At 46.1% G+C, this 257582-nt stretch overlaps 1 protein-coding gene and 1 pseudogene across 1 annotated transcript; one reads left to right on the top strand and one right to left on the bottom strand.

The window, feature by feature from the left end:
* Positions 1-64425: 64425 nt before the first annotated feature.
* On the top strand, positions 64426-223877 carry TRIM65 (tripartite motif containing 65). The gene is made up of 6 exons (XM_078654553.1): positions 64426-65842; positions 100367-100462; positions 147238-147471; positions 148220-148394; positions 219517-219603; positions 221668-223877. Exons 1-6 carry the CDS (start codon positions 64976-64978, stop codon positions 222267-222269), a joined length of 2061 nt encoding a protein of 686 aa, XP_078510679.1. The 5' UTR covers positions 64426-64975; the 3' UTR covers positions 222270-223877.
* LOC144767323 (dnaJ homolog subfamily B member 1 pseudogene) lies at positions 86080-87628 on the bottom strand (annotated as a pseudogene).
* Positions 223878-257582: the final 33705 nt, after the last annotated feature.

The raw sequence follows: 257582 nt of genomic DNA, 5'->3' as shown, positions 1-257582 counted from the left end.
AAAAATAATTAATAATACTGTTCAACCAGACTACTGGCTTCAAAAATTGCCTTTTCAAAAAAAGAACCTATACCCCAGGCACTAAAATTTGCCCAGGCCCTCTTCTAAAATAACAGCTGTGAGACAACAAACAACACACACCAAAGTGTCACGTTCAGACAAAAGGAAAAAAGTGTGTGTGAGCGAGATGGCACCTCACGGGCGAACCACCAACGGGAACCTGGTAGGTACTCACCAGGATTGCCCTGTTCTCATCATTGGTGCACCAATGATGAGAACAGGGCAGTCCTGTTGTCTCACAGCTGTTATTTTAGGAAGAGGGCCTGGGCACATTTTAATCATGGCACAATGTGGATGTATCTCCTACCCCATCAATTGAAAGAGGGGAGGTGGTTGTAATGTTTTGCGATATATGATACACCATTAAGTTCTAAATGTAATTAGTGCCTGGGGTATAGGTTCTTTTTTTGAAAAGTTTATGAGTGGAGGGCGACCTATGACCCCATTTCCCTCTTAGCTCCTTGTTGTCAGATATTCAAAAATTGCCCCCAAAATTATGCACATTTAACAAACTTTCCATTTATTAAACTAGTCTTCAAAAATATTTTAAAACTAAAAAAAAAAATGTTTTATACCAACCAGAACGATCATTAACACATCCTTGCAAGTGAAGATTTACTCAACAAACTGGAAATTTCCAACATTAAATATACTTAAGAAGCAAATACTTAAAACATCAGACCCAGCAAACTACAAATAGCAAACAGACCGTTCCTAATTAAACTTATCAAAGAGGCATTTTTCATCCACCTCTCTGATTCCATTAAACAAAACAACCTACAATGTTACAAACGTGGCTTCCATCCCAGAATAAGCACTAAATCGGTGTTAATGGATATCTGTGATAACCTCTTAAGCACAGTAGATTCTAGATATGAGGTAGCCCTCCTCCTTCTCGACCTGTCGCTCAATTTGGATATTGTTGGCCATTAACTACTGCTCCAAAATCTGAATGACACTGAAATCAAATGCACAGTTCTTAACTTAATCAAGAATTACTTGGCAGACAGAAAGCAAATATTGATCCTTCCTCATTTCAGCTCACCCTCAATCAGGTGGGTGTCCCACAAAGTTAAACAATTGCCCCCTTTCTTTTCAATGTTTGTGTCCCCAGTCCTAGAGCTCATTAACTCTTTCAGGCTTACTTTATATAATTACGCTGAAGACATCCACATCATCCCAAAGCTTGAAAAACCATCAGATAGGGACATTTCTGGAGTTGGCCTGAGCCTATGAGTTGTAGAGCCTTGGCTGCTAAACAATAACCTGCAGCTCAGCTCCTCTAAAACAGAGAAAAATATGACCTCATCAGGCCGAAATAAATTAGGCCACTTCCAAGACCTTTGTAGAATTATTTAATCTAGATGTGATCATAGAATCCAAACTCGCCTCATCAAGTGAGCAAAAAAGTACTGCTCATCATGAGAATACTAAGCAGGACCTTCCATGGTTCTGGACTCAACCATATACTACTTGTCTTAGTAGCTTTAGTCCTGTCTTGGGTCACCTATGCCAGTGGGCTTTAACTCGGGATTCTGAGAGAGCTCCAAAATAAACAACATATTTCAACAATTCCAAAATGCTGCTGCTAGACTAGTGTTAAATCTGAGCAGACACAACATCATCATCTTTGCTCCTGATGCTTTACACTGACTTCCCATCACTAGACTAATTTCAGTCAAAGCTCTTGTCCGGACCACTGGCTAATCCATGAGACCTGCCCTATCTTTCTACAACAAAACCCAGGCTATATTGCTAAAGGAGGAACCTGAGATCCAGAATGGCTCTGCTCTTGATCATTGACTCTTCGCACCCAGGAAGAAATAATCCCATTGACGTATGAAGTTGCCGCAGCCCTTACTTTCTTGCGAGAATAGCTTCAAGTAGAGGCAGTATGTCTGTCGGGTAGATCCTTTCCCATGATCATTGATGGCCACTGTTAGTACCAGTATCTTTAGATCTTAACTTATGGAGTTTCCAGCAGTGATTTTAATATGTCCCGATGTAGCCCCTACACCTTCCTTTAGGGTAATCTAAGGGGAGAAACATGTTGACCCAATGATATATAGATAAAAACTAGAGAGGGAGGGAGAAACAAATGGAGCCACTCTTGGTCCCCATGAACAATATCAAAACAACAACGAAAGAGTGTAGCCAAACAGAAAAAGAGCCAGCAAGAGGAGTCACTCTTGTTAAAAAGAACCATCACTAACCAACCTAGTTGGTGACTTCTTCATCATTGGGTCCCCATCAGAGAGGCCGAGTGCCTCTCTGTTGTGCTACGATGCCTGCCTACAGCGGAACAGGTTTTGGTGTATGGCGCAAGTGCAATAAGTGAGTAGAAAAATGTGATTAAAAAGATGCCTTAGCTTGATCGCAAAAAATGTTAATGGTGGAAAACCAGGCACCACTAAAAACAAGTGTGTTGGATGTTTAATAACTTGCTAAATTGACCAGATACATCCTACTGTGAAGAGAAAAATTGGTCAACATGTTTCTGCTTCACAATGCTATTGGCCAAGTATTCATCAGTACCAGCACACCACGGCGGTATGCGCACGCCAAGGTGCACCCTAACCTGTGGTGGAATGAACCGAATGAACTCACGGTTATTTAGTTGAGCCTTCAGGATTTCTGAAAGCCGATAGTATGTGAAGTTTTGTAAGACCTCACTACATGGGTCCCAGTGGGGGGCGGTGGCCCTACCGTGGACCCCGAGGATCCTCGGGGTCCACGGTAGGTGCAGGTGACATACAGGCCTGTGTCTTTGATGAATGTGTGACTATAAGCCACTGCCCCCCACCGGGACCCATGTCTTGCTGTATTCAGGATAGGTGGCTCAAGCTCCACTTACTTCCCACCCATCTTTTTAAATGGCTCCTGTCCCTGTCCCTTGTAAATGGTGGCTTTTCATTGGTCATTAGGCTTTGTAGTCCCTCCTTAGTACCACCTTGTGTCTTCATGTAACCTCCCATGAGGACACCCCCTGTTACATGTGTTGTTATCCGTAAGTTTTAATTACAGCCTTGAGGCACTACTTTTTTAAAGGCTTTCAGACAGGACACTCACTTGGTCCTAAACTAGATTGGCAGTGATTACTCGCTATCAAGTCAAGTCAAGTCAGAAAATGTGTATAGCGCACTACTCACCCAAAGGGGGGGGCTGGGGGGGGGGCGTTGGCTACTTATCGAATAGCCAAGTTTTTAGTTGTTTTCTGAAGGAGTGATGGTTTTGTGTGAGGCGGAGGTGGGTGGGGAGAGAGTTCCAGGTTTTGGCCGCTAGGTAGGAGAATGATCTTCCACCCATGGTGGCTCTTCGGATGCGTGGGATCGCGGCGAGGGCTTGATTAGACGATCGAAGTTGGCGTTATATTAGACCTTCTATACATTTCCCCTCATCAGCTCCACATAGAGTACAACCTAATCTGGAATTAATATAATAATTATTTTGTCACATTTCAAAGCTACTAATTGTATACATGGACATAGCTATTTGAATGTATATGGGTAGGATAGCTTTACCATATATTCAAAGTTTATGATGCTCACTAGGGACCTCTAGGCACAATTTGTGCTACTGCACCTAGACAAGCAGTGCTGGTGCCTTCCTCACTTGGGACATCTATGCACAGCTTGCTGTACTGCACCTACCACATCTAATTTAAATTAGGGCTTCTATAAATTTCCCTTCATCAGCTCCACATAGAGTACAACCTAATCTGGAATTAATATAATCATTATTTTGTAACTTCTCAAAGCTACTAATTGTATACATGGACATAGCTATTTGAATGTACTCGTGGTACTGTCTAGCATGCGTTGCATTATGGGCACGGTAGATTTACAATATCTTCCAAGTTTATGATGCTCACTAGGGACCTCTAGGCACAGCTTGTGCATTTTTTTTATTTTTCTAACCCTTGTTAGGGCCTCGTTTCTGGATCAGATATATCATTCTGTAGTAGGGGATCTCTGGGTATAGTCCTAATCTAGTGAATAGTCCCGCCCATGTGCGTGGACCCCGGAGCGATCAAAAATAATCTCTTAAACTGTCTTCTTTGCAGTCCTACATAGACACTTAAAAGAGAATTAAGACAAATAATGCAGCCTAACATATACAAGGCTACAAAGGACACCACTTCATCTAAACAGTGAAAAGGATAGCCCACCATGTCCGGTTTAACACTTTTTACCAAGTTTTCCTCACAGGGAAAACTCCCCTTCACCAAAATCCTTGAAATGATAGAGAGGAAGGGTTGGACAGACAAGCCCCCATAGGCTGCCATTATGTTTCTTGAAAAGGAATACCATGCCTTTAAGGAACTCTCCAGAGACCCTCGGAATTCCAGGATGCACAGCCAAAGTCCTTTTACTTTCAGTTCTTTTTTCCGGCTCCTGCTAGCAGGACCCTGGAGCATTGAACTCTCCCTTTTTGGGTGTTTTTTCAATTTTTTGGCACTTTTCAAGTGTTTTGAGTGTTTTATTCGACGTCTGACTGCTTCTTCCTTTTGCTGGGTTTTTGGGCCAGTTTTGCTCACTCTTCTGTCGAATATGCCAGCTTTGTTCGACAAGTGCCCTGAGGGTGCCAGGAAGAAGGCTAAATCGCACGCTCACAGAGTGTGTATCCTCGGTCTCCCATCCTCTCATGTCCCTGAAGACTGTGAGATTTGTCAATCCTTCTCCAAGAGGACCCTGAGGGACAGGGAGAAAATCAGTCTCCAAGGCCTGGAGCTAAGGAGACATCAGTAACCAGGTGGGTCTGGGCATGGAGGGACTCGGTCCTCGTCCTCTGCCCGTGCTTCGGCCTCTGGGGGGCTCCCCAGTCAGGAAAAGGCCAGGAAACAGCACAGATCTCCCTCGACGTCTATAGCCTCGACGTCTGCGTCGAGAGGGATGACCACCGTCTGCTCCCCATCACCCCAGGGCTCTGGGTCGAAGCGAAGTTGCCGTTCGACGTCGAGGGGACTGACGTCGAGACCTCGGATGAGGTCGACATCGAGGGATTCATCGGCGTCGAGACACCATCGACGTCTGGATGGGTCCAGGAGGTACCGGCGCTCGCCGTCGAGGCGACGCCGCAGTTCGCCATCGAGGTCGACTCGACGTCGAGTCGACGTCGAGACGTTCGACGTTGAGGAAGGGGTCGACGTCGAGAAAGGAGAAATCGACGTTGAGGAGGCGATCAAGGGACAGGACTGTGTCCTCTGCCTCAGTGGTCAACCTGTCTTCTGCATCCACGAGCCCCTGGTCGCGGCGGCGCTCGTCTGAAAAGAGGTCGGCCTCGAGAACATCCTCGTCAAGGCCTGCGCAGAAGAAGAAGAGGAGAGTGGTTAGGTCTTCGGACTCAGAATGTTCTCAGACCTATTCGCCTTGTAGGCCCAGGACGCCTACGCCTCCTCCATTACCTAAGGAGAATTCTCCTCCTACTACTCCTCCTATCCTCATCTTCCTCCTCCTCCTCCACCGCGGCCTCCTCCACGGTCTCTATCTCTGCCGTGCTTCCCGTCGCCGCCTACGGGGCCTCCACGGCCTAGGATTCCGGTTCTGCCTCAGCAGCTCCCGCCTCCTGTATGGTCAGTGGATAGCCCGAGGCCTAGGAGGTCTAGGTCACGGTCCAGACGGAGGCACCGATCTAGGAGTGACCGTCAATCTTCGACACGTGTCTGGCATCGTCACCAGAGGGACAGGTCAAGGTCCCGTCATACGGACTCTTCCAGTGCGCGGGGATATTCGCCCACCTTATCGGATTTCCCCAATACAAGAGTGTCACCGGTGGATGACATCGTATCGTTTCAGGAGGTGTTATTGAGAGGGACAGCGAAGCTGGGATTACTCTAACGGTACCCACACCTTCTACATCGTTGATTTTTGAGATCTTACACAAGCGGCAGTTGTCTCGACCCTAGTTGTCCTTGGTGCCAGGGCTGGAGGAACCGGCAATGGAGCTCTTCCTGACTCCGGCATCAACGAAATCCGCTCCTTCCCAGCTGCAGAAAAAGTACAGCCCCCTGACTCCGATCCAGCGTTCCTTTGATCAGACCTGGTCCGGATTCAGTGATCATCACTGCGGCCAGAAAGCTGCACACTACTGCCCCGTCTTCTACAGTGACTCCGGATAAGGAGAGCCGTCAGATGGACTCAGCGGGTGGAAAAGTCTGCGGTACGGCTGCTACTTCCATGAAAGCCGCTAGTGCCGCGGCTCTCTTGGGTCGGTATGACCGGTCTTTGTGGTAGTCCCTGCAGCAGTTCCTGGAGCACCTTCCTAGGGACAGGAGGGAGGACTTCCAGGAAATCATCAATGAGGGCATGATGGTATCCAATCAGGTTATCAGCTCGCTGCAGATTCCTCTCTCTTGGCGGCTCATGGATACTGCCACGGGCTTAATCTGAGACGCCATGCCTGGTTGCGCCTGACATCGCTGAAACCAGAGGCGCAGCAGAGAGTCGCCAACTTGCCGTTCTCTGGGTCGACGCTCATTGGTAAGCATGCGGATGAGGAGATGGCCCGCATGAAGGCGGAGGCAGAAACCCTGACGGCCGTCAGGTTAGAGAAGCCAAAAGAGCAGAAGAAGACCTTCCGTCCCTTCCAGAGACGTTTCGGTGCCCAGGGAAGAGGGCAAGGTCGTCAAGCTGGCCAGCAGCACCAACAGCAGCAGCAGTACCAGCGGCGGCCATTCCAGAAGCGACAGAGGGGCAGAGGCGGCTAACAGTCCTCCTCGACGCCCAAAGGCCCGGCCGGGTCTAGTCCCTGAGGGGTTACTTCCTCCTCGTCCGTTACCCGCTCTGGTGGGGGGAAGCATACAACATTACTTGGCAGAGTGGAGAAAAATTACTCAGGACAAGTGGGTGCTGAATATTGTTTGCAAACGATAGTCTTCGTTTCATCAGCCCTCCTCCAGCGATTCCACCGGTTTGCTCGCAGTTCCATCTGCGCGAGCTCCAAGCGGAGGCCGATACCCTGTTAAGAAAAAGGGCGATAGAAGACGTCCCCCTGTCTCAAAGGGGAAAGGGTCTTTACTCCCGGTTCTTTCTGGTATGCAAGAAGTACAAGAACGAGTTCAGGCCCATTCTGGATTTGCGACAAGCAAACAAATGGATTCGCAGGGAAAAGTTTTGCATGCTGTCTTTGCACCAGATTTATCCTCCGCTGCAAAGGGGAGACTGGCTTTGCGCAATAGATCTGCAAGATGCCTACTTCCATGTGCCCATTGCACGGAAACACCGGAAGTTCCTGCGCTTTCTAGTCGGTACCAATCACTATCAGTACACCGTACTACCGTTTGAACTGAAGTCTGCACCCAGGACATTTTCAAAATGCATGGCAGTGGTGGCAGCGCACCTGAAAATGAACAAGGTGTTTGTCTACCCGTACCTGGACGACTGGTTGATCAAAGCCTCCACCTTCCAGGAAGCGCACCTGGACTTCAACAGGACGGCCGCTCTGTTGAACCAGCTGGGGTTGCACATAAACATGTCCACGTCTGTTCCGACGCCTGTCCAGTGCCTACAGTACTTGGGAGCCTCCATCGATACTCTTTCAGCAAGCGTGTCTCCTTGGGAGGAGAGACGCTTATCGATCCTTCGGAAGGCGCAGGCTCTCATAGCTGTTCCATCTACAACAGCGAGGACGGTGTCTTCTCTACTGGGGTCGATGGCCTCTTGCATCTTCCTCACGCCACACGCACACCTACACATGAGGACGTTGCAGGAATGTCTGGAGGATCAATGGGACCAGAAGCGGGGGAGCTGGTACGACAGGATCAAGTTGTCCCTCCACGCTCAATAGTCCCTGAGATGGTGGTGCTCCGCAAAGAATCTCCTCAAGGGGGTTCCATTCCACAAGGACATTCCCATTCAGACTGTCGTCACGGATGCTTCTCTCCTCGGCTGGGGAGCGCATTCAGACCATCTACAGATCCAGGGAACGTGGTCCCCGGCGGAATCCACGTATCACATCAATTTCCCGGAACTCAGAGCTGTCCACTTGGCACTGAAGGCCTTTCATACGTCCTTCCAGACCAACTCCTTGCTTGTGCAGACGGACAATACGACCACAATGTATTACCTCAACAAGCAGGGGGGATCGAGATCGCGCACACTGTCACAGGAAGCGCAGGCGATCTGGCACTGGCTGTTAGCCAGAGGACTGACTATAATGGCTACCCATCTGCCGGGTGTGCAGAATGCTCAGGCGGATGCCCCCAGCAGGCTGGTGCAAGAAAACCACGAGTGGGTTCTAAACGACTAAGTGCTAGGAGACCTCTTCGACAGGTGGGGCACTCCGGACGTAGACCTGTTCGCCACCGCCGAAAACAGAAAATGCAGAGACGTCGCCTCCAGATATTACCAACCGGGGACTCTGGGGAACGCGTTATGGATCAGCGTTATGGATCAGCTGGTCGAACAGCTTTCTGTACGCTTTTACGCCCATTCCCCTGATTCCGGCGGTACTCATCAAGCTGTCTCAATCCAGAGCACGGATGATCCTCATTGCTCCGGAGTGGCCCAGACAGTGGTGGTTCACGGATCTGCTTCACCGGTCTCTCCTACCCCACGTGAGGCTGTCGTGTCGGCCGGACCTTCTCACGAAGTTTGGGGGGCAGATGGTGCACCCCAACCTCTCATCGTTGAGTTTGGCGGCATGGCTCCTGAGATAGTGCAATATGGGCACTTGAATATTCCTGACGATTGCATGACTATACTTAAGGAAGCTAAGAGACCTTCCACAAGGACTTCCTATGCCTACAAGTGGAAGAGGTTCTGCATCTGGTGCACTTCCAAGGACTATGATCCCACGACCTGCAAGGAAGATGTCATCCTTCCATATCTTTTGCATTTGGCTCAGTCTGGCCTTAATTTTCACTCTATTAAGGTTCACCTCTCAGCATTGACTTCATATAGGAAATGCCCTTCACAGATGTCCTTCTTCCAGATCCCAGTGATTAAAGATCTTTTGGAAGGATTGAAGAAAGTGTTTCCTCCTATCCGGCGTCCTTCGCTGTCATGGGAGCTGAATGTGGTGCTGTCCAGGTTGATGAAGGAGCCTTTTGAACCCATCCATAAGGCTTCTCTGCAACACTTGTCATGGAAGACGGCCTTCCTTGTGGCCATTGTTTCGGCCCGCAGGGTGAGTGAAATTCAGGTTCTGTGTTTTCAAGAACCTTATACTGTATTTCATGCTGCTAAGGTTGTAATGCGTACTCACCCTAAGTTCCTTCCTAAAGTGATTTCTGATTTTCATGTCAATCAGACCATAACTTTACCTATGTTTTTCCAGAATCCTTCCACTCCACCGGAAAGGTCTCTACATTCCCTGGATGTCAGAAGGGTGTTGAAATTCTACTTGGATAAGACCAAGAACATTCGTAGGTCAGACCAATTGTTTGTCAATTATGGGTCGGTCAGGACTGGCCTTGCCACCTCAAAACAGTCCATCTCTAGGTGGATTGTGTCCTGTATCCAGTTATGTTACCAGAAGGCTAACAAGACCTTAGGAGGTAAGCCTAAGGCTCATTCTACCAGGGGCAAAGCAGCTACAACAGCTTTGCTTCGTAATGTTCCCATTGCAGAGATCTGCAGGGCTGCCACTTGGAAGTCGGTCCACACCTTCGCTAAGCATTACTGTCTGGACTCTGATGCCAGAGCAGATGCTCAGGTTGGGCAGGCTTCACGAGAAATCTGTTTGCACAGTAGTGGAGTTGTCTCTTTTTTCTCCACCGCTGGGTTGTTTTTTTTGGGATGGGCTTGCCATTCTATTCACTAGATTATGACTATACACAGAGATCCCCTACTACAGAAGGAGTAGTTTCTTACCTGTAACTCCAGCTCCGTAGTATGGGTATCTCTGTTATAGTCCTAAGCGCCCGCCCTCCTCCCCGGTGGAGAAAATGGTACTGTAATGTATGCTACAGGCCTTGCTTTATACACCTTCAAAAAGAACTGAAAGTAAAAGGACTTTGGCTGTGCATCCTGGGATATCGAGGGTCTCTGGAGAGTTCCTTAAAGGCACGGTATCCCTTTTCAATACACATAATGGCAGCCTATGGGGGCTTGTCTGTCCAACCCTTCCTCTGTTATCATTTCAAGGATTTTGGTGAAGGGGAGTTTTTCCTGTGAGGAAAACTTGGTAAAAAGTGTTAAACCGGACATGGTGGACTATCCTTTTCACTGTTTAGATGAAGTGGTGGCCTTTGTAGCCTTGTATATGTTAGGCTGCATTATTTGTCTTAATTCTCTCTTAAGTGTCTATGCAGGACTGCAAAGAAGACCGCTTAAGAGATTATTTTTGATTGCTCCGGGGTCCACGCACATGGGCGGGACTATTCACTAGATTATGACTATAACAGAGATACCCCTACTACAGAACTGGAGATACAGGTAAGAAACTACTCCATCTTCACCTTCCACAAAGCCCTATTTTAATCGTAAATCGTTGTTAACAAACTTGACAACAAGTGCACAAGCTATCCCATTGATCTTTTGCCTGTGAAGGAAAAAGGTCACGTTAGTCAAATACGTACAGTAAATAACTGCATTTACTCCACCTGTCTTCTTCCACCTTCTCCTCTCCCCTGTCACCGACCGGTTCCTGGGGGTGGGAAAAAAAAGAGCGAAAAACTGATTAGTGGCTCCTCCGGACCTCCCTCCAGGTAGGGGCATGGGGACCTCGTGGGTCCTCAGTTGTCGTCATCTTCATTGCCTGAGCCTTTCAGCCCCCCTTGTGAGTGTACAAGGGGACCCCTTTGAGTCCTCAGGTTTCGTCGTTGATGTCTTCATCTGATCCATCTAGTGCCACGTAGTCGTGCAGGAGGCTGTGGATCATCTTATGGCATGCCAGGGTCGATGTCTCCTTCTTCCCTACTACCAGGTGGGTTCTAGAAAACAGAAGAACATCTTTAAAACAGCACAGAGGCTCCAGCAGTGGGAACAAACCATACATCACAGAGTCCGCAGTGATGCAGGGCGTAGGTATCCCGGCCCTAAGCTCTGTGCCTCGGGCCTTAAGCATACGCGCACTCCCAAAAGAGATGGTATGTTGTCATGTCCGCTGTGCACCCTCTTGGGCAGAAGCTGTTGAGTCCTCTTGCGTGCATGAAGGCTCTCACGGGAACTCCTCCTTGGATGGCCATCCAGGCGATGTCTTTGTGCTGGTTGATCAGCCACTTGGATGTGACGTTTCCCCACACGCAGTCCGCTGTGGCAGAGGGAACGGCGCCTATCGGTTCGCTGATGTCCTTTGCTCGTATCTGGCATTGGACAAGGTTCGGGGTCCATGTGGCGGGGCGGCAGCCTCCAGCCTGAACTCCCTCACAAACTTCTCCAGTTCCTTGTAGAACCACAGGGTCTCCCAGTTGTACGGGGTGGCGCTCACCCACTTTGTCCATCCGAGGCACCTCCACGTTGGCAACAGGAAGAATCGTGCCATCAGAAAACCGACATGGCTCTCGGCTTGGGTGCTCCTCATGCAGTGGCACACGAAGATTCCGCCCAGGATGGTGGCGATGTCTGGCACTCCCTTGTCGAGGGTCTTGAACTTCACCGCCCTCTTCACCCTGTCCATCTTTGAGCTCCAGGTGAAGTAGAAGCTCATTCTCGTGATGCACCTAGACAAGCAGTGCTGGTGCCTTGCTCACCAGGGACATCTAGGCGCAGCTTGCTGTACTACACCTAGCACATCTCATTTATATTCGACCTTCTATAAATTTTCCTTCATCAGCTCCACATAGAGTACAACCTAATATGGAATTAATATAATAATAATGTCACATTTCAAAGCGACTAATTGTATTTGTACTTATAGTCTTTGCTTATGAGAAGCAAGGCTGGCCGTAACTGCGCCACTTTTACTGCCAGCCTTGCTGTTCATAAGCAAGGACTATAAGCACAAAGTGCGTGTTTAGGCACCGCTTGCAGATTTTCAAAACACATAAATAAAAGACATTGTCATTTCCAATGGCAATACCTCAAATTCACAAATGCAAGACCTATTGCATTGCAAATGCTTGTTTAATCCTGTCTCTAGCAGACAAAAACAGGGTCCGACCCTGCAACAGTTTTATTATTCAGGAAGGTCGTTCCCCACGCCGCACAGCTAGTTCCACCTGTCTGTGCTGTGCCTCCCCAAAGCTGCTTCCGCCAGTTCTAGCCTCCTGTGGCCGCTCTCGCTCCTGTTATTTTTTACGTTAATTTGCCCGCTTCTGGGCTTTTGTACTGCTTTTTGCTTACTTCTGCTGCATTTGCTTCTCCAGTTACTTTCTGGTTATTGGGTTGGTGTTTCCCTCGCTCCCCGTAGCCCCCCTGGTTCCATTTTCCCACTGCTGCGTCCCCTGCAGCACCCCCATCTCTCCCCCATTCGCTATCCCACCCGCCTCCCAACTGCCCCTCCCTCCCTCCTCCCCTTCTTAATGGCGGCCGCGCGCCTAAGGCAAGCCCGTCTGTGCCCATCCGTGCCTGGACCACGCCAGACCCCCTGGCCCCCGTGAGCGCCACGACAACAGACGCCGCTACGACCCCAACCTCCTCCACGCACTCAATGCCGGCCGATCTACCACCGCTTCCAGGCCACCCCGAAGCGCACCCACGGACCCTTCACCTGCTGAAACTGCAGCTTCACCAGCCAGCGTACACCAGCACGTCCTGCCCCCCCTCCCCTCGAGGCAGGCCACAACCATCTCAGATGTATACTGCTCAACACCCGCTCCGTCCACAGGCACGTTGTCGAACTCTGGGACCTGCTCAACTCATCCTCCCCGGACGTCGCTTTCCTGACAGATCTGGATGAACACCTCATCGGCACCCGACGTTGCCATAGCCATCCCGGAAGGCTACAAGATCACCCGCAGGGACCGCACCAATGGTGCAAGAGGAGGAATCGCCATCGTCCACAGGAACACACTCAGAATTTCGACCTGCACTGAAGACACCCTCAGCACTGCCAAACACCTGCACTTCCAGATCCACACCGATCCCAACGCCGCCCTCAGAGGAACCCTTGTGTACAGACTCCCTGGACCTCGGCCACAGTTCAGAGACTCCATCACAGATGTCATCAGCTGGCACGCCTTGGCCTCCACAGACTACATCCTCCTTGGAGAACTGAACTTCCACCTCGAGAACGCCAACGACAGGAACTCCACCACTCGCCAAGCTCGGTCTCAAACAACTCGTCACGACACCCCCCCACTCCGCCGGACACATGCTCGACCCAATCTTCTCCGCCAGCAACCACGTTCCCTTCAGCCACACCACCGAACTCCACTGGACCAACCACCGCTGCATCCATTTCTCCTTCGAGAAAAACACCGCACACACCCACCCGCAACAAATATCCCACCGCAGCTGGAACAGGGTCACCGAAGACCAGCTAACCACCACCTGCACCCGAGACCCACCATCTGACCACACCGACACAGCCGCCTACAACCTCAGGCAATGGATCGACAACTGCTCCAAAACTCTCGCCCCAATCAAGAAACCTTCAAACATATGCACCGACAGAAGGGCCATCTGGTTCACCGCCAACCTCCAGACTTCCAAGCAGACCTGCCGAAGACTCGAGAAGAAATGGCGCCTCGAGCAAACACCAGACAACCACATAGCCCTCAAGAACGGCAGCCGCAGGCGCCACCAACTCCTATGTACCGCCAAAAGGACCTCCAAGGAACGCATCGACAACAACGCGCACAACAGCAAAGAGCTCTTAAACATCGTGAAGGAACTTTCCAACTCCAGCCCCAGCTCCAACGACATCCCACCATCACAAGACCTCTGCGACTCTCTAGCCACCTTCTTCCACCACAAAATCAAAGACATCCACGACAGCTTCAACACTCAGACCCCCCATAGCCGCCCATACCACAGACTCACCGCCCGCCCCCACCTCACCCCCCCCCGGTCACACCGGCTTCCTGACCTCCTGGAACCGCGTCGACGAAACGCCCTCAAAACTATGATCACCATCTGCTCTGCTCACCGTCGGACCCCTGCCCCCACAACATCTTCAACAAAGCGAGCTCCATCATCGCAGCCCAACTCAGAAAGATCCTCAACAGCTCATTCAAGACAATCTTCCTGGAAAGCTGGAAACACGCAGAGATCAATGCCCTACTCAAGAAACCCAAGGCAGACCCTAAGGACCTCAAGAGTTTCCGGCCCATCTCCCCGACACCATTCCCGGCGAAAGTCATTGAGAAGATCGTCAACAGACAACTGACTCTATTCCTCAAAGAGAGCAACACCCTGGACTCATACCAGTCCGGATTCCGCAGCAAACACACAGCACCGAAACCCCCCTCATCGCCGCCACCGACGACATCAGGATCCTGCTGGACAACGGTGAAACAGCGGCCATCATCCTCCTAAACCTCTCGGCCACCTTCGACACCGGCAGCCACTACGCACACGCCTCCACACCGCAGGGATCCGTGACAAGGCTCTGGACTGGATCACCTCCTTCCTCACCGACAGAACCCAGAGAGTCCGCCTCCCTCCATTCCGATCCGAAGCCACCAAGATCATTTGCAGCGTACCCCAGGGATCACCCCTCTTCAACGTCTACATGATACCACTCGCCAACATCATCCGATCACACAACCTCAACATCGTCTCATACGACGACGACACCCAGCTTATCCTCTCCCTCACCATAGACCCCGCAACCGCTAAAACCAACTTCCACGAAGGAATGAAGGCTGTCGCCAAATGGATGAATAACAGTCACTTGAAACTGAACTCAGACAAGACGGAGGTCCTTATCATCAGCTTCACCAATCCACCTGGGACAACTCAATCAATCAATCAATCAATCAACAGTATTTGTATAGCGCTCTACTCACCCAGTAGGGTCTCAAGGCGCTGGGGGGAGGGGTTTGTCACTGCTCGAAAAGCCAGGTCTTGAGTTGTTTCCTGAAGGAGAGGTGGTCCTGGGTCAGCCGTAGGTGGATGGCGAGGGAGTTCCATGTCTTGGCCGCCAGGTAGGAGAAGGATTTTCCTCCCGCGGTGGCTCTACGAATGCGTGGTACGGTGGCGAGTAGAAAGTGAGGCGGTTGTTGAGGTACTTCGGGCCCATGTCGTGGAGAACCTTGTGTGCGTGGGTGAGGAGTCTGAACGTGATCCTCTTGTTGACGGGGAGCCAGTGCAGGTCTCTCAGGTGGGTAGAGATGTGGCTGTGGCGAGGGATGTCCAGGATGAGTCGTGCGGAGGCGTTCTGTGTGCGCTGGAGTCTTTTCTGTAGTTTGGCAGTGGTTCCCGTGTAGAGGGTGTTCCCGTAGTCCAGTCGGCTGGTGACAAGTGCCTGGGTGACTGTCTTCCTGGTTTCGGTGGCGATCCATCGGAAGGTCTTACGGAGCATGCGCAAGGTGTTGAAGCACGATGATGATACGGCGTTGACTTGTCTGGTCATCGAGAGGGAGGAGTCCAGGATGAAGCCCAGGTTTCGTGCGTGGTCCGTTGGCTTGGGGGTGGTGCCCAGATCAGGGGGCCACCAGGAGTCGTCCCAGGCGGAGGGCGATGATCCCAGGATGAGGACTTCCGTCTTGTCTGAGTTCAGTTTCAGGCGGCTGTTCTTCATCCACTCGGCGACGTCTTTCATCCCTTCGTGTAGGCTGGCTCTGGCGGTGGCGGGGTCGTTGGTGAGGGAGAGGATCAGCTGGGTGTCGTCGGCGTAGGAGATGATGTTGAGGTTGTGTTGGCGTGCGATGGCTGCGAGGGGGCTCATGTAGACGTTGAAGAGGGTGGGGCTGAGTGAGGATCCTTGTGGTACGCCGCAGATGACTTCGGTAGCCTCGGATCTGAACGGGGGGAGGCGGACTCTCTGGGTTCTTCCGGCGAGGAACGAGATGATCCACTTCAGTGCCTTCTCTTGGATTCCGATGTTGCTGAGGCGCTGTACTGGGGTGCGGTGGCAGACAGTGTCGAATGCTGCAGAGAGGTCCAGGAGGATGAGGGCCGCTGTTTCCCCGTTGTCGAGCAGGGATCTGATGTCGTCGGTGGCTGTGATGAGGGCGGTCTCGATGCTGTGGTTGGCTCGGAAGCCAGACTGCGAAGGGTCGAGGGAACCGTTTGTCTCGAGGAAGGCGTCGAGCTGTTTGTTGACGGTCTTCTCGATGACTTTGGCAGGAAAAGGGAGGAGCGAGATGGGGCGGAAGTTCTTGAGGTCGGTGGGGTCCGCGGTTGGTTTCTTCAGGAGGGCGCTGAGCTCGGCGTGCTTCCAGCTCTCCGGGAAGGTGGCGGTGTTGAAGGAGATGTTGATGATGTCCCGGAGTTGGGGTGTGATGACGGAGTCGTCCTTGTTGAAGACGTGGTGGGGGCAGGGGTCGGTAGGTGATCCGGAGTGGATGGTTTACATCGTGCGGGTGGTGTCTTTGGTGCTGACCGGGATCCAGTTGCAGAGGGTGGTGGTGGGGGCATTGGTTCAGTGGTTGGGTGCGTGGTCTGTGCGCCGAAGCTGTTGTGTAAGTCGGCGATCTTGCGGTAGAAGAAGGTGGCGAGTGAGTCGCAGAGGTCTTGCGAGGGTGTGATGTCGTTGTTTCTGGCGTTGGGGTTGGAGAACTCTTTGACGATGCTGAATAGTTCCTTGCTGTTGTGGGTGTTGTTGTCCAGTCGTTTTTGAATGCTGTCCTTTTGGTGGTGCGGATCAGCTGGTGGTGTTTGCGGGTGGCGTTCTTAAGGGCAGTCATATTTTCTGTGGTTTGGTCGTGGCGCCAGGCTTTTTCAAGGTTGCGGCAGTGTTTCTTGGATGTTTTGAGTTCGTCGGTGAACCAGGAGGCTTTCTTGCTGCCGGGTCTGCTGGGGGGGGTTCTTCAGTGGTGCGAGGTCGTCGGCGCAGTTGGTGATCCACCGCGTGAAGGTGCGGGCTGCTTCATTGGGGTCTGTTGCGCTGGCGGGAGGGCTCTGGCTGAGGGAGGTGGTGAGCTGGTCGGCGGTGATCTTGCTCCAGTTACTGCGAGGAACCTGTTGCGGGTGGTGGTGCGTCGTGGATCTTTTGAAGCTGAAGTGGACGCAGCTGTGGTCTGTCCAATGAAGTCCGGTGGAGTGGCTGAAGGAGATGTGCTTGCTGGAGGAGAAGACGGGGTCAAGCGTGTGGCCGGCGTAGTGGGTGGGGGTGTTCACCAGTTGCTTGAGTCCGAGGTTGGCGAGGTTATCCAGCAGGGCGGCGGTGTTGCAGTCCTTGTTGTTCTCCAGGTGGAAGTTGAGGTCCCCTAGGAGGATGTAGTCAGTGGAGGGGAGGGCGTGCGGGCTGATGAAGTCTGCGATGTCTTCGCTGAATTGTGTGCGTGGTCCCGGGGGTCTGTAGATGAGGGTGCCTCTGAGGGTGCTCTTGGGGTCGGTGTGTATCTGGAAGTGGAGGTGCTCGGCGGCAGTAAAGGTGTCGTCGGAGTTGGTCGTGATGCGGATGGTGTTCCTGTGGACGATGGCGATGCCTCCTTCGGTCTGGTTGACGCGGTCCCTCCGGATGATCTTGTGTCCGTCTGGGATGGCTATGGCGATGTCGGGCTCTGAGGAGGCGTTCATCCAGGTTTCCGTGAGGAAGGCGACGTCTGGTGATGTTGTGTCGAGCAGGTTCCAGAGTTCGACCGTGTGTCTGTGGACGGAGCGGGTGTTGAGCAGGATGCACTTGAGGTGGTTGTTGCTGGTGCCTGGTCTTTCTGGTGCGGTGCAGGACCGGAGGCAGGTGAACTTGCAGGCTTGGCAGGTGAAGGGTCCGTGGGTGCGTTTCGGGGTGGCTTGGTAGCAGGCGAGGTTCCGGTCGGGTTTGAGGAAAAAATCAACTTAATATATTCTGCTTTTCCTACCTCAGATTTAGGCCAACCGATCCCAGAAGGTCATTTGGTGACGCCACAATCTGAGATGGTTGACAGTCAAGGTCTCCATTTGACAAATTTTACGCCGATCACGGTTAAGGAGACTCTCGAAGATCTCAGTAGAATAATGTCTGGCTCCCCAATGGATCCTTTCCCGCCGCGACTTTGTACAAAAATCATGCCCTTGCTTGCTGAGCCCCTTACAGCTATTTTTAACGCCTCCTTGGAGCAAGCCGAGGTTCCGTCCAAGTGGAAGCAGGCCCAAGTAAAGCCTATTTTGAAGAAGCCATCTGACGACCCTGCCTCACCTTCTCACTACCGGCCAATATCGTTGCTGCCTTTCTTTGGGAAGGTGTTGGAACTCCTTGTGAATAACCGACTGACAGCCTATATAGAAGCCAGTGGAGCCCTTGATCCCTCCCAGTCTGGCTTACAGGCCCCACACAGCACGGAGACCGCTGTGGTGGAGATTGTGGATAACATCAGACTCACGGTGGATAGGGGCGATTCAGCTGTACTCATCCTCCTTGACCTCTCCGCAGCATTTGACACCATCTCACACGGTATTTTGAAACATCGGCTGTGGGAGATTGGTGTCCGTGGAGGGGCATTGGGCTGGATTGAGGACTATCTCGCTGGCCGCAGCTCCACCGTTTGAGTCGACTCCCTGGCGGCCCGGAGCCGCTCGGCTACGGTAGGCGTGCCTCAAGGTTCGATTTTGAGCCCGCTGCTTTTTAATCTGTACTTGAGACCCTTGGCTAAAATAATTAAATCCTATGGCTTCGGAACAGTGTCATATGCAGATGACACGCAGCTGCTGATCACATGCGGCGTTGATCCTTCTGACACCTGCTTGCGCTTTAAAAAATGCATGGTTGAGATCAGTAGCTGGATGCGAGCGAATAAACTCCAACTCAATGCGGGCAAGACCGAAATTATTTTGTTTGGTAAAGCCGACAGATATTGGACGACAGAATGGTGGCCATCCGAGCTGGGAGCCTGTCCGGCCCCTAAGCCGGTAGTCCGGAACCTTGGAATCATTATGGACAGTGCTCTGTCCTTGAAAAATCATGTAGCCAAGGTGACGGGCACCTGCTATGGTATAATGCGTGGCCTTAGAAAGATCTTTAAATGGCTCCCGCTTGAAGCCAGAAAGCCATTGGTTCAGGGCCTGATCATTAGCCATCTTGATTATGGCAATGCCATGTACCATGGCTTGAATGAGGACCAGTTGTCAAAATTACAAACTTTGCAGAATACGGCGGCAAGATTGGTGCTGGATCTGCCACCTAGAACAGCGTCAGCTCCATGTCTGAAACAACTACATTGGCTGCCCATACGGCAAAGAAGTCAATTTAAGATCCTATGTTTAACCCATAACGCATTGTATAAAAAGGGGCCCTGGTATCTTAAAAAAAAACTGAACTGGTATGCCCCCAAGAGAGCCTTAAGATCTAGCCTCAAGTCTCTGCTAATGCAACCTCGGGTGCGAACTTCCAGGTACGGGCAACGCTCTTTTTCATTCCTTGCACCTGCCCTTTGGAATAAGTTACCTCCCCACCTTCTTTCCATTAAGGAGCATCAGCAATTTCGTAAAGCCTTGAAAACTTGGCTTTTTCCCTAGCATGCGGCCTGTCTCTCTCTGTTATGTTGCCCTTTCAGTGTTTGTTTTCTTCCCCCCCCCGGTTCTTGTGCTGCTAGCGCCTTGAGACCTTGAGGTGATAATGGCGCTCTACAAAAACTTTTGACATTCACATTGACATTGACAGTGCATTGAGGGTGGTGGCGTCGTAGGTCCGTCGTGTGGGCTGGCATGGTCGGGGGCCAGGGGTCCTGGCGCTGGACGCGGGCCAGGCTCGGACGGGCACAGACGGGCTTGCCTTTGGCACACCTTCGGCGCACAATCGGCGCGCCGGTTCCATTTAAAGCGAAGTGGGAGGGAGGAGCAGCTGGGAGGAGAAGACGGGGTGGCGCGGGGAAGGGGATCGGGGTACAGAATAAAGAAGGGGCGGGGCCGCAGGGGAGCAGCGGCAGGGAGCGGGGAAGGGTCAGAGGCGGGAAAAGCGGTCCCGAGGGGAAGAGCGACGAACACAAAGGCAGGGGCACAGAAGGGCAAGAAACCAAAAAAACAAGCACTGGTAGCAGTGAACGAAAAACAGGAACAAGCACTAGAAGCGGCAATGAGGAGAAGTGGAGCCCAGTGACACAGGGCAGCGGCGAGGCAGGCAGGGAGACCGGGCACACTCAGGGAGAGCTGCGCGGCGGGTGGAGCGACAGTTACCGACCAGGGTCAGGTCAGGTCACCTCCTGGTGGCCGGCCTCGCTGGGAGCTGCACCAACACCCACCGACCCCGCACGCAACCTGTGGTTCATCTTGGACTCATCACTGTCAATGACCCAGCAAGTTAACGCCATCTCCTCCTCCTGCTTCAACACCCTCCTCATGTTTCGCAAGATCTACAAATAGATCCCCACCGGAACAACGACGGTCACTCAGGCACTTGTCACTAGCAGGCTGGACTACGGCAATGCTCTCTATGCTGGAACCATGGGCAAACTTCAGAAGAGACTCCAACGCATACTGAACAACTACGCACGCCTCATCCTCGACATCCCCCGCCACAGCCACATCACTGCCCACCTGAGGGACCTGCACTGGCTCCCCGTTAACAAAAGGATCACCTTCAAGCTCCTCACCGACGCTCACAAAGAACTCCACGACGCCGGACCAGCATACCTCAACAAACGACTCACCTTCTATACTCCCAACCGGCAACTTTGCTCCGCTGGCCTCACCCTGGCCACCATACCACGCTTCCACCAAACGACCACCGGCGCCAGATCCTTCTCCTACCTCGCCGCCAAGACATGGAACACCCTTCCCATCCACCTGAGACATACCTAGGACCTACTGACCTTCAGGAGACTTCTCAAGACCTGGTTGTTCGAGCAGTACCATCTCCCCCCTCAGCGCCTTGAGACCCTCACGAGTGAGTAGTGCTTTCTAAAAATGATTGATTGTTTCACCACACTGTATTTTTTGCACTCTGCTGAACTACCCTAGACTCTCAAAGGGAAGTTGAACATCCAAGAGCTCCTCCTGTTTTAGGAGTTTTAGCCCACCCCACAACAAGTCATTGTGTGGGGAAGAACCCTATGATGAAGCATACCTCCTCAGGATTGGTGAAGGTTCTTGTCCTAAAAGGATTGCTTTTTCTTTTAGTAGAAACATAGTTTTGTGGCGATTTTCTCCACAACCTACTCCGGTTTTTGCTGTTACACCTAGGTACATTGTTGTGTTTGCTTTATGTCTTTTGGAGTCTGTACCGGCTGGTCTTAAAGTACTCCCTGGCCCTTTTTGTGTTATTTGTAATCTAATGGTGAACATGTCAAACCGTAGCACAGTCAGCCAACCTGCAGGGATCGCTGCATTCCCTAATACCATTAACTCCAGATACAGGGATAGGAAACGTAAAGACATTAGTAGCAAGCCATATTTCAAAAATAATTCTTCGTTTCTCTTAAATATGAAGCTCTGATGCCAGATTTAATTTGCTACCTTCAATGTAAGTGTCCACAGCTGATCGAGGCTGTGTTTCGTGCAGCAGTACAAATGCTCCTGTGTATCAAAAGTGAGGCAGGCCATCCGCTGCAGGCTCAGCAACACTTTCACTTGCATTGCATTCACAAGGACCCTTCTCCTAGCGGAATTGCAGCTTCACCACCATCCGATCCGCAAATCCACCCACCGGGAAAGAACCCAACTACCTCAGATGCATCCTTCTCAACACCTGCTCCACTCGCAAACACGCCGTTGAACTCTGGGACCTACTCGACTCAACCTCCCCAGACGTCGCCTTCCTGACGGAGACCTGGCTGAACCCCTCCTCGTCCCCCGACATCGCCATAGCCATCCCGGACGGATACAAGATAACCTGCAGGGACCGCACCAACGGAGTAGGATTGAGGAATGGCCATCGTCCACAGGAACACCCTCAGAGTCTCGACCAACACCGACGACACCCTCAGCACCGCTGAACACCTCGACTTCCAGATCCACACCGATCCCAACACCACCCTCAGAGGAACCCTCGTCTACAGACCCCCTGGACCCCGACTACAGTTCATCGCCGACTTCGTCAGTACACACTCCCTCGCCTCCACAGACTACATCCTTCTTGGGGACCTGAACTTCCAAATCGAGAACAACAACAACCGCAACTCTGCCACCCTGATCGCCAACCTCCGACTCAGACAACTCGTCACAACACCCACCCACGTCGCCGCCCGTACGCTGAACCCCATCTGCTCTGCAAGCTCCCACGTCTCCTTCAACCACACCACCGGACTCCACTGGACCGACCATCGCTGCATCCACTTCACCTTCCGGAAACCCACCACTGCACCCAACAGATCCTCCGCCACTGCTGGAGCAAAGTCACCGAAGACCAGCTAACCACCACTCTCGCCCTGAGCCCACCCGCCGACTCCGACACCGCTGCCCGCAACCTCAGACAATGGATAGACGACTGCGCCAACACCCTCGCCCGATCAAGAAACCCTCCAACAAACACAGCAGCAAGAAAGCCAGTTGGTTCACTGAAGATCTCCAGGCCTCCAAGCAAACCTGCCGAAAGCTAGAGAAGAAACTGCACCGCGAACAGACACCGGACAGCTACGCAGCCCACAAGAACGCCACCCGCAGGCACCATCACCTCATCAGATCTGCCAAAAGGGCCTCCTTCAAAGACCGCATAGACAACAACGCACACAACAGCAAAGAGCTCTTCAACACCGTGAAGGAACTCTCCAACCCCAGCTCCAACACCGACATCCCACCTTGGCAAGACCTGTGTGATTCCCTTGCCATCTTCTTCCACTGCAAGATCGCAGACATCCACAACAGCTTCAATGGCACGATTGCCACGACAACCACTGAGACCTCTGTCCCCATGGCCACCATCCGCACCGACCCCCTGCTCTCCTGGACTAACATAAACGACGACGACACCATCAAAATCATGAACACCATCCACTTCGGATCTCCGTCAGACCCTTGCCCACACCGCATCTTCAACAAAGCCAGCACCACCATCGCACCCCATCTCCGGAAAGCCATCAACATCTCTTTCGAGACAGCAACTTTCCCGGAGAGCTGGAAGCACGCAGAGATCAACGCCTTACTCAAAAAACTCAAGGCGGACCCCAAGGACCTCAAGAACTTCCAGCCCATCTCCCTGCTCCTGTTCCCGGCGAAGGTCATCGAGAAGACCGTCAACAGACAACTGACCCGCTACCTGGAGGAGAACAGCATCCTGGACCCATTCCAGTCCAGGTACCACAGCGACCTGAGCACCGAAACGGCCCTCATCGCCGCCACCGATGACATCAGGGCCATGCTAGACAATGGAGAAACCGCGGCCCTCATCCTCCTGGACCCATCAGCCGCCTTCGACACTGTCTGCCTATGCACATGCCTCCACAAAGCTGGGATCCAAGACCAGGCTCTGCACTAGACCACCTCCTTCCTCTCTGGCAGAACCCAGAGCGACCGCCTCCCCCCTTTCCGCTCCGAAGCCACCAAGATCATCTGCGGCGTACCCCAGGGCTCATCCCTCAGCCCAACATTGTTCAGCATCTACATTGCACCGCTCGCCCACGTTGCCCGACTGCATGACCTAAACATCATCTCCTACACCGACACCCAGCTGATCCTCTCCCTCACCAAGGACCCCCTCACCGCCAAAGCCAACCTCCACGAAGGAATGAAAGCTGTCGCTGAATGGATGAAGAACAGCCGACTGAAGCTAAACTCTGACAAGACGGAAGTCCTCATCCTCGGCTCCACCCCCTCGGCCTGGGACGACTCCTGGTGGCCGACCGCACTGGGAACAGCCCCAACACCCACCGACCACGCACACAACCTTGGGTTCTTCCTCGACTCTACTCGCTCCATGACAAAAAAGGTCGTCTTGTCCTCCTGCTTCAACACCCTCTGCAAGATCTACAGGTGGATCCCCACCGAGACAAGAAGAACGGTCACCCAGGCCCTCGTCAGCAGCAGGTTGGACAACGGAAACGCCCTCTACGCAGGAGCCTCGGCCAAACTCCTGAAACAACTTCAACGCATTCAAAACGCCTATGCACGCCTGATCCTCGACATCCCTCGCCGAAGCCACATCACATCACACTACTCCACACCTGAGAGACCTGCACTGGCTCCCCGTGGACATGAGGATCACCTTCAAGCGCCTCACCCACACACACAAGGCACTTCACAACACCGGACCAGCATACCTCAACAGACGACTCAGCTTCTACACCCCCAACCGCCAGCTCTTCTCCGCCGACCTCGCCCTCGCCACAGTCCCCCGCATCCGTAGGGCAACCTCCAGCGGCAGATCGTTCTCCTACCTTGCCGGCAAGACCTGGAACACCCTCCCCATCCCCCTACGGCAGACCCAGGACCTGCTAACCTTCAGAAGACTCCTCAAGACCTGATTATTCGAGCAGTAGCAGCAGCCCCCCCACGCCTGAGACCCCCACGGGTAAGTAGTGCGCTTTACAAATGTTTTGATTGATTGATTGTCGTACTTAAAAGCCAAACCAAATGGCATTGCCAATACTTGTTTGAATTTTGATCGCTACTGTCTGGAGTGGTTTAGTATTTCGACAGGAAGAGGTCACGTGCTGCACTGTTTCTGTATGTCTGTTTGCAAGGCTGCACTCTTAAGAAAGTAATAAACAAGATGCTACTTTCCTCTGATTCCAGCCTTTCACTCAGAATCTCAGTGAAAGTGCAGCACATGCTGCTTGCCTGCCTGATGTCAAACCAAGCCTTGTCTCCAGTGCAGCACCCTCTTCATGCAATCTTGCACGTCATGGGAGCGATTCCTCAGGATTTGCAAATTCTTGCGTCTCTATTGTGACTCCTTGGGGCTCACCATTAATTGGCCAAAATGTCTTGGTCCCCCTGAAGGGGCCGCAGCTTGACGCGGAGTGGTCAGCGCAGCTTACGGTGCTCAGACAGTTTTTGATACTCAGAAATGTATGTAGCACTGGAGCCAGGTCTAGCCTGGAGCCTGAATATTTGTCCCGCTTAATGATGTACCTCACCAGATGAGCTAAGTTGCCCTGTTCAAGATGATCGTTCTTCCCCACTACCTATACACATTACAAAACTATCACCAGCTTTTGATGCAGCATTGGTGGTGCCAACTGCATGTCAAAATCCGGGCTTTTCTTTGGCTCAACCGACCTCCCCTCATAGTGTATAGGAAATGCACTCAATCTGAATGAGCTGGGGATGGCAGACACGCACCTTTACTATTGGGCGGCTCAGCTGCTGGTGGTCAATGAGTGGGGGTGGGGGATACTTGGTGTTTCAGCTGGAAGTGGCTAGTATAGGGCTGGACAAGATCATAGGGTTGTTGTCTGGCACTGCTATTCCCTCCCATCTCCCTGAGTTCACAAGGGTGATTGTTGGACCTGGCGTATAGTACTTCGGTGGACAGGTCGGGTAGGTGAATTACACTTGCAATCCCCCACCCCCTTTGGGCAGGCGGGTGGTTGCAACAGGCCTTTTCCACAGAAGTGTTTAGTTGTTGGGACAGGATTGGGATCGCCAAGTTCGGGGACGTCTTGCATGGAGCAGACCTTGAGTCCTATCAGGTGGTGCAGGAAGAGTTTGGCCTGCACAGGTCTAAGTTTTTGAGATATGCGCAGTTGCGCCATGCCCTGGAGCAACACCGCGGTTCCTTGGGGGAATGTTCCTGAATGTAGTCTCTTGGAGTCCCAGATCCTTATGAGACCCATTGAAGAGAAGGGGATTTCATCAACTTATAAATCCCTTATAGTTCATTCCCTGGATTTGTTTGCAACCCTCAAGTCCAGATGGGAAAAGTGTGTGGGAGCCCTGAATGATTCTGATTGGAGGGATGCTCGCAGGGCACCTATGGTGCAGGTTGTCACTTCATTGCTCCAACTTGTTCCTGCTTAATTACCTACACATGATCTATAGGATGACAGAGTGGCTTTGGTGCATGGGCACACTGGAGTCGCTGGTGTGCTGGTTCTGTTGGGGAACACCTGCTCACTTCTACCATATGGTATGGGAATGTCCAGTGATGGCGAGATACTGGGGTTGGATAATTAAAGTCCTTTCCTTTTTTTTTTTTTTTAAATTTTTTATTAGAGTATTTTGCAGTTATATACAAGGCACGGCTTCATTAATACAAAAAGAACGAGGGAAAAAGTATAAACAAAACATTTAAAGACCAAAGTAAAAACCAGTCAATAAAGTATCAACAGGCGAGGTAGATATTACAACAAGCAATTTAGGACACAAAGATAGCATAAATTGGGACATAGTGTACTTTCATGTTGTGTAACATTGATATTGTAATTACACCGAGTTATTAATTCCTTATCTCTAGGCAAGCCTATATTTCATACAATTATTCCTCCTTCCATCGAGTTATGGGATCCCATATTATCTTACCTAACTTCCTTCCTCTTTTTCCCTTCCTTGCATATATCTCTTTCTCCACTTTATGTGTTATTAGTAACTTAGCCAACCATTTATGAAAGGAAGGCGGTACAGGATCTATCCATGCAGAGGCTATACATAGTCTCATAATAGACATAGCTACAAACAAAAATTCCCTCCCACAAAAAGGCCGTACATCCTCAACATTGACTCCTAGTAGAATAGTTCCTGGGGTTAATACAATTTCGCTTTCTAAATTTTTTTTTATAAAGCATTCGATTTCTTTTTTAAATAAATCTAGACGGGGGCATAGAGCAAATACGTGTTGCAAATCAGCATCCGAACTTCCACACCTATAGCACGTAATGCCCGCTAAGCCTCCCCATTGTGCTATTTTAGCCGGTGTATAATACAAATGATAAAGTGTTTTGTAGTGTTGAGCCTGTAATGGTGCTGAACATAGTAACGAATTCCCCTTTTCTAAGGAGATACCAAAACTTTCAAAGGTGATTTTAAGATTATCCTTCCATTTTTCGCTCCATTTTTGGTGGTCGTCTTGTTTTACTTTAATCAGTTCAGTATATAATCTTTTGATTGTGCAATCCTGCCCCCTTTGAATAATTTCCATGATAGCGTTACGCCTAAAACCCAAATCGCCACCTTTTTTATTCCGGAGAAAACTCCTAATTTGGAGATATTTGAAAAATTGCCTAGTTTCTAAGTTAAATCTGTCTTGTAGATCTTTAAATTGGAGAATTTGGAGATATTTGAAAAATTGCCTAGTTTCTAAGTTAAATCTGTCTTGTAGATCTTTAAATTGGAGAACACCCTGATCCCCCTTTATATCTCCAATAGTTCTAATTCCCCTGTTTTCCCACTCTGCAATTATAGGTCCCGAGAAGATATCTTGTGGGAGGGTTGGATTGTGTAACAGTCTTGTGTATGAATTATATTTTCCTAGGCCAATTTTTTTAGCAAAACTTTTCCAAATTTCAAATGCTGCTATTAATGTCTTAAACTTTGTCCTCTTATAATAACTGGCCTCTGTAAATTTCAGGAAAACATCCTTCGCTTCCGTTCCCAAGGCTAATCCATAGATTGCTAATGACCCAAATTTACTCCACTCCTCTAATCCACAGCACTGTTCACCTCCCATTAAACCAGTCATGTTCTGTAAAGCCGCCGCACAATAATAAGATTTTAAATCTGGGACTCCCCAGCCTCCCCTTTCTTTCGGCAATGTCATATATCTGAGGGCCCTTCTCGTTTTCCCTTTTGCCCAGATAAATCTATTTAGTATACTCTCAAGTTTTTTAAATATTTTGCTATCGAAAAAAAGCGGTATTGCCCTAAATAAATATAAAAATTTTGGGAGAATGATCATTTTTACTATATTAGACCTTCCCACTATTGACAGGTGCAAATTATCCCATCTATCCAGATCTTTCTCTACTTTCTTGATTAAAGGGGTGATATTCCTTTCCACTAAGATATCCAGATCTGACATTATGATAACCCCTAAATACATGCCTTCTTGCACCACTCGGTTATCTAAACATAGGGTATATGAATTTTTTATTATCTGTGTTTTCGATGTATTTACTTTATATCCCGATATCTTTCCAAATTTCAACGCCTCAAATTCAAGATGTTCTATGGTTTCAGATGGATTTGGAGAGATAACAGCAATGTCATCTGCATAGGCTAAGATTTTACACTGCCCAATGACTGTTGTTACCGGAGTTATCATCTCAGATGCCTCTATTCTGCGTATAAATGGGTCGATATATATGGCAAACAACAAAGGTGAGCAAGGGCACCCCTGTCTAGTCCCTCTTTTTATACGGAATTGACCTGTGTTTCCACCATTCACTCGTAGAGTCCCTACTGGTTCTAAGTAAAGAGTTTGTAAAGCTTTAATAAAGCCTTGTTTAATTCCTATTCTAGCTAAAGCATACCAGAGGTAGCCCCAGGACACCCGATCGAATGCTTTTTCTGCATCAAGTAAGATCACTGCAATCGGGTCTCCTGTGACTGACGCTACATCAAATAACGTTATTGCTTTCCGTATATGGTGGGTGGTGCCTCTCCCTGGTATAAAGCCGTGTTGGCAACTACTGACAATTTTATCTATAACTTTTGCCAGCCTTAATGCCAATACTTTAGAGAAGACTTTTACATCCGCATTAAGTAGAGTTATAGGCCTATACGAGCCTGGTTCTTCTGGATTTTTACCTTTTTTTAGTATTACAACCACCTCTGCGCCCCCCCATGATTTAGGTGCTGTTTTGCCCAACTGTGCTCCTTGCATCACCTTTATCATTTCTTCTCTCAGACAATCCCAAAATACTTTATAGAATTCTATAGGTATCTGATCAGGGCCTGCTGCTTTACCAGAAGGTAGATTCCATATTGCCTCCTTGATTTCTTCTAACTGCAGCTCTCCCTCTAACCCATCTGCTTCCTCTTCCTCTATTAGGTCTATAGGAGTCTCTCGGAGATACTCCATCATTTCTTCATTATCTTTTATAGGGTCACGACCCTGTAGTTCGTCGTCGTATAGCTTCTCGTAAAATATCCTAAAGACTTCTCTTATTTTATTCGGATCCGAATGAACCGTACCCGAAGTATCCCTGATTTCCCTCACTATGCCTGCAGCTTCTTGTTGCCGTGTTCGAGTAGCCAGTATCCTGCCTACTGACTCGCTCAACTCATAGCACTTCTCTCTTTTAGTATTATAAATTTTCGCTGCCTTACTAGCAATTTCACCCTCTGCCTCACCTTTAGCTTTGACTAAGTCCACCCAAGCTTTTTCCCGACCCCGCCCCGAAACCACGCTGTTTTCTAGACTTTCTTCTGCCATCAGAACCTTCAGAGCCAATTCTGAGTTCCTCAACTGTGTTTGTTTCCTTTTATAAGAATTAAAACTCTTTGTTTCCCCTCGTATTCCAGCTTTAAGGGTATCCCAAACCACTCCAATTTCTGCTGTATCTCTATTAAAAGAAAAGAAATCAATGATCCATTTGTTCATATGTTCTATATACTTTTCATCTTTCAATAACTCTCTTTCAAAGGTCCAGTTTGTGTACTGTCTCGTACTTGTTTTTGTTATTATAGTGAGTACTAGAGGGTTATGGTCGCTGAGGATCCGTGGCAGCCTTTCAATCTTTGAGTTAGAAATATTAGTACTTGAAATAAAAAAATAATCTAGTCTTGCACATGTTTGATGCGGAGCAGAATAGTATGTGTAACCTTTATTATCCATTCCCTTTTTCCCCCATACATCTGAGAGAGCATTGTTTAACACCAGGCTGTGTAGTGCCTGAAGTACTTTTTTTTTCCTGCCGTTATACTTTCCAAAAGAGCCCAGTCCTAATCCGTCTGCTCCATTAATATTAAAATCACCTCCCAGTATAATTTTTGGTGCCCATGTCGCTAACTCAACATCTAAAAATTGAAAAATATCAGGGTCGTCCTCTGTTGAGCCATATACATTTACCAATGTTATCCACTCTCCATCAATAAAACACTCAACCATCGCCCATCTTCCCCATTTATCTTGTGCTTTCTTTCTGATTAAGATATTATTGTTCCTAGCTAGGATCGCTACCCCTCTTTTTTTAACTCCTTGACTCGAGTGGACAAGGACCTTGAATCCTAACTGCGACAGAGCATAAGCTTGTGCTATCATAATATGTGTTTCCTGAATGTATGCAAAGTCCAGATTCATTTGTTTCAACATTAATGCTATTTTCGCTCTTTTTTGGGGATCATTTAGCCCACAAACATTCCAGGTTACAACTCTAACCCCCATTATCGTCATTCTCAAGTCTCCTTTCCCTCCTACACTCTCTTCTATGAGTTGTCCATATGATAATCCAAAATTTCATTATCACTAGCTTAGCGTTATTTATTGCGTTACATCCTTTACTTTTTCCCAGCCCCACCTGTTCCCTTTGACTAAAAAATGTCTTTTTTAAACTCCCTCTCTGTATTATTTGTCGTGCCGTGCCCTGTTCCCCCTGTGCTTCCCACCCCGCACCCCCTTCTCTTTCCCCACCCTCCCCACCCTTCCCCTTACTGGCAAATAGGTCAATCCTGACCTATATGTGACAGCCGCGTCCTCCTAGGGGAGTTTCCCCCCGCCACTCCCCATGCTGCAACATTTTGAAAATAGAATCACATTTACTCAAAAAAAAGGACAAGAAAGGCTCAGTTATCTCTTTGTGATAGAGACTACTTGTTTTATACTCTCCGTGCGATCCAATTGTCCATTTCGGTCCCTATGTCTTCTCTCTTCTCGAAGATAGGTCAGGTATTCTTGTGCAACAATTTCAGAAAAGAAAATTCTAAACTGCCCATTGAGGCCCACTTTGAGGCGAGAAGGAAACAGCAAGTAGGCTTCGCAGCCAAAGTTCTGAAACGGTACTATAAGTTGCCGCATCCGCCATCTTCTCTCGACTGTTGTGTGACAAAAGTCTGGACGGGCAAAAAAAGTAATGTCTTTATATGTACGTTTCTTCGTAGGTTTAGCTTTCATTATCAGTTCCTCCCTTAACAAATAGTTTCCTACATAAACAAGAATTGCCCTCGATCTTGCGCCCGCATTGCCTTTTTTCTGTACAAGGGGGAAACGGTGCGCTCGTTGCACTTCCTTATCCCAATCCCATGTACCCATCTCTGGGAACGCACCTTTCAATAGTTCTACGACGAAGGCTCTTGTATCTCCCCCTTCTTTGCCTTCTTCCACTCCTAACAGTCTTATATTATTTCTCCGCTGGCGATTTTCAAAATCTTCCAGCTTCCATAATATGTCAGATTCAGTTTTTCCCTGGGTCTGCCTAAATTCCTGAATCTGTGCCATCTCATCCTCCATTTTGCCAGTTCTTTGTTCTACCTCTGACAATCTGCCTGTTACTTCAGAGTACATGTCCTTTCCAGGGTACTGGAAAGACCTATTGACAACTCCTGTTCTATAGGGAGTCCTTGAGGGGGTGTGCTATTCCAGTGGGGATAAGACGTTGGTGGAGATTGAGGTTGTACTGGCAAATAGATACCGCAGATACATATTTGGGAAATGCAGCTCACTGTGCAAATGCACAATTCTTCATTTTCTTTCAGGACAGGAAAATGTTTTCCCAGTGAAGAAACCCCCTCCTCTACACCACACGCAGTTGGGAATGCTTCTTTCCCCATCCAACCTTGGAGTCAGTGAAATGTTCGTGAAAGCCAAGAGGCAACTCTGTGTCAGAAATTCAACATCAAAAAAGGCATACTACAATAAAATTGATTCCAGAATACTGACTACCACTACGTCATGAAGCTATATTTCTTGAAGATATCCATATGGTGAAGGTATGGACAATTGAAGTTAAAAATGGCCAATATATACTTACCTCTACTTTCTCGCCTTCATAAAAACGTGGTAGTCTATTTTCTGGGGTCAACATTTTTGTAGGAAGATATTAAAACTTGACATTCTTGACAAAATTGTGGGCATGAACACAATTTCAAGGCAAACTATGCATTGATTCTACCCTTTCTGTGGCGTTTACGTCCGTGTAATTGTATGCAACTATGATGTACAATTATGCAGTTGTAAAATCTTGAAGATAGATGTAAATTGTGCAGATTTCAGCCTTGAATGTAGGTTTGTGGTTGTAAATTGCTTTGTGAATGGGGCTCTGTATTTTCCTCTGATCCCAACCCACACGGATTCTTAGAGTGGCTATGCCTCCTGCCTGTCTAATCATCAACCAGGTCACAGGACTCATGGTGAAAAGTAAACATGTACATCACACTGCAAACCAGATCTAATACATTAAGGAGGGTGCTTGTTGGCATGCTGTCTGTTACATTTGTGCCAGCTTACTTAAGGTGGTAATTGTTAAGCAGAATATGGTGCGCTTATCACGCAGTCAGGCAGCACCTCCCTGGACTCTGAGCTTGAAGTGCAACTGGGTGTCCTCACAGACTAGATTGCACTGGTGTTTTCCCGGAGACAGGGAATGGAAGCAATTGGCCTTCAGAGACCTGTATCCCAAGAAATATGCCAGACGTGGATTTTTGTCTTTGCTTGACTTGTCGATGCCATGTGTTGGAAGAAAAGGGTGTGGCTAAGCGCTATCAATTATCTTTTCCAAGTTTGTGGCCTGATTAAAGATTGGTGCCCAAGGTTCCCAGTTCAAGACGAAGTTGAGTATATTCCTGTGATGTAAGTTCCTGTTTGATTAACAAACAAAGGCGCCATTAACAAGCGATGGAAATGTTCCCTTGTTTTTTTAATCTTATTCATCACCTATTTGGTATTATTACGTTTGTCCTTTCATTCTGCTCTTAGCAGTTAGATTTGACACTGAATTTGCCTCTGGAAAGACCTCAGTAGACTATTTGGGGTCTTGCTGATCTATTCTTCACAAACCTTTATCTTAAATCAAGAGCTACCTGATTGCCAAAGAGATATTTTTTTGCCCATTGTTGGTTCTTAATTCTATCTGGAACCCTCTTAAGGAAACAAAACACTTGACAGTTTTCTTGTGTACTACTAATTGGAGAGTGGCACTGTAGTGATTTGGAGGAATTGCCCTTTATTCAGGCGATCAAGAAGGAAATGTTATAGACCTTTATGCTGCCCGGGTCCTATTTTGTGCAAGAGCTCACTATTAGGTGAGGACTAACCTTGTTCAATGACATGATCCTGGGGGGATTCAGACTCAACTTTCACCCAATGCAAGCGACGTTGATTGATCCTGGACACCGTACTCACCCTCAAAGAACACATCACCAAGATGGCCTAGTGTCAACTCTCTCTACTGAAGACAGTGAAATCATTCTTCCCAGAAGATGACTTAAGAACTGCCATTCAGGGAGTTGCTTACGTCTGGATACCCTTTAGGGTGATTAGTGTGCTATACAAATCAGCATGACATAACATCTGGATGGTACTGACCTGCTCCACCCGCTCCTGGACTCCACAGTGGGGCTGCTTAAGGGCATCCTTCTCTCTTCAGCACATCTCATCAAGGCTATGAAGAAATAGGGCCTCATCACCTGTAACCTGATGGCTATCTCCACTGAATCTATTTGCCAGCCTACACCATCTTTAAAATCAGCTGCATCGTCTACAAAACCCTGACAGTCAGCACCCAGCATATCTGGCTGACAATCTCATCACCTCGATGGTCTTGGCACACCCACAAGCAAAATACCATCGGAATGGATGCAAAGTTATTCAAAAAAAGAAAAAAAGCTTTCCTCATTCATGCAACCAAGATCTGGATCAACATCCCTGTATCTATCAGGACTAACCAAACCCTCCTCCAGTTTTGGATAGAATTGAAGACCTGCCTCTTTAAAGAACACCTCACCACAAAGTAATAGTCCACCTCCACTATCAGAACCTAGCTTCCTCTCCAAAATCTTATTGGCTGTATCCTTGTAATTGATTCTGTACGGTGCCTTTTGGCTAGGTTTCTTATATACAAATACCACATACATACATACCAGCTACAGACATTTGTGGGGGTTGCAATGGTTCTGTGCTTTGAGGTATTACTTTCCAGGAAGAAGTCGGCCTCTCTGGCCATTATTTTTCTTGTTGCATCTCGGGTGTGGAGGAAGGACTACATGTGAAGAGGTCTAGGTGACTATTCTGAGGTTGTTCAAGCAATTGCTCTGGCCAGTCAGGCTAGTGTTAGAGTTCGTGGGGAGGGAAGGTTGCTGCCCTGGTGATTTATATGGATGGTATATATCTGAAGGATTGAGTATCCATATACTTCAATGGAGTTATATTGATTAAATGTGTATTTTCGTCTGACTTTCCTAAAGGAAACCGGCTATTTGTGTTACTACAGCTTGCTGCTGCCTTTAACTCATTTGAAAGGGGGATGGGGTACTTTTCCGACTCAGAGATAAATAAGGGTGTATATGTGCCATGTCCCACCAAAGACATGCTTCACTGGAACAGAACATTGTGCCTCAACACCCAAGAGTGTATAAGACGCAAACCAAGTGCACAGATGGAATTCCAAGGTGAGCTTTACTAGAAACACCCCATCCAGAATCCACACCACTTCTACAGTCCCCACTAAGAACTTTCAGATACGGTCATATTAAAACATTCCAAGTTAGAACAGATTAAAAAATCATAGAGAAGTTACTCATCTTCCTTTGCTAACGACCTCTTGGGGAAATTCAGCAAGCTTCCCTGGGAATGCATTCTGTCCATCGTTTATGTCTGGATTTGTGGATTGTAACACATTTGCTTGTTTTTATTTGCTGGCTCTATTTATTTTTGGGTGTCAAGCTCAAGTTCATTCCTTCCCTTGCCCAAACCCTGTGTACTGTATTTGTCCACCGGTGTTCGATTTCTGTAAACAGGCATTCAAATCCTGTTCTTATCTTATCACATTTGCTGTGCTTTGAAAGACAGAGGTCAAATGTCAGGCTCTCTTTTTCATGAAGCTTGGTGTTTACTTTTCTTTCTCTGGCTTCAAAGTGTGAGGATTTATGTGACAATCATACTGGCTCTGGAGGAGTGCTTGGGGAAGGGTGTACAATGTTATTTTTATCTAGCACACAACAACATTTAAATGTCCTTAACCCTTTAAGTGCTGCCGTCGGCCAACGGTCGTCACGGGCACTACCTCCCCAGTGCTGCGTGCGACCGTTGGACGTCCATTCAGCACTGGATAATGGACAGCGCAGCACTGGGGAGGTATATTTACGAAGCTCCTAAGGTGTTAAATTAACTGTGCAGATATTTCAGAATTAGAAAAGCCCAAATAAAGAAATGTTTTCATAATTCTGAAGTGTGGTGGAAACAAATATTTTAAAATGATCAAAACAAAAAAAAACACTAGGTGATCTCAATTCAACACATCATTTGTGCGCTGCATACTTTCATCAGTGAACTGGTTGTCTGCAAATGTAATGCTGATTACAATTAAAGATGTGTTGTCTTTAATGGAAGTGTACCATAAACATATAAAGGAGTATACCCCGAAGATAGGATATCAACAAGATAAAGAGAGGATGAAAAAGGAAAAAGGGAAAGAAATTCCTTTATTTTTTTAAAGACCCCTCACTTACCAATCTAGTTGGTGACATGCACCCTCTCTCTTTTTTAATGGAAGCGTGGCACCATGCATATTTCCCTCTACGACACTCCCCTCCACTCTGCACCACTCCCATGTCACTGCACTCTATTTCGTACCACTACACTTTTCAACACACCACTGCATTCTACTCCACTATGCACAAATCCACTCTATGCCAATACACTCTCCGCCAATGCAGTCTACTCTGTACCACTCCATGCAATGTCCCTGCACTCAAAACCAATCCACTGTACGCCACTCTAATCTACTCTGCACAACTGCACTCTGTGCCACAGCACTCTACACCACTTTACACCATTAGTCTACGCCACTCTACACCACTGCACTCTACCCTGCACCACTCCACTCTATGCCGCCTCACTCTACTCTGCACCACTTCACTCTATACCAATTCACTATACTCTGAAACACTATACTCTACTCCACTGCACTCTATGCCAGACTGCGCCACTGCATTGTACGCCACTCTATATTAGTGTACTCTAAGTCACTCCAACTCTATGCCACTCTACTCTGCACCACTTCAGTCTAAGCCACTGTATTTTATGCCACTGCACTCTATGCCACTCTACTCTGCACCACTACTCTCTACTATGCACCACTCTAATATACCCCACTGCATTCTACAACTTTGCATTGTACGCCACTGAATTCTGTGCTATTGCACTCTACGCCACATTACTTTGCAACACTCCGCTTCAATGCACTCTACACTAGTCCACTCTACTCCACTCCACTGTTATCCCCTATGTCATAGCACTCTAGTCTACATCATTCTACTTTATGCCACTCCACTCTACTCTGTGCCACTCTACACCACTGCCCTCTATGCCAATGCACTCTGTGCCACTGAACTCTGCACCACTGTACACACTCTGCACTACTGCATTCTTTGCCACTGCACCCTGTCACTCTACTCTGCATCACTCCACTCTATGCCACTTCACTCTACAGAACTCTACTAAACGCACCTGCACTGTGGGCCACTGCACTCCATGGCACTATACTTTGCAACATTGCAATCTACACCACTTTACTCTACTGCATTCTTTGCCCTGCACTCTACGCATCTGCACTCTATGCCACTCTACTCTGCATCTCTCCACTCTATGCCACTTCACTCTGGAGTACTCCACTGAACGTCACTGCACTGTATGCCACTGCACTCTACGGCACTGTACTCTATTCTGCAACACCCTACGCCACTCTACTCTGCTCCACTCAACACCACCTTACTTTGCACTACTCTACGCCACTGCACTCTATGCCACTCTACTGTGCACTGCTGAACTCTCCGCCACATTAATGTACAATGAAACACTTCACTGTACGCCACTGCAATCTACGATGCTGCATTATACACCGCTGAATTCTATACCGCTGCACTCCACACCAATTTACTCTGCAACATTCCGCCAATGCTGTCTAAACCAGCCCACTCTACTGTGCTCCACTGTTTGCTAAACGACTCCACTCTATGTCACCTCACTCTACAACACTCTACTCTTCACCCTTCCACTATGCAACACTCCAGGTCACTCTCCATTACGTCACTAACCTTTATCCATGCCGAACGTGTTATCCCATGTCACCACATGGGATAATATGTGAAAAGGGAAAGTTGCAACTGTGCTGATCTAATGTACCCATGTTAATGTCTGTAGCATTGTAATTATTAGACTCACGCTTGAGTAGGCCCAACCTGAATGAGAAGCATTTGCCACTTAATCCTTCATCTGCTGCATAATTTGCAGATGTTAGCAAAAAGTGTGTTTCTAGCTCAAACGTATATCAAACGTTACTAAAAATGTGGTGATGTGTTCGTACCCAGTGCAAGACACTTCACAAAGGTTATCTCGGTGTGGATGGATGGATTGTCGGACGGACTGGTTCCTGCATGTGGAGACTGAGGGGTGCTGTCTCATCTGTGAGAGGACCGTCTGTGTTTGGTTGACTAAATTGGTATATTTTTATTTTCAGCACCTGGTAAAGCCTGACAACAGCATTACCTAAGTTTTTGGGCGCAGAACAAGAGGCCCCAACTTCCTTTGCTGCTCTTTCACCCCGGCAACAACCCAGCAAATACCAGTGTTAAAGGTAAGGAAACTGATGCTATGTTTTTTTACATTGGAGTTAGGGCTATGTATGTGGTCACTCTACATGGTGGTTGGGGTGGGTGCACATTTTGAACATTGTACCCTCAGTGGATGGGATTTGCTAATAGCCTTAGCCCTGTGCTTTGGGCAATAACGGTTGTTAAAGGCCCTATCTATCCCATGCCTTGTTAAAGGCCCTCAAGCAATCAATCAATCAATCAATCAAGTCAATTTGTAAAGCGCGCTACTCACCCAGTAGGGTCTCAAGGCGCTGGGGGGGGGGGGGGTTTGTTACTGCTCGAAAAGCCAGGTCTTGAGTTGCTTCCTGAAGGAGAGGTGGTCCTGGGTCAGCAGTAGGTGGATAGGGAGGGAGTTCCATGTCTTGGCCGCCAGGTAGGAGAAGGATCTTCCTCCAGCGGTGGCTCTGCGAATGCGTGGTACGGCGGCGAGTGCGAGGCTGGCCGATCGTAGCTGGCGGGTGGGTGTGTTGAAGGTGAGGCGGCTGTTGAGGTACTTCGGGCCCATGTCGTGGAGAGCCTTGTGTGCGTAGGTGAGGAGTCTGAACGTGATCCTCTTGTTGACGGGGGGCCAGTGCAGGTCTCTCAGGTGGGTCGAGATGAGGCTGTGGCGAGGGATGTCCAGGATGAGTTGTGCGGAGGCGTTCTGTATGCGCTGGAGACTTTTCTGTAGTTTGGCCGTGGTTCCCGCGTAGAGGGTGTTCCCGTAGTCCAGTCGGCTGGTGACGAGTGCCTGGGTGACTGTCTTCCTGGTTTCAGAGGGGATCCAGCGGAAGATCTTACGGAGCATGCGCAGGGTGTTGAAGCACGATGACGATACGGCGTTGACTTGTCTGGTCATCGAGAGGGAGGAGTCCAGGATGAAGCCCAGGTTTTGTGCGTGGTCTGTTGGCTTGGGGGTGGTTCCCAGGGCAGGGGGCCACCAGGAGTCGTCCCAGGCGGAGGGCGATGATCCTAGGATGAGGACTTCCGTCTTGTCTGAGTTCAGTTTCAGGCGGCTGTTCTTCATCTACTCGGCGACGTCTTTCATCCCTTCGTGAAGGCTGGCTCTGGTGGTGGCGGGGTCGTTGGTGAGGGAGAGGATCAGCTGGGTGTCGTCGGCATAGGAGATGATGTTGAGGTTGTGTTGGCGTGCGATGGCTGCGAGGGGGCTCATGTAGACGTTGAAGAGGGTGGGGCTGAGTGAGGATTCTTGTGGTACGCCGCAGATGACCTCGGTGGCCTTGGATCTGTATGGGGGAGGCGGACTCTCTGGATTCTTCCAGCGAGGAACGAGATGATCCACTCCAGAGCCTTCCCTTGGATCCTGATGTTGCTGAGGCGCTGTACTAGAGTGCGGTGTCTGTTTCAGTGCCTTCAGCAACCAGTATGGCACACAGAGGCAGCAGGCAGTAAGGATGTATTTTTAGCAGTCATGTAGTGCAAAGGGGAGCTGTTGGAGATCTATTGCGATAATGCATGAGATATATGTATTTTTACTGAAATTTGATATAATTGCACCAAACCTTATACGTTGCACTTTGATTATTGACAGGTTTCTTTAATATTGGTAAGGCCAGCATCAGCATGAACACAGTAGAACAGCTACTTGTAAGTTCATTCTTTGGATGGACATGTGAAGAGAAACTACATATAACGCAATTAGGACCTGATCGGCCTGACCTGAAACTACAACAAATTACCCAGGACAAAGGAAAGACTTACAAACGTACATACTCAAACACCTGGTACACAAAAGTTGATTGGCTTACAGGGTGCGCATCAAAAAAATCTGTTCTGCTTCCCCTGCATGCTGTTTGGTAGTGAATTGCCTTGGACAAAACAAGGAGTAATACACTTGAAGCACCTGTCTGACAAAATCAAGAAACATGCACACACAAGAATCCATATGGAAAACCTGACGAGACTTAGAATGTTGGGAGACACACCGATTGAACACCATATAAACGACTCATACCGGAAAACAATACAGAAACACAATGAAGCAGTTGATAAGAATAGACAGATACTATAAAAAATAATTGATTGTATTTGTTTCTGTGGTGCTTCTGAACTGGAATTGCGAGGCCATGATGAATCGGAAAGTTCCTTAAATCATGGAATATTCAAAGGCCTTGTGGATTTAATAGCAAGCATAGACCATGATATGGAAGCACATTTAGCAAGTGCTACAATCTTTAAGGGCACCTATAAGACAATACAAAATGAACTCCTTGAGTGTATGCTGCAAATATTGAGAAGCCATATTGTCCAAGAGGTGCAAAACACAGACTTTGTGGCTATTCAGGCTGATGACACCACTGATGTGGCCACAAAAACACAGTTCGTATTAGTCTTTCGGTACCTTGACAAGGAGAGTAAAGTTGTGGAGAGGTTCTATGGTTTCGCACATTTCAGGGACTCTAGTGCAGAAACTATTACTTCAGCTACACCGTGTGAACTAAACTTCAATTTTCCAGAGCTGCCTCAAAAACAAAACATACCGCACAAAGCTATGATGGTGCATCTGTAATGAGTGGAAGCATTGGTGGAGTACAGAAAGGAATTAGAGATGTGTACCCCAATGTTCATTATGTGCACTGTTACGCCCACCAACTTAATCGTATTATGCAACAGGCAGTATTTTTTTTTTTTTTAAAACCTTTATTGATATTGCAACCAAATACAAATATGGGCCTACAACCCCCGGGGCTGGCCGCTAAGCAGTTAGATTAACAGAAAGCAATTTTTAATCACATGCAGCACCTCGGGGAGCAGAATCACCATGCTAGCGTACTCTTGGTCACTGAACAGCACAATTAGAAAAACAGGATGTAAAAGGTTTTCATTTTATGATATAGGATGGAAGGATCAGGTGCCGAACAATTTCCCAGCAGCGAAAAACGGCAGGCATAACAGTAAACGTGTCAACAGGAAACAGTAATCGGTCAAATCAATGGCGTTGGAACAGGCGGTTCAGGATGTGAGGGAATAAGACGGTCAATTCGCGCCTGCTAGTCACCTGCCCTAAGGCCCAGAGAACACCACGAAAATTGAGACACGGATAAAAAAGCAGTGATTGATACCGAAGGAAACCCACTGCACTGACCCAGAAAAAGAAAAAGACAAAGAAAGATAAGAGAAGAGAAAAAGGGCCATAGAAAACAAAAATAAAAACAAAAAATCCCCTCCCCCAAGCCCCCACCCTGCACCCCTGCACCCCTGCGGATGACTACGGCCCCCCCCAGCAGTGTGCCTGTCGCCCGAGAACCACACCCGAAATATAGAAGAAACAGAGAAAAGGGAGAAAGAAAGGAAACCCCACCCAACAGGGAAGTGGAGGAGGGCGATAATCTACGCTCTCCCGGTCTCTCCCCCCCGCCCTAACAAAAGGGGCCCCCCTAAGCCAGCACGAATAAAATTATCCACCATACAAAAATGCCCCGGGGGGAAACCACAAACCCCCCGCCCCGGAATCCGTCTGTTAATGAAGCAGTCCCGTTACCAATAGATCCATCGTAAACAATTCAACCCACCATCTCAGCCTTGGCCCCGTCTATCAAAGTTGCCGAGTCCCCCGGATAAGTAAAGCCCCATCCCGGAAAGTCAAAAGTCACACAGAAGCAGCCGGAGCTTGGGCCAGCAAACGGGAGAGGCATAGCAGATCCCAACGCACACGGCTTGCACAAACGATGTCCCTCCACGTCTCCGAAGCCAAGCATCGTTACATCCGCCATGTTGGGAGACCGATTAGGGAGGGGGTGCGACTCGTTCCGATACAGAGTATAGTGTGGGCCAACAGTATCCAGGATGAGGGAAGCAGTGAAATGTTCCGACAACTGTAGGGCCGATGTTTCCAAGAACGTAAGAGAGTCACCAATCTCAGCACACACGATGAGTTCCATTTCTTCGGGGGCAGGCACAGCTTCCAGCACCGGGTCCAAACGCGCCACTAGGGCGCCCAACAGGAGACAGGTCGGCTGCCATGGCTCAAAAATCAAGTCAGGGCTTGCCCCCGGCCCTATGATCCCATCTGCTGCCGACAGTAAATGAGTGACCTGGGCCCTCACCGTCGCGTGAAGCACCGCAAGTTTCGCCATTACCTTCCGCAAGGAAGGGCCACATTGGGTCCGTTCCGCCAAGTTCCATACGTCCGCAGACATAACGATCCCCACGGAGAGGCGCCTTCTCCGGGGCAGGATACGCCGGAGCAGAAACAAGCCGGGAGGGACGGGCCAGCAGCACGCAGCAACGCGCGGCGGGACCCCCACCCCGGGGCACCAGCGGTGCTAGTGCCGGGCCTCCGGGCCGGGGCCCCCCGGGAGCCAGCACCGCGCGCCACCCGTCACCTCACCTCGGGTAAAGCACCAGGCAGCAGATGGTAGCAAAGTAGTCCAGAGAAATTTTCAAAAGTTTCAGTCTGGGTTAGGCCTCAAAACATTTTCGATGTTACTTCACCCCAGAACATCAGAAAAATTCCATGGTCACACCATCGGGGTGCCGACTAGCTCACCCACACGAATCCGGGGCAGGAGATCAGGATATTCGACAGGATAAGCGAGCGTAGGACGGAGGTCAGCGGAGCCGGGAGACTATTCGGCCATCTTGGTCAGTGTCGTAGCTCCTCCTCGCAACAGGCAGTATTAAGGATCTCCGAGACATGAATTTTCTTTCAGGATGTAGGAGGCATGGCAGCATTCTTCTCACATTCCCCCAAAAGAACGGAAGCACTTCAGGAGATTGTGGACAAAAGATTTCCAAGGGGATCCTCAACTTGTTGGAACTTTAACATACGTACAGTCAATCTAATCTATAAACATAGGGAGGACCTTGAGAAATGTTTCGACGCCATATAAGCCAATGATGCCTTTGATTACAAAAGTCAGACTGAAGTCTGTGGCTTTGCTAGAACACTACAAGACAGAGAGTTTCAGTTCTTTCTGTTTTTATTTCATGAAATAATGTTTTATGTTGACATATTACACAACCAGTTACAAGCACGAGCCATAGATACTGTCTCTGTGCAAAGAGATACCAGTATGTTTGTCGGCAACATGAGCAAAGTGAGAGATGGGGTTGACAATTTAGACAGCAAACTGCCAGAGGATTCTACTTTTCCAAACCGCAGGAAAAACATCAGCAGTCTGGTCCGAATTGCAAAGGAGATATGTGACATTATAATTGTGCATGCACAAGGACGTTTTTCTTTCACTAAACATGTGGTGAGTGCCGCAAAAAACACTTTGCAAAAAATGATCAATCCTTCCCTGAAAAAGCTCTGAATGAAGCTGTGGAAGCTTATCCTATGTTCAACAAAGAGGACCTGAAAACTGAGTTGGCTGTACTGTACGGAATGAGTGTATACCGGAAGGCCACTGGTGCCATTTCTTTGATGGCTTTAATTCAGAAACTTAATATGGAAAAGTCACTTACAGAGACAGTGGCTTTACTAAAAATTGTCATTACCACTCCTATGACAACAGCAGAGTTGGAACGATGTTTTTCAACCTTAAACAGAATTAAGACATTCCTGAGGAACACAATGATTCGGAAAGACTTAATGCTTTAGCAGTGCTCTCTATAGAGAGCGACCTAGTTAAAAGAATCCCAGATTTCAACGTTCAACCATTGAAAAGTTTACTGCTCTGCTGATTTTAACTACAAAAAGTGAACAATGTTGAATGCTGCAAGTTTGCGACCTGTTTAGTGGTTTGTTAAATAAACAAGCATTTGCAATGCAATACGTCTCGCATTAGGAAAGTTTGAACTATTGGTATTGTAAATGAAAAATGTTGTATTTATGTATTGGTTTTGAAAATAGCTAAATTAATAGCTTTGTCATTTACAATGCCAATACTTTTAGCTTTCGCAAATGTGACAGCTATAGCATTTGTAATGCAATATGTGTTGTATTTAAGTGACTTAGATGTATTGATATTACAAATAACAATGGCTTTTATTTTTTTTAATAATTAATACTTAAATAAAAGTTATTGTAATTTATAATGGCACTAGCTTAAACATTTGTAAATAACTTTTGTGAAGATTATGCTCAGTGTATTTTATTGTGACGAAAATCCAAGAACAGAAGTGAAATATTAACATCTTTTTGTGACATTTGTAATAAAGCTTGAAACATTGAGAGAACATATTTGAACCCGTTGTTTTTGAATGGTTGCACAGACTGATGCTGTGGTGGCGCTGAGTGATGTTGTGGTGGCGACGAGTGATGCTGTGGCGTTCAGTGATGCTGTGGTAGCGCATAGTGATGTTGCGGTGCCCCTGAGTGATGCTGTGTTGGTGCTGAGTGATGCTGTGTTGATGCGATAGAGTGAGTGCGATAGATAGAGGGAGGGCGATCGATAGATGAGTGAAAATGAAAAGGCAAGGCAAGGTCTGGTGAGGTCAGATTAGGGAATGGTGTTGTAAAGGAAAGCCCTCCTGGGATTTGACTGATGTACGTGCAATGAAAGGCCCTGGTGAGATGTGATGGTGATTGTGAACTGAACAGTTGTAGAGATGTGATGGTGAAAAGGAAAGTGGGGGTGAAACCTGGGAATTTGCAGCCTTTAACGCAGCGATGCAATTAAATAACGCTGCGCTGAGGGAGTCAAAGAGCTTCGCCAAGCGTGAAAAGCATTGAGGACACGGAAGGGTGGCGGAGGCAGAGAGGGAGAGCAAACTGGGAGAGAGATGACAGTGTCTATGGGGGAAGGACAAGAGTTATTAAGGGTTGAGGTGAGATCTGGAGATGAGAGAGGACTGGAGAGAGAGAAGAGAGGAGAGAACATGCTAAAAGGGGAGAGGTGGGGCAGATACAATGGCACCAGTGAGGAAGAAGATGCGTCGGCAGGGGAAGCAGATCATCAGAGAGGCATGCAGGTTATTGAAGGGGCTAGAAAATAAAGAGGCTGACAAAGCATCAGCTGGTAGAAAAAAACTACTGAGTCAGATGGAAAAGGCAAAAGGGCGCGAAAGGCAGGAACGTTTTTTTTTTTTAATGAAACCGGGCGCCGTGGAAGGCAGCGTGTCGCCCAAGCAAATGAATTTAAAAACTATGAAATCGGGCATCGTGCTAGGCAGTGTGGTTTCACAGCACATTAAATTAAAAAATAAACAGGAAACCGGGCACCGTGCTAGGAGGTGCAGCGCCCGAGCACATTCATTTTGAAAAAAGACATAAAACCTGGTGCCATGCTAGGGAGCGCTGCACCCGAGCACATTAATCTAAAAATAAATACCATGAAACCAGGCGCTGTGCAATAGGTAGCACGGCGCCTGAGTGCATTAATTAAGATCCAAGGGTGCATGAGGATCCCAGGGGGAGGCAAGATTAAAAACAAGTCTTTGCGGCTCGATGCTGTTTGGGAGGTGGGAGGGGAAATAGGAGAGGGGGGAGTCATAGGGATGGAAGCGCTAGCGGCCGCATGCTGGCAAATGGTGACCTGCAGAGCGCGTGAACGGGAAGAGCGGCCGTGGGAGGTGGGAGGGAAGTAGGAGAGTGGTGGTGTGTGATGTGCACGTGGGGGGTGGGGGAGCGGCAGCCTTTGAAGTGTGATTGTGGGGGGAGCGGCAGCCTTTGAAGTCTAATGCGAGGCACAGACAAATGGTGGTGTGTGACGTGGCTGGCCTCGTGCACGCGCCTGTCTCACATGAACTGTGTCTAATCCGCCGTTTTGATAGACTGCTCTTTTGCCCTTACTATAATCTCGCCAGCAATGCGCAAGCGCATTGGCAGGCGAGACCTAAAAACATCTGTGTGGTACTCAAAAATGCATTCTCTAAGTCTGTAATGAAGCTCTGTGGTTATACTGAATAAGCAGCTACCTATGTTGTATGACATCTCTTTATTAATGTAATAACTGCACTTTCACAATTGCTTTATTAACCTTCCTGCTTTCTCAAATTTGCTTGAAAATGCACCATTTATCCACTCTTTTTTTTAAATGTTAGGAGGGAGGAGAACCCCCCCCGAACCCGCCTAGGTTGTTTGGGCTCGCTCGCTACGGTGCAGTATAAAAATGATTTTACGGCTCACTATGTTCAAATGTCACCAGCCGCCACTGCCCCTGGACACGCTGTCGCCAGTGGCGGCTGGTGACATTTAGTGTGGCGTGGTGTGGCGTAAAACAGTTGTCCTACTTCACTGTAGCGAGCAAGAGTATCGAGCGAGCCTGAACCACCTACGGGGGGAAATTTCGAAAAAAGAGAAGGCAAATGGTGCATTTTCAAGCAAATTTGAGAGTGTGACACTATCCTGGAAGTGCTGCGTGTTTTCAGCCTCTGGCCTTTCAATATATATATATAACAGCCCAGGTACTCCACATCAGCTGCAGCCTGGTTTCAGCCAGTGACCCCCAACATGCAGGCCTGTACCCAGAAATCATCCCCACATGTGTCTGGAGCCAGTACACCCCCACCACTTCTTTCCCAATCTGCATCCAGTGAGTTACTCCCTTGGGAACTAGTTGCTCTCCTCTTGATTGTTCCTGAGCTGCAGGAATGACAACAAACACAGCAGAGGAGCCTGACGGCCTCTTTCTGAGCCGCAGCAGACACTGCAAGCTGCTAGCAATATGCCCAGCCGTCTTGCACTTTTGTCCCTCAGGGGCTTGGATTCAGGGATATTCTCCGTGCTCATTTCCAAACTGACGTTAAAGTTCCATCTTTTTGATCACCAAAACCTCACAGAGAGAAGCAGTGCTCACTGCTCTGCTCTGTGAAAAAACAGTACTTGAGAGGAGTAACAGCTACAGTGTGACCACAGAAATGGACTTATATCCCTCAAATGTGGAAAGGTCTGCAGAAGCTGTTTAATAGTCTGTTCATGTAATGGACTTACCCCAATCACGACGTGAGTCTGAGAGTCAACACCTTTCCAGTCACGGATTCCTCACAATTAGACATATATATAAATGGAAATGGGTACAGCTACAACACGTGGGCATTTCACCTGCTTCGAGTAGGTGATATGGTCAGATGAAAAACAGTCCCCAAAGGATGAATAGTGTGGGAACCTGTGTGAAAACAGAGATTCCCATCTAATACTCCCTATGTCTCAGGGGCAATCTTGTTATTGTCTGCTATTCCTTCACCTTTTGTAATGGGGGAGGGGATCCCAAGTGTGACATTGCCTCTCTAAAACAATCAGAACCACTCTCCAAGGCCCTCTCCAGACCACCCCACACTCATTGCCTGTCACAATTCTTGCTAAAGGGATTACAAGCTGCCCAATACAGTACAGTCATTAATACACTCTGGGGTTTGTGCCACCAGTGCGTCACTTCTAACATGGTAAAAAGAGATTCCCCATGTGGCGCAAGGGGTTTGTAAATAAGCTGCTTCTGCACTTTCGCAAAATCCGCTAAAGTTAAGAATTAGGAATATAAGTAGTTTACTTTACGAATATGAATGTACAATTATGCATTTTTTCTCGGTTGAAATTCCTGATTTCATGAAACATCAGCGATACAGCACACCCTTTCAATTTATCAGCATTCATTTAAAATTAAGTGTTCTCATAAAAATGAACAACACCTCATAAAACACAACTCCATGGTCAGCATATTAGAAAATAAACCACACGCTGTAGTCTTGTTAAACAGTAGTATTGTAATGCAATGCCTATTTTCCAATCAAACAAACTCACACCACCATCTCTCCATCAGCCATATTATGTAAAGTGCACACTACATGGGCTAATTTAAGACACAGCTCGCTGTCGCAGTTTTTTTCTAGTTTTCTCAAATAATTTAAGAATGTGTTACTTTTGAGTGGAAATGAAGAAACATTTGACAACATATCTAAACCAAACAACAGAACATAGAACAGTAACACACACAAAGCAAAATTACAACACAATTAAAACATTATAAAGACACAATACAAGAAAACAATAAAAATAGCATGTAACACAATAACCACCTTGCGGAATCTCATCACATTACAATGATGTAGCACAAACATACAGCAACACAAATAATAACAGAATATGACACCACCACAAACAAAATGTAATACACCAAATACACACAAGCATTCTTGCACCAATCACCACCTTCAGAAACCTGCTTTCATAATACATTTGTAACAGGTGTTTGCACCAAGCACAGCTTTAACTTCCAACCAAGGACTTCCGACCAAGGACATTAAATAGCGCATATTAAAATGTTTGTGATCCTTGCTCCATATATTTTAACACAATTTCTTGCACTGGCCAAAATAACACTTCACATATATAACTGTTATCTGGTTTCCCCCTACAAGAAATGTTTGTTGTAATGACTTTATAGTCTTTGCAGCAGGGAAATGGATTATCAAAATGAAGCGAATTTTTTTAATGAATCCTAAAATGTTTTTTAGGACTCAATCTTTGGCTTACTCTGCACTTTTTAGAACCTGATGTGATGTTATTGGCAAACCCTTTTCACATAATTTCATGTCCACATCACTCCAGTAATACTTTTCGAATATATCCCTCTTATAGATCATTATTATTCAAATCCTTTCCCTCCAACTTATGCCAACTACAGATACTAACGGTGAAATAATCTCTAGAACCTACACGAGAAACTTACCCAGGAAAACTAAACAAAAACATAACTAGCCATACCGACTTTCCGCAGTGACTCGAGAATCGAGAGAAGAAAGTGTAAGTTGTAAAATTAAATACTGTAGACAGTGCCTACAGTATTTAATTTTACAGCTTACACACCTCAACATTAAACTTCACAAAAAGAACAGGACCAAGGGCATAGGCCTATGTTTCCTCTCTCGAGTCTCGAGCAGGCGGGAGGCATAGTGAATGGTGTAATTGGCAGGCGGAAGGTGAGGGGGTAGGCGGGGGGAGGCATTTCATGTAAAGATTAAATAAAAACAAATACATTTACCAGGCATCTCCCGCTCTGGTCCCGCCTCCTCTCACAGTCACAAGACGTCACGTCAGTGGAACTAACTTCTCACCGATCTTTTGCTTGAAATTGACTGGCAAATCAGAAGACGACTGGATGCGACTGGGGGCGGCTACTTGGCTGTATCATGGCATGGGACAGGGCATAGGGCGACTGTACGTCATCGCCCGAGCAGGATCCCATCTTCAGACTCCTGCACTACACTAGGCATGCGCAGCATACCTAATGTAGCGTGAATGGAGTGGGGAGCTGAAAAACAAAAGCGTTCTTCTCGCAGATGTGCAGTTGTAGTTCAGTTCTGGACTCCTGCTGCTCTCGCCTGCATGTGCTGTGCGTTTGTTGACTCATGCACACTCTCACCTGTGAAGCAGCTGCCAGCACAGGCCGGAAATGTAAACAGGCGAATTGTCAAAGCTGTAAATTCGTCTGCTTACTTTCTTGCTTTGCTGCCCGATTCTGTGAGCAGTTTCTTTTCTTCGTGATTGCCTATTGTGGCGCTGCCCCGACGCCCCTATGGACCAGCCGCCCCTGGCTGTGTCCCTCCAAACAGCTTACCCTGCATACCGACGGGCTGCCTGGCAAAGAATTGAATGTAGTAATGTATAAATTTGTATTGCAGGCAGAGTTACTGGGCGATCCGGAAGCTGATTAGTTCATGGGGGTACCCTTGCAGGAGCACAATAGGGGTGCCTCATGCCAAAATCCCAGGAGTCTTTACAGCGGGACCCTCATTGATAAACAGCGGCGCACCGTTAGTCCTATGGGCTTTTGTAAGCCTGAGCAACCGAGGCTTGCTTGGCCACGCTCCGCCCCTAAAAAGGAGTGAGTAAAGTTATGGACTGGTGATCCATGGTATTTAAGGGGGATAATCCCCACATAAATGGTAGCACCGATTGGGTTGGCCACGGTACAGTTTGGCTTATCAGGCAGGCAGGGCGTCTTAGGTTAGTCAGCGGTGCCTGCCCTTGGATCGCCCATAAGTTAACCCACCACGTTGGCATACTCCTTCTATGAAATAAACTTGCAGCCAACTGTTTTTCAGCAAAATTTGTGTGGACTGATTACTTTGCAGCACGACTTTACTGCTAAGCGGGGAATGCCGATATCGGCACTAAGATCAATAGATCTAGGGGGTGGTTGAACGCCCTTATATGTATGTTATACTTCTATTTTTAGTGAAATAAAGAGGTCTTGGCTAAGGCAAGATCTAAAAGATAAAAAAAAGTCGGGAAGAGCTGTGAAATGTGATGTATTACCCTTTTGCAATATAACCTACGAAATTGATGGAGCGAGGTGGTAAAAACAACATTTTGTGTACCCCTCTCAAAGTCAATGTTCCATAACGTTAACCTTTACTAATGGAATGTTTTGTGAACTAATCAATCATAGTATAAGATGCATACATTTATTATACACGGGAGTAATAATTTTGCCTGCATGTTGCAATAAAATTAACTAATATGTACTGTTATCGTGTTGTGAATTAATGCACAGCCTAGATATAAACAAACGCAGCTTAAATGTTCTTATTGTACACATTTTGTGCTAATAAGTGGTCGAATATGTAAGTATAAAACACATTTGTGTGGCTTATTTGCTAGGTAACAACTAATGGGGAAACATTAGTATGGTGGGAGGTAAACAGAAGGGTTTTATTTCCAAATTTAACATGAATTTGTGTTTGTTTCTATGATAGTTCCAAAAGTGGCCTCTGAGGCCTGTATGAAAGATGGCTGCCCGGGTAAACTGTGAGCAAAAGCTGGACAGCGCAGGCGCACCAAAAGCCTGCAAGTCAGAGTGAACTGCCTGTGCTCGAGGAGGTTCAAGGCTACCTTGTCCAGAACCTAGGATGAGTGCCAAACATGGACGCTTGAATGTTGTGATCATGGGAAAAGGTCCTGATGTTGCCACTCAAGGAAATGACTAGGCCAAAGACTGTCCTAAAACAAAGCCCCTTTATTTTTCTGCTGAAACGTTGAGAAAAAGATGTTGTAATTGGAGGAGATGCTCACCCACCCCGATTTTGTCCAATCAGAATCCAAATAAGTAATAGAAGATACAATTTAGATAGATTAAGTTAGAAAATGAGTGCATAAAAACCCCTGGTTTCGTCTAAAGGGGGTCGCTCTTTCGATTTCTACACAAAGTGCTGCCAGACTGAAGATTGACTCCTGGATGTAAGAAATTTTCTTTGTGAATTTTATTTGTTTGCTTTGCAGGATTGAAGGATAAGATGAGGGTGTTAGTTAGGGATGTTAGGAGAGAATGAATTCGGAACTATCTGTTCTTTGCTAAACTTTTAACTGATTTCCCAAATAAGCGATTTTTCCTGAGCTCTAAATAAAATGATCATTTTGAAATAAAGTTTAATATTTTACTGAACAAAGAATTAAATTAATGCATAAATGTCAGACATAATAAAGGTTTGCTTTTAATAAAATTGGGAAAATGGAATTTTAAAAGCTGGTCTTGTGATTTTCCTACGCCTGATTTTCTTTCTAGCAGATCCATTGCCACTATGGTGGTGCGTCTGAGTAATTAAATGTTTGAATAAACCATGGTAAAATGTAATAAACTGTAAGTGTAAATAATAACTGAATAGATAGGTTTTAGACACTCCACCAAATGTTACAGCATTTCTCCATTGCGATTCACCAAAAGCCCTGAAGCCAAGTGTAAGTGAATAGAATAAATGTGCAGTGTTATGGGCCCCACTGACGAATGATTGTGTGAATTAAAAGGTTTCAGGGAAATGGTGAGTATTGATTAGAAATTATTTTGGAGCCGCGCTGTAGCAATATGAAACACATAAAAATTACTTTAAATGTATTTGAGAGGTGTCTAAATTATTTCTAAATACTGATTTAAGCAAATGGAGGGATAATTGCCTTGTTACAGAATTCTTAGGAGTTTACACAAATCTTGTTTCACTTACCAGCTCTTGTCACTTCTAGAAGAGCAAAAGTAAACACATGACGGTATTCGTTCTAAGAAAGCTGGCTACCCTATTCCAGCGGCGTCACTAGAGGGGTGCGGGGGGTGCGGACCGCACCGGGTGTCACCCCATCTGGGGTGACACCAATCTGGTTAAGACAGTGTGTGCAACAAGCCGCAAGCACACGCCACCACGGTGCGCAGTTGCGCACCTGCTTTACCTACAAACAATTAAAATACTGCTACTACTGCAGTCAGTGCAGTGCTGGAGTGTGTGCACTCTCACTGCAGCAGCACGTCGCCGCACACGCACGCACCAGATGTGTGTGATGATGCTGGTCACTGCTGGTGCGATTCGGATGCGCGGCATACCGGACGCCACCTGTGCTTCTGACGTTGGTACTCACCGTGGCTTCAAGTCCTTCATCTCTTTCTGCTCTCGCACTGCACTATGGGCCTTGTAGTGGTGCATTGCACCAGCTGGCTCCACTTACTTCACGACTTTAATGTTCACCATCCAAAACGTTCTTATGTGCAATGCATTATGGTCAATGAAGTTGTTTTCTTGCAGAAGTGTCTTTTCATTTTGCACCAAGAAACCTTCTAATCTGCTTTGAGATTAGTCCTGTGTTTCATTTTCTATTGTTGGATTTCTATCCAGCAGGGGGTTGTTTCATGCTGTGGGCGAACTCCGGGGGTCGGGAGGGGGGGGGGGGGCAGTTCTCTGTTGAAGACTCACGAGCAGCAGTTGTACCGGCGATCACACAGGTTGTTAAAGGAATGAGGCTCCCGGGGGGGCTCCTCTTCTGTTTAATATTCAAAGCCCAGGTGTATCACCTCCTAATTAAGGCATCCCGTTAACCCTGCCTTTATTTATATTAAAAGAGAACAAGGTGGCAATTTATGTGAACAATCTGATCAGGTTATGCAACAGTATTTATGAAACTGCAATAGTCTCCCCGTTAGGACCACTACCCAGCAGTTTGTGGGTCCCAGGGCCGTCAATCTTTAGCGCTACCAATGACGGCCCTGGGACAGCCCCCGCGCACTGTGCGCTCCTGCTCTGCCGCATCGCGGCGGTCACGCGCCAGGAGGGAGGGGACGAGACAGAGGGCAGCGCTGCGCAGGTGCGTGCTACTATAATAAAGAATTAATACCGAGTCCGACATCTTTGATATCGTCGCGAGGCAGTCGGTGAGAGAGAAATAATATTTATTATACTAAACTAAGTGGTGGTGTCCTTTCATTTGGTATTACAGGATTGTATGTGGTAAAACAGCTCGCTTAACACGACCTCTTAAGTTAAGCCTTTAGGCTGCTTAGTCCATGCTACCCCTAGGATAGCTTGTCTAATAAGGTTGACTTACAACCAGACACCATAAGGGGATTGTTTGGTCAGGTAGTAGGTGGTTCCAGAATTGGAAACATCCCCTACCAGGCCAACTTCTCACATTGGGAACTAAGGCTGGGAGCTTTAAAACCTTAAAAAAAGAGGGGGAACAGTCATTTCGAGCGAGCAGCGGAAGCCCACAACAACAAGGCGGCCATCTTGGGGAAGTGCGAAGGAGCACAGGGGCGGCCATCTTGCTAAAGCTCCCTCCAGTAACACGCCCCGTGCGCGCCCAACGAACAGCGCAACACAAGGCAAGAATAGCAACAGCGCAAAGTAACCATCTCCGCAGAGAACGCACTGGCTGCACTCTCCCAACTAAAGCGGCGCACCACAATCCAATAAACAGCGCAAACAGATGAGCGCTACTCAGAACTAAGGCCGGGTTCTAAGGGGCAATCAATCGAAGCGCTACTCAAGCAGCGCCAGGCAGCAGCACCAGTCAAGCAAGGGGCGCAGACAACAACGTGCCCTCACAAACCGCCGAAAAAGGGAAAAAGGACCAGAGACCACGGTGCAGGAGACTGGCGGAGTATAGAACTAAAAGCAGAGTGGTCAAGTGGCCACCCAGGTTCAGGGACGACACCACAACGCTGATAAACGCCCTGAGGCTCAGAGAGGGTAGAGGGGGAGACAAAGCCGCAAGAGGACGCCAACCAACAGAAGGGAAGCCCAAGAACAACCAGGTCAAGAGAGGGACCGAGGCCATGGCGGGCAGAGATGGGAAACAAGGCACAAACGACCCGAAGAAGAGTAAGAATGAAATCCCACCGTCCCCAGGAAAGGAGCGAAACAACCACGGGGAAGGCACAATAACGCTGGATACGCTCCTAAAGAAGATAACCGAAGGGAATGAGCTGGCGAAAGCCACGAAAAAGACAGTAGACAGCATCCAAATGGAGCTAATAGCAATCAGAGCTGAGCAGAGCAGAGCCAATGGCAGAATAGATGAAGTAGAGAAGAGAGTAGGCAGGCTGGAGGACAGCGCAAACATAACGCATAAGGACATGGGCCTCGTGATAAAGAGAACAACGGCGCTACAAAAGGCCATGGCGGAGCAGGAGGACAGGACCCGCAAGGGGAACATAAGACTCCTAGGGGTTCCCGAGGAGGAGGAAGACACACCGGGGGCATGCGCCCTGATGCTGGAGGCCTTAATACCCAAAATAACGGGACTCAGTTTCGACAAACCACTGGAGATTATCAAAGCCTACCGCATACCGGCCAGGAAGCAGATGAACAGCAATGCCCCGAGGCCCATTATATGCAAACCCCTAAGAGAGAACCAAACAGAGGCGATATTTGCGGTAGCTAGGAAGGGCCGCCCGATGGTGATAAACGGGAGCAAAGTAACCATCACCCAGGACTTCTCCAAACTAACAGTTGAAGTGAGGAAGGGTTTCCTAGCCCAAAGGGAACAGTTGCGGAAAAAGAACATTGCTTTTACATTTGCAGGCCCGTCCAGAATGAGAGTGACAGACAGACACGGAAGCAGAATTTTCGATGACCCCAACGACCTGCACCGATACCTACGGGACCCGGAACCAGAGGAGATGGAGCTGCCGAGCCCAGGGGCAAAGAGAAGGGCATCCTCTGATGAAGCACAGGAAGGAGGTGAATAAGAAGAAGTGCTTTTGAAGGAACACGTGTATCGCAGTCAACCAGACACAAGAGCAACAGCAGCAACCGAGACTCTTGACTGCTACGCCAAGCATGAGCAACCGTGCAAGTAGACTCTGACAGTGACAACAATCTACCTCAAGGGAAAAGAGAATATACCTCATACGATATCAAAACACTACCTCAGAAGGCCACAAGACGTAGGCTAACGAACTGCAAGAACAATCCAAACCCACCGCTGCATGGTCATGGTGACCAGGGAAAGAATGGGCGATGCGCCTACCATATCCTTTTCTTTTGAAATTGAACAGGAGGGGCAAAGCTTTTTTACCTTTTTTTCTTCTCGTTTGGGTTTTGGCCAGCATGCTAAGGACAAATAAGACTCAGGAAGAACTTGGGGGGGGGGGGGAGTGGGAGGACCCTTGCTGCCGCACACCCGTTTTACTACTGACGGGGGGGAGGGGGGAGGGAGGGAGGGGGTCGGGCAAGGGGGGGGGGTGAAGTCGGCGAATATGAAGGTACACGGCAGAGCCGCCAATCGCATCATGGACAAAGGACCTAGAATCTTGCCTTTCTCCACAGGCATTCTACACTTTCCCTATCTCTTTTTTCCCATCCACTACCCCGGGGGGGGTCGCAGAACGCAAAGCACAAGCGACGAAGCAAAACCACCATGACAAACCCAACTAGAGCGGGCCTGGCCACTGACCTGAAGGTAGTGTCCATGAATGTTAAAGGACTGAACCACCCGGTAAAACGTAGGAAGATCCTAGACTACTTGTCCAAACTAAAGGGAGATGTGTACATGCTCCAAGAGACCAAGCTCTCCAAAGAGGAGGCGAATTCGCTCAAAGCGAGATGGATAGGGGAGGTACTCTGCTCGCCGGCAAAAGGGAAAAAAAGAGGAGTAATAACCATCCTAAGCAAAAAGGCCGCCATGACAACACTAGTTGTAGACACTGACGATGATGGCCGCACGCTAATAGCAAGCGTCCAGAGAGGAAGCGACACAATACACATGGTCAATATCTACGGTCCGAACTCGGAGGACAAGCAATTCTGGCTGGAAGTGGACAGAAAGCTAGCAGATCTCCCCCAAGAGGACCTCCTGATCACAGCGGGGGACATGAACAAGACGATGGACCAGGCAACGGACAGGCACCCGAGCAGACCGAGTCATAACTCCAACAACAACACCCTCAAAGACCTATGCACCAAACATCAACTGGCAGACCCGTGGAGGCTCCAACACCCGACAGCGCGAGAATATACCTTCTACTCACACCCACACAACTCTTACAGCAGGATCGACTACATACTGATGTCCAACACACACACCCACCTCATAGAAGACACGGAGATAGCCACAATCACCGTCTCAGACCACGCTCATGTAACACTCACTCTAAGTGGGAAACACAATGAGAACCCAACGAGGAGGTGGAGACTGAACGATGACATCCTCCAGAACAAAGAGAACGTCAGAGAAATTGAAGCCACAATCAAAGAGTACCTCGACCACAATGACAATGGCGAAGTAGGGAAAGACACCGTATGGGACGCCCTCAAAGCGACAATAAGGGGAACTTTGATAAACATCAAGGCCAGGATGAACAGAGGGCGGAACAAAAAACTCCGGGAGCTCGAGGAGGAAATAACAGCACTGGAGAGAGGTCACTGTGCCAACATAACGGACAGAAACACGCTCACTTTGCTAACGAAAAAGAAATACGAGCTGAACAAGATCCTAAGTGAAAGAGCGGGCTCCTGGCTGACGAAGTTCAAGTCGGTCAACCTATGTGCCGCAAACAAAGCGGGGAAACAGCTAGCGTCCTATCTGAAGGCAAAACAAAGGCAACACACGATTGCAGCGATAACAGACCGCACGAACAAATCCCAAACAACGAACAAAGGAATACTAGACGTTTTCAGACAATTTTACCAAGAGCTGTACACCGAGGATCAAAACTTGAGCAAAGATGCAGGACGTGACCTACTCAGCAGGACCAATCTGCCGAAGCTCGACGAGGCGGAGAGGGAATCGCTCGAAGCTGATATCTCGGAAGAAGAGATTGGAAGCGCCATTAGCCAGTTGAAACGGAACAAGGCGCCAGGACCAGATGGGTACTCGGCGACATTCTATAAAACCTTCAGCGAACACATCAAAACACTAATGGCACAAACATACTCAACATGCATCCAGAAAGGGAGGATGACGGAGTCCATGTGCGAGGCCAACATCACCATAATCCCTAAGGAGGGGAAAGACCCACAATACCCCCAGAACTACAGACCAATATCGCTAATAAACGTCGACTGCAAGATCTACGCAAAAGTCTTAGCCAACAGACTAAACAAGATCCTGCCGAACATCATCCACCCCTCACAAGTGGGATATATAAAGAACAGACTGTCGCAGGACAACACGAGGTTACTGTGCCACCTGATCAACCACACAGCAAGCAGCAACGAGCAGGCTGTCATGATAGCGCTGGATGCGGAGAAGGCGTTTGATAGAGTCTCGTGGCCCTTCCTGGGCAACTGTCTGGGAGCGTTTGGCCTAGGCAGGAAGTACACGGCGATGGTCATGGCCCTCTACAACAAACCGAAGCGAAGATAGTGGTGAACGGGAGCGCATCCGAAACACTCACGCTGGGCAGAGGAACCAGACAAGGATCACTACTACAACTACGGGCGCCATTTTGGAACGCCCTTGTGACCGAGCTGAGCCTGGAGTGCCTATTTAAGGCAATTACTCCTTCACCTCTGCCCTGATAGGTATTGCTGCTTAGCGCTCGCGCTGCTGCTAGCGCTACCTCATTTTTAAACTCACCTTTTATGCTATTTGCTTTCTTATTTAATTTCGTTTTTCCCCCTGGTTTTAGCGGGGTCAGGCTGGGCTTAAGATCTCTCCCTCCCTCACACCGCATTTAAAGGAAAGTGCATCGCCGTTTTCGGCGAGTCCGGGTCCTGGGGTTTGCCCTGCTTGGGGGCCATCTTAGGTTGGGATCACTACTACAACTACGGGCGCCATTTTGGAACGCCCTTGTGACCGAGCTGAGCCTGGAGTGCCTATTTAAGGCGATTACTCCTTCACCTCTGCCCTGATAGGTATTGCTGCTTAGCGCTCGCGCTGCTGCTAGCGCTACCTCATTTTTAAACTCACCTTTTATGCTATTTGCTTTCTTATTTAATTTCGTTTTTCCCCCTGTTTTTAGCGGGGTCAGGCTGGGCTTAAGATCTCTCCCTCCCTCACACCGCATTTAAAGGAAAGCGCATCGCCGTTTTCGGCGAGTCCGGGTCCTGGGGTTTGCCCTGCTTGGGGGCCATCTTAGGTTGGGATCACTACTACAACTACGGGCGCCATTTTGGAACGCCCTTGTGACCGAGCTGAGCCTGGAGTGCCTATTTAAAGCTCTTCTCTACCGCGCAGCGGGACGCGCAGATGGGTCGCCCTCGCTTAGCCGGAGTCGTGCCTGAGTCCTGCCCGTCTGCGCCCGTCCGCGCTGAGGACGGGCTGCAGGACGGGCTGTCCACTGCCATCGTGACCTCAGGTACGTTAACTCAGGGCAGTCGCGTGTATTATTCATCTGCGGCACTCTATTTACTGCGACCTTCTGCTTCCTCTCATTGCGCTACCTGCACTCTGCCGTGCCATAACTTCTTATGCCCCGGCTGCGGCTTTACTACTGGCAAAATGCAGCTCTCTAAAACCCAACAGTATACTAAGCACTGTAGGGGGAAACGGAAGCCTACGAAGGGTGGTACTTCCCCTCCCGCCCCGCTCCATTTATGGAGCCTAAACTGTAGATCGCTCCCTAAGAATAATCTAAACATCCATGATTTCATAATCGAGGAATCTCCTGATGTTTTATTCTTGACCGAGACCTGGATTCATGCCAGCTCAGGTCCGGATATCGCTGCTGCGATTCCTTCTAATTATGTTATGCTTCATCAGGATAGACCCTCAGGTAAAGGGGGTGGAATTGCTATCATCTTTAAATCCACATACCAATGCAAACTGGAGGCACTACATCTCCCAGGTAGTGAAGCTGCATTGTTTAAACTCACGATTAATCCCCGTTTGACACTTTCGGGTCTGTTAATCTATCGGCCCCCGGGGAATGCTGCTTCTTGGATTCCCTTACTTGTTGATTGTCTATCAGCAATACTCCTGAAATCAAATAATTTCGCCATACTTGGTGATTTAAATATTCATTTAGACGATGTTAATAATCCCCTTACAAAATCTCTTCTTTCTGATTTAGAGGTTTTTAATCTCACACTTTGTAATACTGGAGCTACTCATATTGCCGGTCACCTTTTGGACCCAGTTATTTCCACTCTTCCATTTGAGTGCTCTCATCTGGCACGTCCGCTGGTGTGGTCCGATCATTATGCCGTACACTTTGTGTTACCGCCCGGTCTTTATATAACCAATGTTTATGTAGAGGAAACAAAACCCTCTTATCGATGGGACAAAATCGATATAGCCACTTTTAATCTGCATCTGACGAAGACTATTCCGTCTCTCAATAATATTGAGCAGAATTTGAATGCCCCTATTATTAGGTGGCTAACAGATGCAGTATCTGTACATGCCCCCCGTTCGGGCAGTAAATTTCGATCTTTGCGTCCCCCAGCACCTTGGTACTCGGATGAGTTAAAAATCCAACGTGCTAAATGTAAAGCCTTGGAGAGGAAGTGGAGGAGATTCTATTGCATTCCCTCTAAACTGATTTACAAGGATGAGCTAAAAGCCTATCATGCCAACTGTAAACGGGCCAAGGCAGTTTACATTACCTCTACTATTACTTCAGTGCAAAATTGTCCTCGGACTCTTTTTGCTACTGTTAATAAACTCACAGGTGCTGACACTGTTCCTGTGTTGCCAGCTCTGGATGGTAAACATTGTAATGCTATTGCGGACTTTTTTATATCGAAGGTTCAGGACATTCACCAATCCTTAATTTCCCTTCCGCCCCCTACTGATCCCTTCCTATCTGGCTCTTGCTGTAATGTCTCTGTCCCTCCTACTGAGTTTCTGCACAACTGGAAATTATTTGATGATGTTTCCTTCCTGTCGTGCCTAAAAAGCATTAAGTCAGGATCTCCTCGGGACCCTGTCCCTATGAGGATACTGAAACAACTTGACCTTGAACCACGTAGATTCCTAATGAGGTTACTTAACATCTCTCTTAGTGAATCTCGGGTGGAACAGGAATGGAAACACGCCATGGTCGTTCCCCTACAGAAGAAATCTGGTATGGACATTACTAACCTGGCCAATTTTAGGCCTATATCCCTGCTGCCAGCTTGTTCTAAGATACTAGAACGCCATGTCAACTTTCAGCTAAACGAATTTGTTGAAAATACGGGATATCTCCATCCATCCCAATCAGGCTTTCGCGCCAATTATTCCACCGAATCCGCACTCCTGGGGGTGACTGAGCGACTCCGACACGGTATTGATAGTGGTGAGACCTTTGCGCTTATACTATTGGATTTAAGCGCGGCTTTTGATACCGTGTCGCATTCCATTCTTCTAGAGTCCCTTCACTCCCTTGGTGTTGCAGGATCTGCGCTTGCCTGGGTGGCTTCATTTCTTAATGAGCGCACCTTTCAGGTATTTTCAACCAAAGCTGAATCGGCGATCTGCTCATCTGCTTATGGCGTTCCGCAGGGGTCTATATTGAGCCCTTTATTGTTCAATATTTACATCAGACCCCTTGCCACGATAGTAGAGGACGCCGGTCTGTCTATTTACTCCTATGCAGATGATACGCAGATCGTGTTCTCCCTGTCTGACAGTAGGTCTCAGGACACCTCTGCCCTTAAAATCGGCCTTTCTCGGGTTGCAGCCTGGATGCAGGCCAACCTGCTAAAACTCAATGGTGAAAAGACCGAGGTTATCGTACTTGGCAAACATAAAGATCTGTGGGGTTCTAGACATTGGCCTAGTGACATGGGTCCACTGCCTACCCCCGTGCCAGTTGTTCGTAACCTCGGCTTTCTAATCGACGAGAAACTCTCGATGCGTCAACAGGCAACTAAGGTCGCTGCAATCTGCTTTAACACTCTACGCTGGTTGCAGAAGATCCTATGGATGCTGCCTGAGTCTACTCGTCGAACTGTTGTCCAGGCTCTTGTAATGTCCCGTATCGACTACGGCAATGTGCTCTTTCTGGGAGCTGATAGAGCTACAATGAATATACTCCAGGTTGTGCAGAACTCAGCTGCCCGCCTTCTGTGCAATGTCCCACGCAGAATGTCTGCAACACAAGCCCTATGTGACCTTCATTGGTTAAAAATTGCTGACCGTGTAGCTTTTAAAACTTTGTGCCTTATGTTCAAAATCCGTCAGGGTTCTGCTCCCACATACTTGCACAATCTTGTCCGGCCATACCAGCCAAATCGTTCCCTTAGGTCATCAAATCAAGCCAATTTTGTAATTCCTAGAATTCGCTTGACAAAAATGGGAGGCCGCTCTTTTGCCCATTTGGGGCCGAAGATGTGGAATGCTCTTCCGCTGACGCTTAAAACGGAAACTAATCTTCTAGCCTTTCGCAAAAAGCTAAAAACTTTTCTGTTTTAGTTGGTCAAATGTTCTCTGCTTCTCCTGTTTTCAGCAATTACCTATCTTTCTTCTTTAGGCTGTCCCTGGCGCCGGGAAACCCTCTACGGGTAGCTGAGCGCAATACAAATTCAATAAAATAAAAAATAAATAAAATAACAGGCGTAAAGCTCAAGAGAAAGACCGTCAAACTAGCGGCATACGCCGACGACATCCTCATCACAACAGCGAACCCCTCCACGTCGATAAAAGCTCTGATGGCCACAATAGGTGAATACGCAGAAGCCTCAGGCTACAAACTAAATAAGGAGAAATCGGAGTGCAAACCTATGAATGTCCACACCACAAGAGAAGTACTAGGTGATTCCGGCCTAGCATGGCAAACGAAACCTCTGAAATACCTAGGGCTCCACTTTGGGAGAGATCTTACGTCAACTCTCCAACACAACGAGGATCTCACGCTGAAGAAGATTAAGGAGAGACTGGAGTTATGGTCACCAAAGTTCATCAGCTGGTGGGGACGCATTGAAACGATCAAAATGATGATAACCCCGGTAATAAACTACACGCTATCAATGCTACCCCTCCCAATGACAGAGACATTTCACAAAAAATTGGACCAGCTGATAAACATCTTCCTGTGGAAAAACAAGAAGCCAAGGATAAGCCTAAAAAAACTAAGACTGTCAAGAGACCTCGGAGGCCTTAACCTGGCGAACTTCAAGACATACCAGACGGCCTGTCTGGCAAGGCAGGGTATCGCCTGGGTAGATGCCACACAAACGTACAGGCCGGTATGGCTGGAGGTCGAACAAGACATCCTAGGAGGACTCATGCCAATAGCACTCCTAACAGCGAACCGGCACCCACTGAAAACAAGCGCCATACTAAAGTACACCAGAGAGGCCCTGCTGAAAGTGGACAGGCTCATGGCGCAGAAGCTGAAGGGCACGGCTTGGGAATCCATCTGGTTTAACTCTAAAGTGACCTACCAAGGGACGATACTGCACAATGACACGTGGATTGGCAAAGGCATCAGCACACCCAGCCAATTGGAAACAAAGAAGAAACCGCTGACGTTCCAGAACGTGCAGCAGCTACATGACCTCCCGAACCAAGAGTTCTACAACTTCTTAAAAATTAAGACAGCGATAACAAAGGCTAACCTGTGCGGAGGAGAGCCGGGGATCATCAAGTATATGCAGCTCATTGACTCAGCAGGTCATCAAATGGCAAAAATCTATAAACTACTCAGCCCATCTAAGTTAACGCAGAACAAAAAAGCAACCAACACTTGGGAGATGCGCCTGGGCAGGCAATTAAATGAAAAGGAACGAGCAATAATGTGGAGTTCAGCGACAACAAACAAAGTCACCCCACAACTTGCGCAAACAAAATACTGGCTGCTCCACAACGCATACTGGACACCATCCAGACTCCACAAGGTCGGCATAGCAGACTCAGACAAATGCTGGAACTGTCTGAAAGAGGAAGGAACCCTCGAACACCTTGTCTTCACCTGCGTGAAAGTTAAGAAGTTCTGGGCACAAATCAACACCTTCCTGAACGACATGCTCAAAACAAATCTGGAGATCAGCTTCGTTAGCCTGGCGACTGAGCACCTAACAGCGGACCTAAAAAGTAAAGAAGAAAGAGAACTCTTAGACCTACTCCTCACGGCAGCCCTCAAAATGATCCTAACGAACTGGAAAAACACAGCCAAAGCAAATTTCAAAACATGGATCAACTGGATTACCTTCCTGAGGGGGGCCGACAACATCACAGGCACGTTCTCGAAAGAACACAAAGCCAAGCTGCACATGTGGGACCCGCTTGATGAGCTCCTGAGGACGACCCAATAAAGGACAATCAAACCCCCCCCCCCCCCCCTCTCTCTTCTTCTCTTTTTTTTCTTCTCCAGTGGAGGGAGACCAATGGACAATGGACATATATGATCGACGCCTGTGTACCTCTATCTGTACTGTATATATATATTTTTGTATACCAATAAAAATTTCTAATAAAAAAAAAAAATAATAAAGATCCTAAAAAAAAAAAAAAAAAAAAAAAAAGAAACCCTCTTCCCCCTTGCCATCACAGAAGGAACCGCATGGGGACTGCGGTAATGGCATTTTGTTTGCTTTCGATACTTGCACAAGTGCCACCATTGCCTACGTAACATTTGTTCTTGTGCTTGAGTGTCTACCATATATTGCAGTATTATGCCTCTAATTATACTTTGTTTTCTCTTGTAACCTGCACACAGATGTCACTTTTTCTTCCTGTAATGCACCGTTTGCAACCTCATGTATTTTGTTTTCTCACAATTGTCACTTTTGCCTCTTGTAACTTAATGTTTGCTTGTGTAATTTGTTCACTTGTAATTTTCGCCTCATGTTTCATTACTGTTCCTATGTGAAGCGCTCTGACGCCTTTGGGTAAAGTCTGCGCTATATAAAAACGCATAAATAAATAGAAGTCCCTGTCCGGCCCCACCCTTCCAGCCTCCTCGGCTAGTCCTGACCCGGGCGGTGCATTGTGCTTGCAGTTGCATGATTTATTGCTGAAGGCAGGGAGCAGGCCTTTCCTTGAACTCGTCACTTCACTTGCAGGTAGTTCACTTCACAGTTCACTTCATACGTATCCTATGAAGTGAACTGCTTAGGCTGAAATATGCCTGCTTTGCTGGCCGGTCTTCATCCTGCTGCCTTATTGTCCATCCTGGCAGTGGGCAGCTTTTATGTCCCTGTGCTTTTGGCTGTGAATTTGTGTTTCTGCTGACTTGTGATTTGTTATTTTGGTTATTCCCTCGGTTGGGGCCCTGCTTCTCTGGGTACACTGGCTGTGCCATTTCTCTTTTGGGTTTCTGGTCTGTTGGAGGTAAAATCAGCGTTATGGGGTTACCAGTTAGAAAATACAGCATTCATGCTGCGCCTTTCAAGTGCCCACAAAGAGAAGAGAGGAACCATATTTTAAAGTGAAAGAGACAGTCAATCACGAGATAAAAATATGGTTATGTGATTTCATCACATGCCGCAGTAAAGAGAAACTGTATGAACATATATATATATTTGCCATCTGTGTCCACTGGCGGACTCGGAGCGGAGGAGGTCCATGCGGTAAGTAGTGAGGGGGTGACACCATGAGTTACCCGCACCGGGTGACACCAACCCTAGTGACGCCACTGCCCTATTCTGAGCCTTGTTCTATTAATACGAACATTAAACGCGTGGGGGGCGTAATACTTTTAATTGGAGAGTGCCGGCACTTCTCAGAAAGAAGCAGGTACTCTGGCACAGAGTACCTGCACTTCTATTTTCCCTTTTTAAGCACTGCCTATACAATGTGTGTAGCCTATCAATGTCATTGTGTAATTCCGTCTTCATTTGGGTTTGTCTTTCAAGTAGGTGTAAGCGTTTCCCGAGTCAGTGTCCCTTCACTTCCTCGAAGTTGTCTGTGTTGATGGGTGTCTCCCCGGACTTGGCAACACACCTCTCGTCTGTTTCATCGGCGCCTCTCTGCCCCTGTTTACTTTTCCTTCGGGTCTGCGCTTCTCCCACGCCCACTTCACCCAGAATTCTCACCTCGAGGTTCTCCTTACTAAAAGCACTGACAAAACACCAGTTTGCAACTTTCATGCTACGAGCTTAAGAGCCGCTTCTGGTTTTAACATAGATACAAATTAGCTAAAGTATGATGACAAAGGCTTTTTAAAATCACCTTTTATTATCTTACCTCCGATCCGCCGCATCCCAAGAAGAATTTTTCCTCTTGCTTCTGTTCGAGTTTGCTTTGGCTTTCCAAGCCTTCTACTCTCGCCACTCTCCAGACACCCTTGTTGCTTCCTCGACCTACCTGCCCCGGGCACGATCTGTTGAGCTTTCTCTCCCCAAGACGAGCCCATAGACCACCGTAAGACGGCCCGTCCTTTCCTCTCTGTAGAGCCGCACAGCCTCATCCCTGCCTCGCTCCCCTCGTCTCCCCCAGAATGTTGAGGTCGCTCCATGAAAAGCTAACTTGCTCCATCTGCCTGGAACCCTACAAGGAGCCTGTGACTACAAACTGCGGACACAGCTTCTGCCGGGCGTGCATCGGGCGACACTGGGACCAGGAGAAGCAGGGGGAGAACCCAGACCCCAACCGCGAATACAACTGCCCCACCTGTCGGAGGCCGGAGCTCCAGAGGCCCCAGCTCGCCACCAGCGTTACCCTGAGCAGGATCAGAGAGGCTGTGGTGCCGGCTCCCGGTCATAGCCCGGTGTCGCCAGATGCGCCGTCCTCGGAGCCACTGCCTCTGGTACACCTAGAGCCGATGCCTGAGCAGAGTAACCAGGCCCTTGGGCGCCCCGGGTCCCCTCTCAGATTGTTGACTCTGCTCCATGAAATGCTGCTCTGCTCCCTCTGCAGAGACGTCTACAAGAAGCCAGTGACCACCGCCTGCGGGCACAGTTTCTGCCGGGAGTGCATGGAGAAGCGCTATGATCACGAAGAGGGACTGCTGGGCGCCCAGGAGGTCGACGCCCGAGGCTTTACCTGTCCCGATTGCTGTGCCTCCGAGCCCCAGAGGCCTCAGCTCACCAACAGCGTGGCCCTGTGCGATATCACAGGTGATGTGATGAGGTGGGCTCGAGGGGACCCTAGCGGGTCACCCGAGAGGCGGCCTTCGGAGCAACAACCTACGGTGCACTCCCAAACAACGCAACATAGAGAGTGCCAGGCCCCCTGCCCCCGCCACGGCCGCCCGCTGGCGCTGTACTGTATTCCGGAGCAGCGCTGCATTTGCCTCGAGTGCACGGTGCGTGAGTGTTCGGAGCACCCCAAGGCCCTGATGGAGGATCACAGAAGGGGCCAGGAGGTGAGCCTGCAGAAAGAGTGATGGGGCACCAGGGAGCATTTTGAAGCTAGAGTGTAAACATAGGGACAAGTAAGTGGTGGGAATTTTGTGGAATATTGTTTAAGTTTACCTGACAGAAACACAAGGTAAATGTGTAATTTTGGGCTAAGTTTGAGGTTTGCAGGGTATTGTGGGTAAGAAAACTTGATGGGATTCGCAAGGCATATCACCCTGGACTCCCCCCAATGTCGTTTTCAGAAATGCCTGGGTTTGATAGGTTTCCCCAGGTGGCAGCTGACCAAGCCCAAAAAGTGCAGCAATTCAGCTAGAAGTAGGACGATGTTGGGACCTACCACAACTCTGATAACCATATGTATACAAAAAAAGCAGTCAAAGTAAAAAATTCCCCTCTTGCCAAAAAGAATGGAGTGTGTTCGTCCCCAGTGGGTCTGAAAGACAGTTGGGGTCATATTGAAGGTGGAGGCTATGCCCAATGTGTGGGCAGTCCACCCCAAACCATGAGCAGTAATACAAACTCCCTGGTGTTTAGTGAGCTTTCTGCCTCTCCACCAGGGCAGACTGAAGTTAAAAAACACTTTTCTGCTCCCCTGGGGGGAGGGGACAGAAAGACTGTTGCAGTTCATTTGAGGGGTTGGGTTAGGCCCAATGCCTAGTTGGGCCACCCTCACCAATTTCTTCACTAAAACAAAATCCCTGCTGTCTAGGGAGCTTTCTGCCCCTCCCGATGGCAGGTTAGAGGTAACATCCTCCAATCTGCGGGGGGGGGGGGGGCACTTAAAGACTTTTGGGCCTGGGGAAGGGGCGAGCATTAGCTGATTGCCAGGGGGTCATTCTTCCCTCCAAACATAATCCATGGTGGTACCCGATGGGGGAGGCAGAAAAACTGCTGGGGTTTGTATAGGTGGGTGGGGACTAGGCCCAATGCCTGGGAGGGCCGCCCCTACCCATTTGCCTTTAAAAAAAAACTGATGTCTAGTAGGCTTTTTGCCCCACAAGGGTTGATTATTGGCAGTAAGAACCTCCATGACCTTTGGGCCTGGTTGAGTAGCACTAGCCCATTGCCAGAGGCACCATCTCCAAATGAAATTGGAGGAAAACGCCTCCTATCTGCAGAGACTGCTGAGGGTTGTGTGTATTGGGTTGAGGCTTGGCCCAATGCCTAGAAGGGACACCCCCATCCTTTTGCTTGTAAAAAAATAAATCCTTGGTGTCTAGGGAGCTTTCTGCCGTCCCCTTAAAACATTTTCCTGCGGGTCTAGTGGGTGGATCTCTGCTTGGGGATCACCCTCTAGTGATCCCCAAGCAAGGATCCACTAGGGAAAAGTACCGTAGGAAATTGGGAGAGACTCCCCTTTCCAATGTCATCTTTCCTTAGTGGTTCCTCACCTTTTCAACCCAATAGCTCTCTTGGTTGCTTCACTACTCGAGGTGCTGACTTGCTCCCAAGCAACGAAGCAGTGAAAGTAAAATGAGCTGATTCGCTCATTTTACTTTCACTTTCTCTGATATGACGTCTGCGTGCCACTCACGTCGATCGTCATTTCAGAGAAAAAAAAACAGCCTCGGGAGCGAAGGAAGCTCTTCCCCAGCTCCCACGGCTGAAATAAATTAAAGTAAATCTCTCTGGTGCGTGCACCAGAGTAATTTCCTGCCTCAGTACTAGGATGGCCTGGAGATGTCCTGAGCACACTAGTACTGGTGCTCAGGACAGCTCAAGCCTGCCCTCAGGTCCAAAGAAGTTAAAGACTTGGGGCCTGATATATAGTTTGACAGACAGGTGTTCCATCACAAACGTGATGGCTAGCTTATCAGTCTTATTGCATTTGTTCCATAGGAGATAATGCATTTGTAATAAGACCGACAGAATACCTGTCACATTTATCTTGGAGTAACTCATCCGCCAAACTCTAAATCAGGCCCTTTGTGACAATCCTCATTCAAAATCACCTTCACGTGCTGTTTTTTGGAGGTCAGTAGAACAACTAATAGAAGTGCTCCACAATGTTGCTTGTTAGGCATAGCCATGCCTGCATAACGATATGAATGGTACAAGGGCCCTAAGTCAAGGACCGCTTAGATGGTACACTGAAGATGCTGTACTTTCCTGTATCCCACCTGATGTAGACCACTGTATTGGAACAAAAAGAAAAGCAACCCTTATGTCCATGTGAACAGGGTATCAAGTAATCCTTGGAAAAGGCGTTCACATGGAATGCTTTTGTAGGCACATTTTGAGTGTCCCAGAACTTTCTATGTGGAATTAATCAATATATAGACCAGTGTTACTCAATAACGCTTTGCAAGAACAATAATAGCACAGCCAGTATTTCTGTAAGCAACTGCGGTTCAGCCGAACGAGTTTTATTGAACAATAATCATTTCACCACACAATAATGTGAGTGTCTTTCAGGACACTAAGGAAAGAAAGGCCTCAAAAGAAGTCTAGGTGTGAAACCAAATGTGAGCACATGCGGAGTTACAGGTCGATCTGATCATAAACTGGATCACAAAAGAGGAGTTTGAGGCCCTCAGTGAGATCTGGAAGAATAAGGTCTGCCCTATCTGGAACTGAAAACAATGAATCAGACAAAACTTTTTAAATCGGGATAAATTATGACAAAAGCTTCATACAAGCTACTCTATGACAATATGAAGAGTTCCGCCACCTATAGTATTCTTACCTTTTTTCAATACCACCAACAGGATCACTCAGAACTTTGTGGCAAGGAGGCTATAGCAAGCCCAGACATACCTAACCGTCCTACCTTAGCAGCTATAGCCGCTAGGGACACACAGATCTAACACACTAGATGGGATTTTCATGCTCAATCTGTCAAGAGCGAGCAACAGGATTTACAAGGAACAGAGACCTAGAAAAAAAAACAGACCCAGTGTATTTCTCACGTAAGACAGAGCAACTTATAAATAAAACAACGCGCATCGTAACCTGTCAAGTGCAAGTTCATTGCCACCCGAACTGCTTGTTGGCTTACAATAACTGTAGCTCAGATACTAAACAATCAAGCCCTCCTAGTCCATTAACTCCACAAAGCTTACATCACCCATGCAGGCTCGACTTTGGACTTGCAGGCGTCACACACCTCTCTCCAGAGACTCAACCCCTGCATGGAGCGAATGGCAAGAGAACGTCTCCAGTAGCCCTGTGTAAGATGGGTCTCCTGTAGTAATGCTATCTGTCGAGCGGCGTTTTAACTAGGTGTAGACTGAGTAGCAATGCAAAGGAGTGTGCTTGCCCCTCACATTCCATGTAAGTATATGAAAGTGGGCCATGAGTGTTGGGGCATATCATCCAGTCTTCGGGATCCACACAAGTTGGTGATGGAGAAGTGTCGTGGGCTGCACAGCAGCGTAGTCTGTAGTGAAGTGTTGATACAGAAAGGGCTGCAGGCTGGATCAAATAAATACAATTCAATAACAATCAACCAGTAATACCATTAGAGCAGAGGCACGACATGTGTCCACCCCAAAAAAGTGAAGAGATGAACTCAACAAGAGCTAATCAGTCGTAGAGCTGAAGGGGGGAAAGCTAAGCAGCCAGTAGATTTACACCCCATATATTGCAATGGGATACTTTGGGACCCCATGTCTGCTACAAACTTGTGGCACCTGTTGGTATCCATAAACAGATGCAGGGTAGGCCTGGATCAGGTGACAGTTCCCAGAAGTGATGCCCAAATCTCCCCATTGAACAAATCTAAGTATAGTGCACGCTATTAGGGACAAACAGGTAAAATCGTGCATAATAACCATTAAGAAATTGCAAAGTGTTAGTTGATGGCTTTAACCATTGGTGGCTGCTCCCGTGGGAGTCGTAGCAGGCAAGAAAAGATCACTTGCCTGCCGGCCTGCCTGCCACCGCTTCTTCTCTGTCCTCTCCGCTTCTGTGTGAACCTGGAAGCACACAGGCTCCCAGACTCCCCTAAGCTAATCACCACACTGCTGTCGCCATGACATCAGCATCATGATTGGTCTGAGCGCTGTGGTTCGGTGCTCAGACAGGGACTGGGAGGCTGCGCATGATCTCCACCCAGGCTCTGCTTTACAGCACAGTGGAGAACATGCTAAGAGCACATGACTGTTTGGCTGGCCAGAGACGGCTGACCAAACTGTCATGCGCACTTAGACAGTGCCTTAACCACTCCTCGCCTTGCTCTGTAAGCAGCCCAGCCCCGCAGAACTGCCTCAGCATGAAATGATAATAGCAGCATGTTATTATCGTTTTATTTTTCCTTTTTTGCAGTGCTGAAAACCAGTGGGGCAACACTCCTCTGCCTTTATGGAGGAGCTACCCCTGGCTTTAACAATCATCAGATGATGTCATCAGACGTCTGTGGTGTGGCCTGTGGTCAGGCGGAAGAGTCTGCCCCAGAGGGCCATGTGGTTGAGGATCCTTCATTGCTAATGAACGGACAGAGTCTAAATCTGGCCTTGAGTTTTGGTCACGTTCACCTATCTCTGCAGCAGTTTGTAAGACCTTTCATCGTATCTGTATAATTTGCTCCAAATTTGGCATAGCTTTTAATTAGGTAATGCCCTGCATTGGCCGTCTCCTGTTACGACAATGATTGGGCATCCTGACGCAGGGAATAGTACTAAAGTCAGCAGATCGACCAGATGTAGACTGTCCCGCCGCCTTCAGCCAATCTCATGTATCTTCAGAAGAGTAAAAAAAATGTGTGTAGCCTTCTGGTACTTTTCTCAGATGCCTTGGAAAAAGGAGAGCATAGCGAATATCAAGTTCTCGTAAATGTTGCTTTACTGCGAGGAAGGAGCTGCGCTGTCTCTGCGCTTCCACAGTGTAATTCGGGAAAAACATTGTCTTGGCATGATCTACCGTGATCTCCCCCAGCTTGCGTGTTTCGTGCAAAATAGCGTACTTGTCTCTTTAATGCATCACACGGAACAAGAATGGTCTGGGAGTAGATCCAGAGAGCAGTCGGCGTACGGGGACACAGTGCGCTCGTTCCACTGTAAAGAACTGTGAGAAGGTATCCTGGGGCACCAGTTGCCTCATGCAGTGTTGAATATATCCGACAGCATGCGATCCCTCCTTTCCCTCTGGCAGTCGTACCACTCGTACATTGTTGCATCTTGATCGGGCCCTCCGCCTAATGCTCCAGGATTTCCAGACGCTCCGATAGTTGTCATATTGAGGAGTCCATGTCTCTGGTTTTCAGTGAAAGGTCTGCTTTAGTTAGTTCAGCAGTATGGACCTTGTCAGCAAGTTTGCAGTGAACCACATGGAGCAATGTGAGATCGGTTGTCACTTCATCTATCTTACTCTCTAATGATGTCCGCGTGGATTCCGGCATGGGGCAGATCCTAACAACTGCTGGTAGAACAGAGTCTAGCTTGTCACTGATAGAGACAGGAGGAGTGGCTTCCTCTGGTTGAGCTGCGTTATTCAGCAGCTGATCGTATTCCAAGTATTGAAGTCGCGCCCTGGGTGACAGCTTGGCTGACCCATGTCGCTGCGTGGTGCCTGGTATGTCAGTACGATGTGTCTACTCCTCCTGGGGCCCACTTGTCAATTCCCAAGAGACTGACAGCCCGAGCAGCCCCAAGATCCCAACACCGCAGCAGGGGCAGGCAGGCATGGGTGTCAGCCGAAAAACATTGAGGTGGCCTGCAGGGCAAGCTGTAGTTCACCCTCTCTCAAAGGGTAGCAGCAACTGTCACCAGGAGCACATTGTGTCAATGTCCAGTAGGTCCTCGTAGATCAGAGAGGGAACGTGTAGTTTTGGGCCCAGCAGTGGGTCATAGTTTATCGCGCAGCACATGGGCACTATCTCGGGGATACTGCACAATTTCAGGTACCAAAGTATACCAGCTCCCTATCAGCTGCTCCAGGGTGCGTTCAGTCCTCTCGTTTCCTCAGTCAACAAGCATTTACAATGCAATAGGTCTCGGGTTAATTAAGTTTGAGCTATTGGCATTGCTTAATGTTGCAACACCAATTGCACCAAAAGTCTATAAATTGTATGCCAAAAAAATGTGTATTTATTTTTGTAGCAGTGGTGGCATGCTGCGCTTTAGATGAATATGTTTGAAAGTAAAGTGCGCCATACTGCGATTGCTACAATAGTTATTTGTGGATGCGTTAACAATTGATGTGTGCACTGATGGCTGGTGGTGCCTGATGGAAGTGTACACTGATGGCTGGTGGTGTGTGTGCCTGGTGGAAGTGTGCACTGATGGCTGGTGGTGTGTGTGCCTGGTGGAATTGTGCACTGATGGCTGGTGGTGTGTGTGCCTGGTGGAAGTGTGCACTGCCGGCTGGTGGTGTGTGTGCCTGGTGGAAGCGTGTACTGACGGTTGGTGGTGTGTGTACCTGGTTAAAGTGGGCACTGCCGGCTGGTGGTGTGTGTGCCTGGTGGAAGCGTGTACTGACAGTTGGTGGTGTGTGTACCTGGTTAAAGTGTGCACTGACGGCTGGTGGTGTGTGTGCCTGGTGGAAGCGTGTACTGACGGTTGGTGGTGTGTGTGCCTTGTTAAAGTGTGCACTGATGGCTGGTGGTGTGTGTGCCTGGTGGAAGCGTGTACTGACGGTTGGTGGTGTTGCTGAATGGTGAACGTTGCAGTTGAGAGCCGTTTAATGTGAGGGGGGGCTTAAGGGTGATGGGGATAGTTTATTCGATGTATTAGTGAAGTGGGATTTTTCAAATTGATGTAATGTTAAAGAAGTTCAACTTCTTCCCTGTCCTAATAAAGCGTCCATTTACAGTGATGGAGAGCCCAGTTATTGTTCCATATTGGCCGATAGAATGTGTACATGGAGCAATCTCAAAGGGTTAAACACATGGAGAGATCAGGAAGGTTCTAACAACACATGATGATCTGAAAAGGAGTAAACAGATAGAAAGATCTGAAAGGGGTCAATACGTTTAGCTATCTTAACAAGAATAAATGTGTGGTGATCCTGAGGAGCAAACACATGGCTTTCTCTGACACTGCTGTGTTGGTGAAGGCCCACTGCTGAAAACCGTTGCAGTAAAGAGACCATGGCATCATCACTGGAAATAAACCAGATTAAAATTAAGCATTACAAAAACCTGAAAAGATGTGTGCGTAATTACAATTCTGTCACAGTAAGCACTTCGGAATAATACTCCTGCTGCAATTTCATGAATATCTCTCTCCTTGAAGATGATACGAAAAATACCAATAACTCGAGAAACGATCCACGCAAAAATCAACTTGCTTCGAATAACACTTAAAACTAATAACAACTGTGCTCGTTATGCTCATAAAGCTCTTCCTGATATCTAAGATGTATGAGTAGAATTATGGTACGTACAATTTTGCACCAGCATGCCAGTGGCACTAAAAAGATGTCAGAGCATGGTTTATTATTCAACAGTGCTAACTTTACTCACGGAAGTTACATTACCCGCTACCACCGACCAATGTAGGTACCAGGAGCTCATAGGGGTCTGTCCCCCACTGGTCAGCCTGGGCTCTTGGGGTTTTTCGGGACCACTACAGGGCTTCTCCCTAATTCAGCACAGGTCTCCCCTCAATGTCCCGGCCCCAGAATAACCAGTCACTTCTTGCCTTAGATATGTATGCAGCTCCCACATACCCTAAGCTGTTACTAAACTACCAACCAACACTGCACTTCAGTCCTACATACCCGTGCCTCACACTCATATACCCCTCCAATGACCCGAAATACAAGCATTTGCAATGCAATAGGTCTCGCATTATTAAAGTTTGAGCTATTGGTGTTGCATTATTATTAGCAATGCCAATAGCTCAAACTTTAATATTGCGAGACCTCTTGCATTGCAAATGCTTGTTTTATCAGGCTTCCACTTTCATTACATAGAGTTCAGGGTTGGGGGGGCGGGTCCGTCAGGCCTTGCACTGGAACACATGCATGGCCTCTAAACTCGGTAAACAAAGAGAAAGCCTGAGAGTATCAGAAGGGCAACTTCTCTTGGACAACAAATGTAATGTTTGTGAAACATCTGTGAACAGTCTACAAGAGGAAAGTAAATCGCGCACAGTAGTCAGTCTCTTTCTTAATACAGATAACAAGTTTTTTTAAGACAATAAACAGCCAGGAGCATGTGTACGACCCCACTATACGTGCTCTCATTTTAAGATAATGTAACGAAAAATGAAATAAGAAAAAAACCGATCCAAATTCTCACAACTATCATGAGATTTCTGGAGACCCTCAGTTTCCTCTATATTTTAGTTTGTAAGAACACGGCGGTCTGCAGTTCTGCAGCTCAGCTGACCAACGTAGGCTGTAATCATCCTCAAAAATATTCTGCGATGTAAACGCTACGTTGCCTCCTAGACGGAGTGAGCTTTATCCATGATACATTTAGTATAAAAATAGAACTGACAAACACTCCAAACATGAATGTGCGTTTGTATTGTAATTGCGAGGCGAATAAGTGGCATTCAGGTCTGTGTGAACTAGTTGCTATTATTAACATTTTATTAATAATTAATCTATAAAACACAGCAGCAAAGAAGTTGCTTCGCTACAAAGTAGAGATTAATTTTTCCGCCCCACACTGGCCGCAAGCTATCACATTTTGAAAGGGGCAGGTGGAAAAATAGAAAAATCTACGCACCCACCGGAAGTCAGGCAATGTCGCCTGTGACGGGGGCGGGGCCGCGTCCGGACCGGAAGAGGAGGCATGCGTATCGTGGCCCGGGGCTCCTGTGAGCGGTGGAGAGCCCCGGGCCCGCCAGCAGGAGGTTAGGCGAGTGTTGCGTGGCTCCCTTGACCAAGAGGGAGCCCCGTGAAAGGAGCTGGCAAGAGCTGCAGCGGCGGAGTCCCCCGAGATTGGCCCGGTAAGTTAGAAAGGGCTGGGGGGGGCTTGGTAACCTTGTATGTGTGTCTGTGTGCGAGGAGGGGGGGCAGCACTCGTGTGTCTGTGTGCGTGTGTATGTGCGTGCGTGCATGGGCGCTTGTGTGTGTGTCTGAGAGAATGCAGCGAGCGCGCTCGCGTGCGCGTGCTTGTTTCAAATCGCCTCCAAGGCGATGCGCGCGGCCAGGATTGTCTCCTGGGAAGCTCACACGCCGACAAAAGGTTCTCGGCGGAGACGCGCTTCCGCGCGTTCAGCCGAGACCTAAAAAACGAGCACGCTCAAAGTGTCTGCTCCACTGCCAGTGGGAAGCCACGCATGAGTGAGGGACCGACTCATTCACCTTTAAAAATGTCTAACATGTTTTAATGAAACTCAAGGCAGCAGCTCCTCGATTCTCAGTAGCAAGTGGCACCTTAGCAGGCTCTTCGCCCCCTCCAGGGCGCACCAGTGCCTCCTGCAATCCGGGCAGCGGCGCACAGCCTACACACTGTGGCACGTTATCTCCTGGTGTTCGAAATCATCCACCTTCACCTCACAAGCTGCTCATGGCTTCCGACGTAGCTCGGTTAGAGTGACTAACTGGCATTGGTATAAATTCAGGAAGGTAAGTGTAAAAATTCAGGACAGGGGGTCAAAATTCAAGACAAATATTCAGGACATAAGGTCAAAATTCAGGACAAAACTTTGGGACAAAAGTTAAGTTTTACAGACACTTCAGAGGAAGTTGCACTATAGTATAAAAGTAAGCAAATAGACCACCACTTAAGTCCAAGTCAAAATAAATTGTATATTAGGTTGAGACAATCGTGCCCTTCACGGTTTTCGGTATGCTTGCCGCTTTGAGCAACTGTGAAGGTCTTTTTGTGGTATTTCATATGATTATAATCTATTTATATGGTTACTGCACTAGGTTGTCTAGTCTGATCATTTGTTTACAACTCATGGTCCTGAGCAGGCATGTTTGGTGAGGGAAGTGCTCAGGAAGATCCGCTCAGATACACTTTGTTACTAGCATTTCATCTCATATCTGAGTGCCATTGTGAGATGTAAAGCGGCACGCATAGGTGAAGTAAAGTGAGGATTGTTGTGATGAACCCACTATAGGGAATGCATTATTGATGTTTTAGCAAGTGGAATCTGACTTTGCTTATGTAGGCTTTGCAGAGAGTTGCACAAGCTGACGGAAGTCACAAAGGTGCTTTTCCCTACAGCTTTCATAAAGAATGTACTGTTGATACACTATTACATAGTTTATTTTGACGCCTTGCTTATTGCTACAAACACAATATGCAGCTCAAGCACAGCTCATGGCACTATGAGGCTTTCCCTGAAACCTTACCCCTAACACCATCCATTCACTCATCCATCCAACCATTTACCCTTTCACCAAAGCCATCCTTTCACTCATACATCCACTCTTCCACCCATCCATCCATTTACTCATCCATCCAACCATTTACCCTTTCACCCATCCAGCCATCCTTTAACTTACTTATCCTTCCACCCAGTCACTCATCTGTCCACCCATTCACCCTTTCACTCACCCATCCATCCATCCTTCCTTCCAGCTCTCCACCCTCCCTTTCACCATGTATGCATTCTTTCACTCATCCATCTTTACATTTTTCTTTTCACTCATCCATGCACCCATTCGCCCATCCATTTTGTCAATCATCCATCCATGCTTTCACTCATCCATCCATCCATCCTCCCCTTCTCTCTCCATTCCCCTTTCACTTAGCCACCCATCGTTCCATCCATGCACCCATCCACTTGCAGACAGAAGAGGCTCATCAAGAACTTCACCTTCACTGAAGTTCCTAAAGCAAGGGTGGGGTGGGTTGTGGGAGGCTTCTCTATGCCCCTGCACATAGGCAATCTGAAAATTTGGAAGTCATGAGTCATGCATGATTCACAGTGCCAGGACGCAAGGTGACTGTGACATGGTGTTGTTTCCAGGGTGTTAAGTGGGATGAAGAAACTGGGGGTCTCTCCAAAGGGTGTGTCTGATGTAATTAAGGGCGTGGCATAAAACAACCCAGCTAAAAATATGTGCTGAGCATAATGTGCCGCCCGACTGGTATTTTGTTGTTTCTATCATTGCATTCAGTAACTTTAGAGCTTCAACAAGCCATGGCTATTGGCTTTGTCAATGGGTGTTAGTTGCATAAAATAAATAAAAAAGCAGCAACTATGGCTTTGTTTTATATAATAATAAAAATGCTTCAGCTCTGAAATGATGAGACTGTGTAAGAACTATAACCTCTTCTTTTTAACTTTGTACATTTGTTTTGTACATTTCTTCCACAAAACCCTAACGGAATGCCCTGCCTTAGACAGTGGCAGGAGGAAGCCCACCAGATGCTGTAACTCCTCAAACTGGCCCATTGTCATTCTGTATGTGACAATCAGCCGTATACAGAATGTCAATGGGCGACGTGGGGCTGCTCTTGTGCTCTGAAGATGAGTGCAAGGCAGCCCCATCAGGGAGCTGAGGCTTCTCACAGGGGAACAGCTCTGCTCCCTGCAAGGCCCAAAATTATGGACAAAAGGTGTCCATAAAAGGGATTCTCACGGACAACGGACCTGAGGTCCAAATTGCGGACGGTCCGTGAAATTTACAGATTATTGGTCACCCTAAGCTCATGCACTTTTCTCACTGGCCCTCAGTCACACAGTGTGTCCCGCTCTCTGCTGCAGAGACCGGACCCAGGAGTCACCGGTCCCAGCCTTGGTTAGATTACTCTCTGTCGCAGGTTCGCCCCATATGAGATGGACTTGTGCACTGTAGGCCCTCGTCCGGGCCTCTGCATACGGTCAAGGCTGGTCTCCTTTCCTCCCTCTCAGTGTTACAGGCTTGGTCCCAGGGGGCCGCAGCAGCAAGTGGGGATGTGGGGAACAGGTTTGGAACCAAGGATGGCGGGTTCCCATCAGGATAAATGCCTAATTATCGGGGTGAGTGAGGCAGCTTGCATAGAGTGCGTCATCCATGTTGGCTTCCTTAGCCACACCCATAAGAGACAACTATTGATGCTATGAACTTTCAATCACCCAAGCTTGGCATACAAGTTGACCTAAACACCATCGCAGTATTCAACTCTGCAGTTGATACCAAGCTAGAGGCCTTAAACAACCTAATGTCTAGGGTACAAATATACCAACACCAATTTCGATTCCATGTCACTGCTCCTAAATCTTGGGAAAACTGAGTACATTAACCCATTTTTTAAGCAGTTTGGTCGAAGACATGAAGAAAAGCAGCAGACAACCAGTAGCATCATACTCTGCAGAAGAGAGCACCAGCATAAAGGCTGACACAACCCCTAAAACAGTAATAAGGGTACAGCTGTTCAAGAAAATAAACCTTACCCTTAAACTTCTTAATTTGCTCAAAGTGTTTGGGGGACAGAAACATTCTGACACTGGGAAATCGAAATATCACCCTACCAAGAGTATCCATATCCAATTCTCTTAGCAGCTATTGCTACCAATGTCGCTTCTCAAAAAAGGCAGGGAGACCCACGCAACAGCCATTATAGAGAACGAGAATACAAGACATAGAGCCGGAAAGAAGGTGCCAATTTATCCTCCCATCTCAATTTTGAGGAACTCCATCGGCATAATGAACATAAGTCAAAGGGAACAAATAAGAACAATCCTAGGGATGGCCAGCGCCAATGCATAAGAGTCTCATAGTAGGATCACTTGCAGTAAAGCAGACTGGCCCTGGCTTGCCTCTGTCCAGACGAAAAATTATGTCTTATGAATAGGGAACGTGACATCGCCTCGACAAATCATCCAGGCATCAAGAGTTACTGATATAAGTGACTCCCCTCCGGCTACAATTTATATCTGTTCTTGGAAGAGCTTAGACATTGGTAAAAAAATGTCTCTGACCCAGAAATTGTTGAGTACCTGAGGACATTTCACATCATTCTTCTACAAGAGACCCGGGCGGAGTATTCAATGTTGCTGATGGGGTTCCTGGAATACAACAAGATAGCCCTAAGAACAAGCCATAAGGGCCGGCCAAAAGTTATCCTCCGATTATATATTTCAGATCAGGTAAACATAAAACGAGAAGAGTTAACTTACTCCGAATGCGGCTCCAGGTTATCTTATTTAATGTTTACATGAGACCCATATACAGGTGAAAATCAGCAGTCATAACGAAACTGTCCTCAACAACAAAATGAAGAACCACAACAATATTACATGATTATTACAAGGAATTTTAACTCAAATCTGTTTCATCCGGCCAATACAGACGAAAAAAACAATAGCTCAAAATGAAGTGTAGAATTTTACATCTCATGTTATCCCGGCCTCAAGAAAGAAATATTTCTATGGCATTCGCCTTGCTTCACTTATGACAGCATCAGGCCTGCGTATATTAAATGGAAGACTTGCAGGGGACAGGCCCCCTGCCTGAACACAGATCTTGCAAAACATTACACAGCAATAGATTATTCAGCAGCCTAAGTGTCCCTCTTCAAATACATCATAGATTTCAGGATAGAAGAACGCAAAGAGAGTGATGACAATCCACAGATGATAAACTTGAATTACAGGCAAAACTCGCACGGAGCACTTAACATCTTATTATTATTATGGCAGTTTATAAAGCGCCATGGTTACTCCATTACGGAGTGTCCGCGCGCTGAATTCCATTCAGAGGCTGATATCATGAAGAGCATAAAGTATAGGGAGATTCTAGGATCTTAGTCTCCGATCCAACTACAAAATACTTGAAAAGATTACACTGACCAGTAATGTTGCAGGAAGCCATTTTCCAAAACTGCACAAACCAGCTGAATGGGAAAGACCTGTAATGGATATCTAAACAGCTGATCTGGCTAATAAAAGAGTGAATAGAGAATATCATCTACTAAAAAACAATAATTCTAATAAAGCTCTGCAGGAAAAGTCGAGGCAGCTGAGATGAAAATATAAAAGGGCAGTTTGGCAAGCCAAAAAAGATCATATGGATATATTCTGGGCAACAATGCTCCACAACTGCAAAACCAGAAATAACAAACCTTCCTGGCAAATGATTAGAAAATTATTAGAACAATTGACGAGGATCCAACAGCAGCTTACAATACAAACATAGCAGAGGAGGTCTGGGTACAATATCTGATGAATCATTATTGCTCCATTACATCAGCTGACCATCTCACTAGATGTTAGAAAAACACAAGTGAAAGCAAAGATGATCAGGAGGATGTGAAAACCAACAGACCACTCACGTCAAACAAAACCCGAATGATGGAAATCTCAATCTTGATTGGGCAGTCGGAATACTGTTGCCACCAGGGTTTTGTAGATCAAAAAGTATGCCCCATAGAGAAACCATAATAAAGACGAGAAGAGCAGATGAGGCTTGACCCAAACAGTTTACAATCAGTTGATTTTAGGTCAAGCATCAAATTCTGGGCTAAAAGACTCCACATCATGTATAGCGCAGAAGGCGATAGGAGCAACCCAGCCAACTATTGTCTGATCGCTTTGCTTGATATAGATTCTAAGCACTATGCCAGTTTGATATAATAATATCTCTTAGAATAGGCAGACAGCCTGGAGCTCAATCTTTGCAAACAAACTGGATTCCGTGCAGGGCAGATTATCAAACTCAGCCGCCCTTACAATGTGCATGGAAAAAGTCTTCAGCACAAAAACCACCATATACACTATTTTTATAGACATGGTTTCCCGAGATTCACTCAGGCAGAAATTAGCACGAGCTGTGAATCAATCAAATCTAAAGGAAGCCATCCAATTATTTTACTCCAAAACATGGCTTCATGTGAAGAGTGGAGATTGCACCAAGCTCTCCTAATTTCAGTCTGCTCAAAACAGGATTGCATTCTCATGCCCCTGCTGTCTAACATCTATAGATTAAGCCTGTTGAGATTCAGACATACTGAAAACCCATGCGTCAAAACTGTGGGGGCGGAGGGGGGTTGGGGGGGCAGTGCCCTGACTCATGTTTGGTGTACCTACAACCTGCTCTTAATGAGATTGACACCTGTAGGGCTGCAACGATTCTTCGACACACACTTTGACGTCACGCTGCGGAACAAATTGGAAATCAATCTCGCAAAAAATAAAGACATGCATTCAGCAAGAAGCTTAGCACACCTTACACTTGGTACATCTATGGAAAACGGTTCACCTGTGAGACACAATATAAAGACCTCTGGGTAATATTTGGCGCCAGGGGCACCAGCATCCCACATATGGAGGCAATGAAATGCTAAGCACCCTCTCTGACGGCAGGTTTTACAACCCTCTCAAGATCATTGTATGGCCCCATTTTAGGACCACTGCAGAAGGCCATGGCGTTTAAATGTCTGTAGGTAGCTGGCTCTGTATATACTATACCAAAGAGAGGTATAGTGTGCACAGAGTCCAGTGGAACCCCAAAGGTAGGCAGAGGCAAATTTAGATAGAACCTTACTCTATTTGTGGTAGTGTGGTCGAGCAGTAAGGCAGTATCAGTGGACAGTGTCGAGCATTTGTTGTACACACTCCGTCAGCAAATGAGTTCACACACTCAAAGACTGAACTTCAGACCAATTGTTTTTGTATAAAAATATTCTTTTAGTTATTTTATTTTCTAGAACCAAGCAAGCCTGGCACAGGTAAGCGATAAATACTTTACAGTAGTAATGCAATTGAAATACAGTTTGAATGATAATTGTATAGGCTTTTTAGTAAAATAGCAGGTAAGTAACTTTTGAGCTTACTAGGCTTATACAGAGTAGTATACCTAGATACTACTCTGGGACATTTCTCGAAAACAGGTAAGTAAAATCTTTTTTGGTAGATTATGCAATTGTAAAGAATTTCTTTAGTTTCTCAAACTCCACACTTCGAAATTTTTCACAGAAAAACAGTCCGTATTATCCTGTGGAGGAAAATAGTGTTATCCGTTTTGAGGTAAGTATTTGGTAGTGGGAGTTGAGGTTCTGGGGGTAGGCTCAGGGGTCCACCAGGGTCAAGCATGCACTATTGTTACACCCTCAGCAGCACTAGGGCAGCCGGGTTCAGAGTGCTGAGGTCCAATGTTATCCAATGGGGGATAGGGGGCCTCCAGTTGGTGGCTGCTGGCAAGCAGGCCACTGGGTTGTGGCAGCAAAGCTCATGGACTTTAGCTCAGGGCAAATGGGGAAACAAATTAGCACCAAAGGTGCACCCTCAGCGGCACTAGGGCGGCTGGGTGCAGGGTGCTGTTGCGACGTCGGACGCCCTGTTGGTTTCAATGGAGAACTTCCGGTTTGCAAAAGCACTGCAGGCAGGAAGACAAAGGTCTTTTGGGAGTGACCACCACTTCGAGAGGTAAGTTAGGAAGTTAGTAGTTGGTTAGGCACCGTCGGTTTGGGCACACAAGGCCGTGGAGCATCGGGTGCAGGGGTGCCTTTTGGGGTCGGATCTTCTTTCCAGCTCCTGTTCGCGGTTAGGGGGGCCTTCTGGACTTAGACTGCAGGCGTCGGCTGGAAGCTTGAGGCAGGTCAGGGGTCACCGGATCTTGGGTCAGAATCGCCAGGGTGACCTCCTCGTGGTGTTTGCCCACTCGAGCTTGGGCCGTGGACGGCGGTTCCAGAGTGGTGCGGTTTCCGGCCAAGGCCAGGGGTTGCAGATGAACAAATCCAGTGTTCACGGGGGACAAAGTCTTTGGAGTTGAAGGCAGGCAGATTCTCTGGGGTTTTCGAGGTTGCTGGCTGCAAGATACACCGGGATTACGCAGGAGCAGGTTCAGGGGTGTGGAATTTTTAAAATAATCTACTTGGCCAAGGGACAAAATGCCACTGAGATCTACATGTCCTGTAAAATCCACTTGTCCCACCTACTCCCGTCCCTACAACAATTAGAAGGGCTAACAGAGAAACATTCAATATATTTTTGTTTTATTAAAATCAGCAAACAATTAAATGCTTTATAATAATGCAAATCTACCATCCATGTTACCAATAAATAAAATAAATGAAAAACATTAGAAATTATGTGTAACTGACTGCTCGAGAAAGATGATTGATGGATAAAATAAAGGAAAGAATGAACAGAAAGAAAAAAATTAAAGGTAAAAGAAAATAAGGCAAAAAGAAAGGAAAGAAAAATAAAGAATGAAGGTAGGTAATATAGAAAGGAATGGAAAAAGTGAAGATAAACAGGAAAGGCAGAAAAGAAAGAAGGAAAAAAGGAAGACAAAAAGGAAATAAATAAATTGGAAGGAAAGAGGGTACCAAGTATAAAGAAATATTGGATACTAAAAACCAAGTTACACACCCCACCTATATTTCAATATAACTGCAGCAAATTAAACACCATAAAATGTGTTTTTTCCCTGGACAAAGTTGATCAAACAACCACTGGTGAAAGAGAGTCCAGGAATGCCATGAAATAGCAGCAGTCAACTTCAAACAGAATTTACAACAGCGCTGGAAGCACATAGGAACTGATAAAGCTGAAATATGCCATGGGCTCACTTCAAATGTGTCCTACTATCACATCTGGCAACACTGGTACTAAAGGAACCTCCTTGAGTGTGCATGTGCATCTTGTAAAAGAGAATAATGCACTGCAGCTACTCAAAGTGACTTTAACCGGAGGATTAAGTGATGATGCTAACCCACATCCCCATGCTGTAGTGGGAGGAAGCACATGGAAATGACAACAACAGACCAATAGGTGAATAGAGGTGGCGGAATGCCCCATTAAGTAATATTATACATATTATTTTAGTAAAATCAAAAGGTCTTGGCTAAAGCCAGACCTAAAAGTGATGACGCAATCACGTCGCACCACTTACACATGCATGCTTGATGATCATGTACATTTATCAGAAAGCTGCACGAGCAGAATGACTTTTTATTTACTGCCTGATCAGAGAAGGATCTTGCTTTTCTGACCTATTGGTTTTGCCAGTGCTTTTTGGCCATGCTGTGCATCATTAGCAAAAAGCTTTTGGCTGATGCTGTGTAGCATTGTGAATATAAGAGGAAAAACAAACAGCCATGATGATAACTGGACAATTTCCTAGGCTCACAGATTTATGAGGATGTGTGCAAATGCGGGCATCATCATAAATGCATGCACCTACGAAATAAAGGGGTACATGTTTGGGAAATATGTATTTACTGATCAAAAATGGACCCCCTTTGGCTTGCCTACAGACACAGAAGCCTATTTCATGCCCCACCACGGAGCTAGAATCTCACTGATTGTGTCTTATCTGAAATGTATAAGTAGAAAATGGAACCCTCATGCTCGATTTGCCCGCGCCATCAGTCTTAACATTCTATGATGTACCACACTGCGTGCATACCATTGAACCAAGAGGCAAGGCAGTTGTCATGTGAACACTGTACTTTGGACAGAATATTATAGAACATTGTCGTCTATTAAGTAAAAAACAACAGGTTTTTGTATGGCTGGTATTCTGAACGCATCCATTTGAAAGTGCTTCCATTCTTCATTATGAAGATAATGTTTTGATGAAATAAATATTTGCCTAAGATCACACAAATTAAGCATGGAATCCATTTTTTATTCAGCCAGGTTCTCTTTCACAAAAGAGAACCTAAATAGTTCCAGACCGTCATGAAGCATTCTGCAACATCACAAATAGCAGAGTTTGATATTATTAGTACATTGAGGCGGCTACTATGTTCTATGGAAAACAACGTTCACTTTTCAAAATAAATTTATTTTTCACCCACATTCTGAAGCCCTGCCATGGCGTTTTAGGTCTTAACAAACAATTATGAGAATGGTGCAATTTACGCGTCGTGCCTCTGTTCCAGACTGACAGGACCCTCCTCAAGAGTAGACATAATCATCATAGTGAGTCCTGCAAATGCAATGCCACCTTTGCGCCTCCCTCTAATGATGTGATACTCTGGAGGGTACCTCCATACCCATTATCCAGTATTGCCAGTATCCTTTAACAATTTTTAGCAAGCTTGCAGCTCAAGAATGATAAATGACAGTGCTGACGCTGATGCGCCGCCGCAGCTTATAAAAATGCGCACAATGGGCCAAATGAAGCTTAAAAAATAGAAGGCACTGGTCAATTGAGTATTTTCTCACACAAATGGGAAAAATATTACCGATTTGTGAGGAAAATTGCCCAATCTGGCACCTCTTTCACAAGTCTGGTGTGAAAGGGAGTTTGAATCTGCTCTGCCCACCAATGGAAAGGTGCACAGTCTGCACTGCTCCAACAGCAGCGATGAGGTCGATGGGAGCCCGCGCCTCCTGCAACCACAAAAGTATCTCAGTACACAAGGTCCGTCACAGCAGGCGCAGCAGTTCTATTCTATTCAGAGCGATCTGCTCGAAAAAATAACGTTTGTGAACACTCTAGCAGTGCTTTAACAAAAAAAGATATTTTAATCACTGTCTTAAGTAGATTACTTACAAGAGGCGAGATTTACAGAAACACTGTCCACGATTCTCAGAAGCTCCACAGAAGCAAAGGCCCTTACGCCTGAAAATGGACATTACCAGAGATGAAAGGATTTTTTTAAAAAAATGAAAGCATTCCAACCCCCTAAAATGTCCATGCAAAGGATGGGAAAGTTAAAACCTCTCCCCTTCCAGTAACATCTGATAGCGACTTTGACACTTCACAAATAAGTGCTTTCCCACCTCATTGAGAACTCCCCTCACTCAGCTGCATCCAGTCAGGAGAAATGGTATCCCTGTATGGCAGGCATGCAACGCTCATTGGGGTCAAAGGGATTCAGCCCCCATTCTCTTCCCCCAACCCCTGTCGTGTGTGTCAGTCCGGGCTGAGACAGCTTCGCAGGCACACACACAGCTACACCCGAGTACTTCACAGGTCTTTCAAAGACCATTCACTTGTTAACGAGGCTTTTATTGTGCTTTCACCCCTTCTCCGAGTTCCTGCATCACCACTATCTGCCTATGGTTGAAAGATTACCCCCCCCCCCCCACCCCCGAAATGTGGCTCTAGTTGCGCCTCTGCTGTCTGGCTTATTTTAATTTCATATGCAGATGTTCAAGTCTGCGCTATACAAATTCGAATTTACATTTTTTATATTTTACAAGAATCTAACCCTCGGTGCACAGTGAAGTCATGATACCCGGCTGTATATCGGTGAAAATCAACAGCTTGCCAAAGTGCAACCCCAAGTTTCACACACTGAGACTAACTTTGGTCAGGCCCAGTAGATAAAAACTTAACATGAAACGAGTTTTAATACAAGAGTGTATAAGCATGTTACTATTAAATATTTCTGTGTAACTCTTGCTTTTAAAATATTTTCATCAGGCCATACAGCGCCCTCTCCTGACAAATTATATCAGCTGTAAACAAACACCAACTTTCCGGTTCGATTGTCTTGTCGGCGTTGTGGCTATGCGGGCAGTATCCGCTCCAGTATTTCTTTTGAGGAAGGAGGAATTTAGTCTGGGAACTTCGCTTCAGATTCGAGGATGAGGTCGCCCTGCTGCTCTGGGGCTTTGGGTGGCAGGAGGCATTCGCCTGGGATTCTCAGTTTCAATAACGTCATCCTTGAAGCCGGTGGGATGGTCCTGTGGTCCAGGGTCGGAGCATTACTGGTACATTCACAGAAATGCCTCTCTCGGGGTGATATTTGCTCGGTGGATAATGTCTGAGCCTTCCCACTAAAGACTAGATGGGGTTTATCTTTCAGAACAAACACTAGATCAGAGTGGATGTTTGTGGGTGCTTCATCTCCTTCATTAGGGAAGGTAATCTTCGTACCCTTTCTTGATTTCTATGTTAATATGATCTCGTCCTTCGGAGTGTGCATTTCTGCCGTCTGTATTTAAGCGCTTTCAGAAATCTTCATTTACTGCTGCGGCCAGTGTAGATTTCATCAAGATGCCTTTTAAGCTCACGCACTACTGGAGGGTCTTGCTTTTTGCTGATGTGATCATGTCCTCGCCGAGCCCGCGGAAACCCCGTTACCTAATCCACCGGCCCCCATCCCAAAGCTGGCAAATGTGTCATTAACTTGCATGGCCTCGTTTCGTTCTGTGCACTGAAGAACGTATCAAAAGGATTGCGTTCTCTGAAGAACTGTGAAAACATAGCATGAGGATCGCAGTGAAGTGTAACTGAATGACGGGTCATTAAGGTCCACCGAGCCCGCCACCCATGCCCTTCATAATTATCTGCACCGTACTTGTCGAAGAACTCTCGTTTTTTGTGGTCACTAACAACGTCTGAAGCAGCCTGGCTCCTTGTTTTTGTCAGGGTGGTAGCGCAGCGCGCCTGCTTGCGATATGTTGCTTTTTTGACCTCCTCTTCTCAGGCGCCACGGCGTGCCAGGGCTATGTTTTTGCACTAATTAATCTTTTTGCCCATGGTTGCTAAAAAAAAAAAATCGCACCTCTGTCACATTATCATACAATCAAGTAAAGTATAGTTTTATGCGAGCATCCAACCTCACACTTCACGATACTAACAATACGCAAACCTGCTTATTTTACCTGAATGTGAGGCTCGCGCCGACACAGACTACTGCTTGCAGAGGCTGAGTGACGTTTCAGCCCCACAGCCAATCACTGGCTAGACTCCAGTCATGGGCTGCTAGCCAATCAGATGCAGCCAAAGGCTCTCTGCAAGCTTCTGATTGGCTGTGAGCCCCAGAGTGCCCACAGCCTGTTGTCTACTTGTCCGTCGGACGTAATAGACAATAAATCTTCTTGCCCATCAACAAAAACAACATGGTTCGGGCGTCGGGCGATAGGATTCCCCCACCCCTGAGGTTTGAGGTGGATACAGGCCGGTAGGGCTGGGGCCTAGTCAGTGGGCATCTTCCTCTTGTTACCTGCTGCACAGTTGTTCGGTCCTTCTTCTTCTTCTTCTTCTTCTTGCAGGATCTTGTCTGCCGAAGCAAGGTTCAGGGATGCCTCTAAATACAAGATTTGGGGCATTACAGGTAGGTAAACGTCAGGGACCAATGGTTCCCTTCCCTGGGGTGGGTGCACCCCGTATTAGGCCACCCTCCAGTGGGAGGGGGGCATGAGCCTGTCCCTGGTTGGCTGAGTCCTCCCCATCTTCAAGATGGCGGAACTGAGAGTTGTGCTTCACCTCGCCTCTCCCACCTGAGGGGTGGAGTTGGCAGAGGTGGGCACACCTCTCTTCCTCACTTGTTTTTCCCGCCGGTTCTTCCGCCCAAAGTGTGGGTCAGAACCAGTGGGGACCAGTTGCTGAAAGCAGCAAGTGGCCTGGGGAAGCTCACAAAGGTGGCAAGCCTTTGAAGCTTCCTCTTCGTGAAACCTGCCCATCCTGGGGTAGGAGGCTTGGCATCTCGTCCATGGATGTGCATTGTTTCAGGCCCCAGAGAGCAGCAGGCTATCAACCCAGGGGTCCAGAAACATATCTGGCGGTGGCAGCTGAAAGCAACCACTCAGCCTCGACACTAGTGGTAGGTTAGTTTTCAGGGGGCATCTCTAAGATGCCCTCAGTGTGCATTTTTCATTAAATCCCGCACTGTGTGGGTTCAATGTGCTGAGAAGTTTGATACCAAACTTCTCAGTTTTCAGTGTAGCCATTATGGTGCTGTGGAGTTTGTAATGACAAACTCCCAGCACCATGTACTCTTAATGACCGCACTGCACTTAAAATGGCTAAGAATGGACTGAGAACACTGTAGGGGTACAGGGCTCAGGCACTGGTACCCTCACCACTGGTATAATGCACCCAGCTAGAGGGGTGACTGATCTATGCCAGGGCAGTGGGTTTTAGGCATGGCACACATGGATGTGTGCCATGTTGACTCTTCACTTTGCCCTGCACCAAGACACGCAGCCTGCAAGGGCAGTGTGTGAGTGTCAGGGTACAGGACCTCTAAGGGTGGCACAATAAGTGCTACAGCCCTTAGAGGCCTTCTCTGGTCACAGTGCCCTGGGTATCTGTGGTACCATTTACCAGGGGTTGACCTGTGGCCAGATATGCCAATTGGGTTTAGGCTTCAGTGCAGTTTTAGGGAAAGAACATTGGCCCTGGGTACCTGATTAGCAGAAGCCCAGGACACACTTAGTTAAAGTACATCAGCAATTCAGCAAAAAGTGGGGGCAATCATGTAGAAAGAGGACACTTTCTCACAATGTCTACCAATGGTCACCTATAGCTGTGAAATCATACTGGGAAAGTTGTCCAGGGTGTTAGATCTATTACTAGCCAAAGCCTACGAGGCAGTGTATAAGCTTCCAAATTACACCTCGCAGATTCGAATGCGCTTGGAATTTCGACATTAAAAAGCCCTTTTTCTCAAGAAGTATCATAGATATAAACATGCTGATGAAAACTCTCAAGCGCTATATGCCCAGAAAGAATTATATACAGAACGCGTGTCCATATTTAGCCCCACATTAGCAAAAGCACAGCAATCACTACAAGCTTCCAAATTATGGTATACCCAGGTGTCACCAAACGAATAAATAAAACAATTTATGACCATATCCCGCTCCTTGCAAGAGGATTAAGCATCCTTGGTGAATAGGGCTCATGCCTGGAAAGTTAATAATACCTACAGGCCTTTTAAATGCCAAACCGTTTTTGAGTAGGGGTATGCGCACCATATAAAACAATGCAACTCCAGCTAGGTGTTCAACCAACACTTGGCTAAAAAATTACCAGGGCAATAGTCTGCAAATTGTGTGGCTCTGGGAAAGAGACTTTGAGCCATGACCCCTGTATTTTCCCCAGAATGCTACCTGATTAAAGAGAGATGCTACCAAGGGTTTTCCAGCAAGCCACGATAGGAATATGCAGACAGGCTCTCATCACAGCATGTAACCCTGAGCACATCCAACTAAATGTATGGATGGTGAAGTTTTTAGCAATATTCGACACCAGGGTAAAGGCCGTCATGGAGCAGAGCAAACCTCAAAATTGCTGTGACAGTGAACCCAAGGTCGAAGCATGATGTTGTTGCTGGCGGTGTGACTCGACCACCTTGTTCTCTCTTGTGCCTGAAAAGTGAGTGCAGGGAAATGCCGTGTCCACTGCCTAACATACTATTCATATAAACACTTGCACTTTTATCACATATTTAATGCTCTGAGGCAATTTCATTCTAGTCTGCTGTTCATATATATATATATATATATATATATATATATATATATAATTTGTGCGAAAAGGGGTGAGTGTTTGATTTGTTCAAACGCTCCGTCCATCATCCCCTTTTGTATCGCGAAAACAATTCCCATCACCTCCTTACGGCGAACTGAAGAAACGGACCACCAGGACATTCGAATGGTGGCCAAAAGCGGTACCCTGCCATAAGTGTGGCAGGGTATGCTCAGACGTGAGTCCCTTGCTCACTTTGCCACTGGATTCAAGCAAGCCGGGCTGAAGACGGCTGTACTGCCAGAAACCGGTTCTCGGAAGCTTGTTTCCGGTCCAGGGAAGGCATGGCTTGGCAGTTGGGGCTGGACTGTTCCCATGAGGCACAGTGTCAGACTGATTTGCATATAGCCATGTCTGAACTGGGGTGGCAGAGTGGGCTAAAGAACGGTGATGGATTAAACCCAGATCTTTTGACTGGGTGTGAGTGTTTGATTGGTTCAGATGCTCCGTCCATTACCACCCCCTTTTGTACCGCGTTTGAAAGAGACAAAGCACTTTAGATTACTCTGCACTCTTCCACTATGGTCTTCATGTATAAAGTAGGATTCCCTTTCAAGGAGGACCTTCCTATGTACACCGAAATGGGGAAAAACACTAATTGGGCACAAGCTACAACCTGGGTACTTATGCTCCTTGGAGTTACAGGGTCTAAACTGTCATGTTGTAGCCCTCAAGAAGAAGTATATCCTTATTCCCTCAGACTGCTGTTGTGTGAAACTGTCTCACTATAGCCATGCCTCACTTCTCAAAGGGTACTTCCTGGCGTTTCAATGGCATCAGGGTGACATTTGAATACCCTTCACACTGCCTTCCACAAGTTATGCCTTGGCTTGCATATCACAACAGTCACTAACTAGCTACAGTCTTATCTTACTACTGCAAACCTTGTATTTAAAATCTAATGGTGGTGGTAATGCTGTTGGCGGTGGGAATGGTAGTGATGGCAGTGATAACGGTGGTGGTACGCTTAATGGTGCTGGTAATGTCAATGCACCATTATATTGCAACAAACCCACCATAATACACCCTAAAACCCACTGCTAACTTGATGATACATCAATCATTATGCGACAAAACACCCACCAGCTAAAGCCCAAACATCAAGCACACACACCCTCCATCAATTGCCCATCATATGCCGACATTTCCACCGTAATGCCTACAAATCCATATTCATATGCCAGCACACAAAGACAACAACATTAATTAAGTTCTGTAAAAAAAATACGTTAAAAGGGTGTTAAGATTGATTAATACATGTGTGTGGCAATGCCACAAAACCTAAAAAGCAATAAATAACAAAGATAACACCAAAAGACAAGTTTCCACCATTACATTTTGTGGGACAAAATGTGGGATCCGGTAATATTCTAAAATATTGACGCTGCATTTTAGCTGGCAATCTCCCAAAGTATATTTAATTATGTATGTAAAGAAAAATAATAAACATATAATCAATCAGTCGCATAACAGCTACAGCTATTCAACTTGTTTTGATCCAAATACTTATTAGCATTAGTTTTCGGTAATTTAGATAGTCGCAAGAATTGCATGATTGCAAGCGTGCATCTGAATTGCATAATTGCCTCCGAATACATAGCTTATGATCTCTATATGGTGACCTGGATATTAACCTGGTTTCTGAATCCGGATGCGTGACGCAGAGTAGTCTTTGCCCCTGGGAGAGTGACTGATAGGGCTCTCTGCTTCCAGCGACCAAGCCTAAGATTGTTGCACCCTTTAGGATTCTTTCAGGGACCTCTAGGTCCACAGAGTGAAAATGGGATGCTTCATTCCAGAACGACACACACGATTGCAGCCTGAAAGTGTAAAACAAGGGAGTATTTCCACACTGGAGGAGCATGATGCTCAGTTTTCCTGCATCCTGGCTTGCCCGAGTCACTGCATTCAGGAGCTGAACACACTGGACTTTTAACACACTTGAACGTGGCATTTTAATGGTAACCTCTGCATACCAAACAAGCATCGGTATAGCCAATAAGTCTCACCTTTGGGACCTTATAAGTGCTTAGCCAGACGTATTGGGTTTGCTAATGTGTCCAAACTATGTTGTAGAGTAGTGTGGTTGTGTGCAGCATGTTGCAGAGTTATAATAACAGAGTGTTATTATATGCATTTTGTTGCCTTATTTATTTAAATAAGATAATATTATGTATAACTGAACGACGTATTACAAAGAGAAAATGAAAGTAGCGCTTCACTGGCAAACTCTGTAAAGTGGTGCTAATGTGCGTGGTTGTGAATAAAACCAATCTGGCCTCTTTGCGACCACTCTATCTTGCTTTCTTTAATTTATTTATTTTTCGTATTTTGAACCTTTTTTCCTCTCTGTCCCTGAGGCTGCACTTTTGAATAGAAAAATGTCAGAAAAGACGACATTTCCAGCAAAAGTGTTTTTCTGTTTTTGGATCCATTTCACAGGGGAACGAATAAAGGAAAGGAGAGGAAGAGAGGGTAAGAGCTGTTTCTTAAAGTCACGATTTTCAGCAAGTGAGGAGGAGCGAGACAGAGACAGAAAGAGCGGGACTAAGAGGAAGAACGAGAGAGACTGGGAACAGTGGCAGAGCAGGGGAAGTGAACACTGACAGTTGTCTTTTCTGGGCAGGAAGGGAAAGACAGGGTCCTTTTCCTTCTCTGCCCTCCCGCCTGTCACCCTAACGGCTGAGCCTTATCTCTAGGACTTAGCTATTTCTGCCGTCCTGGGACGCTTTTTTTAAATAAAAAAAAGTAGGGGGACGGATTGCATTAAATAAGTAGGGGCAGGCTTGGGGGAAGGGGATTCGCAGTGCAACGTCTCTCTGCCATGAGAACCCGCAGCTGTGTTTGTGCTTGGAGTGTAGGGGATGTCTCCTAGCACGAGGAGGGATGGGGGAAAACCACAAACAAACAGGCGGTGACGGAAGCGAAAGTGAAGGCTGCCCTAATATTGATATGTCCAAAACATAGAGTGCTGCATCTGTGAAGCTGTGCTGATGAGCGGACGAAATGGAAAAAAGAGTGCGCAGGAACTAACATATATAAAAAAAGAAAATAATGCCTCCGCAACAGGGGCAGTCGCCTGCGAGGGTCCAAAACACTAAAAGGCGGGACTAATTTACCCTATTCACCAAACAAAAGTGGGCATTCAATAAGGGCGCTAACAGAAACCAATAGAAAAGAGGGGAGTTTCTTCCACCATACATTCCAGATACAGCATGCCTTGCAGAGCAGCACATGCGCGCTGTGCTAGGCTAGACCTAAAAATGACACATGCTGGTCCCTCCACTCTAGAAAGTGACTCAATTGGTTATGTCTATATACCCCTGAGAATGACATAGGAACCAGCGTGCGGGAGAATAGCAAAGAGTACATGTATCAACTTCACCGTGGTGTGGTTATCAGCGCTGTCAAAAGAAATAGCCACTGAATCTGTTGACCTGCAAATAGCTGCCGAATATGTGCCTCTGTGAAAAAATGTAGAATCAGTGGACTCGAAATAATTGCATATAGATATAGGTGCTTATTCATTGGTCTAGGATCCATGGCTATCTAAATACTCGCATATTCCATGGCTTGAGTAAGATGCCTATTGCATCGATATAAGTATACATTAATAATCAGTGGAGCTGAGAATAGCCGTAGCATCTATCAATAGAGCAACAACTATCCATCCCATGGTTTGTATAAAAAGTGCTTAAAATAAGGATTTCGGAATAGCTGAGGATCCACAGAACTATGGGTGTGAACCTAGATGTATCTAGTGCCTGTGAACTGAATCAGAGCACGTTATTGGGATAAATACATAAAACATACAGAGAATACTAAAACCATTCATAAAAATCCAGGGAACTGTACATGTCGATGCAGTTACAACAATAAGGGACAAACAGCAGCTCTCTAATCAGAGCACCCTGAAGCTACTGACACCAGAGGCAGTTCCAGAGTATGGTACTGGGAATCGGTGCATAAACCATTAACATAGCTCCAGTTTGCCACTGTTTTGGGATCCAGCCGTGCTCGAGCCTCCCTCCTCCCCACCGCAAGTAGTTTATTTTTCCCAAATTCAGGGTCTTTGGCTACTACTCTGAACTCCCTGCTGCCCTGGTGACGTGCTCACGTGTTGCTTTTCTCTGAACTGTTACATTGTTATTGCTAGAGAAAGCAGTATCGCACATGGTTAGATAAATACGTCTTTAAAATATTGTTATAAAGAGCGTATTTGGGATGTCTCCAGCAGCTTTTTGGAATTTATTGATTAAGTAGCATTTTAACTTTTCTAATTAACAAAGAAAAGCAAGTACCCTTTTGTCAAGCTAGTTAGTGTCTGCAGCTAACAAATCATGTGAGGTTGTTTCATAAATGTGACCCCCAAGAAGACGCAGGACTCTGAAGCTCTTTCTGCTCGTTTTTATTTTACTGCGTCTCCATACAATCTGCACCTTCCTCCTCCGTCTCCTCCCTGACCCCGCCTTTTCCTGTCTTGCCTGTCCTGTCTGTATGCCAGGGTCAGGCATAACGACACCTCCCCCCTTTGTATTTTAAGTGTTCACTGTATTTCAGAGTTCTTCAATGAGCCGAACAGGTCTCCGGATTGTTCTTCGTGGTCGGCAGGCTTGTATCTGGTCAGGCTTGCTCCTGTCTCTTGTGTCGTCAGACTCCATTGCGTGACGATACTCATGGTCACTGTTTCTTTCTTGACTTGACTAGTCCGTTGCACCTTTTGAAGTGTTTCTGGTTGTTCGCTTGCCCTCAGACTCTGCAGTGATCATGGTCCCTTTTCTTCTTGTGACCTGCATGGGATGTGCAAGGTAGCGACTGTCTGCTTTGGTTCTCTTGTCCTGTTTCACCAGCACCCAGTCTCCTTCACGGATGTTGGACGTCTTTGCGTGTCTTTGGTGATCAGCATATTCCTTCATTTTGGATTTCTTGGCGTGATCAAGTTCTACTAAAGTGTCATGGTATGTGGTTATGACTCGAGATTGCGTGATGGCATCGGTAGTTGGGAGCCGGGTGCGTGGAATTCGCCCAAGCATTAGAGTGGCAGAACATTGGTTTGTGGTCCTGTGTGGCGTGGTCCGATAGGCTCGCAGCACTTCATTTAGTGCCGGTTGAATGTCGCGGTGAGCCAGTTCAGCTTGTTGTATGGTCTTTTTGATTGTTCCCATGAAACGTTCTACCATCCTGTTGGCCTGGGGCCACAAAGGAGTGATCTTCCGATGTTTGAAGTTCAGATGTTTTGCAAACTCTGCAAATTCTTGTCCATTGAATGGTGGCCCGTTGTCTGTCTTTACCACCGTGGGTATTCCCCAGGCTGTGAATGCTTCATCGATGACAGGTATGACGGCTGTTGCTTTGGTAGAAGAGATTTGATGAACAATGGGAAAACGAGAGTTCTCATCCATGATGACGACGATGTATTTTCCTGATTTCAGTGGGCCGAAGAAGTCAATGGCTACTTGTTGCCATACACTGTCTGGGAGGTCCGACATCTGCAGTGGCGCTGGTGGCTCATCTCTTCCCACTAGTTGGCAGGATGTGCAGTGTTGGAGTGTGGCTTCCACCATCTGGTCGAGGGACGGGAACCAGACGCGTTCTCATAACGCTTTCTTCGTGGCCACTACTCCTCTGTGTCCTTTGTGTGCCAGGTTGACTATTCCTTGTCTTAACTGTTGAGGGATCACGATCCTTCTGTCTCTCAGTAGTAGTCCGTCAGTGCTGATAGATAGTTCTTCTTGGACGTGTTTGAACGCTGCAAGTTCTTGAGTGTTGACAGCTTCATTTTGGTGGGCGTCTTCTAAGTGCTCCACGAGTTGGTGCGGATTCAGTGCATAATGTTTTAAATTGTAAAATCTTGGGCGGACACTTCTCGGATGGCTTCTAGCGGGACCGCCGGTGGACAGGCGTAGTCGATGACAAAATGGAGGTATTCCTCCACCACAGAACGTCGCACTTGTGTTCGGGTTTGTGGATGCCGCGACATGTAGTCTGCCGGGTTTTCCACCTTCCCCGGTTTGTGGATAATGATGTAGGTGTAGTCTTGTAGGCAAATTCCCCACCGTTCAATCCGTGGGGGCATCTTGGCACGCGGGTTACCAAAGATGGTTGTTAGCACCTGGTGATCCGTGATGAGCGTGAAGTGTTTCCCATAGATGAAGAGATGAAAGTGTTTACACGCCCACACAACCGCAAGGCTTACTTTTTCCGGTTGGGAGTAGGCTTTTTCTGTGTCGGTGAGGCTGCGACTGGCGTATGCGACAATTTGGCATTTGTCAGCTTCATCATCATATTGTGCCAGGATTGCACCTAACCCCACTGGGCTGGCGTCCACAGTGATTTCGGTCTTCCGTTTGGTGTTGAAGTAGGCTAGATTGATGCAGTGCTCACCCCCTTTTTGATCTTGTTGAAAGCATGTTCACAAGTGGCTGACCGTCGGAATTGCTGTCCTTGACGTGTTAGTTCTCTGAGAGGGTAGCTGATGGTGGCGTAGTCTTTGATATAGCGGGCGCAGTAGCTGGCCATCCCTAGAAATGAACGGAAGTCACTGACATCATGTGGTTGTGGAGTGTCTGAAAAGGCAGAGACTTTTTCCGGGTCAGGTCTCATGCCATCCTTTGAGAAGATGTGGCCGTAAAATTTGAGTGTTGACTTGTGAATCTCGCACTTGTCTTGGTTGAGTGTGAGGTTGGCATTGAGGAGGGCATGACATACCCGATCAAGTGCTTTGTCATGTTCTTTCTGATTCTCCCCGAAAACCAAGATGTCGTTGCTGTAGTTAAATGCGTTTGGGATGTCTTGAATCACCCGCCGGATGGCCTCCTGAAAAATCTCGGCTGCCGAGGAGATTCTGAAGTTGAGACGTTTTTATCTGAAGAGGCCTTGATGAGTGGTGAACTTGGTAATGTATCTCTACTTCTCATGTAATTCTAATTGGTGATACCCTTTGTTAAGATCCAATTTCGAGAAGACTGTCGCTCCGTTTAGGCGCATGATCATATCTCTGATGTAGGGTCCTGGGTGTCGCTCTCTCTCGATAGCTGTATTCGGGGCTCGCATGTTCACACACAGGCGTACCTTGTTGTCATGACCTCTCTTGGGCACAACCACGACTGGTGACACCCATGAAGTGGGTCATGTTGATCGCTCTATGTAGTCCGCCCTTAGTAGGTCTTGCAGCTCGTCATCTACTGCCTGTTGCAAATGGAATGGGACCTTCCTGTGATGTTGTGCTGTTGGTGTTATTTGTTCGTTGATATGTAGCTTGACTTTGAAGTGAGTTAGTTTTCCTAGTCCGCTGAATAGTTTCGGGAGTTTGTTGACAATGTCCGGCGAGTCATCCACCTTGTATAGGATTTCGATTAGCTTCAGACGTTCTGCTGTTGGCAAGCTGAGAAGGCAGTCTGCTGCTTCAGGGCCTTCAATCACATGAATATTTGCTTGGATTTGTCGGTCTTTGTACGTCAGTGTGGTGCCGAACTGACCTAGACACGGTAGTGGTTTTCTGGACATCCACTTGTAGACTCGCACTGCCGCTGGTTCTAGTTTCGGTTTGGAATTCATACTCTAATATTCTGTGGTACAGATGTAGTTAAGTGATGCGCCTGTATCTATTACAAACTTGGCGGAGTGGTCTCCTATTTGAATCTAGCGGTGGATAGTTTTTCAGTCTATCTGGGTCTGCCACCATGCACACGTATTCATCACTGTCTTGTGATATAGGAGTGAGAGAAGCTGATTCTCTGGATATCGACTGCTGGGATCTGTAGGAGTTTACTGATTGAGCGCTTGACCTTGATGAGCTGGAGGAGCGATCTCTCCGTCCCTGTACAGCTTTGGCGTGGTGACGTGATTCCGTGTTCTGTCTGGTCTGTTTTACCTCCGAGCGCCGAGTTTGGCAGACAGCATCAAAGTGATTTTCTCTTCTGCATCAACGGCACTGTTGACCAACTGCAGGGCATTGGCCCGTGTGAGGGTAATCTTTGCCACACCGATAACATTGCGATGATTTTCTCCTAGGTTGGCTGTTTCGGGTCCGGCTGCGAGGAGAGGTTGCCTGATGGGTTCTTGCGTGTCTTCCAGATGTGTGACGGTCAGAGCAGCGCCTCGAGTCGGTGTGGGACTGTACTCGAAGAGCTTGTTCTCTTTTCTCAGTTTTGCTAGCCTCCATCTTTTTTGCGTGTTTTCCGCTTGATCATTGATGCGGGTGAGTTCTTCTATCTCCTCGAGAGTGTAGTGCATTTTTAGTAGTCAACGACGTAGTGATTCTGATTGTCATCCCTCAATGATGCGCAAACGGAGTGCATCTTCGGTGTTGAATTTGTTGAATTCGCAGTATCGGGCGAGACGCCTGATGCGGGCGATGAAGTCACTCATTGACTCCTCCTTTTCTTGGGAGGCGAGATTGAACGTGTAACGTTCATAGTCTAGGTTCCGTTTGTGGAGGAACTTCCTATCTAGTGCTTCTTTCACATCGTCGTAGGACGCTGTATTAGCGGCCGGTAGTTCTTTGATTTGCGCAATGTCTTTTCCCACTAGATTGCGCAGGGCTATGAGTTTCTGATTGGGATCACGAACTTGCGACCCCGTCATGAAATCTTCAAAATCTTCAGCCCAGCTTTTCCATTTGGGCCCCATGCTGTTCCCAGATGTCAGCGTTAGGGGCTTGGGTGGGCGCAGGAAAGGTACTCCCATGAGCACCGGCCCAAGTTGCAGGGCATTTTGGGTGGACCCAGTGGCTGCTGACTGCGTGGAATCAGCCTCCACTGACATAATGAGTGAGAATGTGACTTCAGAAGACCGTGGGGGCTTCCAGTCCGCAAAATTTGCAGGTTTTTTAAGGTTCTTTGTAAATTGCCTGACCCTAAGATGGTCGACGTGATAGGGTCCACTGTTTCCCTATGCACTGTGCCTGGTTCCAAAATGGCCGCCGGAGGGACGTGAATGTTTCACTCCTACTGAATGACTTGGCTCTTCATTTGTTTTCAGGGTTAGTTATTTGGCTGGACTCACCCTTATTTTGTCTTGGCAGGCGTCTGGGGTCGCGCTCTCCAGGTCGCAGGCCGCTTCAACGAGTCAGCCCAGTGCTCGCGCTGACAATCAGCTGCCAGAGTGTTCTGCAGCGCGTCTTCAGCCGCACGCTCTTCTCATGCCGCGGCAGTTGTGGGGGGGGGGCAGGTGCAGTGGGTCGGTGATCCCACCCTCGTCGCCAGTTTCATAAATTGGGCCCCCAAGAAGACGCAGGAGCTCTTTCTGCTCGTCTTAATTTTACCGCGTCTCCATACAATCTGCTCCTTCCTCCTCCGCCTCCTCCCTGAACCCGCCTTTTCCTGTCTTGTCTGTCCTGTCTGGATGCCAGGGTCAGGCATAACGACACGACAGGTCGGTGTGTATGTATTGTGCTTTCATGCTGAGAATTGAAGGTCCATGGATGTCAATGAAGAAAAACGCAGCAGATATCGCTTTTGCCAACATTTTACAGTGCTTCAACCTTGAATTTGCTCTCTTGAGAAAGCAAACTTCCAGGCAGCTTGGAGCTCCTCAGTCACCTGCCAACTGTTGCAGACGGGTCTGATTCTTCCAGTTCTAGCTGCATTTCAGAGGCACCACTCTGCGTTATGAAAACTATACATTTTGCAATAGGTCCATTGACCTCTCTAATCCTGTATTTAGATTTTTTTTTGTATGCCGGTGTGCTTCGCAGTGCTCCGAAACAGTAACCTGCGCAGTGCAAAGCACTATCTAAATGGAATTATTCGAAACGTACAAAAAAGTTTAAATAGGCGCTCGCCCGGTCACTTGTTTGTTTGGAGCTGAATAGGAAGACAAACCAGAGAAATGCTTACAAAATGCTGCATTCCACAAAGTATTGGTTAAAAGGCTCAATTATTTTTACATTTTTGCACCTATGTAGCAACTCTTGATTTTTTACATGATTTCACAAGTGAATAGGGTGGTTTGGGAAGATGGGTGCATGGATGCAGGGATTGCCAGTGATTGTGGGATCAGACTTCATAGGGTGTGAGTGAGTCTAGATAGTTGTAAATCAAGGTAAGGCAGGAGTGTCTGTGTATGGAGTAGACTAGCTGAGAAAGAGGATCGGATAAGAGTTGGTTTGCTACTAAAGGATTGGGGCTATAAGCAAGGTTAAGAAGAAGTGAGGGTGGCCAGCGAGGCAGTCTTAGAAGTTTAGCAAACAGCACAACATGCACAGTTTGGCAGCATTGTCAGAGATGTGGTTTAGACTTCTCAGTTATCCATGAATCTGGCTGTAGCTGCAGGATCAGTGAAGCAGGGAATTGCTGCATAGTACCCAAATTTGGAACTCTGAGCATGATGAATGGGTTTGTGATATGATTGCCTAGTCCATGGATCTTGGAGTGAGCCGGTAATCCATTGATCTGAGAATACGTACAAGATCCCTGTCACTAACCCTCTCATTGGCATGAAAGATCTGAATTGTAGGTGGAGGGTGAGAGAGGGGTAGAGGAATTGGTAAAAACAGACATAGATGTTATCCTAATATGTTCATTTGTTTCTAGAAAAACGTACGCGAAAAACTAATGGAAACTGAACGTCAGCTGGCTTCAACAGAAGCAGAGATATGTAAAACAATGGACAAAACTAACAGCATTCAGGTAAGCATGAGCATTCTGCGTACTGAGTTTCACAATCAGTTGTGTATTTGCGGCCTCCTTATGTTTTCCCTGGCTTCTGCTATCAAGGTCTGGAACCCCTGTTGGTTGTCATGTGTGTAGGCTATTAAATGAGTTAATGCAGTTCTTCATTTGTTTTATGGTCTTATAAAGTGGGTTACCAGAAATAGTTCTTTAACCCCTTCAGTGCGCATGACAAAGCCAGCTCGTCATGGGCGTTACCTGCGCTACTCGCATGACAAGCTGGCTTTGTCACGTAACGTGGGTTTTTAAAAATCCAGCGCGCAGCGGGAAAGCCCACTAGCGCGCATGCGGTTAGACATTAGGTGAAATCTCCCTGTTCTGTAATAAATTCATGTCCCTTCTCTTCATATTTGAAGGGAGAGTGGGGGTTAGGATGAGACTTGAGTGGACTACACTGTTCCATTCTGGTTTCCCCCCACTGCCTACATAACACGCTGTGTGTGTCTAACTGAGTGGCAAGCATTACAAATGCTCGCCTTGTGTGAAATAGCAGCAAAAAGAAAGCGGAGAACATTAAGGCGGCAGTGGCACACAGAAGAGCTGCCTCATAAACGGCAAGGTATCCCTGCCTGAGGAGGAAGAAGCAGATATGGTTTCGTACTCAACTGTTTACTTGGGAACCTCAATACCTGGGTTCCCATTTGGGCGTTCACACTTTACACCAAAAATTATCTGCATAGGCTTTGCATTATAAATACATGTAATGTAAAAATCCAGCCTGTGTTGGATAATTAAATAGTGGTTTACACTACTGTAGGGTCCCCTCGAAGAGTTGATGGGGAAGAGGAAAGATTACAAAATTGCAAATTTAAGTAATGCTATGTCATAGTGCTACAGCTAGAAATTACATTAGTATCAATGCAGACTGCTTAACAGAAACAATGACTGTAAGCTGTTTTGTATAGACATTATAGATTGACCTAGGGATGTGATACATCTAGGAGGAAGAAGGGGTCTTGGTCAGGTCGTTGTGATCAAATACCCTAATTGTGAAATATAAACTTAGCTACAGATGGCAAACGAGTGCCAATGGGTACAATGTGGATTGAGATTAGCATTTGAATCAGTAGGGTGCAGCAGGACTGAGAGGATGGCTGGGGAATGGATATACGGGAAAGGGGCCCCTTTGTAGGAAAGGGGTTAAAGAGGATTACATTTCAACCTATTTGTTATTTGGAAGCGAACTGGCTGGGCTGTCATCTGGGAAATGTGTACCAACTATATCAGTTTCCATGTGGGAATGTGGTCGTCATGAAAGCTGTGAGCTAAGCAGGGGGTCGACAGAGGATAGAGAGGGATCTATGAAGGTAGTGTGTCATCTCTGGATGCTTCCTTAAGAGTCTGTGTAGGCCTCTGGCTTTTTCCCTGTGTAGGGGCTTGCTTTCGGCTTCGGCTCATTTAATAACCCCTTGGCGCCATGAAAGGTATGTTGCGGGGGTAGATTTATTTTCCAGTTCATGGTAATTTGCACGTTTGGCTATGAGCAGGGCAAGGTCCAGAAAGGAGGCAGTTATTTTATTTGTTTTGTATTTCTCTACATCCCTGGGACACACATTTCCCAGTCAAGTGGGATGACTTGTCTAGTGGTGGAAGCTAGCCAGTTTATGACGTTTGACCAGTAGGTTTTCAAGAAGGGGCAGGACTATAGCATGTGTTGAAATCTGGCAGACTCTACTTTGCATCACGGACAAGAAGCGCAGGCATTAGGGAACAGTTTGTTGATTGCGTCTCGGGATAGGTAAGCTCTATGTAAGATGTTAAATTGCATGAATTTGAAAATAACATTGCGCGATACTGCATGCTATTGCTCTGGCTGACTATGCTATGTAGATCGCTCCCTATTTTGAGTTCCCATTCATCTTGCAGGGGTTGTAGTAATGTATGTGTGTGGTGTTGGAGGGCATTATATAGTCAGAGAACTCTTCACATAAACAATTAAAGGTTGAGGGATGTCCATCTTGGAATAAATTGCTTACTCTAGTTATTCTGGCGTCAGTCCAATGCTTCACGTCACCAGTGTTGCTTTGCAGTCAGTGTTTTGGGAGGCTGAGTAGTGGGATGGCCAGGGCGATGTGGATAAAGGACTTTGTAACTGAAAAGCTTTTCATCTTTCAGCTCAAAGTCATCAATAATAAGCGAGGCGGGGGCTTGATTGTTGGTCTGGTAGCTGCAGTCTATGTTGTCCTCAAGACGCAGGGGTCTACCTCTTGCACAGGTTTACTCTAACGAGAGCCCAAGAGCCAGCAGCACAGCTACTGTAACTGGGGCACTCAATAATAGTATTTGATGTTTGTGGCTCTCAGGCCCTCTAGTTCCACCTGTAAGCGTAATTTAGCTAGGGCAACTCTTCCTTGGCCATGTGTGTTAAACTAGTTCCCTCCGTAAGGAATCCACTTCTTTTCTTTGAGAGAACTATCGGAAGATTGGTAAATAATATAATAAAAGAGGCAGGATAACCATCTTGGATAACGTACTTTGCTTTACGGGTGAGAGGGGGTGCATTCTCCAAAAAACTACTTGTGTTATGTGAGCAGTCATAGCCTTAAAGAGGTTACCATCAAGAAGGTATTGCTCAGAGTGATAGATTATGATGCCTTGGTAGCAGAAGGAGGTCCCTTCTTACCTAATGGCATTGGTTTCTAGGCTCACGGCAATTGGTATTGCACTAGGGTAGATTGAAAATGAGCACAATTTTGAGCAGTTAACGGAGGCCGGGGGTTGTGCAAAACTCTTTAAGGATCTGACCCAATCTTGAATGATCCTTGCTGTAATCTCTTATATATGTCATTGGTGTACAGGGATATCATGTGTATGCTGTCTGTAAGAGGGATAGCCTACGTTCTTCCCTCTCTTAACTTGATAGTGAGTGGCTTAATGGCAAGAGCAACAAGCATTTACAATGCAACGGTTTCGCCTTTGTAAAAGTTAGAGCTATTGGCATTGTAAATGACAATTTTTTTTATTTATGTGTTGGTTTTGAAAACCTATAAATAAATGGCATTGTCATTTACAATGCCAATAGCTTAATCTCTCGCAAATGCGAGACCTATTGCATTTGCATCCACACGCACACACACAGAGAGCCACACCCACACAGAGCCACCCACACATAGAGCCACCTACAAAAAAAGCTAGCCACACAGACAGAGCCCCAACACACACAGAGCCCCAACACACACAGAGCAGAAAATAAGTTGAGGACTGTGCACCAACGCTCTGTAATGAGTACACATTTGCAGGCAGCTGCACACTGTAAAGAAAGCTTTTGAATTAAAAAAGGACCAGCTAATGAGCGCTCACAAAGTCGTTGACACAAATACATGCATTAAAAGACACAATGCCATTAAAGGATCGCTTTGTGCAGTAACTGACACAGACACATGCAGTGTCCAGACTTTGGCCCTCATCATGAGAGTGGCAACACACAAATGGGTATTAACAACGCGTTTCGGGAATACTATGAGACCCTCTATGGCCCACACAGACCACTAACAGAAACAGTATTCGAGGAGTTTATGGAGGGGTTGGACCTGCCCCGTCTCACTACACATCAGAGCAAGGAATTGGCCCGCCCCCTTACGCTGGCGGAAATTCGCCAGGCTATACGTACACTACCGCGAAATAAAACGCCGGGCACGGACGGTCTTCCAGCCGAATTTTACGGGGCTTTTATTGATCTCCTAGCCCCGCACCTCCTTGTAGTGTACCGTGAAGCATTACAAGCGCAGGGGCTGCCGCAGACGTCACTCCAGGCCCTAATAGTGTCCTTATTGAAGCCGGGTAGAAACAGCACGCACTTAGCTAATTATAGACCACTATCGTTATTAAACACGGACTATAAAATACTGAGCAAGATACTGGCAACAAGGCTAGCGCAGCATATACCTAGGCATATACACCCAGACCAATGCGGCTTTGTGCCGGGCAGGAGCACTGCCATGAACCTGCGGAGGCTTAGCCAAATAATGCTAGGCGGCTCAGAGGCAATGGGTAGGGAAGGTTGTATCTCTCTAGACCTGAAGCAGGCCTTCGACTCCATCAGGTGGGAGTACATGTTGGCGACTCTTACGCGATTCGGGATACCGCCCGCATATGTCGCATGGGTTCAATTGTTGTACACCCGACCAACGGCCCGGGTCCGCACGAATAGGTGCATATCGACACAACTAAATATAGCCAGGGGTACCAGGCAGGGATGCCCACTATCCCCACTGCTGTTCATACTAGCCCTAGAGCCGCTGCTCTGCAAACTCCGGGGACTAACACACCTCAGGGGCATATTTAGGGACGGAGTACAGCACATTGTATCGGCATATGATATTATTCTATACATTGGGGATAAGAGAGGGGGACTGGACCCTATCCCTAGCATATTCGAAACCTTCCGCTCGATATCAGGACTCTCTATAAGTGAACCGAAATCTTACGGGTTCTACTTCTCGGCGACAGAGGCGGAAACACAAATGCCCTTTGCGCCACACACATTCCAAATGGCGGAAACGACCTTCCGCTACCTTGGGATACAGATCTATAGACATGCGAGGGATATGCTAGATGGTAACCTAGGGAGAGCGATCACGGCGTTGAAATCGCAAGTGCAATTCTGGACGGCATTACCACTGTCAGTATCGGGCAGGGTGGCTATCTCCAAAATGGTGGTACTCCCCCGACTACTTTATTACTTCACGAGCATGCCATTCTTGATCCCCGTATCCACGTTCAAACTGCTGAATACCATTCTGACAGAACTGGTGTGGGGCACGGGAAGGCGACGGATTAGCCTAGCCAGACTGCAGCTTCCCACCGTGGCAGGCGGCATGGGGGTGCCGGACATGCAAGCCTACAACTTCGCCTGCCAGCTGCAATGGCTCGCCTATTGGGTGGCCGGAAGGAACCTACACGAAATCAATGTCACTGAAGCGGACTGGAACAGAGGGAGAGTACATACCCTGTTGCTGCCAGGAGCGGACATCCCCAGATCGGCTCCTCCCCTACTTAAACTTGCGATAGCATATTGGAGGAAGGCAGTAAGATATACGTCCCGCACGACCTCCTATGCCCCCACGATTCCACTACTCGGTCTCCCGGTGGGACTGAGACCGCTTTCAAACCAAAGGCTGCTGGAATGGAGGGAGGATGGAATAACACAGGTCGGGGACTTCTTCACAGATGGTAGGGTCCTACCGTTTGAGGACTTTCGTGATACTCACCACACACGAGGCGGATCATTTTTATTACATGCCGGGGTACGCCAATATATCACGCAAAGGTGGGCACCAAACGGGACGGAACCACCCACAAATCCGCTGGTCACAATGCAGTACCTCATGGGAACGGGCAGCCACCTCACAAGATGGATAACACATGGCATACGAGAGGGCAGGGCAATCTCATTACAGACACTTAGGGATGCTTGGGAAGGAGACGTAGGGAGGCTGTTCAGGGGCAAAGAATGGGACAGAATACTTGCTTTTCCGAAAAAAGTTTCGAGAAATCCGAAATTCAAATTCATACAACTAATGATACTGCACAGAGCATATCTGACACCAAGCCGAATTCACACGATGTTCCCTACCGCAGCGGATACATGCCCCCGCTGTAGTGCGGGGAACGCCAATTTGATACACATGTTCTGGGAATGCCCAAAACTGGGCCATTACTGGACGACAATACATAGTGCCCTAGCCAGACTGGTCCCCTCCAAGCCATACACCGCATTGGAATACACATTACTGGGGCTGTGCCCTGTGGAGCGACGGAGGAGTGCTGGCTCCCGCTTCACTGATCTAGCACTGCTACTGGCGAAGCGTACTTTAACAATGAAATGGAAGTCGCCTAGACCACCTGACCCGGAGGTTTGGAGGGCGGAGGTGGTGAGATGGGGGAAAGCCGAAGGCATGACTCTGCAACGGGAGGAGCGTAGAGGGCTACGGAAGAACCCCATATCTTTAGATTGGAACGCATTACTAGGATCTTTCGAGGCAGGAGATGATGATACCTCTGACGACTCTGGGGCATTATTAGGACAGCAGTAGAGTGACATCACCGGATTGCATTGCCCACTATTAAAGTGGGCACCACACGGGGGTTGGAGGCTATACATATATATATAGGTGCACAGAATGAACACGATGTACACGGGACTTATGTAGGTATTCCCAGAAAGTTGTAACAGTCACAATGCAAAAATTATGCTCCAAGAAAGTGGAATGTATCGCACGATTACTGAATTATGATCTACCTAGTGCCCAAGGTGGGAGGGAGTGGGGGGGTGGGAAGTTTTACTGGGAATGTTTAAATGATGCAAGAAATGGCAAACGTTTGCTAACCTGTACTGTAACATACACGAATGCGATTGCCATGACATGATACAGCTTACTTAACCTGTTAATAAAAAGATTTTCAAAAAAAAAATCATGAGAGTGGCAGAAACACAGGATGCAGTATTCCTGCACCTAGAATTTTTGTTACTGTGGATACCAGTGTCATTTCCAGATGTTGGAGTACCACTGCACTTCGAAAGAGACTCTGAGTGGATCGTTCCAAATGAGAGTTATCACATGAATGCTGTAATCATTTTGCGTTTTCCACCGCTTTCCTGCCCGTGACCTTCATTTACTTTTAATGGAGGAAGTGTCCTAATGGGAAACAGTAGAGGTGCGGTATTCCCGCTTTCCTTATATTCCCAATAACCCCTGTTACTGGCTTAACAAGGAGACCGGCCTTGCAGAGAGAGGGCTGTGGTGGTGGGTATCTATCTCATGGGTGATGGTGTTTCCTAATTGAAATACATCTAATTTCAGGCAGGCACACGGACAGCGGGAGGGGGGCGGGCAGGCACACGGACAGCGGGAGGGGGGCGGGCAGGCTCACAGACAGCGGGAGGGCGGCGGGCAGGCTCACGGACAGCGGGAGGGGGGGCGGGCAGGCTCACGGACAGCGGGGGGGGGCGGGCAGGCTCACGGACAGCGGGAGGGGGGCGGGCAGGCACACGGACAGCGGGAGGGGGGCGGGCAGGCACACGGACAGCGGGAGGGTGATCAGGAAACAGCCAGCGGGACAGGGACAAGACAGACAATGAACACAAACATCGGTGGTAAAAAAAAAAAAAATACACGCCCACAGTGGCCACGTCTTCATGACGTTGTGGAGAGGGAAAGAATCGGCGGGAACGCCCACCAATCGCCTCGGGAAATGACGGACAGTTCTCTCTTCCAATGGCTAGCCTCCATTTATGGAGCTAGCCAATGGAAGAGAGAGGCTGAACTAAAGCACACAGTGTAAGACATAAATGGAATGGACATTGTAGATGACAGGGCATAAGCGTTGAAACAAAAAGCAAGGCCTTCAGTGGCAAACCAGAGGCTGTTGAAGTCAGGACAGTGTTGGTAGTCTCACCAGAGTTCACCAACCCTGGAGTAAAGGCCTCCGACGTAGGCATTGTCAAAGGTCCAGAATGCATTCTCGGGTTTTAAGGAGCTGGGGGCGGTGCAGATTATGTCAGCCCATGGGGCCAGAAAAGTTTGCAGCTGATCCAGCACCACAGGGCAGAGAGCCGAAGGGGAACCAAGCAGCAGACATTTCTGAGGACTTTTAGGTCAGATGAAGGGGAATTTACCCATTCACCAACGAACCTGTCCTATGATTGAACCTCTCTCATATCAGGACAAGATGAACTGCAGAATCTGTTATTGCAGTCTCTAGAAGTGAAAGAACATCTCTCCGGGCCATGGTTGGAAGCAGACCTGAAGATGTATGCACAATCAAAACCCCAAGAGCAGTTGAAGGCCCAGAGAGGACGTTCAAGAGAGGACAGACCAACATATTTTACTGCCTGACCTCCTTATTAGGGACACTGCCCTGAAAGCAGTGCAAAGCACGTTTTGTGAACTAATTTCAACAAGGGTCAACAGCGGAGCCATATCAAACAGCATGAAAAAAAGGAAATGGCATGAGAGCTCTGGGGTAACGTCATATATGTGTCCTCCTCAAGTCACATATGTGAAGGCACTGGGGCCGAGTTGGGGCCATGGCATCACATACAAGTGCAGGAGAACTATTTCAACTTTTCTGGATTCCGTCTGACATAAGTTTCATGAGGAGAGGAACCTGGAGGAAGAGTTAGCCATCCGAAAATTGGAGATTAATGGTGTAATAGCAGATATAGTTCAGGCAATCCTGCATTGAAGCTTTAACTGAAAATATCAATGAATATTACTTTTTTTATATGTGCTGGACCTCCACTTTCATAGCGCTCTCAATGTGATCTCTTTTGTAAACAGAGGCTGCAGGATCACACTTTATGAGCTCCATAAAACTTCCCGAACCCCATTATTTATTGCGTGTTTGCAGTGACATCAATAAGAATTATAAGCTTAAAGCACACCACAGATGAATATTCATGCCTCAATATACAAGTAAACATAAGTTTCAGAAGACCTTAAAGGGTCTAAACAGAGTAGATAGTGTTCAGCTGTAAGGAGAGAAATGGGAAAATGGGTGGTGTTGATAAGTAGCATACGTTCACCAGAAAAAGCTTTTATCGCATAGGTTCACCAGAAAAAGCTTGAAGTCAAATGAGGTCCGGCTCAATATTATTATTGAAATTTATAAAGGGCACTGCCAACCCTCGGAGTATCATGGCGCTGACTATGCAGCCACTGATGGAAAAAACAGTCCAAAAATATAAATATGAACTCTTCTTCCTGCAAAAAGCAGAATGTTTTGTGTGGCGGATAAAATCAATAACATGAAATTCAGCTTTCTTTCAGTGAATCAAGTTTCTAGTTTTCAGAGACCACATACATTTATTTATCTAAAGCCATCTCTGAAGCAACATTTGCTGTGTGTGCCAATTTATGGACTATTTACTCTCCAATGCATATTGTGATCAGATCAAATGAATAAAGCATTATATTATTTAAATCCCACATCAAAAGACTTCAACTCAAGCATATGCTTTTTGTGACCAGCTAGAAAGCACTCCAAAAAAACACATTAAAAATCGGTTTTTTATCAGTTGTTCCAATGTGGTAGCTACTTTAGTTTTTCTCTTCAAATTATGTGTAATTACTCCCTTATGAAATGACTAACTATTTACTTCCATCTTCTTTTCAATTTACTTTAGAGGCAAACCACGATGACTATGTAGCTAGAGCAACTAGTGCACAGAACTGTACATAAGTGTTTGTGTGTTGCGCTATGTGAGTGTCACTATAGCTCAAGTCTGTTCTTCCTTCGATCTGAATCTACCCCCACAGGAGAAATCACTGATCAAAAATACCCTTAGCTCTTTCAAACTTCTTCATTCATAATATGCATTGGGGGAGTTCTTTTTCCCCGCAGGTTGCAACCTTCTCCAAATATTTTCGTGCATCACTTTCATGCACGAGAGATGATACAAGCCAAGTTCGAGACACTGGAGGGCACCTAAGGATCCCCAGTGCGGCAACCAACATTGCACACTTTGCTACACAAAAAACTCACACCCAACCATGAATAATCTGAATAGATACTCAAGTGTCCATAGAAAAAGCTTAGGGGCTTTTTATGGACACCGCAATACAAAACCATCATTAGTATGCACCAGTGTCCTAGAATGGGTGCAGGTAGAAATGTATCAACCAAAGAATTGAGGCAATGTGCGAATCTAATATAAGCTAATGAAAAGTGGATGTTTCGGAGTGTGACCTGGAATTAACCACATCCTCACCCGAGTATCTCCAACAAGCGGGCAGGGAGGTTTTGATGCACGTTTACCTCTACAATCTACAACCTTCATCCAAATGTGTTTTTTGTGTGACTGCCATCGATTTTTTTTATTTTACTTTTTCTTCTTTCTCGTTTGTATCTGTAACGTGTAAATATGTACAATTCTCCTCAGGTAATGTACTTGGTTCTATTGTGAAGCGCTCTGACACCTTTGGGTCCGCGCTATATAAAAATGCACTAATTAAATAAATAAATGAACAATGATAGAGAAACTTCTTTCTATCAGGGGCCGAGAATACAGGCAGAGTGAAAATGTACAGTAAAATATGTAACATCGTATATGTAGTGCTCACAGCTTTTCCTTAGAAAAATGTATGTAAAAGTCTGTCTAAAGTATTGAATAGTTAGGAGGCTTGTACCAGGGGATGTGGGATCTCATTTCACTGCCAGCTCTGAACGCGCGTGACCCTGCCACGAGAAGTCAAGGCCATTCCCGCCGGCAGGCACACGGACAGCGGGAGGGGGGCGGGCAGGCTCACGTACAGCGGCAGGGGGGGGCAGGCTCACGGACTGCGGGAGGGGGCGGGCAGGCTCACGGACAGCGGGAGGGGGGCAGGCAGGCACACGGACCGCGGGAGCGGGTCGGGCAGGCACACGGACAGCGTTATCCAGCAAAAGTACGTGAAAACATCATATAAACAGAAGAATCAGAATTGTAGAAAATGTACGTAAACGTTTACTTGACATATTTGCAATATGGGTCATTAAAAATATTAAACACAACACGCTCTCTGTCAAATGGCTAAATGTAAGCTGGGGTTGATGCTGACCCAAGGCGCGTTCACGGTGCTTGCAGGCCTGGAGACGTGCACGCAGAGGATGTGCTGGACTTCCTCGGGGGACGAGCCAGGGGCCAGGCTATGCGTTTTTGTCGCAGTTACAGTAGGGGCTCAAATGTGAAGCAACACACTGGTTTGACGGCCCGCATGGCTGCAGGTCTTGGAAAAGACATTGTTAAAATTGTGCAATTTCTCCTCTGGAAAATTAAAAGAAAATTAGAGCTCACCATTTCACTTTTTCCTTGGTTACGCATGTTTTTATTTTAAGGGAAACATTTTATGCAAGACCGCATTAGTGATTTTAGATTCTCATTTCTCTTTCATTCTTAAAGAGTTCGTTTTCCGCTTTTCTCTCATCTTCCTATAGAAACAGTCATTGTCCTTCAGTCATGCAGGCGACGGGGAATAATGTCACGCAGGCTCACGGACAGCGGGAGGGGGGCGGGCAGGCACACGGACAGCGGGAGGGGGGCGGGCAGGCACACGGACAGCGGAAGGGGGGCGGGCAGGCACACGGACAGCGGGAGGGGGCGGGCAGGCACACGGACAGCGGGAGGGTGATCAGGAAACAGCCAGCGGGACAGGGACAAGACGGACAATGAACACAAACATCAGTGGTAAAAAAAAAAAAGTACACGCCCACAGTGGCCACGTCTTCATGACGTTGTGGAGAGGGAAAGAATCGGCGGGAACGCCCACCAATCGCTTCGGGAAATGACGGACAGTTCTCTCTTCCAATGGCTAGCCTCCATTTATGGAGCTAGCCAATGGAAGAGAGAGGCTGAACTAAAGCACACAGTGTAAGACATGAGATTTCGCCCTGGGCGGAGCACTGCTTTGCAGTGCTCTCGCCAGGTCGAAACCTAAAAAGGGGAAAGGGGGCAGCTCTGACCGGTCCCTCTATTAACTGTAAAGGGGGTGTGATTAATTTACCCAGTCTGACTCACACTGTAGGGACTGTATAGAGGAGGAGTTTGATGAGGGGTATAATGTGTTCCCTGAAGCCGATTTTCAAGAGGATCTTAAAGAGGTATGCCATTCTAGAGTACTGAAGACCTTTTTACGGTCAAAGACAAGGGAGGCAGAGCGAGACTGAATTTGTATGGCCAATTCAATAAGCTTGTAAAGATAACTGATGTTTAATAACGTGTTTCACCTGGGCACAAAGCCATTTTGGTCCAGGTGGATCAACTGGGGTAAAACCTGGAGTATATGGCTCGCTAGAATATTTCCACATTTTTTAGAATTTAAGTTTATAACCGCTATTGGTCTATAAGAAGTTAGTTCTTCCAGGGACTTGTTTGTATTGAAACAATCAGTGCCTCATGAACTCTGTTTCTGCCATCTCGTCGACGGCTGCATGTCAAGATGATTAAATAGCATACGTTTCGTAGAATATAATTGGAAACCTATTGATGCCCTTAGTGATTAAAGTAACTATCTTTCTTTGTGAATCAGTGGGTAGTTCAGATAATGAGAGTTCATTGAGGAAACTCACTGTCTTTTCAGTGGGGTTGTGGGATCAACTCTCATAAAGTGTGTGGTAGTAAGTATGATAAAATGCAAGAATGTCTTGCTGAGAGTATGCACGATTCCTTCAAAATGTTATGGCTATATGAGTAGTTTCTCTGTTGATAAGCCTGGCCACCAAACCTACCAGCCTTATGCCCTTTGGTGTGGATCCAATTTACATAGGTAGTACAATCTAGGCTTCTAAACCTTTTGGTTAAGGTTGCTACTTTTTGATAAGCAGTTTGCAGGGAGGCTTGCAGAGTGGTATCCTCCCTTAGAAGTCTTTCAGTTTGAGAACAGGCATCTTCCTCTCGGTCAGGTTCCTCACCCAGAGACATATAGTCACCGACTACTGTGTTTTTTACAGTGGCCTCGTGTGACAACTTTGAAGGACTTCCATTCAGCAGCTACAGGAGAGGAGGAACCATTGTTTTTTAGGTCGAGCGTAGAGCTGCGCATGCGTAGCATGCGCTGTCTAGCTCAGGACCTATAGTTGTTAGTTTCGGGGGAATCTGAGACAGCATTCGGCCACGCTCCTCTGCTGTCTCAGATTTGTCCGCGTGAGCGCGCCTCGCGCTTCTGTATGTGGCTGCCCGTCCCCTGGCTCCGAATCCCCGCAAACACGCAGGCACGCCCACAGACACACACACGCAGGCAGGCACGCACGCGCGCACACACACACAGGCAGGCACGCGCACACACACACACACACACACACACACACACACTGCATACACACACGCTCCCCCCCCTCTTTCCTCACCGGGCTCTTTTGTTGTTCGAATCCCTCCTTCTGCCCGGCTCCCAATGGATGGATGGGCGGGCGGGGGCGATGCGGCCAGGGGCTCCAGTGCTGCTACGGCGGGCGGGCTGGCGGGGCCGACGCGGCCAGGGGCTCCAGTGCCGTCCATCGCCTCTTGTACGCCATCAGCAAGCGGGCGCGGCCAAGAACACTCTGCGTCTGCGCGGAAGTGCTTGCGGCCGCCTGACGTCACTTAGAGGCAGAACCTTACGGTAGGCAGTATGTTGTTTTTTGTTATACAATCGTGGCATAATGGCGCGCGCAGCCGTGTCTTATTAAGCACAACCAGACCCTCCGTTTGCAGTCCTTCGGTGTCCGCAGTTGCTCTGTCATCACTGAACTGCATAGCTCTAATTAGTAATGTATCAACTCCAGTGTTAAATTTTAACTGTTGTAGCGGAATGAACGGCTGAGACACCCATGGCGACATTCCTGCCCGTGGTCTGCAAGTTGCATGCATGTCATAACAGCAAGTGCTCAACCCACTGTACTGTTCCACTAGCTGTCTATGCAAGCACATCCCAAGCATGCCCTGGTCTAGGACTCGCAGGGACTGAACTCGGCAGATAAGGCTTTCCCTTCCGTCAACAAATGCCCACATTGTCAAATCACTCTTTTTTTGGAGCTGCTCGATAAAAGAGAAACTGATTGGTTTGAGGAGCAGTGAATATTTACTGTACTTCTCTGCACTCGGACCGCCGTTTGCTTTTCCTTTTCGCTTGGTGGTGGTGGACTTTCAAAGCTTTACTCGTGAAAGGGCCAGTGTCGTTTAATGAAAAACTATAAGCAGGTCTGCTGGAATTATGCGCAGGGATGGCTCAAATTATGCAGCAGAGTTGACTAAATAATGTGGTGGGAAAAAGTAAATCACGTGCTGTAATTACCACCTGATTCGTTGATGTTAAAGGTAAGTTACAGCTTATCTTCTGTAATCACCCTTTTCTCGCAGCTCCAGTGATGTATAGACTTCTTCACAGGTTACAGCAGCAGTTACCATCAAATTAAGACGCAAACCTTCAGCACAGCACATTAAACAGAGCATGCCACACACATCTCGCTTCAGACACGCTTACCATCATCACATTTGCAAATCAATGCTATTTTTAAACTTGTAAAGACCCGCAATATAGGTATTTTGTAAGGAATGGTCGACTGCATGCATCTGTGTTTGCTGCAGACATTGTTCATTGTAATATCGGAGAAATGAACCTTAAAATCCGGCTCAACTGGTAATAAAACAGACCCACAAACTGCTTAAACTAGCCCCCGACTGATCTGTCTGACCAGTCCATCGGGCACTGCCTGATTGCACACACTCTCTCTCACACACACACTCTCTCTCTCTCACACACACTCTCTCTCTCTCACACACACACTCTCTCTCACATACACACACTCTCTCTCTCACACACACTCTCTCACACACACACACTCTCTCTCACACACACACACTCTCTCTCACACACACACTCTCTCTCACACACACACACACTCTCTCTCACACACACACACTCTCTCTCACACACACACTCTCTCTCACACACACACACTCTCTCTCACACACACACACTCTCTCTCACACACACTCTCTCTCACACACACTCTCTCTCACACACACACACACTCTCTCTCACACTCACACACTCTCTCTCTCTCACATACACTCTCTCTCTCACACACACTCTCTCTCTCTCACACTCTCTCTCTCTCACACACTCTCTCTCTCTCTCACACACACTCTCTCTCTCTCACACACTCTATCTCTCTCACACACACTCTATCTCTCTCACACACACTCTCTCTCTCTCTCTCACACACACACACACACACACACTTTCTCACACACACACACACACTTTCTCACACACACACACACTCTCTCTCTCTCTCTCTCTCACACACACACACACACTCTCTCACACACAGTACATACAGCCTTCTACCGCTACCACTCTCTCCATCAACACTCTACCACTCTATGTGCCACCACTCTATGCGCCACCACTCTATGCGCCACAACCCTATCCACCACTCTAGCGCTCACACTCTAACACCACCACTCTACCTGCCCACCACTTTACCCTCCAACTCCACCCTCAAAATCCACCATCCGAATCCACCATCCAAGCACTACTACACTCCAAATACACCCTCCGACTACAATCTCTAACTCCACCATCCAACTACACCCTCCAACTCATAACTCCAAATCCACACTCCAACTCCTTCCTCCAACTACAAATCCACCCTCCAAAAACATCATCCAACTCCACCCTCTAACTCCAACATCCAAATCCACCCGCAAACTACAACTACGGACTGCAACTCCACCCTCCAACTCCACCCTCCAACTCCACCCTCCAACACAACCCCTCAACGCCACAGCACCACTCAATGCCACAGCACCACTCAGCACCACTCAATGCCACATCACCACTCAATGCCACAGCACCACTCAGCGCACAGCATCCCTCAGCACCACTCAACGCCACAGCACCACTCAGCGCCACAGAATAACTCAGCGCCACCGAATTACTCAGCACCACTGAATGCCACAGCACCCCACAATGCCACAGCACCCCTCAATGCCACAGCACCCCTCAATGCCACAGCACCCCTCAATGCCACAACACCACTCAATGCCACAGCACCACTCAGCATCCCTCAACGCCACAGCATCCCTCAACGCCACAGCATCCCTCAACGCCACAGCATCCCTCAACGTCACAGCATTACTCAACGTCACAGCATCACACAATGCCACAGCATCACACAATGCCACAGCATCACTCAATGCCACAGCATCACTCAATGCCACAGCATCACTCAACGCCACAGCATCACTCAGCACCATTGAAGGCCAAAGCACCACTGAAGGCCACAGCATCACTCAGCACCACTGAACGCCACAGCCATTCAACAACAACTGGTTCTAATATGTTCTGTCAATGTTTCACGATTTATTACAAATGTCACAAAAAAGATGTTAATATTTCACTTCTGTTCTTGGATTTTCATCACAATAAAATACACTGAACATAATCTTCCCAAAAGTTATTTACAAAAGTTTAAGCTATTGCCATTATAAATTACAATAACTTTTATTTAAGTATTAATTATAAAAAAAAATAAAAGCCATTGTTATTTGTAATATTAATACATCTAAGTCATGTAAATACAACACATATTGCATTAGAAATGCTATAGGTGTCACGTTTGTGAAAGTTAAAACTATTGGTATTGTAAATGACAAAGCTATTAATTTCGCTATTTTCAAAACCAACACATAAATAAAATATTTGTCATTTACAATACCAATACCTCAAACTTTCCTAATGCGAGACCTATTGCATTGCAAATGCTTGTCCTAAAGTAGGCCTGTATTACTTCCCTGAGCCTGCTGCAGAAGGACGGTTTCTCTAACATTGCACTCTGTAAAGGGCAGGAGGGAATGGCTGAGATTGGTGGGCCCTAGGTCAATTTAGACTGTGAAGGGTTATGTCCCGAGATGTTCCTTCTCAGGTAATCTGATACAGAGAACATTGGGCAAAGTTGAGACGTGCAGACTATCCGACCCAGTTGCATGCATCATTTCTGCTGGGAGGAGTAATACAAGTAAAGTCAGGTATTTGAATTGTTTAATCTCCAAACATCTGACAGTGTCCACTCGGTAAGCCATAGTGATAGGGCCTTGGCGTTGTGTGTTATTTGTAGTTGTGGAAAGTGATCTGTCTAGGGCAATATCCAAGACACTGTTAAAGTCCCAAACTAGTATACATGGAACATGGTCCAATTTCGTCAGTTGATCTCCTAACCGGTTTAGGAAGGTGTTCAGTTCTGTGTTTGGGGCATAGATACTACCTAGCAGTCCAGAGGTTCCATCTACAGGACCTTCTACTAGGGCAAATCTGACTTTTGAGACTGCTTTGATTAAGCGTGCTGCAAAGGGTGTACCTGCCCGTATCCAAATTAAGCCTGCCCCATTCCCTCTCAACCCACCAAGATATTCTGAGAAGTTGGTAGAAAACACTTGGCCACGCCAGTGCTTTTAAAATGTAATGGCTTCTGCTGCAGTCAGGTGGGACGTTTAGAGCAGAGCTATGTGAATTCACTTACATTGAAGGAATGAAAGGAGTTTATATCCTCTGTGAACTGTGTGCAGCTCTCTGATGTTTCATGTCTGCAGGGGGAGGGGGTGGAGGGTGGTAGTCATTAGCTTGTATTACGTTTAGAGGCCTTGGCATGGTTGTTTGGAGTTTAGAGAAATCAACATTTCCTACTCCATCTGTCTTTAAAGAGTGACAGTATCCTCTATGAGACTCAAGAATTAAAGGTGTGTCAGGCCTACTTGCTCTGATCCAAATTTAATAAAGCAAGATATCTGATACAGTAATAGAAAGAGCAGGGGGCAAACAGCAGACAGCTCAGAAAAAAACACAAGTCCGTTTCATTGAGGTGTGTGTGTGGTTTGTTCTGTGTATTGTGGTCACAGAGCTTGCTGGGAGCGTACCCAGGTGGTATCAAATAGTTCAGCAGTCCTTGCGATAGAGCGAAGAGAAAAAGGCGTGAATGGTAAGATTATTAATTAGGCTCCCACGGATTTGTATATTGCTGTTTGTTTAAGGATCTGCCAGGTGAGACCCAGTGGAGGGGTAAGTCCAGACAAGAATAAAGGAAGGTTTGTATTGACTTTTTTTAATGACACATATTATTGCTTTTATGCTTAAGCAACATAAACAATACAAACCTTGAGCTCGAGCCTCCTGGACCACAATATAAACATCGAGCAATGCAAATAACTTACTGAAAGTTACACATACAGTCAGAAATGGCAGGGATCACAGCCGCTGAGGTGGAATCACACTTTACCATAATATTTGACCATAACATCAACAGTTGGATTCTCAATTCAACCCCCTAGATGTGGTTGAATTTCTGTGGAACACCCCTCTCCTTATACACCAATTTTTCGAGAGTGGCATAGGAATCCGTGCCACAAATCCACTCTTGTATGGATGGGGCCTGCTCATCTCTCTGGTGTCCTGTCAGGTGTCTTTTGGCTACCATATATGCTGTTGCGAGGAGTGAACGGATTGCACTGGAATCCCCCAAAGAGTTGATTATCCCCAGTAACACTATTTTAGGATTGAGTTCCAATGGGACACCCATCACCCAACTCATGTGTCTGACGATCAATGCCCAATATGCCTGCACCCCTTGGCAAGTCCACATAGTGTGATAAAGGGTACCTGGGTCAGACCCACAGCGCAGGCACCCAGGGTCAAGAGTGTCTCCGACTGTACAGCATCAGAGTAGACATTGAGGCCGAAGGAGTGTGAGCACCATCCTGTGACCTGGATCACCCCTGTATGCCCGAAACCAGTCGTCTATGGTAACAAGCTGAGAAGCCCAGTAGTATAAGCGAATATCTGCCCAACCTGAGGGTTTGTATTGTTAACATTGGTAGGGGTCCCTGTAATACATCAGGGGTTGCCACTCAAACACTCTAGGGAGGCTCTCAGGATATGCACCAACACAAAACAACATAACCATTAATTACTGTTGGAGAAAAGGATAATCTCATTAGATGAGGTAATCTGCAATTTGTAGGGTCATTGTCAGAACAGGGTCCAAGTCTCAGAGAGGGGTCAAGGAGGGTGTGGTATCCTCATACGAGGAGGATGGGGTGGAGACTGGCTCCTGTGATGACCCTTAGACTGAGACTACACTCACTAGTGCAGAATGTTTAGTGACTCTGGCTTTTTCACTTGAGGGTGTTGCTATAGTAGAGGGGGAAGCGCGTGTTTTCTGCCTAGGTCCTCTGAGTCTGCATTTGTATTTAATTTGGTTTTTGAAAACTCCTGTTTTCGGAGGAACATTGGCTTTGTCAGGAGAATCCTTGACTTTCCACCCAACTCAGGCCATTTCAGGTTCAGTAAAGAAAAATGCTGACTGTCAAGATAACATCTTGAGCTCTCCCAGGAGTATTTTATATCCAATTCTCTGATCTTTCTTTTAACTCCTCTGAATGAGGCATGTTGATGTTGCTCGGATAGCATATAGTTTGGGAAGATAAAGATCTGATGGTTGTTAATTTCAAGGTGCCCTCACTGACCATAAGGAGCTTGGTAACTAAAAGCCTTGGCTTGGCACCAGGAGCCGGTTGTTGGGCTGATATTCGGTGGGCACTTTCTTTCAATAGAGAACAATGAGGAAAGCTTCTAGGTGTTAACTAAGCTTTTTTTCCAAGTTTCCAGAAATTCTGTTGGGTTGTGACTATCGGATCCTTCAGGCATACCATGGAATGTTGCTACACTTTTACCACCCCTCCCCCTTCTCTGATCTACACTTAAGGAATTGCAGTTGGTCTATGAGGTCCAAGACTTGCTGCTGTAGGTCGGATGTCTGTGACTGTAGCTCTTGATTTGCCTTCTCTGTTTGGGGGTATTCTCTCTGTCATTTGTGGTTGTCCCTTAGCAGGCCGACATCAGTTACAAAGGTGTTGATGACTGTTTCCAGGGAGACTCTGGTTCTGTTAATGGCAGCCAGGATTGCATCTAATTTGTCTGGGCTAGTTGTTGAAACATTGGTTGCAGAAGAGCTGTGGTGGTCTTCTATTGCGTGAGTACCAGGTTTGATCAATTTAGTTCTTCCCATAGTTTTCAATTTCCCTGTTGAAGATAGTCATAGGCTGGTCCAGGTTTGAAGTTCAGGAGTCAGTTTGCAGGATAATTGACCAGTGAGATAGTTCATGACCCTGCTGGGCTCTAGACCGGGGCCGACACATGTTGGTAGGAAGAATGACTGAGGCATGATATCTCTTTTCCATCCAATAGTTGGTTTCAATCCTGCCCGATGTACAGACTTCATAAAAATACAATTTTAGGGTTTATTCCGAGGTATCTTTAATATTTGATTTGGATGGCGTTTCTATCCAGTACAGACTTCTTAGATCTCCCTTACCTTAAGGTTGAGACCGCCTTCGTGATAACATGCAACTAAGGTGGAACAGAATCGCCTTTGATGAAGCATGCAACTGTGAAGTGGGTGAGGCATTTCCATCCATTTATCTCCTATGGTCTTGTCGGGATAATGGCACTCCTCTAGGTAAGATAGGGTGAACTCTACTACTATATTTTTGGTGTACAAGTATTTAGGACGTATGGTAGTATAATTCCTCTTGCTCTCTTTTTGTCGTACAGAGATTTTGGGGTCCCACCATAGAGTGATAGTGTCAAGAGTCTCTTGAGAAAGTAGGCTAACATGAGAGGACAGTGTCCCTGCAGAATGGAGCAGGCTTCAGGTGGGTGCATCCGCCCATACCCCATACGCTTCAAAATGTGTGGGGAATGAAGCCCCCCTACCCCCGCCAGTCTCTCTGTGTCATCTAAGGCCAAAGCATTTGTGAGTGGGGAGCAGTCAAGCAAAGCAGAGAGGGGAGGAATTTCCTACAGGTACTCACCGATTCCAGCAGATCACAGCCAGGGCGCTCGCTTCCCACACTGGTCTTGATCATTAAGGATGACCATAAGGCGTTCTTTCTTTCAGCAAAGTCAGATTGCAAGCAATTGGGCAGGTCCTAAGCACAAGACCTGTTTGGTTTAGGCACCTCCCCCCTGTTAGGCCTGCCAGGGCTGTGATAATCCTTTAGAAGGTCAGGATCTGGCTTGAAGGAGGCCAGACAGAATTTCATTTGCCCTGGAGAGTCAGTTTGGCTGTTCTCTCCTACCATTATCCCTCACTGCAAAGCATATTTATGAATCGGCCCTGCTTACCTCTCACGGGTGGCAGTTTGTTTTAGGGTAGGAAGTATGCTAGTAGCGGGGGCGGTGGGGTGGGCATTGTGTGCTCACTGACCTCATGGGCCTGGGATATCTCCTTCTATTTGGAGCTGTGGTCGTCCAGCATCGCCAGGGAGAGTTTCACTGTATTGATGAAGTCGAGATATAAGTGATTGGGCAGGCCTAAGCGTAAGGCGCACCCAACCTAGGTGGTCCCCCTCAGACAAAGCCCATGAAGCTAGGTTTGCTCGGCCCTGGTGCTTCCGTGACCTTTGCCCTTCTCCAGTATTGCTTGAGCTCACACGAGGGCCCTCCGTTGCAGGCCTAGGTCCTCTGCCATTTTGTACTGTCCTTGGAGTGCAGATGGTTATAGATGTTGAGGTGTAATTGGATCTTGGGTGTGCCTGCCCATAGCCCTGCTTTGAATCTTCCGCCCTCTTTGTTTGTGTCAACCTCATCCTCCTTTGTAAATGCCTGTTACTTTTACCGCATTGGAGTCCCTGGTAAATCCAAAAGAACTACGTTTTCCTTTAATATTAATACATAATTCTAGATTGATTCATCACATATACTATCTCAGCCGCTGGCTGATCATAACAACATAAGTTGTTAGGACGAGACCTATCAAACACAATAGACCCATACCCTTTAGTAACATCCAATCATCTAATTTTTTAGAGAGCAACAAGCTGCTGGGCCCCTCTTTAACCGGGTTCAGATCCAAAAACAGCACTGAATCTATCCTGCTGTCGGCATTGGAGAGTATCAGGTCTGGGGTCGATCTGGGTAAAGTTGTGGCCCTTATCGTATTAGACCATCCTCTGCTTTCGACATGGTCTCTCATCGTCTGTTGCTGCAGAGGGTGCACTCTTCTACTTTGCTGTGGTTTGGCTCCTTTCTGAGCAACGATTTTCACTCGGTACTGCTGACCCCTTTTAAATCTAAATCTCACTAACTACATTGTGGTGTTCCTCAAGGATCTTCACTGAGCTCCACATTGTTTAACATATATGTTTCATCTCTAGGGGGCATGTTCAAGGCCTGGGGGGGTTGAGATCCTTACGTTCATAGATGATTCTCAACATATTATTTCCATCAATGAGAGACATACAGACACACAAGGGAACCTAATAGGCTGCCTCTCTGAAGTAGCAAAGTGGATGCAGGCATATTGTCTGAAACTGAAAGTTGACTGAACCAAAATCATGCTCTTTGGTGAAGCTTGCAGAATTTGGAACGACTCTTGGTGGCCTTCTCTCTCATGCCCTGCTCCAAGGCCTAAGAGGATAGACAAGAATTTGGGCTTTCTCATCGATGAATCTCTCTATGTAGGATCTGGGAAATACTGTGTGCAGGAGTTGTTTTGGACTCGTACGCTTGCTGTGCTGGCTATTTAAGCAGATCCCTGTAGCGTGGCTGAAAAATGTTGTACAAGCATTGATTATGAGTAGGCTAGATTATGGCAATGCGCTATCTAGGAATGGCTGACTACTTGTTCACTCACCTTCAATCTGTTCAAAATGTGACAGCGGAATGATTTGTAATAGAACCAAGTGGATTGTCTGCATTCTCTCCACTGGTTTCTCATGCGCAAGTGAGCCATTTTCAAGCTTCTCTGCTACAAACATAAAGCGCTCTATGACACCTGAGTTTCTTTTTGCAAACCAGCGTGCCCTCCACTCTCTTTTAATCAGGCTCTGTTATATAGCAGGAGAATTGAGAAATCCAAAATGGGTGGCTGCTCTTTTAAGTCCTTAGCAGCCTCTTACTGGAATAACTTGCCTGGTTATCTTCGCCTAACTTCTGGTCTGCTAACCTTTTGGAAGATGTTGAAGACCTGTCTGTTTCCACTTTAATGGCCTTGTAGTGTATGGAGTTTGTTTAATTGAAGTCTAGCGCCGGGATATCCCTCGGGGGGTTGATGGTGCGCTTTACAAATACTATAAATAATAATACACCACAAACCAAGGAAGATGAGCAAGGAAAGCTACTGTGTAGAAGTTTTCAATGCTCACCTTATTCTCTCAAAGAATGCTTTAATATTGCCACAAATACAGATACCCCAGCATAACCAGTTTTGGCCCATTTAGGAAACCAAACAAGGTTCCATGAGAGGAAAGCAGGTAATATTAGTCACTGTGGCTAATGAATACATTGGTATTACTCTGTCAGCGAATACAGACAACCTGTCAATTTTCAGTAGTGTAGATGGGGTGACAAATATTGAGCAACAGAACAGCGGTACCCCAACATGTTACTTAGTGTTCCAAAACTAATCACACACTCGACACCTAACATATCAAAAAGCTTACCTACTTGTATTGCTAGCAATGATAAGAGAGCTTATGAGTATGCCTTAAATGTCTGTGGCCCAATGTTCAAGCCTGTTAATGGGACACAGCCGGTTTTAAGAATTCAAAAGTCGAGTAAGAGAACACAAACTGATTCAATCTTACTTATTCATTTGTTCAAATTAGAGGGCAGACCAGACGTGCTATGTACAACATCCTTTTGTATTTCAAAGGGTATTGACTTTGTCCCCTACCAGAGTCCACAGAGGTTAAACTAAATAATACTGTACTGTAGTAGGCAATATGTGGGGCAAAAGAACACTTCAAAATCCTGGCATTAGGGCTGGACTCCAGCAGTATCCTGGTTAGCTAGAGGTACTTCAACAGTATGCCAACTTCAGGTCAAATGTGCGAGTTAACAAAAATTCCAGGAATTTTGCGGGTACCTGTAAGTGCAAAATTTGGAAACGTGAGTAAGGATTAGCAGTTTTAATTTATATCTGCATTACAAACCTCAATTGAAAATCATTGTAACAACCAAGGAGAACCATTGCTGAATGACTGTTGCATCAGAGCCCATTGTGCAAGAAAATTCTTATAATCAAATGGAAGAGGCTGGCACTTGGATCAAGGGAATACCACTCAAAAGCTAGTTTCCTCAATAGAGGTCTCCTCTTTCAACAATGTATTGAAGGAGCGCCTCTGACAACACGCCAAATATGTGTCTCTTGTCACAAAATCGTCAGTAACTAATCCTTTTTGGGTCTCGCTGGAAATGCATCCGTAAGGATGCATCCAGCTGGAGACCAGTAGCGATCACTCTGGGGGGAATGACGGACCGTAGGGTGCGCGAGCTTTTTCTCTCCTGGATTCGTGTGCGCGAACGCGCACGTCGCGTCCCGCGCCGTACACATCGCAGACAGACACTCGCTCACACACCCCCTCCTCCACAGTCACACACACGCACTCCAAGACACACACACACACGCACGCACACACACACATACACAGGCCGCCTCTCCCCCCCCACGCGCGTGTACATGCTTTCCCCCCCCCCCCGCCCGCCCGCCCGCCGCTCAGCAACGCACTCACCGGCTTCCTCTCCTCAGCTGCAAGGCCCGGCAGCAGGACTCTTCTTCCCTCCTTCGGCACCGGGGCGCAGGGTAGGCTCCTGCCTGCTCCGGTGCTCCAAACACGGCTCCAATCGCGGCTCTTCCGTGGGAGGCGGGGTAGGCTCCCGCCCTCCTACTTCCTGTTTCCTGTTGTCGCGCCGGCCTGCCTGACTTACTGGTCGCAGGCCGGCAGAGTAACGAGGATGTTTTGCGGTATTTATTTATTTATTTAATTATGCATTTTTATATAGCGCAGACTTTACCCGAAGGCGGTATTTATTTATTTATGTATTTATGCATTTTTATATAGCGCGGACTTTACCCGAAGGCGGTATTTATTTATTCATATATTTATGCATTTTTATATAGCGCGGACTTTACCCGAAGGCGGTATTTATTTATTCATGTATTTATGCATTTTGAAAAACAAATCTGACTTTGTGTATTGTAACTGGTGCTCTTGTACAGCACTATAATGCCCCTAGGCTGAGTTCGCACTGTATATACAACTGAAAAAAAGAAAATCATGAGGTACGGCTTAGGTTTATTAGGTACGCCAATGTACTGCCCTTATGTTAGTCGGGCTCGCTCCCTTGTTAGGTAACAGTCATCCCCAACTTTTACGCCTCCCCACTTTGAAATGTCACCAGCCGCCACTGCTATTATCTTTCTTTAGAATATATATCTATTTCGAGCCCTCCCACTATTTACCACTGGTTGAGTTCATCCTCACTCTCATTTCTTTTCTTCCATCGGTCAGCGGCAGCTGGTTTCATTGTGCTTGTCTTGCTACAAACAGCTTTGGAGGATTTGGGTTTCACCTTCTTTATATTCAATGCAAGCCCCAAAGCACTTCAGGGAATGAATGAGCTGTGTGTGGTTTACAACTCGAGAGGTGTAAGGACGTAGCACAGCAAGACTTGCCGCTGATTTTTCTCCGCTGTGCTGCCTCTACCCGCTTCTAGATTGCTCACTGCGTATCACTTGTTTTTCACAAATCTAATACTTCAGTGAGGATATCTCATCTAACTTTCCTGTCTAATGTTTATCATTTGGGGCAGAGACAACACTATGCTAAGTGTTTGCAGAGAGTGCGCGCCTTTTATTATTACACAATAATGTACACATTTATTTTAAGACAAAAGATGTACAATATATTTTTTATTTCGTCTATAACGACCATCCACCAAATCTACAACGGAGACAATATTTAACAGAACTGTGTGTAGATAATGCATTGTTTTTTTTCTCTGAAACCATGACTGTATGCGTGATCCCCTCCTTCGAGCCCCCGCCCCCTCAGATCCTCAGTGCATCCCAGTTGACGCACTGAGTTGGACATCCCTGTGTTCTGCATTTCATTGTGAAAGACATAACTATACAAGATCGTGTAGAAACAAAATGCTTTTCTACCATAAACTTCGGGGTGAAACTTAAAAGTTGGCATGATTTTTGTGAGTGTGTGTTTTATCTGACAGCACAGTTGTCATTTCATGCACAGTTGCATACACAGGGGCAGGAATGCTTGCTCTTAAAGCAGTGTAACCAGAACAGAAGGGCTTCAGAAACAGACGTGCGTGCACAACAGAGCTGCTCGCCTTTTAATTCACTTGCAAGAACTGGAGACATGATTTTAGTCTTTTTTCCCCAGTTGTTACATAACTCCTTAATTCGTTCTGGGAAGCACTTGTAATGACATTCGCCATTAAGAACCGGACGACGATTTCCCAGAGATCTTGCGGGGTCCAGTCCTGTTTTTTCATCCAGTCATCCCGGTTTGAGTCCATAGGTTGACTGGGTTTGCTTAACCCTGTGAAAGGTGAGGGCGAGGAAAGGTGTCCATTCACTCCCAGTACAAAGGAGCATGGAAGTCTATTCACTGGGCTCTGATAGCAGCATGTGGGTCATCCCTGACCCCTGGCCACCCTTGTTGCTGGTAGTAAAGGGCGTTGCAGTGAAAGGGACTGCGCTACACCACCCTCTCCCACTACAGATTACCCCATGAAGCAGACATCTCAAGCTCATTACATGTGGGTAATTCCTACCGGAAAAAAAATACTGCAGTATGGGAAGGGCTCTCCTACTGGGAGCTGCATCTGGAGGGAAGGTCTATGCCGTGAGCACTGCCATGTGATTGTGCACTGATTTATTTTGATTGCTCAGGCTGTATTAGTGCTGGTGCAATTTCATAATGTCATTTCTTCAATACATTGATTGCACCATTGCAACACTGCACCACTATTTCTGGTGGACATAAAGTGCACATGTGAACTATAACAAAAATTTATCTGGGTTAAAATGATAAGACGAGCCAAATTTGCACATATATTTCTGGATTGCAGAGATTAACTTTAGTAAGATTTTTTACTTTCAACCACACTGCATTACAACATGGCACAAAAATAATAAAGCCAATAGATATTGTATAGGCAATACCTGTAGGGCTATGCCGATGATTGTTCTTTTAAAGTCTTTATAGCTGAGTGTGTGAATGGGTGATATCCTGAACCATGACATACCTCTGGTTACACTTGAGTGTGTTTGGGCTTTCCCGTGAGTCTCTGTGTCTGGCTTCAGGGGTGGCAAGGATCCGTGCTGAGATAGATGGCTGTCTGTATGCTTTTAACCCCGTGCACCATCCCAATCAATAGGATTAAATGCTACCTGGAAGGGGTAAACAACCTTTACAACGAAACTTTTACAACGACCTACCATTACAACGCAACTTTTACAATGCAAACTATTACAACGCATTGCTCTGGGGGGCGCTCTAGGATAGGGAATAGATTAATTTACTATCCAATAACCTTCCCTACTATTCATGGGGACTGGAGTTGGAATAGTAAATTAAACTATTCATTATCCAGCGCCTAAAAGCATTATGCGTTGTAATGGTATGCGTTGTAAAAACCGCGTTGTAAAGGTAGGCATTCCTGCACTTATATTCGACTGACTTGAAATAGGGCGGTTAATGCCTCACTGTTCATTTGTGGGCACAGCTGTCTGTCACAGAATAAAGTCGTTCTTAGACAGCTGCTGTTCCACTTAATGTTACAAATGCTATAGGTGTCACATTTGTGAAAGTTAAAACTATTGGCATTGTAAATGACAAAGCTATTACTTTAGCTATTACTATAGCTATTTTCACAACCAACACATAAATAAAAAAAATGTAATTCACAATACCAATGGCTCAAACTTTCCTAATGCAAGACCTATTGCATTGCAAATGCTTGTTAATACATGCTGCAGATGTGTTTCAGGAGGACACTGTTTTATGAAAGAATGGGAACTCACTAAGATTCAGGCTACTGGGGAAAAAAAAGCTGCCTTCTGATCATGCCACGGTGGGGCAAGTGGTAGCCTTGCAATACGAATATCTTCAACATGCAAAGGTTTGAAATTCCACTCGAGGGTGTTTTGTGATGGCATTGAACATTGAGACTTTCCCATATGTAAAAAATAAAGGTTTGCTTGTAGGAACTTTATAGAGGCACTCGGACTCTCAAGAAAGCTTTTCAAAACACCTAAAAATTATAGCTCAAGATCTTAATTGTAGCTTTTGTGAACGTGCTGATTTGTGCTTTTAGGTAAGTAACGTTGTTTGGAATAGTCCAGGTGATAGATTTGTGCCCAGTGCTCAAACAGGTGGGGGGCTAGGGGAGGATGGGAGGAACGGTTGGGGAAACGCATTATGTAAGTAGATTACTTTGGGAAACAGCCTTAACAACGAATCCCTAACAACGAGTGTAATAAACAACGAATCCTCAACAACGACCTTAACCACTACTGTAGATGAACCACGACTTAATAAACCGGATCTAAGTGACAATATTTAAATAAATAAACTTAAATGAAAGTGTAATTATATTAAAATAATTGCAATTTGGAACGGAATGTAAGGTATTTTTAATCACGCTGTCGATGTATTAGTGTTAATTTTAATTTACAGTTTTAGGCCAGTAGATGGCACTGTATGTTTGTTATTCAAAGATGCAAACTTGATCTGTGCTCGATGCGACTGATTGTCACATTTAAAATGGTTAAACAATGGAGAATGGACTATTAAATATGTGTAAAATAAGTCAAATCTTTTAAAAAATGAAAACATTTAATAAAATAAGTATAAAAAAATAAAATTCTATAGGAACATGCTTATTTTAGTATAGTTTTAATTAGTGAATTTAGAAAAATGTAAAATGTATTTAGTTAGAATTCTAGTCAAAATTGAAAAAAGAGAAAATGGATAAATATTTTATTGTTTAGAAACGTTCATGAGTGTCTTTTTGTAATTATGAACAATTGTTTTATTAAAAAGACATGTTTAATTTAATTACATTTTATCAAACTGTGTTTCAAACATGCGTTTAAGGGAATGTAGTGGTAGATTCAGGTAATATTGAAATTGATTATTTTTCGTGATTTAGAAAGTTGTTGTAAAGAACGTAGTGGTTTGACTTTGGAAGTGGTTTAGCCTTCGTGGTTTAGGCATTCGTTGTTTTAGTGGTAGTTGTTCAGTCATACATCCGATTACTTTTTGTCTGTGCACTTTTTCCAGATTCATGGCTGTTCTGCAACTTGTTCCTCTACTGGTTCAACTCTCACATTGCAATGACAGCATTAACACAGTCAATTGACATGTAAACCTTTCTATAGTTATCAAAACTGCGGCTTGCTGCTTTATCTGTAAGATACTTGGGAATGTGTCTATTATGCATACCGGGGAAAGCAATCCGGAGCGTTGATCTCATAGATGGGCAACTACTCATACAATGGAAATAGATCCGATTATCTGAGCCAGTCAGGCAGAGCATGGTTTTGTCATGGTAGATCTAGGGGATAGCTTTGTAGCACAAGCTGCAAGTGATGATGAAGCCCTTCATGGATGGTGGACTGGACTGTGTGTATCTACCCTTGATGTGTCAGTGGTTCGAAGTAAATGGTCCAGCCCAGACACCATCATACCAATAAGAGTGTACAGAATCTAAACTTACACTAAAAAAAAAGCATTCAGGCATGAACCAAAAACCCAATAAACACACAAAAGAGAGACAAAGTAAAACTTAGAAAGAACATTTACAGAAAGCTGGTTGGTAGATCCAGACAAGCGTATTTCGAAGAGAGCATCATCTTCAGAACCAGCTGCATTATTACAAAGCAATTACGACCAGCACCCCTGCCTATCTTGCAGACAAGATCACCATCTCTGGTGGTTCTCGGCACACCAACAGCCAGGACACCATCAGAGCATGCTAATAAGTGTAAAAAAAGAAAAAACTTTCTATGTACCCAGGATCTGAAACCTCTTTTTATCCATCAGCACCTGCTCCTGTTTAGGAAAGAGTTGAAGACTCTCCTCTTCATGGTACACTACACCCCAATGCATCATCCTTCCACAACCCAGCTACCTATCTTATTACTTGTTGACTTTGTACTTATCTTTGACCCTGTACAGCACTGAGATGTGTGCTGTAGAAATACCATATACATATGTGCATACATACAGGGGTGGGAGAGGAACGTGGGAAACAGTCTAGATGAAAGATAACTTGCTATTATGGAAGATTGGTAAACTCTCGTCTGATTTGGCCCATATTTATATTCCCAGATTATTGTTTCAGGATGGCAGAATCATCTCAAGTAATTGGGTGTGGAGACACAGATGCATGGGAGTATAGGTGGTCAGTGGAGATAATTGTGAAACTGATCGAGACAAAAACCTCTAGGGCACCCGAACAGAAGATCCTGAGCGCTGTATTAAAATGAAACCCTGCATTTTGGGTAACTCAATTACTTCGATTTTTTCAGCCTGCTTCACAAAGCACCATTTCTCGGATGTGGAAGGGAAGTGTTTTGGTGCCCAGTCATAAAAAAGGAGACCACAGGGGTTATTATTAAACAGTTGTTGGCTTATAGCCCTCCTTGCTGTTGAGAGTAAACTGTTTGCTCTGGTGCTTTTATTTTACATGACAGAATAAATCGATGCTAAAGGTTTGTTACCGGGAGCTCAAACTGGATTCAGTCAAGGTTCTACCACATTGGACAACATGATGGCTTTGTACCTTGTGACTTCTATACTACTAAACCAAGATCAAAGGTGGTACTTCAGTGCAGTCTTCAATCAAGATCATAGGCTAACAGTTCGGCAGAAGCTTAAAAAACATGACCTATGACCAAAACTGCTAAACCTGGTAAAAGAGCTGTATGAGAACACCTAGGCTCAGGTCAAGATAAATACTAATGATGCATTAAGTCCAAAAATATCCACCCCTTTTTGGATCAAACCACAGCTTCACATTGGCACCCACTTTGTTTAATCTTTTTTGTGTTGGATATGAAAGTGTATTTAGTAAAATCTTGATGTTTTCATATTAAGAAGGTGGGGTGCCAGTACCTCTGCTAGTCCATGCTGATGATTTGATCTTTTTTGGACAAGAAACCATCAGTTTTGTACTCTTTCAAGAAACCTCTTGTGAATATTAGCAAACGCAAGTTAATTGCTTTGGGGAAGGATAAGAATAAGTGAATTGGCTTGTGGCTGTATTAAAATAGGTTAAAATGCAGTTGTTTCGGTGTGTTATTCCCTTTTTCCTTCACAGTTGGGATGTGTATTGAGATGATTTATCCACCAGAGTTAGAAAGTCATGTATGGGTCTTCAGATTTTGTTTTTACTTCCAGGTCTGCTTCCAGGTTAGATTTCCAGGAAAGCAAAATAATTAAAACGTTTTTTAATTTACGAATGTCCAGACCTCATATTAATGGTCTCAAGAGGGGCAGCCATTGCGGAAATAAGCTAATGTATGCTTAGGAGAAGCGATGAAGCTTAGCTTGTTTTTTTTTTACTTTGTTTTTTAGCCGTGTAGCACAGCATCCAGATGCTGTACAGCACAGTGACTTATTGGCTTTACAAATGGCTTTTAAAGGGGAGAGCTGATGACTTTGCTAATTTGTGTTTTTTTTAAACAAATTATATATATATATATATATATATATATATATATATATGTATATATATATTTTTTTTTTTTAAATACTGCAATCCAGAGAATTACAATATTGCACAAAATATTAATATCAGTAGCTTGGGTGAGTAAGAGAAGTAGGATTAAAACTGGGTACCCTTAAACACGGACACTTAAAAAAAGGTCAACAAATTAATTCCAGATCTTGAAAGCTACTATGTAGTGGTACAAATTTAGTTTATAGTTGGTTGGTTCTCACAGGGTGGAAGCTAAGACACTAAATTGATGGCAGGCCTACTGACTTGGTCAGAAATGTGTACATTTACCCTTAAACTTTGTAGTAAATTTACTTCTCTTGGCTAATCACCATTTTAAAAGTGTAAGTTTACTATAAAGTATAGGCCCTAAAATGTTCAGAGGATGGAGCCAAACTTTGCATACATATCTTCCCTAAGTGGGTTCCATGCGCCAATGTATATAAGACAATATTATTTTCTTTAGGGAAGATCTGTTATCTCCAGGGACTACATGTCCCAGCAGGCAATTTATAGTTATAGTGCATTGAGCGCGAACCTACTAAGGTCAGGAACTAATTAAAAAGCTGCTGAAAATCGAACAAATAGGAGAGTGCTTCATTGCACCAATGACGATTAGCCTTTGAGGAAGAGGCGTTCAAGCCTCGAAACGCGTCAGGCTTTGTGAAATCTTACCAGCATGTCAAGTGCAAGCTGATCATGTACATGGGCAAGCTGTTGAGTGCTCCTTCAAAAGCTCCAGGGCATTTGTTTGAAAAAATGTGTATATGTATTGATAATGTTAGTTCATGTTTTATGTCGTAATTAACATGATATTAATGCAAATAACGATGTAGTCACGTGGTAATCCTATATTTTTAGTGTAGGTTTCTTACATGGAGCCTCGGCTCTACTGTTTGTGTTTTTCTATACATATTTCAACTTTTTTTCACTTCACTTTAACACTTTAAACGACTGCCAAGGGTTGACTCTGCTAAATTTGATGACATATAGATTTATCTCTTCAAATGAGTTCTCGATTGTTTGGTAGGTTATTAGGTTATTATTAGAAGCACTTTATTTTGTGAATTTGCACTCTCAATGGCTTATTTATGAATATCGCCTCTGTGTTTAATGCATTTGCATTCTGTTTTCAGATTGGAGTTTACGTCTTCATATTGCAGCAACTCGATATGATTGTTTCCCATGTAAATAATTGATGTGATTTTTAGGGGCACTTGCCATCATTTTCATCACTCATGAGTTACTGCTTTTTTGCAAACTATGCATTAAGCTTTTATTGTAAGTCATTTTGAGCGTATCACTTATTTGTATATAACCTCCTTGAGTCATTATCTGTCGTTGTGTTTTATTAGTGATATATTGTTGCCCCTCAGCCTTTTTTCGATGGTTGATTGGGCTTTCAATACACTTTAAATTTGCACAGCTTGCCGAGGCGCGTCATGTGATCAAGCTCCGTCCGCGGAGCGAAACCCGTCATGGAGGACAGCTGTCCTAAGATAATGAAATACACTTACTACTGCTCACACAACTTTGTGTGCTGGTGGCTTGTCATTAAACGAAAATTCTGGGGGAAGAGGTCCACACCTGCTTTGTTCCGCTGTGATATCGGCGGTCAGGATTTGTTTTCGATATATATATATATATATATATATATATATATATATATATATATTCAATTCAAACGGCAGCTCACGATGCAAGCAACCAAAGGACACGACTGGGATGATGTGCAGAATCGATTTATTTCATTAAAATGAAACAGGCATAATGCATTTCGACATGAAAGTCTTCGTCAGATGCCATATCACCGGAAATGGATTTCAGCCCTTATTTAAATCTCTCTGGCTCCTCCTTGACTAGAGTACAGCTGTCCCCAATTACGAATCATAATTTCATTCGTAGTCTATTCAAATGTTCTTGACTACAATTCCCAGAAGTCTCCGGCTGGGTACTCACTGTCGCTGGGGCTCTTTCTGAACAGCTGATCGCGTGCCTTGTAGAGGTGGGTACTGTATTCCCAATACTCCGATACTGTGTTTTTTATCTTTCTCACATCACCCCACAACGTTTCACCTCATCCGAAACTTCTTCCAATCTGGTCACGGGAGACCTAGAGCAGTGCCTGTCTCCCTCCGTTTATTCCGGGTTGCCGTTCGTGCAAATGACCTTGTTAGCTGGGTAGGTTTTCTGAGGTGGTCCGAGGTACCTCCAATACCTTGGGTAACTTCGCTTTCTCCAGAACTTCCTCGAAACTTCGAAACGGGTCCTTTTCACACACACATATGTGTGTGTGTGTATATATATGTATGTGTGTGTGTGTAGTCACATAGATATATGTATATGTGTGTGTATATGTATATATATATATATATATGTGTGTGTGTGTAGATATATATATGTGTGTGTGTAGATTACCTACTGGCGGTCGCCAGTAGGTATATATAGTTAGGATTTTTTCTCTATGGGTTTTTTGAAAATTCTATGTCTAATAACTTTGGCGTTTGTGGACGGAATTGGCTGAAATTTTCAGGAAAATGGCACATTTTGTTTCTGAGCAGCCCTTGAAAATTTGGGGGGGGTTCGTCCAGTGGGGGCCGAGAAAAAAGGGGGGTCCCAAAACGTGTTTTTAACATTGAGTTTTCCATAGGGCGGTTGGCCTCACTTTTAGCCCGAACGGCTGAATGGATTTGCACGAAACTTGGCAAAATTGTAGGGACTGGTAGCCCGATGTGCCTTTTGTAGGTCTCAATATATGTGCTCCAGTGGATTTTGAGAAATTAACGTTTAAAAAAAGATATATATCTGTAACAGCGGACCGGGCAGCGCACTGGTTCGCGGACTTTTCGCGCAACGGAGCTTTGTGAAGCGAAGCTGATTGGTTCTCCGGCGTCTGTCAACATTCCAAACAGTCCGTAGCGGCCGCCATCTTGTCTCTCGGTAGGATCGAGAGACAAGAGGAGGTCAAAACAAAGGGGGAAATAACTATAAGGGGGCATAGTAGATCCTCGCTGACCCCCTAGGTTTGATGTGGAGGTTTTAAAAGGGCCCCGCGGGGCAAAAAAAAATAATAATAATAATAATTGAACGGCTGAATGGATTTGCACGAAACTTGGCAAAATATTAGGGACTGGTAGCCCGATGTGCCTTTGCTAGGTCTCAATATATGTGCTCCAGTGGATTTTGAGAAATTAACGTTCAAAAAAAGATATATATCTGTAACAGCGCTCCGCTTCGCGTAACGGAGGTTTGCGAAGCTGATTGGTCATTCTGTCACTGGGCTATAGTTGGGCTACATCTGGCTGATATTTGGGCTACATTTGTTTTTTTGTGTGTCTGGCGGCCATCTTTGGGCTACATTGGGCTACATTGGGCTTCATTGGGCTACATTCGGCTAATTAGCAAATAGCTCATCGCAAACTAGGAATGGTAAAGAATCGCTATTTATTCCTTAAAGTTCGCTATTTAGGAAATGCAAATAACTTTGATGATACATATGGCGGTTCATCTCTAACAAGATAAGAAGCATAGGGATACATTTATGATGACTGGCGCATCACCAGGGATGTGTTAGTCATTTTGTGCCGCTGTTCCGTCACCTATGGTGTGCTGCATTTACAATGCGGCGCATCATGGGGCAAAAACAGCACAGATGCGTGATGTATCTGTGCCGTAAAGGTGGCGCATTGCTGGAGTTGTATCGCAAGTGTGATGAAGCTCCAGCAAGGGTCGGGGGTGCCCCTGTCGCAGGGTTTCTGTTCTCACACAGAACTGTGGACAGAGGATTGGAACCTCGGCGAATGCATTGCTGGAGTTGTATCGCAAGTGTGATGAAGCTCCAGCAAGGGTCGGGGGTGCCCCTGTCGCAGGGTTTCTGTTCTCACACAGAACTGTGGACAGAGGATTGGAACCTCGGCGAATTAGGGTGTCCCAAAACTCACGTTAGTAATCAAAAACTCCTTAGCAAGCTAGGTACAGTGTCACATTGGATATAACAAACTCTCAATGTTTAGACAATCCAGAATATGAACTTATAGTACCTCAGGATACGTGGAACTCATGAACAGTCGGTCGTTATAGATTTCTTAGAAACCAGAACATGGAGTTAAGAAGAACAGATGTGTATTTGAAATGTTTATTTACTAATGCCGTCTTCTCAGGCGTAGTACCTTAGATAATAAAAGTACACATATTATCAGTAGCAAAATTACCAGCATAGTTACTAGTACATAAAAAGTGAATGGTGATAGTATGTTAACATGCTGTAAATGAATAAGAGTTAGCAACACTTATAAGCAGCCGCGGGCCGTGGAGGGAGTTACGGTGAGGCCGGGAGGCGGGGAGGGGGAGAAGCAGGGTGGAGAATACAAGTACACATATTATCAGTAGCAAAATTACCAGCATAGTTACTAGTACATAAAAAGCGAACGGTGACAGTATGTTAACATGCTGTAAATGAATAAGAGTTAGCAACACTTATAAGCAGCCGCGGGCCGTGGAGGGAGTTACGGTGGGGCAGGGAGGCGGGGAGGGGGAGGGGCAAGGTAGAGAGGGCTCCACCCTGCTTCTCCCTCTCCCCGCCTCCCTGCCCCATCGTAACTCCCTCCACGGCCCGCGGCTGCTTATATCTCACCCTCCCTAATACACATATTATATTATTTGCTAAGAAGGTCTCTTTGTGTTGGTTTAGGGCGTGCCCATACTTTAGTGTCTTAGATTTGAAGGAATCACATCAGCATACACCAGCTCTCTCTTCATGTGAACCGCATCAACTGTTGTGTATGTGTGTTCGGCAAAGCAATATAAAACCCGCCTCATGCCCAGAATTGGCAGAAGTTGCACTTATGTTATGAGTATGAAGTCGTGGAGATCAGACCTCATAACAATTCTGTATCGTGTTGTTCTTGAAACTTTAGCACTCGCTGTACAGATATAGTTTAACAAGTAAAGCAGATAGTAGACCAATAACATATTATTCTCATGTAAACCACGATGAACTACTAGGTGGAAAGCTAAAGCAACAACTAAGTGTCGTGTGCAGAAGTTGCAAAAAAGGAAAAATGGCGTTTAAACCGGTAATGAGCCCATGCTAACTTAACACGGTGTAAAGATATCCAGGACCTAGATGACACCTCCTCATGATCCGGAAACGAACTGAATAAGATAATAGAAGTGCCATCTCATGAGAGCAGATTGCAAGTTTATATGTGGACGGTCCGCAAGGTAAAGCATTAAAAACTAGGAAAATTTAATGCTAAAGAAAAATAAAACAGCCAAGTACTTTATCGAGTCTTAAGCCAATAGGCAAGGTAAATAATAAAAACTTGACAAATAAGTCAATGAATTGTCAATGAAATGCTAGTACTCAGCATATCAAACATGAAAAAGGTCTATGACATAACTGTGTATGCAAAATAAGCTGCAACAGCCTCCAATAGGAAGTCACCGTCTTCATCCGAAAACAGTTCAGCCATCCAATTTAAAAGCGGAAAAGAACATACGTGCTCTCCCAGCACCGGATCCTCTATCACCATCAGAGGACAGCTCGGTGGGTTTTCAAGAAAGCTCTGTTCCAAGAAAGACTGTGCTGCCGCCAGTAAATTCCAGGGACCAAGTAGTCCATGCATCAATGCCACAGCCATAATCCTTTCGCCAGGACAAACCAACTCGTGAGTAATGATAGGAGTCATCAGCTGATTAAAGTCGACGTCAGGAGAAACCGGTCCGCAGAGACACAAATCAATGGCCCAATCGAAATCACAGGTCAGGCAGTGAAATACAGGCTGGACACAGGTGAAGTAGGAGAACCGAAAAGATAATCCATATGCCGTGCTTAATATCGCCAACGGCATTGTGCCATAATATTCTAGCATGCGATTGCGGAACAGTGTCAGCAGCTGCAGGGTCGGAGGTTGCATAGGAGGGACATCCATATTTAAAAATGTAAAAAAGCACAAGAGCGTCCGCTGGTAATGCAAGTAAAAATGCCAATCTACGAACCAGAGTGCAGAAAATACAATGAAAGGAAGCAGGGATGACTCCAAATATTTTCTCAAATGAAGTCACGAGACCACTGGTAACAACTTTAAAAAAGTGTGCCAGGGACTTTGTGGAGGATGCGTTAAAGATAGTCGGAAACATGTTGCTGAAATTGAAAGGCAAATCTTAATTGAAAAGGGTGTGCACCTCTGTATGGGTGTTCGCTATGTGAAGTACGAAAGTTTCACGGGCCGAACTCAAGGCCACCTCTCTCTGAGACAAAAGAGCTCTTATTCTTGCCATGCCGTTGAAACGTGTCCCAAGGTTGGTATTTGTGGCCAGATTGAAAACTCCCTATGTTCATGTGTGGGAGGAAATAGAACATTTCTGCAGCAAATAACCCGTTCACTTACTGTTACGATAAAAGGAATACTTTTAATTAACTCAGAACAATCTTCATTATTGAGCATCAAATAACTACCATTTTCCAACAACTTGAACGTGGGGATGATAGCAGGAACTGGCGTGCCTTGCAACACGCAAGCCATATTTGGTCGGTGTTTGTTGCATGAACCGTGTAACTGTATGTGCCTACACATTAGTGAATGATCTGGCGTCTCAGTGCATTCCTCTCCATTCAGATAAACTTCTTGATCATCTTTGAAACATCTGTATGTGTATGGAAGCGACCAGACCTCATGAAGAAAAGCACTACCTAAAGGTTCATAACGACCTATTGGTATATATTTCATACAATTTGAAAACTTATATAAAGCAAAAGGCAGCGTTATTAAACCGTGGATAAGGCATGTTGCCAAAAAACCCGCAATCCTCTGCTGATGATGTCACTGAGCATGTCATGAATGATGTAATATGTGACATCATCAGCAGTGGATTACGGGTAATGGTATCTCTAGTTTACTCCCTTATAGCTGTGTTTCTTTTAACATAAGTGTCTGTTTCCTTCCCTTATACTTACTGTTTTTGGTTCGCTTCCGGTTCGCGTACCAGCGAGCGAACTAGGAAGCGAACTAAGAGAAATAGAGGTTGGCACAATTCCAAATATTGTACCAATTTTTTAATAACGGGGAGGTAGTTCTGAAAAGAACTTTTTTTTTTATTTTTCTGAACATTTTTTTACTGTTTTTGAATTTTTCGGAACAGTTTTATATTTTTTTGGGTTTTTCTTGGAGGGGGCAATGAAAACGATTCATTGTAAAGGGCTCAACAGGAGCAACAAAACAAAAAAAAGAAGTATTTATTATTTTGGGCGTTTCGGACAAACTTGCATATGATAGTCAATAGCTCTGTTGATCAGAGTGATGCTTTTTTCTCCGTAGGAAATGAATGAAAAATTTCCTAGCTTACGTAACGGAAAGTTTCGATTCTATTAAGGACTAGGAGGCGAGGATTATGCAGTCCTTTCTTCTCTTTATTAAAATCAGCAATTCAAAGAAAAACCAATCAACACAAACTTCTTAAACCACAACTCCCATGAGCACATGGGGCATAGTGTCCATAGTAACTGTCATCCAATCATGGAGCCGTCCGCCGTAATATTAGCCATGACGTCCTATCCTCTTCCTCTTCTTCTCTGTGAGGAAGAACTCCAGGAAAAAACCTTCAATCCTTCTGGTCGTGTCCTAAATCAAACAAGAACAACGTTATCCAGCTCTTCTTACAAGAGGGAAGGCAAGAAGGCAGTATACAGTCTATACAATAATCGGTATAACATGAGCTTTAGAACAGTCCAAGAGGAAAACATGTATACAAGCAATGACCTGGCACAATTCAATTCAGTGCATCCACAAACACATTGTAGAATCGTAAAATCAATACTTACTGAAATACGTAGGTATATGGGTGGGGAGAGACCACCAGTCTCGGGAGGGATAATCCTCGCCTCCTAGTCCTTAATAGAATCGAAACTTTCCGTTACGTAAGCTAGGAAATTTTTCATTCTATGTCAGGACGGAGGCGAGGATTATGCAGTTTCAAAGCTTATCCACCACCAGTTCTGCCGCGCCATAGATAGGCTTGAAGTAAAACTTTTTAAACGTGGACTCCGAGGACCAATCAGCTGCTGCCATGATGTCCTCTAACCTACCGCCCAGCTGAATGGCCTTAGAAGCCATTGCTCCTCTCGTGGAATGAGCACCGAATCTAGTCACATCTATCCCCGCTTCGGTCATGATCCAACGGACCCACCTAGCGATGGACGGAGCAGAAACCGCCTTAAAGGGCTTCAGCAGTGCAATGAGAAGCTGTCGGTCCCCAGGAGGACGACATTCCTCTGTCATATCCTCGTAGGCCTTGAGGCAACGCACCACACACAACTTTGGTTGATCCGGGAATGCCGGGTACGACACTGATCTAATACTGGTCTTGGTCCGTCTAGCGACCGTGAAAGTCACTCCCTCCGGAGTGAACGTACGTGCCGTGACGTCCAAAGCTCTGACATCTGAGACACGCTTGCACGACACTAGACAAAGCAAAATAGCAAGCTTAGCAGACAACTCCTTCCTACTCAGATACTGGTTATCACGCCATGAGCAGAGGAACCGGAGAATGATGTTGACATCCCAGAGGTTGCAATATCTGGGTTCTGGGGGTTTGGATAGCCTGACACCTTTCATGAGCTTGCAAACCCAAGGGTGTTCCCCCGCCGGTTTACCGTCGATGAGGGAATGTCCCGCTGAAATGGCGGATCTGAAAGAGTTGACTGAGCGATATGCTAAACCCGATTGGGCCAGTTCGGCCAGAAAGTTCAAGATGAGGGTAACGTCGGCCCCCACGGGATCGGCGTGTCTTCCCAGACACCAACGACGCCATCGCTGCCAAGCCGATCGGTACCTCTTGACGGTACCTGGGGCCCAGGCGTTGCAAATGAGCTCCTTAGCGCCCGCCGAAAGGCGTCCGTCCTGCCAGCGTCCCCTGAAATCCTCCAAGCCATGAGGTGTAAGGTTTCCTGCAGCACCATCGGATGCCCCTCTCCCAGGGGCCCCGACAGTAGCGACGGGAACAAGGGCAGCCGAATCGGACGATCCCACGAGAGCTCGAGCAGAGGGGGAAACCAGGCCTGAGCCCGCCAGAAGGGGGTCACTAGGACCAGCGAAGCCCGCTGACGGCGAGCTTGCGCCGCTACTCGCGGAATCATGAGAAACGGAGGGAAGGCATAAGCCTGTTCCAGCGACCAATCTTGTAAGAATGCATCGACCGCCAGCGCTTCCGGGTCCGGTCTCCAACTCACAAACCTCGGAAGTTGGCGGTTGAGCCGGGAAGCAAACAGATCCACTGAGAACGGTCCCCAAACATCCGTCAAAGCCTGGAAGACCGCAGGGTGCAGCCGCCAGTCGCTGAAATCCAGGAAGTTCCTGGAATGCCAGTCCGCGATCGAGTTCTGCGTGCCCGGGAGATACTCCGCCGACACCGAAATTCGCTTCTCCAGGCAATAGTGCCAGAAGTCCTTTGCCAAGTTCGCCAGTGCCTTGGACCGAGGCCCGCCCAGGCGATTGATGTATTGCACCGCCGATACGTTGTCCATTCGTAGCAGGATGCAACACGAAACCTGGTTCTGTGTCAAGGACTTCACCGCGAAAGAGCCCGGCAGTAGCTCCAGGCAGTTGATGTGGAGCTGTAGCTCCGTCTCCGACCAACGGCCCCCCATCGTGACATCGCCGCACCGGGCTCCCCAACCCGCTCTGCTGGCATCTGATTCGATAATCAGATCCGGGCTTGAGCCGAAGATCGCTCTCCCGTTCCACGCACTCATGTGCTCTATCCACCATCGCAACTCCGTCCTCGTCTCCTCCGTAAGGGAGATGATTTCGGAGTAAGTTAGACCTTTCCGAAGGTGTTGCGCCTTCAGACGTTGAAGGGCCCTGTAGTGTAACGGACCCGGAAAGATTGCCTGAATCGAGGATGAGAGAAGACCCACGATTCGCGCCAGCTGACGAAGGGAGATTCTGTCTCTCCGCAGTGTGTGGGAGAGTTCCTTGCGAATCTTGTTCACCTTCTGCTGCGGGAGACTGAGGCAGGCCGCCTCCGAATCTATAAGGAATCCCAGAAAGGTCATCTGTCTCCCCGGAAGGAGCTCCGACTTCTGAGCATTCACTACAAACCCCAGATCCTGGAGCAGTGCAATAGTCATGGTCAAGTTGGAACGAAGACGGTCCTGCGACTGATCCATAATCAGGATGTCGTCGAGGTAGATGATCATCCGAACACCCCTCTCGCGTAGCGTTTCCACCACTGGCCGTAGGAGCTTCGTAAAGCACCATGGGGCCGACGAGAGGCCAAAGGGGAGAGCTTGGAACTCGAAGACCTCCCCGTTCCATAGGAACTGCAAGAAGCGCCTGTGAGGGGGAAAGATCGGTACCGTGAGGTACGCATCCTTCAGGTCCAGACGAACCATCCAATCCCCTTGCAGGAGAATATCGCGTAGGAGATGGATTCCCTCCATCTTGAAATGGCGGTACACCAGCCATTCGTTGAACTCCCGTAAGTTGATCACCGGTCGGAATCCCTTGTCCTTCTTCTGGACTAGGAAAATATTGCTCAAGAACCCCGCAGGGTGAAGGTGTGTTCTGCGAATCGCACCTTTCCTGAGGAGGTCTGAAACCTCGCGTTCGATCAGAAGACTGTCTTCTGCCGAAAAAACCAATGGACGAGGGCGAACCCTCTGACGAGGGGTGCCGTAAAACTCTATCCGGAAGCCCCTGACCGTCTGTAACACCCAAGGGTCTGATGAGATTTTGCACCAGTTGGGGAGGTGATCCCTTAACCTCCCTCCCAGCACGGATGGGGAAAAAAGGGTAACACTCACCGGATGGACCTCCCGGCGCATTGGCACCGCCGTGGTAGCCTCTGCCGCGCCCTTTGCCGGCGCCTCGGCTAGGGTAGAAGTTCCCCTGACGGCCGTCGTTCCAGCCGTTATTCCGGCGCTGCTGGTTTTTGTTGTTAGGGCCTTGCTGCTGTTGTTGGCGGCCGGAGGAGCGACCCCGTCCTCTTCCGGCCCCTGCAAAAACCCGACCCGGAAAAATTTTCTTGATGGACGATTGTGCTCTGTCCAGGGCAGAGAAGGTTGTGACAAATTTATTTAACTCCTTAATAAAAGGTTCTCCAAAAAGTTTGCCTTGTGCGATAGGCCCCGCCTCCGAGGTGGCCAGATCTCCAAGTTTAGGATCAATTTTAATGAGGAGAGACCTCCTCCGCTCTGCCGCCAACGCGCAGTTTGCGTTACCTAGAAAGCATAGGGCCCTCTGCGCCCAACCTGCCACGACCTCCGTGGACATCGCCGTCCCTGACTCCTTCGCCCTCTCGGCTAGCTGGATAATCTGTGTCACAGGACCGACGACGTCCAGGAGTTTGTCCTGACAGCTGCGCCAGGAGCGGTCTATGCCCCTCCTAGGGTCCTTCATAAACTTTGCGAAGAACGCGTAGAGCTTGTCGTCGATGTCAGGAGTGGCCGCCACTCTGCCTTCCAGCTTTGGGCGTGGGCATTCACCCCGCATGCGGGTTCTAACCTCCTTCTCTAGAGGCTGGCGCACTTTACCAGCCACGTACGCTGCAACTTTGGGATCCGGGGTCCACTCCGAAGATCTTGGGTGGTAGATCTTTGTCGGGTCAAACATATCTGGGATCTTAACATCGCCTTCGCCCGTCCCCGAGGAATGAGGTGCCGGTCGCCAAGGGCGCCCCGAATACCCATCCTCATCGTCCGAGGAGGCATCATCATCATCAGTAACGCCCTCTCCCTCCAAGGGGAAACCATACTCTTGGTCCGAGTCCGGGGCGACCTCGTCGCCATCCTCTCCGGGGTAGAATCCCTCCCGCCAGGGTAAAGTCCTCAGCGTACGCGCACTTTTACGAAAGGAGTCTCTCAAGCGATCAAACTCCTCCAAGTGCCCCGCGTGACGCTTCGCAGACCGCTTACCCCCACCCTGCGCGCCTTTGGGTTCGCGATCCGCAGGCCCCGCGCCACCGAACACCCCGGGGATACTCTGGGTAAGGGCATCCACTCGCTCCCTCAAAGGTGCCAGTACCGTATCAAGTGCCTGCGAGAAAACGCGACTCACCTCAGGTGGCAAGAGTGAGGTGCCAGTCACTTCCACCGCCTCCTGAGAAAGGGGGTCAATTTGAGCCGAAGACTGCATGCTAGATGCGAGGGCGTGAGCACAAAACACCTTGTAAAAATCCCCAAAGGTAGCCCCCTCGCCAGTGCTCGTTCAGTGCTGCTGACTGAAAATTTAAGGGTGCGGTGACCTGAAACCGCCACTAGATGGCGCTGTGCGCAGTGCACAAATCCACCGATACCGGCGTCGGGCGAGGGTTGGTGAGTCAGTGAAAGCTCTGACTCAGCGCGCCGTCGCAGGGAGCAGAGCACCGCGAGCGCAGCCTGACTCCCAGCGGTGGCGCCCCACGGAGCAAGGGAAAGCGGGGCCGCTCGCCACAAAGCCCGCGTTCAACCGGCAGGGACGGCGCAAGCAGAGCCTGACGCGCGTCGAGCTGCCGAGCCTGAAAAAATGCCTAATAAGCGAGAAAAGCGCACCACAAGCAAGCGCTATCGCACAGGCAACTATATATTAAGCAAAAGTCACAACAAACACAATGCGTCAGGAAGGATAAAGAAGTTGACTTAACTGACGAGCAGAGAAGAAAGAGGAAGAGGATAGGACGTCATGGCTAATATTACGGCGGACGGCTCCATGATTGGATGACAGTTACTATGGACACTATGCCCCATGTGCTCATGGGAGTTGTGGTTTAAGAAGTTTGTGTTGATTGGTTTTTCTTTGAATTGCTGATTTTAATAAAGAGAAGAAAGGACTGCATAATCCTCGCCTCCGTCCTGACATAGAATCCATCGCAAAATGCGCAGATGTGTTTTACATCACCAAATCTCATTTGTATATTTGGCACCATCTCCCTGCCCTCTGGTCCCGTTACTTCCGGTACAACAGATCTTCTGGCCATAATAGGGAGATTATCTAGGTCGTTCCGAAACTGTGCAGCACTGTAGTTGTTAGGATGCCACCTAGTCATATGGCGATGCATTGTGTAGTTTCCGAAACTGTATTTTTTGTCGGTCCCTCTGGACAGTCTATCTTGACATATAAGGCAAGTTACGTATCTTGCATTTACTTTTTTCTGACCTTTGGGAATTTTAAAAAATTGCCAAATGAAGTTTTCTTTCCGGTGAGACGTCCTGGGCTGCTCAGGCAAAAACTGCCTCTCTTCGTGCTCGTCCTCCTGTTCCTCTTCTTCTTCTTCTTGTTGAATTAGAACTTGAGCAGGTGGTCCACTCTTCCTTGGATGTGGTGGAGGTGGTGGGGAAGCACCAGCTGAAGCTACTAAAGAAGCCATTGCTCAGTGATCACAAAGGGTCTTTCTCTCACAATGATGAAAGTCAGAGTGAGGAAAGAAGGAGGGATTTTCATCATTTGGGAAAAACAAGAGTTCTCAACCAATCAAAAGTGTTCATTTTAGATTATATGACCTAGTCTTACATCATTAGGAAACCAAAAGTGAAATGAACCAATGAAAAGTGTTATTACCAAGTCACATGACTTGCTGTGTTTACGTTAAGCGCTTTGCAGGGCCTCCCGGTTTGCTTCCAGAAACCTGCGCTTTGCGACTCGCTTCGCGTACCAGTTCGCTAACGTAGCACGTCATATGACGTATCACGCGACAACGTGAAACGTCATGCGGACGGGAGGCGTCACGATGTTGTTTTCTAACGCGGCACTTGCGGTAAAGAAACGTTTACCGGCTCGCGGTCTATTTCGCGGCATCAAGGTCAGCTAACGGGAAGCTTCCCGATTCGCGAAGCGGGAACGAAGAAAAAAAAATATTTAAAAAAAAAATTATTCATAAACATATAAAATATATTTTTGGATTTAAAGAAGAATACATTTTACAGCTACAGATATTAGCTGTTAAAAAACCAATGAAATTCACAGAAAAAACCATAGGTTATAGACCATATATAGTTAGGAATTAGCATTTACAAAACCTTGAAAATTCACTGAAAAAACCATAGGTTATAGACCATATATAGTTAGGAATTAGCATTTAGAAAACCTTATTTTACTCACACAAAACCATTGAAATTCCATATATAGTTAGTTGCACTAACTATATATCGCGCACCCGCAATCCACTGCTGATGATGTCACATATTACATCATTCATGACATGGTCAGTGACATCACTGATGACATCACTGATGACATCTCAAATGACATCACTGATGACATCACTGATGACGTCTCATTTGGCATCATTCTTGTGCTAATACGATAAACTTCTTCAGACTCTAATATAACCTTAGATACACTCAGTGTATACAGACACTCACACACTGCCACTCATCCATGGAGTTACTCACACACCCAGTCAGTCATGCAAAGAAACAATCTCACCTCCATTTCTTCAACTATACAGTTATACACACCTTACTTATTGAAACATATACTAACACATATTTACTCTCTTATACAATCCCTGATACAAGTTCACAATGATCGATACAACCACTCACTCAGTGGCTCTCATGCACAGTTATTTATATATGCCAACTCTCACATGTACTGTGTTTTACATATGTACTTACTATGACATGTAGCATTGAGATATCCATTCACTCATCAATACACTCATGCACACAGTCAACTGCCCATGTAGCTGTTTCCACATGCACTCTTGAACTCATACACCTAGTGAATAAACTGCTCACACATCTATGCACAGAGTCACACACCTTCCAGCCACCCCCACACAAACTCAATCTCCCATAGAAATACTTGGGCAACCAATTAATAACACATATAGCCTCTCGTATAGCTAATGATCAACACATGCAGCAGTTTACATCACAACAGACATAATGATGCACAAATTAAGACAGTTTAGTCACTAACCCGTGCATTCAGTAAGACGCATTTAATCACTCACTCATACAGTCAATCACGCACCTACTAAAACCTTCATTCAGACACTTATACATCCACTCATTCTTCAATATGTAAAACATATTTAAACTTTACAGAAACACATAATCACTGGATGTTGTCATCAGTGATGTCATCAGTGATGTCACTGACCATGTCATGAATGATGTAATATGTGACATCATCAGCAGTGGATTGCGGGTGCGCGATATATAGTTAGTGCAACTAACTATATATGGAATTTCAATGGTTTTGTGTGAGTAAAATAAGGTTTTCTAAATGCTAATTCCTAACTATATATGGTCTATAACCTATGGTTTTTTCAGTGAATTTTCAAGGTTTTGTAAATGCTAATTCCTAACTATATATGGTCTATAACCTATGGTTTTTTCTGTGAATATATAGATATATAGATATGTGTAGAGATATAGATATAGATGTATGAGATTTATAGATATATAAAGATCCAAGTGTGCGTGTGTGTGTGTGTATATATATATATATAATACAACTATATGCTAGAATACATAGGGTACATATCCTGATGTGACCTAGATACACCATACATATCCCTTTCTCTGTGCATGCCATAAAATCTGCTGCTCTATATTTGCTCTTGTTATGTGTAAGTACTATTTATCAGGATACATTGTATACGATATTGAGTCTGCTTGCTTACCCCCTAGTTATTTGTAATATTTGCATACCACATATTAAGATATTGAACATCCTATTACCGTCATTCCTTTTTGCCCAGGAAAACTCTGACAAGTTCATTGTGGGAGTAGCTGAGCGCTTTGCCAAGCTGCACCGAATGCTAGAGGAGTGCCAGACCCTATCGGTGGAGGTCATGCAAGGAGTAACACATGTGGCACTAAAGCAGGCGGAGTCCAACTTGAAAGAGCTGCAGAGGCGCAAGGATGCCCTGGTGCAGCACCGTCTCAAGGCAGAAGAGCTTTTAGGCTGCTCAGATGATGTAACTTTTCTGCAGGTAGGTTGTCTTGGCTAGACATCGAGATAAGGAAAAGGAAGACTTGTGCCATCAAATAATGAAGGGGGGTCAAACACTGCTTTGGGAACCCTTTAAATATGTTGACCGATTTAACAGGCAATTTATTATTTGATCCCAGGAGCCACCTCTTGCTTCAAATCATGGTACAATGGATCAGGTTAGTTGTATCACGGAGACTGGATGTCTCTGGGCATGGTGTACATCTCTGTGATGACCTGAAATATGGAATTGGTTTCAAATGAGCAACCCCTCACCCCTACTGAAAATGCAAATATAATTTCCACGCTTAAAGATAGCACTTTAATAATGCATTTCTGAAGTGTCTAACAATCTAAAACGCATACAAAACATGTGAACTTCTGGAGGAATTGTCCTCATCTGCATCCACAAGTATGTGGCCAGGCCCCAAGACTCTTAAAGAATATTTCATGATTCCTTCAGATGGTGATGTTTTGGAGTGTAGGCCTTTAGCTTCTGTCAGACCTCCCTTTCCTTTTGCCTGCAGACAGATCGTTTTAGATGTTTTACTGATATCGGCCAACATGTTATGGGAATGCTCTGGACCAGACCTCTTTTCAGATGTCTAAAGGTGTTTTTTTCTAGACCATTTTCCTTAGTCTCACAGACAGGTCTGGAAAATGTTTATGAGCTTTTTTCTGATGTTTGAAGGCTGTGCTTGGGAATAATTTATTTTGTCTGGTAACTTCTGTTAATTGCTTTTATCCAGCTGTTTCCTCTCCTTTCCATCCCTGGGGCATCTGTGGCTTTGCCGGCTGTTGAGTTTCCACTCAGTCAGAAAGTGGCACCCGTTGTAGATATCCTTTCCAACGTTTCAAAGTTGCTCCAGGAATTAGCCAACTCTCTACACATGGTACCCAGTGGCAGTGGGTACCCAACTAAAGGTGAGACTTTTGAAGAAATCTGTTCTGTGGGGAAATGTGAAAACACGGTAAGTTTATTTAGCTTGAAGATCCCCCCAGCAGGTGTAGTAAATATCAAGGACTGGGCCAGCTGACACCTCTCCAAGGTTTTGAGTCAATACAATACCATGACATTTAGTAGGGTTCTGCTGTCAGTTGGGTGTGATTGAGTACATTGTGGCCTCTGACTAGTTGGCTCCATATGCCTTTGCTTGCAAGGTGGATGGGAATGTTTGCATGTACGGAAATCTGTAACCTCAACACAAACATTTCAGTAAATAGGCATCCATTGCTGAACATTTATGAAATGTTGAAAATTATAGATCATGCTGAATGATTCACCACATTGAAACCCTCACCCAACTCTTCTACATACTTTTTAATGCCATTTAAAATACTTTTTTATGCCATTTGTGACTTCTCTGTGTCACCTTACGGCTATTGATAATTAACAAGATGTGAAATTTCCCAGTAACAATAGGGGTGTCCTTTTTTCAGGCTCGCATATTTCTTCGTGGTTGGAATGAATGTGAGTTTGATCAATAACCTGGGGAAGTCTGTGAGATACCAAAGAGAAGTAGTTTGGCCCAAGAAGTGACAAATGTCAGATTAATGTGTGTAGTGTTAATTATTTGTGGCACACTTTGTGAAAGATAAACAAGTGGGTTTGGCAGAGTCCATGACTAAGGTGGAAGTTCTGACTGTTACGTATCAGTTACAGTCTTGCCTCTGGGCTTCTTGGTTTGGCATACACATTTTAACCTAGCATCAACAGCGGTAGTTTCATAGTGTGTAATTCAGGGGCGGCTTTGGTAACATTAGGAGTGCCGTTTTTGCAGAGTAACATTTATTTGTGCTAGGTATGAACACGACTTGGAGAAGTCTTAGAGGCACTGGAGAGAGTCACTTTAACCTTAAGTAAATACAATTGTTTGATTAAGTTGCTTAATATTACTTATTTGGGGTAAACATTGTCTCTAGAAGATATTTAGTTTAATTAAGTTTTACTTTATTTATAATGCATAGCAGTGCTAGAAGCCCAACTTCGAGGTGCAGAACAAAACAGTCCGCACTGAAACAAGATCATGCATGTAAAACTGTCAGCAATAAACCCAAATAATAACAAATCATATCTTTATTAGGTTTAAATGCAAACATAAACACACATTGGCATAGCCAATATGTCTCGCCTTTGGGACCTTATCAGTGTTTAGCCATGCAACAGTTGATGTTGTTAAACCAAGGATTTTGTGCTGGATAACTAAACACTTATAAGGTCGCAAAGGCGAGACCTATTGGCTATGCTAATGCTTGTTCTGGTGTTGCTGTGTAGTACTGCAAGTGGCTGAATGATGCTTTGTTAATGTGTATGAGTATGATGAGCTATTACTATTGAGATAGTTATATGAGTTGTGTTAAAAGCGAGTGGAAGGTTTTGTTGCATGTGGATGGATGAGCTTTGTCGCACACAGCTAAGTTTGAGGTTTGGGGGCGAATCCCTTGAATGAGTTATAATGAAGGGGTGCTGTAGAAAACTGATGTTTAATGAATTATATAAGAAAGGGTCTGTGTAAGCTACAGGTGGAAGTGATGCTGCCTAGTAGTGCTGCACGTGGAGGACTTGTGGTCTTTGCACAAATAGTTGGTATTGCAATTGGGTTCTGAATTATACTGAGTGGTAAATAGTAAATGGTGTGCGAGTTGTGACCAGAAGATGGTAATTCTATATATGAGGTATCACTAATGAAATGGTGAGAGTGAGCAGTGTTGTGAGTGAACAAATGTTGATCAAGGTGTGTGCACACGTGAAATTTATTTTTACTGTTAAGATGGCATGTTAGCCCATTTGTAAAAGAGAAGGAAGGGATCACTTGCCAGCAAGCTTTATTTTTAAAACCAGCTGCATAATATATAAAGCTGTCACGAGCAGCAATCCTGCTTATATTGCAGATAACTTCCCCATCTCTGGTGGATCTCTTTACACCCACAGCACCATCAGACTGAGGGCCTCATTTATAAGCCCATTCCGCCGCCGGTGCTTCACTTTTTTTGACGCACTGGCGGTGCAGTGTGCCGTCCTATATTTACAAGCCCACGTAAAGTCACCCTGCATGACTTTTCGTGGCCTTGTAAATATGGCCCCCTTTCACGCATTACTCTTTGTGAAATGGGTGTTCCATGGGTGCTGCTGTGGGTGTTCCCACACAACATCCATGGAACCTGACACATTCCCAGATTTACAAAGTAATGTAAACTTGGCAATGCGTAAGAATCCTACACCTCCCCAGGGGAGGTGTAGGAGTGACCCAGCGGGGAGAAATACTTTTAATTCTCATGTTTCCCTCCTTTCTATGTGTGCTGATTTCTGCAGCACGAATAGATAGCGGAAATGCCATCAATTATTGATTTTGTGCAGGAAGGTGTCCCTTCATGCACAAAAACAATCATACTCACAACACAGGCACCCTTGATACATGACACACGGGTGCCTGCACTAACCATCTACAGCTCTTTAACTTATTGACTGTATCCTGGTCTTTGTACTTGTACAGCACTCAGCTGCTTCTCAGTGAGTAAACACTCTTATTCACTTCTAGTAATCTGCAGGGCTCAAATGAAAACCCATCAAACGCAAACTCAGTCTTCCATCCCTCTGAGATTAGTAAATGGAGTATGATGCAAGAGTGAAACAGTAAGAACTGTCATTTTCAACGTTTAAAAGAAAATAAACATAGAATTAAAAAAAAACATGCTGTCACCTGCTAAGCTCTTGCTCCCATCGTCCACCACAATAATCAAATGTTACTCATTAATGGTACTTACATCACTTGATATTTTCTGGATCACAAGCCACGCTATCACTTTTTTTATCTTGATCCCATTTTATGTGACATAATTGTTGGGTGAAAAGTTATGTAGAATTTCAAATGACAAACTCTCAGAAACATGCATCTGTATTTAAGGAAGAGGCTTTGGATAAGCTGATTAGTCTACCACCTATCTTGAAGTGCTGTACTTAGTGATAACAAACGTTTGATGTAAGAACTTTCACCATCATGAGGTCTCCACCCAACTTCAGTGCAGGATCATATGCATTCATGACTGCATCCTTGACTCTACTAGGACTCCCTGCCATCACAATATGATCTCAGTACCCTCCGGGAGCTTCCAAACCATATAAATCTAATTTTAAGTCTGATGTTAACCAAGACCTTTTGATTTTACTAAAATTATAAGTACAATATCTTTACTTATTGAGGCTTTCCTTCTCGTTCTATAGTTCTGTCATTTTGTATTTGTACACTACAACATACAGCGTGGGATAGCACACTTCACTCACTGGCTAACTTCACTTTGAGAGACGACATTCTTCCTTTTCATAAAAAACACATCCACACACAAAGTATTTCCCTTAAAAGCCAAAGACAGATATGGCAATGTGTACTTTTGAGACCTAAGGTGTTTTTGCTTTTAGGCAATTATTGTTTTACATTCATGTGCAGCTGTTGTGATCTTTAACAATGCTTTGAAAAAAACATATTAAAACTAAAACAGTGGATCCCCTAGAAGACGCGGACTGGAGAGATGCTCTCATGGCACCCAAGACCTTGACGACCTCCTCCAAGTTGCGTCTAGTCCAACTCTATTACCTCCACTAGGCTTACCTCACTCCTGCGTGCCTATACATCGCCCGTATGCGGCCCTCCCCGACCTGCACGCGATGCAGTCACGCCCCTGCGGACTTTTACCACATGATTTGGCAGTGCCCTGTCCTTGCACCATTATGGGTGGGGGTGAAACTGGAACTCACACAGACCCTGGGGTGGACGGTTCACCATGACCCACTACGCTTGGTCCTGGGTGTGTTTGACGGCCTTGATGGTTCTCGGGGCGATAGGCGCTTCCTAGGAACAGCGGTGGCAGTAGTGAAATGCGCTACTGGGCCTGGGCGCTCTGGTCCCAGGCCAAAGGCCAAACCCCCAACCATACGGAAATGGAGCCGGGGAGTGGATTGGTGTGGAACTCAAGAGAAGCCCCTCTTTGAGGCCCGGGGCTGCCCCGAGCTTTTTGGCAAGATATGGGGCAGATGGTTCAATCTACTGCCCTAACGGGCGCGTGTATGTCTTGTACAGGAATAACCATATGCAAGTGTTTTATTTAATCCCAGAGAGTGCCTTACAAGTCTCTGTCGTCCCTCTTTCAAATGTATTTTTATTCATATAATGTGCTTGGTTTCACTGCCAATGTATTTTGTGATTTGTTCTTTAAAACCAATAAACTTGATTATCAAAAAAAAAACTAAAACCGTGGGAAAGCCAAAAGGCTGATGCTCAATGCCAGAACTTTTGGCTTTGCCTTTGCTTATTTAATATTTTAAATTGTTCAAACCCAGTCCTGTCACTTTGTGGCATAGATGAGACCATTGGAAAGGAGTAGATACACGGTAGGAGAGTGATTCCAAGTTTTGTGACTATGCAAAAGGTGGCCTGCAATTCAGTGACTGAGTGGCCCAAGAGAAGATGGCTGGGGTAGTGGGCCAATTTGGGGTAGCTTTTAGTTGCTTTGTGCACTGTCTGGAGAAGATTACATGCTGCTGTTTGCCAGGAATCTGCGTGAGAATTGGGCTGAGCAGGTGAGTCCTGAACAAGCAGTCCTCATGATAGCCGTCCTGCATAAAATGTTGAAGTTACCCCCAGAGTGCACGGACTATCATTGTATTAACATACCAGGCCTGGATTACAATGTGCAAACATTTTCTACGGTGAAGGAGTAGGGGAAAAAGATTAGTGAAGAAGGAAGGAAACAGACTGTTGCAAACCATGAAAGATATGTGCAAGAAGGAAAAACATAAAAGGGAGCATAAGGAAGGAGGAGATCTATGAAGGCAAAGATACATTAGAAAAAGAACGTGCCTTTCCTTGCCGCATAATTTAGTTAACCCTGTTGCTTAATTTGTTTCTGCCATGCTCTAATGGCAATGGCTCTGGAAACCGTCAAGACCATCATGAAGGGTAGAAATCAAATCATAAGGCAGCGTTGGTATTCTTACAACATGATGCAGGAATTCCAACATAAGCTTTGGCACATTTAGGAAGCTCTCTCTTCAAACAGAATGTTGTCTATGCACTGATGACAGGCCCTGCACTTATGTAATATATGTACAGTGCTACTTGAATTATGAGATTTTACAACTGCTGCTTTTTCCACGTAATTTGCCATATAATCCATCGTCTGCTGCGTAAACTGCAGATTTTAACAGGTGTTGAGTCTAACTCCAAAGAATCAAAGTTACCAAAAGGAGAGCAACAGATTGGAAAGCCTAGAACAAAGTCCTGTGCACACGTATGAGGATGATGGTTTTAGTGCGAAAACCAAAACTAGAGAACTTTTTGGGGAGAAATTATGAAGGTCGACATCAGGAGTATCTTAATGGGGATTTTTATATCAATCCAGATCAATACAGAAAGAACAAACAAACCAGCAGACAAGTGTTTTGTCACAACGTGGTACAATTGTGACTCTTCAGGGCTGTATAGTGGCAATAAGTCATGATAATCGCAGTACCGGTAATAATTCCGACCCGGTAGCGACACGGGTTACTCAAAAGTAAAAGTCGGGAAAGTTGCGGGTGGTCCTTCCCGGTGACTCCGTGTCAAAGAAGATTTATGCTCATGGTACATGCAATTTGCCTGATTATAGCGCCGAATACAACGATGATCTCTCCAGCACGGGGCGTCCAGCCCAGTTTAACAGTACGACCTGACTGCAAGGGCACTAGATTATTGTCCTGCAATATTTGGTGCTTTGCAGCAGCTTTAAAATAATCTTTTTCTCCTTGTTGAAGTGGGTTAAATTATGTTATTTTTATGTTTCCCTCTTCTTCATTGATTTATTTTGCTGGTGAGAAAGTGTCACTCAGTTGAAATGTCACTCATAATTACTCAAAAATTATGAAAATGTCACACATAGCTATCTGAAACCTTGGCAGCTATGGGGAACGCGGCCGCCATCTGTTTCCAATTAATGCGACCGCGAGAAAGGCAAATGTAAACAAGCGTGGGCGCGATAATTGGAAACAGATTGTGCATGCTGCTCGATAGCGCATGGTAAACGCCATACATGCATGAGTGCTCATTTGAAACAGTGCAGTACATGCAAGAGTTTCCCAAAAAGTTCTGAGTGATTCCAAGAGGTCACTCCTATGCAGCGCTTGTGCGCTGCCTAGGCGAGACCTAAAAATGGCAGAGCCCAGAAAGCTTGCTACACTATCCAATTATAAAAATGTTATGGCAGGTATGGTTTAAGTCTTTTTTTAATTTGTATTTTAAAGTAGTCAAATCGAGATTCATTCTCAGATCTTTGAGAAGTTCCTCCACATCTTTGATGTTGCCGCCTTGAGTGGGTTGTATGTGACCTCATAGAAGAAAGGTTTCATGGAAAACCATTAGTGAGAACCATTTCACCTAAACCATTTAATTGTAATTTGCAGGATGAATGGTATTAAATATTTTGTAGAAAGCAATTCATAGAATATCTTTTTTTTAATTGTCTATTCCATGCTTATGTTTTATAAGATGTAAATGCAATGGTTTCAGGTTTTACTTTCTGATTTTGTTTTCTCCAGAAGTACCTATCTTAGTGCTTTAAGTCAGGGGACATTATTTCAGGTTTATATATTTTACATTGTCAAACAATTACATCAGATGCTTTTAATTCACTGATCCCTCACTACCCGTAAGCACAATCAATCCCTACTCCCTAAAAAACCCTCACCACGATTACACTACACCCACCCTGACCCCTAAATTCCAACCATTCTGAAGCCACTCACTAATCCTAAACTGAAGCCATTCCTGAACCCTGAGAACCCTTTTCCACGCCTACACCACGTGCATCAGTGAATTCTTAAAACCTCTCACCACCCCTAAACCTCACCTATCCCTGAACCCTAAAAATCCCTCACCACCCCTAAACTCCCACATCCATGAACCCTAAAACCCTTTCTACATCTAAAATCCACCCAACCCTAAATCCTTAAAACCCCTCACGAACCTAAACTCCACTAATTCATATTTATTTATTTATGAAGTGTTTTATAAAGCTCGGACGTGACCCAAAAGGTACCAGAATGCTTATCAATTACATAGTAGCAATTTTACAACAATCACAGAGCAAGGCATCAACACATAGAAAAAGAAAAATGGCTTGAGTAGTCTATGTAAAAACACTACTGTCACCAGGAGACATATGGACACAATGTAGGTAATTTCAAGGTCCATACGATGTACTAGAAACAATAATCTACATTGAGGACATCCTGGGCAAATAGATCAGAATGATCATTGCGTGATTTACTCCCAGATAGATAGGAATTTATGCTACGCTCCATCAAAGGCAATGTTGTTGTAATAGCATTAGATGGAGAGAGCAGATTCCGTAGTCAAAGGGACGAGGGGGCAACCTTCGCTTAAACAGATATCGAGGAAAATGTTCAACCATCAGCTATGGTAGGAATTTGCTCATAAGGAAGATCTTAGCTTCCTTCTTGAAGGACGAAGTAGTCTGAATTCTTCTAATGTAAGGAGGAAGCAAATTCCAGATTCTTGGGACAGCTCCGGAGAAGGCTCTGCCATTGGTTTTCTTCTTCTGGAAGATGGGCGGTTTCAGCACTAGGTCCCTGGCGCTCGAGATGGTCTGCCTCCATCCGATATCTCAATTTTTTTTTAACAAGCTACATCTGCATTTTGTGATGAAGTGCTTTGTGTGTAATACTTGCCAGCTTAAGGTGAATTATGGCTTCAAATGGTAGCCAGTTAAGAGCCTTCTGATGTGGAGAGATGTGGTAAAATGTTTTAGATCCTGTTAACAGGCTTGCTGCAGCATTTAGACACGTTTTTGGTGGGGCTGTGGAGATCTTGGGTAAGCCTAATAGAGTTGTACAGCTATATTCGATCCTAGAAATGACTCCGGTATGTACTGCTGGTTTAAGGTCTGTAGCTCAGAAGAATGATTTCAGTTTCCTTAAATAGCTCAAGTGAAAGTGGGTTCTTTTTGCCATCGAGTTGATGTGAGTTTGCATGTTTGGATTTTTATCAAGTGAAATTCCAAGGGATTTGGATGAGTCAACCTGTGCCGGGGTAAAATATAGAGCAGTGATCGTCCTGGTCCATTCCTAAACATCAGAGGAGCTTTTGAGTGGAGAAATTAAAAGGAATTCTATTTTTTGCATGTTAAATTTAAGATGATTGCAGGTTAGTTGTGTTGGCGTGCTGTAAAATTAAATTTCAGTTGGCGGTTCGACATAAAGGTTAAAAAGTAAAGGGGATAAAGTTGAGCTTTGTAGAACTCCAATCGAAATAGTGGACGGCAATGACTGATCTTGGTTAAACAAAAAATCTTTGGGTTCTGTTCTGCAAGAAGGATTTAAACCAATCTAGTACTGTACCTGATAACCCCATCCTGTTTTCAAGTCTGGCTAACAGTTTTCCATGGTTTACCATGTCAAATGCAGATGACAAGTCAAGATGAACTAATAGACAGGTTTTGTTTTGATCAAGTGCCTATAGAGCATCGTCCACTCTATGAAGTATTGCTATTTCGGTATTATGATCTGGTCTAAACCCAGATTGCCAGATGTTAAGCAAATTGAATTTCACAAAGCGTTGGCTCAGCTGTTGTTGCATGCATTTTTCTAGCTAATAGAGGAACATTGGTCAATGGCCTAAAGTTAGTTAGGTCTGCAGGGTTCCCTGACGGTTTTTTCAAGATGGGAAAGACTTGTCCTGTTTTAACCCCTTCGACGCTCATGACGAGCTGGGCTCGTCATGAGGTAGCCTCCTGCTACGCTCATGACGAGCCCAGCTCGTCATGAATAATGGGGTTTTGTAAAGAAGAGCACAGGAGGGGAATTTCGCTAGCGCTCATGTGGTTAAGACAGTCAGGTAAGGATCCTTGAGACAAAGAAGCATTGATCATATTAGTCCAAATGGGGATGATAAGTTTGTAGTGTAAAGTAAGGCATTTAGAAGATTGAGAATTATTATAGTGGTTATTTGGATTTATATTCAAAAGGGTTCCTGCAATATCATTGTGGTCATTTAGCTTGAAATCCAACCATTGTGGTTTATTTATAGGCTTTGCCAAGGGGGGTTGTAGTGGACCAGATTGGGAAATCCACGGGTTAGTAAGTGAATCAGCAGCTATCTAGAGCTTGTTTTCCAAAGAGTTGGCTTTGGATGTAGAGAATTCCTCACAGCTTAGTTGGAATTTTGTTGATTCGTGTGAGGATTTGGCTAGCTTGTTATATTGGTATTTTATCATTTCAAAGAGTTTACACTGTCTGTTTTTGGCATTATCAAGTTCAGTACTAAAGAAATATTTTGTTGTAAGCAGTTCTACTCTTTTAGTAGCTGTAACTGGGAGGATGAGGAGTGCCCATCTCCATTTCCTTTCAGCTAGTCTCAGATTTCGCGACCCATTGAACCAAGGATTTTTATCTTTATCCCGAATTCTTTTCATTTTTAAAGGGGCAATCAAATTGATTATGTTAGTCATCGTAGCGTTATAGTGATCAGTAAGTTCATTCAAGTTACCCATATTTTTCGGTGGCTGTAGCTCCCTCTCACAGCCTGCAACTAGATTCTCATTGTTAACACTTTTAGTGTCCCTTACCCAGTGTTTTATTTTGATGATGGATTGCAAAGTTTTTTTCTTTTTTTATGCAAGGTATTTGAAAGCTTGTGATGTGGTGGTCCGACCAATCCAATGGATCAATTGAGTTTATTTTCACAGCCTTGTCTCTGAAGATAATCCAGTCTAATGTAGCACCTTTTACATGAGTTGGGAGAGAGCAAGCTTGTGTAAAGGATAGGTATTCAAGGACATTTTTAAGTTTTAAGGACATTGATTAGATTGTCAATAGGATCATCCCAATGTAAGTTGAAGTCACCAATGAATATATCATTAGAATGAAGGGGCGAATTAGCTGTAATGATCTCCATTAAATGGTCCATGAACTGAGCGTTCCTACCGGGGATTGTAAAATGCGTGTAATTTGCAATTTTGATTGTCAGCAGTTCTAATGGAAAAACCCAGGTATGCAAAAGAGTCAAAAGGGTCGGTATGTAAAGAAATTCCTGAACCCTGAAACTCTTTCCACCCATACACTCTACCTTCCCCAGATCCCTAAAATCCCCAGCAACCGTAAACTCCACCTATTCCTCAGCCCTAAAAACAGTTCAACACCCCTGAACTCTACCCATCGCGAACCTTAAAAAACTTTTACCACTTCTTAACTCCTCTCATCTGTGAACCCTACAAAACCCTCACCAACCCTAAACATCACCCATCCTTGAACCCCAAAACACCTCACTATCTATGAACTTTACCCAAGATTACTGTACTTTTGTTTTTTCCTTAATTACCTTTCCTTTAGAATGTTTCCTCTAATTTTCAAATTATTTGAATTCCCTTAAAATTGTCTTTACTGAAAATTGGTTTTCCATGATTTGCTTTCCTTTAATGTGGTTTCTATTTTATTTTTCCATTCACTCGCATACATCACCTTGAAATGATTTACCAAACTTTGTTAAGCACTATTTTGGGAACTGCCTTTCTTTGGTCCTTATGGAGCGGAATAGTCTTACTGGTTGATGGGGACAAAAGGTCAGAATTGTTCCTAGGTGCTTCCCAATTCATGCCTTCAGATGCGGCTCTATGTTGGATGTGTTCTATGTTTTTTAACCAATGAAACTCCACTGTTCTTTCTTAAAGATTATTTATTTCTTTGTTTAAATATGTTTTATTTTATCTGAAAAAACACCCAGGTGAACAACGAAAAAATGTAAAGAAATGCTCATCCTGTTACTGCACTAGTTTCTCACAACACAGTGTCTATTACATCATGCGGAGCATTACTAACCTTGTAGTTATGTCTTCATGTAAACTCTCACAGATAAACTAACTATGGCCCTACAGGTATCTACAACAGTAGGGGTTTGCTCAAGCATTTTAAGGCAGTTGCGGAAACTGGCCCCTCTCCTCTCTTTCGAAACCCTTAAACGAGTGGTAGTTGCACTGATTATATCCAGACTGGACTACGGAAACTTGCTCTACCTCGGACTCCCAGACTACCAATTGTCTAGACTCCAGATCATTATGAACGACGCGGCCCGTTTAGTGTTCAAGGTTCCGCGTCGCACTCATGCCTCCCCCCTCCTGCGCCAACTTCACTGGCTTCCCATCAGGCAAAGGATAAAATTCAAGGGCCTCTGCATTGCTCATAAAGCCGTTTACGGCAAGGCACCGGAATACATCAAAAAGGGCTTAACCAACTATGCCCCAACGAGAGCACTCCGATCCTCGGAAGCTAGGATGTTAGTCTGCCCCCGCTCTCGCCAGGTATCCCTTGGAGGCAGAGCTTTCTCTACCATCATCCCACAGATCTGGAACAAACTCCCTGACAACCTCCGAAAGGAACACTCCTTGCTTCCTTTCAGGAAACGACTCAAAACCATTCTCTTAAAGGAAGCCTGGGGCACACAGTAAAGTACTGCCTCCCCACCAGTAATCCAAAGCAGGGTCCTCTCTCTCAGCGCTTAGAGACTGTTGGTGATAATGCGCTATATAAATGCAAATTACAAATTACTGTACATATACAAGGGCAGTGCCTTTGTTGTACACAGTCTTATTATAATAGTGACTACGGGGCAGGTCATCTGGATTCGGCAGCAAAGAGTGAATCAGATGCCTAAACAAAGTAATGTCTTCAGTAGATAGGTTCTCACCATTGCATGATGAAGCTGTTCTGCCAATGCTCTTTCACTACTATCAAACAAGGGGGTTTACCTAAGCCTCTGGTGTAAATTCAAACAATTAATGACTGAACAAGGATAAACAAAATTTATTAGTTAATCCAGACATCTGATTTATGTCATTTTACTTTTCAATTGATTATCAAGTTTGTTTTATCTCTAGACAGAACAAGACCGTCATCAACTTCACAAATCGCCATACAGTTTACAACATACTTAACCACAAATCAAAAACGTTTACAGTAAAAAACATGGAAATGGACATGTGATTGTAAAATACAGAAGATTGTGATGACAATTTCAAAGAATGAATATACAAACAGTTACCACATAGAGCGGGGCCATAGCACTACTGCCCCGCCTTTGTCAGCCTGTTTTATTAGAATCGATGTGTCTGCTTTAAGATCACGAATAGCGGCTGTTTAGCCTTTACTGATGTTGTTCTGCACAAAACTTTTTGTCTTTTCTAATTTGGTGAGGGATGATAGGACCGCTTGTTCAAAGGCAACAATTTGCTTCGGGACACAATTATAGTAATTTACTTTTTTTTTAAAACAAATCTTTATTTGTCATGTTGCACATACATTGCAGAGCTCCGAAGACAGCTGCAGACATCTAAATCACATTAGCCAATGAAAATGACTTTTGATATTAATGAAAACAACAGGAACACCCCACCACCTCCCCCCAGTCGCACTCACACCCCCCCTGAAACACCTAGCAGGACACTGGAACACATATAACCCCCCCATTTCCCTACAAGGTCCCATCTTCTGCCCACCCATTAATCCATCTGAGGGCCACCTTGCTCCACCGGCGGATCCAAGTCTAGTCCCCGGTAATCTGCCCATCGTTTCCATATCTTGTAATGTTTATGGGGACACCCCCTGGCAGTAAAGATCGGCAGTTCTAGACCCATGCAGAAATCTAACCTGTTTCTCCACGCGGTCAGCGACGGGGCTTGGGGTGCTTTCCACGCCCTCGCTAAATCCCTTTTTGCCAAGGTGAGACCAAGCAGCAATAGGTGTCGCTTATATCTATTACCCCCCACCCCCTCCAGGACATGTAACAGCGCCAGACGCCGCGAACAAGGAAGCTCCCAACCCAGCACTTGTGACAAGCAGGAAAACACCCCACCCCAGAACCTGTGTAACGAGACAGCTCCAGACCGTATGCAATAAGGTGCCCTCTTCTCAACCAGATCAAAGACACTCGGGGATACAATCATTCCCGCTGTCCACAATCGCACCCTAGTGAAGTACACCCGATGTAGGTATTTAAATTGAATCTGGCGCAATCGCGTGACTATTACCGCCCCCCGCGGACTCGCTAGTGCCTCAGCCCAATCCTCCTCCTCTAGGTCCCCTACATCCTCCTCCCAAGCTGTCTTGAGTCGCTGTAGGGTTGCGGAGCAGGGAATGATCAAGGTCTGGTATATGTGGGAAATCTTGTGGTCCGGCAGCTCCCCCATAAAGACCTTAGCTTCTATGGGGCTAAAGTCGGGGAGAGACTCCAGGCCCTCCAAACACGGCACCAGCGCGTGCCGAAACTAGAGGTATCTAAAGAACTGGGAACGTGGCATGGCATACTCACCCCGCAGGTCTTGAAATGATTTAAGCGTTACATCAGACATCACATCCCCCAGAACCGAGATGCCTATAGAATCCAAGCCCCTAAAACCCTGCAAGGCAGCGAGCTGGGGCAAACGTCCATTGCCCCAAAGAGGAGTCTCTCTAGTCCGAACATTCCACCACTCCATTCTGCGCAGGGCCTGCCTCCATACATGAGACACCACCTGTGAAGCCGGGGGCAGAGTCGTCCGACGCGGTGCGGAGTACAATAAAGTGTGTAAAGAGTGACAGCCAATGAGCTGACGCTCAACCGCATAGAGCGGGTCATTCCTATCTCCATACCACCATTCGTTAAGAACCAGCAAGTGTGCAGCTTGGTAGTAGGAGAGAACATCCGATGTTGCTAGTCCTCCCGTGTACGTAGATAGGAAGCATGTGCGCAGACCCCCATAAAAACCCGACCAGTGCCGAGTTAACTTGCCGGAACCATAGGGGTGGAATCTGGTAGGGATGATTTTGTAGCTGATGAAGAAGACGAGGGAGCGCCACCATCTTAAATATAGCTGACCGACCATAAATCGTCAAGGGCATGGACGACCATACCTTGAGATCTTCCTTAGTCCGATCCCAGACCGGGGCCAAGTTACGCTCCCTGGCTACTGTCGGAACATCAGATAAATAAACTCCCAGGTACTTCATACCCCCCTTTGCCATTTGTAAGGCCGATACCCATTCCCCCACCCCGGAACCAGCCCCCAGGACCCAGAGTGTGGATTTACGTGGATTTATATACAGCCCTGAGGTCTCGCCGAAAATCTGGAGAATGCGCAATAATCGCGGCCTGATCTATCCAGATCTGTTAGAAAGAACAGCACGTCGTCCGCGTACAATGCTATCTTTTCGGTAAGTCCTGGTGCCCATCGAAACCCCTTGAGTTGAGCATCTATTCGCACCCAGGCCGCTAAGATAGTAATTTACTTTTAATTACCCTTTTCTTCGGTCTCTTACATGAGCCCAGTATTAGGTCCACTGGCCTTCCCACTGCCTCCTGCATTGTTGGCACAACCCTTTCTCGACAATTTTGAATAACTGGACAGAGCTGTATCATGTGCATGAAGGTCACATCTTCCCCCGACACCTGGGACATCATATTTTGTATGCATAATGGTAGGGGCCATACAAATCTTGGGTAATGTCTTAAGCTATACTACTTCAGTGTTGCATTCTTGACATGTTTGCACGCTTGTGCCCACTCCATATCCATGAGAGGTGGACCACAAACAATAATGTTCTAGTATTCTTCTACACCCTCTCGGTGTCCAGGAGCATCATATCATATTACGTTATACTGCATAGCTATTGTGTGGGAGCTCTGGGACCCATTTATTATTTCCAAAGGTGTTTAAGACTCAGGAGGATGCTGGAGCGGTCCTGGCCATGTCAGTCAAGCTGCATGCGCTAAACATGCATCAACTAGGAATTGTCCATGTCTCATCCTCAGCTGTGATTGTGCATCTACAAATAACATGAACTGAACTTCCCATGTCATTGTACCCACCCTGTATCCACCTAGTGACCCCTGTCTCCTCTACCGCATGGCGTTGAAGTGTGGTAGGCACCATAAGGGGGCCTCTGGGTGGTAGGGTATATACCACCACCAATTTATGTAGGAACCTAATCAAACTATTGACCATTAAGGAGGTGAAAGGTCAGCTCTTGGGGTCAGCTCAGCCTGTCCCAGGCACATCTTAAGTCTCTTGGTGCCTATCAGTAAGATCTTCTCTCTGTTTGTTTCCCCACCAACCATAATGGCAGGTACAGTAAGTGAGTTGTCAAATAATATATCTCCAGGTCCTGGAACACCATACCCCGTGTTCATAAGGTTTCATCAACATGGCTAACTTAATCCTGGGGTATGATGTGATGCAAAGTATTTTGGTAATAAGCCTGTTTAGTTCCAGAGAGATCCCCAGCGTCACCCATATCATCATTCACTGGTGAACATATAAATGCTTGGGCAACACCACTATTGTAACTAAGCCCATTCTGCCCCCCAGTGGCAGAAGTAACTTGCTCTATAATTTTTCGGGTACTCTGAAGACTATTACTGTTCCAGTGTTGTGTTTTCCGGATCACCCTAACCCCCAAGTATTTGTGGTGTTACAAGACAGACCCAGATTCGGCCTCCGCCCTTTCTCCCATCAGAACAACCTCGTTATCTGCCAGTTTGTTAGACTACACAACACTGAGGCTAACTCTTATAGGTGGTATATCAGCAACAGGGTTGAATACTCCAGGGATTTAAGGTATACAAACATGTAGTCTGTGTACAGCAGCACCTCATTGGCACCTATTCCGACATTTTATTGCTCAAGGTTGCCCCTAGTGGCTCCTTCACCAGAACCAACAAAGGGCATCCCTCAAAATTCTGGGCTCCAATATTGTAGTCCGCCATAGGAAGTGTATACAACAATCTTTTCAACTTCCCCAGCAAAGGGCCTGTATTACAGGCTTCTAAAACCTGGAATAAATGGCACCATCCCACTGTATCAGAGACCATTTCTAAAGCTATTGAGGCAGCCAGATATTTTCCACACAGATTTTCTGTTTTCAAATCTGTGAGATTCCACATAGTGTTTTTATTGGTCATAAATCCATGCTGGTCTGGGTAGACCATTCCTGTAACCACTGTCCTTAATCTAGTTGCTGTTATGTAACTTTTATTATCCTTGTTCATCATAGACTGTAGGCGATAGGGTCTCCAGGACATAAGTTGGTTCTCTGTCACGCATCAGAACTACTATCACAAGGGATCCTCCCAACATGGTCGGGAACACATTACCTCTAAGTGTTCTTTTTCAGTTTGTCTAGTAAGAGCCCTGCTTACGCCACATACAATTCTACAGAGAGCTATCCATACCTGGAGCACAAGTGGTGTTGATATTTTTGAGAGCCTCTAGTTGTTCTTTCCCAGCATTGGAAGCCTCAATCATTTTCCTCTGATTCATAGTTAGGCATAGCAATTTTACTATTGCTGTGTACTTCTTCAGGGTCTTCATGCTGGGATTAGAGCACAGCCATAATCATCTATAACACATAATTGCTGCTGTTTTGTGTCACCATTTTAGTTGTGTCACTGCTTCTTATTTGGAGTATGTCATGACTCTGTGTATTTAGGAAGTCACACTAGCATTTTGCCAGATTTGTCACCTTCCCTAATGCAGTCATTGTCTATAAATAATATTTGTTTATTTATCTAACGCACATTAGTCCAAGTGCTCGTTTCTTGTCTGGCAACTCAGGGCGCTTCTCTGGGATATCTCTGGTCTCTGTCGCTGTGTGGCCCACATCCCCTTCAATTTCCTTCATCATGCTCTCCAGCTGACCCAAAAAACCGGATGATCGACTGAAAGATTACTGTCTTTGTCTGAAGTCCTGGATCCATAAGAAGTGCCAGCGGAATTGGGCAGGTCTCTTACTTTCCCATGAATAAAGGCAGAGGGTAGCATGTTGTACTCAGGTGGGTTGAGGTTGCCGTCTGGACGTTTTTCGGTCTCGCCTACTCAACACAACCGCTGTGCAGCAAGACTTATTGTTCACAATTTAGTGGGCTTACGACCTGCCCACAGCATACCATTAGTTATTTTTGCCTTGAAGAATCATCATTACAATTTGTCGACGATCGACGGGATATACACCTACTCAGGAGAGTAACTTCTACAGGATTTCTTCCCCCAAAAAGTTTTTATACAATTTTTGCATCTTTATTCAATGAACTATTGAGCGCTATCCTAAATTCGACATATACCCTCCTACGCACGGAGCTTGACGATCAGAAAATTAACCATGTTTGGACAACTATGACGGTATATTTTTGCGAAGTGTCCGTTTTTACTACTGGATATCTGACTTTGTTGGGAACTTTGTCAGAGGGTTTCGCGCTCACTTCAAACTCATGATTCTGCAGGATGAACTTTACGTTGTGAGTAAAGACTTCAATTTCAGAGCCATTTAAACTGTAATTTCGAAGAAGAATATTACATTGCAGTACATTTCAGGGCACTTACAGAGCATCATCGGAAACAGAACATCATCGGAAACATTACCGAATACCGAACGGAAAAGTCGGAGCTCCTCAGCTGTAGACTGACACCCCCCCTCCACCCCTCTCCCCTCCTGCAACGAGAGACATCGGAAAGGGCAAAGGTAAAAAGCGAAGCTCAAGGATTCAAGGACTAATTGATTAAAAAAAAAAAAATCGCCACAATGCGTTTCTAGTGATCCATCAGCTTACCGGCATCTGACATCTGGCAGCTGATATCCGGCATTTCAAGAGGCTCAGGCTCTGGCTCAGCATGACTTTGCGGGTCTAGCGGGCTTTTCGTTTGCCGGGTTTTGTGTCAGCGTCAGCAGTAATCCTACGGTCTGAGGTCCGATCCGACCTCGAGGAGAATCGGCAATCCCCTGTTTCCGTGCTCGACAGACTGGTATCCCCGGCCTGCGTCCTACACCGACGCAAGAGGCTCTATTGGCTCTAGAGGCTCTACTTGCAGCACAGGCACCGACAGTCTCGAGGAAAGTCTCGAGGAGAGGGGAACACGGACAGCAAGCAAGTAAGACAGCAGGAGATCCAGGAGACCTAGAGGTGGCGATACCCGATGCTGCTTATCTCTCTCTGCCTCTCCAAGACTCGTGGTTGCATGTTATTAGCAGCTGAAGTGGGAAGAGTGCTCCGCATTCGGAATCAACTCAATAGAGGTGAGAAACAACAAGTGGGGGAGTGGTGGGCTCGGGGGCCTGTGAAACTAAGGTACAGAACGAGAACACGAAAAGGGAGGAATATGGAGGACGAGACCGAGGGTGAGGCTGATCTGGAGTGTGTGGGTGCATGGAAGAACAACTCAGTAACACAAGGAGGGCAAGGCAAAATCGACATTAACACTGACACTGGCACTGGCACTGGCACTGGCAGTGGTACTGGTTTTGTAGGAACCCAAGCCTCACTAAATCCCCAGAGTTCCCAGTCTATAGCAAAATGACCTGATACTCGACCTGACTCCCGACCAGACACCAGAGGCTCGAGGAGCAAGGCTGATAAGGAGAAGGAGAAGGAGAAGGAGAGGGAGAGGGAGAAGGATAAGAAGAAAGACAGAGACAAGGAGAGAGGAAAAAAGGAAAAACCAAATCCAAAGAGAAAGGGATTGAGATTGAGAGTGAAAAGGATACTGACTGTGATACTACTGGAGATGTAGGTGGCCAATTACAAAACCCAGATGACCCAGATACCTTGCAGGAAACTAGAAAGACAATAGACAAAACAGATAAGACGGAGAAAATAGACCTGATGGCAAAGAAGGCAAGAAGGCTTCAAACAATAAAGAATCTAAAGAGTGCCGTAAAAACGAGTGGTCAAATAACTGATGCTCAACCTCGGATCTCAAGCATATTTAGCTCTCTGCCCAAAGAACAATTAGACGCTCGGGGAGATGGTGGGTCCACTGTCACGGAGAAAAAGATGACTAATAAAACAAGAATTCCTAGTGTCAGCGTAAATAACCCCACTCCGCATGCAAAAGCAGGAATTCAAATTGATGGAAAAAAAGACGATAAGGTCAAAGTGACCTCTATGAACAATGACAACACGAATAACCAGAGCTTAATAAATGGAAAGACTAGATCAAAGTCAGTGTTAGCACCCACACAAACAGCAGCACCAGTAGGGGAAGCAAAGGCAAAGGAAGCAAAGGACGCAGCCACTGCATCGGGAACGGAACGGATGGGCAGCCACAAAAAGACCACAAATATAGATGCCGGCTTAGGCTCACTGGACGAAGAAAATGGTCAAATAATCGAGAATGACACAGACAATATACGTCAGGAACAACAGGAACAGCAGGCACAGCAATGGTCCGACCTAGTAGGTGACCGAACGGCTGATAGTGGCACTGGAGATGATGGCAACGAAGAGCAAAACCCATCTTTATTTAATCACCCTCAATGTCCAGGCAAGGTCAATGATGATTATTCTTCCCAGTCCAACTTGGATTCTGGATCCGATTCGGAAATTTATGAAACTGGCGCATCAACTTCAAGTGAGCTACAAAAGGTGGCACATACGAGTATGGGATCTCCGGAACCTTCAGTCCTTGAGCTATCGGAAAACGAACTATCAGAACTAGAGCAAAAGAAACTGAACACAACATTAAAGAACAGCGCCTCAAGAAGAAAACAAGAAAGGAAAAGAAAAAGGCGAAAAAGGCAAAAGAGACAGCTTAATCTTGCTTATGACGACACCACAGATCAAGGCAGCAACACAGAACAGACAGGTCATAGACCCAGAACCACTGCATCCAACTATCGCATCGAGTCAAATTCTAACCTAGGTCTTGCGGCTGAATCAAAAGCATCTAAGACTTCGCAGTCAGATACTGGGGATGGAAGGAAAACACAACTAGAACCGAACCTTGATTGATGTGCTTAAATCAATAAAAAACTTCCAGGAAGATGTCAAACAGGATAACAGGAAAAATCACATTGCCATCCAGAAACTACAAGGAGCGGTGCAAAAGGTTGGGGTGACCTGTCTTGAGATCCCAGAAAGAATGACTTCTGTGGAAATACGTTCGGAAAATTTGGAGAGGGATGGTACCGTTCTACAAACAGTCAGGAAAGAACAGGAGGGGATAATCAAAGATTTAATGATGAAGGTCGAAGACCATGAAAATCGTGCAAGACGTAACAATTTACGCTTCCTTGGGATTCCCGAGAACGCAGAGGGGAATGATCCAAGGGGCTACATAATCGCAATTTTAAAGAAACATTCACAGAATTACAAACCTGGGATCTCGCCAAAGAAATACAACTGGCCCATCGTTTTCCTCTGACCTTCTCAAAAAGCCTACAGGCTAACGCACAGTACCCACGAGCAATGCTCGTAAATATTGGCAATTTTCTATTGCGTGAAGCAGTTTTTGATCTTACTCGCCCAACAAACAAAAAATAATATAAAGGCTTCTCATTCTTTAGCAGACCAGACTTTGCCCACGCAAGAGTTGAAAGAAGGTGGAGGATGAGGCAGCTATTTACACCCTTTGAAAAAATTGGTGCCACTGTGTACTTGCGAAACCCTGCACGACTAAAGGTCATTATTAACGGAACCACAAGAAGCTTCACCAGCGAGATTTAGGCTGAAGCGTACTTAAACGAACTCACAAACTCAGACAAAAACAGGACAAAAAATAGTGTACTTTGCAAGGAACGATCATAAAAATGATTAGAAAAAAATTGCCAAACATACTATAATATGTAACTCTTAATATATGCCAATGTAAATCACGGGGAAAGAAGCGATAGGGCAAAATTACAATTTAACAGACAGGCACAGGGGTCGGGGCACTCAGTCGCTGGGAGTTACCGATTACATAGGTGCTCCACAACCTGGTTTAATTCGAACCAGGCAACATCTTCAACCTGACTCTTAAAGTCTTACTTTGGGGACAGGGAGGGGGGCGGTGGGAGACGAGGGCGGGGGGGGAATTGGGGGGGATCACTCAAAAAAGCAACCAAATTAATGCACCGAGGGGAAAAAAATATATCACTATGTTAGGCATAATTTCACACAAATCAAAATTCAGGGGGAAAAAATACATAAGAGCATGCTTTATTTGGAGCCAAAAAATAAAAAAAGGGATTATGGATAAACTGAAAATATGCTCTTGGAATGTGGGGGGACTTAATGACAGGAACAAAAGAGCCCGGTTATGTGGGGTAATTAAACAAAACTCATTCGATATATTGTGTCTTCAGGAGACCCACATTCCCTGGGGTGAAAAAGATTTATTAAAGATCGCTGGATACAATATATTGGCAACCACTACTCAGACTTCCAGAAACCGGGGTGTAGCTATCCTAGCCAGACCTTTCTTGGGACAGGCAAAACGAAAGCTAGTCGATTCCTCAGGTAGATGGGCTATTATAGAGCTAAACATAGGCTTAACAATCTGTACAGTATATGCATCTAACCAGGATGACCCCTTTATATTTGAGGAACTGGAAATAGAATTAGCTTCTTGGCCTGGAATATTAATATTTTGTGGAGATTTTAATATCTCTCTGGGGTACAAGGTGGTCCGACCAGACCAAGATATTTATACATATGCTGGACGAAAACCAAAAATGTTTAAAGCCATTTCTCAACTTAAGGAAAGCTTAGACCTAATTGATATCTGGGACGTAAAACATCCAACTGATCCCGGCTATACATACTTTTCACACCCACACAATTAATATTTTCGGATCTACTATATTTTAATAACTAGAAACTGCTCTGACAAAACACAAATAATCAAACTTCCTAAAACACTCTCTGATCACAACCAGCTGACCCTCACATTCGATACTGCAAATCTCAATGGACCACGTTCAAGCTGGACTTTTGACAGAAAATTACTGGTAAATAAGGATTATGTTAAATACATAAAAACATGGACTCAGGGCTTCTTTGACTGTAATCGATATAGTGCCTCCAGGGGCACTGTCTGGGATTGCTTCAAAGCAGCTCTAAGGGGGAGAAACAATTAGCTTCATAGCTAAGCGTAGGAAAGATGGTGACAATGAGAATAAGCGACAGATGCAAGAGCTAGCCAATACCGAGGAGGAGCAAACCAATTTAATAAGGAGGGGAGAGGATGGGGGACCTACCTTGAGGAAATTGCTGATCCTAAAAACCGCGCTAAATAGCAGGCTTACTCAGAAAGCAGCTGAGATCTTTCAAGCAAATCGTAACAAAATCTACGAAGATGGGGAGAGAGTGGGGAAGCAACTGGCTCTACGTGCACGTCAGAAGCAATCTCATAATACAATTACTAGTATTGAAGTAGAGGGAAAGGAATATAAAACACCTGAAGATGTTTTGGATACGTTTAGGCAATACTATCAGAAACTATACCAGAATGAGGATAAAGCTGATCAAGAAGTAGTAAGAGATGCCCTCAATATATGGCTAACCGAGATTGGATCATATAAGATCATCAATGACGATTCAAGGGAAAACTTGGAAAAAAATATTACACACACAGAGGTACTGCTGTCCCTGTCAGAGCTAGCCTCGGGAAAAGCTGCGGGTCCCGATAAATTACCATTAGAATTATATAAAATTCTTGGAGAATGTATAACACCATATCTACTAGATCTATTTGTAGGGATTCAAGTAAGCGGCATCCCGCCTGACTCATGGAAAACAACAAACATAATTATCTTCCCTAAAAAGAGAAAGCCCTCAACCTGACCCTCATCGTATCGTCCAATCTCCTTAATAAATGCAGACTCAAAAGTATATTCTCAAAAATTCTGACGAATAGGCTCAGAAGGGTTATCGAAAACCTTGTCTCCCCATGGCAACACGGATTTATTCCCGGGAAGTCCACCACAGACCATACTCGCAGAGCTGTATCGCTATTTGATATCATGAATGCGACGGGGGGGCGAATGTCGATCTTACTCGATGCCGAGAAGGCGTTCGATCGTGTCTCTTGGAGTTTCCTATGGGCGGTGCTCGAGAAAAACAACTTTGGGCCCTGCCTCTCTAAATCAATTAGGGCAATGTACCACGAAAAAAACGCTAGGGTTCTAGTTATGGGCCAGGAATCAAAACCGTTTGAAATATTGAGAGGGACTAGACAGGGCTGTCCGTGTTCTCCGATCTTGTTCCCTATGTATATCGATCCGTTGATTCTTAAATTTATGGCAAGCGATGTAATCATACCTGTCACGGTAGGATCTTACGAAGCTAAGGTTATGGCATATGCTGATGACGTGGCGGTAATAACACCTTATCCCTCCGAGGCTATAGCTGAAATTGAGTCTATTACACAAGCCTACGGGCAGATCTCAGGATACTCTCTCAATCGCGATAAAACCATGGTAATTTGCACTGATAATATTCAGTTTGACGACCCTAAGAAGGTGGATAACGCAGTATACTTAGGGATATGTATATCACCTAATGTAGAGATCATTAACGATTTAAATTATATACCATTACTAAAAAAACATTGCGAAAGATCTAAAAAGGGTCAACAGTCTCCATCTCTCAATTATAGGGAAATTTTTTGAAAATGAATATCCTACCAAGACTTTTGTATTTATTTCGCGCTATTCCTCTAATAGTTGAAGACAAAACTATTAAAGCAATAGAATATCAAATGAGCTAATTTATCTGGAATTACGGGAAAATAAGGAGGGCCCTTAACTATCTATCCCTTCCGGTATACAGGGGCTGACATAATGCTCTATCTATGGGCCACTATGCTCCAGCAAATGACACCCTTGCTTAATACATATACGGCAAATCCAACACTAGGGGATAGTGTTATACCATCAATATATGAACTAGCCTTAGGAAACAATGCAAAAGGTTTACTGCTAAAACAATTAGAACCCTCATACTATAAAAAGGTAAAGTTCAAGGTTATTAAGAGTGCTTGGAGAATCTGGAAGAAAACAATGAGACAACTTGAAATCCCAAAATTGAATAAGTTTACACCATTATGGAACTCATCAGCACTACCAAGACAAGCTAATGATGATATCTCCAGGCGATGGGAAAACTTGGGGGTTTTAACTCTAGGAGATTTCCTCCAAGGTACCTCAGAAACGAGGTTTCAGTACCCTCAAGATACATTTTTAATCCTGAACTCAGATATTTTTAAGTTTATTCAAATTAACACAATTCTCAGTACAAAAACTATGAATATTTCTCTGTCAAATATCCCTTTAATGGATTGTATAGGGAAATCAGCATCCAGGATAGGTACATTTTATGATATGTTGTTAGAAAGTAAGAAGGATGACTTAGAACACATTGAATCTACATGGGCAAACAAACTTAACAATCCTAATGTGGATATCGACAAGTCACTACAGCTTCTGTCTGAATTTTTTATTTCATCCAATCTAAAGGCTCAGCTGTACAAAACAATATAAAATCTTTACTACACACCCGCTAAACTGTATACATGGGGGAAGAGAGAAAACTCTGAATGTCCTCGGTGTGGTACTAGTCCAGCACATCTGATACATATGTTTTATGACTGCGACAAATTAATACCTCTCAGACAAATGTTAGCTGAATTCTGGCAAGAAGTGTTCGGCCATCCCATAGCTGAATCGCCCACTTTATACCTACTTTGGTATGACAATTCTCTTATGCTTAGAAAGGAGGAGGAAACATGCCTCCTTCTGCGGACAGCGGTGTGCAGAATAATCTTAGCAGCTCGATGGAAGGATACAGATTCCCCTAATTTTCAAATATGGCTGACACGTTATCTAGGGATTTATAATCAAGAAAAGGCAATCTATGCATGTAGAGGGAAAAAAGTCAGGTTACGAAGGGAAAGAATCTGGGAGCCAATTGAGGGCTGGAATAATAGGACTAGATAAAAATAATAATTTTTTTCTTTTTTTCTTTTTCTCTTAAGAAAAAAAAGGAAAAGAAAGAATTTTAAAAAAACAGAAAAACTGTAATTTCGATAATTGGTACCTGGTTGTTGGCCACAGTTGGACGATTCCTATCTCGGCCACTTTTTTCAAACGGCAGGAACGTTCCATTCTTCTCTGTTATTCAGTATTCTGAATACTCAAGTGTATTCCCACCATTTTGTTAGAAATCATCGCCTAGCAACCAGCACCTTTGCCCAACGCATCGGAGAGATCGATGGTCATCATTATTTGCACAAATCTGCAAACCCTAGAAATGTTTTTACTTATAATCAATGGGAACATTGTCCAACACCACCAAAGGGTAGCTCAAAAACATTCTATAGAAAATTTACCATACTTCTCAGGTTTTAATGTCACAAATCCAGAAACATTTTACTTTAAAAATGTTAATAAGACAGGAATGAAAAGTATGTTGACTAATACTAAGCAAATTTATTCTGCGGCCTTTTATGCTAAATTGTCCACATTAGGTTTTGACTTTTGAAAAGACAACATTGAGACAAAAACTGTTTGGGGCACAAAAGACTGACAGGTTCAAGGTTTAGAAGCCTTATTCAGAGCCTGCATCATCCCAGAACGAATAATGTTTTTAAATGACACTGTTCAACAGACTTAAACAAGCCGTCCATACCTAAACCCACACCTGATAGTAATGGAACTACAGATGAGGAGGTAGACGTGAAATATATTTTACAACAAAACAGAACTAATCCTGATTGGAGAAAATGGTTAATCTGGCCCACAGACACGAATAACTGTCAAGATAGATTCCTGAACAAGACACAAGGTTTTACAGTAACTAGGCCAGATCCAAGATATGTCCAGAAACAACATCCAGGGATAATAACAACATACAGTGTAGGAAAACTATAACTTTACTTAAAGATGGCGTTGACTTGAGAGACTTCTTACAAGGACTTCGTAAACCACGTCATAAACGTTTCATATATGCCGGTATATATGCTGCTTATAATGAAGCATGGAAAGTCATGCAAATGGAAACTGCAGAGCGAATACGAGAAATTGATCGTATTAATTTAGAGAAAGTTCTCTCTGTAGTTTACAATGGGTTAACGACTCTGTCATCCAGAATCTATTCTTTGGGCAGCATTGTATCCTCTCCCATAGACATAATGGAACAGGACTTGCTCATGTTACAACATGGACAGTCTCAATTGCATTCTATAATGCTGCTATGCTGGACGTTACAAAACCTTCGTTCAGGCTATGTGCCTTGGCGTCTAATCAACACCACGTCATTGTTTACTGGATTTAACCTTACAGATAAACAAATCTCTTTGGCACAAAGGGGAGCAGACTATACGGTGCTAAGCATAGAAAAACTGGAAAGATTACCATTAACCGTTTCTGAGAAACCAGCCATGGAATGGATAATACATGGCACCATCACAATGCCAGTGACGATTTTCCAGTTTCAGTATTGCTTGAAACCCATACCAGCAGGCCTGTATGAAAGGTTGGTAAAGAATACATAAAGTCGACCTGGAATTTACCATATGCACACATATGCACAAAAATTTTGGAGTGGGGAAAAGGAGGTATTTCTTAGTGGTAAAAATTGCAAAAGCACAATGAGCGGTACACTTTTATGTCGGGGTATTAATTTGCATGGAGCTTGCGATGGTTCTTCAACCAACTTATCCTGCCACCTGCAAGGTTCTCCGGCAGCAGTGATAGATCCAATTTTTAGGCAGCTTTCCAATGGGAGCTACATAATGTTGAATGATCACAGCTGTTGTGGAATGATGCCAGGGATAGCCTATCTCGTTTGAGTGTCAGCCAGGGTCACCTGTTGTATGCAAGTATTGTTTCCAAAAACTAAGACAGACGGGGAGTCGCCTCTATGGCCTTCACTGAACATCTCTTCTATACGAATTGATACTTTAAGCAGAATGAAAGCCATTCATTTACAAAAAACTGTGCCACTGACGTATGATCTGCAAGTTGCAAGGTCCTCTGCGGAAATACATGCCCTATTATCAACAAACTACCCAATACATTTCGCAGAAATGTTAGGTCGTATCTTAAACATGTCTGATACCAGTGGTATTGTACATGTATTTAAGACGATTTTGTTGGGACTGTTGCCACCCTTTGAAGCAGTCCTAGGCATTTTTCCAAACTTCGTGCACTCTGTGTTCGGCGGCCTGCCTTTCATTTCAATACCCAGATTACCATGGAGAACACTCTTCTGGCAATGCAGTATCGTGAGCGCATAATACAGATTCTTGGCTTGGCTCGTTTGAGAGATCTGAATACCACGTGCTTCCTGTCATTCAGACCAATCTGGCAAGATTGCATCTTACCTGTTCTACAATGCCTGCTTTGTGGAGAGGAATGCGTGTTGGATATTTGTCTGACAACTTCCATCAGCACTGCCAGCGGATGTTGACGCTTTGCTTGGTTTGGTAACGGCTCATGCAATGTGTTGTCCCCAACGGCTACCAATCCTGATGACGGCATTCATTGAGGTCTCACCAGCAATTCCAGCGGAGGGTGAGATACGTGGACCAACAGGCACACAGGTACCACCTACTGCGAACATTGCTAATGCGACTGACGCTGACAGCGATACTTCTCATCTGTGTACGATTAATCTACTTATTGAAGTGGCTCAACTTTCACCTACTGTGGTAGACGATTTCCTTGCCAGCTTAGAAGACTTAATGTTTTCTCCTGACACCGAGAATAACTTTTGAAATTAGCACACAGCGTTCTATCAACTTCGAATTCGACTTTCGTTTTTCAAAACAAAAAAACTTCTAACTTTGGAACTCTATTTTTCTACGATTTGATTTGACTTTTTTCCAAAATTTAACTTTGGCACAAAGTAATCTGCTTAAAGTAAAACTATTCTCAGAGAACAAGAATTCTTTGAATACTTCCTAGAAATAATATTGACCTTATCCACAAACCAAACCAGTTTATATATTCTGCTATGGGATGGTCTCAAACTTTTTCTTCTGTATTTAAGAGCCATTTCATAAATGTAATTTTCATGATCCATTCAGTTAGCATTGCCAATATCATACTATATGCTTAAAATGAAATCATTGCTCTCCAATGCGTACAGTACAAATACTAATTTTCGTGTGCAACCATTTCAAATGCATTTTATGTATTTTTGGGTGGGCTTGTAAACACATGCTTTAGATATGTTTTAGTGCTTAAATTTAGTAATATCGAACGTAATAAAGTGGAGTGGGTGTTGTATAGCATTTAAGGACCCTAGTGTAATTTTCCCGATTCATGCCCTTATATAGGTATAAATCACCTTGTCCTTATATAGGCATAGAAATCATAACCATATTTAGACATAGCCCATGCAGTCCAAATACAGGCATGGATACTTCCACTAGTTCCGAAAAGCCACAACGATTTCTTGGAAAACTCGGCTTCAGCAGTGAGGGACTTCCCCTTGCTTGAATATTGATTTGTCCAAGAACTCATGGAGTTTTCAAAGACCTGCGATTCTTTGATGACGTTATTATGTCCAACTTTACGTCAAACTCGGCACCTTCAAGGTATAAATATGCCCACACTTGCCCTAGCAAACACACAGTGGTTTGGAGCAGCTCGACTATCTACTTGCCCGTCACAGCTCGCTACAGCAAGTGCCGAAGGAAGCCGACCCTCCAGCTGACGCACTGAGAGAGACGCTGTATTTTCTCTTGCCGAGAAATCCAGCTCCAGTGTTTCCGAGCTCCCCTTGTGGGGTGTTGGGAAATCGAGTCCTGAGACAGAGAGATACCAGACCTTCTTCATTCTAAACCAAGGTACGGAGCTGATTAGACCCTAAGAGAAATCTTGGATAGATTCTTGGCAAAGAATACTAAATTTATGCTACACCTCACTTACTTCTTCCCTCGTACTAGACTTAGGTTAGGTACATCAGGGTAGGCGTATTTTAGAAGCACCAGTTGAGTACTTTTAATATTTATTTATTTATGTATGTATTTCCTGGCTTAGAAACCACACCATGCTTTTACAGTATTATTTTATAATACTCTTCTTGCTGTACGCATTATACTTTACAGCCAGTATTAGAATTGTAGCAGTTCATTTCTTCTGCATGAGAAAGAAGACTGTTCAATAAATACTTTTATTGAAAACGCCCGTCTCTCTATTTCTCTGCATCTCTGATGAAACGAAGCATGCACGATTGACTGAGTAAAATATCTATCTATTGTTTCCACGACTCTGAAGATACGTTTTATCTTGAGGAAACAAAGTTGTCATGTTTATGCGCTTGTCAGAATCTAATCCCTTCTTGTTTATTCGAGAACGTTTCTAGTGACCTCTGAGCTAGCTGGCACTCACAATTAAGTCTAATATATTCGATAGAGACCTAGTAGACCTAAGTCCTACGTCATATCTATAGGATATATTATTCCAATGCGCAGAGCCTATTGGGAATATAGGAACTACACTACATCAGGAAAGCCAATACTGTTCCTGAAATTCTTGAAACGTCAGGACATGAGTCCCCGACCAAACGTCCCCTAAGTGGGAAATCCCTTTCTTGTCCCACTTAGAAAACTCCCTCAGCTGTGCCATGTGATGCAGCCATGGCCCCTGCCAGAGAGGAGTCATGCGTGTCAATCTGCGGTCCCATCCCGTAAGTCAGAGCACCACCCTCCTGCACAGGAAAATTGCCCGGGTGGATTCAGGGAGGAATTGAGGGATCGGAGCGCCATAACGGATATCAATGATTCTATTGAATCCCAGCTGTGTCTGCTCCACTGTGTAGGCTTGGTCGTGCCATCCCAATGAGACAGTCATTGATCACAATCACCTGCGAGGCATTGTAGTAACAATGCAAGTCTGCCATTCCAAGTCCACCATCGGAAGGGGATTGCAACAGTTAACAAAAGCAATCTGGTGGCAGGCACCAGCCCAGAGGAAAGGATTAAGGTTTAGGATTGTAAACCACAAAGCAGGAATTGGAAGTGGGAAGTTTTGAATGACAAAGAGGAAACTGCTTAGCACCATCATCTTGAAGAGGTTTACTCGCCTGAGGATGTAGTGAGGGAGGTAGGCATATAGGTCTTTTTTCGTTCTGGTCACTAAGGGTGTCTAGTTCAGGCTCCATTTCCTTTCTGGAAGCAGAGATTTGGACTCCCAAATACTGGAAGGTCAGGATTGCGGACTGCCTGGAGTAGTTGCTCGAGTCTCCCTTTATCGGAAAAAGTAGAGACTTCACTTTGTTGACTCAAAGACCCAAGGCCTCATTGCATATGCCCAGTAGCTCCAGATAGTCGGACAATGGGGACCCAAGGACTGTGGATTAATTATAAACAGCAGGACTTCAGCATAGAGCACAATGTTTTCTTTAAGGCCATCCTCCCATGGCCTCCCCTGAATTTGGGCATTGTACTAAAAGCCAAGCGAGCGGTTCAATGGCCAGGGCGAAAACGAGAGGGGAAAGAGGACAGGGGCCTCAGTGAATAGGAAAAGCGGAGTAGATAGAAGCATTGATCTGAATTTTTTCCATCGGTCAGGAGTACAAAAGCCAGATGAGTCTTCATTATTACGCCCCAAGTCATACACGCTCAAGCGCTCTGTTCAGAAAGGACCAATCGACCATGTCAAAGTCCTTTTCATAGTCTATTTGGAGTAGGGCTGTGGGGTCCCAAACGTGGTGCACTTGAGAGAGGATCAATTGAACTCTAAGGATGCAGTGACGGTGCTACAAGCCGCCATGAAGCCACACTGATTGGGGTGAATAAAGTAGGGCAGGGTCAATAGCAGCTGGTTAGCCAGTATTTAAGCGAACACTTTAATCTCAGAATACAATAAGCGATAAGGGCATATATCAGGCACGTTTGTCCAAGGGTTAGCCTGCATTAGGGATAACCACAATTGTAACCAGGTCAAGTTCAGGGGGAAGGCACCCAAGTCAGCCGCCTCAGAATAAAGTGCTAGTAAGTGGGGGACCAGTGTGGTGCAGTGCCTGGTAATACTCGACGAGGAGTCCTTTGGGCCCAGGAATTTTGCCTGAGGACAGGGCTGATTTCACCGACAGTGATTGACTTGTCAAGGTCAATGCCCAATGATCGGGAGATCGAGGACAATGGCTTTCTCAGCCAACTGTGGTTGTGTCAATTCCCTAGGGGGTCGTGGCCAGTGGGTGTACAAATCCTGCTAACAGTCGGCAACTACCTGCACGAAATCCAGGGTGTGAACTCTGAGCTGACCCTCGGCGTCTGTAATTCGGGGGTGGGGGTCTGCTCTGGAGGCAAACTTCTTGATGGCGATCAATACCTTAGCCTCCAGGACGTGTCTCCATGAATGTATACCTATTGGGTCATCGCCCTCCAACATTGCTAAGCCTCCTCCAGAGAGATTTGCCTGAGTGCGGCTCTCGCCACTGCCATTAGGGGGTTGAGCTCCTCTGATGCCTTTGTTTGGGCCTGACACTCCATGGCAAGGATATGGGATTCTAAAATAGTGATCTGTGTAAGTTTTTCCTTCTCTTTACTTCTAATGTACCTCTTCACTAGACCTCAGATTCCTGGTTTGCTATGCGCCCAGAGGACACCTGCTGAGGTCACGGATCCCAGCTTATAAGATTGAACGGTGTGTGTGTGTGTGTGTGTGTGTGTGTGTGTGTGTGTGTGTGTGTGTGTGATCGTGGGGGTGCGTGTGTGTGTGTGTGTGATCGTGGGGGTGCGTGTGTGTGAACGTGGGGGTGCGTGTGTGAGAGATCGTGGGGGTGCGTGTGTGTGAACGTGGGGGTGCGTGTGTGAGAGATCGTGGGGGTGCGTGTGTGTGAACGTGGGGGTGCGTGTGTGTGTGTGATCGTGGGGGTGCGTGTGTGTGAACGTGGGGGTGCGTGTGTGTGAACGTGGGGGTGCGTGTGTGAGAGATTGTGGGGGTGCGTGTGTGTGAACGTGGGGGTGCGTGTGTGAGAGATCGTGGGGGTGCGTGTGTGTGAACGTGGGGGTGCGTGTGTGAGAGATCGTGGGGGTGCGTGTGTGTGAACGTGGGGCTGTGAGATCGTGGGGGTGCCATGTCCTCCATTCATCACAACACCCAAGGGAATCAATCCAGGTTGCAAGCTGGTGGGATTCAGCTAGACACCCCACCCCTGGGGGGGTGGGGGGGGAGGGCGTGGATTCAATCTTTGTGTTGGGGACTGCTTTGAAGTCTCCTCCAGTGATGGTGGTACCCAGTGGCTGCTGTCAGTGAGCACAGCGTAGGGGCGCATATCTGCTTCAGCACATACAACTAGAGAAAGTTATATTGTTTACCTTCAAGCGGGCCTTCAACCCTAATGTATCTCTTGTGCGGGTCTATGTGTGTGTTTGCCACCGCCTGCAGAAGCTCTATATGTAGTAGAATAGCCACTCCACAGGACCCCCAAGTAACGCCTCAGTGGTACACTCTGTCGTAGCCATAGTGCTGGAGTAACGGGCATCGTTCACCCATCAGGTGGGTTTCCTGCAGCATGAGAACCACGGGCTGCAGGCATTTAGCGTACCGAAGTACGGCTGTAGGTTTAATGCGGTCCAACAAGACAGTTCACATTCCATGATAGAACCTTAACTCCCATCATGGGGTTGTGCATCTCGGTGCGCGGAGTGTATGCTCATGGGCACACCCTAGGGAGCGCCAATAGTGCGGTGGCGAGCTGGGCCAAGAGGGCCCATATAGATATGAAAACTATGCACGTGGCCTCGGTGTCTGTGACATAATAACTGTAAAAACAAATTAAGATACCCCATTTATCCCCAACAACCCCCACCCCATACTTCTACACCTAAAGCATCTGTCGTCCCAAAGCAAAGCATAACAACCCACAAAAAAGTAGTGAACTGTGCTAATAGATGAGACCCACACATAATAGCAAAGTGTCGTTAGAGTAGTTCCTCTCCCTCCAGCGGGGACAGCTGCCACCTCTCTGAGATAGCCAGAGCAAGTGATCCATTAGGATGAAGCATTAGTGACCTCAGTCTGAGAGCTGTTGGTCTTTACCAGCGGGCGCACAATCCATGTCGGAGCCAGAAGAATACAGGCTCTTGTGGTTCCCGCGAGATCTGGTTCTTTTTTCTGTCCCCTCCGTCGTCTACTCCAGGCATGTTTAGCTGTCTGGAAGAAATACATCTTCAAATTCAAGATCACTTTTAATTTCGCAGGGAACATAAGCATATATTGAAGATTAAGAGCACACAGTTTTTGTTTGACCTCATCAAAGGAGCGTCTGGAGATCTTGGCACATTCGTGAAATGTTCACCATAACCTCACCCACCGTACTTTCCACTGCTTTACTCGAGTCCTGAATGGCTCAAAGAATCGTGGCAAGGTCAGATTGTTCCAGGCTCCCGGAAGTGCCAGCTGGCTGCTAGTAGGCCCCGTGCAGCTCAAAGCCGCCTTTGTGTATTGATCCATCTTTGTCTGTGCTTTTGTAGGTGGAGGGGGTCTGTCTCTTCCCAGGGTAGCAAAGTGTGGATAGGTGGAAGGCAGACCTTCTGTGGCCCTCTTACTCCAGAAGACAGCACGTGCAGCGAGGGCAGGGGCCTTCAACAAACAGCGTGCCAGCACGCCCAACACAAGGAAACTCCATTACACTGCCATGGGTTTCCCAGCCTGGGATAAGGTGGCAGATGGCAGTGGATGCTTGAGGAGGTCTAAGCGGGCTATGACTTGCGACCGCCACTTTAGCTGTCGAGGCCAGGCCCCCAGCATTGCTAATTTGAAAAATTGTTGCCATAACGTAATATCTGTGTTATCTAGCTATTACAACATTTGCATAGCACTGTTAATAACTACATCTGTGAGGTGGTTTCACGCTAATGCTTTTCAAAAGCCTAGATACTAAAACAAGCATTTGCAATGCAATAGGTCTCACGTTTGCAAGAGTTTAAGCTATTGGCAATGCCTCTTATTTATTTTTTAAAAACCAACATATAAATAAAAGGCATTGTCATTTGCAATGCCAATAGCACACACTCTTGCAAAAGGGAGACCTATTGCATTGCTACAGTGAAAGCGCATGCCCCTTTTTTGCCAGCGGTGCAAGCGCTTTCTTCAGAGAGCAAACATTCAAACTCACCCAACTCGGACTCGTATATGGATTCCCTCTTGGAGACCCCGTAAATAACACATTATCTAACACACATAATGATACTGGTAACTAGGACACAAGCTATTTCCTAGATGCGTAACACCACCCGCTAGAAATAGTTTTTACACAAGTGTGCACTCTGCCGGGCAGTTGTAACCAGCGCCAGCTTGTGTAAATGTTTTATAAGATGTCCGACATATTCCTGGTACCTGGAATAATCAATCCGCAGGACAGGATAGAGCCCTTCCCAAAGAAATCTAGTCAAATGCCGATTCCCTGTGCTGAGGCAGAAAAGGATTAATTCTAAAACTGAAATCTGAGCAGCGTGCAAGAGATTAGGGAGTTAACCATAAAGATACGGCCCAAGACCTCCCAAGTGCCAAAGACTTGAGTAGAATAGAAGTTCAACTGAAACAGCACGGAGATTATTATTTTTGTATTCATTCTGTATCAATTAGTTAAGTCTGAAGGTGTTTTTTAGCAAGATGATTCAGTGGCTTAGTAAAACTGCTTCAAGAAACTAAAATGCTGAAATCAAAGACTTCACTGACTTGCCACTGTGATCTTTTGGCCCGCTGGTAATACATAGAAGCAGCCATATTTGCCGGCGTCCCGCGAGTGCTTGGGGGGGTAGCCACAGTTAAAGTGCGCATGGTGCGCTGGTAATACATAGTAGCCTCCTACATTACTGGGTTCCAGCGAGTGCTGGGGGGTGGAGGGGAGGCAGCCACAGTTAAAGTGAGCATGGCGCGCTGGTAATACATAGAAGAGGCCGCCATTGCTGGTGTCCTGAAAGTGCTGGGGGAGGGGTGGGGGCAGCCACAGTGAAAGCGCGCATGGCGCGCTGCTAATACATAGAAGCTACCGTCATTGATGGCGTCTTGCGAGTCCTGTTTATATTAATTAAGTAAATAGTGCTCCGAACTTCTAATGAAAGCTCCCGAGTTAGAATGCACGTAAAAGGGCAGTCCTATTGGGTGGTAACAACAGAAGATAGGGAGGTACTGAGGAGGGACTAATGAGCCTATCAACAAATCAAAAGCCAGCATTTACAAAAGACAATGACACGATCCAATGAAAAATATGGGTGAAGAGTGAGTGGAACTTCAAGCCCATACCTGAATACTTGGAAATATTTGTATATGAAAAAAATCACACACCACACATTTTATATAGATATCAAAAAAGAGAAAGGTTGTTATTCATCAATCCCTTTACAAAAATTAATCAATTTTTAACATTTAAAAGTTGGTTGTCCATACAATAGAATGTCGAAACAAAGTGCACAAGTGAATAAATGTGATCAAGTGATTTAAGTGTATAATACAGTGAAACAATTTAAGGCTAAAATTAAGAGAAACACAGGTCCAACATTAGTTTCAATCTCCACAGACAGTACAATTATTTCTATTTTTCTGCTGGGATATAACAAGGACCAATTGGTGAATTAACGTCGACGTTTCGACCCTGGGGTACGGTGCTGTCTTATTAGCGACCAGTTCGGGTCTTCATCAGGACGAAAGAAAGGAAGGGACAACCTGAAAATTCGTTTTTTTGGGGGGGGTTTTTTGGGGCGTCCTATTTCTGCCTCTACGCAGGTTGTTCTTGTGTTCTAGCGTTGGTTCTCAAGGATTTGTCACCATCCGGTGGACAAATTGGATCTGGAAGCTGCAGATCGGTTAATATCTTTTTGGAGGTTTTTCAAGACGTTGAATCTTTTTGTATGAAACGCCACCGTCCGGTGAAAGTTTCGGGTCTGAAGTGCCGCAGCCGCGATCACTTAAAGAGCAGTAACAGCAGCCGTCTGTCTGTATCACGCGGATGGTGACAAATCCTTGAGAACCAACGCTAGAACACAAGAATAACCTGCGTAGAGGCAGAAATAGGACGCCCCAAAAACCCCCCCCAAAAAAACGAATTTTCAGGTTGTCCCTTCCTTTCTTTCGTCCTGATGAAGACCCGAACTGGTCGCTAATAAGACAGCACCGTACCCCAGGGTCGAAACGTCGACGTTAATTCACCAATTGGTCCTTGTTATATCCCAGCAGAAAAATAGAAATAATTGTACTGTCTGTGGAGATTGAAACTAATGTTGGACCTGTGTTTCTCTTAATTTTAGCCTTAAATTGTTTCACTGTATTATACACTTAAATCACTTGATCACATTTATTCACTTGTGCACTTTGTTTCGACATTCTATTGTATGGACAACCAACTTTTAAATGTTAAAAATTGATTAATTTTTGTAAAGGGATTGATGAATAACAACCTTTCTCTTTTTTGATATCTATATAAAATGTGTGGTGTGTGATTTTTTCATATACAAATATTTCCAAGTATAACTAAGTAAGAAAAGTTATAGGAATATATGTTGTGTAACAAAGAAATTGTTCATTATCCGACAGAACCAATTTTTATTTAACATTGTCTACCCAGGTTCTGAGGGTTACTGGGTTACCCCATTACAAGTAATGCATACCTGAATACAGCATGCCTCACAGCGCATGCGCTGCCCAGGCTCGATCTAAAAACGTTTGCCGATATTATCAGTCGCTCAATTCCTGATTTGCAGCAACTAGTGACAAACAAATAAATGGTCTAATAACTTGTCCCTTTCCAAAAAACACTTGAAAGATTGTTTGCTAATGTTGATTTCTGGTACAGGCGCTTCATTCTTACCTCATATTATTCTAGAATTATCAGCTCACTTATGACCTTCAATTCTTAGCGAACCCAAAAATGCCACCTGAACGTACCCATATCCAGTATTGGGGTATCTTTCATAGATTCACATGCATGAATCATCCCCCGTCGCCGAGGTGGGAGTCCCACGGTATAAAAAAAAGCAGTGCCAAAAGTAAATTACAGTAGTAGGCCCTATGAGGAGGCCTAGATTGTAGTAGCCTATCTTCCTCATTATGCTAAAAAGACCAAAGTCTTTGCTCCAACCAATCAGCACACAGCACCCTCTAGAACCCTCTCTGCAGAGCCAGTTCTCCTCAGATTTTCACCGCACGTCGTGTGGAAGGGAGTCTCCCTGAGTCTTGACTCAGTTTTTCTTCAGAGCTTCAGGATGTCTGACAAGAAGGCTTTATTTAGACCTTGTAGAACATGCGAGAAGAAAAGGGTACATGTTGATTACCAACATAAGGACTGCATTTATTGCCTCTATCCAAAACATGAGGCTAAAAATTGTAAGATCTGCCGCACCTTCCCTTCTAAAACCTTAAGGGATAGGGAGGCCAGAGTCCTTTTGTGGCTAAAATCCTCTTCTACGGATGATGAAGACAGAGCCTCTACCTCCAGTAAGAGAGCGAGATCTCAAGAGGATAATTCAAGTGAGGGGAGAAAGCATTCTAAAACCTCCCACTCCACTTCAGGCTCTTCACAGAAATCTCCACATACTATCTCTCGAGTCTCAGCCACCAAAGATTCGTCCAAGCAAACCGTGAGTAAGAGCTCTTCCTTCTCCTCACCTGTTACTACCATCTCTACTTCAACTTCTTCATCTATGGCTATGATCTCCACCACAGCCATCACTTCTCCTATTCTGTCTACAAAAACATGTATTGTGCCTAAAAGAACCCTCGTCGACGACCGCCTCGACGACAAAGAAGCATTCATCGACGAAGAAGCACCCGTCGACGAAGTCATCTATGCTACCGTCGGCGACCGTCTCGTCGACGAAGAAGCATCCATCGACGACGAGTCCGTTGGCGGCGGCCCTGACGTCGAGCCCGTCAACGATCGTCCCGTCGACGGCGGCTCCGTCGACGTCTAGTCCATCGACGACAGCCCCGTCAACGTCGAGTCCATCGACGGCGGGCCCGTCGACGTCGATTCCATCGACGACGATTCCTTCCTCGCCGACGATGGTCCTATCGTCGACGACTGTGTCTCTACAGCTAGCAAAATCACCATTGTCACCGGTGCCATCAAGACCAATCTACTTCAATTAAGCCTTTCATTACAAAACAGGCTTTCTCTACCCCACTCTCTTCAAAGACCTTCCAGCTGGTATCATACCAGAGGCAACAAGGATCTTATATCTCACCGCTCATGCCTTCTCATCTTCTAGAATCTTACGCTGATGATGAAGAAGAGTATTTTGAGGATGACGACAATAAGGGAGCTTTTGGAGTGGCTCACCATCCATCTGAACTCAATATTAAGTGCCAGGATGATGACAAAGATGATACATATTCAGGACATTATTATCAGGAGGACATTGTAGTGCCTCATCATATGGAATACCAAAGGCGATCACAGGTTTCAGAGGTCAGTCACTTACCGCCAAACCTTATTCAGGATTTACAGGCTATGCTCGCGGATAATAAACAACGTTTTCCATCGCAACCAACTCAACCTGCTGTCTCGGTTCCTCCACCTCAAGTTCCACCGCCTACTCCAGTCATGGAACCTCTGCAACCTGGTTTGCCTACACAGACCCCGGACACTTCTTCGGATGAAGAAGTAGAGGAAGGAGAATTACCTAACATACCTCCATCGGATCCGTGGGATGACTACGTTATTCCTATGCCGTCTCCACCAACCCCACAATCTTCAGACTCGCCACCTGAAGATATAGGTGGATTCCATAATCTTATGCATCGCGCTGCAAATAGATTTCAGCTTCCAGTGACGGTGGAGCAAGCAGGCTGTTTTCTTCATGATTTTAAAGAGGAAACTAGGAAGGTGTCTAGAGCCATTCCTATTATAGATTACATCAGGCAAGAGGGCATCAAGGTGATGAAAAATCCCGCTTCTGTGCCTGCCGTGTTACCACGATTTGACAAAAAATATCGTGCCCCACTCAGAAGTCCTTCATGCCTCATTGGTCATCTGCGGCCGGATTCGGTCATTTCACAGGCCGCGCAACAAAGGTCGAAGAACCCAGCCACCCCCATTACTACACCACCAGATAAGGAGGGACGGCGTTTGGAGCTTATTGGTAAAAAATTCTCCACTATGGCTGCTGCATCCATCAGAGCAGCAAATTCTTTGGCTATTGTAGGGCGCTATGATCGTCAAATGTGGTACGACATGGCTGGGCTCATAGATCTGAATCCGGAGGACAAAAAACAAGAGGCTCGCAAGATCCTAATGGAAGGAGAGCACGCAGCTGCGGAAACTATTGACTGCGCATTAGACATTGCGAACACGAGTTTTAGACAGATGGCGGGTGCTGCTGTTTTGAGACGTCAGGGCTGGCTATAGGCCACTACCTTTCGGCCCGAGGTTCAATTGAAAATACTGGACATGGCATTTGACGGAGAGTCCCTGTTTGGGAAGCATATTGACAAAGCTCTCCAAGCAATCAAAACGGACACTGATACTGCAAGATCCCTGGGTTCACTGCAGTATAAGAGAGGATCTTTCAGAGGCGCAAGAGGACGTGGCTACTCTTCCAGAGGAGGTTACTATCAACAAGGCAGGCAATCCAGCCTCAATATCGTTAGAACTATCAATCCTCTTATCGCCAGTCCGAAACAGCTGGTTTCTCTCGCCAAGGAGGAAGAAAGCGCACAAACAATCAAGGGCGAGATGCTCACAGAAAACAGTGAGGTCAGTGGGGCGCCAACCTCAATTCCTTCCCTCCCTGTGGGCGCGAAGATATCTGCCTTCCAACAGCAGTGGCACCACATCACTACCGATCAATGGGTGTTGGCCCTAGTACAGCATGGACACAACCTGGAGTTTATCACCAAACCTCCAACAACTCCTCCCAGGGGTCCCCCTCCCCCTCGTCTTCACTTATTGTTCAAGGAAGCTCATGCAATGCTCCTCAAGAACGCTATAGAGAAAGTTCCAATCCATCAGAGGCGGACAGGTTTCTTTTCCTGTTTTTTCCTCATAAAAAAAAAATCAGGGGAATGGCGACCGATCCTAGACCTGTGCAATCTCAACAAATATCTCAAGAAGCAGGGTTTCCGAATGGTCACTCTTTCGGACATTTTAAGTTGCCTCAACGAGGGAGATTTTATGGCTTCTTTGGACATGGAAGATGCATACTTCCACATCCCAATCCACCTAAAACATCAAAAGTATCTCCGTTACACTGTGGCTGGCGCCCATTATCAGTTCAAAGTACTTCCATTTAGCCTCAAGTCGGCTCCAAGGATTTTTACAAAGTGCCTGGCTCTGGTGGCAGCAGCACTATGCTCATCAGGGGTCCAGGTTTTCCCATACTAGGACGACTGGCTAGTCAAAGGTCCGTCAAAGTTCAAAGTAAAGAACGACATTGCTCTCTGCCGCAATCTCTTTGCATCTTTAGGCCTCACGGTCAACGAAAGCAAATCTCAATTGACTCCGAGAAGGATCCTGCTATTCCTAGGAGCTTGTCTAGACACGATACAGTGCAAAGCATTCTTGTCTCAAGAGCGACAACTCCGTCTACAAGCATTGGCCATAAAACTATCAAGTAGAAGGTCACTTTCAGTTCGCCTCTTCGCGTCACTTCTGAGGATGTGCTATTCAGCCATGAATCTCATTCCATTGGCACGTCTCAAAATGCGGCCTCTACAGGAAGAGTTACATCTTCAATGGCAGCAAGCGACGGGCTCTTTCGAGGACACCATCACAGTCACCCCACGCATGGTAGAGGCTCTTCAATGGTGGACACAACTACCCAATCTGAAACAAGGTCTCACATTCTTGCAAACTCCTCCAGATTTCATTCTGACGACGGATGCGTCTATGGAGGGCTGGGGAGGTTATCTCCAAGACTTACAGGTGCAAGGCAAATAGTCTCAAAAACACAGACGATGCCACATCAACAGTCTAGAGTTGAGAGCCATTTTTCTATCTCTACAAGCGTTCCTTCCCAGGATAGCAGGGTCCTCAGTCCTGGTCCGAACGCACAATACCACCAGCATGTTTTATGTAAACCAGCAAGGAGGCACAAGGTCAGCTACACTGTCCAAAGAGGCCCAAGAGTTATGGGAATGCCTGACATTTCACAACATAACTCTCAAGGCAGAACACGTCAGGGGCCTCCACAATATCCTAGCAGACAAACTAAGCAGGTCCTCGTCGGATTGCCACGAGTGGGAGTTGGACAACAATCAACTGAACAAGGTGTTTCAGACTTGGGGCAAACCAATGTTGGATCTATTTGCAACCCAGCAGAACAAGAAATGCCGGTATTACGCCAGCAGATTCCCTCAACAGGGATCAAGAGGGAATGCCTTGTCCATGCGATGGTCAGGGATCTATGCTTACGCCTTTCCTCCGATCCCGTTGATTCCTCGAGTATTACGCAAGATGAAGTTGGAGAGCTGCCGTCTCCTTCTAATTGCTCCCAGATGGCCTAGTCAATTTTGGTTTCAGGAGCTCATGTTACTATCTCAGGAGCCTCCGATCAAACTTCTGCCAACACCAACACTACTGTCACGCAACGAAGGTCAGATACTTCACCCAGACCCTCAATCGCTGAAATTGCACGCATGGCTCCTAACTTCTTAGAATTTCAACACCTCCAAATTCCTCAAGACTGCCAAGACATCTTGAAGAAAGCACGAGCCCAGAGCACATTAAAAACGTATTGTCTCAAATGGAAGCATTTCTGCGCCTGGTGTGCTTCAAACTCTCTACACCCTATTGAAGCTCAAGTGGAAAAGATCCTTCCTTATCTTTTGCATTTGGCTCACTCTGGTCTTTCTTTCTCATCGATAAAGGTCCACTTAGCGGCTTTATCCAGGTTCAGGAAGGTGGCTAACACTCCATCGCTATGCTCTTCATCGCTAGTAAAACAGTTCATGAGAGGTCTTTTCCGGACTTATCCTCCAGTTAAGCCTTCACCACCAGAATGGGAACTCAACACAGTCCTCTCACAGCTGATGAAGCACCCGTTCGAACCGATCCACAAAGCCAACCTCAAATTCCTGACATGGAAGGTTGCCCTACTTTTAGCCCTTACTTCTGCCAGGAGAATAGGAGAAATTCAGGCATTCACTATCAAAGAACCTTTCTTACATTTTTCTCAAGAATATGTCACTCTTCGAACAAATCCAACTTTCATACCCAAAGTGCCTTCTCAGGTTCATCTGAATGAACCAGTGAAATTGCGGGTTTTCTTTCCAAATCCTACAACCCCGGCGGAAAGAACACTACATTCTTTGGACATTAAACGATGTTTAAAGTTTTATCTTCAAAGAACAAAGAACTTCAGGAAGTCAGATCAGCTATTTGTGGCTTATGGCCAAACTACACTGGGAAAAGCGGTCACTAAAGCCACAATTTCCAGATGGATAGCCTCTGCGATCCATTTCTGCCATGTTAAGGCTAACCGACCACTGCAAAGGACTGTAAGGTCTCACTCTTCAAGGGCTGTAGCAGCGTCCACAGCATTGTTTGCAGGAGTGACGATAGAGAACATTTGCCGTGCTGCGACATGGAAAAAATATCCACACATTTACAAGACATTACTGCCTGCAATCAGCAAACCAAGAGGATGCAGCAGTTGGTCAAGCGGTTTTACGTCACCTGTTTCGATAAGAATATACTCGGGTAACAATGTTTGGTTCCTTTTATAATGAGTGTATATTATTCAGTATTTTGTTGATATAAAGAAGTGCATGTATTGCAGACTGCTGGTTTATGTTATGCTAATATTCCTTTCCTGTGGAATTCTATATGACTACTCTTTTGAATTTAGTCATGTTTTATTAGTAGATCATTTACTTTGCAATTGTTGGTTGTTAAATATAAGTTTATGGAGGTGCATCACAATAAGTCTCCCACCATCCGCAACTGACTTTTGCCTGGCTTACTGCTTGCTATTCTGATTCAGGCATGTGAATCTATGAAAAATACCCCAATACTGGATAAGAAAACAAGTTACTTACCTGTAACTTCAGTTATCCAGTATTGGTATCTTTCATAGATTCACATGCACCCACCCTCCTCCCCGGAGAGTCAGTTCTCTAATTTTGGGATACTCATTCCCACTTGTGCTAACGAAAATTTGAGGAGAACTAGCTCTGCAGAGAGGGTTCTAGAGGGTGCTGTGAGCTGATTTGTTGGAGCAAAGACTTTGGTCTTTTTAGCATAATGAGGTAGATAGGCTACTACAATCTAGGCCTCAGGTCTTCTCAAGGGGCCTACTTCTGTAATTTACTTTTGGCACTGCTTTTTTATATACCGTGGGACTTCCACCTCGGCGACGGGGGATGATTCCGGCATGTGAATCTATGAAACATACCAATACTGGATAACTGAAGTTACAGGTAAGTAACTTGTTTTCTTATTCAAGGTCAGGGGCACAAACATCGAATCTCTGCAACTGATCTCGCTTGCAAAAGTAGGAAAAAGATGCAAGCCAATGGTCACCACTCCTGTCCCACTGTAGGAAGCTCGCTCTCTATATACTATACCAAAAAGTGGTATAGTGTGCAGAGTTCAGTGGATTCCCAGAGGCTTTGCAGAGGTACAATAGATAATACTAATGCTCTCTTCTGTGGTAGTGTGGGTGAGCAGTGAGGCTTATCAGAGGGCTGTACTAAGCAGTTGTTGTACATACAGTGGCAATAAATGAGACACACACTCAATGAATAAATCTGAGACCAATTTATAAAAATAATACTTGGTTTTATTTATTTTGTAGAACCACAGAACTTCTTCTCAGGTAAATACGTTTTGCAACAGAAATACTTTTCAATATCAAAAGTGGACACTGTGTGCAATTCTTAGACTTTACAATGTTAACCTATGGGAGGAAGTAAACATTCAGCATACCAACAGGTAACATTGACTTACCGAACCAGTCTTCGAGAGTTAAGATCAGTATTGGGCAAGGTTCAGTTCAGCACCAACAGTACACCATCAGCGGCTCAGAGGCGGCCGGATACAGGGTGCAAATATGCCAATACAACTCAATGAAGAATGGGGCACTCGGACAGATGCTACTTACAGGTAAGTAGCAGCGGCTTAGGGGACCAGTCTCCAGGGGTTGAAGCAAGGCCTGGGTAGGGTCCAAAGCAGCACCAGTAGTACACCACCAGCGGCACAGGGGCAGCCGGATGCAGAGTGCCAACTCAGCATCGGGTGCCAGGCTCAGGGCAGGAGGTAGGTCAAAGGAAAACAACAGATGGAGAGGTAAGTTGCGATGCTTGGGTCGTAGGGACACCTTTGGTCCTCTTCCAAGGCAAAGGGCGGACAGGTGCAGGGTGCCCTGTGGTGTCAGAAATTGCTTACCGGAGAAGGTCACAGTTGAGGGAGTCTCCGTGCAGAGGCTGCAGGTATTGTTGAGTAGTCTGGGAGGGGTCAACCCACAATGGACTCTGGCGCGCTGGGGAACCTCGCTGGAACTGGTAGGTCACTTTGACTTGGACCAGAGGCATCGGTTGCAGAGGTGGAACCGGGAGCAGGGTTTTGTGGTTCTTCAGGTCACAGAGGCCTTGCTTGAATCCTCTTGCTGGGGAACAGATCCGCTGTTCTTGGGAGATCTTGCTCTTTGTTGAAGGCAGGCAATCCTCCCAGGGTTCTGGAGGTCGCTGGGCTGTGGGATGAGTCCTCTTTGGTGCAAGATTGTCAAGGGCTGCAGACATGGTGGTAGGGCTGGGGCCAAGTCAGCAGTACTCTACAGTCTTCTCTGCTTTTGCGTCTCTGTGGTGTCTGGCTCGTCTTAGGTCATCAGGAACTGCAGTTCAGGGTCTGGGGATGCCATCAAAATACTAGATTTAGGGGTGTTACAAGGGAGTGACAGGTAGTTGACAACACCCTATAACTTGCCAAGCTCCTGTCGGAGGGGTACATAGCCCTAACCCTGATTAGAGGGGGTCCTAACATCTTCAAGATGGTGGGCACTGAAAAGTGTACTTCACCTTGCCTCCAGCACCTGAGGGATGGAGTTGGCAGAGGGAGGCACTCCTCGTATTCTTCATAATTTTTCCCGCCTGTTCTTCCACCAAAAAGGGGGTGAGAACAGGAGGGGGGTGTCTGCTCCTATCATGAGAGACTGGTGTCGTTTTATAAAGGCGGCAAGACCTTTGAAGCTCCCCGCCACAGATGGCTCATCCTAACCAGGAGGAGGTGTGAACACCTCTACCCAGGACAAACGTTGATCTTGATCTCTTGAGTGCGAAGACGCTCGCCCCATGAGGTCAGAAAGAACACTGTCTGCTGGCAGCAGGCTGGCTTAGGCCAGTCGATGACCACACTAAGGGTTGGCCGGTTTTCAGGGGACCCCTCTCGGGTCATCTGTGTGCAATTGTTAATAAATGTGACACTCAAATCAGTACAGTTTTTTTATGACAAGATGTTTGGTACCAAACATCCTATACTTCCGTGAAGCCATCATGAAGCTGGGGAACTCGTAATGCCCATAAACTTACTATGGTTTCTCTGGTCACTTACAATATCCAGGAAATGACATGGCTATTGCAGGGGTATATCTGCTCATGCAGATATGCCCTCACAGGAGATATGGTGTACCCTGCCTTAGGGCTAAGGCCTGCTGGAGGGGTTTCTTACCTTTATCCCATGCAAAGAATACTTTGAGTTGAAAACAAACAAGATGTCCAGGAAGACTATTCCACATACATTCAGAAGGAACCTTAGACCAGAAATTCTAAAGTTCACTAGCTTTATTCAGCTTAATTTGAATTATTTTCATACACAAAACAGTTAAACTTATTTATACATGTCTTAAAATGGAGAACACATATTTAAAGAACACAATGTTAACACAAAACTCATTTTGCACAGTGTCATACAAAACTCATCATAAAGCACGACACATTTGTGAGAAAACATAACCAAAACATATTTATGTGCAAAGATACATATACAAACATAAAGCAACTCAACCAGTCCTAGATTTCAAATTGGACACTAGGCGGACACTGTCTCGTAACCAGGCTGCTGCCTGCTGTCCTGCCTGTGATTTGAGAAAGGGGGTTACACATTGTCAAGATATTGCTTGAAAGGGGGAAACACAATTTAACTTATTCCTCATGACACACCCTATTAAGGGTACCCCATACTCAAAAGTCAACGCGTTTCGAACCCCTAGTCGTTTTGGGATTCTCCTCAGGACTTGGACATGGTCGTGGACTCTACAAAAAACAAATAATGGTAACTTAATATAATGACTGACCAAACCTTGTTTGAGACAACATCATGTAAAGACCAAATAATATATTTTTGTACCTTGAAAGCGGAGAAGAATGAATCCGCAGATTATGAAGAATAATGATTCTTAATCATCTGAGTGTGAAGGGCTACAGAAAATCAAAGAAATTAACTCATCCGACTGTAACTAGTGTCCGGGCCACTAAAGTCTGCTGACTTCATAAAAGAGAAATATTTTCCTACCTTCCTGGCTCTTGTGCAAGCGGGATCTATTTCAATTACTGTAAATCCTCCGACTTGAAATATGCGGGCTCTGGCATATTCAATTATTCGTTCTAGATATAAGAACACAGTGCACACCTGGCAAGTTGTAAAATTCCAACCGTATGAACAACTCATTACCTTACAGCTGTTTAAAAGCCACTGAATTCCATTGGTACGGCTTCACGGACCTCAATGGAATGAATGAATTAATCCTCCCTGCGGACTGTAAAAGGAGTGCTGTTACGTCAATTATAAGACGGCAGGAAGTGAGGGCACAATGTGGCAAGATGTAAAACTCCCAAGTGCATGAACATCTCGTTACCTTAAAGCTGTTTGAAAGCCACTGAATTCCGTTGGTACGGCTTTGCCGACCTCAGTGGAACAGATAAATTAATCCTCCCTGCCCACAGTAAAAGGAGTGCTGTTACATCAGTTATATCACCCAGCCTGAAAGTTATAATGGCGGGAAGTGCAAACACAATGTAGCTTGCCTGGATATTAATCGCCGGAGTGAAGAAGCGTGTCTGAATCCATTACGCTGAAACTCTTTGCAACGAGCAGCAAGGGGTGGTGTTAAAACAGCTGACTGACTCACCCGGCAGGGAAACACTGGAGTTATAAGTCCCAATGCATTGTGTACCATGTAGTTATAAAAACTGGAATGGAGTTCCTTCCACTAAAATTTTGCAATCTCGGCGAGCTCATTGAGTCCTTGCAGGGCTGCATCAAATTTCATAATCAGAAAATCCTCTCTCTGGGCCAACAGAACTTCAGTGTCACCTCCTCTTTGGTTGTTTTTCTTTATGAGGGACAACACAGTCCAAGTCGAGGATCTGCAAAAAGTAGGCAGAGGAAATTGAAGAACAGTTACAGGCGATTAAAGACAATCCTAAATCAGCAGATGCGAAAACTTTGATTGGGAAAATCGAAAAGGACATTGCAGCCTTCAAGGACCATACAATCAACTTCAAGGTCAACAATTTTGAGAAGGACAAAAATGCCTTCGTGATTGAAGTCGTTTATCCATACTTGAAGGACGATTTTTATTCAAAACCAGATTCACATAGATTTCTACCAGAGTACCAGGGGAGGTCCAAACGGAGATTCTTGACATTTTCAGACACATCGTCTTCAAATCAACATGGGACTCCGATCCAGGGGATGGGTCTTCCAACCGCAACCAACAGAAGAAGTCTTTTTAGGGGATGGTCAACAGAAACCACCCGGGAGGTACAAACAACAACCATGGGAGATGAGAACCCGGAGACAATATTACAAGTCATGAAAACTTTGTCGCTCATCAACCTTTCTAATATGACCCTTACTAAGGCACAAACAGAAGTTTTGGAACTGGGGCTTAGCCTTGTCCCTGGGGTGTTCATGGATTTCAAAAAGGTCAAGATGGAAATTTTGGAACTTCTTCGGAAGATACGCCTAAGAGCATATTTTATGGACAAGGAGGACACAATGATATCCGAAGAGTCTAGACTACACAATAATTCCACCTTTTGCCACCCGAGACACAGTGTACTAAAAAACATCATAGCATTTGAACATGCTGTATTGTCCTCGCTTAATGTACTTGAAAAAAAGAGGGTGTACATTGAGAGAAATATTTCACAGGACCATAGAAAAGCCATCTTGGCACTGAAGGATCAATAAGTAGCAGTCATCAAGCCAGCTGATAAGGCTGTGGCAGTGGTCATCTGATCCCGGCAGGCTTATCTAGCTGAGGGAAGAAGTCATGTTGAGAATGCAGTATGGTATCGATGTACTCCACAGGACCCTACCAATGAGATTGCCCATGAAATTTTGAAAGCAGTCACTGATGGCACTGACCAGGATATTTTAGGACCCAGGGAAGCACAGTACGTAATAAAGAAGCATCCAAGGATTCCAGTACTATACTTTCTCCCTAAGGTGCACAATGCAACCAATCTGCCCGGCTTCCGCATTGCGTCTGAGTGTGATTCCATCTTTGAACCATTGTCCAAATACATGGATTTTTTTTAAAAACCATTTCTTCAGGAGGTTTCATCATACCTGCGTGACACCATGGATTTTATACATAAAATTCAATTGTTGCCTTTTGACCCACATGTACATATATTAGTCACGATGGATGTATCATCCTTATATACTCAGATCCCTCAGCAGGATGGACTTGATGCAATGGAGGCAATCCTGGAATCTAGACCCAGACTCCATCAGGTGCCTACAGATTTTTTTTTAAATGGGCATCAATATCTTTATGGCGCAATTTTTTCAAATTTGATTAATTTTCTTTTGTTCAAATCAAAGAGACTGCCATGGGCTGTCCCTTTGCACCGGAAATGGCTGTGTTGTATATGGCCAAATATGAACAAATGATTTATACCAGAATAACCCCTACATCACCTATATCAAACAATGATATAGGTATATTGACGACGTGTGATGCCTCTGGGAGGGGTCTGAAGCAACCTTAAAAGAATTTCACGTATGGCTCAACGACCGCAGCCTGTATATAAAATTAAATCTGGTGTATAGCAAAAAGAGTCTCCTGTTTTTGAATGTTAACGTGAAAACATCTTCAAGTGGGATGATTATTACACTACATACTAAACCTCCGTTGGCTCTAGGTCCGTCATCGGCTTCGTGACCGCCGGGATGATGTCGTCAGAGTACTTAGATGCTGCCCTCGCGCGCTGGCGTCAGTTCTTCTTTTTGTCGCGCCAGCAAGTGTAGATCTGGGAAGAGCAGTACTCTTAGTCATTTTTTGACTAACTTTTTGATATGTTTTGGCCTGGCTTCAAGCCGTGCGACGCCTGTCACCGACTGATGTCCGTGACCGACCCCCACCATCAGTGTCTCTACTTCCTCAGGGCCGACCACGATGACAAGTCGTACCCCGACTGCTGGGCCTTGACTTCGAAGGCTAGGCAGGAGTGGTTCCGCAAGCTGCTCGAGATCCGGCAGTCGGCTCCGCGCCGCTCGAGGTCCCGGTCGAGGAGGAGGTCGAGGGACCGGTCGCGGAGCCACAGTCTTTGCTCGTCGAGTCATCGCCAGCACTCGTCGGGCTCCAAGTCCTCCGGTAAGTCAAGGCACTCAAAGGAGAAGTCGAAGAGGCGACATCGCTCTTCTGACTCCCCTGGCCCGCGCAGCTCCATCGGAGCAGCTGGCGCCGCCTCCAGGTGCATACCCTCCGGTCCCTGGCCTGCGAGCGACACCGGCGGAGATTCGTGACTTCCTCATTGCAATGAGGACTCACTTCCCTCCGTTGAGGCCTGCCGGCGCGCCTTTGGGCCACGCAGACCCGACTTGGGGCCTAGGCGGGCCGGTGGCTCCGATCCCGGCGCCGTTGGATGCTTCGGCCCCGGCGCCATCGGCGACTTCAGTCCCGACGCTGCCGGCCCCTGTGTGATCCGTCCCTGGATCCCGGTCGACGCCAGTTGAGCCTGCGACCCCTCCGCTGGCGCCAACCCCCATGGTGTCACTCCCGGCGCCATTCTCGGATGACGTCGGCCCCAGTTTCAGCCCCGGTCCGGGTCCGGCGCCGGAGCGGCGCCGCTCTACGCCGTCTCCGGCATCGATGGGGGAGGCCTTCATCTACGACCCGGCTCCATCATTCCAGCCTGTTTACCAGGACACGGATGAAGGGGAGTACTGGGAGGGGTCTGAGGACCCTCTGGCACAGCAGTGCCAGTTGAGCCAGGTCTGCGCAGATGAGCTAGGGGAGGCCAGTAGTCTGGACACTTCGCCCGACACTGGATTAATCTCTCCTTCCTCCGTGGCTATGGAGGAGGGTGCTACTTATGGTGTGGTGTTGCGCAGGGCAGCCAAGGCCTTGGCTCTTGGCCTCCCTGCTGCGGCAGTGAGGACTAATCTCCTCTCTGAGGTGCTTTAACCGCCAGTAAGCTCCTCAGAGCCTCTACTGCCGTTCAATGAGGCCCTCACGGACATTCTGTTGGGCACCTGGTCCAAGCCCTCCACAGTGGCCCCTGTGGATCGGAACGTGGCCCGACGCCACCGCCCGGCTCTGGGCGACCCTAGCTTGGTGATCCAGTCCTCTACGTCCCAGACCGCATTCCCGACCGCTCCCCCGGATCAGGAATCCAAAGGTTTGATCACTTTGGGAAGAAACTGTTCTCATTGAGTTTTGGGTTGCGGTATATCAACACCGCTTGCCTTTTGGGCTGTTATACCCAATCTTTGTGGGACACGGGTGCGGACGTACTGCCCCACTGCCCGGAGAAGGCCCGGGCCCGGCTCGCCCAAGCCCTTGCGGAAGGGCGGGATGCGGTGCGTTATTCCATCAGGTGTGGACTGGATACCACGGACTCGCTGGGAAGGGCGATTTCTACGACTGTGGCAGTTCGCCCCCACGCCTGGCTGAGATCCGCCAATATCTCGGGGGATGTCCAGGTCACGCTCATGGACATGCCCTTCGATGGCTGTCGCCTCTTTGGCGACAAAGAAGACGGTGCGCTTGAGCGTTTCAAGGACTCCAGCGCAACAGCCAAGTCCTGTCGGGCCAGTGCCAGCAAAAGTCTGCTTTTCGCCCCTTTCATGGCTAAGGAAGGGGCACCCCCACACGTCCTGCCAGCCACAGGCTGCAGAACAAGCCTCAACGTGGACGTGGTAACTGCCATGGCGGTGCCGGGGGACAACGGCAAAGTCAGTCCACATCCGCTCCCGCAGCATCTGCCTCAAAGCCTTCCTAGTCCGAATTGTTAGGCCCATGCGACGCCAGTGGGGGGCAGGGTCTGCCATCACCTCCTCCACTGGCGCTCCATCACGTCGCACAGGTGGGTGCTGCAAATCGTCCAAAGGGGCTACTCCATCCCCTTCGAGGCGGCCCCTCCAGCCATGCAACCGCAATGCCACCGCATGTCGGGGGATCACTTGCAACTTCTGCAGTAGGAAGTTATGGCCCTCTTGGCCAAGGGGGCCATCGAGCGCGTTCCTGGGCCAGAAGTGGGACGTGGTTGCTACTCCCACTACTTTCTGGCGCCCAAGAAGGGCAAAGAAGGCCTACGCCCTATCTTGGACCTCCGTAGCATCAGCTGCTTCCTCCGGAAGGAGAAGTTCAAGATTCTGACTTTAGCTGAGGTCCTAGCTGCCCTAGACCCTGGAGACTGGATGGTGGCGCTGGACTTGCAGGACGCATATTTCCACATCCCCGTCCTGCCGGCCCACCGGCGCTACCTGCGATTCAAGGTAGGCCAGGAGCACTTTCAGTTTACCGTGCTCCCCTTTGGCCTTACCAGTGCCCCTCGGGTGTTCATGAAAGTGATGGCGGTGGTCGCAGCTCATCTGCGCAGATGAGGGGTTCTAGTCTTCCCCTATCTCGACGAATGGTTGTTGAAGGCGGGCTCTCCCCAAACAGTTGTTTTGCAACTCCAGACTGCGGCCGTTTTCCTGCACTCACTGGGGTACTCCATCAACGCGCCGAAGTCGCACCTGTACCCCTCTCAGAAGCTCCATTTCATTGGAGTGGTTCTGGACTCGTCGTAGTTTCGGGTTTATCCCCCTGAACAGCGGGTTCGGGATATTCAGGTTCTGATTCCGATCTTTCAGCCTTTATCCCGAGTTTCGGTCAGGTTGACGCTGAGGCTCCTGGGGCTGATGGCCTCCTGTGTCCTTCTGGTCCATCATGCGAGGTGGCGGATGCGGGCTCTGCAGTGGGACCTGCGGTTTCAGTGGGCACAGCATCAGGGCATCCTGTTAAACCATGTCCTGATCTCGGAGGGCACTGCGAGTCAGTTGCAGTGGTGGCTCCCGAACCTCGATTGGGTCAGCGGCATATTCCTCTCCCTACCCCAACCGGAGCACGTAGTAGTGACTGATGCGTCCCTCCTGGGATGGGGGGGCCACATGGGAGAGGCGGAGATCAGAAGCCTCAGGTCTCCGGCGGAGTCCCGGCTCCATATCAAACTTCTTGAGCTGCGGGCGATCCGTCTTGAGCTGAAGGCATTCCTTCACTCTGTACGGGGAAGTCTAGTGCAGGTGTTCACGTACAGCACCACCGCCATGTGTTACTGCAACAAACAGGGCGGGGTGGGGTCGTGAACCCTTTGTCAGGAGGCTCTTCACCTCTGGACATGGCTGGAACACCAGGGCGTCACCCTGATGGTTCAACACCTGGCAGGTTCCCTGAACGCCAGGGCGAACGAACTTAGCCGCTGGCGCATGATGGATCACGAATGGCGTCTGAGCTCGGACGTGGTGCAAGGTCTCTTTCGGCAGTGGAGAGAGCCTTGGTTATATCTATTCGCCACCGAAGAGAACGTGCAATGTCATCAGTTCTGCGCGTTCGAATTTTCGAGGCTGCATTTGCTCGGAGACGCTTTTCGTCGCGAGTCGAGCTGCGGTCTGTTGTACGCCTTTCCGCCTATACCACTTCTGCCCAGAGTGCTGAATAAGATCAGGCGAGACCGGGCCCAAGTCATCCTTGTGGCTCTGGACTGGGCATGAAGATACCGTTATCCCGAGCTACTCAGCATGTCAGTCGATCCCCCGATTCGTCTGCCTCTTCAGGAGGACCTTCTGTCGCAGCAGCAGGAGACGGTCCTCCACCCGAACCTGTCCAGTCTCCACCTACATGCTTGGAGATTGAGCGGCGACAGTTGAGGCCATTTAACTTGCCTCCTGAAGTTTGGAATGTGAAGTCTGTGATGTGATTCTGGCAGCCAGTTGTCCCTCCACAAAATTGGTATACGCCTGCAGGTGGAACAAATTTGTGGCATAGTGCCCAGCAAAGGCTGTGAATCCACTCTCTGCCCCCCTTTCAGAGGTTCTCCTCTTCCTTCTTTCTCTTGCACAGCAGGGCTCTGCTCTGGGCACTATCAAAGGCTACCTCTCGGCCATTTCAGCCTTCTTAAAGCTTCCTGATCAGCCTTCTCTTTTCAAGTCCCCTGTTGTAAATAGATTCTTCAAAGGCATCACACCTATGTTTCCTCCTGTTCCCTTCGTGATGCCTCAGTGGGACTTGAACATTGTACTGACTTATCTGATGTGCGCTCCCTTTGAGCCACTTCATAACTGTCCTCTTCGTCTTCTGACTCTTAAGACTGCATTCCTGGTTGCCATCACCTCTGCCAGGAGAGTGAGTGAGCTCCAGGCTCTATCTTCTAAACCTCCTTTCCTCTCTGTCCATCCTGACAAAGTTGTTCTGAGGACTCTTCCTTATTTCCTGGCCAAGGTGGTCACAGCCTTTCATATCGGGCAGTCCATCACCTTGCCCACCTTCTTTCCGCCTCCGCATCCCTCGAAAGAGGAAGGGAGGCTCCACCGTCTGGACCCAAAACATGCGCTCTCCTTCTATCTAGACCGCACACGCCAGTTCCGGGTGGACGACCAGCTCTTTGTTGGTTACGTGGGCGCTAAGAAGGGACGGGCGGTGCAAAAGCGGACCATCTCTCGGTGGGTAGTGTTGTGCATCAAGGTCTGTTAATCTTTGGCGAAAATGGAGCCTCGTGTAGGGCTGCGCTCCCAGTCCACTCAGGCCACGGCGGCTACTACTGCCCTGGGTCGGGGAGTCCCCTTGCAGGACATCTGTCAGGCAGCTACATGGGCCTCACTGCACACGTTGGCTAGGCACTACTGCCTGGACAGCCAAGTCTGGAGAGATGGCTTTTTCGGCCGTTCCGTTCTCCAGGATTTTCTGGTGTCATCTTGGTTCGCAGACCCACCACCGGGGTTGGTATTGCTGGGGTATCTATTCTAAGGTAAGGAATCTAACACTAACCTGTTTCTTCCAGATGCACAAATTAGTTACTTTCGGTAACGATATATCTGTAAGAAACAGTAGTTAGTATTAGATTCCTTACCGCCCCACCCATCCTACCTGTTCTGCGAACTGATATCTAGGGTTAAGGTATCTCCCTTTGAGGGCACTAGTTTCATGGCACCAGTGTCGGTTTCTATCATGGCTCCGCGTTCTTGGCGCGGAAAGCTATGTACAGAACTGATGTCAGCGCGCGAGGGCGGCGTCTAAGTACTCCGACGACGTCATCCCGGTGATCACAACGCCGACGACGGACGCGGAGCCGCAGACAACGCCTACCGACGCGCAAGGGTACTGCTGACGAAAACTTTCCGGCTCCAGCCTGACGCCTTGGGATATTCGAAGATAAGAAATCTAACACTAACTACTGTTTCTTACAGATGTATCGTTACCGAAGGTAAGTAACTTGTGCATCTGTTCCATTGAGGTCGGCGAAGCTGTACCAACGGAATTCAGTGGCTTTTAAACAGCTTTAAGCTAACGAGTTGTTCATATGCTTGGAATTTTACATCTTGCCATGTGCGCACTGTGTTCCTGTATCTAGAACGAATAATTGCATATGCCAGAGCCCGCATATTCCAATTCTCCATATCTGTGATTCCAGAATCGAAAGCAACGGAGGTTCTACAGTAATTGAAATAGATCCTGTTTTCACAAGAGCCGGGAAGGTAGGAAAATATTTCCCTTTTATGAAGTCAGCAGACTTTAGTGGCCCGGACACTAGTTACAGTCTGATGAGTTGTTCTTAAATTCTTTGATTTTCTGTAGCCCTTCGCACTCAGATGATTAAGAATCATTATTCTTCATAATCAACGGATTCATTCTACGCCGCTTTCAAGGTACATAAATATACTAATAGGTCTTTACATGATGTTGTCTCAAACAATGTTGGGTCAGTCATTAGATTACATTACCTTTATTTGTTTTTTTGTAGAGTCCACGACCATGTTTGAGTCCTGAGGAGAATTCCAAAATGACTAGGGGTTCGAAACACATTGACTTTTGAGTATGGGGTACCCTTAATGGGGTGTGTCATCAGGAATAATGCATTTTGTTTCCCCCTTTCAGGTAACACCTTGACAATGTGTAACCCCCTTACTCAAATCACAGGCAGGACAGCAGGCAGCAGCCTGGTTACGAGACGGTGTCTGCCTAGTGTCCAATTTGAAATCTAGGACTGGTTGAGTTGCTTTATGTTTGTATATGTATCTTTACACATAAATGTATTTTGGTTATGTTTTCTCACAAATGTGTAATGCTTTATGTCAAAATGAGTTTTGTATGACACTGCAAAATCCGTTTTGTGTAACATTGGGTTCTTTAAATATGTGTTTCCCATTTCAAGACACGTATAAATAAGTTTAACTGTTTTGTGTATGAAAATAATAAAAATTAAGCTGAATAAAGCCAGTGAACTTTGGAGTTTCTGGTCTAAGGTTTTTTCTGAATGTATGTGGAATAGTCTTCCTGGACATCTTGTTTGTTTTCAATTAGTACAGTGGTCCAGTCCAGGCGGTTTAGGACCCAAGCCTTGCTTGTTTACACACTAAGAATACTATGAGGGCATTTCACCCCAGAGCATCACATCAAAAAGTAGATAATCAATATTTTTATATAACCCTCTTTTGAAAGTTGCGGCAGGCTTAGCGTCTCAAGGGTACATAACCCAAAAGATAGTAAAATTATCTAGTCTGTTGTACCCATATTGATGCCATTAATGCTAGCTTTCTAAGTAATAGGAAGGATTCAAAAGAGGTATTAAAGTCTCTCGTGATAATTACTATGGAATCTTTACTGTGTGTATGTATTTCCTTATCTGTAAGGATGGCTGTTTAGCTAGATTCAATGAGCCTCCTACAGTGCTGTTTCCCATCATTAACAACCCCCCCATTGTCATTTGTAAAATTATATGAGCAAGGCGCAAGAGCATTGCGACAAGCACTGCTGTTAACAACAGCCGCAGGCATTGCCTGGGAGAGTATAGGACAAACATGGGCCTGTTTGTGCATTAAATCCATTAACATAATTGTTCGTTTTAAGACAAGAACCTTTATTTTTGACAAATTAATTAGGGTTACTAACCTTATTAAGATTCCTATGACAACGCTGTTAGTCTAGAATCTTTGTTTTTGCTCCTGCCTTTGCTTGATTACCCATGTTTTTCTCTGGTAGTTAGCGATACAAAAGGGGATGATGGATGGAGCGTTTGACCAAATCAAACACTCACCCCCAGTCAACTGATCTGGGTTTAATCCATCACCATTCTTTAGTTCACTCAGCCACCCCAGTTCAGACATGGCTATATGCAAATCAGTCTGACCCTGTGCCTCATGGGAACAGTCCAGCCCGAACTGCCAAGCCATGTCTTCCCTGGACCGGAAACAAGCATCCTGGGACCGGTTTCGGATTCATAATCCTCATAAGCCAGGCTATCTTGAATCCAGTGGCCAAGTGAACAAGGGACTCACATCTGAGCATACCCTGCAACACTTAGGGCGAACAAAGCGATACAAAAGGGGATGATGGACGGAGCGTTTGAACAAATCAAACACTCACCCCCAGTCAACTGATCTGGGTTTAATCCATCACCATTCTTTAGTTCACTCAGCCACCCCAGTTCAGACATGGCTATATGCAAATCAGTCTCACCCTGTGCCTCATGGGAACAGTCCAGCCCGAACTGCCAAGCCATGTCTTCCCTGGACCGGAAACAAGCATCCTGGGACCGGTTTCGGATTCATAATCCTCATCAGCTAGGCTATCTTGAATCCAGTGGCCAAGTGAACAAGGAACTCACGCCTGAGCATACACTGCCACACTTAGGGCGAACAAAGCGATACAAAAGGGGATGATGGACGGAGCGTTTGAACAAATCAAACACTCACCCCCAGTCAACTGATCTGGGTTTAATCCATCACCATTCTTTAGTTCACTCAGCCACCCCAGTTCAGACATGGCTATATGCAAATCAGTCTGACCCTGTGCCTCATGGGAACAGTCCAGCCCGAACTGCCAAGCCATGTCTTCCCTGGACCGGAAACAAGCATCCTGGGACCGGTTTCGGATTCATAATCCTCATAAGCCAGGCTATCTTGAATCCAGTGGCCAAGTGAACAAGAGACTCACGTCTGAGCATACCCTGCCACACTTATAACTGGGAGTTAGACCATCCCATGCCCTCACACTGAAGAACATCCAATCTATTGGAGCAAATCAACTGAGTGCAGCCTACTGTAGAGTTTGGGCTGCTGACCTGGGGCATGCCACAGACCTTTCCCAAAGGGGTGGGTGGGTGTGTAGCTGTTGTCTATAAAGCTTTCTTCTTACTTCCAAAAAGTTTTACCAACCTTTATGATGTTAAATTCTGCTCTTCTATTAAACACCTTTAAACCAGCATGCTTTCCACTTCCTCTATTAGATTATCTGTCTCTGTCTCTTTCACCATGCAGTTCTCCGCTGCATGCTTTATGGATTTATTCCTGCTTGGGAGGCCACGTGGACAAAACTTCATTTTTCTCTTCCCCATGTAAGTAACCAATTTGTGAAATATATGCCCTTAGGTACTCATCTTAGCCAGAGTTAGTAATAAAAGTGGAGTGCACGCAGGGAGGTTAGAAAATTTCAAGCACACAATGGCTATTGGCGTACAACTACATAATAGTAAAATCCAAATGTATTTATGAGAAACATTCCAACATCTTGGCATGTTCTTCAAAATTAAAAACCCAAAGGGAGTGGTCCAGCCTAGCCTCTTCCACCTGATGACAGACTAAAACTGACTTTTGTTTGGCATGGACTTTGCCCAGATGCGGCCCCTGCTGCTGGAGTGGCGGAGGCACTTTATAGTGCACTAACAATGGAGGGGTGGCCTCTGCCCCCTCCTGCTGCAAAGCATTGTGGGACACAGAGTCCCCTGTCTATGGTAATGGTGTCCCACATTGAAGGAGTAGTGGAGGTGCTTCACAGTGCAGGAACAATGGAGAGGCCCTTTACACATTGCCTGTAAGCTAAGCCTGTCTGCTCTGTGCCATAGTTACCTGGGGTTTAGTTCTGCTTCATTTAGTGACTTCAGTAGTTGACCCTGACATGGGTTGTGATTGTTCCGTGAGGTAGGTAGTCACCCGTAATCCAATTTCTGACAATATTGTAGCCATGCTAAGTTGAACAGTGACGTTGTGCCTTTAAGGGTTTCAGCAAACACAACAATGATGGACAGAATGTGGATCAATGTCACACATTCACCCCAGTCCAAAGATCTGGGCCCAAATCCATCGTTTTTCCACTCCACACCACCCTGGGTTAGACAATGGCGATATGCAAATCAGCGCTGACCCTGTGCCCCATGGGAACAGTCCAGTCCGAACTACAAAAGCCATGTCCTGGGGTGAATGTGTGACATTGATCCACATTCTGTCCATCATTGTTGTGTTTGCAGGTACCGCTTTAAGGGTTTCAAGCACGCTAGAGTCCCAAAATGCACTGTAAGTGATAGTTATCTCAGCTAATTTCTTTGGCTCCATGTGACAGAATCGTGAAGCACTGAGCTCAGCCTTTTTTCACCAGAAAATATTTACAAATCTATTTTAATACACCTTTACTCAATGCCTTTGGATGTTTAGAATATTGTCCTGTTGCTTGTAGTAGGAAAGTAGCTAAAACAAACACACTGTCTGTGTATCCTTCGCCTTCTGGATACCCTGACAGGTGAAACATTGCAGGCATTTTTCTAGGTGCACCCTAAGGGACAGGGAGAAGATTTGCCATCATGAGAGAGAAGAATTGCTCAGGCAACAGGAATCCCTGTTAGAAGGCACCAGAAAGTCAGAGGTGTGAGGATACAGATGTTCTCCACCCATTTTCCATTTCATATCTCTGATAACTCTCCCTAAAAAGAGACAATATTATGAAAGGCGGAGATGTTCCTGTTCGATGTTGAGGACAAGTTATAATAACAACATTTGTCAAGGGAGCATTCAACGTCGAAGAAGTCAAGATATTGGGCGTGGAGGAAGATTTCAACATGGAGGAAGTCCATGATATTAGGCACACAAACTTCCCTTTCTATTAGGAATCCTGTGAATGATTAAAAAATATGAAAGGAAGGAGGCTATTAGTGACCTCTGATTCCAGGTACTTTAGAGCATATTTACCTTCCAGACCTTCACCTCTAGTGGTCTTTGTGGAGTCACCAATTCTGGTTCCTCAACCATCACCTTATCATCCAGCGACTACTCTTTTGCCACTGCCACCTCCTCCGCAACAACTGTTATTTCCTGCAGTGCCAACAGCAGGGCCACCGGAAACACATCTGTTCAATCCACCCTAGGCGGCTCTTCCTATTCTACCGAGAAGATCTGATTGTCCAACCCCATGTTCTAGTTCTTGCCACAGACCAAGATGAAGACCACAATCAAGATTAAGGTCTGAATGCCATTCACACCACTGCAGACGATCTTGCAATGCCTTTTCTTCAAGGCGCTCTTCTAGATGCAGACATTGGTCTAGATCCTACTCCTCTTTCTTACGGAGCTCTTTATCTTATATAAGAAGATATTCTCTAATGCTTATTGAAATATCCGCAATTAAGAATTTCTCCCTTTGACGACCACAGTACTTTTCAGTAGCTTCTTATCAGTGGAGCATCCCTTCACTGACTACAACCTCAACCACTTTGGTGATCTTTGAAACCCTTCTCCACAAGTCTTCCATAAGACTGCTACTTCCTCTGGTCCTGGACCTTTGGGACCTACTAGGAGCCTATTTTTACACTAACCTCAGGGACAACAGACCATTTCAGGATGTAAAAGAAATACAAGGCTCAAAAACATGTTTTTTTTTTCTGGATGGATCCTCCACCAGACTCCGTAATAGTGTCTGTGGCAAACCAATATAATGCCACTGCAATTTTGTCCACAGTACCACCAATGGGAGGAGAAACTGGATTTTTTGGAGAAAAAGTTTTACTTTACTACCGCTATTACTAGGAAGACAGTAAGTGCTACTGACCTATCAGGCAGGTATGACAGATCATTGTGGTACTCACTCTAATAATTTTAAAACCGTCTCCACTGAGAATGAGAAGACTATTTCATGAAAGCTTTAAATGATGGTGTCAAATCAAATCCTCAGTGAGGCAGTGAGGCAGCAGATATATCTATAATAGCTGCACAAGAATATTGTCACAGACAGGCATTAAGAAATTCCTCGTGGTTTAGACATAAGGGTCTTGAAACTAAGGCACCTCAAAGAATTTTTAATTTACCTTTCTTTGTTTCTTTGGCAACACATTATTTGGCAGCCAGGGGAAAGCAAACTCACCTACCGCCACGCCGTGAGGTCAACGGCCTGCATTCTGCCACACAGGACCACCGTGAGGGGAACGGCACAAATCGCGCTGCAGACCCGCCGGTAGCAGCGGGAGGACCACAGTTCCCAGCTGCCCCGGGGACCTTGTGACGCCGCACACGCGCCCGGAGGCGCTTCAAATCAGCGGAGCGCCGAAGCGCTCAGGGGGAAAGCAAACTCACCTACCGCCACGCCGTGAGGTCAACGGCCTGCATTCTGCCACACAGGACCGCCGTGAGGGGAACGGCACAAATCGGGCTGCAGACCCGCCGATAGCAGCGGGAGGACCACAGTTCCCAGCTGCCCCGGGGACCTTGTTACGCCGCAAACGCGCGTGGAGGCGCTTCAAATCAGCGGAGCGCCGAAGCGCTCAGGGGGAAAGCAAACTCACCTACCGCCACGCCGTGAGGTCAACGGCCTGCATTCTGCCACACAGGACCGCCGTGAGGGGATTATTGTATTAGTATTTCCGTACCATGTCTCCGAGGGGCACACAAAGTAAAACCGCAGCTGGGGGAGCACTAGTGACTGGCCCTATAGATAATTTCATAATCAGAGCCAATGATGCCATAGACCAGGGTATTTTACTTCTGGAACACAGGGTCTCACAAGATCTAGCCCAAGCCAGACGTTCATCCCTTGGTCTTATCGCATCGGCAACTACACCACTCCAGGCCAAACCTAGCAACGCGAGACCCCTAATTGATGCACGCGCTGACATCCATACTATATCAAGTGAGGTAAATCTATCTGCATCAATCTCATTGTTAGACTCGGACATAGACACGAGCACGGACTTGGAAAAAACTCCCAACCTGTCTATTAATCCTACCCCAGACGAAATAGTAGTAGCCAATACAAGGCAACAAAGAGGTAGGCGGGAGGGTGCCGTCCAAAAACATAAACAAAAACAAGGCCAACCTCCATTAAAGCCATGCATGTCTAAGGCTGGAAACCATAGCACGTCTAAACAGAAGGTTGGGAAAGGTGCCAATCCCAGCCCCAATCCACATTTAAGTACGAGCAGGTCTAAGAAGACTACTGAGCAAGTAATTGAGGTGGCCATTGAGGAGCATCAAGAAGGAGTGATTGGCACGGATGGCAAATCTGATGACAACCTCCTAACTGATCGCTTGATGGAAAGGATGGGAGAATTACTCAGTATCTATTTGTCACCTTTAGGAAGTAGGCTCACACGTATTGAAAAACAAATAGACGAACTAAGTACCTCTATTAAGAACATCCCCAGAGAGGGTGCCCATAATAGCAGTGTAGGAGCTACACTAAGCTCCCCTAAACCCGCATGCACTAAAACTAAAAAAACCCGAGGGATACCAACATTACCCAAACCCCTGCAGGCCCCGGCCAAAGGGATTAGTAGTAACCAGCCACTAGTCAATCCCAGTCCTACTAATGCAGTATCAGAGCCAGGGAAGAACCAAAATATCGAACAACCCAAGAGGATTCCTGCAACTCAGTTGCAGGATTCCTCTAATGATCGTCTTATGGCTCAGCTCCCTCAAAAAATTACTAGGCAGATCCCGCCACGTATCAATTTACCACCGGAGTGTGGGGCATACGTGTTGGTCCTAGTTAATACTCCAAAATTAAGGAAGGATCAAGAGGAGAGCCCTATATCGCTTAAAAATAAAACCCTTCATTGGTTAATTGCAAATTGCAATCTACCCACAGAAGGGGCAAGGGAGATTATCCATGTTCAGAGAGTAGGCTGGATAGGCCCACCAAAGAAAAAGTTCGAAGGGGATTGTATTACAATAAATTTAAAAAACCCCCAGTGGGCGGAAAAAACATTGGCTAGCACCCCATTACCCTCACCATGGGAATTCAATATGACTCTTCTCCCATTAGGATACTTTTACAGACATCTGATACCCCACAAACAAACCATGTCAAATAACTTTCCCACCCCGCATCAAGACCTGAATTTCGGAGCTAGAATTGAATCCCCACTTTTCTCTCAGAACCAAGATTTTAATCATTTGAACGGCCACACTTGGCGTCATCAAGACCCAATGCCAGTTTTCTCCCCGCATTACCCACAATTCCCTATCATGCCCCTCTATGATCATAGGGAAAGGTCATACCCGGGACTGACTTTCAACCAACCCATACCAACAAATGATACTAGGTCGCTATTTAACATACCTACTCATAACCGGTTTGAATACTTCTCCAATTTAGATGATCAGGATTGACTGGTTAAAGCGGTTGAGAGTATCACCAATAGTGGAGATTTAAATAACAGACATGAGGGGCACCCACTATTGGTTGAAGAATGTACAAACCAGAACAGTTTAAATAACCCAGTGACCGATATGAATGTTAATAGTATTTCACCTGTTGTAGTTAATACTAACAGGGACATATTGTTGAGCGTTGGGAGTAAGCCCACTAAGCATCGTAGTGCCCATGGCCTATCAATTCTCAGCTGGAATGTGGCAGGGCTGGAACCTAAGCTTTCAATCCCCGCATGGGCTGAGATAATTGATGGTATGGATATCCTTATGTTCCAGGAGACATGGGCTGTTGGAAACACTCATATTGAGGGTTACCACTGCTTCAGTATAACATCACCCAAACCTAGTTTTGGACGAGCAGTGGGTGGCCTATTTATCGGGATTAGGATCTTGGCTGGTGGTTCAATTAGGGATCTGTCTAGCGATAATCCGAATATTCAAATTCTTGAATACAAGTTAAAATCAAAGACCAAGATTTATTTAATAAATTTTTATAATAATGATTTTTATCATGTACCGAACAAGAATTTTCTGGCTCTGTCAAAAGTTTTAAGAAAACTGGAATGTAGCGTATTAACTGATACAGAGTCAGGATTTTTAATTGGGGGCGACTTTAATGCAAAACTTATAAAGAGAAATGGGATTGAGGATAGGATCTATCACGATCAAGCGGAACGCAGGGGCATTGAATTAGGCAATATATTAACTGAATTTGCCTTTGACGATGCCATGAGAATAGGTCACAGTCCCAGTATCCCCCATGCCCCAACATTTATAAGTAGGGACAGCAGCTCCACCATTGACTATATATTTTTGTCACCACACTTTTTAGATTGTATAGTAAAGTCTACAGTGATGGTGACAACATTTAGTGACCATAACCCACTTACAATCACCCTGAACCTTGCACCTAGTCCAGTTTTTATGAAATTGAATGGTGCGAGGGATATCACACCATCAATTGATGGTTTACGATTAAAGTGGAGGGGGGGTTGACTGTGGGGCAATTCTGGATAGTGTGCAAACCTCACATTCATATCTGTTTAATTCTTGTCTGTCAATGAATGCTAACCATGACAAAATAATTGCAGATTTTGAAGTGCTGTGCTCTGTTATAAAAACACTTTTGTTGGTTCCACTACCCAAGGAAGGCAAAGAGCCAAGGTGGTTTGACTCAGTTTGCTCCTTGGCTAACAAGGAATTAAGAAAGGCACTTAATGCCAATCCTAGGTGCAAAATGACCATCCAGTTAGCCAGGAAACAGTACAAAACCAAATTAGCAGAAAGAAAGGCATCACTACTTTCAGAACAGTGGGAATCGCTGGTGATTAGTGCAAATTTGGGTGGCAGTGGTCCTTTTTGGAACGCCATTCGAAAAACAAGAGAAATGGGCAAGAAGCTTTCCCCAATTAGTTGCAACATAACCAGCAACGCATGGGAGACTCATTTCTCCAAAATTTACGCAGCCTCACCAGAGGAGCAACCCACTTCTAACTTTAATTTAGGAAATCAGGCTGGCCTACAGATTGAAGTTCATGAAGTTGTAATAGCTATAAAAGAGAGCCTTGGAAACAAGGCGCCTGGCCCTGATAGCCTGCCCATAGATATTATTAAACACAACATTGATTTATGGGCTCCTATTCTGCTTAATGTTTTTAACAGTCTGTCGTTAGCGGCTATGCCGGTGACATGGGAAACTAGTATTATCATCCCAATTTTTAAAAAGGGAGATAGGTCGGAACCAGCCAATTACCGCCCCATCTCCCTTTTGGACAATACCTTGAAAATTTTGGGACGCATAATTTACAATAGAGTGCTTGAATGGGCCGTAGATATAGACCTATTGGACCCATGTCAGATGGGATTCCGGAGTGGGGTAGGAACAGTGGAGCAATGTCTGAACCTGAAATTAATAATTGATAAGTACAGCATTGCCCGATCATCCCCCACCTACCTCGCCTTTATGGATCTTTCATCCGCTTTTGATCTAGTGAATAGATCCAAACTCTGGAAAATCCTATCAGATAATGGGCTAGATAAAACCCTAGTTAGGTTCCTCGCCTACCTCCATACTGACCTGAAAGCACGTGTCAGAATAGGGATTGGTGGTGAAGTTTCAGGACCCATTGATATAGGCAGGGGGGTGAGACAGGGGTGCGTTTTAGCACCCCTGTTGTTTATCATTTACATTAATGGATTATCCAACTGCCTGAAAAAAGTCACTACGGATGTCCCGACAATTTTAGGGAAACCCTTACCAGCACTTCTATACGCAGAAGATGCGGTGCTTATGGCCCGCACACCTAATGCCCTTCGCCTCCTTATCCACAGTTTTGTACATTTTATGGAGGGTCTAGATTTGCGGGTTAATTTTAAAAAATCCTTTATTATGTCTTGTGGCCCTGGCAAAAGGAAGCTCAACACTATACAGATAGGTACAGATAAACTCTAATCTGTTCCTATATTTCCTTATTTAGGATTGGCTTTCGCTGCGAACGGCTCGTGGAGTGGGCATTTAGCCCACGCCACGAGCAAGTTCTCGAAAGCCATTAACTCTGTAATGAGTCTCCCTCGCCCAAAGAAAATCGGTGCAACTAAAGCCATTTTAAATTTTTTTTAAATTACAGTGCTTACCTGTTGCCTCATATGGAGCGGAGGTTTGGGGGTCAGGAAGCAACCAATGTATACAACGGGAGGAAAGTGGTTTTTGCAGGAAATTATTGGGTGCCCCGATTTCATCCTCTGATTTTATTTGTCACAGTGAATTAAACCTGCCATATATCAGTGATTTTATTAGAGCCAGACCAGCACTCCTTGGGATTAGAGTCTGGAGGAATGATGCTGCCTCCCTTACACAAAATATTATAAAAGACTGTCTAAATTACGATCATGGGATGGCGATTCCATAGCTCACAGAAGTTTCGAAAACACTGAGCTCAGTGGACAGGGGCACTTTATTTACCGACCCAACTGTAATTGAACTTAAGGATAAGGTCGAGGTTAAAAATGCGCTTTATGCACTTTACAATATTGAACGAACCGGCAGAGAATCCCAGAAATCAACTGTTGCAAAATACCTAGGGAATGAACTGTGTAGACAACCTCTCCCGCCGTATCTCACCCTACCTATGACTAGCTGGGAGAGATCACTTTTGTTCCGTTTAAGAGCGGGTACAGTGAAATTTTTGTTGTCTTTTCCATTGGGACATCGCCCCAGTATTGACTTTAATTCATGTCCCTGTGATGGTGTCAGCTCTCAGGATAATCTGCATTTTCTATTCTTTTGTAAATTTTATCTCAAATATATCAAATGGCTTTTAACTCCCTATTTTAAGAAATATAGACCATTCTCATTAAATGAGTCTTACAGAATGTTCGTTTCTTTGGATTCTGATGAACTAATCTTTCGCACTAGCACTTTTTTGAGACTGAGCACACGAGTGCGTAAAACAATGGAAAACCCATGAAACCAGAAATTAGTCTTATTGGAGCTGAACTGTATGAGATTTTTTAATTTAGATATATTTTATTAATTGTAAAAATGTTGTATAATGTACACTTGTAATATTTTGTAACGATATTGTGGTACTTTTATTAATTTTATGAAATTCGAATAAAGGTCTTTTGAACTTGAACTATTTGGCAGCCATACCAACGACACAATGACCAGAATAACATTTGAAATGGAGACTTAATGGGCTTTAAGGCTGGGAAAATTAAAAGATCAAGGAAAGCATTCATACAGGCCCTACACTTATCGTTATTACCCAAATGGGGTTCAAACCCCTCAGTGACCTCAAAGTCAACAACAGACACAGCACCTTTCCAGAGATGCCAATCCAAGGGTAGAGGCGATCACCAACCAGATGCAGCAGCCGGTGCGCGATCCACAGGAATAAAGTAATGACTATTCACTTCCCCCCTTCTGTTGCCCACTCAGGTGGGGATAAGCACCTCAAAGTTTACGGAAGAGAGGAAAAACATCACAGCCAATTATTGGATTTTGAATATCGTTCAAAATAGCTATTGTCTTGCGTGCAGAAATCCCTCCAGCCCCCGGCAACAACACTAAAAGAAATCATCATAACACCTAGAAAACTCCAACAAGCAGTTGACATTCTCTTGCAGAAACAACCCGTAGAGAAAGTTCTCTGTCACCTGAAAGGGCCCTGGAACTACTTCAAACCCATTCTGGACATGAAACTGTAAACAAATGGACTCAGAAGGTAAAATGCAGGATGCTGGCAGTCCACCATATCTACCCTCAACTCCATCAGTGAGATTGGCTGTGATCCATAGGTCTTCACGATGCATCCTTTCATATGCCTATTGCCAGGAAACACGGGGAGTTCCTGAGAATTGTGGTCGAACACAATCACTATCAAATTGGCTCCAAGTTTGCCACAATGACTTTCATGAAAGTGATGGCTGTCGCTGCTGCTCATCTTAGGGAATTGAAGACCTTAATCTCTCCATATTTCGAAATCTGGCTCATATGGGTGTCCACTTATTAATAAGCTCATTAACATTACCAGCTAACAGCCCCTTCCCTCAACCGCTTCAGAATGCACATGAAACATGAGAAATAATCTTCAACTCCAATGCAGTCTCTGCACTATCTGGGATTAATTCTAGACACGTACAGAGCAAAAGTGTATTCTTTGGAGGAGAGACTTCTCTATCAATCTTGAATGTTGCAATCTGCTGAAAGCAACCAATCTGACAGAGGCAAATAACATCACTTTTGGTGTCAATGGCATCTTTCATTTTCTTAGTTTGAACTCTCTTCTCTACATGAGACCACTGCAGCAATGCCTGGAGGACCAGTGCTTCCAATTCTCGGGCTAGTGAGAAGACAAGCTCACCCTGTCTCCCCATGCATCCGAATTCCTGTCACCATTCCTCACAAGAGTCAAATGCAGATTCAAGGATCCTGGTCCTCCTTCCTTATTAATTTGCTAGAATTGAGGGTTGTTTGGCTTTTTCTCCCTTTATTCTTGATAGACTTTCTCCTTTTTCAGGCAGACAATACAGCAACAGTGTATCACTAGAAAAAGCAGAGAGGATAAGGTCTAGAGGCTTGTCCCTGGAACTTCAAGCCATTTGGATTTGGCTAATAACCAGGAACTTGAGAATCACAGCAGTCCAATGCTCACACAAACTCACTGAGCAGATTGATGCAGGAAAACCATGAGTGGATCCTTAACGGTTCCATTCTTCCCAAAGTCTTCTGCGAATGTGGTTTCACATTATTAGATTTGTTTGCGAGTGCGGACAACAAATAAATGGCCAGTCTTTGCCTCTTGAGTTTAACTAGGATCAAAGGTGAATACCCAGTGGATTGAATGGTCTGGCAAGTTTCTTTACACCTTTTCTCAGATTCCCCTTATACCTGCAGTAAACATCAAGCTAACTTGAGAACTTACTTGAGAGCTAGAACCTTTCTAGTAGCACCATCATTATCCCGTCAGTGGTGGTTTACAGTCCTCCTACACCTTTCAGAATGACTACACAAGAGGATGCCCTGTAGCCTGGACCTTCTCCACAAGCTCAGGTGCCAAATTTTGTATTCCAGTCCATTATCTTTGAATTTGGCAACCTTCATCCTAAATTCATTAAATATGGACATATGAATATCCCGCAGGAATATAGTGACCATATTAAAGAAGCTCAATATCCATCTCTGGGGCTTCTAAATCTTTCAGATTGAAGAGATTCTTCATCTGTTGTACTCAAAACAATGTTAATCCTACTACATATCAAGAACAAGCTTTGCTACAATATAGTTTTCTTTAGGCCAGCTCAAGATTACAGTTTCTGTCTATAAAAATCCACCTGGCAGCCATCACTGGCTACAGAAAATGTCCTTCACGAAGCTCTTTTTTCACAATCCCAGTGGTTAGTGGCTTCCTGGAGGGCACTTTTCCTCCCAAATTGCCCTCTCCTGAATGGGAGTTGAATGTTGTCCTTTCATGACTCATGGGCATTCCATTCAAATCTGTCCGCAGGGCTTCCTTACAATATCTTTACTGAAAAGCTGCTTTCATTGTAGCTGTAACATTCACACTGCAGAGTCAGCAAATTTCGGAATCTATATTCTCATGAACCATATACATAATTACCTAGCAATAGAGTAGTCATGAGTACAGATCTGAAATTTCTGTCTAAGGTAGATTTGGGTTTTCATGTTTAACCAAAAATTACAGAACCAAAGTTCTTTCGGACCCCCTCTTCTCCAGCAGAGATCTCTCAACTCACGATGTGAGAACAGTCTAAATTCTATATTGATAAAACTAAAGACATAAGAAAATACAAACCATTGCTTATTAATTATGGTCCTTTACACACAGATCTGGCTACATACTGTCACTATCCAAATGGATGGTCTAACAAGCCAAAAGCCCATGCTGCCAGAAGTATGGCAGTTACGGTTGCATTACTGAGAAATATATCCCTTGATAAGATTTGAGTAGCGTCCACCTGCAGGTCTGTTCACATCTTTACAAAACAGTATTGTCTCCATTCAGATTCAGGTGCCCAAGTAGGACAGGCCTCCCTGAGAAATTTCCTTGCATAGATTTTCATTGGTTTATCTTTTCCCTTGTGCTGTGGTTATTAGGGATGGGCGTGTTAGTCTGTTCAGTGCTTATGATTATCAATCGAGGACCCATGAAGCAGAAGGCATGGTTTCTTACCTGTAATCCTAGTTTCATTGCAGAGGAATTTCCATTGAAATTGTCAGCAAGAGACACATACCCATTTCTCCCTTGAGAAATGGGTATCGAGGATTAATATGCTTTTTATTATTCTCACCCTTCTTGCGTTGTGATAAAGAACTGCGATAACCGCCACCCACAGGGCATGATTGGACTCTAGAGTGTCAGTTTTAAATTTAGCATAAGCAGCCTATATAGCTACATTGACCTGATTCCTTTCCATTTATTTACTTCAATAAACGTGGAAGAGGTTTTTAACATGTCACCTCGTTTGCTAGTGACATTCTTGTGTTTTAAGTATATTTTCAGTTTTTTAAAGAAAATGAATGTAATTGGTTAACGCAGCCTGCTTTATAGGCTGCTAAATATTTTTTTGTGTCGTAAAACGTTATTACCTTCCCGAAGTTAGGTGAAACTGTAACACTGTTTGGAAGAAGTGCTCTGGGATCCCGCACATGGATAGGACTGTCCAGTCCTCAGGAGATTCCCCTGAAGGGAACTAGGATTAGAAGTATGAAGCCATTCCTTATTGATTTAAACTATTCTGTGTATCTATGTAGTCTATTACTCCCTCCGTGGTTTCAGCACAGCTTAACAGCAGATGAGTCACGAGGGAGCCCTACACATCATGGCCTTTTGTCAATTTGCCCCACTTACCGTAGGCTGCCCCTTTCCTATATTTAAAAAAAAACCTGATATGTTGCCAACCTCTCTGTGACCTGCCTCCTCTCCTTACTATATTATTATTTTTTTTTTAATTATGGGTGATTGGTGTCCTGCCATCTTTCCTCCTCCCTCCCAATCTCCAACGGATGTGCTCTCCTCCCTTAGTGTGTTATGATATCTGCACTCATTGAGAGAGCAGCACACTGGTGATGTGCTGGCAGCTGCTCCGTCAGAGGTGCTGCCAACCACGAGAGATGTATTCGATTATCTGGAAATTCTCTGGTGGGTTTGTAGCCGGGGAAAGGGCAGATTGTAGCAGTGCAGCACCACCCCTCTTTCTCTCTTGGGTCTGTGGAGGTGTGGAACCCGGGAGACATGATGATTTGTTATAGATCATTATAATGCCTCCTTTGGCTTTCTGGAGCCTCAGGTGATATAGAGAATGAGTGCTTGTCCATACATTGTTTCTTGCTGGCCTCAGGAGACCTGGGTAAGGCAAGTGAAGACTGAGAAGGCAGCTGCTCCTCAACAAGATATCACAACATTGAAACATGGGTTTTGTTTTCATTGTTTTAACATGCAGGGTGTGAATAACTAGGTCTTGAATCCAGTATTCACACCTGTGGCTTGCATACACAAAAATGAAATGTATATCAAATGAGCATCCTCGTCTTCACATACATTCGCATATCTATAGTGCATTTCTGTATTAGTGCAGCTTGAAGCACTGATACCCCATCTACAGAAGCATACAGGTGCATGTGTGTGAGGATGAAAATACAGCCGTCATTTGGTGCTCTGCTTTTCACTTTTATTAGACGTGCACTTACTACACTTATGCCCATCTGGATTCAGATTATCCTCCCAGGGTGCCTTGCCTTTGTCACTTGGGGTTTCTTTTCAATTTCTAATTTGTCATGCAATGGCTTTGATTCTCTGCAAGGTATAATGTTGAGTGCATGTTCTGGTGCATTATAATATTGCAGGATTCTAGTGGCTGTGTTCTTCCTCTCTGCATCTTTAATTCCTCCCATCTTTCCCCAGAATCTCCAGTGTTAAAGACACCCTCAACTGTGAAGCTTGAGCCCAGCAGCCTTCCTGGAGGAACATTGAGGACAGAGCTATTTAAAAGTAAGGGACTTGCCAGTGTCTGTTTTCTATGTCAGTAGAGGAGCTTTAGGGGCATAATATGGTCACTGGGAATAGGCATGTGCCTGAAATTTCCACACAAGCACTATGGTTTACCCAATTAAAAACAATAATGCAACTAGAGGCTAGAAGCAGTGTTAAGGAGTATTGTGAGTGTAGAGTCTTAGTGATATAAATGGGAGGGAAAATTATATTTTGAAAAGTAAATCACAGCCAGTCAAATATATTGTAAGATTGAAGCATCTGTGTGTTGCACAAAAAGAGCTTGAGAAAAGCTGTCAAACTGCATCATCTGGAGGTTACATGATTCCATCCCACGGAGGTTAAGTTTTTGCTGCAGTGATCTGTGTGGGCAAACTGCAGATCACAGGTTCCAATGCCAGTATTATGCCTTTGTGAGATGATGCATCTACCAAACACACGTATGCGTCTAAACTCAAGGTTATTTTTCATTATTTTGTTAAGTCGTTCATATAATGGGATTTTAACCCCAATAAGCAGTGAGGCTCTTTAGAAATAACTTTTTATATCTGCAAAATTATCTGAAACTGAATTGTTGTGTTTGTGGGGTTTGGTTGAAACCAGATTTAAAAAAACCTGAATGTGATGAGGCAGTGTCAAATACCAATGTATTAGAGCATTCTCACGTTATCCGGTCTGAATGCATGTTAATTGCTTCCTTGGATTTCCCCCACCTTGTGTGTGTGAATAAGGGGAGGAGGTGTTGGTGTAAGGGAGCAATCAGGAATACAGGAGAAAACAACCCTGTGCATTGGTTGCTGCTGATCTCATGGGACTCTAAAGAGGAACTCTCTTATGGAGCTTGCATAGAATGCCCCTCTGTCCGCACAGCAAATTGTGACAGTTAGTGCTCCTCATTATGAAGCTCTTTATAGGCCATATTATTTCCACTGACAAGGTTGTGACAGGGCCTCTTACCACCGAAGAGCATGAAGGAGGGGCTCCTCTGAGAAACTTTTTAAAGAGTGCTCCTCGAAATGCTTGTGGAAAGTGTTCCTCACTCTATTGAGGAGCTTGTGAAGAGGTTTTGCGCACCATAGGGGACACCATGCTGACCGTCTGAGGTACCGACGGAAAGAGCGGTGCCTCGTTTATCCTGAGCTGCTGCCAGGTGGGGCGAGGTTTTGTCCTCTATCTTATCAAGATCTTCACGAACACTGTGAGGATTCCTGGGTTGTGAGGTGCTATACTCACACTATATCCTTTTTTTAGTATTGTAAATAGCAGTAGCTTTTTTCTCAAAAAGGTCCTGACGAAAGCACATGGCTTTATCTTTGGCCTAGAAGTGCTGAAACATGATGACCATTCCTGCTAAGGGCAGCTATTTGTTAAAACTGGCCCTAGAGTTTTGTTTTTAACCATTGATCGTGACTAACAATAATAAATTCTCAGTTTGTTCACGCATCAATTTTATATTCATTGCACTCTATATCTTTTTACACTTCACTTTCTGCACTGCACTACGATACTTGATCCCACAAACGTAACATTGCTCATCCTGGTTAAACATATCCTTTGACACTCGAGAGCTCTGATACACATGGAGCTTGACTGTCATACCATCCAAAAAGGATACCCAAATGATGAAGCTTATCACCAGGCTTGGTGATTGATGGGAATCCAATACATATTAAGTTATATGTCACTTTGTCGCAACACATTTTGAAATCTTGCTTAGGAGCTTCTCCATTTGTTGTCTTTTTCTATAGACGCTGGTTTATATTTTGTATTTACATGTTAGTTTGGGGCTGCATATTCCAGTTGGTCTTTAAACTTTGGCCTCTGACCCTACCTCATTTTTCTTGTGTGCGTTGACACCATTTTAAAACCAGAAGTGCATGGAAGGAGTTCCTCTCTTTATTAGGGTCTGACAACAGCTGGAGCCTTTGATGCAGAGTGTACTGTTTCCTGCATTTGGGTGGACAAAAAAGCAGCAACTGCAGGCGCCAGAAGCACAGCATTTGTTCCCTTCCCTGCAGGCAGCACCAGAGCTGAGGCACTCATACATTTCTTTTATCCTTGCAGAGTACCGGAACCTGACATTTGACCCCAACACAGCAAACTGCTATTTTCAACTGTCAAGGCAAGACCGAAAGGTGAAGCACATGGAGTCTCCGGACAGGCAATGGGCAGAGCACCCTGATCGCTTTAAGTCATGGCAGGTGCTCTGTTGCGAGAACTTCCAAGACGGGAGTCACTATTGGGAGGTGTGCCTTTCAGATTACTTTGTCTACCTCGGTGTGGCCTACAAGGAGATTGACCGCAAGAACACAGATCGGAAGACCAGCATCATTGGACGCAATGCAGTCTCTTGGAGCCTGCAAGTACAAGACAACTCCCACATCGCTTGGCATAGTGGTCAGGAACAAAAACTTGTAGCACCCCTATATCTACGTATTGGAGTGCATCTCGACTGTTCAGCCGGCACTCTGACGTTCTATGGGATCGGGGATAAAATGGAGCACATACACACTTTCCCCTGTATATTCACAGCCCCGGTTTATCCAGCTTTCTGGATTGGTGAAGGAGTGCACGTTTCTCTGGTCCATCAGAAACTAAAAGAGAACTCTCAACTAAAGGAAGGCAGTGTTTCCTTCTCTAACCCTGGGAGTGTGGTTCTACCTTGAAAAAAAGAGTCTTGTTGCAAAAAATATACTTCCAGAAATTGATTACCTGTGGTTAAGGAAGCAGTGCAATAATGTTCAGGCTAGAACTCTACGAAGAATGGTGGTGTAATAATCCTCTTACCAGTGTATATCTTTTATTTCGAATGGACCAAGGTCCTAAAATTATTTTCTGTTCTGGGCGAACCCAGGAAATGTTCTACCCATACAGCAGCTTGTTCTTCTTCAAAAGGCACAGTGCTAAAAATCCTGGAGTCAAAACCCAGGTATTATTGCGGAAAGTCAAAATGTGTTTCCTGTCTTGGTAAGGGAAGTGTATGGGGGACTCCCCAATGCTATGAAGGGACGCGTCCCTTAGCATTAAAAGATAGCTGTGTTTTTTCCATGTAAGATAAGTCGAGCCATCTGCATGGGATGGAAAGTTGTAAATCGATATTGCATCTGATAGCCATTCAGAAAAGAATCCTGACATGAAAAAGCAGGTATACCTTTTGCACAAGAATAGCAATCCACATTGGACGGCTGTCTGTGGATGGGAACCCTGAGATTTCTACGGTTACAAGGAAATCCATTTGAGAGAGAAAGTTATGAAGTTGGGTAACCCGTATGAAAAGGGAAAATGGTGAACCCCACATCAACGCAGGTCGTATGGCTACCCATTTAAAGAGTGGTACGCATCTGTAGTTTATTGGGCGGATAAAGCAATGGTATGCTGGCAGGGGATGGACTGATAAAGGCATAGGTTGTTGTTTTCCTATCTAGGGCAGTATTGTCATAGTATATGAAACGAAGTAACCAGTCCAGGTTTCCTAAATATGTCTAGAAGAGTAAGCAGGCTGTTTTTACATTGAATAATTCTATAATAGAGAGGGTAGAAACCCTAGGACTGTGCTGCCTAAATTTGACTTAATATGCTTTACCCTGCGGAGTGGGAAATACCCATATACCCACACTGGAATCCGTTTAGTGAGAACAGGGTAGACAGTATACAGTTTTTTTAAAAGAATTTCTAATGAGATAACCTCTGATATTCAATCAAACAATTGAAATCATGATCTCCACTGCAATATCAGTGTTTATTCTGATAAGATCTGTGTGAAAAGTTAAGCCAGCCAACACGTGATCTACCGACAGAGACTTCAAGACACACCTGTATACTGTCCTAACAAAGCAGCTTTCTACAATGTCCCAACATGTAAACAGCATAGCTAGACCTTTATCCACAACTCCCCAGTTTGTAAAGTACAGTAGCTAGAAGAGGTCCACAGTTCGGCAATATGTAAGCACCGTAGCCAAGCTAGACCCGTAACATAATGACCTGGTACGTAGTACCATAGGTTGACCAGTTTTCGGAATGCTTTTGTGTAATTAATTGGATTATATGGGGAAGGTGGCTGCCCACTTCAAGGAATGATCACAACTTGTGTCAAGATAAACACTTAAAGCCATTAAATTTACTTGAGCCCGACCTCTAGCTGGCTATGGCACAAAACAGACAGGCTTAATTTATTTATGTTTTACCAAGAACAATAAGGTCACATCACCAAATAATAAAAATCTCAAATCCGATTAGAACAATAGAGTACAATTTAATACACAAAATGACAAAAATTCTACCGTAGATATACATTTTTGAAGGTTTAAATAAAAATAGCCCCACAAAGTGCCAGTGATAGTCAATGGGTACAGTAGACCGGACCTAGGCTCGTTTTGAGGCTGACTGCGATAGAGTACAGGTTGGATACATCAACTGGGTTTGTCCTGGTCAAAGAATTTTACCTTCTGACTTACTGGCAGATGCATCAAAGTAAATACCGGGAGCAAATGGGCAGATTCTCAGAATCTGCACCTTTGCTCCCGGTATTTTTGCATTTGGGATGCATCATCCCAAATGCAAAAATCGCAATTTAAGGAATCTCTAAATTGAGATTCCTTAAATTGCGATTGCATTTAAGGAATCCCAAATTGAGATTCCTTAAATGCAATGCATGAAAGTAAAAAAAATAGCGAATTCGCTAATAGGGGGAGCAAATTACCATGAAGTTGGACTTCATGGTAATTTGCTAAAACTTTGAAAACGCACTTTTGTGCATTTTTCAAAGTTTCATGTTGCGCACACACATGCCCTTAGGGCATGTGTGTGTGCAACATATGTGCATAGATCAATTTCAGGGGTGCAACAGGGTGTCATTTTTACACCCTTGCACCCTTGAAATTGCATGAGCAATTTGCGAGTGCCTACTGGTACTCACTAATTGCTCATGCAATCTCCAATACATTCCTATGAGCCTGTAGGCCCATAGGAATGAATGGGACAGCATTCCTTAATTGCGACTAGCAATTTGCTAGTAGCAATTAAGGAATGTTAAGGAATCGCTATTTTAATAGCGATTCCTACATGCATAGGCTTTTGCTATTCCTAAATAGCGATTCCTTAAAAATCGCTATTTAGGAATAGCAAAAGGCTACGTTGATGCATCTGCCAGATAGTCTTTTAAACCCCATCAAACTACAGGTGTGCACTCTAAGTCCCCCAGGACTTCAGGGGATGGCACTTAGAGAGTCTCAGGGTATTAGGCAGGGACCAACAGCAAAGTCCAGTCCAAGAATAGTTGCCGCTAGAAAGCTGGGCACTTTAGGAAAAAAGCCTCTTGCAGCTTGTGATGTCCACGGAGCCACATAAGAGGACAGCCAACTCGCCCTTGGAGTCCACGTATTTGTCCTGTGTACAGGGAGAAGCAAGTCTAGTCCTTCAGGGCTCATCTCGGGTCACAAACAGTAGGTCCAGTCCACTTCTGTTCTTCTGCAAGTCCAGAAGTGTTCTAAAGTGGAGTACTGGAGATGCCACGTTTATGCCTGGTACCAGCTAGTGGGTTGCGTGACTCCTGGGCACTCTAACTAATGGGTTATAGGAGATGCTCAAAATCCCTTCTTCAACCTATATTGCTTTCCCCAAAGCACCAGCTTGGGGTTCCACTAATGTTCCAAGGAATACATTCGCCAAGAAGAACTCCCAAATGCCTCTCCTGGACTGTGTTGTCTTTGTAAAGAGGTGAATAGAAAATGTGAACATTCTGACCAATCTCTTTGATTGATACTGTGTGCCTGCTTCTGTTTGGATGGATATGATATGGCTCTTCGGTACCTACACCCGCAGTTTGCAGGGTAAGAGCCTCCCAGCCCTGTTGCCGCCGTGATATTCCTATTTGACTCAGAGGAGCACATATTCAGCCCTATCTGTGCCCAGTGCCCGAAGCTGGCTTCCACCGCGTGTAAGTTGCACCACACTTATTGGGCCCCAGTCCATTAATGAACCTTCTTCAGTTCCCTAACTTGATACTCAAGGAGCTGGCCTTTGTTTGCTCTTTCTTTGTTTGATGCTGCAATGGAGAAAAATGTTCACCTTATTGTTAACCTAAAGGCTGCCCATAGTATGTGTCAGCCTATCCTCACAGTGTTGTTTTCTTTAAGTAATATAGTAATATGGCATTCCTGTTGGAGGTCTTATCCACCTCGCTATAAAGGAGTTAGCCCCTCAAACGCCAGACATTATGGTGAGCAGGCTCCTTTGGTATGTTCATTGTATCCCAGAAGGGCGTGTAATGCGAAATTGCCTGCACCCATATCTCTGCTTTCCCCTGCTGACCCATGACCTGTGGTGAGCCAAGTATGTAACAGAGTGTGCAGATCTGTCTATTTCATTGCTCATTATCAAATTGGAGTCTCCTCTTACTAGCACGTCCTCATCTTGTGCATGTAGAATGTAGGTGGTGGCCATTTTGAGAAATTGCTCCTGACCTGTTTTAGGTGTATACAGATATGCCACTGTGAATGTGTATTCCCCAAAAGAAAGCCTCAGTGCTTCTGTTCGTTATTCCGTTATTATCAGCATTAATGCCATGCACCACCCCATAAAATGTGTTTCATAGCAGTATAGACACACCTGCTGTTTTTTGAAGCTCTGATGAGAAGTATTTTGGGGGAAACCACTTGGAGCACATTCTGTAGCAGTCTTTTTGAGCAGGTGGTTCTCCTGCAGCAGACAAATGTGACTGCCCTAATCCCTAAGCAAGGACACTAGAGCCCCCTCCCCTTTCACTGTAATTGTGTCCATTGGGTACATTAGTATGGATATTCTGTTAACCAGTATACCCCAAATCCTCCTGCAGTGTGTAAACCCAGGGTTAGACCTCCGAACAAACAATAGGAGTTGAGTGACAAGCTGGAGTGACTTCATTATAGACACATGTACGGCCCTAGTACGCTATCTGCAACAGATATGAGGGAGGGTACATTTAAAACCAAGAGTCTCTGGGCCTCTGCTCTCTTTCCAAGTTCCTGCGACAGTAGACACTGTAATCACCTCGATATAAAACGCATTACTCACACAACACAATGCCCAGGGCCTCCAAGTTAGGAATAAGTTGGTAGTGGACTAGATATCTGACGCACAATAGGGGACTGCCTTAGAATACGTTAAGAGAGTGTCCATAAACAACAGATTCAAATATACTCAGTTCAGTTACCTTGATCAAACTTACCTGGCACCAAGATGTGTGCATCAGATGTTAGAGAGTGCATTCTCTAGCTGCCCAAGATGCAAACAGGAAGATGCTGGGTTTTACCATATGGTGTGGGAGTGTCCGGTGATCCAGAGAGAATGAGGTGAAGTGCTTGAAGCTGTGCCTGAGGTCATGGGACAGAAGTGCTCACCAAATCCAGGCTTCTGCCTATTGAGCAGAATTAAACAAATGAAAAGCACCAAATATATGTGCAAGTGCAGGAAAGTAGGATCTGATTTCATGGTCACCCCCACTTTTTGCTGGTGTCATTATGTTTTTCTAACTAGTCTAAATGAGATCCTGTTAATCAGGACCCCAATCTCTGTGCTTCTTCCCTAAATTGATCATGATGAGTACTTAGGTACACCCCAGATTGGCTACAGTGTACCTAGTATACGGTACTAAAGCACCCAGGGCAGAAGTACACTAGGGGTCCCCAATGGGCTGAAGAATGTATTATGCCAGCCAAGTGAGACCACTCAAATTGTGACTAAAGGCCTGCCATTGCAGACTGTTTAAGCTGGTGCTAGCACCACTTACGACAGATATACGTTTCCTTATATCAGAGGTCACAGCACTTAAAAGCCATAAGTCACCCCAAAGGCAGGCCTTTCAATCCTGAAGGCAGGGTGCTTGGTTATAAGTGTGAGGGTGCCCCTGCATGAGCAGGACACCCCTACAATCCACAGAGTCCATTCTCCCGGGTTATAAGTTAATCAGCCATTACGATACATAGAGTGGCCATGCGTCATTACGCGATGGCTAACTCTAAACTGGCTGTAATGAACCCTGTCGTGTTTGGTATCAAACATGTTGGAACCATATCACAGCACCATAAATGGTGTTGTAGGTATGATTCCATGCACTATAAAGCTCCTCCGGGAGGCCCTCAGTGCTCCCCATACCAGTCTTCTAGACCCGGACAGTAAACTATTGCTGCTGCTGACCAGAGACATGATTCTGCCCTCCTGCTGCTGAGCCAAGCTGGAGCAGGGGAAGGCATGACGATAGGTTTCCTGTCACAAAGAGGTGTGACCACCTCCCAGACAGGACTTAGTGTATTGGGCCAGGGTGGGGACGCTTGCCAGCGCCACTAGACTGCTTTGAAGGGCACGTTTGGTCCCCTCGTTGCATACTCCAGTTGGAACCAGTTCAGGGCGCCATTGGCTCCTGTTCTTGTGCGAAACTGGACAAAGGACATGGCAGTATCCTCCCCACTGTCCAGCCCCTCCTGTGGGAGGGACCCCTGAATCATCCCAAAACTTTAAGGATTGGTCTCACTATGCTTTGCATAATGGACTTGTCTTTGGGTGCGTGTTGCCATGGGATGTTTGGGGTTGCCTTCTATGACCCTATGTTGCTTATATTTTGTTTTTGGTTTCTTCATTTTTCATTGTTTTTCTTCTCTGACTGCAAATCGGCATATGCAACTTGTGCACTATATCAGCACTCCTTATTTGGGTAAATAATGGGAATGATATACACCAGGATTCCTCCTGCAATCACCCTATCTCAACAACTGCTGTACGATTTCTTCTCCCACCAGTTACTTTCCTATGCTTGTTATTAGCATTGCATTTTTGATTCAGAACTATTCCCGCTTACTGACACCACCTCTCCACTGGTATGTGAGTTCCCCCTAAAATGGTGCACTGACTCTGTTAAATATTTGGATATTCACGTTCACCAAGAAAAAGAGCAATATATCCACTTGTACTATGGCCCTGCCATAGATAAGTTGACAGCTCAAATTGAGGGGTGGATTCGGCTTCCGCTATCAATGGCCAGTTGAATCGCCATCATTAAAAGGTTTGTGCTCCCCCGTTTTTTGTATCTTTTTTTTAAAAAATATACTGATCCCCCTTACCAGTGTTTTTCGCTACACTGAGGAGCCTCCTCACCTGATCCGACGGACCTCACGCCTCGAGTTGCCTGGTACACTTTGACGCTTCCTTACGAGCGCAGGCTTTGGTGTGCCGCAATTTCATATGGTTGCACAATGTCAATTTGCCGATCGTTTGTACCACAGAGACACTCGTCGTCCGTACAACAAACCAGAGCACGACCAGGCGGGGCTGTGCCGCTACATTCCATCCTTTTGCGGGGTATTACGCTTGACCCCACTGATATTCAGACACTCTCCACAACTAAATGTGTATGGCTCAAATGCCTCCGGTTGCTTGGGGGTCCTCTCCTATACTCTCCTTCTTTGCCCCTTGCGGATAACCAATGGCTATTTCCTGCGTGAGAGGTGTTAGTCAAACGCATGCTGTCACTACATACATTGCACGTATTCAGGGACCATTCCCTGGACAGTCACATCCTCTCGCAAGCCGTCAATCTACGATTTGCAAATGCCACTCCCATTGACCACTCTGTTTTACTCTGCGTCCATAGTGCACTATGCGTGCAGATCCCCTCCTACCCACTAGCTCCACATATTTTCACCCCGTTGACCTTAGTGATAACTGATCCTGACGGGGGTGGCTAGCATCCAAACTCTATCACACTAGTGTAGCCCTGCTGCCGGGATGGGAGGCTGAGGGAGATCTGGGAACTTGAGCTGCAATGTCCCCTACCTGATAACATCTTGTCTTGTTGCCAGCAAACTAAGCTCATCCCCCCAATCATAGACATAAACTCATACACTTTAAATTCATTAGATTCACATATACCAACCCAAGGGCCCTGGCCAAAATTGATCCCACAAGGTCTTCGAATTGCCCTAAATGCCATACAGAAGGGGCCGATTTCGCACATCCGACATTGACTTGCATTCACGTGGGGGTCTTCTGGAGCACAGTTTTCTCCCAACTCTCCTTAATGATGGGTACTGACCTGGCATCTGACCCACTCCTTGCTTTTCTGGGATATGTGTGGGATGCACCGTAAGGGGTCCATAGGTCTACTGTTATAATGTTGCTGTTAGCAAAGTGCTAGATGGCTTTGCACTGGGGAAGTAGACGAAGCCCGACTGCTCCTGACTGGCTTAAGAGGATGACATTTTGCGATACCAATAGTGTCACATTGCAACCTCCCTCAGCTAGGCCCAGGAACATCTGGCAACCATTTCGACACTGTTTTTTGCAGCATGAACATCAGGAGTCATATTGACTTGTATTGTCTAGATCAATCCATTCAGTGCTGCCCTTTATTCATCTTTTAATACTGGGTATACATTATCTAATGCAATGCCTTATGTTTAGCTCACCCGTTATAATTTCCGTCGATGTATGTGCTATGTCACATGCTATAATATGTATATTGTTTATGTTCTGAATGGTCCTTCCAACAGCTTTGTTGTTCACCGCAGAGCATATTCCTCTGCTCAGTGTGTGGGATGTTTTTTGTATGGTTTGTATGTATTCAAAAATTATAAATAAAAGTTTTAAAAAAAAGAATAAAATAAGCATTGCATTTTTGGAGGTCTTCCCTTTGGTAATGGTGTTGGTTCTGTGGCGAAGGACTTTCAAGAACAGAAAGGTGGCCTTTAATGTTGATAGTACAGCAGACTTATACTGAATAGACAGTCATCAAGGATCTTACATTTCCTGAGCTAAAGAGGTGCTTTGTATGCTAAAGAAGTAGTGGCAGCTAGGTGGCCTTAATCACTGCACCACCCAATATAGTCACAAAATACGTTTTACTACACCAATATTGCTCACCTCAAATGACCAGCTGCCAAATGGTCATAAATCAAACATAACAGAACACAAGCAATGAGAGGCAACATATAAACAAAACAGATCTGTTCAACATCAGGTCAACTGTCAGTATTATATGCAGACTCCAGCATTGCTTGAATGTTCTTTTTTCTTTTCTTTTTTTAGGTCGAGCTGACGTTAGCATTCATGCGAAGCATGAATGCTGTCAGCTCGACAACTAATGTGATCCGTTTTTAGGAGAGTGGACACCAAAGTGTTACGAGCGTTTTCAGTGCCGGATTTCACCTCGGGAGCGCGCAGCATTGTCTGCAGTGGCAGTGTCAGTTTCGCTTTTTTATTACTTTCGTTTTTCCCGAGGCTGGCTGAGGCTGGCTTGGAATGAACAGGCTTGCCCCCGCGCATGCGCAGAGTAACTCACAGCCCTTGCTTTTACAGACGCAGGCAGGCAGCCCCCACCCCTCTGCATGCACGCACGCACGCACACACAGGCGAGCGCATGCACACGCAGGCACACACATACAGGCACACAGACACTCGCTCACACACACACACCCCCCTCCCCCACAGTCACACGCACGCACACATACATACAAAGCCCGCCCGCCCGCACATGCTTTCCCCGCGCCCCCCCCTTCCCCGCGCCCCCCGCCTCCCCCTTCCCCGCGCCCCCCGCCTCCCCCTTCCCCGCTCAGCAACGCACTCACCGGCTTCCTTCGTGCGGCGGCTCTCCTCAGCTGCAGGGCCCGGCAGCAGGACTCTTCTTACCTCCTTCTGCACCGGGGCGCAGGGTAGGCTCCTGCCTGCTCCGGTGCTCCAAACACGGCGGCTCCGTCCAATCGCGGCTCTTCCGTGGGAGGCGGGGTAGGCTCCCGCCCTCCTACTTCCTGTTTCCTGTTGACGCGCCGGCCTGCCTGACTTCCTGGTCGCAGGCCGGCAGAGTGACGGCAGTGATTTGCGGTATGTATTTAGTTAGTTATTTATGCATTTTTATATAGCGCGGACTTTACCCGAAGGCGCTATTTATTTATTTATTTTTTTGGGACGCTACCTTTTTATTTAGTTTTAAACATTGATGGCTGAATTTTATGGCACTGTACTTCTGAAGTCCCCTCGAGTTTGGTTACAATACTTTCTATCCAAGCCGATAGCGTAAGGCGTTTGGATATGTACTGATCCTGGACCCCATATCTGAACCGAGTCATCACATAATTCATAAACCGATCGAGCACTCGAAATCAAGACACGGCCCTTTTTTACACCCTTTTTAGTTGAAGTCATTTACTTTGTCCATTACCTCATAAACCGGCTTTAATAATGTTACCGCTCTTTAGGGGCTAACATGCAGAAACCCTGCAGCCTTTCGGGGGGATCCTATTCAGCCCAAGCTCATTACATATCTGCGAGGCATGCTTTATACTCAAGAGCCTCGGGGCCTCTTCGCATTCTGCAGGGGGGGCATCATTTTGCGCTCCGCCACAGCAGGCTGCCTCTCTGTGCCCGTTCTGCATTGGCGAAGGCTTGTACCCCAGCTCTCAGGCAATTCACGGGTGCTCGGACAACGGCTTTTTAACTAATTTAAATGATAAGGTCTGCGGCTATCACTTGTTTGTTTAATATTACGGGCATGTGGGTTGTGTGATGCTGCATAAACAGATGCGTTTGGAGTTTATTTACCGATCCGCTATGGAGGGGCTTTTCTTTAATCTGTTGGTGGCTGTTTTTTTTTTTTAATTTATATTGCGTCTTCATGTACACATGATGTTTGACTTTTTTGAGCAATTCGTTACGTTGGGCTTTTGTATAATTTGATACTAGCTGTTATTTTATTTATATTGCGTCTCCCGATGGTTGTGTGATGCTGCATAAACAGATGCGTTTGGAGTTTATTTACCGATCCGCTATGGAGGGGCTTTTCTTTAATCTGTTGGTGGCTGTTTTTTTTTTTTAATTTATATTGCGTCTTCATGTACACATGATGTTTGACTTTTTTGAGCAATTCGTTACGTTGGGCTTTTGTATAATTTGATACTAGCTGTTATTTTATTTATATTGCGTCTCCCGATGCTGTGTTTGCCTGCCCCGCCAGCTCTCCAAGGTTGCTATTTGTTTCTTTCCCATCTGCGTACATCACTTGCGGGATACAGGTAAATCTGCATTCTAGAGTTGCCTTTATTGTTTTGAGGCCGGGCGCAGGGGCTGCTCCGATGTTATCAAGGCTGCTATCCCACTGCTAAGGCGGTGCTGCACTCACTGCCTTGTTTATATTTGTTTTAGTTCCGTGATGCTCCGATCTTTGCCCCTTCCGAGTGGAGCTTCCGAGTGGAGCTTCCGAGTGGAGCTTCCGAGTGGAGCTTCAGAGTGGAGCTTCAGAGTGGAGCTTCCGAGTGGAGCTTCAGAGTGCAGAGTGGAGCTTCAGAGTGGAGCTTCAGAGTGGAGCTTCAGAGTGCAGAGTGGAGCTTCAGAGTGGAGCTTCAGAGTGGAGCTTCAGAGTGGAGCTTCAGAGTGGAGCTTCAGAGTGCAGAGTGGAGCTTCAGAGTGGAGCTTCAGAGTGGAGCTTCAGAGTGGAGCTTCAGAGTGGAGCTTCAGAGTGGAGCTTCAGAGTGCAGAGTGGAGCTTCAGAGTGGAGCTTCAGAGTGGAGCTTCAGAGTGCAGAGTGGAGCTTCAGAGTGGAGCTTCAGAGTGGAGCTTCAGAGTGCAGAGTGGAGCTTCAGAGTGGAGCTTCAGAGTGGAGCTTCAGAGTGGAGCTTCAGAGTGCAGAGTGGAGCTTCAGAGTGCAGAGTGGAGCTTCAGAGTGGAGCTTCAGAGTGGAGCTTCAGAGTGCAGAGTGGAGCTTCAGAGTGGAGCTTCAGAGTGGAGCTTCAGAGTGGAGCTTCAGAGTGGAGCTTCAGAGTGCAGAGTGGAGCTTCAGAGTGCAGAGTGGAGCTTCAGAGTGGAGCTTCAGAGTGGAGCTTCAGAGTGCAGAGTGGAGCTTCAGAGTGGAGCTTCAGAGTGGAGCTTCAGAGTGGAGCTTCAGAGTGCAGAGTGGAGCTTCAGAGTGCAGAGTGGAGCTTCAGAGTGGAGCTTCAGAGTGGAGCTTCAGAGTGCAGAGTGGAGCTTCAGAGTGGAGCTTCAGAGTGGAGCTTCAGAGTGGAGCTTCAGAGTGCAGAGTGGAGCTTCAGAGTGGAGCTTCAGAGTGGAGCTTCAGAGTGGAGCTTCAGAGTGGAGCTTCAGAGTGCAGAGTGAAGCTTCAGAGTGAAGCTTCAGAGTGGAGCTTCAGAGTGGAGCTTCAGAGTGGAGCTTCAGAGTGGAGCTTCAGAGTGGAGCTTCAGAGTGCAGAGTGGAGCTTCAGAGTGCAGAGTGGAGCTTCAGAGTGCAGAGTGGAGCTTCAGAGTGCAGAGTGGAGCTTCAGAGTGGAGCTTCAGAGTGGAGCTTCAGAGTGGAGCTTCAGAGTGGAGCTTCAGAGTGGAGCTTCAGAGTGCAGAGTGGAGCTTCAGAGTGGAGCTTCAGAGTGGAGCTTCAGAGTGGAGCTTCAGAGTGCAGAGTGGAGCTTCAGAGTGCAGAGTGGAGCTTCAGAGTGGAGCTTCAGAGTGGAGCTTCAGAGTGCAGAGTGGAGCTTCAGAGTGGAGCTTCAGAGTGGAGCTTCAGAGTGCAGAGTGGAGCTTCAGAGTGGAGCTTCAGAGTGGAGCTTCAGAGTGCAGAGTGGAGCTTCAGAGTGGAGCTTCAGAGTGCAGAGTGGAGCTTCAGAGTGGAGCTTCAGAGTGGAGCTTCAGAGTGGAGCTTCAGAGTGGAGCTTCAGAGTGGAGCTTCAGAGTGGAGCTTCAGAGTGGAGCTTCAGAGTGGAGCTTCAGAGTGGAGCTTCAGAGTGGAGCTTCAGAGTGCAGAGTGGAGCTTCAGAGTGGAGCTTCAGAGTGGAGCTTCAGAGTGGAGCTTCAGAGTGGAGCTTCAGAGTGGAGCTTCAGAGTGCAGAGTGAAGCTTCAGAGTGGAGCTTCAGAGTGGAGCTTCAGAGTGGAGCTTCAGAGTGGAGCTTCAGAGTGGAGCTTCAGAGTGGAGCTTCAGAGTGGAGCTTCAGAGTGGAGCTTCAGAGTGGAGCTTCAGAGTGCAGAGTGGAGCTTCAGAGTGCAGAGTGGAGCTTCAGAGTGCAGAGTGGAGCTTCAGAGTGGAGCTTCAGAGTGGAGCTTCAGAGTGCAGAGTGGAGCTTCAGAGTGGAGCTTCAGAGTGGAGCTTCAGAGTGGAGCTTCAGAGTGGAGCTTCAGAGTGGAGCTTCAGAGTGGAGCTTCAGAGTGCAGAGTGGAGCTTCAGAGTGCAGAGTGGAGCTTCAGAGTGCAGAGTGGAGCTTCAGAGTGGAGCTTCAGAGTGGAGCTTCAGAGTGGAGCTTCAGAGTGGAGCTTCAGAGTGCAGAGTGGAGCTTCAGAGTGGAGCTTCAGAGTGGAGCTTCAGAGTGCAGAGTGGAGCTTCAGAGTGGAGCTTCAGAGCGGAGCTTCAGAGCGGAGCTTCAGAGTGGAGCTTCAGAGTGCAGAGTGGAGCTTCAGAGTGCAGAGTGGAGCTTCAGAGTGCAGAGTGGAGCTTCAGAGTGGAGCTTCAGAGTGGAGCTTCAGAGTGGAGCTTCAGAGTGCAGAGTGGAGCTTCAGAGTGCAGAGTGGAGCTTCAGAGTGCAGAGTGGAGCTTCAGAGTGGAGCTTCAGAGTGGAGCTTCAGAGTGGAGCTTCAGAGTGCAGAGTGGAGCTTCAGAGTGGAGCTTCAGAGTGGAGCTTCAGAGTGGAGCTTCAGAGTGCAGAGTGGAGCTTCAGAGTGCAGAGTGGAGCTTCAGAGTGGAGCTTCAGAGTGGAGCTTCAGAGTGCAGAGTGGAGCTTCAGAGTGGAGCTTCAGAGTGGAGCTTCAGAGTGGAGCTTCAGAGTGCAGAGTGGAGCTTCAGAGTGGAGCTTCAGAGTGGAGCTTCAGAGTGCAGAGTGGAGCTTCAGAGTGGAGCTTCAGAGTGCAGAGTGGAGCTTCAGAGTGGAGCTTCAGAGTGGAGCTTCAGAGTGGAGCTTCAGAGTGGAGCTTCAGAGTGGAGCTTCAGAGTGGAGCTTCAGAGTGGAGCTTCAGAGTGCAGAGTGGAGCTTCAGAGTGGAGCTTCAGAGTGGAGCTTCAGAGTGGAGCTTCAGAGTGGAGCTTCAGAGTGCAGAGTGAAGCTTCAGAGTGGAGCTTCAGAGTGGAGCTTCAGAGTGGAGCTTCAGAGTGGAGCTTCAGAGTGGAGCTTCAGAGTGGAGCTTCAGAGTGCAGAGTGGAGCTTCAGAGTGCAGAGTGGAGCTTCAGAGTGCAGAGTGGAGCTTTAGAGTGCAGAGTGGAGCTTCAGAGTGGAGCTTCAGAGTGGAGCTTCAGAGTGGAGCTTCAGAGTGCAGAGTGGAGCTTCAGAGTGGAGCTTCAGAGTGGAGCTTCAGAGTGGAGCTTCAGAGTGGAGCTTCAGAGTGGAGCTTCAGAGTGCAGAGTGGAGCTTCAGAGTGCAGAGTGGAGCTTCAGAGTGCAGAGTGGAGCTTCAGAGTGGAGCTTCAGAGTGGAGCTTCAGAGTGGAGCTTCAGAGTGGAGCTTCAGAGTGCAGAGTGGAGCTTCAGAGTGGAGCTTCAGAGTGCAGAGTGGAGCTTCAGAGTGCAGAGTGGAGCTTCAGAGTGCAGAGTGGAGCTTCAGAGTGGAGCTTCAGAGTGGAGCTTCAGAGTGGAGCTTCAGAGTGCAGCTTCAGAGTGGAGCTTCGGAGTGGAGCTTCAGAGTGGAGCTTCAGAGTGGAGCTTCAGAGTGGAGCTTCAGAGTGGAGCTTCGGAGTGGAGCTTCAGAGTGGAGTGGAGCTTCAGAGTGGAGCTTCAGAGTGCAGAGTGGAGCTTCAGAGTGCAGAGTGGAGCTTCAGAGTGGAGCTTCAGAGTGCAGCTTCAGAGTGGAGCTTCAGAGTGGAGCTTCAGAGTGGAGCTTCAGAGTGGAGCTTCAGAGTGGAGCTTCGGAGTGGAGCTTCGGAGTGGAGCTTCAGAGTGCAGAGTGGAGCTTCAGAGTGGAGCTTCAGAGTGCAGAGTGGAGCTTCAGAGTGCAGAGTGGAGCTTCAGAGTGGAGCTTCAGAGTGCAGAGTGGAGCTTCAGAGTGGAGCTTCAGAGTGGAGCTTCAGAGTGGAGCTTCAGAGTGGAGCTTCAGAGTGGAGCTTCGGAGTGGAGCTTCGGAGTGGAGCTTCGGAGTGCAGAGTGCAGATTCAGAGTGCAGATTCGGAGTGGAGCTTCAGAGTGGAGCTTCAGAGTGGAGAGTGGAGATTCAGAGTGGAGATTCAGAGTGGAGAGTGGAGCTTCAGAGTGGAGCTTCAGAGTGGAGCTTCAGAGTGGAGCTTCAGAGTGGAGCTTCAGAGTGGAGCTTCAGAGTGCAGAGTGGAGCTTCAGAGTGCAGAGTGGAGCTTCAGAGTGTCAAGAGCAATGCCAATAGCTCTAACTTTAACAAAGGCAAAACCATTGCATTGTAAATGCTTGTTATTTTACCGAATCACATGCTCATGCTGCTGCCTGGTTTGTCTACATGCACACAGGCAGAATCACTCGGTACAAAATGGCTCCTGTTCACTCGTCAGTACGGTCTTGCGCCGCCCCACCTTCCCCCTGCCAAATACATTCATTCCAAATACTGCTTATTTTCATATCAGACTGACTTCTCACATCTGGGATAGCAGGGGCACCTTCCACAGTGATTAGTGCTTCACAAAAAATAATTCTCGGCTAGCGCTCAGAAGCCTTGAAGCTTTGATTGAATGACACTGCAGTTTGATGCCCCGCTCGTTTTTTGATGCTATGCGTTCCAGACACTGATTTTATTAAGACTCACTTGGAGCTCTAAACTGTCACTTGATCTTTCTTTGGGTCATTTCGTTTGCCCGGAAGGACTAACATATCTGTGAAACCCTCTTCTTTTATAGTTTGAGCATCGTCTTCGTTTAGCAGGATAACATTATACATTTGAAAATACAAATATCCGGGAAGAGCAGAGAGCAAATCTCCGCGATGTTGGGCATTCTCCTATCATAAAGGAAGCGTGTTGGTGGGACCTGTGGCATCTAACGCATCATTTAACCCTATATGCGTGGGCACCTACCACAATAATGTATAGGATGAGTTTGTTCCGTTCCCGTTTTTAATTTGATGTAAAACTCAAATCACTGCACACTCTCTACTACACACTCTCTACTACACACTCTCTACTACAGTCACTACTCTCTACTACACACTCCCTACTACAGTCACTACTCTCTACTACACATTCTGCTACACACTCTCTACTACAGTCACTACTCTCTGCTACGCACTCTACTCTCTACTACACTCTACTACACACTCTCTACTACACACTCTACTACACACTCTCTACTACAGTCACTACTCTCTGCTACGCACTCTACTCTCTACTACACACTCTACTACACACTCTCTACTACACACTCTACTACACACTCTCTACTACAGTCGCTACTCTCTACTACACACTGTACTACACACTCTACTACAGTCACTACTCTCTACTACACACTACTACCCACTCTCTACTACAGTCACTACTCTCTACTACACACTCACTACACACTCACTACTACAGCCACTACTCTCTTCGACACACTCTATACTAGACACTCTCTACTACACACTATCTACTACAGTCACAACTCTCTACTACACACTGTACTACACACTCTACTACAGTCACTACTCTCTACTACACACTACTACACACTCTCTACTACAGTCACTACTCTCTACTACACACTCTACTACACACTCACTACACACTCACTACTACAGCCACTACTCTCTTCGACACACTCTATACTAGACACTCTCTACTACACACTATCTACTACAGTCACTACTTACTACACTCTCTACTACACACTCTACTACACACTCTACTACACACTCTACTACACACTCTACTACACACTCTACTACACACTCTACTACACACTCTACTACACACTCTACTACACACTCTACATTACACACTCTACATTACACACTCTACATTACACACTCTACATTACATACTCTACATTACACACTCTACATTACACACTCTCTACTACACACTCTCTACTACACAGTCTACACTACACACTCTACTACACTCTACTACACACTCTGCTACACACACGCTCTACTACACACTCTACTACACACCCTCTACTACTCTCTACTACTCTACTACACATTCTCTACTACTCTACTACACACTCACTACTTTCTACTACACTCTACTACAGACTCTCCACTCTCTACTCCACACTCTCTACTCCACACTCTCTACTTCAATCTCTCTACCTCAATCTCTCTAATTCAATCTCTCTACCTCAATCTCTCTACTTCAATCTCTCTACTTCAATCTCTCTACTTCAATCTCTCTACTTCAATCTCTCTACTTCACATTCTGTATTACACACTCTCTACTACACACTCACTACTCTCTACTACACACTCTCTACTACACACTCTACTACACTCCCTACTACACATTCTCCTACACACTCTACTACACACTCTACTACACACTCACCACTCTACTACACACTCACCACTCTACTACACACTCACTAGTCTCTACTGCTCACTCTCTACTACACACTCTCTACTACACACTCTCTACTACACACTCTCTACTACACACTCTCTACTACACACTCTCTACTACACACTCTACTACACACTCACTAGTCTCTACTACACACTCACTACTCTCTACTACACACTCACTACTCTCTACTACACACTCTACTACTCACTTACTACTCTCTACTCACTCTCTACTACTCACTACTACTCTCTCTACTACTCACTATTACTCTCTACTACTCTCTCTACTACTCACTCTCTACTACTCACTCTCTACTGCTCATGACAATGCCATTTATTTATCTGTTTCCAAAACCAACACATAAATAAAACATTTGTCATTTACAATGCCAAAAGCGCTAACTTTTGCAAAGGCGAGACCGTTGCATTGTAAATGCTTGTTCTTTTCAGTCTTGAAGCTGTTACAAACGGACTCAACCAATTCGTTTCACCCCAGACAAGGGCTTCTTCAGGTCTGCGAACACATTTAAAAAGACAAATATATATACATTGACTAAGACAAATTCTATATAAAAAAGACATAACAACATAAATACAGTTTAGTACAGTAGATGGTCCAGATATAATAATTAAAGAAACAACCTTGACTTAAAATCAGAAGTTCATAAACACCCACAATGAGCCCAATGGTGACATCCTATCTCCAGATGCATGTCATCCTTCTGGTAACTCCTTTACAGTGAACCATGGAGCACAACATGTCTTAAAACACAAGTATTTTATAAAAACACCCAAATGTGTCAAACATCGCCTGTCCACTATTCATTATCCCTTTGTAAAAAAGAAACAGCATAAAGACAGAGCAAGATAGTTCTATAAAGGGACAGGCAAAGAACAGCAGATAAAAAAGAAAAGGGTAAAACTGGAACGCAAACTCAATATCTCGCATCCACAACAAAAGAAATGTGATTATTCTTCTATCCATCGATTCACACCACTTTCCTCGAAAACACATATGCATCCAACAACACAAATTGTACTTCAAAGGTCCCAAAAAAACTCTTACCAAGGTAAGTCTTGTACTGGTGATGGTAAAGGTAAAGGGCAGCAAGAGTTCTACCAGAGCCCCAGATTCTTCGCTGCCTACTACAAAAAGACAAGCAAAAAACTACCAAAAATTCTAGTTCAGATCACAGACACAAATAAATATAACATCAATATTAAACAAGCATTTGCAATGCAATAGGTCTTGCATTTGTGAGAGTTTAAACTACTGGCATTTTAAATGGCAATGCCTTTTATTTATGTTTTAAAAACCAACACATAAATAAAAGGCTTTGTCATTTACAATGCCAATAGCTCAAACTCTCGGAATTACGCGACCTATTACAATCCAAATGATTTTTTAAAAATATATCAGTGTGGTGCAGTCTTTTCAGGAAGAGACTTCAAAATGCATATCCTGTTCTTTATTTGCACGGGGCTGGTAGTTAAGTGGGCAAAACGATTCTACACTGACCAACGCAGTGAGACCGCAATCACTCAACACAGTGAGACCGCAATCACTCAACGCAGTAAGACTGCAAACACTCTTAACACTGTGAGACAGGGGGAGGAGCCTAGCTCGCGGACGTAATGGCCGCCTTTTAGCTCGGCTCCGTCGGCCCTCCGGCTAACTCCGACTATCCTGCCATATATCCTGCACTGCAACGCTACTTCCATACAGAATTCGAACTTTAAAAACCCACTCTTACTCACCGTCTGATCCGGAGGTCCCTGGGTGCTGTGGATCCGCAGCTGTGCCCTCGGTGAGATTGGGGCCTCCGGGCGCTCGAGACCGGGACCTCGCCTGCGGGACCCGACCGGCGGAGAAGAGATTCCTGCGGGACCCGACCGGCGGAGAAGAGATTGCCGGCCCCGGCCGCGAAAGTGAGCCACTGGTGGGAACCGTTGTGCGTGTGCCCCGGAGATCCTGAACCGGCCCGATGACTGGGCCGTGCGGCTGGAGGGGGTCGAGCTGTGTTGGGGGCTGACCGTGTGAAGGGGTCCCTTCGCCTTTGTCCTGTCCGGCGGTCCTGGACCCCGCGCCTGGCTCTCGCCTGTGGGGCCTGCCGCTGTTCAGAGGGGATCCCCCCCCATCGGGCGCTTTCCCATCCTGTGCCGGTGAGGCCGTTGTTGGGAGCCTCCGGGGGTCTGTAAAGTCCTACATTTGGGAACTGTTTGGGGGCCCACGGTGGAGGGTGGGTCGGCGAAACTCACAAGATGGCTGCCGACAACGTGGGGGGTCCTCCGCTCTGCACCGATGCTCCTTGCCGGCCGGACTGTGCAGAGGCCTGGGTGTGTACTCGAGCGCCCACGCCCGGAGATGTCCTGGACGCCTTGATGTCATTGTACGCTGTCTTGGCCCCCGGTGCCTCTGCTGACCCCGTGCGGCTCGCCGCCATTTTGGGCCGCCGCTCTTTCATGCACCCCTGTCGTCCTGATGTTGCCATTGCTTCGCCCCTTCGGCTGCGCCAGGAGTTGCTGTTGTTGTTCTTCGGCCGCTTGATGGGCCGGTGACTATTGACCCTCTGCTTCCTCGTCGCCTGGATTTCGAGGACTTCCACACGCCGCGGAGATCTGCTCCTTCCCGGGTACCTGGGACTCATGGTGGGCCGCTGTTTGCTCCCGCTTCGTTGGATTCGAACTTTTATTCTGGAGGGATACCTTTGTACTGTCGAACTGCGCACCTGGACTCCGGCTTGCCTTTGCTTGCCCTGTCGTTACTGCTACAATTGACTTGCTTAATTGACTTTTTGTATTCCCTCCGTCCGAAAGCTCTACCTGATTTATATCATTGCCGTGACTCTGGACTACGTTATGATTATTTTTTGCTGGGTGGTCCGCTCCACATTATCCTTTATTGGGTTGGTTTCGTGATCAGGAAGGGTTGGGGGTGAGTTGCACGACATGATAGTTTGCTGGTCTACCTGCCCGTCGCATTGATGTTTGTATTCCCGACACGGTGAAACGTTACGATCTCTCCCTCCTCCCCCTCCCTGTGGTTCTTGCTGTATGTGAAGGTGTAGTACTGATTTGATACTTATTCATTTGTTGGTCGGGGGAGGGTCGTGGCCGAATGTGTTTGCTCATATTCTCTGGCTCCTCCCTCACGATTTATTTTTGTTTTGTATTCCCTCTCCTTCTATTTTTGTCTTCTTTCTCTACTTTTCTTTCACTATATTTCGGGTTTCGGATTAGGGCGACAGGCACGCTGTTTGGAGGGTAGGCCGTAGCCTTCTGCAGGGGTGCGGGGTGGGACGGGTGGGTGGGGTCTTTCAGATGTTTTCTCTTGGTTCTATGGCCCTTTTCTATTCCTTTATATCGGTGCCGCTTCTGTCCTCGCTTCTCAGGCTTGGGTGGGTTGGGGTCTATTGCTATGCCACTTTTCCCGGTTTCGATGCTTCGTTGCGACTGCCATACCCTTCTTTTCGCCAGCTACCACTTTCTTCTGTACTATTAGCCGCGGGTTGCTTGGCCCGGGGTGGCGCCCATTTCGCACGGTTGTGTTTCTCTTTTATTTTTCTTTATTTTGTTCTTCTCCCTTCCTTCCCCCCCCTTTTTTTTTTGTCCTTTTTTGGCTTCCTCTCCCTTGCTTCCTTCCTATTTCCCCCCCCCCTTCCCTTCTCTCTCTCCCCCCCCCTTCCCCCCCCCCCCCTTCCCCCTTTTTCCCAGGCTCGTATTGTGGGAAGTGGGCTGATTCGTACATTTTTTCGTTCCCCTTGCCTCCGTTAGCGTGTTATTGGGTGGGGGTCATTAGATCTTGGTAGCACTTGTATGCTTCTCCACTACATTTTGCGTCTGTTTTGTGCTACGGTCGTATCATGCCCTTACATCCTCCTCCCCCCCACCCCCCCCTCCTCTTTTCATTTTGGCACAGGTGTAATCCTGTTTTTGGGTTTTTCCGTATTTGTGAGTCAGCCATGAGCCTTGTCCCCTTATTATAAAATAGACCTCAATGATTATGATGTTGGGCCGTTATTGCTGCTTATCCCATTTCTAGCATTGCTCGATTATGTTTGCTTGCCTGCCACCTGGCCTTGTGTTGCCTATTTTGCCTCTTGATTGTCTCTGATTTGTGGCCGGCCGGATTGGTTGTAGGCCCGTACATGTTTATCCTAATGATGCAAATAAAGGTCTTCAAAAAAAAAACAAAAAAACACTGTGAGACAAGCCTAAAGGCGCTGATGGGAAACCTGCAGGACTGGATGAGATTAATAATCCCAACAGGGCCAACCCGGCGGTTCATTTTCTCAATATCAGCTACTAAAATGCCATTACCATCTAAGGTCCTAACATTTTAGCGCCAAGAAAAATCAACAAGGTAGCACAAACGGTTACACAAGAGGGTATTAGTTCTAATTACCACATGCTTCACCAACCTTCCAGCACATGATACAAATACGTTATGGTCATATTACGCTAATATAACTCTTCACAGATACAACCTAAATACTTAACGAATTATGCATTGCGGCCTGCGGAGGATCGCCCCTGGCTCCCTGTGACGCTGTGGGATAGTGACTCGACCAGATGGATGGGCACCTGGCCCTCTCTTCACTCACTGCAATGCCAATCCACCTGGAATTGCTAGGACCCCACCTGCGCCATTTCATGTAACCTCAGGTGGCCTGGAGTCACCCGCTGGTTGTGGAGAGGCGGGGGCAGGCCTTGGTGTCCTGCTGCGAGGCATCGATATGAAAAGTATGCGCGGAGAGTGGGCGAGGCTTCCACACCACTTTCCACACCATACCTACTACAGCATGCCTAGCATAGCCAGCAGCACATGCGCGCTGCAACACTAGGCTCGACCTAAAAAAAATACATGAAACAAGAGATACCCTGAAGTGTAAAGAACCCATATGTTCCTTAGCCAGTTAAAAGTGTATAAGTGACTTATAACAAGAGAAATCACCTTACAAAAGATCCCGTGATTATATGACAAAACGGTGCACATAAAAGTATATTTGAGGGATTTGCAATATGTATGTAAAAACATCTCCAAACTTGGGAAAGTCCCATAGTGAAACCCAGTGTTAACCCATGTCCACCCACCAGGGCAAGAAAACATAGATAAAAGGCCTGAATGTTCAAAATGAGAAGTTAAGGGATCTGTAGCATAGACTTAGCCATGCATTTCTCAGTACACACACGAGTATTGAGTACAGGAAACCGAAATCCCAGTGAAAAGAGTACTTCGAAGAAGAAAGAAAGGCAAGACCGTAAATGAACCAGACACATTTCAAACAAACAAAGAACAATAATATACAGAACTGACATACACATGAGCTCAAAGCACTCTACGTTACTTGTATTAACCTTGCGCATAGCAAAACAAACTGTCCTACGAGACTCAGGGACACTTACTAGTTTGATAACAATGTCAATCATATGCTCTAGGGCATGTAAATCTCATTCAATATCAGTATCCGTCACATGCTACGTAACATGCCTGTAGTAAAAAACACCGCACTCTCCAAAAGTCAAGAAATGAACAGCAAAATGCAGAGAGAATAAAGTAGTGCAGCAATGCCCACTAAACTGCCATGCCTGTGTACAAAGATTCCGTCATGTATGCATGGTACAACAATTACAAATTCAATTGTTATTTGGCAAGGTAAGGAGAGCACAAAATAGTGCCATCCTAGTAAGACACAAGTGAGCAGTCCATTGTATGTCCGTGCAACCCACGAGCCGCGCTACTCCAACAGAACTAACAACAAGGAGAAAAACACAAAGAGATATCATCCAAACTTGGAAATATACCTTTGTTCAGCAATGCCGTCCGGCCTGCTGCGTCTTTGTCTACTCCAACCTTCCTTCCCGAATCCCGGAAGTCACCTAAATCGGGTGTCGTCCGTGGTACAACAACTGAACGCAACCCTACTAATTGAGTGCACATGCGTTAAACTGTTACCTAGTAAGCTTCCAATAACCAGTAGGAGGAAACCTATTGTTACGTGTTATTAATAAACTCCTGTAACCGTATCAGCTATCAATGCTTAAATACCTCAATGGGCGTGCACAGTGCCTTGCCTCAACCTCAGTTGTATTTAAAAAAGAACAGCGGTCCCTTGTACTCAAAATAATAAATCTGTTATTTACATAGGAATACAATGATATCTATGTTTTGACATAATCATTTTAATGTAAATGGTTAATTAGAACAACATATAAGTGGGTCATTTGACAAAAAGGAAAAGGAGAAATACCCAGGCATTAATTAGTAAGGCCTAAAGTATTATTACACAGTATAGACCAACAGGTAAAGATTTTGGTACCAAACATTAATTGTATTAATAGCCTGGAAAGTTAATCCAGAACGTTGCAATACTGTGTCCTAGAGGAACGAACCCTGAACACGGTGGTATAGGAGTCCTAAGGGGGTTGCACATACGCCAGAGTCCAGGGATAAGTGGGTGGCAGTCGGGAGCGCGGAGGGCAGGCGGTGAGTGTAGGAACGAATCAATAGAAATATTCAAATTAACATAAGGTATAGTAGTCCAATACTATGTGGATAACCTCGATTTGGTCAAAGTTTAACAATTGCTCCTAGATGAGGAACGGTTACGTAGTAGTAGCCTCGATGCTGGGGGTCAGTGTGAGTCAGGAAGGAGAGAGATTCCACGAAATAATGAGACCGCAACGTGAGTCTGTGACCCGACGCACAGCGCTGTAGTACAGTTGTAGACCCGGGTCGAAGCCACCCTTGTTAGTACCAGTGATCTGTGCCTGGTAACTATTCATGTTTGAAGATGAAACATAGTTCTTTCTATGAGCTGTTTGTATTGTACTGGGTTGTTGGTTGAGTGGGGCGGAACCCTACTCTAGCAACAACCACAATCCTTGTCAGGGTGAACCACAAAATGTCACTTAACATTTTGGCACGAAAGTAGCCAGGCTTTACTTGGAGGCAGTGTGTAGAGAATTTATGCAGCACTTAAACAGTAATAAAGTGAAAACACAACACAATAAAAATCCCACACCAATTTAGAAGAATAGAGTACATTTTAATAGATTATTTGGATATTTGAAAAACCCAATTAGTAGAATCAGAGATATGCAATTTTAAAGGTATAAGAAAAAATAGTGCTTAATAGCACGAAGTGCAGCTGTGGTTATTTGGTCACACAAGACCAGGACAAGGTCATAAGTTCAGGCCAACCGGATGGAGTGCGGGCTGGATACATGGACCAGGTCATGTCAGCTGAGAATTGTACCTTATGCTCTTGATGCAGGCGTTGTGTCACACAGCGTCAGTTCTGAGGAGCAAAGTGGGGTCCTGCATCGAGATGCACAGTGCAGCATCAGTTCCAATGAGTGAAGCGGGGTTCTGCATCATTTTGCGTTGTGCTGCTTCAGTTCCAATGACAAGCTGCAAAGGCTGTGTTGGTTCTAATGGCTACCACAGCTGGGCTAGCAGAGCACATTTATACCCTCACTTCCTAAGGTCCAGGACTGGGAAGGCACCACATGGTGGGTTAGGGATCATAGGCAGAGTCCAGGTGCAGGGTTCAAGTGTGTTGGAGCTTGTTGTGTCCCTGTAGTTCAGAACAGGAGGCCAGCCAACTATCCCTTGAAGTCACTCTGGTGGTCCTGGGTTCAAGGTGCAAGTCCAGTCTTTCTTCCTCAGGTAACAGGGCAACAGAGCAGTCCCTCTTGCAGACAGGGCTGTTTTTTTTTTGCATCAGGGCAACAGACCAGTCCTTCTTCTGAGCCTTAGACAGGTCCAGAAGTTATCTGAAGAGTGGGTCTGATAAGCCCCTTTTTACACCATGTGCCCACTCTGAAGTGGGAGAAGCTTCAGTGGGGTCTTGAAATTCCTGTCTCTTTGCCCTAGTCCCAGTCCGTCTAGGGACACAACAGGCTAGTGTGAAGTCCTTTCTGTGTGAGCTGAGCCAGTGCCGTTGAAGTGCACGTATGGTAGGTGACAGCTCTAACTCCATCTTGCTAGAAATGACACATCCTGCTAACACTCAACCCTCTATTATGATACTGTCTGGGGGGAATACATAAAGTAAACAACAATAAGGGAGTTACACCTGGGGGATACACCCAACCTCAGTAGAGGCGAGTCTGTGTGTTAACCACAATCCAAGGAAAGGACGTCCTTTGTCCTTAAGAAGACCCCTCACTCACCAACCTAGTTGGTGACATGCTTCATCATCGGGGTCCCACCCGGACAGCCGAATGCCATCCAGGTGTGCTGCAACACCTGATTACAGTGGAGCTGGTTTTATTTCTTTTATGTGTGTAAGGGAAGAACTAAGTGTTATTAAAAATATCCGGAACTGCCCACTTACGTGGTTTATTCTGGGGTGTAACGGATATAGTTAAAAGAAGAAGGCACCTGTTGCCCAATTAGGAGAGCTGTCGGTGAAAAAACTATATGGCGTGTGGGATAAAAAGGTCTACATGTTTCTACCTATGTGTCAAATTAACAGGTATTCGTCAGGACCGTGGGGTACCTTCGGGACGGTATGCGCACGCTAAGGCGCACCCTATCCTCGTAGGTAGCAGTAGGAGAAACAAAATGAATCTCCAAAAACTGGTTTCTTCTTTAGTCTGTTGAAAAATCCTGTTGAGAAAAATGAGGGGAAAAGGGTTGTGGATAACGAACATATACATATATAAAGACATACATAACACACAATCAGTGAGTGGTGATGTTCATCAACATTCATCATAACTTGATGTGAGGGACATGTGAGATAAGTCCCAAAAATGCCACATACCACGTGGTGGCACACCCAACGTATCTATGATACTCAAATCACTTGGTGTCAGTGCTAGTTATGGGAAAAGCACTGGACACGTAATGGCGAAGTGCTGGGTGTTTGTGTCTCAGTGGCTGAGAAACAGCGGAGTCGTCGTGCAAGTGAAGGCGACTACGCAGGATTAAAATAACAGATCGGTACGTGAGATAAAAAACTAATTCTGGACCTGATACAGCGACCACACGTGGAGCGACGGTGCCTGGAAGTGGTTTAGCATGCATGAGTATAGTGAACGAAAGTTCAGGCTGATCATCTTACTAGGAGCTTTATATTCAATACTCCATGAGCCACTCCGGGACTGGCGTTTTTCTCGTTACGATCTAAGTAGACAGTAACAATACAGGGTATTGGCGATAACGAAACTATGATCCAAAGAGGTTTAAGGCGTCATCGTAAAGGAACAATCTTACTTGTAAGAGGAAAATAAGGCGCCGTTTGCACCTACACCGTCACCGCGAGTGCTCCGTGGGTTACTGAGCTGCGGAGCCGGCGTGGTAAATGAGCAAGCCGTTTCCGGGTTGGGCGTGGTTGGACGGGTAGGGCGTGATCGGCGCTAGGCGTGTGGGCGGATGAATGGCCAATAGGAAGGGGAGCTCATGGGGGTATGAACAGTTGAACGTCACTGCACGTTCTGCCAAACAGAGAGCACACCCTGCTGTCAACAGCGTCATTCAGTAGATGGAAATTAAAGTGCCAGTACTTGTTTATTTCGATAGCCTCGTGACAGGGGCTATTTAGTCGATTGCAAATCGAAACAACACAGGGGTTTAGTAAATGTAACCAACATCTAGTGAAAACGAATGTGACCCAAGTTAGCAGGGGGAGGGATAATCTAGCGCCATAGTATTGCAGCCAAGTCAGTTTACAAATCATGCAACAAATCAAGAGACATACAGAAAATTGCACAGATCAGTCGTGGAAGTGTTAGTTTTTCACTGAATTCCAAGGGATATTGTCGTTCAGGCCCAACTTGTGAGTGGCCAGTCTATACACCCAACGTTGTTCCTTTTCAAAGAGATTGGACTCCTTTTCAACTTTTTCAATAATGGTCCATTTAAAGTCATTGGGGCCATGTTTCATAGACAGAAAATGTTCTGTGAGTTTAGTCATTGTTTTTTGGCAGCGGATCGTGCTACGATGTTCGCATATACGTTGCTTGATCTTCCTACTGGTCATACCCACATATCTAAGGTTTCATGGGCAAGTGATAAGGTACACCACCTGCGAGCTGTTGCAATTGGTGTGGGATCTGATGGTCCAGATCTTGCCTTCCTCCAGCAGTAGTGTCTTGGTGTTCTCTGTTAGAGGATAGACACTGCAATTCCTGCATTTGTAGTGTCCCACAACCTTCGGTAGGCCCCATGCGTTGAGTACTGTAGGTACTTCTTCAGCTTGTCTCTTAGGTCTGGTATTCACTAAACTGTCGCGTATACTCCTTGCTCTTTTGTAGGCAAATAAGGGGTTTTCCCATTTCAGATTACCGGTGTTAATGATCTTCCAATGTTTATTGATAGATTTCGACATTAGGTTAGACGCGGTGCAAAAAGTGGTCACACATGTCAGAGGTGTGTCTGTTTGTTCTCTGGTAATGTCCTCCAGGAGTGCCTCTCGCGGCTGGTTCCTCGCACGTTTTTGGCACTTATTCAGGATGTTGTCTGGGTAGCCCCTTGCTTGGAGTTTGTTGGTTAAATCTCCTGCTTGTTTTCGGTAGTCAGTGAGATTACTACAATTCCTCCTGATCCTTAAATACTGACCATAGGGCAGATTCTCTCTCAGTGGTCTAGGATGGAAACTCTCGAATCGTAAGAGGTTGTTCTTAGCCGTAGGTTTAAAATGGGTCTTTGTTTCCAAGTGTGTTCCCTCCTTTGTGATTGTTAGATCAAGAAAAGTCAGAGTAGTGGGGTCTTGTGTGTATGTAAATTTTAGGTAATTGTCCAGGGTATTGATCCACTCGAAGAACTCAAGCAGCGTTTCTTCTGGCCCTTGCCATATCGTCAGGACATCATCTATATAGCGCTTCCAGAGAAGGATATGTGACGAAAAAGGATTCTGGTTATTTAAGATGAATTTCTCCTCAAAGTAGTACACATACAGACCTGCCACGCTAGGAGCAAATGTGCTTCCCATCGAGGTCCCACCTATTTGGAGGTACAGGGTACCCTCGAACTCGAAGTAGTTCTTTTTAAGTGCTAATCTAGCACATTCAAGAATAAAATTCCTTGGAGTTCTGTGAGTCCAAACCTCTTTTTCCAGTGCTCTTTCTAGTACCTTCAGAGTGTCATCTTGAGGTATGCTCGTGTAGAGGCTCTCTATGTCGAGACTGACTAGGATGGTATTCTCGTCAATTGTCAATTGGTTCAACAATTGTAGGACATTTTTGGTATCCTTCAAGTATGTAGGAGTTTTTTGGACTAGAGGCCTCAAAAAAACATCACAGAATTTTGATAAAGGTTCTAGGACCGATCCAATGCCTGAAACAATAGGTCTGCCAGGTGGGGGATGTTTGTTCTTGTGCATCTTAGGGAGTATGTAGAAATAGGGAATCTTCCCTTCATTGTTACACAAATAGTCTGCCTCTTGTTTACTAATGAAACCTCTTTCCTCACCATGATCAATGAGTGACTTGATTTCATTTTTTAGTTCATGAGTGGGGTCATAGGTCAGTTGTCGATAGTTATGTATATCGCCCAGTAGGCGGAGGCATTCAGCTCTATACATAGTGGTGTCCAGTACAACAACACCTCCACCTTTATCCGCTGGTTTGATAGTAATGGTATCGCAATGTTTTAGTTCTTCCAAAGCCCGTCTTTCCAGTTTGGTCAGGTTGGTGAATGGTTCCTTAGGCTCTAAAGTTTCGATATCATTAAATACAGCTTGTTCGAAGGCGGAAAGTTCCACCGGTGTCGTGTGAGGAGGAGGGGTGAACGTTGACTTCATTCGTAATCCAGTCTCATTGCGATCTTGATTCTCATTGTTGTTAGTATTTTGTCCATTTTTTTCAAAGAAAGCTTTTAGTTTCAATTTTCTGTAGAAACCAGCTAATTCGCAATGGAGATTAAATTTATCGAATCTTTGTGTAGGGACAAACCCTAGTCCTTTGTTAAGGACTAGTGCTTCAGTGGTTGAAAGGGGTCTGGTAGCCAGATTAGTTACTAGTTCTAAGTGTTGCTCGGTCCCGCTTGCTGATTCTTGCTCCTGGTGTGGTTCGTGATGGGATCCTCCGGTGCCCAATGTACTTGGGCCCCTCCCACTCCTCCTCTGTTTCTTCCCCTGACTCTTCCGCCCCTCCATAAAAAAGGCCGGTAGTTGTTGGGTGGGGGTGGTTGGTGTTGAAAGGGTGGTTGCCAACCATACATCGGGTATGGTGGGGGGTGGAATGGTGGTTGGTATCCTTGCATCATTGGGTTGAACTGCGGCCAGTTGCTTTGTTGTGCAGTTTTCCCTCTCCCTTTGCCCCGTTGTTTGTAACTTCCAGTACTGGAGGTACTTGAATTGCTGCTCACAGAGCTATTACTCGGGGAAACTGGTGTTGGATCCGTTTTATTCGGTGCTGTGTACTCAGGATCAGAGTAGGGATAGGTTTTTACGAAGGAGAATTTCTTTAAGTCCTTCTGGAACTTTGATACTTTTTGTTGGGTGAGATTCTCCTTATATTCATTAATCTCTTTATTGAGTTCCTCCAGTTTTTTCTTATAGCCAGTGATAGAGGCCTTTATTACTCCTTCAGTGACTTGAATTTCCACCAGGATCTTTTCGGACAGTCGTACCGCAGTTTTTAGGATTAACATGATCCAGTCATGTGTGCAATGCCACGCTATTAAGGCCCAATCTTTTCTGAAAGTGGCGTCTTCTAAAAAAATACGTGGGGCGTTAGTCACTAATAAGCCTTTAGGAGCCATTTTATTGATTACATATTCCTTTAGAATAGTACCATGTAGGATAGTCCTTATCCTATTTTTTTTGAGTTCAGAAAGTTTTTCCCACTCGGTGGTTTGTGAGATACTCTGTGAGATGTTAGTGTCTGCAAAAGTTGAGAGGTCTCCCATAATGGCATCGATCTCTTCTGATGAGAAGGTGAGGCCCTGGTAGTCGCTCATATTGTCAAAAAAACGTGGTGACGTATGTGTGGTCCAGAACGTGGAGAATTAAAAAAGGGTAAAAAGAAAACTCTCGCAGCTATGCGCTGCCAATAATAGATTATCAGTAAGGAGAGAAAGGGTATTCGCCTAAAAAGGCAGGAGAGGGACTCCCTATCCCCTTAGATATATCAGTAAACAACAATAAGGGAGTTACACCTGGGGGATACACCCAACCTTGATAAAGATCAATTCAAAATGGTCAGACGATTTCAGTAGATGTTTCCTAAGTTAAATTTGCCCGGCGTAAAAACGCCTCTAATACCATACGAAGTTATTCAATAAAGAGGCAGGCGCTGGAGACGGGAAGACAGGAAACAAGTTTTATTCCGACGGAGTAGAACACATCAGATCGGACAACAAGGTATCGTCTCGAGGTGCTCTCCCAGCCTCTTTGAGACCTGGTCTTTTATACACTGGTTTAAGACATGTGAACGTTCTTTATTACAACAAGGACATTGTGAAGTATGAGAACGACATCCCCGGCACCCCCCAGTTCCGGCCCCTTCCAACACATGACAACAGTAGAGGCCCTTTCCCCTCATATGATTGGGAGGGGGCTATCACGCAGCTGAGTGTCCTGCCGATTCCTTTGGAATGTGTGCGCCTGATCGAATCTCAGGGGGTGGGGAGGTCGTGATCAATAGTGGCTCCTTTCAGGAAAAGCGAGTGCATACAGTAGTGGGCAATAAACTGTATCCTCGGGCTAAAGGATGACCAGCGGTTCGTACAGGCAGTCGGGCTCAGAGGAAGGGGTCATCAAAGGAGGGGTACTCATGAACGGAAAGGAGGTGTTGGTCAGGCGCGGGGTGTGATTCCCTGAGACAGAGTCATGGGAGGGGAGGGTTCATGACTTGTGCATGTGAGTGCGGGGGCAGCCAGGGTGCGCGGGGAAGGCTTGCAAGGTTCAGGGAAGTGTGCTGACGGGCGATCGTGAACAGGGAGACCATGGTACCTAAAATGGCTGTCGTGTATGCTCATACGTGAGTCTGCAAGATGGCGTAGATGATGTTCAGCACACAAACTAAAATTCCACAGTCCTCCCTTTAACATGTCTCGCCAGCTTGTCAGTTCGGATCGATCCCCATGAGACCACGCACCTCTATCTCATATAGGGGACTCATGTGCTCAGTTTTAAAGTTCAAAGTCTTTGGGCACATACAGTTGGAAATGAGTGCACATAAAGGTGGTAAACATTGAATACCTAAACAACACCCACACAGTATCATGATTGGTATCAATAAAAATGTGAACAATCTCCATCCCCAGTTCTTCAAAGTGTCCCAGAACCAGCCTCCAAGCGACCATCCTTCCTGCTCCTGGTGAACCTCCGAGGACAGTCTGTGGAGGTGTTCGATTGCTTTGTAGACTGAAGGTGAGTTATCTGGCACGTAGGTGCAACAGCTGGAGCCGATGATGCGGCATGCTCCTCCACGGTCGGCCAGAACCACATCTAGAACAAGACGGTTTTGAAGAGCCACCAGGCGGACTGCCTGAAGCTCAGCCGTGTTGTTGGCGAGGATGCCAGCGGTGATGTTAATGGTTGTTTCTACTGCCTGAGTCAGGTGTCGGATAGCGCGGCTGTTTGCCATTGGTCCCCACAGAGGAACAAGTCCCTTTGCTGCATCCAGGAACTGTGCTCCGGTGGAGTCGGCTTGTTCAACATCTCCTGCGCGCTTTTGCCGGTGGTGGTAGGCTGAAGCCACATACGTGGGAGGAAGAATGAAGGCGATGTAGCACGTACCCCTCCAGCCTTTTGGGAGCCAAGTGTAAGCTTTGGTGCCACAAACAAAGTACATATTCGGAGAAGCAACAAAGGAGGGGGGGGTCAGCTGAGACCAATGTTTTGGTGATGCGACAAGAACTGTGACCCACCAGCTGCGTTCCTTGTCCTTCGAGGCATACGAGTCCTGTGACATTGATGACAGACAGGGCCACGGTCAGGGTGGCAGCCGTTTGTTTCCGCAGGTGGGAGAAGGTGGGTCTGGCTGGATTGTGGAGCACTTGCATTTCGACCCTTTCTTTGGCAGGGATGTTCGTAAGGAAGGTTGAACCTGAAATTGCAGGACAAAAGGGAGCAGACATCTTTCCTGTTTTGTTCAGCCAGAACCCATAGTAGAAGTGTGACACTGTTTGACCAGAAGCTGCGTTGTCCTTGTGGCTTTCCTGCATGAGGATCAACCAGGCGAGGCAGGAGCCGTGAACTGAGAAAGGAGAAGGGATGAAGGGGATGGAGTGTCCGGTAGCATGTGGGAGCGACCCACAGATCCAGCAGTTCGTGGCATTTGCAGCAAGGTTGTGCTGGTGCAACAGTTGTACGAAGGAATTGTTCCAGAACTCCTTACGCCTTTCTCGGAGCTGAGGTGAAAGGGTGATCAGGTGGTGCTCTTTCATGGTGGTTGGCTGGACAGTGGTTGGCAACATCTGGTGAGCGGGTGTGCTTTCCTCCAAGATCCAGAAGGAAGTCATGAGGAGGAGGCAAAAGAGGAAGACAATGAAGAAAGCGATTGTCTTTGATTTGTGCAAATTATCAGTCTTTGGGTTTCTGTAGAGGGTATTTCCTGTTGCTTCCGACGTCTTCCTATCTGGCGCTTCCATCATCTTCTTATCTGGCGCTTCCATCATCTTCATCTTCAAGGTGCTCGGTAGTGGGCAGAACCACAGACTTTGTTTAGCTTCTTTCCGGGTAACCCTTGGTTGCTTTGGGTCACCGTTCTGAGATTTTTAACTTAGTCAGTGGCCTACTTAGCCGAAGCTCCCTCCTTTCGACGCAGGAAATACCCTTCTCGGGAAGGCACAGTGGGATCAGAGTGTTTTGCAAGTTCAAGTGCCTCGGTATCAGGATAGCAGTTCAGTGATGGTCGGTCTTTGTTCAGGAGCTCTTCTTGGGTGCTGACGTTGTCTGTCGTGGCCAGGGTCGAGGAAACCTTCTTGCAGTGGTGTGCGTGCAGCCAGTTCTTCTTCCCCTCCACTCGAAGAGCCGTCCGAGTGGTGATCAGTACTTGCCAGGGGCCCGTCCACCGGGGTTCCAGACTCTTCGCTCGTTGAAAGTTCCGGATTAGGACGTAGTCCCCCGGTTGGATATCGTGACCGGGACCCCTGGAAGCATCGGGGATGGCCTGCTGCACCTGTTGATGAATGACAGACAATGTTTTAGTCAACTTGTATAAATAATCTGACAGCAGGACGTCGGGGACGTCGTGAATGGAGGTCGGTTTGGGGGCAGTCCAGAGGTTCATAGGCCGCCCAAACACAACTTCGTAGGGGGTCAAGTGGTGCTTAGTGGGAGTGGAGCGCATCGATAGTAATGCCAGTGGAAGGGCATCTGGCCACTTAAGTCCTGTGGTGGCCACTATTTTTGACAGTTTCAGTTTCAGTGTAGCGTTGTGTCGTTCAACCAGGCCAGCGGATTGGGGGTGGAAGACTGCATGGAACCTCTGTTTTACCCCCAACCCCTTCAGGATTAGTTGGATAACTTCAGCTATGAAGTGGGGGCCATTGTCGCTCCATAAAATTCGACAAAGGCCGTAGCGAGGGAAAAACTCTTTCAGTAGTACTTTGGCAGTAGTCATGGCAGTGTTATCTCGGGTCGGATAGGCTTCCACCCATTTGCTGAAGGCACATACAATGACTAATACGTACTTCAAGCCTTGGCACCTCTCTAATTGGATGTAATCCATCTGGAGGACCTCAAAGGGGTGGTCGGGGATCCCAAACCCTCCCCGGGGTACCACAGATAAGGCACTGCTGGACTAGGCGTTTGGCCGAGTCGGGGATCTTGTTGTTGTGCCAGACTTTGGAAATGAGTTCAATCATGGGGGCAGAGCCTATGTGTGCAGGGGAGTGTGCCATTGTCAGTATGGGGATCAAATATGCATCAGGCAGCAACCATTTGTTCGTGTCCTTTGTCCGCCAGCAGCCTTCATCGTCCCTTAGACCCACCCGTGCCCATTCAGTCAGTTCGAGAGGTGTGCTAGCCGACTGGATGTCCCTAATTGTTTCCCTAGCGTCGGTCCATTTTTCTGCTTGTGACCTGGTCACATACATGCGTGTCGTTGTCCTATTCTCAGCTGTGGTTCGGGCAGTGATGTCGGCTAGTGCGTTTCCCTGTCCAACTAAATCTGTCACCTTCTTGTGTGCCTGGCATTTGATCACTGCTAATTGTTTGGGGAGAAGAACTGCTTCAATCAGGGCGGAGACTAAATCTCCGTGAAGGATGGGCGTACCGTGGGACGTCAGGAATCCCCTTTCCCTCCACAGGAGCCCAAAATGATGCACCACCCCGAAGGCGTACTGGCTGTCCGTGTAAATGTTTGCCGTGGTTCCTGCTGCTATGATACATGCTCGTGTGAGGGCAATTAGTTCTGCTGCCTGTGCGGATCGTTGTGTGATGCGGGCTGTTTCAACTACTGTTCGAGCTGTCGTCACCGCATAGGCAGCAGAAGTGGTGCTGTCTGGGAGTTTGATACAAGAGCCATCTACCCATAGTTCTCCATCAGGATCTGTAAAAGCAATGTCTCGGAGGTCAATTCTACTCCTAGTCTGTTCGTCCGTGAGGGTCACACAGTCGTGTATAGGGGGCACATCGGGGTCATTTTCGGGCAGGGGTAACAGTGTAGCAGGATTCAATGTCGTGCATCTCTTCAGGGTGATGTGGGGTGCAAGTAGAGTCAATTCGTACCCTGTCAGTCGTGCACTAGTCAGGTGTTGAGGCTTGGTCTGGTTCAAAAGGGTGTCAACTGCATGGGGCACTAATACCGTGAGAGAGTTCGAAAGCACAATTCCCTCACTCTGGCGGATAGAGACAGCAGCAGCGGCTACTGCTCGAAGGCAGGCAGGTAAGGCTCTGGCGACTGGATCAAGAGTGGCAGAGAAGTAGGCACAAGGGCGTTGTTTGGCGCCGATGGGCTGAGTTAGAACAGACAATGCGCATCCCTCCCTTTCGTGAGTGAAGAGGGAGAAGGGCTTGGAGTAATCTGGTGTTCCTAGAACGGGTGCCGAGCAAAGGGCATCCCGCAACTCCTTAAAGGATGCTTGGCATTCGGGAGTCCAAGGGAGTGGGAACGGAACATCTTTGGCCAACAGGGAAAGTAGGGGTTTTATAATGAGACTGAAATTTGGTAACCATTGTCGGCAGAAAGAAGTAAGGCCCACTAATGAACAGACTTGCTTCTGTGTTTTTGGAATGGGGGTGTCTAGGATGGTTTGGATTCGGTCGGGCGTAAGTTTCCTCCCTTCTTTGGACAGGAGATGGCCTAGGTATGTCACTTGGGGCTGGCAGAACTGCAGTTTCTTTTTGGAGACTTTGTGGCCATTCTCCGCAAGAAAGTGCAAGAGTTGGATAGTGGCTGTGATTGCAAGTGGAGTGGTGTCGGCCGCCAAAAGGATATCATCGACATATTGGATCAACACTACTCCATCTGGTAGCTGGACGGCGTCCAGCTGTCTTTTGAGGGCCTGGCTGTAAATGCTGGGACTTTCAGTGTAGCCCTGGGGAGCTCTACAAAATCGGTATGAACGGTTTTTTAAAGTGAAGCCGAAGAGATAACGGCTGTCTGGATGGATGGGGATAGAGAAAAATGCATTTTTAAGATCAATAACGG

The sequence above is a fragment of the Lissotriton helveticus genome, chromosome 7 (assembly GCF_964261635.1).
Source record: "Lissotriton helveticus chromosome 7, aLisHel1.1, whole genome shotgun sequence".
Classification (NCBI taxonomy): domain Eukaryota; kingdom Metazoa; phylum Chordata; class Amphibia; order Caudata; family Salamandridae; genus Lissotriton; species Lissotriton helveticus.
Note: the sequence above shows the minus strand (reverse complement) of the source record. Positions and strands in the feature narration are given on the sequence as shown.

Excerpts from the sequence above, each read along its gene's own strand:
- TRIM65 (XM_078654553.1), top strand. The coding sequence starts at position 64,976 with ATGTTGAGGTCGCTCCATGAAAAGCTAACTTGCTCCATCTGCCTGGAA. Across the intron at positions 65,843-100,366 it reads ATCACAGAAGGGGCCAGGAG|AAAAACGTACGCGAAAAACT; the intron begins GTGAGCCTGCAG and ends ATTTGTTTCTAG. Across the intron at positions 100,463-147,237 it reads ACAAAACTAACAGCATTCAG|GAAAACTCTGACAAGTTCAT; the intron begins GTAAGCATGAGC and ends CTTTTTGCCCAG.